The 256947-nt window shown below is 39.9% G+C and overlaps 8 protein-coding genes and 1 long non-coding RNA gene across 29 annotated transcripts; 5 read left to right on the top strand and 4 right to left on the bottom strand.

The window, feature by feature from the left end:
* The first annotated feature begins 1658 nt into the window (after nucleotides 1-1658).
* Nucleotides 1659-24194, top strand: SLCO1C1 (solute carrier organic anion transporter family member 1C1). Its single transcript, XM_055809206.1, has 14 exons — nucleotides 1659-1863; nucleotides 5208-5349; nucleotides 6162-6294; nucleotides 6910-7031; nucleotides 7967-8113; nucleotides 8705-8803; nucleotides 9581-9826; nucleotides 10495-10659; nucleotides 14040-14235; nucleotides 15272-15437; nucleotides 15884-16068; nucleotides 20303-20367; nucleotides 21635-21752; nucleotides 22791-24194. Exons 1-14 carry the CDS (start codon nucleotides 1735-1737, stop codon nucleotides 23011-23013), a joined length of 2136 nt encoding a protein of 711 aa, XP_055665181.1. The 5' UTR covers nucleotides 1659-1734; the 3' UTR covers nucleotides 23014-24194.
* A 9660-nt stretch (nucleotides 24195-33854) lies between these two features.
* LOC101923303 (solute carrier organic anion transporter family member 1C1) lies at nucleotides 33855-57960 on the top strand. 3 transcript variants are annotated; one of them, XM_027790483.2, is made up of 16 exons: nucleotides 33863-33964; nucleotides 35576-35766; nucleotides 38107-38261; nucleotides 40611-40752; nucleotides 40841-40973; nucleotides 43104-43222; nucleotides 44038-44184; nucleotides 44301-44399; nucleotides 45752-45997; nucleotides 46893-47057; nucleotides 47540-47735; nucleotides 49204-49366; nucleotides 50757-50941; nucleotides 53770-53834; nucleotides 55787-55904; nucleotides 56688-57960. In XM_027790483.2, the coding sequence occupies exons 3-16, from the start codon at nucleotides 38130-38132 to the stop codon at nucleotides 56902-56904; spliced, it is 2127 nt and encodes a 708-aa protein (XP_027646284.2). In that variant the 5' UTR covers nucleotides 33863-33964; nucleotides 35576-35766; nucleotides 38107-38129; the 3' UTR covers nucleotides 56905-57960. The 3 variants fall into 3 exon arrangements, with proteins under 3 accessions (XP_005240199.2, XP_027646284.2, XP_027646285.2); XM_005240142.3 differs by lacking the exon at nucleotides 35576-35766 and having other exon boundaries at nucleotides 33855-33964; XM_027790484.2 differs by lacking the exons at nucleotides 33863-33964; nucleotides 35576-35766 and adding an exon at nucleotides 36994-37113.
* Nucleotides 57961-58053: 93 nt separating this feature from the next.
* LOC114012869 (uncharacterized) lies at nucleotides 58054-64856 on the bottom strand. The gene is made up of 3 exons (XR_003555593.2): nucleotides 63245-64856; nucleotides 62296-62379; nucleotides 58054-58817 (listed from the first exon to the last, which is right to left on the bottom strand). It is a non-coding gene; the product is annotated as an uncharacterized LOC114012869 (long non-coding RNA).
* A 4122-nt stretch (nucleotides 64857-68978) lies between these two features.
* On the bottom strand, nucleotides 68979-91585 carry LOC101920892 (solute carrier organic anion transporter family member 1C1-like). Of its 5 annotated transcripts, none has more exons than XM_055807695.1 (16): nucleotides 91499-91557; nucleotides 91323-91400; nucleotides 89137-89282; nucleotides 88369-88510; nucleotides 88126-88258; nucleotides 86560-86690; nucleotides 86195-86341; nucleotides 81592-81690; nucleotides 80597-80833; nucleotides 79283-79447; nucleotides 77763-77958; nucleotides 75231-75396; nucleotides 73471-73652; nucleotides 71973-72037; nucleotides 70686-70803; nucleotides 68979-69903 (listed from the first exon to the last, which is right to left on the bottom strand). In XM_055807695.1, the coding sequence occupies exons 3-16, from the start codon at nucleotides 89245-89247 to the stop codon at nucleotides 69681-69683; spliced, it is 2115 nt and encodes a 704-aa protein (XP_055663670.1). In that variant the 5' UTR covers nucleotides 89248-89282; nucleotides 91323-91400; nucleotides 91499-91557; the 3' UTR covers nucleotides 68979-69680. The 5 variants fall into 5 exon arrangements, with proteins under 5 accessions (XP_055663670.1, XP_055663672.1, XP_055663671.1 ...); XM_055807697.1 differs by lacking the exon at nucleotides 91323-91400 and adding an exon at nucleotides 90668-90724 and having other exon boundaries at nucleotides 91499-91555; XM_055807696.1 differs by lacking the exon at nucleotides 91323-91400 and having other exon boundaries at nucleotides 91499-91585.
* A 12761-nt stretch (nucleotides 91586-104346) lies between these two features.
* SLCO1A2 (solute carrier organic anion transporter family member 1A2) lies at nucleotides 104347-134599 on the bottom strand. 8 transcript variants are annotated; one of them, XM_027790477.2, is made up of 16 exons: nucleotides 126568-126617; nucleotides 125052-125165; nucleotides 122672-122794; nucleotides 121416-121557; nucleotides 119347-119479; nucleotides 118349-118455; nucleotides 114887-115033; nucleotides 114481-114579; nucleotides 113780-114013; nucleotides 111455-111619; nucleotides 109536-109731; nucleotides 108624-108789; nucleotides 107389-107573; nucleotides 106762-106826; nucleotides 106095-106182; nucleotides 104347-105208 (listed from the first exon to the last, which is right to left on the bottom strand). In XM_027790477.2, the coding sequence occupies exons 3-16, from the start codon at nucleotides 122729-122731 to the stop codon at nucleotides 105049-105051; spliced, it is 1947 nt and encodes a 648-aa protein (XP_027646278.2). In that variant the 5' UTR covers nucleotides 122732-122794; nucleotides 125052-125165; nucleotides 126568-126617; the 3' UTR covers nucleotides 104347-105048. The 8 variants fall into 8 exon arrangements, with proteins under 8 accessions (XP_027646278.2, XP_027646279.2, XP_027646273.2 ...); XM_027790478.2 differs by having other exon boundaries at nucleotides 104348-105208; nucleotides 106095-106212; nucleotides 109536-109686; XM_027790472.2 differs by having other exon boundaries at nucleotides 104350-105208; nucleotides 106095-106212.
* Nucleotides 126695-143734, top strand: IAPP (islet amyloid polypeptide). 2 transcript variants are annotated; one of them, XM_027790481.2, is made up of 7 exons: nucleotides 126695-126960; nucleotides 128009-128103; nucleotides 130027-130102; nucleotides 134702-134822; nucleotides 140320-140416; nucleotides 140563-140697; nucleotides 143232-143734. In XM_027790481.2, exons 2-7 carry the CDS (start codon nucleotides 128099-128101, stop codon nucleotides 143419-143421), a joined length of 624 nt encoding a protein of 207 aa, XP_027646282.2. In that variant the 5' UTR covers nucleotides 126695-126960; nucleotides 128009-128098; the 3' UTR covers nucleotides 143422-143734. The 2 variants fall into 2 exon arrangements, with proteins under 2 accessions (XP_027646282.2, XP_027646281.2); XM_027790480.2 differs by having other exon boundaries at nucleotides 126700-126960; nucleotides 143229-143731.
* A 44165-nt stretch (nucleotides 143735-187899) lies between these two features.
* Nucleotides 187900-208181, top strand: PYROXD1 (pyridine nucleotide-disulphide oxidoreductase domain 1). Its single transcript, XM_055807795.1, has 12 exons — nucleotides 187900-188147; nucleotides 192431-192511; nucleotides 194821-194940; nucleotides 196345-196473; nucleotides 199906-199979; nucleotides 200727-200887; nucleotides 201836-201936; nucleotides 203215-203344; nucleotides 204251-204363; nucleotides 206504-206626; nucleotides 206928-207065; nucleotides 207582-208181. The coding sequence occupies exons 1-12, from the start codon at nucleotides 188067-188069 to the stop codon at nucleotides 207828-207830; spliced, it is 1500 nt and encodes a 499-aa protein (XP_055663770.1). The 5' UTR covers nucleotides 187900-188066; the 3' UTR covers nucleotides 207831-208181.
* A 432-nt stretch (nucleotides 208182-208613) lies between these two features.
* On the bottom strand, nucleotides 208614-234335 carry RECQL (RecQ like helicase). Of its 6 annotated transcripts, none has more exons than XR_001227094.3 (17): nucleotides 233863-234200; nucleotides 233265-233350; nucleotides 232376-232448; nucleotides 230871-231068; nucleotides 228928-229107; nucleotides 227923-228029; nucleotides 226770-226968; nucleotides 225460-225626; nucleotides 224818-224899; nucleotides 223582-223730; nucleotides 223379-223496; nucleotides 221572-221710; nucleotides 220661-220752; nucleotides 218520-218739; nucleotides 217391-217520; nucleotides 216937-217184; nucleotides 208614-212034 (listed from the first exon to the last, which is right to left on the bottom strand). XR_001227094.3 is itself a non-coding variant. In XM_027790461.2 (16 exons), exons 3-16 carry the CDS (start codon nucleotides 232389-232391, stop codon nucleotides 216996-216998), a joined length of 1986 nt encoding a protein of 661 aa, XP_027646262.2. In that variant the 5' UTR covers nucleotides 232392-232448; nucleotides 233265-233350; nucleotides 234301-234335; the 3' UTR covers nucleotides 216887-216995. The 6 variants fall into 6 exon arrangements, 3 of the variants coding, with proteins under 3 accessions (XP_027646262.2, XP_013156765.2, XP_027646263.2); XR_003555591.2 differs by lacking the exon at nucleotides 208614-212034 and adding an exon at nucleotides 212047-215499; XR_003555590.2 differs by lacking the exon at nucleotides 208614-212034 and adding an exon at nucleotides 215532-215549.
* A 203-nt stretch (nucleotides 234336-234538) lies between these two features.
* GOLT1B (golgi transport 1B) lies at nucleotides 234539-248647 on the top strand. 2 transcript variants are annotated; one of them, XM_005240124.4, is made up of 5 exons: nucleotides 234539-234695; nucleotides 239209-239300; nucleotides 241116-241294; nucleotides 244622-244703; nucleotides 246070-248647. In XM_005240124.4, exons 1-5 carry the CDS (start codon nucleotides 234671-234673, stop codon nucleotides 246106-246108), a joined length of 417 nt encoding a protein of 138 aa, XP_005240181.1. In that variant the 5' UTR covers nucleotides 234539-234670; the 3' UTR covers nucleotides 246109-248647. The 2 variants fall into 2 exon arrangements, with proteins under 2 accessions (XP_005240181.1, XP_055664487.1); XM_055808512.1 differs by lacking the exon at nucleotides 234539-234695 and adding an exon at nucleotides 234705-234732.
* Nucleotides 248648-256947: the final 8300 nt, after the last annotated feature.

Here is a 256947-nt window from a genome sequence, read left to right on the forward strand (position 1 = left end):
GTTTGGTTTTGATTTTGTTTTTTGATCAACCCTACATATGGGGTGCAGTGGAGGAGACTGCACAGATCTCCTGCTCCTCTGCTGGGCCTTCTCTAGTTGGGTGTTTCTTTGCTCAGAGATAAGGACAATTTACTTAGCTGTGTTTCAGATGTTTTCCTTTTCCAATATTTATTTTTCATTCCAAGGTTGTTGTAGTAGTAATATGCAGAGCATTTCAAACCTTAAGCTAAATGCTATTTGATGTGCTTATGTGGCAACGTACCTTATGTAAGTGTCATGCTCATGCTCAAAAGTTCGAAATAATTTATGCTCACATGAGTGCTGTGAGGTACATGCTGTCATTCCCCATTGTACAAGTTCATAACTGGGGCACAGAGAGACAGTGTGACTTTTCCCAAGATTGCAAGAAAGTCAGAAGCAGAGCAGGAATAAGTTAGAAGTTTTCTGCAGCAAACACAAACCATTCTTACTTTTGTATTGTTGTTTAAAAAAAGTATCTGTATACACATTAGTGTTGACTGAGTCTCTGTCAGGGCAGTATCAAATGCAAACATTTCTCTTATATGTAGTCAGTAGCTCTTATTTCATCTGATGGGATGACAAGATCTCGGTGAAAATGTTGGTACCACAGCCACGGTCTTTTTGCCTTGTCCACATATGAACAGAGCATAGGCAATTATTTGTATGAGCAAATCTTAACATCTAGGTATATTTTTGTTATTTTCACCTATGTTTTTGGAAACACAAGTACCTACTGCACAGACCCTTGAGAAGCCATGGAAACACATACATGTACATGTATATATACATATACATAAAACCATACATATTTTTTACTTATGTAAGATCTGTGTCTTTAGACAAGCATAAACGAATAGGAACTTTTATTTGTATTTTCAGTCAGCAGTTCTATAAAAGATAGTGCTGCTTAAAAGTGAACTTAGAAGCTGATTTTATAAATATTTTCAGATCTGATTTAGAGATTGAAATTAAGAACAAAGTACTGCAGTATGTAAGTAGAGACTTAAGAATTACTGATATCTTTTGTTCTCGAAGTGCAGTATTTAGGTTTTCTTTACTTCTTTGTATTTACCTGCAAAGAAACAAATTCACATTTTTCTTGTAACAATTGACCACTGAGCCCTAAGGCTCTATGTAAAATGGTAAAGGGAACTAAACCTCTTTATTCTTGTGTAACTCATTAGCTAACATCAGGCGATTAGAGCTAATGTTTCAATCTGAAACAATTCAAGCCCCTCATTAACGAGGCTAGATCTCCTTTGATCTAATTACTTAATGTCCCAGATACATGGGAAATTCAGAGATCAGCTCTGAGAAATCTCTGCAGACATGGTCACTACTAGAAACATGAGCTTACATATAGGCTCCAGCAATGTCGTTTAAAATGTTAACAAGCCTCATTTAGGCTGCCAGTAATGCTTGCTGAAATGTTCAGTGAAATCACGTTGATGACAGCTAGAGAATGAAGATGATGACTGTTTGCTCAGTATGATTTAATCTTCATTAGTATAGGCAAGTGGATTGCAAAATTCTGTAATTAAACATCCAGTGCACTGGTCAGATTCTGTTGTAAAGTTTGATAATTGCTGTTGTAGGGGAAACAGTACAGTGGGGTGTTGCTGTCACATGACGAGCTTTTGAGGCTGAGCTAATAGGATGGCCTTTTAAAATGTTCTCCATGTTTTCTGGTTTAGAGACAGGGGATACACCATCATGGAGGTTTCATCAAAAGAAAATTCTCAGTTTTTCTCTAACAACACAGTCCTGCCTGTTGACCGATCTTCATTCAAATCTGAATCTTCTGCATCCAAGGAAAAACAGTCATGTTGTGGAGGTATAAAGGTAGAGTATGAGGATTTGAATATTCCAGTAGGGACTTAGAAAACAGCTTTTTTTGGTGAGCTATCCCTTTTTCAGTTCTGATTGTGTCTTGCTGAGTCATTATGAAAACACTAAAAATATTTCTAAGTCACAAAAAAAGTCTGCTTTAGACCTGTATTTGCCTGACATTTGACAGTGTTTAAATAGAACATGTTGGCTGAGGCTTGCACATTACGAGATCTTCAAGTGTCATCCTGAAAGGTTGCTATATCCTCTTTACTGCAACTTCCTGAGGTTATGAACAGGGTATCGGCACGCGATACCACAGGCAGCTGTCAGTACAGACTGCTTTTTTAAGACTGTAGCCATGGTAGTCTTCTGGGCTCTGAAAAATAATATTTGTATTGTGGTCCTCATGTTTTGAGTGTTATATAAGGTATTATTATAATATTCCTGATTTGAGAGAGTTCTGCATGAGATGAATTTGAAACGAAACTGCTGAAATATCATCACTGTATCTGCATTTGTCTCACCCATGAGAAGTACTTCCTTGAGGCAATGGAAGCTCCCTGCTTCCTGCTTTAAGCCCTGTAATGTAACTGGACCCACCTGACAGTTAGGACCGCTGCACCTCAGGGGACCATTCCTCCCTGTTATGGGAAACTGGGGTACAGGAGGCAGCGTGATGCTTTGCCTGCTGTCTCCCTCTGCTTTCCAAGGCCAGGCTGTAAAATGCCGACACTCTCCTGTGTGAGATCTCAATAGATCACAATGGTGAGATGATTCAAGTTATATGGAAAATCAGTCTTTGGCCTTGCCCAGTTCTTTTTGTCTTGCACAGACTTTATTTCTGTGGTACGTGTGTGCTCTCTCTCTCTCATCTATTTTCAGGTACTAATCCAGCCCCCAATACAGTCAACGACCTCAGCTATAGTTGATCTGAAGCAAAGCAGTTAAGATATTTTAGGATTAATTGAGTCTGATGACTGCTATAAAAATACTTTGATTCCTAAATATTCTCCTTGATTTTTTCCTGATCCTGTAAAGGCTCGGAATTGGGTCCTGTTTTGAAATAGAAAATAGAAGATGAGTGATATTAATTTAATTAGTATCATAATAGTAATTCTATCATTGTTCCTCCATTTGCCGCAACAATAATCCGATTCACTCATTGAATAAACCTTCAGTCACAGATTAGCCAGTCAGGAATCAGCTTATTAGCTCCAAAAATAGAAAAGCAATATTTCAGCTCAGTTTCCTTCTGTTCAAAAAATTTGTCTTCTGGGAACCCAAACTGATATGATTATCCTATTCCAGTAGGAACTTATAAAACTCCTTTTTGTGGTGAACTATCCATTTTTCAGTTCTGACTATGTCTTGCTGAGTCAGTATGAAATTATAAAAGACATTTCTAAGTCACAAAAAGTCTGCTTCAGATCTGGATTTGCCTAATGTGTTACCAAAACTATATGCAGATTTCAAAGGTTGTTTTTGCCAATTATCAGCCTTTCCATATGTTAAAATTTCTTGTATTAACCAGAAAGATGTGGTGAAATATTTACTTACAGTCACTGACAAACCACAGAAGAATGCAGAATCATGTGCACCTTCCTGTCCCAGCTCTAAATTGGGAGCATTTTTCCACCATTGCACGCAATCTCCACCTCCCTTCTGGGAGAGCCGAAAACCCAGTAGAAAAACTTGTGCCAAGAAGAGACAGAATCGTTTTGAAGTTCTAATTTGACCTATATGATTTTCCTATGAAAAGCCATGTTTGCTTTCACATTGCTATTTAAAATCCAAGGGCATAAACACAGAGAAAAATGTAAAATATAATGGAAATATTTTTACTAGAGAGCTCTTTGAGAGCCCTCACTGCAGGAAAGAACAGCCAGATACTGCTTATTTACCCACAAGTGTTTCTGAAGGAGGAATAACCAGCTGGCTAAAGTGTGTTGAATGTGGCACAGACATACATTTTAACCATAACACAAGAATTTGCATTCAACAGTGATGGCAGTGTTATTACCAATGTGCCTTGTCAAATGAGATGATGTAAAGAGTATTGCATTGGAGGTGAGTAGATCACTTCAGAGCACTTGCTTACTGGAAGCATAATTTCTCAGAGAGCAGGCCTGAGGAGTAGGACAAGGCTCTAAACCTTTCGTTACATGAAACATTAGTGTGTCTTTTAATTTCTAGTCTGGGGGTCAGGAAAGTGTGTGTGTGTGGGGGGGGGGGGGGGGTGTTTAACACATTTTACAAAGATCATCCCTGTATTTTCAGTCAACACAACCTATATCTGAAAGTAGAAAGCAATGTTGTGGTTTCCATGACCAAATACATGGGGTGTGAGTATCCCTGGAGCTTGTAAACTTAGTAAGGCTGCATTGCATGAAGGCAAAATCAGGTGAGAGCTCTGCAAGAGCAAAACAGCTGGTGCTAAGGACCCTGCTCTCCCATTGTACATATTTCAAGGTAGGGAGTTACTTCAGACCCGCTCTAGTCTTGTCTCAGAGACTGAAGAGCCACTGGTTGTTGAAGTGAATGTAATGCCCTTCTGGAACACATCTTCCAGTTTAAAAGGGATTTGGTCTGCACATTTGCAGTATGTACCAAAGCACAATGAAGGGGGTGAGAGTTTAATTTCCAAAGTCTGCTCCTAATACAGGCTAACATACTAAATCAGATACAGTGGTAACTAAGAGAAAACAACTATCTCTGCGAAACAAAAGGATAAGAGAAGGTTGTCCCACAGAAAAATGCAGTGTGCACTCAAAAGAATATGTATGTATTAGAGCTTGCAAGAGGTCTGGGGCGGGGGGTGGGAAAGGACAAGCCTAGAAGAGAATTGCCTGGCAGGTCACTGTTTCAACTCATGAAGCCATGTAACAGGCGGCAGAGACTTCTCTCTCCTGGCCAACCCGGGCTTCAGTGGGAACAGTTTACCAGTACAGGACTCTAAAACCCAGCGAATTCCAAAAGTCTATGTTAAAAAATGCCCAGATAACCCACCTCTCCACCAAGCCACACTTAACATTTACTCTTTTTCTTATTTTGTAAGATACCCACTCCTTAGAGTGATTAGGAAGGTGATATATGTGTCTGTCCTTCAAAGCATCAGTAACTTTGGCATCTACATAAAATTAGCAATGGCTGCTAGCAAGCTCAGTTTATATGAGTATTGCTCATAAAAATTGGACAAATCTGCAATCTAGCATTTCATAAAAAGTAGGAGAGATATTGATGTGGTTTGGTTATTTGGGAAAAGAAAAGGTGGGAATATATATATTTTTTTAACAATAATCCATAAAGTAAAGCCTTCTGTACTGCCTGATTTTAATCACTGTCAATTTCTTTCACAGATATTTCTCGGTGCATTGTCTTTTGTTTATTTTGCTAAAGCACTGTCAGGAAGTTATCTAAAAAGTACTATCACGCAAATAGAAAGAAGATTTGATATCCCTTCCTCTTTGGTTGGCGTTATTGATGGCAGTTTTGAAATTGGTATGTGCTGTGGAAACCCACTTTTGTTTTCAGAAAAAAAGTGATACAATTTGTTGTAAAAAATGATTGTATGAATCTCCTTGAACCATTAAAACTGAGAAAGATTCACCTCGCAAAAATCAGCATGATGGTCAGTATGATTACATTGGATAGGATAGGGTTGCTAATACAAGAGATTAAACAGAATCCTAAATACGTCATAAGCTTAGTGTCTGGCTAATTAATAATAATAGAAATTTTGATTGTTGAATGAGAATTTATTCTACACAGATTTCCACTTTCTCTCTCCTTTTATCAGCAACCCATCTCCCCCATAAGTGTTTGCCCTTTGTGATTTATTAAGCAGCAAGAGTACAAACCTCTAACTGTATCCTACATTCATTGTTCAGTCCATCCCCTTCCCTCTTGCACTAAGGTTTCCAGCATGAAATTGTCTCTTATGATTTCAGATCACTGAATTTACCTCGTGGCTGCTCAGTAAACTGTGGTATTCATGGGAATGAAATCTTAGCCTAAACATATAAAGCTCTGGTTTATTCCCTCTTTTCTTATTCTCCTGGATATTTGTTCTCTTCAGCTGGCACAGTCCTCCTCCTCTTCTCCAGCTGCTTATCCAAAAGTTTATGGTTTTCCTATCATGGAAGGCATTGGGCTCCTCTAAGAATGCCTCAAAACAGGGAGAAACACCAATCCCACATAATCAACCCTCTACCCCTGAAATCGCTGCCTATATCACACACCAGGGATTGTTATTTTAGGGGATCTCTTATCAGCAAGCCATAAAACTCAGTTTTCCTTTTGTACTCTCAAAGGGAACCTCCTAATCATAATTGTTGTAAGCTACTTTGGAGCGAAGCTTCACAGGCCAAGAATAATTGGAGCAGGCTGCTTAATTATGTCAGTTGGAACATTCCTAATTGCAATGCCCCAGTTCTTCATGGGACGGTAAGTGTAAAGTGATTGGTATTTTCCAACTAGGCTATGCACGCTGAATGTTACCTCACTAAAATATTTAGGTATCGATTGTGAAGTTACCCACAGAAATAGGCATATGTGGATGTGGTTACTCAATTCAGTATTTTTTGTGAAAAGGCTTATTACTGTACAGCAAATAAATTAACATATATGCTATTCTCAGTGGTGATCAACTTATTGTTCTATTAGTCTGTGATTCTGAACAACCACATTTTGACACAATTTAAGAATTGCTGAAGCTTCAGTGATGAAGATTCATCTTAGGATAAACTTAGGAAGACAATCTGAGTATCAAACACAAGCTGGAGGATACACTCACTATCTGATAATCTTTTAGTACAGATTCATGTGTCATAGCAGAGCCAAGTGCCTGTTAAACTGAAATGCAGCACTGTGTATAAGCAGGGATTATAAACTGCAGTAAAAAACATTTCCATTTATCCCTTGTAAACCATCATTGGCAACACTGGATGCAGATGAAATTTGTCTTGAAGTGCTATGGGCCTATATCCCATGGTCATAACAGATTAGATTGCTATTTCTTGTAAGTTGGGACAGTAAAAGACAACTTTGGTTTATAAACAGATATAGGTATGAAAGATTCCCTTCTACCATCAATTCGACTGTTAGCATCTCTCCATGTCTGCAGGATAAAAGCCAAACTCCACTCTCAGCCTTGGAAAAATCTCAAGCAAAAATAAACGCAGGTGAGAATGTTATATGTTAAATATTGTGCTAAGGACAAAGGAATACATCAAACGCTCCCAAATTCTCATGCAATAGTTTATTAGAATGAAAAAAAAAATAAATGGGAAACAGATTAATCTTTCACACAGAATAGCCAGATCTACTGGTTGAGGGAAATCTATTAAAAATAAATATATAACTGCCACTGCCCACTGCCAAGAGTTTTTTTCAGGCTGCAGCCTTTCCTCCAGCCTTGCTGTCTCCTCCAGCAGCTTTCTGCAGGTTTATGGCTTGCAAAAACCCCAACCTCCCATGAGGACCTTGAAAAGTCATGGTCTTCCCTCTGGCGGGAAACATGCCTTTAGGTCTTCACTCCACTGGAAAGAACCAATTGTGTCTCCCAGCCTGCAGACCCCGCTTCTTTTTTCTCTGCCTGCCCACTGACCCTGTTTTGCACACCACAAAGCTGTGTCTTCTCTGGGTGCATTGAGCTCCTTGTGGGCAAAGTACCTTCTTCCCTGATGCCCGGCCATGAATAAGCTGTGGATGAGCAAATCAAGCCACCTATATGTCACAAAATGTATATAGTTGCAATCTCATACCTGTAGATTAGATGGGGCTGGTAGTGCTCACCATCATGAATGTGTCCCAAATCTTTCTGTTAGGAGATCGCAGATTTGGTTACAAGGAATTGAAAAACATTTCTAAAAGGGGATGTGATAACAAATTTATAAAACTGGCCAACTCCTAGTATGGTTGACTGAATCAGTTCATGCTAAACCTGTGTGCACCTCAAGCTGATTGGATTAAAATTGCCATCCCAACAGAAACATTTTTCATGGTTTTCATACTGTGACATTTTTCCCACATCAGAAGTGTTTTATAAGTCCTGTGCTTTCAGTGTCAAATGGTTATGAAAACAACATCATTCTTGTCTCTTCTGTGATGTACCCAGGATGTGAAAAAGAAGCAGGCTCTTCCATGTGGATCTATGTTTTACTGGGAAATCTTTTGCGTGGAATAGGTGAAACTCCTATCCAGCCTCTGGGAATTACATACATTGATGATTATGCCATGGAAGAGAATGCTGCCTTATACATTGGTAAAATAATATTTTTTTCCTAATGGATTTTTCCCCAGAGAAAACTGAGTCACTCTGAATAATGGAATGAGCATTACTGAATTAACTTGCCCTGATTGTTTTGTTTGCATAATTTCCAATATTAAAGTTTATTTAACAGTCATGTAAACTCAAGGGACCAAGTTCCTCTTTAATTATACCAGCACAGTTTCATTATCTTAATTTGAGGAAAGAATTTGACCTTAGGTTCCTGCTGTTACCCTAATCTTTCTAATTCTTCTGGATGTGGACTGCTGAGCCTCTGTGCACATTCAGTCCTCTGGAAAGTGATAAAAAACATGTACTCTTTTAAGCACTTAGAATTTTAGCAGGGGCTCAAAGCGTTCCCTTCAGAATCAGATAGAATTATAAACAATAGTGCTGAGGCTTTAAAACGTTGGTATCACTGGGTTTTTTGCTGTGTTCATTGTCTGAAGACTTCTGTACATTCACTTGAAATATAAGACTATATCACTTGTTATCCATCACATGTCATACTTTGCTGTTAGCTGCAGCAAGAACCAGTGCTCTTTTTAACTCAAAAGCATAACAGTCCCCTGTTTTCTATTGCAGGCTGCGTACAGACAGTTGCAATTATAGGGCCAATATTTGGCTTTCTTCTAGGATCCCTGTGTGCCAAACTTTATGTTGACATTGGCTTTGTAGATCTGGGTAAGTCAGAAAGCTCAGGTTTTAAAAATTCAGTCAGGCTTCAAAACGTCTATTTTAGGTGAAGAACGATCTAGTTATCTTCTAGGCATAAAGGGCTAGCGGGGTAGAGCGGGTATTTTATGAACTGAAAGGGATGACAGTAATGCAATGCCCCACGCAGAAAAGGCTAGCAAGAAGAATGGGTATGGAGGAAGTAGGAGGGCTGACCGTTCCTCAGTCCCAGAAGATCTGTGGCTGGTGCCCCCCAGGAGATGCCCTGGTGAGGAGGCTCTAGGGAGACAGCAGGCAGCAGGAGGAGGCAGGACCTGCCAAGAGCTACGTGTGTGTGTTTTGTAGTACACGATCATTGCCTGGAAAAGCAGTCTTGCAATGGGTACCAGGGCTCCTGATTCCCTTCCTCCTGAGGAAACACCTTCCACCCCATTTTTCCCTGGCACTTTCGTGCAGAACAGCCTGACTGGGAGCAAGCGCATGGTCACCTGGATTACCCCATGTCCTGGGCCTTGCAGCTTCTCTGGAGATGTGTGAGTGGCACGGTTGGGGACCCTGTGGTGTCAGGAGAAGGCTGCTGCTGGGTCACAGCAATCAGCAGGTCCTTATTGCCTCCCCACAATTGCTCCTGTAACACCCATAGAGACACACAGCACAGGTAAACCTGGTGAGATGAGGTGGGGGTGGACTCTTCCGGAGAAAGGCCCTGCAAAATCACCTTCCTTGTTATCAGCAAATATTCTTGAAAAGCATTTATTTGTTTCTCCTTTTTTTGACTTTCTCCAGACAGTGTAACAATAACTCACAAGGACGTGCAGTGGGTGGGAGCATGGTGGCTGGGTTACTTAATAGCAGGTGTGATTAGCATTCTGGCCAGCATCCCTTTCTGGTTCCTGCCAAAGCATCTTCCGAAACCAGAGAAGAGAAAAGACTCCAGTGCCTCTTCCGAGCAGTCAAAGTTCATCACTGAGGATAACAAGGACCAACACAAATCCTATCAGCAACAAGTGAAGATTGCTGAGATGGCAAAAGGCAAGTCACTAGAATTTCTTTCCTGAGTGTTGAGTCTTTCTATCACTACCTTTTTATACTTTAAAACTTTATACTTTCTGAAGGCATATTTTAATGGCTGCAGAATTACTATTTTCCCTCAGGCATTACTCTCCACCTAACTGGCATGCACAGAAAGGTTCTTTCATTGTTCTTTGGACCTGTTCTTGCATGCAGAATTTCTCCAGGTAAGATTTGTAAAATTATGCTAGTGGCCCAGCAAGTATCATGAAACTGTCAAAATTTTTCATTCACAAATAATGACTGCGCATTTTCCCTCAGAATTTAAATCTGTAACTTAGTATGTCCGTGCTCACTCTCAGCTGTGGTGAGCACTCCCTGCCCCCAAGTAAAGCTAAAAGATGCTGTGGCTGTTGAGGACACATAAAAAGCAAATCAGTCCTGGTTTATGATCAAAAGAAGATATATAAAGCAAGATATCTCTTCTGGGAAATTGATGCTTAGCATTTTGCTCCACTGTTCCCCCTTTCAAAACTAGGAGAGCTCTTAGAGACATCATGGAACTTCAAGGATTCCTTCTGAAATGTCCTGCAGTCCTTTTTGGAAGGTGCAAACATGTTGCAAAGCATTATTCACAGCAGTTATTCTCTCTCTGACCTGGTTGTCATTTCTGTTGTTTTGTCTTTCAGACTTCTTGCCATCACTGAAGAACCTCTTTGGGAATCCGGTTTACATTCTGTATTTGTGTGCAAGTATTATTCAGTTCAATTCTTTAATTGGCATGGTGACATATAAGCCAAAGTATATTGAACAACAGTATGGGCAAACATCTTCAAAAACTAATTTTGTTATAGGTAATGTTATATCTGCTTCTTGATATCTTAAAAATTGACATTTAAGGAGTGATGTATACATATATATAGGGAAAACTGGAATTTTTAGGATACATTTATTTCTTCTCCTTCCTTGTCTGGCTTTAAGTAGTAGCTTATAGAAGGTAAGTTATTTCATTTCTGCTTTAGAACTAGTTAGCTCTGAGTTTATCTATGCAAAGGCATACTGTGAAAGATTACATGATTTGATAACTTATTTCCCATTTTACTGGAAATTTGAAAAATAATGTATGTACAGCACAAAAGTATAATTGAAAAGAGAATTAATTTTAAAATACTTTACATAAATTTGTCATCAGACAGATCTGTTCCCTTGCTGGCTTCCCATTTATTTCAACGAAATGAAGATCAACTCAGTGAGTGCTAAAGGACTGACCATAAAGTAGCTGTGATATTGCCAGTGATTTCTTACTTTCTGAAGAGGTTGGTGTTAAATAAAAGGAAGTCAAAGTCATATCAGTGATCACACAATACATGCATTAAAAACCTAACATTATCTCAGTGTGAAGTTGGTGAAGGACAAATAGGTATTTCTGTCCTAACTTTACCTAAGAACCTTTTTCTGTTGTGAAGTTAGTCTCCCAAGCCCTTCCATATAGCATGAGGTAGAGAGAGATGCTGCTTCTGCCTTTGGGTACCAAGGTGGCCATTTCTGGAGATGTCTTCAAGGTTGTGAATGCTGCTGCCCAGTTGCTGAACCTACATGCAGGCTTGGGTTCAGTCCCTGAGATCCCAGGATTCAATAGCATTACACAGCAAAGAGGTTTACATCTATCCAATATAGAGGGAACTGCCTTGTTTCAGAGCAGCATTAGTTGCACAGCAACAGAGGTATATATATGCAGAAAAGCTGTATTGATCCATTGTGCTATGTTAATTCCTTAAAGATAGAAGCTGGAATTTCCTGGCACAAACCTCCTCAAAGCAAGGAGAAATCTTCAAGCATGGTCAATGGCCAGAGAAAGTCCAGAAAACAATCCCTACATTCAGTACAGTACTTCTCATTGTATTTACAGATTTTCTGGAGCTAAGCTTTCAGGTATGTGGAAACTGAGTGAGGATTAAGATCCATCTGATTTCACAAGGTATAGGGACTATATACAACAGAAAACGTGCAATGGCTTGGCTAGGGAAGGATCCTGGCTGAGTGGCTATCCCTGCAATAAGGTGGTTTTTCTTCCTCCTTTTCCTTCTTCTCCAAATACAACCTTGCTAGGAAAGCTGAGGGCTGACTAGAACTAACATTGTCTATTTCCCTTTCCCTACCTCTTTTTCTATTCCTACTTTAAAAAAAAACAAAAACAAAAACAAACCAAAACAAACAAAAAAACAAACAAAAGCTATCACAATCTCCCTGATAAATAGTAGAATTGTCAGAGCAATTTAAAGCACTTTATTAAAAAATCAGCTGGAAGTTGTAAGAAGGTATTTTTCAGTAGTCACAAGCCAAGGAATGCGTGAGAAAGTAAAATGGCTCCTACTGTGTCTGTATGATTTTCCTGATATATATACACACTTTGCCTGCCTCCCCCCCATGATGCCAGTGTCAAGCAGTGGAGTTACCTGTAAGGCCATGAGACAAAGGCATGAGCAGCAGGGTGCACAGGACTGGGCAGGCAGAGTGTGAGTACTCCCTGATGCATCGCACAGCTCCTGGTTCAAACGCTAGCCCCCTCTTCAAGCAAAAGAGAACAGGAAAACCTGTTACATAGCGACTCTTAACTTACATATGCTACATTTTGGATGCTGCTTCTAAATTCCCTGAAGTACAACTTTCATGTATGGGCAGAGTGAAAAATGCTGCCCCAGTGAAGCTTCCTGAATGTTGTTAGTAACGGAACTGGGCTCGTTACTCAGCTGGGATACTGACTCCTGCGTTTGCTAGATAGAATAAGGCTTTTCCTAACATCAGACATGCCTATTAGCATCTCTTCTAAGCACTGATTTTTTTTCCATGTGTACAGGTGGATCAAACACTGACTTGAGCCAGAAATTTAAGGGATCAGAGTGCAGGCAGATTAGACTTTAATGTTTTCAACGGTGTTCTACACCAGGTCATTTGAAATCATGCTATAATACCTCCAGTCCTCTGAACAAACCTCTGAACTTCATCTGCTATATGAATGCATGTATGTTTTGGCACTTGCTTGTGTTTGGTATGCTTGCTCTGCTCAGCATCACTCGGTGTCAGCATGAATTAAAAGCTGCAAATTGCATACACAGCCCTGTGTGAGGGGAGAATTTAGTGCACTGGAAGTGGCTGGTAAAGCTGGAAAATCATTTTCAGTAACAATGAAATCCTGCAAAGTGCACCTTGCTTGACTGTGTGGTATCATTCTCTATCTAGAGTGGTCTCTATCTACATCTTCTTTGTGTGTACTGAACAAGATCATTTTTGGTTGTCTTGTCCATGTCTGTCACTATGGGCACTGCTCTGAGCAAAGCTGTCCAGGAAAGGATCAATGGTCACCCAATTTTACGTTTCCTTCAGTGCTCTTCCTCTTGACGGCCTGAAGCCTAACACAAGAGAGCCCATTGAGTATACTTGTCTTTCTGCTGTTGCAACACTCATTTAAGGGAGTATTTCAACAACCACAACCAGAGAAATTCCCTAACTGTCCTGGGCACGGAGGCAATGACATACTACTGGCTTTCTCCCTCTCGGAGACTTTTCCAGGACATTATCGGTTTCATGGCTGAATCACAATAGAAAAAGCAGGTCTTGGTCCAAATTTCATAACACTATAGGTAAAACTGAACTGTCCTCTAGGAGTGAGCAGTTCAGCCTCCTCCCATCAGTGGAAAAGGGAAGGAGAGGACCTGCCCTGAAAGCCGGAGTGAGGCAGCCCCAGGGAGTGGCCCCTGTTGCTCCCACTGTGGCAGTACGTGTGAAGGGCACCGGGAAGGTCCATAGCAAAGCCCCAAACAGGGCAGTGGGACTGTGGCTGTCTTGGCTGCCCTGAGCAACACGATGCCCCAGGTAACTTCTCGCTGCCCAGAGCAGCTCTTGTGAGAAAGAACACTAAAAGTATTTGAATTAACATTACAATGATCCCTCCACTAACAAACTAACAGTGGAGAAAACCACCTAGCTTAAGAAATTGGAAAATCACTATCTAAACCAAAGAACGAGTAAAGGAACATTTCCGTGGAGGCAAGTTTTTAAAGCAGTCCCAGCACCTTTGTAGGAACAATCCAATTCTAGACAATTAAAATGCCCTGACTGAAGATCTTTCCTATTTTGTTGCTTTGTCTTACTGTTGCTGCTGGTTTGGGGACTGAGGAGGATAGTCCATTGAATTGGAGTTTTCGTTAGTACAGATTTTTCTGTTTGATTTCAGGTCTTATCAACATTCCTGCTGTGGCCTTTGGCATATTCTCTGGAGGACTGATGATGAAAAAATTCCGAATCAATGTTTTAGGGGCCGCAAAACTCTCCCTGGCATCATCTTTCTTTGGTTACCTTTTGCTCCTCTCATTATTTGCGATGGGCTGTGAGAACTCGGATGTGGCTGGACTGACCGTGTCGTACCACGGGTATGCTGGGAAGGGCACACCTCAGCATAAAGTGCTGTGGCAAACCAAACTCGTTCCTCATTTCATTCCACAAAGTATGTATTGTTGAAAAGAGAATGACTGACCTAAATATGCTTCCCAGAAATTTGATTCAAAGAGGTGGAAACCGCTTCATCTATTCCAGCAGGCATTATGTCAGAACCTTTTCATGATTGTTGCCTTCGGCCCAGAGGGGTTTATGCCACAAGTGCAGATTATTTTTTCTGATTACTTTTTAATTATTATTGCCATGGGACCCATCCTTTGAGCCTAGAGATTTCTGGATATGTGGGGAGCTCAGTAGCAGGGGTGAGATTCAATTAATTTTTCCTTGACTCTGTGTGCTGCTGAACGATCCATGGCATTTAATAGCCTCTGAACCCAAAACTTCAGTGTTCATGGATTAACCATGAGATAGCCATGATGTTAACTGTGAGGTACACCTGAGACTAGATGATACTACTCTGTAAATCTCACTTTTGGGGAGGAGTTTCCAGCACCAACTCCACAGCAGTTCCAGGACCTGCTCCGATGGTGACTTCAGCAGCAGCTAGCTGAAGTTGGCAGATAGCCATCGTACAATGTGTCAGACCTTCAGTCTGGATAAGCCCCATCCTTATCATTTCTTCACTAACTTCTTCAGCGACCCTTTCCCATGAGTAACTCACTCTCCTCTTTGCCACTGGAGTAATGAAACTTTTTTTCCTACTTTTGTTAAAACTGCACCAAACATCAGATAACTAAAATCTTAGAAAATATGAGAAAATGCATGAATAGAAATTGTTAGCTGTTTCTCTTAATAAAGTAGCTCACAGTAGGTAGTGTGATATTGTGAAAACCTTTTGATAACAGAGAAATAAAAATTTACACTGCTGCATGAATGTGAAGGGGCAACATCCTAATAGACTACAGACAGAAGGTCTGGCCAGGTGCTTCTGACAGAGCTCATAACCCATGATTTGATAATGATTTCTTCCACATTTGTTAGAAAATATATTGCAATTTCTCTTTTTTCCAGAACTAAGCAGATGACTGATCATGAGCAAGCCCTCTTTTCAGAGTGTAACTCGGGCTGCACATGTTCCAAGAATGACTGGGACCCCATCTGCGGGGAAAATGGAGTTACCTACATTTCTGCTTGTCTCGCTGGCTGCCAGGCATCCAATGGCAGTGGGAAAAACACTGTAAGACAATCTTTTGTTTCCATGTGTGATGTTGTAGGGGTTTTTTTATACAACCAGTTGTGTCAGACTAAGTGGATTAAAATTGAGTAAGGCACATCTTCTTCAGCCCTAAACTCCTAAGGATTTTTTAGCAATCTGCCACCCACATTTAAAATTTCTCAATTGCTGTTTCCAGCAGAAATCCCAAGCAGAGGATGTAGGAGGGTTGGGTTTTTTTTCGCTGTTAGTTACAAAAGCTGTTTAAAAAAACCCACTAAATACAGTCATCAACCATAGATACTTTCTTTATAAATTTCTCCTTCAATAAACAAGGCTTTTCCTTTTTAAAAATATTTTCCAGTTTGGATTTAAACTTTCAGCTACCTAGAAAACCATGATGTGCAATGCCTGAACATCCACTTCTCTGATGTTTACGTTATCATATACTTTTGTCTGCTGTCTTCCAGGTATTTTTTAACTGCAGTTGTGTGGGAACCTTGGAATCTCCTTCACAAAGCTCCTCAGCTGTGGTGGGACCATGTCAAAAAGGAAATGACTGTCCAAAAATGTTTCTGTATTTTCTAGTAATATCGGTAATCACTTCATATACTTTATCTGTAGGTGGCACACCCGGATACATACTGCTTCTAAGGTAAGAAATCATTTCTGCTAGCATTGACAAATATTTTCAAGGTGTTTTGACATGTGTAACTGGGTCTTCCCCCCCTTCCCCACCCAGTATTTTGAAATATTTTCATCTGTGCAAGGTGGCTTTTGAAGTATTATTTTTTACTATTGAATGGCATCCTCATAATCTGACAATGAGTTTTCTACCATCGAAGCAGCAATGCACTTATGATTATCTCTACCAGCGGTACCTTTCTAGTTTTAAACATGATACAGGAGGCCTGGTTGGCATTTATACCAAATTCCACTTTCCTTAATGTCTTTTACATTACCGGAATGGTGTTAAATGGCCTCCATACAAATGGAAATTAGTTCTGCATGTGCCAATGCGCGCATGTGAATGCTTATAGGTAGACAGTTTTCTTCACTTCCTAGGATTCCAACACACAGCTGTGCAGAGATAATCTAACCCAAACCCTCTATATACACGCACGTAACTCTTCTCTGGTCCATTTTATGATTTCATATAATTGCTCTGTCCCAGATTTCTCTCCTGAAAACAAAGGTAGATTTAGCATGAGATATGTGTGGGGGTTCTGTCATAATAACCATGGCTTTATTAAATGCTTGTCCCAAGGGATTGCTCCAATACGTATTTAACTGCTGGAACTATTTGTCCATCACCAAGTGTAAGTTTTTAAGCTAATATTATAAAGTGCAAAAGGAATATAATACTTCCAGTGATTAATCTGGATGTTTGTCAGCTTCTTGCAATTTTTGGATTCTAAGTGCTGCTCTGCTCTGTTTTGGAAAGCTTTCTTCCTCAGTTCCTCTTTCCAAATTATTTCCAGATGGGTACATTCTACTTCTCAAACAAAACAATGGTAAATACAGTTTAACTAATCTTTATTATTGTGGTGTTTTCTTACCCCCAAATTCTCTTTGGTTTTGAATCAAATTTTCTGGAGCAGGCCCTGTCTCATCGCCAGTGTCTTTATATCACGTGGAAAAAGCCAGTGCTAGAACTGGCTGAATATAGACTATATGGAAAAAACCCAAACAAAGAAATGTAACTTCAGCTACGGTTCCAGCACAGTCCTTGAACCAGAATTAGTATTCACAGAGATAATTTAGAAACGGTTGAGGTGAGGATCCTTCTCCACTGTCCTCCACAAACACTGCCAGTGAGGTATATGCCTTAAACCATATAAGCTGCATAGCTTTCCCTACCCACCTTATAGGGTTACCACTGAGTACTGCAAAACCACATGGTGTCTCTCCCCTCTCCCCTCAAAAGGAGTCACTTCAAGAAAACTCATATTAAAATCCATTCCAAACAATTTTTGCTGAAGCTTTTGCATTACTGAAACTGCCCATGCACCAAGAGGAGGATGATTCACAAGCTGAGAGCCTGCAGCCAAGCCTTCAGGGTTTCCAGCAGATTGCCTTCTGTGGTCACTTCTGACCCAGGGAGATTTTTTGTTGTATAAATATGGGCATAGGGCTATGTAGGGATGCAGTTTCCTTCCCCTTTCCCTCCACATGATGTCCCCCTTCTATCCATAAAACGTAGAGTAGAAAATGTTCAGCTATGGTACCACACAGGGCCTCGAAACCACCATTGCCATACTCAACCTCCTGCTCCCTGGCTTGTCTCCGCTGCAGAAGAATCTGGGAGGAGACGTTCATCACTGAACACTGTGAGCTTAAATCACACTGAGCTGCCTGCACTCCTCAGCCCCAAGAACTTGCTCTCAGGGGACTTAATGCTTAGTGGATTTATTTTGGAAAGCTTAGAGAGGTTTTCAATAACGATACTAAAACATTTTGTTACATGAAATCAGCAAAACAGCTTTATTGGTTCTGCTCCAGAGCTTTTATTTCTGTGGAAAATCATTTTACTCTGAGAGCCATTTAACTGAAACTGAGAAGTTATGTGTTTTTCTGCTGGATTGAAGGCAGCTGAATCTGATGTGCGGCAAAATTAAAACCATATCAATCTTTTTTTCTTTTTTTTTCTCTGCAAATTACCTGTGGGCACAATTCCATTTTGAGCTCACGCTTGCTTTTCTGAAATCCATCACTGACTAACTTTCCTTGAACACCTCTGTGAAACGAAAGTGTGCTTCTGTTCCCAGAAAGAAATTACATGCTTTTTGAAAATGAATAATCCCAAGGTCAAATTGCAGACTTCATTAAGTATTTTTTCCAATTACTTGTTTTTAAAATTATTCACTATTCAGTCAGGTCTGATGAGATTCCAGCACTTAAACAAGCTGATGTTTTCAGATGAGCAGATATTGTTGCACCTGCCGTGGAGCACAAATACAGTTAAATCTCTAAAAGCCTGTAAGATTTACTTAATTTGTAAAAATGTAAAAGTGTAAAAATGTAAAAGTGACATTTACTTCAAGTGTTTACACAACAGCTACTGACCATGTCATTTGCTGAAATGTCTTTTTAGTGGTATTAGACTAATTACAATTCCCAAGAAACTTGGGAAAGCCTTGAAGTTTTGGAGAAAAAAATCCTGCAATTCAGATAACTGTTGTTCAAGCACAAGCTATTAATAGCAGGTGATTAGGCAGGGAAAAGGAAGTCTCAGATCTCCCTGAGAGGTCTGGCTCTCACTCAGCATCTCAAACTCGTGTTTCCGTGCAAAGACAATACAAATGTTCAAACACGGGCCCGGGGGTTCTGTCTGAAAGAGAAGATTAATTTTTTTGCAGGACACAAATCCTATGGAACACACAATAAATGTTCAGTTATTGGTTCTGTTTTGCACTTCCTGCTTTCTATGTCCCCACATTCGGTTAAAAGGACTTCTAGGCTGAGGCTTGCTTGTGTAGCATGTATCTGATAGGAGGACAAAACTCTGTTCTTCCAGCTCAAAATCATACTGCATTCATGCCTGCATAGATGGCAGCGGCTGTATAAGCCACAATATAACATATCATATGATGATAATCCATGATCAGGGCATTAGAGAGTGAAGTGCTCAGACTGCAAAATGAGATGCACAGAACCATTTTTTGACCATGGTACTTTGGTGTTGTTTTCTACTCATGTCCTTCTGGTCCTTTTCCATTTTCACTAAATTATAGGAAGATGACCTGAACATAATTTACAACATGGGTTCTTAATGCTGTTCTGGCAGCTGCATTGGGAAATAATAAAATATCACTGGTGCAGAACAAAAGAGCTTGTTCTGCAATGTTTTTATTATTTTTGAAAAGGTATTCCTGATTACTTTAATTTCTTCAGTAGCTGAGTCCATCCTTGTTCAGAGTACATAGACTGGACCTCTGAAGTGCTGTGCTTATCCATAGCAACAACTGAGTTTCAGCCCTTTCTTTTGTCTTTTTATATTAAATAGAATGACTGCAACAGCAGGGAGTTTTATCAATTACCATAACGATACACATGTGTTACTCGCCTCACATATCAAGCATGCCCCAGTTTAGTCATGTGACTAGGGCTACTCACATGCTAAAAGTAAAGCATGCACTCAGGATCTTGCTGGATTAGGTATTGTAATAGGCAGTCTGATACATGCTGGGTGAAACAGCACACTTGAGCTGCTGGTGAGGTTAGCAACAGGTGAGTCCTACTAATCTTAGTGGCTCCATATACACACTGCTGCTAGCATGCATGTGAAAGGCAGCTGTTCTCCTGTCCACCACTTCCAACCATCCTAGAAGAGCCAGGACAATGACCCAAGGTTGGAGCAGGGCTAATCTAGAGCCAGAAGGACTGATGTCTATGATGCAAGCTCAGAAAAGTACAAATGCAAATGGTCCATCCGTTCTGTCAGAGAATGACTCAGAGTGTTTACCTTTACAGGAGGTGTGATCCTGATCCTAGATACAGTGCAATGAAGATTGAGTGCCTAATGCTTTGTACTAGTCTAGGTCATGATCTACAATTTCAGAGTGTTTAACTGAATAAGACTATCCAATGATGCATGATTTCACAACCAATTTTCTTGTCTGCGTTAGTAACTCCTAAGTGCTGGTATTACCTGAAAATGTACCACCTTTTTAAAATGTGATATTGAATATAGATTTTCAGAATTTGTAGATACTGTTCTGATTTTATTGCATTACTTTCATATTTCTATAATTATGTTAAAGTCAGTGTCAGTAAAGAGGAAAACCACATTTCTTTCCATCTTCTTGCTTTCTATTTGTGTTCAAATTATCCATAGTAAATTCTTTATTTGTATTTAATACCTTTTTTCTTTTTTTTTTTTTTTTTAGATGCATTAAACCACACTTGAAATCATTTGCACTTGGTATCTATACCCTGGCAATAAGAGTACTTGGTAAGTCCATTTGTACTCTTTGGTCCATTTTAATGTACTACTCACTAATCGTTTACCCTAGAATTAAACTTTGATTGCTGGAAAAAACAATGTCTAACTGACAAATTAATGTTAATGGATTTAAAAAAAACCAAACAAACAAAACCCAAAAAACACCTAGGAAAAGGTTGGAGAAAGGAAGCAGCTTTGTATTTTGTAACTTATATAACTGCCTTAGGTATAAGCCAACATCCATAGAGGTAACAAGTGATCCTTTGGACTATGAAGCTAACATAAAAATTACTTGTCTCTCCTTATTCAACAACAAGCATAATAGAACAGCTATGGCTTAGAATTTGTGATAATTTTTCAGGCATCTTTAACTCCCTAGAGACTAATGGATTCTAAGTACAGGTGTGCCTGTGGGCAGGGTTCGCTGCAGCCTTGAGGTAGAGCCACCTGTAAATTTTCTCTAAAATCAAGGGTACCATGAAATGCCAATGAACTGGAAACTAAAATCCTCCAGGTCTTCATCAACAAAGGTAATAATTAGCAAGAAGCAAGTCACTTTTTAAATAAAGCAGACTTAGATGAGCTGGATGAGACAGATGTAATGACATCAGGGCAAAGTGTTGGCTGGTTTCTCACATTTCGGCAAGCCAGGATTTTCCCTCCAGGCTTACTTAATTCTCCAGAAACCATAGGTGGCTCCCTAGGTTGCACAGTCCACAATGTCCCCATTAGCACCTGAGGAAAGCCTTTTCCTCTCCACCATCCACAAGCACTGCAGTAGGTTTGTCCCTGCCACAGGAAGATCTCAGGATACTTGCAGGCTACTTGTAGACCCACTGCAGGTTCCCAGCCCTGCTGTCTCTCTCCCTTCTCATGCCTCTCTCAGAACACCACACAGAACACTCATCACCCCCAAGCTGAACAGGCTCCATCACTCCCTCTCAAGAAAGAAGAAGTATCTCCTTTTTTTTTTTTCTTTCCCAGAGGAGTCCTGCAGGGCAAGGAAACCAAGCCATGGCCAGCACTCCTGCTGACTTCCACAGGCTTTTTGATGTTCAGCTGTGTTTCTTCCCCACCCTGATTCCCCACAGGGAGGAAAGGGCGGTGTGTGCCTGGGCAACACAAGACACAACTTCTCAAACCAGCAAACAGTGTGGAAGTGTCATTGCTGTTCGAATGTATTATTTAATGTTCCACATGAACGTGTCTCTAGATCGGAACTGATCACCCGGGAAAGTAACCTTCTTGCCTCTATTTATTTGTTACATACAACAAGCGGGAATTCCAGCCCCAGTGTATTTTGGAGTGGCCATAGACACCACTTGCCTGAAATGGGGAAACAAAAGATGCGGGGGAAGAGGAGCATGCAGACTCTACAACTCCAGTGCACTCAGGTAACTGCTTTTCTCCATTCATTGTTTAACTTGTGTTCTTTAAGTACGTCTAAGCTGGCGCTGGCAGAAAAACTTCTGTCAGAGCATTTTAGTGAAAAATCTAAAAATGAAAGAGTCTGACTAGCAATATTAACAATAATGCTCAGGTTTTGGCATTCTCTTTTGGTTTATTTTCTTTTTTTTTTAGGGGGTCATCTTATTTCAGTATCAGCTTGAAATATTTAAATCACTTTATTTTCTGCCCCCAAAAATGTTCAGTTAAAACCTTGATTTTGTACTAAAGCTTCCGTCAATTTTTAGCAACTCTGCTGTGAGAGTGTGTGTCTGTAAGTAAGTAAAAGAGGTGTTTAAGCTCATCGTTGCTCCACGTTGGAGCTAGACCACAAAAAGGAAGGGTGCCAAAAAGCACAAGCACACTTGGCTTATCTAGAGGCTTAAGCACAGTGTTGTCTTTATCAGTCTCTTGCTAAAGGAGAATAACTGCCTGAACTGCATTCATGAAAGGCATTACCAGAAATGGAGAATGGAATAACAATGGTAAAAGGAAAATGAGAGAACAGGCTGCCCTTTCCCCCACCCCCAGGGAAAAACATGAGGGGAAGGTATATCTTGTTTTGAAAATTTAAAGAAAAGAACAAAAGCTTCTTAGTAATAAAACATAACAATGATATTGTTGCTACTGTTGTTGTTACTGCCATTATGCCTGTAAAGCAAAAATACGATCAAATGGTCTTGGTATCACTGTACTGTTTATGAGGCAACCAAAAAATAAATTAATTGCCCTAGAAATATTAGTGTTATTCTCACTGAAGCACATTGGGGTGGAGAAGGATAGTCAATGCCTGAGATGCTTTCTTGGCCACAGACCACACAATAGCTGACCTGGGTGAGCTAGCAGACTCTCATCTCCAGGGTTATCATCTTGCTTGAAAGGCTTTCTTACTCAGCCTTAGTTCATAAAAATATGAATGTGTCCTTGATGCCTTCTAGTTGTACATTGCCTTTGAAATAGGCTCTCATCAAAAATTTCTCTCTCAGGTATGTGTACCTGGGGCTGACTTTGGTGTTGGGCACGGTGTCCATTTTCTTCAGTGTTGCTGTCCTTTGGGTTCTCCGGAAAAGGTCTTCTCCACAAGATGAAACCCTCTCAGCCAACGGGGAGAGAGGCACCTGTGGGACAAAGAGCAGGAAAGATAATTTTGTTAATAGTGACTGTTTAATTCAGACAACTTACTGGCCAGAAAAGGAGACTAGACTTTAGGAAGACTGAGATCTCCACTGTGACTTCACCCAGTGAGTGGTGTTCCAGGCAAAAATTCATCATCAGTGAAGCGGTATATTAGCATCCACCCTGAAAATATTCACCTTCATGTAATTTTCACTATAAACACCAAAAGCAAAGACAACAATTTTAGTACATGTACAGCTCTGAAAACACTGCTCACCATTTGTCCTGCCCAGCCAGTAACTCTCAACTGAGGGGGTTTGTTACGGCTGGGGAAGTGCAGTGTCCTCCCTCACTGAGAAGCTGGTTTTACGGCTGCCCCTCAGCTCCACCGCTCCTCAAGAAGCTGCAACAGCCACTGCTGCCCCTCTGCTTCCTTCTGCATGTGAGGGGTAGTGGGGAGGCTGCAAAGCAGCTTGCTCTGCCACGGCACGAGCTCAAGAGGAACTGGTGCACCAAACCAGCCTTGGCAGCCTGGAAGGGGCAGGTGCTGCACATAGCTCGCCCTGGCAGGCAGTGGGGTGCAGGGCAAGAGGAAGGTGGTTTGCTGGCGGGAGAAATCAGCTGCGGGCTCTGGGCATCTCATGAATTAAACCCCATAATGCTTAGGACATTGAATGTTGTGGTTAGGGATTCTTTTTCAAGTAGCTCTGTTACAGCACAATAACAGCAATAAAAGTTGTCATTGCAGTCAAAGAGATCACAAGAGTATCATCCAAAGGAAACTGAAATACAAATAGAGCTTTTTTAGGTTTCCAACAGTTTCTTGCTACTTGCTAGTACTCAGTGTACTGAATAATTCCATACATTCCATTTTATGCAATGTAATAACACCATGATACATGATACATATGATTTATTTTTTAAAAAGCTATGACAAGACAGCTTGGGAACAATAAAATTAATTCAAAGATTAGGTGATATGAGGCTTTTCCTTTCAATTTATTGTATTTGCTAGCTGAAACTAAGATGTGTGTCATAATATCCCTTTATATATTTTTTTCAGTTTGACAATATTTGGTATGAAATAAATTTGGGGTGGGGAGTACAGTGGAGAGCTGTTTAACATGGAGCAAAATCTCAAGAATGCTTGAACTGAAAAAGATAGTGACAGCACGACTACAAATTATGTCCTTTAAAGCAACTAGAAATTTAGAACACATGATGAAAGGTAGGCTTCACCCTTCATAATAATTTTGGCAAAAAAAAAAATTGTATCATATCACTTGTATCTCAGCAGTGACTGTGGGTACCCTGCTGCCAAGCTGGGCTTGCAGGCCAGAGGCAGATGTGAAGCCTCTCCTGCGGGATGCATGAGGAGGGGCAGATGTATAAGAATTGGGTTTACTGAGCTTTCAATGGTAAATGTTTAGAGTGTGTCATTAAGGAACTACCTAATCCATTCAATAAGAACATCAAGAAGAAGGATGTTGCTTAAGCACCAAATATCTGCAGAAGGTAAGGATTTAAAGCCATCACTTCAGAAAATGCAGCTGTCAGATGAAGGACTAATGTCACCCACCATTTGCCATGTGGGTGAGTGTTTAGACAGCAGCCTGGGCTACCTGGTCCCCTGTCCCAGCTCTTTGTCCTCCCAGGTGTGTCAGAGGCTACAGGCAATGGGGTGTTGGAGAGCTGTGGCTGTCAACGTTGCCTTGTACAACTGGATACTGAACTAAACAAAATAATCAGGAAGTTTGTGAATATGGGAATAACTGGAGCATTATTATTCGGGTGAATCACAAAGATTGGCATTCCAGTCTCAGGACTCAGTCATACTACATCATCATAAAAACAGAAAAAATGCCAAACCACATCAGCATCCAAGAGTAAGAGAGGTGCTTGGAGCATTCCTTAGACTCCTTGGGAGGGCACTTTTCATAGCAATGAGCTGTCAGATCCCGTGAGAGAAAGGGGCAACCCAACTTAAGTACAGACTAGGAAAAAAAGGAGTAATATCTGCATATTACTCAGTGCTTGATGTTGTATGTGTGTCCAATAAACGGGGATGATTCCTAATTTGCAGATCAGTCCCAGCAGGGTTTCTGGCAGGGACACTGCTCCTCAACGATACTGAAGCTGTCACGGAGGCAATTCTGTACATACCCAGCAGCAAGATGGACAGGAAAATTCACTGGCTTACAGGACAAAGAAAGAAATTAAGAGAAATAAACATATCCTATCCTAATTCAGAAAGAAAGAGGGGAAAAAAAGTCAACTTCTTGGGTTATGACCTAAGCTTACGTATGTATACCTCTACTTAGTGGATATTTTAGTGTGGGCTTTCATTCCATACTCCATTTTCTTTACAGACGAAAGGAAGAGGAATACTATAAAAGAATTTGTTTCAGTAAGTCTTATTTTCATGGTGGTTTAAAAATGAGCATTCTTTTCCTCTCACCCTTCAGCACTGATAATACTGTGAGTTACCAAGCAGTTATACTCCACTCTCACTTTAAAATATTTTCATGTCTGCCACTTAATTTTAATACTTCAGTTAGTAATGTGGATGCATGGATGAGTGTCTGACTAGAGATACATATTATAGATTTGTTAATAATAAATGAACAAATGGCCTCAGCACTAAGGGATTTGGACCTGTTCTTAGAATTCCAGATTTTTTCATCTTAAACTAAATCTGCAACTGAACTCACAAAGTTAAAATAATTTGGATTTTTTTCTTTCCTTTTTAGAATTAGATATATTAAACCACAATTGAGACATTGATTGTGAAGGAGCAAATGCCTTTCATTTTCAAAGGTGAGACTGTTAAAAAGAATTGGCTGAGGAGATTTCCCAACCATCGATGTCAGCCTTAGAGGCCAAAGTGGGACTCATAATCTTGTTAAGAACTACCTGTGGGCTGTGTGCCATGTAAAAATGACATACATACATTTTCATCTTATAGCAAGGACCCTAACTGGCACACAGGGGAGAAGGCAAGTGTACCAGGCCATGTCACATGATAGGATGTGCAATCTGGCCTAGGGCACATGAGCCAGTGCACATTTTCTCTTCTATCTCCCAACAAAAAATGCAACTCTCAAATGACATGTCTTACTGATAGGCAAATTATTTCTAATCATATCAGGAAGGAAACATCAAGGAATTCTAACAAATGAAGGAGGCAAAAAGATGAAGTCAGTAGAGTGTGGGTACAATCATAGAATCATGGGTTGGAAGGGACCTTGAAAATTTCTAGTTCCAACCCCCCTGCCATGGGCAGGGACACCTTCCACTAGACCAGGTTGCTCAAAGCTCCATTCAGCCTGGCCTTGAGCACTTCCAGGGATGGGGCATCCACAGCTTCTCTGGGCAACCTGTTCCAGTGCCTCACCACCCTCACAGAAAAGAATTTCTTCCCACTATCTAATCTAAATCTACCCTCTTTTAGTTTAAAACCATTACCCCTTGTCCTATGGCTGCATGCCCTTGTAAAAAGTCCCTCTCCAGCTTTCTTGTGCATTTGGTCTGTAGCTCATGCCCTCCCACTATTTGAGAGGAGAGAAGCATCAGTATAGGATGAAGTATCTCCAGGTTTCAGACAGTAGACCAGCTACCCTATCCTTGTGCCACAATTAAATTGCTACATGTGATCTTGTAATCCAAGGGAACTGCCAAAAGTCAGAGAGCAAATGGTGTGAATGTATCAAAAACATACATAGGCTGGATAGTTCTTCTTTGATGTGCTCAAAATAATGAGTAAGATTGATGTATGAAACAACTATTGTAATATTTGTAAATAGCAGTGTGATTATTATCATCTGAGAGAAAACATTGACATTACCACTTTGGCTGGTTTGACTGCTGATGACAGTTTCACTGTTTGAAATGTGCAACTTAGTTCTACGTAACATTGAAAGAAAAAAGTTACTTCTCTCTAGAAGCTATAAAGTGCATAGTATGTAGACTCGCAAGTCACTAAGTCACAGGGATGTTTTAAAAGTATTTGCAAATACAGTACCATTATTGATAATCATAAGAAACATGAATAAAGTGAGCACACAGAAGAGCATAGCAGGTTATTGAAAACTAGCGAGTACAGCATAAAGGAACAGAGGTAATATTTCATCTCACCAATAGTAGTATTGTGGGAGTAGAAGTTTACAGATTTAAATAGTGACATGGTAAAGACAAAAAAATAAAAAATGTATTTAAGGCTCTTCGAAGTGTAAAGACCACCTCAGAAAGTCCCAGGCCGAAACAAAGGGGGGTGTGGGTGTGGAACCCTGGAGGCATAAGAGAAAGTATGTCTACATATAAGATGGCAACAATGACCAATAATAAGAGAGATTAGAGCTAGTTAGTGTGGAAAAAGATAACAAAAAGGAGAACAGTAAGTGGCATGGGAAGTGTTGCTAGGGATCAGCTGTTCACCTTCTCTTCCATTACAAGTACTAGGGAGCACCAAACCAAGACAGTAGGGGGATGTTCAAAGCAAAGGAGCTGGCTTTTCACGCAGCAGATGAGAAATCTTCACAAAGAAATTTTGTATACATAGGTTCAGAGGAAGACAGGGTAGTTCTAGAAAAAGAAATGCCATGTGTGTCATTAGTTACCTGCCTTTGCCTCCAGGTTCTGCTCAAGACTTCTCTAGTATTTTGGAACTAATTGGCAATTCGGAGAGTAGTAGACATCTAGGTACTGCTGACTCTCACTTTTGCTAAGCATCCTCCCTTGGCTACTGCCAAGGTGATGGGGACTTTGCCCTGGGGATTTCACCTGATGCCTGCCTGTTTTTCATTGCTGCTGTGCTGTGATGCAGCACACAATTGGACCAGCTCCTACAAAGGCATAAGTACTTCCACCTACCAATGACTTGCACCTTCTGTGTCTACAAAAACTCCAAACCAACCTGCTGATTAGGACTGAATGCAAAGAGAAGCTGTACAATTAGCATTAAAGACTTCCCTTTGCATTTTATGTAGAAAAATAAGAAATATCAGTAAAACAGCATGTTCTGGTCTACTTTTCCCCAGATAGATACATGATGCAAATCAATGACAAAATTATCAGTGAGTCCTTATGAAAGACAAAAGCTCCACTGAGCAGTAGAAGGAACAAGTCCCAGCTGGTAGCTAAGATGCCAACACCAAGTCAGCTTGTCCGCATGCTTTTCTTTCCTGTTAGCTCTACAGCAGCAAGCTGAAACTAGATGCACTGACACAGGAGCACCAAGAAACCTTTTCCGTTATTGTAAAGGTTTTCCATGTCCTCAGGATTCCCGTAGTAGCTTAACATTTGCTTAGCTGTACACCATCCCTTTTACTTGCTTCATTAACTAAGAGCTAAATTTTAAAGTACATTGATTTTCATTATTTAGGGATTAGTGTCCCAAGAATAAAAAGGGCCCTAATCAAAGCTGCCCACTGCGGTTGTCCTCTGCCTGGCCGACTGCTCCCTGCTACTCCTGGCTTACCTCTTGCCAACTAGTGCCTTGGCAGCCGCTTCTGTCGGAAGCCTGCTGCCATCCTCTGCCTGGAGGAGTGTGCAACTGGCTCCTGCAGTAAATAGGATTCTTAGTGTGGCTTTTTCAAGGACTGTTTTTATACTCGGGCATAATCAGCAATTACTGATATCTCAGTGTTCCTCTTAAGGGGATTTTTACTATCATAATCCAAATTTCATTCCATAAGTGTAAGTTACAGTCATATGGGAGGGCTTGGATGAAAAAAAGGATGAGATAGGTCTTTTTTCAGGTGTGAGGTCACAGTTTTGATTTGACTTCAGCAGTTTCCCATTTCCCACTCTGCTACATCTGGTCAACAGTTCTTGGTTCAAGAAGTCAACATTGAATGTGAATGCTTCCACAGACAGCTTGAACAACAGCAGTCTGAATATAGAAAAATTCTTCTCAGCCATACAGAAAGCAAATTCATCATGGATGGAGTGATGCACTTCACTCCTAAGAGAGAATCAGTAATATGTGTATTAGTATAAAACAGTAATTTAACAAAGTTTGATAGTAAATGCAAAAATGGTTTAACAAGATGCGATGGCAAGGTACGCTAGATTATTTACTGCCCAGAGGACAGGGTCAGACAAAACCACCAGGGAGACCTTCCCATTGAGTTACAAGGTTCAGAAAGGAACGCCTTGTGTTCTAAACTCCTTCTCAGAGGGGAATTTAGGTGTGGCTAGATCCAGACTTAGTCTCAGACTTGGTCAATGTTTTATATCTAAAGGATTATATGTGTATAATCCCTTACAGCACTTAGCTAAGATTTCAAAGTTTAGCGTGCTATTAATCTCTTACCAAGAATCTGTGGCGGCAAGGAATCTCTCAACCTCGAGGAGTAACCTTGAGAGGTGTCCCTACTCCAGGGGAGATCCTGGTGTGTAGCGCACTGCCATGCAGGAGGGCTCAATGGGCCCTGGGCATATACCATACTGTTATATGCAGTAAGATAATTGATGCATAGTCACATTTGCACACCAACTACAGAAGTTAGTTTCTTTCAAACTTGGCTTGAGTTGGACCTTGACCAGCACTGTTAGGTGGGCACATTGTTCACAGTAGCCATTGGCTATCTTGGCTATTGTGTTGTTCTCTGTCTCCCCAGACCCACTTTCAGTCAGATACAGCCATCGTGACCAGAGGTATCCGTTACTGCCACTGATGGTTAGCACTGGAGCATTGTCAGGGAAATAAAGGCTGGGATGGGGAGAGTATCACAAAAGTATAAAAGATATTTTAATTCTTGAAAACTTATAAATCGATGGTATATAGAGGACAAGAAAAAGATGGGGAGAAATTGCTGTGTATTCATATGTTAGGATGAGAAAGCCAAAAGAATATTGTTTCCCATTTTACTATATGAAAAAGAAAGTGGCACTTTTTCTACAGGTTCTACTACTTCCAAATTACAGAGTACAGTGAGCTCCATACCTTTTCATATTTTTACAATCAAAAGGCAGAAAAACCCTTGCGTAGACCTGCTAATACTTCTGCAGACAATCTGAAAATAAAACCTTGGGAACAAAAGCTTCCATTGAAAAACACTGTAAAAGAAGAGGGAGAGGGAATACTTACCTTGACATAGAGCATAATAGCAGAGCCTGTGACACACCTTTGAAGGATGAGGACACGGGCTTTGCATGTATGTGCCCTTGGTGGAACATCAGTAATCACCCAGATTAGCAGAGGTACAGTATGGCATCCTGTAATAAAAAGCAAAAAACAATAGCCAAGACGCCTGTCTTGTGACTAGAGAATGTCAATCATGGTATAAGAAATGTGCTGGAACTGGATGGTTGATGCTTTATGCCATAACAGAACATGAAGAATCCCCACCTCCAAGAAAAGGTCCACAACTGTTATAGGACCATGAATTTAAACCTCTTGCATGTAGTTAATGTTAAATACATGATAATCTAACTGTGGGGATATGCCTCACTTTTAGAGAAATTGCAGGGGCAGTGGTGTTGGTTTTTATTTTAATTCAGACCTAAATCTGATGGATGCAATTGTAATGTAACACCATGGTTTTTCTCTGCAACAATAATGAAGCCGCTTTTGACCATGTTATTGATCACTTAGTCATAGAAAACTAAAAATAGTTCTGCACAAAAAGTTACAAATAAAAAGAATCAATAAAATACCGAAGGAGGTTTATGGAAGATTACAGAACCAGTTACCCTTGAAGCCATTATCAGGCACACAGTGGACTGGTGATTGGGAACAGTCAGCACAGATTTATCAGGGGCAAATCAAGGCCTGACTAAGCTGGCTGCCTTCTACAGTGGGATGACTGGTGTGGCGGACAAGGGAAGAGCAGTACCTGTTGTTCACTGAATTTTAGCAAGACCTTTGGTACAGTCTCCTTTATTATACTGGTAGCCAAACAGGTGAGGTATAGTCTACCCACCATAAGTTGGGTAGAAAACTAGATCTGAAATTGCGATCTGCAGTTCAAAGCCCAGCAGCTGGTGGCCAGTTGCTAGGGATGTTCATCAGCAGTCAGCGCTGGGGCTGATAATCGTCAATAACGTCATTAATTGTTTGGAGAATAGGACTGAAAGTGCTCTCAGCAAGTTCATGTACGACACCAAACTGAGGAAAGGAGCAGTTCACGTGCTGGAGGGCAGAATGGTGGAGGTTTGTTGAGGATAGAGAAACGGACTGACAGGAACTCATAAAGTTCATCAAAGGAAACTGCCAAGCCCTGCACCACAGAATATGTCAAGGGAGTCAGCTAGACAGAAAACAGCTTTGCACAAAAGGACCTTTGGATCCTGGTAGATGGTGAGTTAAACCTGAGATGGTAGTGTACCTTTGAGCCTACAAGGCAAGCTGTATATTAGGGTACAGTTATTAAAGACCAGAAGATCTGGAAAACAAATCTGTTCAGTATTTGTCAGGCTGTACTTGGAAGATTGTGTCTGGTTTGAGGGTCTCCAGAGGAAGACAGACATTGATCAGTTGAATCAAGTTGAGCAAATGATGGATCTTATTGCTTTCTTCAGCTATCTAATGGGTGCTTATACAGAAGACAGCACCACACTCTCTCCCTGTGTACAGGTGATGCTCAGCAAAAAGATGAGTTACATCTTTTAGCAAAAAGTTACAGCAAAGGAGATTCCAGTTATACATACATATACATCTACATGTGCAAGTTATTTACTGTGAGAGTGGTCAGACACTGAACCACATGCCAGGGGAGGCTGTGGAATCTCCTTCCTTGGACATTTCCATCCAAAACTCAACTTGATGAGACCTAAGGAACAGCAACAACTTTTGAAGTTAGGTTTTTTTTTTTTAGTGCAGAAGACTGGACAAGATGAGCTCCAGAGTTTCCTTCCAGTCTAAAATATGCTGTGATTCTAAAACTTTTTCTAATATTTTCTCTAAGATTACTTTCTTTTGGAAGGCATCCCAAACTTTGATGAAACCAACAGTTAAGACCCATTTATTTTAGGTTTCTCAGCTAGGCACCAGTCTGTCTCCTTAGTTTTCATTACTGTTATTAGATTTCTTAAATATATTATGCGTGACATTCCAGATCCACCTTTTGAAATAACAGTAAAGTCACAAAGTTGGATGGAATGGTTAAACAGATGAGAATCTGGATATCATATAGGGAAAAAAGAAGAATGAACCTGAGAATGGCAAAATAGGAGTGGAATATAAAGTTAAATAGAAAGTTGCACAGCTGATGGGCAATAACGGGAATTTCTTCTCCAGGGCAGGAGCTCCTTAGCTGAAATTTTTTGACCCTGAGTGTACCTGTTAATTGTAGATAACTAGGAATCACCCATAAAAAGATGCTTTTCTGAAAATGTTGTATGTAATCTTATATCAGACAAGGCTAGAGATAAGGAATAGTTAGTGTTTCAAGATGTGGCACTGGTGAGGTTACACCTGGAATATTGTGTACATTTTTAGCCATGTGAATTGGTGAAATAAGGATCCAGATAGAAAGCACTGGAGCCAAGGGCTCCAAGGCTGTGCTGCAGAATCAGAAAAGCCTGTTTTTCAATAAAGTATTCAGGATGATTAGCTTTTTTAATCTAGTAAAAGAGGTCGAGTGTGTTATCTTCATTTATGGTCAAGGTTGAGTCCTAAGTATCAGATTGAGAGGAAGAACTTTTAAAGTTAAAGGACCCTGTCAGTTCAAAACCAGATTGTAATTTGATCATAACTGGAATTTAAAAGGAGGTTTCCATACATCAGAGGACTAATCTTTTGCGCTAGCCTTAAAAGTAGATGGAGTGGGAGGGAACGCAATTCTCACTGTTAAGGCAGGGCTTGGCCTTTTTACAAAAGGTGCTTTTGCGTTTGCAGACTGGATTTGTGATCCAGCTTCCTTCTGCATTCTTATTTTCTAATTTTACTGATGCTTGCAATTGAATTGCCCTGACATATAGCTTTGTATATATATTTGGTGTGTGTATATATATATATATGTATATGTATATATGTATATATGTATATATATGTATATATATAATGGTATATTGACATATACCATTTCCTTGATGATGATTACTTTTATTCTAGGAAGCTAAAGGGAACTGTATGGTTGAGAATCTGAAAAACTATGAGCAGTGCAAGGTATTGCCAATAACAGTATTGAAGGCAAAATTTGACTAAGATTAGCTAGAGGTCGACATTATTAAGTAGGCTATAATTGTTCATAGCAAGTAAAACACTGGGCGTGATGACAGTGGTAGCAGGGAAGGGTGCAAACTACAAGGAATGGCACATTTTGGTGTAACATCCAGGCAGACAGTAGTCATAGTTCACATGCTTTAAGAATTACTTCTCTCTTAACTAAAAGTCCTCTCAGGAATCATTCATAATGCACAACAAGGGCACAATCAAATAAAATACTTCTCAGGAAAGTTCAGGTTCCTTGAACTGCAGCTGTAAGTAGGTAAAGGGCTGCTCCAAAGTACACATAGCAGCAATATAATTTCACATTGGGTTTGCCTGTGCTGTTGATAACACTGAACTATAAATCTGAACAGTCTTCTAAGCACGAGCATTTTTCAGACATCCAGTTTGTTCAATATACCCAAGGCATTAGATTTTCTCTTCCTGCAAGTCCTTGGCTGTCTTAGCTGAATGGACTTTAGCCATAGACTATGAAAATAACACTTCATACCAAAATACATTTCAGCTATCAATAACCACGAACACTTCTAAAGTATGGACACCCCATTTTTAAATGCCAAGATGGTATGAACTATTATGATCTTGACAAGCCCAGGAAAAATGGTGTTTCACAAGAGTATACCAAAGGAACACACTTGCACATTTTCTAATTAATTTTTGACCACTGTGGATAAACATGTATTTTGGGACCTTTAACAGAGGGCAGAACTGGGAGGAGACAAGATTAAAACTGCCTAAACCATAGTTTGTGTTAGAAGTTAATGATTCTTCTACTAAGTACCAGCACAGCTTTGCTTAACAAGAGAATACTCTGACTTTTGAGCATTTGTGTGGTAGTATAACTGCTGTTGTTGTGGATACTGGACCTAGGTAGGAACCATTTTAATATTCTTTTTGTTTGTCTTAACCTTAAAATGTTGCCATTTAGTGTTTGCAGCTAATGAACATTACCTGTGTAGTATCAGTTGCATTTGCTGTGGCCAGTAACATTCCTGTTGTGTCAATGCTTTAATGAGCGCATCATAAATTTGTATGAGTGTCTCTGAACAGTAAGTAACATATATCTTGAACAATGCAAGTGGCACTGAGGCCTGCACAGCACTGTGATACTCATTTTTCCTATTAGGTTAACTTAAAAGGTCTTACTACAATCCCTTAATGTATTTAAAAATTAATAAGGCAATTGGATTAGCACTGCAGTTAGGGGAAATAAATACAGTTCCATAACCTACCAAATGAAATGTAGCTCTTGATTTTTGATTTGTTAATCTACTGGATGGCAATATAGCCCCTGAGAGTGCAACTGCCCAAGGACTTACAGTGTCTTTGCTGGATTCTGAAAGTTCCTTAAATGTCTTTATATTTTTCTTTCGTAAGAATCTACAAAACCTGTAGGAACTAATTACCTGTTATTCATGCTAAGGTGTTTAAATGGGTGTTTTAATTCATTGTAATTTGCATATAATTAGGGGGTGGAAAACCAAGCTTACGGTTTTTTTAATGTTCACTAGGGAGTGAATCTACCTAACAGGCAGAGAATTAGGCCCCTATACGTTCATATACCCTGAAGCACTGAAGAAGTCCGCAGCTGTCCTGAGCAAGGCTGGCTGCTGTACTCTGGAGTGATCTTGCAAGGTGCTGCGTGTTTCCCATGATGCTATGAAAGCTCTCAGCTCCCACAACACAAATGATCCACACTGATTATTAGTTAAGACCCTTGATTTTCCCCCACCCAAAGTGTTTCTGAGACTGTCCTGAGCACAAGATCAAACGAGTTTGTCAAATGTTCCCTGGGTGTGATGTAAAAGTGAATTAGAAGAGCATTAACTTTCATTCTCACAGTATGGCTTAGGGTTTTTTCATGTTTTATTGAGGTTTTTTCCATATGCTTGCTTTTGGAGAGAGGATTGTTTTCTTCCCTCAAGAAGCAATTCAGGGTGATTTTTGTTTAGGTTGATTGACTACTTAACACCAGTATGTTATTTGACTGATCTCATCTTTCTGCAAATGCAACTATTTCAGGTCATTACTACAGTAGAACAGCTTGTGCAGGCAAAGTTTAATAGAGAAGTCATGTTAGTGAGAGGACACATCTGGTACAGAAAGCTTCATACTTTGGCTGGTAACAAGCCTTTCCTTGGCTTGTAACCAGATCCTTGGTTTATTAAGCATGGAAAAGACTACTAGTGAAATAAATCTAAAATAGCCACTTTATCAATACTTGAAATTGTCAGGCTCAACAGCTACGTTGACATCAATCATGATTTGACCTTTTATCTTTTTTTCTAATCTTCTTGTGGAATGGCATTTCTCCAGCCCTGATCTCTTCTATCTCCAACAGATTTCTGTGTAGGTCAGGGTCAACTGAGGATAGGAGGAGATGCTGCCAGGAGTTCCAACAGTTGGTTCTTGCGTATAACTTGCTCTAACATTTCTCTAGCACAGTTGCATCACCTTCTTGCTTCCTTCCTCCCATCCTAGCATTCCCCAGGAAAAAACAGCACCATCTCCAGTAGCATCTCTGCAAAGCAACAATAAGATATGTGTCATTCACTACTGACAGAAGCTGGTCACCCCTGTTCTTGTTCAATAGTTCTTCCCCTGGATCATTGGAGGAGCTGACAACTGACAGTACTAAGCCAACTAACTTCTAGCTGGCTTCACACTTTTCTGTATGTATCAAGCAGCCTTTTGCCCCACAAATTTGTATTTCACTTTATTTTTGTTCTCTTTTTTTATCTTTTCTCTTTCCTGGTACCCTAATCTCTGCTTCTAGATGCCTTTTTCACTATTCACCTCTAACTGCTTAACCTACTCTTTGATACTTATTGCTCGCAATTTTCAATCTTACTGTCCTCCCTTCTTGTGCCTTTACAGTCTTTCTCTGAAGCACTTACTTGGATAGCCTCCCAATGTCTAAACTTCTTCAGTTACATGTACGGATACCTGACTGTCTTTCTCTTTTCTCTGATTTGCCTCTTCTTGTTTCTCTGCCTTCACTCCTTCTCATTCTGAGATTCCAATTCATACTGTACTTTCAAACTCTCAAAATAGCCAGTTTAGTTCCTTGACCTGCAATGACATGCTACCCCAGCATCTTATTGTAGTCATTAATGCATCATGATAACAGGATAAGCTACTACCTTCGGATTACATAGGGACAGATAAATTTCAGAGGACTAGATGCTCAAAAGTACTTGTGTACTAACTTTTCCTGAGCACTAAGAATATAATTTCATAAACATAAATTCTTTCCTCTACTTCTTGTTCCTATCTGTCTGAGGAGCCAAGGGGAAGGAACAGCTATTTTTTTGTTTAAATATGTGTTCTGACCCAGACTTACAGCACAGCCACAGAAGCAGTGGTACTCACATGAGTAAAGAATTTGGAAAGCAGTTATCATCAGTGGGAAGAGAAAGAAGTTTTTCATGCCAGTGGTAGTACCTAGGGACATGCTTATGAACTTAAGACCAGGAGTTTAAGTTGCTTAAAACTTAAGTTTTAAGAACTAAGTTGCTTAAAACTCTGTATATTTGTTTTAATCATACTTAGGTATTAACCCTCTTATGAGTGAAGAAAAACGTTCCTCACCATCATGCCTACCCTTCAAATGCTCTGACAAGTGTTACTCTGTCACATGGCCTGCAGCAGAGCAATTTGCAACTGCAGATGGACTTTTTCCAGCATTGGAAAAGTTCATCCAACTTTTTTCAGCTCCATTCAAGCATGGAAAACCTCTTTGTGTGATTTTCTGCACCCCTCTCTCTCTTCTTCACTGTTTTTTAAAATGAGGAGACTACTGTGAAAGGTGAAATAAATTAGTTCCTGTGAGCTATGATTTCTGAGTTCTGAGTTGAGGACATTAGTTTCAATACTGCTATCCACCCTGTGTGTCAAGATCTGCAGATCTGAAGAGGGTTTGTTTCAAGTGACCCATTTTTTTCCAAGGGGCTCCTACAGTGGCATCAGGACCTTCCTTCAGAAATCTGTTCTGTTTGTAGTTGGAGTTGCACAAACGGGCAAGTGTTTTCATTCTTTAAATAAACTTTTTTAATAGATGCATAGATTTCCATTACAGCTCTTCGCTGAACTGTTATTTTTAATTGCTTACTCATCTCTCAGATATAGCTTAAAAAAACTGAGAAAAATGTGAAGTATTATACTATTCATTACAATAGAATCAAATTCAACTTAATCATGAAACAAGGCTTTCAACAATAAAAAAATATGTTATATCAAAGGAGGATAAAGGTTTGTCATCTATGGCTACAGGGTGTGCTCTTCCCAGGGGAACTGGAGCAGTTCTGCTGAACTGCTGAGTTGCAGATGATTTCATGCATTAGGGGATGTAGGCAGCCCTCTGCAAGCAGAAGGCGACTAGAGATACCCTGTATACTACTGCAAGAAGAAAAAACATGTGATATCCTTATAGGAGGTCAGTCAGCTAAAATAATAAACTCTTTTGTCATTATGAATTGTTTCCAACAGGGCAGTGTGAAGGAGTTGGTCAGATGGGATGATGTTACTACAGAGATCTTACCAAAACGACACAGTCTTAAGCTGCATGGCCTGCAAATTCACTTTCTCTAACACTCGCTGTGCTTCAGCACTGATGCTTTGTTGACCCTTGCAGTTAGTTTTAAACAGAGACTTTGTCTCTTACTCTTCTGTGCAGATTGTCTTTTTAGCATGAAAAGTCTATAGACCCCACCACCAAAAAAAAAAAGGGGGGGGGGGGGGGAGGAGAAGGGGGAGAGTGAAGAACCATTTCACCTGGAAAAGGTGTTAAAACAAGATACTTCATAATTTAAATTACAATACATTCAAATTACAATTACAAATATATACTTCAAAATACCCAAGTCATTGAATCAAATTCTTTCCAATGAAAAGATTCAGTTCCAACATTGCAGCATTTTCCTTTAACTACTGTTTCAGCAGAAAGGTCCTTAAGCAACTCTGTTTCAGCCTATGTGCTTTTTTTATTTACTACTCTTTTCTCTTGGGTTCAGAAAACTCAATAAAGAAATCAACCATGACAGTGGAAACCAAACCCAGCAATGACGATGACTCAAATCAAGAAGCAGAACCTTCCCAGTTTTTGGACGATGAAGCAAAAAAAAATCTACCAGTCAAAAAGAAGACTTCCTGTTGTACTGGCTTGAAGGTTTGGTTCCTTAATAATATCACCACCAATTACTGCTGTTATATGTTAAGAAATGTTGTTCAGGATACGACAAGCCAGATTACTTCATTCCTGTTCCCCCTATCTTTTCTGGAACTGAATATACACTGAAAGTACAGGGGATGGTTGGATCCTATCTTTGTCTTAAAGAAAATAAAAATTCCTGATCTACCATATTTACTCTCAAGTTACTCATAGGTGGATCCTCTTTTTTGTAATTACAGAGAGGTAGCAACCTCTTGCTAGAGAGTCTAGAAGACTTGCAGCCTAAAATATTTGGCTATGATACAGTGTTGTCTGGAGGTTGCTATCACCACCCATTCTTGTAGGGCCAAAATAGGGTGAGGTGAATCGTATTCCAGGACTTTTATGTAGTACAGGGTGTAGGTCAAACAGTCCATTGATTCCCACAAGTACACAAGCTTTCAGGAGCACACCAGAAGAACTGACGGAACAAAGCAAGTAAACTAATAAGAATTTTGCTTTTGTATTAAAGCCTTAGTATTTATTGCTTCTGGCTGAGATGCAAATACTACAAAGGCAAGATTTCTTTTGACACTGATGTGTTTGGGTTTATGCTTTGAGTATAATACTTCAGCCAGCTGCATCTTGGGTTAAATTCCATAGGGTCAATGGAGTTGCAATCAGGGACATATTTCTTTCTATAAAAAGCTCTGTAAAATGAAAGAGTAGTGGAAGAAAATAGGTAATTGCAAACTTCTCAGACTTCCAAAATAGTTCAGTTCAAATATCAGGCAAAAGCTGTTATGTTTCTTATCTGACTCACATTTGCCACCCATATAGACCTGCAAAAATAGAATCTGATCTCCCTGGGAGACTCACAGGTCTAACTTTACCATCATATATGTGGGTAATGCTGCAAGGATGTGGGTCCATGCCTAACTTTATGGCAACTAAAGTGTAATAGACACAATACCTTGGAGGTAATAAAAGACAAACTATTATCCTCCCTCATCTTCCCATCAAATGTATTGTGGTTTACCTGGGGATTGCATTTTCAAACCCAAAATACCCAAGCCATTTTTGTTTGTGTTTTCATGCTTATCAGCAGTTGGTGATTTCAGCCAAAACCCCTGAAAGCACAGCTGGCAAAAGGCAAGAAAGTTGGTTCTTGCAGACTTTTTGCCAGTCTAGCTCAGGAAATGTAAAACTTGTGAGGACAAAGCCCACACATGTGAGATGTTTGTCCTTATTCCTGACAAAAAGAGAGTAAATGTACCTATTTTCAAGGTTTTACTTCCAGAATTCACTGCCTTTCTTACAGTAGATAGTATTGCAAAGTCTAATCTATATTTACTTTTGTTTACTTACCCAACACTGTGCTGTATTAGAACTTTTACCCAGTGAGCAATAAGTCTATTTGTCTTTTAGACTGTGTTGAAATAGTTGGATAATATTTAAACAACCTACTTTAACTTTTTATCAAATACATCTTTATTCACAAAAGCCACAATGTGTGTTGGTGGAAACAACTATGAAATTATAAAGGATAGTAAACTTTCCCTTATGAAGTATATGGTATACAGGCAACATAGCCATAATCAACACCTGTCAAAATATATCATCTGACACAGAGATTAATTTAATCATTCTGTACCACTTTCCACATAGTGGGATACCATAAAAATTTGAATAAAGCCCTAATTTTGATGCCATGGCTAGCTGTATGTATGAGTTAGAACCCGTTATGACCTGGCCTAAAATAAGTGACCTGTGGCCCAAGCAGAAGATAATTGGGACCAAGATTAATTTTAGGTTGGACTACGATCAGTAAATCTACCATGATCAGTTATCTCACCTCTGGCAAATTTTACTTTTCTGCAACATCTAGAAATCTTGCCATTTTAGCTGCCCAACACTGGGCCTCATCACTCTGATAAATTTAACCACAGGATGTCAGTAAGGTAAGTAGTCCCTACTGAGTCTGCCAGATTTAACTTCCATAGTCCATAGGATTTCTGCTTCGGAAAACCTCTGGCCAGCAATGCAGGGAAAATGAGGCTTCCTGGCCGTTAAGATGGCTATGACAAACCTGAACCCCAAAGCAAGCAGCTGCTCTCAGTGCAGCACCCAGCACCAGCCTCTCCAGAAGCAAAAACCAGAGGAGGGAACAGACAGTGCTGAGAGACCACCTTGGCCCTCTGTAGCATTGGGATATGTGAAAAATCCCATACAACGTTGTTATGGCAATTTGAGTAACAAACATAGAACATGATGATGATTGCTCCACACAGTTTTAAACATATTTGATCCCTCTGTGACCAGTTTCTCTGCCTCTACCTCCCATTTTCTTTCTTGATCTTTCCTCAGGCATTTCTTGCTGCTTTATCGTTCAGCTACTTCAGTAAAGCATTGTCTGGTACAATTATGAAAAGTTCCATCACCCAGATTGAACGAAGGTTTGACCTGACATCATCTACTGTTGGTTTCATTGATGGAAGCTTTGAGATGGGTAATTTATATTCTGTAACGTGCAGAACATTGTTCAGACAAATATGAGGCACAACATCTGGCACTAATTTTGGTTCATTACCTTCCAGGTAACTTGCTGGTAATTGCATTTGTAAGCTACTTTGGAGCTAAACTTCATAGGCCCAAAGTAATAGCTGTTGGATGCTTTACCATGGCTTTGGGAAGTCTTTTAACAGCAATGCCTCATTTCTTCATGGGATAGTAAGTACTGATCAAGAATCATTTTGCATAGCCTAACATTGGAATTGGATACTGCTTTCTAGATTTTGAATAAAAATTGATGTACACTGAGTCTTAGATTACCAAAGGTCTATAGAACCTCACCTTGATGTGCAATGAATCACATTTAACACACACATCACTGTTCGTTATATCTGGTTGGAAAAATATGGCTCCTCTGAAGTAAAAGTTCAACTTCTTGCAAAAGCAGGAAAATCACAATGCTTTAGTTTTCAGTCAAACTTGTTCAGAAAAGAGATGAAGAGGGAAATGATTTTACAAAATCTTTAGAATTTTTATTTTTTCAGGAGGAAACACCTATGAAAATGTTACAAAAACTCAAGTTTCAAACAAAATATATCATTCTTTGAAAGTCTTCCACCATGCTGCTAGGCTCATGTCATTTCTTGAATGAATTATATACTCTTCCTGAATGGCAAACTGTAATAACAGATTATTGGGAAAATCAGTCTTAACCTAAGAATGTGGTATTTACTGGCTGCAAACAGAGATGTCAGGATCATGTCGGCAGGAAAGTCAAACCATTATGAACCACAGTAAAGTTATGAGGAATATAAAATCCACTTATATAATTTCCAGGATAAGTCTGTGCTGTTTTGAACAGGATCTCCAAGCACTGAGCAGGTAACTTCATATTGAGTGACATCCCTACCTGAAATATGGCTCTATTTACAGTAACAGGGAACTGAGGTAAAATCAGGGATTCAGAGCTTACTCGCTAAAGAAGCCAACCTGCAACAATGCTCATTAGAAGAATTCCTGCTCCTTGAAAGAAGAAACCAGAGCCTTGTGTGAGATGACGTATTTTGGTCTCTGTGGCAAACAGCTACCCCTCACACAAAGCAGCCTCTCAGCTTCAGAGTCTGCAGGTAGATCAGTGCTGGTAGAACTGGTACCACGTTTTTTCCTGTTCCAAAGGCATACGACTGGTTAAACTTATTTTCCGTGTCTGGTTAAGCTAATTTTTATTCATTTCCTCCAGGCTCAGAGAATTATTGCACATTGCTTATATGCATGTAACATTTCTAGCCATAGCTTTGATACTGTGACAACACATAGAGTAAGACATATTTCTCTTGCTCTCTTAAATATATTAGAATGATTTTAGGTATACTACTGTCAAAAGAAAATGGAGGAATGCTTTTTATCATGACAGTGGATTTTGTATTAGCAGCAGCCTTCTATTTTCCACTGCTTAAGACAGCTATGTAGCTTGCTCATCTCCACTGGAAACTCATACGGTTTCTGATGAACCTGGGCCTGTATTTTTATAAGGAAACTGTTCTGCACTGTCTCTCCTGATGAATGCTTTTCGTTTCAACCTGAAAAATAAGCCTGCCTGGTCTAACAGAGCTGCCCAGTTCCTAGAAACAAAATGTGTGCTTTGCTATACTGTTCTGCTTAAGCTATTTGTACTTTGCACCTCAGCAGGGCTCATATCTGGGAAAAGGATTATGCTAAAGCAGCTGAGCAGCTTCCAGCACCCGAACTGCTCAGCTGCCTCCCCACAGCAGTGCCCTGCTCCCTGTAAACACAGCTAAAGAGTGCCTTTTAGCCACTAATTTTGTTCACCTGATGCTATACAACAGCTCTTTCTAAAGCCAATGCCAATTATCAGACAAATGGGTACTGCTTGAGGATTATTTCTCCTCATCCCTCTCCTCCCCCCTCAGCCCAAAATACATATGTAGGATGAAAAGGAGGGCTTACACTCACACACAACAGTTTCTTCTTTTTCAGAAGAATTGATCTTCTAAACAATTAGACAGGGACCAGTCTTGGACCTGAGCCTAAATTTTGACACTGGAAGTTCGATCCTATATGAATTACTTTCAAAAGCCCTTTTGAATTTTACAGTTTAAAAGGTTATGTCTTTTAGACAGATTATTCTAGGGGGTTTTTTGGTTGTTTTTTTTAGTGTTTTGGCTTTCCAAAATATGCTTGAATAATCTTCTATGTTGCTCCTTCAGTAGAACTTTAAACAAAGTTACCTTTCTTTTTAGGTAAACCTCAGTCAAGTGGTTCCTCCCCTACTATTCTAGTATTTCCCTAGTGAGCACTGCTTCTGAACTTACTACTTTGTGTTTTCAGTTATAAGTATGAGACAGCACCACATACAGCTTCTTCAGCCAACTTAACTTCAAGCATAAATCCTTGTTCCCTACATCAAGATGTGAACAAAACGAAGATGTTGGAAATCTCCCAATCAGGTAAGGACCTGTAAGTGGAGGTACAAATACAGGAGCTAGTTTTATCCCTCGTTGCAAGTGGAGTAAATCATTGCCCCATGCAAGATGCTTAGTTAGGTTTCTAACTTCATTGTCTGTCTGGGAACATTACCAACACTTAAATTCACTTTGTGCATCTCATTTGGAGAACAAACATCCAGCAAACACAAATTATAAGGATCCAGATGCCTAATTTCCTGTGTTCACACTTTCAAATTACAGTAAAATCAGCCTAACGCTGAAAGGGATGGTAAGGCTGTGTTTGAAGGGATTCAGTTACCCAGGAGCTGGAGTAGGGAAGGTGGAAAAGATAGCATGACGGAACACGAAACTGCACTGAGTTAACTGGAAATAAATGGAGATTTCTATGATCTTGCTTACAATATGGAATATAGCTGTTTTCAATGTTGCTTTGCATGGGACATAGGAAGAGAAAGAGCCAAGCTGTGCCCCAGAAACCATCTCAGACTTCCTAAGTTAAAGACATATGTTATATGCCAGGTAATATATTTATGACAATATCAATCTGTCATTTTATTTTACACAGGCATTTTTTCTAATGGGTGATACTTATCTGTGTTTTTAGAAACCAAATACAATGGAGGAGGAGGAAAGGGTTATTAAAAAAATATTAAAAAGTATAATGAGGTTGATGGCCTTTCATTAATCTTCCATAAGGAAATGTTGTTAATACCTAAATACTAAACTGTAATAATTTCATGTGCTGAATTTCCTGTGTTTTGTCACTGTTTCCCATTAAACTATTCTGTTACAAAGATGTAATATCTCATCTGCAGGCTGTGAGAAGGAACCATCGTCATATATGTGGGTATATATCTTACTGGGAAACATGTTACGTGGAATTGGTGAGACACCAATAACGCCACTGGGCATCTCTTACCTTGATGATTTTGCTAAAGAAGAGAATGTTCCTGTATATGTAGGTAATCTCAACATGAAGTAAATGAAGGGATTCCTAGTATAAGAGGCCAATCACCCTCTGCAGAAGAAACCATTCAACCATTAAAATGTACTAGCATCTGCCTCATTATATTTTCAGGATGTTTGCACACAATAGCCATGTTGGGCCCAATGTTCGGTTTCCTGTTGGGATCTTTATGTGCAAAACTGTATGTGGATATTGGATTTGTGGATTTAGGTAAGCAAAATAGAGGAAAAGTGAAAGTAAGTTAATACATGTTCCTAACAGATCCTTCTACACAGTTGTATAAGGTTTTATTAAATTAACTACATTAATATAATTTATATCTGATTTATTTTTATTTTGTTAATTTTATTATATGTTTTATTACATTTTCGTTAAATTACTGGAAGCTTTTAGGGTAAAGGCAGAATTAGACAGGGAACATATTTTAGAACTGTGTTTTAGGATTAAAGGACTAAAATACGTGTTTAACTTTTAAAGTTAGTACCAAGAACTTTCACAGAACAGAGATGTTTTACTAAACGGGGACTTTAGTGAAAGGATTCTGCTAGCATAGCAATTTTACAGCTTTGGTGGATTTCCCACCCTTTCAGTTGAGCATTTTACATTACTTACTACTCATGTAATGTTTGAAGTACATTGTACACTTTTTGTCAGCCTTTGCTTATTTAGATGAAAAGAAAACACATGCATGTATTCATATCTGCAAAATGCCAGTGGGGAATAGCAATCCCCTAAGTGGTGGCCGTGGCCCTTCATCCTATTTCCTTTCACCAGAAGAGGCAGGAACCATCTCCAAGGTGGTGTTTCCTGGCCAGCCCACCTCCCCACCTGCCAGACCAAACTGATGGGGTGTCAGGCCGTACAGACCAGTGATGGCTTTTTCAGGAAAAGGCCCTCTGTAGCAGCAACAGTGGGTGATCCTGTTTTTAGGATTAGCAGGACAGAGAAGTTTTCAGATCTTCAGGAGATCGCCTATAGTTAGACAGGCGAACTATTTTGTCTTTGTCCTTTGTTAAGCCAATGTTTGACTTTACATATGCATAACAGTGAGCCAATCCTGGTCACACTGAAAAGCCTTACAGTGTTGGTCCACCACCAAATATGCTAACATGTGACAGTCCTAAAAACGCAACCAGCCAGTCACATCCTCCTTGCAATAAATACAAAGTTTATAGTCATGGCTAATCTTGCCGATGCCACAGAGGATGCCCATATGCTTAATGACACAATTCAGGTTAGCAGAGGATGGTCTCAGCAGAAATGTATCAGCCCTAAAAGGACCACCTGGTTGGGGCCTGTCTGCACCTATTTTGGTTTCCTGTTTGTTGGATAAGGACCTCTGTGTTGCCATGTATGTCACAAAACGGCAGTCATCATAAGATGTAAAAAGGCAGATCAAACATAACACCATCCAGGGTATGATTCCTGATGCCTTCACAGCATGAATGGTGTCTCATAGATGATTATCATTACCACAGAAAATAAGACATTGAAAAATGCAGACAAAGAGAAGGTTCAACTTCTTCATTTAGGTAACTTGCATCTGTTTTTCTCAATTCTAGGAAGCATCACTATCACCCCACAAGATTCCCGCTGGGTGGGTGCATGGTGGCTTGGATTTTTAATAGGTGGAGTAGCCAGTTTTATAGCTGCTATTCCATTTTGCTTCCTGCCAAAGAGTCTGAAAAAGCCAGAGGAAGCCAATAATGACAGAACTTTGTACAGTCTTTTGGGAAACATGGGCAGCACAAGGAATAAACTTGCTCCTGCAAAACCTAAGCCAAAGAAGTGGTCAGTAATACTGAAAGGCAAGTGTTTCACATGTTGTATAAATGTGACAAGCAATAGGCATAACCTACAGCAGGAATGTAATAGTTCTGCAATTTTATTTTTTTTTTAATTTTATTAAAACCCTGAATTTCAGTCTAAACCAGTTCACTCATCGCAGGAAAGGAGGGATCTGCTAAATTTTATCAGAAGTCAAAGAGCTTGTTCAAGACTGTGAGGTTCTGCATGCATCCCTTGCAATGCATCATCACCTGGGTGGCACCTACCTCTAAAATTTTGTGCTAGAAGAAATTTGAACAGTGGAAAACTTATCAGAACTTGAAGAAAATATTAGGGGGGTCCTTTTGCAATAATGAAAGACAAATTACTCATCTGATCATCGTACAGCTCACGGAGACTCTGAAGCACATTGCTGCCTGAGGAAGCTACAGCAGGCTTGAATATCAGCCCTGGTTGTGCAGTCCTTAGGCTAAGAAAGGGGTGGAAAGGTGGTGGGAAGAGATGACTTTGCATCACTAGTCAAATTCTCTTGCCTTTGTTCAGATCCTAGAAGAAGACATTGGGCATCTCCACAAAGGCAGCTGTCACTTAATCTTGAACCTGTGATAATATTCATGTAAGCTGAAAGAAGTCTTTGCTATGAGGAGCCCTTTAGTTTTGATGTGCAGATCTCACTGGAGCACCCAGGCCTTAAGCCATACTTCTGTGTTCTTTTAGGATTTTCTTCCTGTATCCCAACCTCTGGTGTTTTTCAAGAACATGATTTTGCTTTAAGATACTCGCATACAAATGAAGAACAGTATGAGTCGCACTTGCACAGCTGTGAGAAGGATTTTGCCCTAAATTTTGTAGATTACTCACCAGTAATTATGCCATGCATCTTTCAAAGCCAACTCATATATCCCTTTCTTTCAGATTTCTGCACATCCCTGAAAAAAGTATTGAGTAATCGAATGTACTTTACATTTTTGTGTTGCTCAGTGTTACAGTTCAGTAGCTTTATTGGTTTCTTGACTTACAAACCAAAGTACATGGAACAGCAGTACGGACAATCTACATCTAAATCTAACTTTCTAATAGGTGAGTTACACCTGACATGAGCAATGGCTGTTTATGCTATAAGAAGCGCATGGGGATAAGTTCTGGCATGCTTTTTCTGGGACAGAATTTCTTGCCAAACAGACTGATGTAAATGCCAGTCTCTCCTGAACTTGAGTTATATAATAGCAGCATACGAAGTACAATTTTGGTGTCTATGGGACCAGAATAAATTATTATATTGTATCATATCGTATTTATTGTATTATCGCAAGGGCATCCCAAATATGCAATAAATGTGGTGTGGGATTTTTAATTGCTTCAACATCTGACCAATGCCTTGCCATGGAAGTGGATTTTGGGGGTCAGAAATTGCATATACAACACAGGGATTAGGCTGAGCACAAAGTCACCTAGAGTCGTCATAACAGAAGCAGCCAGGGACATCAACCTGAGGACAGACTTTGGCTCTTAAGCCCATTGTGACTCTTATTTTAATATTCCCCTTCTATAATCTCTTTCAGGATTGACATCCTTACCTCCTGTAGGTATTGGAATTTTCCTAGGAGGACTCATAATGAAAAAGTACAAAATGAGCATCATTGGAGCAACAAAGTTTGCATTTACCATGTCATTTTTGGCCTATGTTACCAGTCTCTTGCACTTTTTTGTTGGCTGTGAGAACCATGTGGTAGCGGGAATGACAGTGTCCTATGAAGGGTGAGTATAAAAGGAAGAAGAGTATTTTTTTCTCCATGGCAGCAATAATTCAAAAAATGTACTATGACATCAAGGCTAAAAGAGGAACATGCTTTTCCAATGCTTAAGAGAAAGTGAATGCTACCCCGTGTCATTGTGATAGTTTTGTTGGTCAGCAGAGTGTCAGGCTGCCAAAGCACAACACTGGTTAAAGATTAATTAGAAATAAAATTACATCATTCCTGGTGTAGGTTGTTTAGCTGTATGTGGGCTGGTATTGCTGTTTCACATAGTGCTATCTCTACAACAGAAGCAATTTTCTAGCGAAGTGTATTCAGTAAAACAGTGAAGCGTATGTAACAGAGCATTGGTAGCATATGCTGCACAGAGATGAAAAGGCTGCAACGTACTAGACTCTCAGTCTACTGTAAACCAAAATTATGCTTTTATGCCTACTGAAGATGCTCTCTCCTCTCAGGAGAGAGACAGGGTATAAAAGTTACAGGCTGTTATTTTTTTCCTTGGAGTGAGTGAAGATACCAGTACAGGGGACGCATGCTAGGATCTGGCTGTTCAAGCAGCCCAGCACCACAGTAGCATATGGGATGTCACTGCCTCATGTCCAGCCTGCTCAGAGTACCTCGTGGCTTAGTCTGAACCTGTCTGCCTCCCCCTGAAGTTCACCCACAGTTCAATAATTTGTCACTCTAGTTCATGTATCAAATCATACTGGCTCACAGCTGAAAATGTGGAACCGGACAGGCAGGATGCCAAGGAGGTTTATATTTGTTGGAACCTGAGGGTTAATTTTTGCTTGTCCTTTACTCTGCAATGCTTTCACTAAGAATGCAAATGGTGGACTTAGTGGAATATGCTGAGTAAGCACAGAGATGAAAGAAATGGCAAGCACATAAGCTTATTTAACCCAGAAAGGAGAAGATGAAGGAAGACATCCCTCTCTGTTACAGATCAATACCCAAAGAACATCTGAAAGTAAAAGGGAATACTACATTCTCCATATCCTCTAGGAAGACTTGGCTAGGCTTTAAGAGAGGAGTATTTTTTTTACTATGGAGACCAGGAAATCTAGTTTCTCTCCCTGATGCATATTTACCAGCATCTAAAGATGTACCTGATAAGACTGTGTTAACTGACGTTAGCTCTGCATCCAATTAGGGAGTACTCTAGCTGACCTCTCAAAGCCTTTCAACTTTTCCTTTTTTTTTTTTTTTTTTGTATACAACTGCCAGCTATAATCAATAGCAACATTTTGTTTTAAAATTCTTTCTAATCTAGTAATCACTTTCATATCAGTGCAAGTAGGATGGAATCTCAAACAAACAGATCAATACTGTAGAGACTCAGCTATGAAAATGTATGAGGGGGGTTTCAGGACAGCAACACTGTCACACAGAGGGGACTACACTGACCTCAGCCCTGAATTAAAAATTTCTTACACTTTTACACCTGTCTGAACTTAATTTCCAAGCAAACCCATTCCATACAATGAAAATGCCATATTTTCTGAGTGCAACTCTGACTGCAAATGTGCCTCCAAAGCATGGGATCCTGTGTGTGGAGACAATGGACTCACATACGTTTCGGCCTGTCTAGCTGGGTGCACGACTTCGGTGGGACATGGAAAGAACACAGTAAGACCATGCTTTAGTTTCTGAGGTTTTCTAATAGCTTATTTCCCCCGTAATGTCAGGAATTTTGTAGTATAATGCATTTAAGGAAAACCAAAGTTAGTGGGGACCAGTCAGAAAAGTATTTATGATTTCTGGCTATGAACAGCACAGAAGACATAGAAATTTCTCTGAGTTACCAAGCATTAAGCAAAGAGCCCTAGCTCCTCGTTGTAGCTATTAATTTTCGTCTTTTGTAGATTAAATACAGGAGGGGGAAACAAACAAAAGTTGCTACATGTTGCCTGAAGGTTGTCCACAGCTTGCCTTTTGTAAACCTCAGTTTGGCTGCCCTGAGGTTTTAGCCAGCCGTCCCCAAGATAGTGTATATTCTTCCCTGATACTGATCATTAATGTGTAAGTATGAAGACTGATTTGAGGGGAAGCAGCTTGTTTCCTCCGTGTGAGACCCTGGAATGGCAGGATACTGCTTATTTCTATAGCTGATTGATTTCTGCTCGGCACCAAGAGCTGGGGCTAGCGCACGGAGTCCCAGACAGGCCCATAGATATATACCTTCATTGGACTGAGTAATTCCCATGTTTTCTGATGCAAGATGATCACTCCAGAAGATACATGGTCTGGAGCTGTCTTTTGCACTCAATTTTCCCTCCAACAGATTTTTCTTTGCAACTGGTTTCTATCTGTTGTCTACAGTCATCTCCAAAACACATTCTTTGCTTAAAACCCTAAGGGGGGAAGGCAGGGGAGAAAGGCCAAACACATCTGTGGCAGTGGGACTGCTACCTCCCACACCAGTCTGCTTCTGTAGAGGTTATAGTTTGTGGCTCACAGTTCCCTTTCCCTCAAGGCCTTGAATCCCTGCTTAAAAGCTATTCCTCCTAAGCTATCAGCACACCTACTTCTTATCTCAGGGCTCTGTGTGAGCTGTGTCTTGACAGGCAGCTGCTACTTACAGCTGTGAGGTACCTCTTGTGTATCAGTACTAGCAGAGAGGGACCTGTGACCCAGGTGCTTTCACAGAGACAAGCCAGCTAACAAGTAGTGTCACCTAACAGCAAAAGGCACAGCTCCTTGAGCCTCGCTTTGCTACTTCCACTGCCCTCCAGCGACACAAAGGCTGAGGCCAGCCTCAAAGGTCCCGTGGCTATTCCAAACATCTTCCAAAAAGGGCTTGTATGACCACTGGTGAAAACAGGCTGGCACAGAATGTCCCTTCCAACACTGAGCACTGTCTGTAGGAAAGAAAAGAAGCTGCTGTCCATTGGCTCAAGAAAGGCAAAATAAGATAGGAAAGGGATGCTTAGGAAGGCTTCAGGCTCTGCCTGTGACCGAAGGCAGGATTCCCCATTGCATGAGCAGTGTCCTACCAAATCTGCTTTGTGTCTTCCAGGTCTTCCATAACTGCAGCTGTCTTGAAGCCAGCAGTTCATGGACAGGAAATAACTCTGCCACCTTGGGGCAATGTCCGAAAAGTAAAGATTGTTCAATGAAGTTCATTTATTATACAGTAATACAAGTTATAAGTGGCTTTTGTTATGCATTGGGAGGCACCCCAGCATACATGATTATGTTTAGGTAAGTAAAACTAATTGTGTACCAAAGATTGAGGCTTTCCAATGAGGGGATCAAAATTATGTTTAGATTTCTCTTTTTCCCTTAGGGAAAAAAAAAACCTCTTGCAGTATAATATGCTTTTTTTAATGAATTTTGTCATTTCACATTTTTCTGTAGCTGTTAGCATCAAACCTCACTTTGCTGCTGTCTGTAAGTCAGTTCTAGTGTGTTGCTTCCAGCTATTGTGAAATGGTTTCTCTTACACTTGCCATACACCCAGATTTTCCAGAACACATCCTTTCTCTGCTTGGATATTCTGGCTGTACGGATTTTGAAAATTGCCATGCAATTATCAGGATTTCTGAATCTGGGGTTGCCCTAACAGATTGTGCTTATCAGATGTCTGGAAAACCAGGACATATGAAGGCTCAGCCTGAGGCTCCTATGATCATATGTGTCAAGGTACAGAGAGTGCAGGCATACCAGGATGTGATTTGGAACCACAAATACAAATTAGCAAATACCTTTCTATCGCAGCACTCTCCAAACTATCAAGCTGCAACAAGGTCTTTTACCATCTCATACCAGCATACTCTTCATGCCAGTCCCTCTGCTGCCTTCTCCTAGTCTCACCTCATCCAGAGCATGTGTTCTCTCTCTTCTCTCTGCTTCTTCTTCTCTCTTCCTCGGCTGCTCCCTCTTCACTGGCTCTCAGCCTTCACAGAGCCATCCACAGCTGCACCTTGTCTACATCAGCCAACCCACTGCCCCTGAAGCCAGCCCACAGCTGTATATTATCAATGCTAATTAGCCCAGCTTCATTCTTATACAATTCCCCCTTTTTCTTCTTTTTTTTAAAGATTTTCATACCTTATGTTTTTAACAATCATTACAACCTTTTTACAAATAAGTTTTTCATACAGTACTCTATAATTCCTCTACAATTCCCCCCCCACACACCCCCTTTTTTTCTTTTCCTTTTTAACATTTCATACCTTTGGCTATGATGATTGTTAAATACCTTTTTACAAATAAACTTTTCATACAGTTTGGACAACTTGTCCCTGAACGCATACTTATATTCCTTCTTCACTTTTATCTTAGGCTTTTCATCTTCTGCAGGTTGATCACCTTTCTTCTTATCTGCTTTCTTAGCATCTAGGATTTTGATTTCTTCAGAGGGAGGTTCTGATGAACTTATAGTACCTTGTCCTTTCACCTCTTGGATCACACTGGACAGTAACCTGAGTGAGCTTGCAGCAGATCTAGAATACAGCACTAACACATCATTCTGTTTTCTGAAAAACTTCTCAACATCCTTGTGGTCACCCATTTCTTCTACAAGTGGAGACACCTTCAACGAGCACATAAACACTGGCAAGAATACCACCAGGCCAAGCAGCAGCAGGAGCCACCCGCGGCACCGCACTGCTCCTGCACCTTCCCCCGGCACAGCCATCACTGCTGTCTAGCCGGACCCGCTGCCACTGCAGGCTGCTGCCACGTCTGGCCATGTACTCTGCTGCTATCACCCGTTACCCTCAGTCTCTTAACTCCACAGCAGTCAGGATTCCTTCTCTTTGATCCCAATGGCTCACCTTTACCAGTGTCTGATCCAGATCCCCAGGCTCTTCCTGCCTATCTCAACGTGATCTGGATCGCAGGCGATCCTCGCCTGTCTTCACTACGTTGGGTCACTGCCATTGCTGTTCCAAACATACCCCGGCACAGCCATCACCGCTGTCACCACTCGTTACACTCAGTCTCATAATCTGAAGGTCCTTACACAGGGCACCAATTGTCACAGCACTCTCCAAACAATCAAGCTGCAACAAGGTCTTTTACCATCTCATACCAGCATACTCTTCATGCCAGTCCCTCTGCTGCCTTCTAGTCTCACCTCATCCAGGGCACATGTTCTCTCTCTGCTTCTTCTTCTCTCTTCCTCGGCTGCTCCCTCTTCACTGGCTCTCAACCTCTTCACAGAACCATCCACAGCTGAACCTTATCCACATCAGCCAACCCACCGCCCCTGAAGCCAGCCCACAGCTGTACATTATCAATGCTAATTAACCCACCTTCATTCCTCTACACCTTTCAATAACCTGAAGAGAAAACTCACTCAGTAGAAAAATACATTAGTGGCAAATTTAATGGTAGTCGTAAGAGCATTATGTCATCTTCACTGAGCATCGAAAATGGTATATGAACTCTTCTTCCTTCCTCGTGTCTGTAAGACACCTTTCTGAGTGCTGAAGACATTAATAATTGTAAGGAGGTGGCAGAGCCTGGATGTATAATGGATCCAAGATCAGTGCTCATTTCTGATGCCGATGGGATGTGGTTCCCCACGAAACATGGGCATATTGCCAGCTGGCGTTGTGTATTTCAAGATGTGCATTTGTACAGAGGGATGTCATTTGAGAGTAGAAAGATGCTGTACTAACGTAGGTACTTGCAATATTTTTGTTATAGGTCAACATGATATTTCCCATCAAGTGAGTAAGGTATATCCCACCAAGGGAGGAAAATGTATGCCAGGGGTTGAGACAGTTGGACAGCCCATTTCAATAAGACTAGGATAGGCTGTGATTATGACTTTAAAATTTCACTTCTTTCATTATGCTTAGTGAGTGGACTTCCCAGGAGCTATGTGATTGGAAAACAATAGATTAATTCACCTTTTTTATACCACTTAATGTATTTTCAGGAGATGTAGGAAGAAGTCTCCTTCCAAAGCTTAGCTTTCTGTCATTAAGAGTATTAAATTCAGGGTAACTAACAGTAGTTTAATAAACATGTCTAACCACTACATAGAAAAATACTTCATACTTCTCACTTTCTTTCAGATGTGTTCAGCCAGAGTTGAAATCTCTTGCAGTTGGTCTATACACACTCATTATGAGAATTCTAGGTAAGAGAAATCATTCTGACTGAGATGCTTGCTCGTATGGCTTTAAATGACACCAATGCAACCACCATTTGTAAACCAGATGTATCCTTGAAATAGCTTCTAGATCCTGGGCTGTTCCTGAAGATCCTGTTTTTTCCCTGAAGGTCCAATATTCAGTCAGGAGTTCATTGGGAGACCAGCTAACACAATTCTGAAAATCTTTGACCTGCTGATTGGTGCAGGTGTTGCAGTCTGGGAGCCTGGTATTCTAAAATGGGAAGAATTTCTAAGAAAAACTAAAGTATTACCTTGAATTTCTAAACAACACAACAAGATTTCAAATATGATTCAACCAGTGGCTCACTGAGACGCAATGCTGCCAGATTGAGAAGCCGTACTCTAGTAGGACTTCATTCAACACTGATACAACTCTGCCCATAGCAGAATGTTTTCTCCATGTAGAAACTTCGCTTTGCTGGTAGAAGACAGCTTAGATTACAATTCCCTTTAAACATGCTGCAATGGTGGGTTTTTTTCCTTTTTCATTTGAGAGTTGCTAATGAGATGGATGATGAAGATGCCTAGGCAGGCAAGAAAACTCTCTGTTTCCTTTTGTTGTCTTTGTCAATGGAATAGGAATACCTGCATTTCAGAAATGTAGAGAAATGTGTGTGGAGACAAGCCCTTGGGTTTGCTAAGAAGCCTAAGAAATGAACAGCTGCTTTCAAATGTCTACAGTCAGAGCGAGGTTAGGGCTGTACTCTCTGCTCTGGATTGCAATGGGACATTTTGAGATAGGAAGGTGTATCCACACTTTGTTGTCTTCTACTCTTTTCATCACACAGTGGAAGGGCAGAATTTTTTCCCCCAGCTCTCAGGACAAGCAATGCCGATTGGATTCTTGGAGCCATTTTGGCCATAGGAAAAGAAAAAAACCAAACCAAACCAAACCAAAACAAAACAAAACAAACCAAAACAAAACAAAACAAAAAAAGCATTATGAAAACTGTCCCCTTTCTATAGGCTTCTGCTTCAGCACACTGAGCCAGCATGTTCCCTCCATTGCAGAAGGGGATAGAGACACTGTTTCTGACTCAAAAAAAGCTGGCATTTCTCTTCAGTGACTTGGAGGTCAAGTCTGATGTGCTCCTGCTTTCCTTCTCTAAGGAACCACCAAAACAAGCATTTGTCCCATCGTACCCTGACTACAGCACTGCTGATAATAATACACAGGCCTTTATAGATAGATTGCTGAGTTCAGACTCACAGGAGCCCTAGGGCAGAGCAGGCTGAGAGTGTACCTGTCTTTACAAAATGATTTCCTATATAAGAATGCAGAATACTCCTGTAGGAACAAAGCTAATGTGAGACATGGTCTCCTGTACACACTGAAACCTAGATTCCTCTGAAATTAATATTTGCCTTTACTTCAGCAAGGCTATGATTTTTGTCCCATGTCTGCCACGTTTTGCAGTAAAGCATAAGCTCATGTCTGGGCAAGTCACACCAAGGATTTTAGTTGCTTTATCATCCAGACAGAAGGGACTATCAGGCAATGCGGATAATTTAAGCTACGCATAGGAGGGAACTATGCATCAGTGCAGTGCTCCAAACACACAACCAGCCCAGCTCTCCCGTGCAGGAGCTCAGCATGCACTGGGAGCCAGCGGTGACTCTCAGAGCCTTGTTTGAAAAGCCAATGTGCATGACTAGGAGCTTGGCCAAACCCATCGGACCACATCTCCTGGGGACTGATGATCCCCACAACACAGGGTGTTGTGGTGGGTGGTAGAGGGTGTCCTACAGTAACCTACAGTTACTCTGATAAACGAAAGGAAAAGCTCCCCACAGTCCAATCCACCTATTGCCACTACTGCAGCATGTAACTTACCACTAAGAAAATACAAAGCTGATTTCTAAAAATACGGGTTTTCCAGTGATATCCTGTGACATTTTTGCTTGTTTCCTTGCAGGTGGGATTCCAGCGCCAGTTTATTTTGGTGCACTGATTGATAAGACATGTTTGAAATGGGGAAGCACAAGCTGTGGGCAGCGAGGGGCCTGCAGGCTGTACGACTCCAATGCATACAGGTAAGGCAAATTAGGGCACAAAGTCTTATGCATTTCCTCTCTACAGATGATAGACATGCTTTGTTGTGTTATACTGCAGTGTATGAGGTCACTGATCAAAAATTATGGTCAGATACTAACACTGGACTCAGATTTGGGTCTCAAATTCCTGAAATTGAGAAATCTTAAGATCAAATCTTAAACTTTTAGGGGTTTAGTCAGTTTTTATGTTGTGCAAAAATAATTTAATATCAATGAAAGAGATTTCTGGAATGAATTATGTTTTTAATATCCTGTGAGTCAATTTAAAAGACTCAGGATTGTATGATTTACCATCAAGAGGAAAGCTTGTTTGCTGGCCACTTGTTCACGCTGGCAAGAATGTTAACTTTGCGCATTCCTCCAGGAGGAATATTCCAGAGATTTTTCTCAGTTTCACCTTAACCTTGGGCACTTCTGATGTGTTTTTTTATTTTAACATACAATAGCCCACTTTAGTGATCTCAATATATTTCTAGCCCTAAAAAGTCTAATAACTTAAAGTATATATTCAGAAACAAAGGGAAGATGATGGAAGCTTCACTTTGCAACTACCTTCATAAGCAAAAAGAGTATTATCAATTCCCTAATCAAATTTTTTGCTAGCAAAAATTTCCAGTTTGTGGTACCTTTCACGAACGATTAGTTTTAATGTTTTCCCCTGAGCTTTTTTTAGTATATATGTGATCCTTAAAAGATGTTATTTCCTTCAATATCTTTGAAAAATTCAATGCCTGGCACTGTCTTCTATGCTTTATCCCACAGGTATGTCTACCTTGGTTTATCAGCAGTGTTAAGAGGTCCTTCTTACTTGATTGCAATCATTTTTTTTATATTGATAAAGAAACACTTTCAACATAAGAACTCCACGCCTATAGAGAATGGAGGAAGAGAAGAATGTCTTATGAATAAAGAAGATTATTGCAAGGTCAAAGCCCATTTGCCAGGTTCTTCTGATGCAGAGAATGAATCGTGTATTTAGAAAGTCATTTAGACCAGTGGCACATGAATCAGGAGAGCTTCTGTTAGAAACAACTTTCACAATGTTATGAATAACTACGTAATAAATAGTAACAACCTTCAGAAAGTAAAACTGCAAATAGCAGGATAGCAAACCTACAATCAACAACAATAAAAACTAACATACAAGTGTGAAAGTGCCTTACATGTACCTGGTTACCAATAACAGACAGGAGAAGTGACATGAACCAAACCAAATTTTCCACAGATAAAGAAAAGCCTTCCTTGGCATTTCTGACAGAGCCAGACTACATTTTTTAGTGGGGTCAAAGACGACCACTGGGAGAACAGCCCCATGCCAAAGGCCCACAGAATGTGATACTGATCCTGTGTATGCAGATCTATGCGGTAGGCTGCCATGGGAATGACAAGCTCAAGGCTAACAGCAGCTTTTTGATTTCATCAGATTCATAAACCCAAAGCCTTTAAGAAAAACATTTCCACCTTATCTAAATGAATCATTGCAACAATTTCCCATCACAAAATTGACAAAAGCAGTATTTTTCCAAAATGCATATTATCTTAGCTCAGCTAAAAATGTTATGCCTACTTAAAGCTACAAATAGGTTGCAATAAAGGAAATAGTTGTTCTTAAAAATCTGTTGTAGCATTTTTTTTAAAACTGATTTTTTTAGTTAATTGATTATGAAACATAAGAAAAAAATCTGAATTTTATAGTGATGTTTTCTAAGCAAAATCTATCCAACATATTCTCGTGGCTTTATTGCTATGTCATGTACTATCCAGCAGAGGACACTCAACAATAACATTATCCCTATGACCTCTGCAAATACTCTGTACACTTATCTTTATATTGTTCTGGGAAAAGTTCAATCATCAGGCAGTCAAAGCACTCATCTGTGTTTTCATGCACCTGAAAACTTTCTCAGCCGAGCCTCTAGCTCATAGGTTCAAAGTTGGGTTTGTGTATTTGTTGGTTTGTGTTCATCATATTCGCGACACTTGGAGCTGGACAACTGTTACTACTTTAAATAAAAAGATGTCTACTTGCAGACCATTTCACGACAGTGATTGAATTCTCTTGTTGATACTTTATATGCTCAGGGCTTAGTGGGATATGGTTAATAGACACGTTAGATAAAAAAAGTACATTGAGCAAAATGCTGAGTTGTTCTGAAATAAGTGTTGTCCATCATGACAATCACCTAGTAGTGATAGCAGCACTGAAGAGAAAAGAGTGGGCTTTTTTCCAAATGAGGTGATATTTACTGGAGACAAAGATTCTCTATCTAGCAAAACTGATATGGTCTTGTCTTACAATTGCATTTGCAAACGCTTTGACATATCCAGATACAGCCATAGGAATGACCTGTGGGACCTAAAGGAATGATCTTACCTGACTACTGAACTTGAGAGTGAGTTTTGGCAGGGAAAGTAATTGCAACTGTCTAGTTCTGTTTGTCTTCCAGCTGCTTTGTCCAGATAATATTTTATTAACACATCTTGGTGCATATACAATTTCCTATGATGTCTTTAAAGCCAGGGGTTTGGGTGAGATATTTTTAACCCAAAATTTGAAACATTTGAAAACACAATTTATGTGACAAAATATGCTATTTTTAACTGAAAACAAGACCTAATTCCAGATGACAGGTTATGAGAATTATGCACAAGGAATCAACAATGCCAGAAAAAGCTGTTATGGCCTGAAGCAGGTTTAGGAAACTATTACTCCAGGCTTATGAGGTCAAGGAGGTGTCAGTATACTGACCTCTTTGGTTGCAGAGAGAAAGGCTGGCACAAGGTCATAACCTGCTTATCAAGGCTTTTTTCCTTTTCTTGTGGAAAAAATGTTTTCAGCCAGAGCCAGGGTGCAAAGCACAGCTGCCTTTGGGTGCCACAGCAGCTCATCACCTACAAGGGGGGTTGGGGAGTGGGAGGGATGGAGGGTAGAGAGAGAAAGCACATTTTGATTTGTTGCCAGCCTTGAAAAAAATTGTGGTCTTCCCTCTGTCATTAAAAAGCTGCAACTGTAGGTCATGGATCTATGGTGCAAACAGAGCAAACAGGGCAAATTATTTTATCTCACAGTGCAATTCTGCAATTAATATTCATGCTACTGTTGTGTCCCGAGAGCCCCTGCTGCACAAGAAGCACTGTGCATACACATGCACATACAAGCACAAGATGGCAATCGCTGCTGCAAGATGCATGCGTTTGAGGTAAGGCAAGATATGTATTGCCAAGCAGAAATTCTGCAAGAAATAATGATGACTGCTGCTGAGCATGATCAGGAGAGATCTGAAAACTAGAGAGATAATTTTGAGCTTCTTTACAATTCTGGGAGGAAAGCATAGATGCTTTCTTCATTGTTGTTTTTGAGGGGAGAACAATTAAGCAGTAAAAAGATGTGCATGAGTGTGTTTCAGCAATAATCTGTCACTGCAGCCACAATTTTTACACATTAACTAAAATAAAATGCCTATAGCTACTCTTCTACTCACTGCTGTAAATATACCCATAGCTCCCTTTGCTTAACTCTTTGGAAAGGCAGGCCAATTCCCTTTATGTACTGAAGTTTTGAACATTACGAGCAATACCTCTAAAGCCAGAGAGGCAGAATTTACAATTCACAAAACTGGAAGTGGTTGCAGCAAGTTTGGTGGGTTGGGTTTTTTTTTTGGGGGGGAGGACTTGGTTTACTTTTAGCAGTTGGTTTTTTTTTAATTCCTGGATACGTGGGGTTTCTTGGCAAACAGTGTAAGAAAAAAGGTTTTGTTTCACACTCCAAATGCCTCAGCCTGGCCCCTTTTCATTTTGCTGATTCAGCCCAAGCCAGGCCAGGTGAAAGCCCTGCGGACACGGCCTCAGCAGCAGCACAGGTGACTGATGAACAGACACCTCCCTCCCTGTGTTTCCAAAATGAAAGCGTACCACCAACATACGTTTCTTACAAACATTAAGCTCTGAGCTTCATGAAAGAGCACAAAAAAAGGAGGAAAACCATAAGTAACGTTCTTTCAGAGCAAAATGGATGAAAACAAAGAAAAAGAAAAGCTAAAAGCATTTGCATGATGAGCTCTGGGAGAGCAGGAATGAATCAAAAATTTGATGAAAACTTTAAGAAACTATCCTCCCCCCCATAAAAGAAACACAGCAGAGGTGACATGCTGTGAACTGCAAAATAAATTTACTGTGTTCAGTGCTATGCACCATGGGCGAGAGGAAAAAAGTACCAAAAGAAGAAACCCCTTTTCCTATCTTCCTACCTTCTGTGCCTTAAGCCTGCCAGGGAATTATTATTGTCTTCTCTGTTAGTGCACACGAAAGTAGCTGTACTGAATCCTCCTGCTTATTAGAAAGTACCCAATGACCAAAATCAATATAAATACTTCTGGAGCTAAGCATGCTTTGCATAAGGTGCATTCAGGTGATTGTCTCCACTTCAAGACAAAGCTCAAAGACATAAAAGAAGTGGTTTTCCAAGGCTGTGTATACTGCCATGAACTTTTCATCTGAATCTCGAAGTGTTAGAGAGGCTCATTCAGCTTTTCTGTGGTATATACTACCCCATGGGTGTTAGTGTAGTTTTATCCTGGGGCAGGATCTACAGGCAATCAAATACATTACAGACATATGACACAAAACAGACAAAAAAAATGATCTGTTAATTTTACCTTGGTGACAGGTTATCTACTGGTGCAAATTCATTCACTGTGAACACTTACCAATCCAAGCTGGCAAATGGGCTCATTAGTGCTCATCTGAAACAGTGTTAAAGGTTAGCTCTTTTTTTTTTATTTTAAAATTGATAAAATAGATTTCTTGGCAAAATGGCCATCTGTCGTGCATTTTATCCAATGCAGCAAAACATCAGACGGTAACTTTAGTTTTAAATATATGAATTTTCTTTTCTAATAACATTCTTGGCTTTTAAAAAGTACCATTTAAAAGATTCAAAGTACAAGTGTGAAATATTCCTTAGTAATGTTAAAACACAACAGACACTCTACAGTACTGTGCAAGCCCACTCTGAGTGCCCTGTTGGATTAGGGACACAGACCTGGCCAGGGATGGATCACTGATATGTTCTACTCACTTTAAGGGTAAATGTCTCTTTGCAGCCAGATCTCGAGTCTTCCAAAAAGTGAATGTCAAATCACTTGCTGCTTTCATCTGGGATCTTAGCAGTTACTCATTATTTTTAAAAGATACTTGCTAGTGGTCAGTAAAAGGTTAGTAATAGCACCAGTTAGTTTTCTTAGTGCACCTTCTCATGCATGATTTCTGGAATTCCTTACTTCCACACAGACTAAGTACCTGCAAGTATTTACTTGCAAAAGCTTCTTAGTTTCCAATTATTCATACTATTCTTTTTTTTTCTTCTTCTTCTTGGAAACAGGAGAGTTCAATAGCTGACTCATTTCTGAATCATCATTAATTTCAGCCCACTAGTCTTTTTTTAAACCTCATTTTAATACACGGGATTTAAAGTTGTTTGTTGTTTTCATTGAGTTCAGGAATGCATGGAGTTGGTTGAAAAGAAGTATTATGCAGGTTAAGAAATGCTTTTGCCATCCAGGTCTCATTACTGCCCTCACTCCAGCCCTGTTTGACAAATTCTCCAGGGCTATAAGAAATTCAACAGCTAGTTCTTAAGATCACCCAAATGTTAGCAGGTCTAGAAGACCTGCCATTGGGCAAGTTTTCATTATGCCTATATTGATGATGCTACTTAAGAAGGGATGCACTTTGTTAGCTTGAAGTCAGTTTTAACTTGCAATAAATGCCAATATTGGCTTTCATTGAAAAGCAACAGTAGACAATGCGTGGAACAAGTAGATTCCAGTTGTTCCTGAAAAGCTTCAAGAGGACTGAAGGTTTGAACAAATGTAAAACTGCTGAACAAAACTGCCTTAGAAGCAGGTGCTTATGGATGGATGGATGGATAGACAAACATTCAAAACCAGAATAAAAATGTGTCAAAAGTGTCACATATACTACTTGAATTATTATATCTCCTAAAACAGATGAATTGTTAAAAACAGTTATCATAATACAGTGCAGTGAGTAAATACGGGAAGTCTTTGCCAGACAACAGCTCTTAAACGTTATTTTGAAAGTTAAGTTAAGAGGGAAAAGAAAAAAGGCATGGGAATACAGAGAACAGGATTGATTACACTAACGAGACTAAATTGTCTGGTCCAATTTCTGGCATTAAGAAAGAAAATCAGCAAATAATCCAGCCCAATTGATCCAAAAAGGCAATCTCTGGGCAGTGGCTGCATACAAGGCTGGGATTGTTTGTGCTGATGCAGGAGTGAATCCCTGCGCTGTGCAGGGAGTTACTCTTCTACTTGCAATCATCTCTTTCCAAGTTGCTACAACTTACCTTCTACAGTGAGAGCTCAATAGGATTAGCTCTTTGTTCCTTTCTGGTTCTTCAGTTTTTCTCTCAGACAGTGTCTTCTGGGATCTACAGAAACAAATGGAAATCATGGTATTTCCACTACAGTATCCATTAGTATCTTCAGAACTTATATCAGTTTCCATCAACACTACGTAGTCAGAGGAGAATGGAGGAAAGCTGAGCTGGAAATAACTATCATATCACACATAGACATTTGAAGTGTCTGACATGACAAGGAGCATTTTATCTTACAAAATTCCTCTAGAGGTTTTCTCACCCTCACACATGAACTCAAAGTAACCATTTTCTGACATACCAAAGTTGAGCAGACTGTCTTGGCATTTGGGATATCTGCATTCACTTTCTTGCTCTGCGACAGTCATTTCATTCAGAAATGGTCAAGAAATGCAAGCTTGGGAATCATAGATAAAATAACATTTTCCAAAACACTTATAAATGAAATTTTCAAGCCAAACTACTAGGTCAAAATTTTGTCTTTCAGATTACTTTATAATGGCATCCCAATGGATGCAAGCTCCAAAAAGCTTAACTCATGTTCACTAATGAAACAAGACCATGCAAGTGCTTTGAAAGCTTCCATTTGTATGACTTGGATCACAGAAAAAATACCAGAAAGGAAGTGCTTCAGGAGGTATTTCCTGTTCTAAGACACAGCCCCAAAATCTAGAACATTAGGTTCTTCATTAACAGTTATTCAGTTGGTCCCTCTTTCTGGATGAGCTTTCCATGTCTGGAAAAGACACTGTAGCTTATAAGCGTTTTGAAAACACAATTCTATCTGAAGTCCCCACCCTTTCATTTCTTGACCTAAGAGTAATTTTTGGTTGGAGACAGCGAACGGCTCTGCCACTGGAAGCGTAGCTTTAATTCATTTAGCTTTGAATGACAGTAGTTTTGAAGACATCTTTACCTTCCAGCTTTCAGCACAGGGTTTGGGCTTTCAGTCCAAAAACTTCCCCAAAAACTGTAGTGGGTTTGTAGAGCCCATGAAAAATGTCTTCTTCACCACACTAAGAGGTGGCAGCTGGATTCAGCAGGTTAAGTTCACTCAACTGTGGTCATACCTTTGACTGCACTGTAAATATTTTTTTTCATATATTGCTGGTTTATAACTTTATGATCTAGCCATTATACTGAACAAAAGAAGGTCATGTATTTGCAGGCTAAAACCAATCAGGGATTCGTAAGCATCCATCATCTTCAGAGGGCTGAACCTGTTTGTATGCTGGCTCTGAAATAACACTTTAAAAAATCCTAAGAATTCTAAGTTCGAATGTTTTTGAGACATCCTGATTATTTTTTTTTAAGAAATGCATTATTCAACAAGCTTAGTATTAGATTTTTGGAGAATACTGAATAGTAATGCTTTTAAACTCAAAATTGTTATCTAAATTACCCAAAAAAGGAACACTCTCTCTCTGAACTCATTATCATCTTTTGAATATGCAGATCAATACTTTTAAGCATTGATAGAAAACTTCTTCAGAGTCTCCTAAAGCCATATTCAATCAATTCTTCACTTAAAATTGCATTCATGTGCTGACGTGTTTCTCTTTGCAAACCAGGTATACCAATGAGCCATTCTCCAACTGATGTAATATTATAATTGGCCATGATAATCTTGTATGATTCATACCTTCTGCCAGCTGTGAAGAGTAAAGCTCTATATGGAAATCTATCTGTCTGTTATGTTTAAGAGATTATTTTCCCACCCGTGCATCTGTGGCTTTAAAAAAAGTCTGAAGCAATCAATACATAAAACCCGGCAGGACCATTTAGATATTTCAGGTCACATCATCATTATTATTACTACAACCTGTTATTAATACCAGAGTCATATTTCAGGTTTCCTTGGTCTTGTCAGGTTAAGTCAGGACTTGAGCACAGGCTCTGTGATTATATACATTGATAACATATATTGACCCTTGCTGTAGCCTAAGGAGACACCAAGTGTGTCTGGCTTTCTGGGGGAGGAAAGTCCAGCAGAGACGGAGCCAGCTCACCCAGAAACTATGCTCTAAAAGGCCATGCAGATACAAGCAACTCAAGCTGTGATTCACAGCTGTGACAGGGAGGCTGCTGTGCTGGTAGGAGCAGCCCATGGGATGCAGGGAAGAGGGCCAGCATGTCTGGGCAGAGCTGTGGTCTTCCACTGTTCATTATGAATCAGCACTCCATGTCAGTCCACCTCACAGCTGGACACCAGGCTTACATCCCTGAGTAAGTGAGCCAGGCTAGCAACCCGCTTTTGTTATCAGGGAGACACATCCTGAGTGAGTAGGGCCACCAGCAGCTGCAGGGGACAAGCCACGGCTCTCTCCCACAGGGCATATGGACCCTCTGTAGCGAAACTCAACAGCCACGGCTGAAGGTATCTTGAGCCACATTAAAGAAGGATGGTTTTGGAGGATGCCTTCTGACCTCATCTGAAACTGCATAAATACCTCTCGTGTGAAAAATGCCATCTAAGCTATGGGAGTGGCAGCACTCAGCAGATGTATAAGCAATCAGTCTGAGATCTAGAATAACAGTAATTTTAAAGGTATGTTCCATCAATCACATAATAAAATAAATATATATTCAAATATTTTCTTGCTGCAGATAACAGCAAGAGCACTAGTTTGTTTATGCAGCAATATGTCCTATTGAGAAGCATGAAACTCTTGTGATCGTTTCTTACCTGGTGATTTTAGAGAAGAAAATGCTGCATTTTTATATAAATGCATTATAGTGTAACACAGCTGAGGTCATGAATTATTTCAGTTTGACAGTCACAGACTCAGAATGTCTCTGGCTTAAGATGCAGATCTGTTTTAACAATTTTAGAAATACTCAGATTTTTCCCCTCCAACATGTAAATCTTATTCTGACCAGATCTTGAGGATTCCATGTTAATACTTTGTCTCCACCTGTATTTCTCTTATAACAATTTCTGTACAGCCTCTCCTTTAAGTTTATTCCACTGATCTACTGAAATTGGCTGGCCTGATGCTTCCTGGTGGTCTTGATCACTCAGGACTTATTACTTAGGTTTTTGCTAAATGAGATCACATTCTAGCATCTTTAGAAGACCTAATTAAAACAAACAAACAAACCAGTACCTAGGTCCCATTGGAAATCAGTCCCAGGGTTTCTGCTTCCAGTCCCACATCACAACCGCCAGGCTATTTACCAGAGACACCCAAAAAGCAGTTTGTGTCCAATGGGTGGGCCAGGCAGGAGCTGTCCCAGCATGGGACATTGGTGGGTGGCTGTGTAGGAAGCTCTTGCTTAACCATCAGCTTCAACTTCTCAGGCTTTCCAGTCTTTCTGGCCGGCTCCTTATCTCCACCTACACTGGTGGAAGACAACACCCTGCCTCAAGTGGCTCTTCCCATAGAGGAGGGACAAGTCCAGGAACTGAAGCATGACCATAAATGCAGTGACACCATGGTCAGTCTCAGAAGAGACCAAATTTACTGCACATGCAACACTTAGCCTGTCCAAACCCACATGATAATTCCACTGTGGTGAACTTGGTCATGCCATGGGTGCCATGTTTGGTTTTGTTTGATGCTTAAAAGAGTCCTGACTGCACAAGGGAGATACTGTCCCCCAGCTTTCTTAACCCGGACTGTAACACAGGGTTTTCAGACCTACACCATGGGCTGCCATCTCCTGCAGGGCATTGCTGTGGCATTAGGCAGGGCTGAAGCTCAAATGTCCACCCAGTTCATGATGTAGATCTGGCCAAAGAGATGGACAAACACCTTAGGACACATCACATGCATGCATGTTTCCCATGGCCACTCTCCCCTTTTTGCATCCATAGCTATACACAAACAAATAATTTACATTCTCTAAAAAGCAGTCTCTGCCCTCACAGACTGCTTTCATATTAGCACAGGGGGGACTCATAAAGGAAGCAGCTTGGCCTCAAAATTCAGGTGCACCTGTAGCAATATTTTTTTTTATTTTTAATTCTTGGCCAACTTGTGATTTAGTTATGTTCTTGTAGCTCAGAATAGAAATATGAATTAATTAGAAAGTAAGATATATAAGTAATGCTGGAAAAAATAACGTGTGATTCAGATGTGTATTGACAGTCTCAGCTAGAAAGAACTTTGACCATATTCCAAACTAGAGATAGGCAAAATGACAATATAATCCACAGTGAAAAATTGGTAGACCAAACCTAATGTTAACTTTCTACTATATTGTTAACATATTTGAAACTCTTGGAATTTATTTGACAGCCTGAATTATTTTCTGTTTATTCTGCAACAGCTAGTACTCCATTCCCAATTTATTTTTGTGCCAGGATAGACAAGACTTGTTGATAATGGGGACACAAAACCCGTAGGAGGGCTTGGTCATATAGGGACATGGTCCTAATGCATACAGAAAACTGTGGGTTTAGGGCTGCTGGTTTTTTTTTTCTCTCTGATAAACAACTAGAAAACATAAAAACAGGTAGTCATAGGTCACTATGTCTGCTCGATTATATATCTAAAAGTAAACAAATGTCAAATAATTGCATTGTCTTCTGGGATAAGGCTCTGTCTTCCATAGTTATTCTGACAGAAGGACTTTGATAATGCCATTAAAGGGCTTTTTGATAGCCTCAAACAAGACTTGTGTAAACATGAGGCTCATGCCCTTAAACCTCCCACAGTCATAAAAATTCACTGGTTTGGTTATTTCTTCATTGTTTTCAGTGGAATTATGATGGTTTATGACCCACCAAGTAGTCTGTAATGATCTCTAAACTACTTGCTTTGTTGTCTTTATTCAAAAGCATGCCTGACTTGGTGTAGTTGTAAATTTGCCTCCAAAATAGCTTTCCTGGACAATTTCTCTTACTACCTGAGAATACAATAAGTTTCTCTTCCTTCTTGGAGGATCTTCCCAGTGATATAGCACAGAGATATCAGAGCTAGCTCTGAGCATGCTGTCACAGTTACCACACAGGACAAAGATACCAGTGTTGATCCTAGAAAAAGTAATGTGGCTTTACAATCGAACCAGAGTCCCAGGGGCCTCTCTGCCTCTCTGGTGAAACCTTGCCTTTGGAGAAGGAGGAATTGAAAGGGAGAAAGTCCTTATTTCTTCTCTACTGTGAGAGGCCAGGGAACAAAAGGCTTTTGGAAAATGCCACTCAGTTGACCAACTATTTCATCTTTTGTATATTCTGTGCTAGCTGCATGTTGAAGAACAAATTATTCCCTTGAAAAAACTTCTATTTCTACTGCTTCTTGCAGACAAGAATCAACGTGTGTTGAAAATGTAGGCAAAAAATATAGCCTTGGAGTGGGGACTGTACTAAGACAGAGGCTCATTTAATACCACCTGTGGCAGCACTTACACTATCTATTTGGAACGGCTATGAAGAATGATGTTAAGTCTTATTTGTTTGGAAAAAGCTCGCTTTACCAAGTTGCATCTGTGGTAAATATCTGGACATGAATCATCAGATCTGACCAGAATCTCATTTCTAGTCTGACATCAATTATCGACGCACTTTTGATAAAACACTACCTTCCGGGAAAATCAAGCAATAGGTGCAAAAGATGTTCTCATCAAAAAAACCTGCAATATGAAAAATAATGTACAGAAATAAATAGACAAACAACAGAAGTAAAAGGGAAATGATGTTACTATGAGTCACCTGACTGAGTCTATATGTCTAGCACAGATCAGGAGTGTTTCTAGAATTGACAATATATTTATTCAATGTTAAAACACTGTTTGCAGGAGAAAAACACACCATGTTTTTCTCTGAGTAAAATTTGTGGGGTTTCTGGAACTTGGATATTTATTTAAGTCTTTTCAGGCCTAGATGCAGCATGGATATCATCTGTACTAAAGAAGCTTTTATTCCTGTTTCCTTATAACATACACTGCTTCCCCATAACTGCTGGCAGTTTATAACCAGAACTGTGATTGTGAAAGACGTCTAAACTGGTCTAAGCTAGTCATTGCTTTTAAGCAACAAAATGCAAACAACTCCATCCCCAGGCCAGGATATGAAGAACTTACTTTCAGTGAGTACCACATCAACCCTTTTCCCATTCCTGTTCTTGCACTTACACAGTGCAGATGGTAGAAGAAAGGTCAGAAAATCATTAATATGGAGAGTCTCTCTCTCTCTAGCTCTCCAATCTGCTACTTTCTAAGGAAAAGTGTGATAGATTTTCTTTAGTGTAGTGCCCTCTTCCACGTCCCAAGGAAGTTTAAGATAAGGAAAGAAGGTTTGTTTCCTAGTTTTAGGCTTGTGCACAGAATTGCAGGGAGTAGAGACACCCTTCAGAAAAAAAAAAAAAGCAAAATGGCTGTGAGATGGAAACAAAACCTACAGTGATCTTACCAGACATGTTTTCTCCCATTGTGAAGGTACATCATGAGGGCTGTCAATGAAATACCACACCTGAAGTATTTTTAGAGACTCTTTTTCCTAGTAATAGCTGTTAGAAGCATCCTTATTTAAGGTTCTTTCTGAAGTAAGATATCTGTGGAAAGCTGCGAATTTGCAAGTTTTCAGTACTGTATTTCAAGGCTTACTGGAGGTTCCTTAAACAGGAAGAAAATCTATATACATGTGGTATTATCTATATACATGGTCATTAGGATTAAAATGCCCCTACAAACACACTAACACAAAAAAATTAAAGAAACTTAAACACCTAACACTTTATTGCATCAGCTCAGAGTAATTTTACTCAAACCCAATACTGAGATGTGCTGCAAAATTAATATACCACTTTCTTTTGTTTGCATTACATTTTGATTGTTTAATTTGTTCAAGCCAAATCCCAGAGACATCGTGCAGTTCTTGATCAGAGGGTGCTCACCAATGGCCCCGGGGCTCTCACCTGAGCATGGGCCATGGGACCTAGCCCGGAACAAGGAGCTCTGGCCATGAACCACACAGCAAAGGCTGTCAGAGCAACTGGGCAAGTGTAACTCGATTTGCTATTTAGAGCTGTAGGACTATATACAAAGCAGGAGTACCTGAAATAGTCAGTGAAAAATGGAAAAGCAGCTTACTGTGGATATCTTCTTTTTAATTTTTCAATCATAATCAAACTTGACACTTGAAAAATTTTGGCTAGTCCTACTGTTGGTCTAGAAAAGGACTGAGAGCAAGAGAATGGGAGAGTTCCCCAAAATTTTGAAAACCTTTCCTCTCTAATGTTTCAGATGAGGAAAGGAAAAGGATAGGGTAAAGCCAATTAAAAGTCAACGTTTCAAAAATATTTTTTGAACCCCCAAAATGTAAACTAGCAGTTGAAGTCAGTAATTAGACACCTGTTGTGTTTAGAAAAACTGAAGCATTGGCAAAGTTATGAAAAGACCTTGTTTCTTTCTCACATACAAGTTTCCTCACTGTCCTCTGAGATTCTTGCACCAGGAAGAATTTCTTTTTTGTTGTCAGTAGCTGATTCTTTGCTGGTTGGTCTTTCTATATTCTTAGTATCTGTCATCTCTTTGCCATCTGGTTTGAAGCGTTTCGTTATTAAAACACAGAGTACTATGTATAAAAGACAGCATCCTGCCCGTAGTCCTGCAATGAGGCCAAGATAGACATTTCTAGAAAACAAAAAGGTGAAAAAATATGTTTATGTCAACAAAACCTGCCAATTCTGAGTGGAACCAAGCAAGATATCAAATACACTTTGGCAAAACCATCTGTTCTAAGCCAGGTATTGCTCTACGTTTTAAGGGATAACAGACAGAAAGCAAACAATCTCATGGTATTTAGCCCCAGGCAGGTTCTAATCTGGTCCTATACTCCTAGCAGAAAAGCTTCCTGTCTGAAGAGTTCTCCTGTTCAGCAGGCTGTACTGTAGGGCTGGGACAGGAGGAGCTGTACCAGCCAGGGTTTTTTGACTGTTGTCTCAGCCTTTCCCCAGCCCCCCACTGGCAGCACTCAGTGGTCCTGGCTGCAGCTCTCCATGCACCACCAGTCACTTGGATCCCCTCCTCAAGTGGATTTTGTGACATGTCTTATACATTAGGAAGCATAGAAATGACAGATGAGGAAAAGCATCTTCAGTGCTACACTTACTCCATGTTTTTTCCAGTTTCCCACAAAACCAAAGCATCACGGAGTTATTCAGTGCACTAAGGCTTCAGTAAAGGAACTCATTCTGGCGATGTAAGACTGTACTGCAATGTCATATTTCAAATTGAATAAAATTATTTGGCTTATTTGATCTATTAAGGGCTAGTAAAAATAAGGAGTTTTGGTGATTTTAGTATCCTAATCAGAGTATTGACAATTGACTTGGGTAAAGTATACCTTGGTCCTTGGTGACCAAAGCTGCCTCAGAAGTCAAATTCCCAACCCTTTACCAAAGGTTTTGGCTTACCTGAATGCTTTCGTATCATATACCCGGCAAGATCCAGATCCCCCACAGTTCTTTGTCCCCCATTTCAAGCAGGTCTCATCTATCAAGGCACCAAAATAAATAGGGGCTGGGAGTCCTCCTGCAAAAAAAAAATTATTACATCATCTCAGACATGAAGATCTCAGCATTTAATGCCATGGCAAAGAAATGAGGAAATGGATCTCAGGGTTTCTGAATTGCAGTTGCATAAAATGGGACTGAGCATCCAGCTCCAGCTTTGAGATTCCAAGATTTGTTAAAATATTTAAATAAGTACCTAAAGGTAGCTGAAAGGATGGAAGATTATAGCATTATTATATTCAGTGAAGAAAATGTTAGTAATTCTAATAGCATTTTTTTTTTAGATTTATAACTTTTGTTGTTTAAAGAAATAATATAACCAACATTTCTTTTTCAGTCCCCTGTGTGGAATTATGTGCCATGACATATTAATATTTATGTATACTAATGTATCTATTCAAGTATTACACAACAGTTTGCCATTAAAAACGGTAAGCTGAGTACAAAGGTCTGAAATTAAGTACTTGCTCAAAACCAACTAGGTAATAAGTGTATTTTACTTCTGTAGTACAGGAAGAATTCCTTTTAGACAGTCATAACGCTTTAATATAATCAGCAAGCTGTTTCAGGGGTAATGTGCAGTTTTGTGAAGAAAACTATTTCATAAAAGCACAATATAGATTCTCCACAGCATTCAGCTGAAATATGGAGATTAGGAGAGACATCCAAATGATTACTTGGGTTTGTCTGCATGGGGAAGATATAAAAAAATCAGCAAACAAGTGAAGATAAGGCAAGTTTGCTCGAGGCAGAACAGACTACATGTCCGAAGACTTGAATGATTATTTATTGCAGATAAACACAAGAAAGAAAATAATAGGCAGAGTACATGGTAGCTCTAAGTGAAAAATGGTCAGCAAAAGGGAACACAGTTGTTAAAGATACCCAGATTGATCAAGCTCTGGTAGTTGTGTCCGTGAATCAAACCCCAAAAATTATGATGAAATTTCCTTCCTCTCCCTGATTCCTTTGCTGCATAGGAAAAATTCTGAAGAGATAATCATACTATATAATTACATACCAGGAAACATGTAGTAAACTCCTCCAAACATTTTGAAATGCATAGTCTGATTACAAAGAAGAAGAAAATTTCTTTTATTCTCATCTGGAGCAAGGACATTGCACTGGCATGCTTTGGACTATCTCTTTGACTACATACTTGGATCCCACAAAGAAAGGAAGTTTTACCTAGTACTCTACCACCTAAAGTTTCAATCCCAACAGCAAAGGATTTCAGGTCTGGTGAAACAGATCTAAAAAGGAAACAAAAATAGTACAATAGAACAATAGAACAACATAGCTATATTCATGCTGTGAAAATCTGCACATGCCCCATTGCAAGAGTACTGTGGCTTACCTAGCATAGCTCAGTTAAACCCTAACTAAAAAAAATTCACCACAGTTAAAGTTCAGATGTGGAGCCTCCTTCCATTAACAATGGATGAGGTCTCATTGAAATACATGGGATAATCTACAGAAACTGATCTTGAACCAAAGAGAACTGATTGTAAACTCTTTTGGGAGAAGATGCACAGGCAAATTAGAGTGAGCCAACTAAAAGTAGGCAGCTCATGTCCATAAGTTAAGCTCCAAGAATCAACCTTGCTTTAGAAGGGGCTGTATTGTGCCGTGGTGAACAGAGGGAACAAGGGTGTGCAATCTTTACTAGCTACATGCAGGTAAAACCCACCTCTGCCTTTAGTGTTCTGCAGAGGCACAGTGAATGTGAGTTACCTGGCTACAAAATCACCTCATTCCTACTAGTGGAGAAACGGTCTGTGCCCATCAGATGAATTGGAAGAGCTGATAAAAAGCAGAGGGGAGTGCTGAGCTGGCACAGGAGCAGGGGGGAGACTCGCTATGGCCAGCCCATTTCCTGAACTGTTTGTGCATCGGTATATTGTCTTTTCAGCATTAACATGAAAGGCTTGTCATTATACACATTACTGTTCTGAAAACTGCCCAGCAAAGTTAGCCTTGCCCATAATCCAGGCATGCCGTAAGAACAGCTGCACTTAGAAAATATTTCAGAAGAACCAGCAGCTTATCCAAGAGAGTTATCTAGTCATGTGCACTGCCTACTGAAGATTGCAATTCATCTGTGAGCGCGAGTGGAAAGAAACTTCCACGCAAAAGGCACAGAACATTGCCTTTTCTTCCAAGTGTAAAACAGCAGGGCTGCTTTACAACCAAAGGAATTAAAACAAAAATATTGCTGACATAGTTCTGTTTATACCAGCTTGACAAAAAATAGGAATATCAGACTTCTCACAACACAGAAAACATTGTGAGGCAACAAGGCAACAAAGGTGAAAGTTTTTCTCCTGAGTAATGTGAACAACATAGTCACCTTCGATATGGGTTAGCACCACATCTTATTTCGAGTTCATCGCTCTCTTAAAAACACCCCTGTCAATGGAAGTGAAAACTAATGTTCAGGATCAGCATAAGGCCCATTTACTTCATTACCAAAGTATCTACTCAGCCTCAAATTGGAGTTAAATTGGTGGGCAGGCATTTTGCTTTCTGTGCCTCTGAACAGAGCTGGATTGCAGAGTACAGGCAAAGACTCAGGGCCCCAGTTTGACCAGCATGCCATGCTTAACAATAGGAATTAAATGGTAGATACCATATTCTATTTCTCTTTCCCCAAGCTTTATGGTCAAGGTAAGGTAAAGTATTTCACCTAAACATAATCATGTATGTAGGAGTGCCTCCTAAGCCTAAAATAAATGCACATGCAGTCTGTAATGCTAAAAAATAGGGAAATGCTTTGGTACAGCTTTCTCTTTGGCATTGTCCCAGAATTGCAGAGGAATTGCCAAGCCCATGCTCTTGTACTTCCACACAGCTGCAATTGTGAAACACCTGAAAGGAGATGAGAAGAATAATTTATTTAATCAGAATTCATTTAATCAGAATTCAGCTCACAAAACTATTTTAGTAGCTAGATTTCTCGCTCCCTGTAACAGGCAGGCTCTTGTTTACACTGAAAGAACCTCCCTAATCATCTCCACAGACTGATGGCCAAGTTCATTGGTATGCTCCAGCCACTCTGAGCTGCTCCAGAGTTACAAAGCAACTGTGATTCTAGTTTCAGCCATGCCATTGCTAGGACAAAAGGTGCTCTGCGTATGCTTAAAATGGGTCAAAGCTATAAAATTCAGCCATTCTGTTCAGGAGTCCTCTGAAGTAGATGAGTAACAATAAAAAATATATATGTGGATCCAGAAATGCAAACATGTGTATCTACCATTATGTATCTAAAACAGCATTTGGTGCTGGATTGAGAGCAGGCTGTTTCATAGCCTTTGAATTTAGCAGGAGACATGGGTTTGAAAACCAATTTCCCTGAAGTGAAGCACGAGAATGTTGATGGGATATATGAATAGAGGCCTGGAAGTGTTGCTTGTCTTTTTCACTGTTGTTGCATGAAGACAATTCTGCTTCTGCCAGAAGACACGATCATCTGCACACACTTTTTGAAACCTACTGTTTTTAATGTTCTTGCCCAGGTAGGAGCGCTTGAAGTCCTAGAAATGGCTTTGCTGATGATACACTGAACAAAATGGCCAGATGCATATTTACAGAACTATTGGCTGTACAATTTAGTGCTTTGACTTGCTTTCCTGAGCTAAGGCAGCTCAGGAAAGCGGGCAATTCCAGTATGATCTGCAACAGTTTGCAAAACCAGCACTCATAATTTTATACAGGTCTGCTGCACGTGAGTTAACACCACAGGACTTTGCTAGTATAACAACAGGACTAGTAAAGGTCTTCTAAAGCAAACCCCTCTTGGCTGTGTTGTACCTACACAGTAAAAGATCTACTGAGAAACTTAAAGCTGAATTTATGGTCATCTTGCCGAGAAGCAAATAAACTTTAAGAAAATCTAAATTAAATTTTAAAACAAAAGCATTCAAGAAATGTAAGTTCAGAGTCTGAGGTTTTAATGTCTTTCCTGAATAGCTCATTTACCTCATGCCAGCTCTTTTAAAAACCCTCCCTGCAACCTTGTACTCAGTTTCTACGAGGTTAAAACATACAGAAGGGATGATTGTGTCTACAGCATTTCTTAATCACAAAGCCAAAAAATTAATAGATGGAGAAATCTAGCTGCTACATCTATAATCATAAAATCATAGAATAGTTTGAGTTGGAAGGGACCTTTAAAGGTCACCTAGTCCAACCCCCCCTGCAATAGCAGAGACATCTTCAACTAGGTCAGGTTGCTCGGAGCCCAGTCCAACCTGACCGTGAATGTTTCCTGGGATGGGGCATCCACCACCTCTTCAGGCAACCTGTTCGAGTGTTTCACCATCCTCACCATAAAAAAAGTCCTCCTTATACTAGTCTAAATCTACCCTCTCTTAGTTTAAAACCATTATCCCTTGTTCTACCACAACAGGCCTTACTAAATAATCATCTATCCACCTATATATTTACCATATTCTTTCCCATCCCGGTTGATGATTTACATCCCGCAAAGCAGGCTGTCATGTAAGTGATCCCATCAGCCCCACATACAGGGTCCCACTGATCCAGCTTGCAGCTGCAGTCAGCATTGCAACTGGCCTTGAAGCTGTTTTTGGGGAAGGAAAGATGCTTTAATCTGGAGGAAAACAGAAAGAAATGAACAAATTATTTAGTCAAATTATATAGTTAAGCAAAATATCAGTGAGTAGGCAGGAAAAACATGGAAAAAGTGAAGCAATAAACATGAACAGGTATCTGCTACTAACCAACGGACTGTGAAGTTGTCAAAGGGAGACTAAGCTAATTTCAGCTAAACCAAAGCTCTCCTGAGATTTTTCATAAAGCATTACCATTTTGATCAATTGTTGCTGAAAAGGCACTCACAAACTAGGTATTCTTGGGTGAGAGGGAATATTTGGTATCACTTTTTCACTTGAAAACTCAACCCAAGAAAAAGAAATTCATACCTAGAATCTCTTATCACCTGCAGACTGGCCATGCTTTTGCTTAGTATTAGCTGTCATACCATATCTGGGTGCCAGAAGTGGTGATGTAAAACTACATAAAACTACAGTAGCAATTAGTCCTTGACATTTTTTTCACTGGATCAGAGCCGCTTAGTGGAAACTAAAGTTGCTTGAGTCTGAGTGAGAAGTGCTGCTTCTGTCTGAGCTCAGACCACATTCAGCAGCAGCAGCAGCCCTGCACCTGGGATGGGCTTGTTCCCCGTTTCTTATCAGATCTCATTCCTTGTTGAATATTATCAAGGACTTTCATAGCTTCCACTTTTACCAACATTTCTGTAAGAAACATCAAAATCAGGCCCCAAGGAGTTAATCTAAGTGGATGACAACTAGAATTGAGAATTTACAAAGTGGACAGCAATGCTGAGGGCATGGTAGCAGGGCTCAGTTTTCAGAAAGTGTTAGGAGTCCACCATCGACAAATCACCCCGGCTCTGAAGTCACTCACATGATAAAGGAAAAATTGTTCAGGATTTGCCTTTTCTTCCTCTTTACCCCTCAATCCAAAACACACCTCAAGGGGGTTAGATTTCCCCTAAGTCTTTTAGAGGGGAAAATAACTGGGGGGGTGTTTAGCCTTCGTTAGGCTGTTGCTCATCTTCAGACTACAAATTGCTGAACAGGTAAAACAGTATGTCAGCGGCTTAACCGGAGCAATCCTAGCACATGCTAAATTCTCCAGTCTCCGTTCTCCTGGAGAAACTGTAATTGCCCTTTCAGTATTTGCTGTTCTGATGTTTCTGCTTATTTTTAATTCGCTTTACAGCATGATACTGTTGCACTCAACCAGAGTTCTCTCTGCTGTGAAGTCCTCTAACATCTTTTATGTAACTAACCAGAAACTGAACTGGGTGTCAAGTTTGCCAAGACAACTTAGATATTTCCCTGGACATAGGCTCAGTTTCAAAAAACACAGGAGTGCGTTTCTGTCTGAATTGAAAATCTAGCAAGCCCTGCTGGATTCAGTTTAATCCTTTAAAATCCCTTGAAATTTGTTGGATCAGACTGAGCTAAATTTAAACAGTAGGCAATTGTGGCAGGCTGCTAGAGTCCGAAAAATGTTCTCAGGAAAGCACGACCATGGTCCTGGTAAGGGAGGAGAAACACCTGGCTGGGCAGCACACACTCCTGACATGAACAATTTCTACCTCCCAGCTGAGAAAATGGACACAGGCAGGTCAGCAGCTCCAGATACCCAGGGAGGCTGGTAATGCCCCACGCAGGCTGATAACTACTGATCTAGAGGATGGTCCCTTCTAGAGTCAAAGCCATTGAGGGACTACGGGGAAGACACTTCCAACATTTTTTTTTATATCCCACTCCCTACACGGTAGGAGGAGACAGGCTTTAAGTTGAAGCGTTGAAATAGAATATAAGAATTTAATTTGCCTGTGATTAATTTCATCTTAATTAGTAATTTGCAAGAATGTAGAGGTATATTGTCATCAATATGCCAATTGCCAGCAATAAACAATTTAGAAAAAGAAACGTCCACTTAAAACAAAATTTGAAGAACAAAACTGGGATATTCTGCCCTTCCCCAACACCAGGTATCATTTCAGCCTGACAAGTCTATCTCAAAACCTTGTATTTTCTTGTGTGTATCACTGACAAGGGAGTTGTAAAACGATATAATCTCAGTAGCTCCACTCTAACTGAAACCACACTGATTCACACTAGCAGATGACCTAATACAGGTCAATTTCTACAAAAACATTGTTGTCTTTAAACAGACACATATATTAATTTTTTATGCAAAAGGATTTAGAATTATGCTACAGCAAATCAACAGAGAAGATATGTTTCAGAACTCATCCAAACTCAAAACAAGAAGTTTTCTAGAATAGAAGGTTTGTAGTCCAAATGAGATTAAAAACCCTGATTGTTTGTGTGAGGAGGGGAATACAGGTGCGTGCACCATGTTCTGCATGGGGCAGGAAGCAACCATAAAACATGACACAACCAAGGGGATACAAACCCAGAGTAGGGCACTGTCAAACCAGCCACCTGGAGCACCTCACAACTGCATATAAAGTAGAAAAGGTTTAACAAATAGGCTGCTATAAAAGTGATGCATGCAAACTTTGCCATTTTAGTTATGTGGAGTTTGAATTTCTTGATCAGAAAGCCTCCTAAAAACATCCCCAGGATTGTGATGGGTAAAAGTATCACACCTGCAAATAGAAGGTAATGAAATGTTAACCTCTGTCACTTGCATTGACACTTTTTAGAATAAATATCTGGTTTTAGTAGTTTCCAAAATATCAAATACTGACCTATTTTCAGACTTATCCTTGAAGGTTCTGACTTTCTATTACTATTAAGTAATTTTACTTACTTCTTCATTATCTTTCAAGTCATGTTATGGCTTTAAAAAGCTTAATGCCTCAATATTCCCTGCCTTTTTACTGTACTGTTTTTTGTATGTATACAGATATAATCAAATCTATACAAGTGCCTGTTAGAAACTGGAGTAAATGAGATAGATGTCTTAGCTCATGGGCATTTCTTGATCTAAAATCAAACATTAAACTTTCTGAAAGTTACAAAAAAAATAATTCTCCAAAACAGAACATGAAAGGAAGCAATGTCTGGTTTTGCATTGGATTCCACTTTGCTCTGAGAGTGAATAACAAAAAGATTTGCATTTAGATTTAATCTCTTCAGCATTTCACAAACTCCAGCCCTAATATTTACATGCTAAATTGAGACCTTTTACAAGGTATTATTTGCCTTTCTCTGTGTGTTTGTTTGGGGGTTTTTCCTGCCTCCAAAAAAAGACAAAAAAGTAAGTTATTCCCCCATTTGTACCTGATCCGAAGCAAAGCAGCATGCCTTCAGATTAAAGTACTGGAATAACAATTCTACAATGACCTCAAACATGCTGCTTTTCTTGCCAGGTTATGAGACCATATTAATCACAGTAAGATTAATATAGTTTCAACATTCTTTTTTTGTAGAACATTACAAAGAACTTATTTTGAGAGAACTGGTAAATAGAAAAAGAGCTTTGAGCTCAATGAAATTACTCAGAATTTTATATTTTGGTTTCTTATTGCTTATAAAATTTGTATTTGTAAACAAAATGGAACATTTATACCATAATGTTATTCTGACAAGGAAAAATCACACATTTCATTAGACATGTTCTAAATTAAATGTTTTTTTCTTTTAGTTGTTACGTATTGCAGTTTATGTGTGGGTTTTGTTCAAGAAAACAGACACATTCATAACCCAAATCTCACTGAGAAAAACTTCAGCCAAAAAATATCCACCCAGTTCTAATAATCCTCTAGCTCACTAATTAGGAACACTGGGAAAATTAACACTAAAATCAACATCCATTTTCAAAATATGGTAGGAAAACTAGTAAACCACTACATACTTTTCTTTAACCAAAAAAGTTCACAGAAGCACCTTCTGTGATTCTAAAAGGAATCAAAATAACAAAGAAAAGCTTCCTTTTTGACACTGGGATTTAAAAAGACAGGTACCTACCAATTAGAAAGATGGCTCTTGCCACTGATACATTAAATTGCTGCTCCATAAACTTTGTTTCATAGGTTATCAACCCAACAAGAGAATTGTACTGCAGAATAGTGAGGAAGATGTACACCAGGAAAACTGGATTTCCAAACAGCTTCTTTAGAGCTGGGAAGAAATCTGCAATGGAGAGGTATATGCTGTACACCCTGCTAAACACAGAGAAGAGTTGTTTTGACATCCTTTGGATAACAAAACTAACTTTGATTTAATTACTGGCTGATATTGCAGGTTAAACACATGCTTGCTCGAGGGGGAGTTTTCTTCATTGCCAGCACATGACTTACAGGAGCAGCAAGGTTGAATGGCACTGTGGATACTGAACTGGGAATCAGAAATGCTAGATTAGCTCATGTGTGACACAGGACTGTTAATCAAAGGCACTGAGGCTTGCAACACTGATTTTCAGTGTCTGTATAGGGCAGTGTCCCCAGAGGATCACTGACTTTCTATAATGTACTAAATGAAAAGTTTGGTGTCTAAAGCAGGAGCCTCCACAAACCACACAGGAGTCCCACATGAAGCTGATATTCAGAGAAAGGAAGCACCTGACCTAAAAAAAAAAGGCTGGAACCTTTCCTGACACCCTTGATTAGAGTATCTAAGTCCATGAAATTAAAGTGAAGACAAAACCTGCATTTAGCTTGCAGGCTGGCTGTTGGCACACTTGCCTAAAAGATGACAGTTCAAAACACATCCGCCATAGCCACTAAGGGGTGTACATGCATGCATACATATGAATAAAGCCCTTGAGGGAGTCCAGCAATGGGTAGTTGGGTCTGATATTTCCTGTTTGAGGTTAATTTAGCATCACTGAACTCATATACAGGAGCTACGAATCCATTGAAATACCTCCCCCAGCTGATCCAGTACTTGGAAACAGTTTCCCTCCCACATGTTGACCTCAGTGAAGCAGCAACCTGTTGCCTGTGGACTGGTCATTAATGAGGGATGGGATGCTTTCCCCCTTCTTCCTTCATAATCATAGGATTGTAGCTGTAACACATCATATGACAACTACTGTGTTGAACTAAGAATCTCTGCTGCTCAAAGCAACAGCATGAGCTTTTTCCAGCTGCCTGACATGAGAGGACTGAAACACACCCTTAGCATGTAATTCTAATACTAAAAATTAAAAAGAGGATTTTTGTTCATCATTTGCTCTGCAAAAATGTGCATTTTTCTGAGGGTTGTGCAAATCCGTGCTCAGCTCGGAATGAACCCAATACAGAGAGTTCACATGCAAACATTTGGGCAACAATCTTTCACCTTTTACTGCCTCCGAGAACTTTAACTGCGGCTGAGCTGGGGGGTCTGTTTTACAGTGATCTCCTTGAATAGATATATGATTTATCTTCAGGTTTTCTTTCTCTCCTTCTTTTGGTAAGGAGTAAGGCAAAAACCAGAAAGGCAATGAAGCAAGAAAGTTGACTGCTCCACAGAGAAGCAACCCAAGCCACCAGGCACCAACCCAACGGGTATCCTTAGGATTTATGCTGATGGTATCTATAAAATACAGAAAGACAGGAAAATAGATTAAATATCATGCAGAGCACTTAAATCTACTCTAGCTATCCTTATATGCATTGTTTAAAGACCAGAACAGCGGTGATTTATGTTTCATATGAGGAATTGAAATGTAGCTAGTATCAGATCAGTCCCATGCAGTCAAAAATAGATCTCTCCATTTAGAGCCAAGGAGATTTCCTTGCCACAATCTTCCAGCACTTTCTATGGGAATCAGTGACAGCAAGAGAGCCCTTCACCACCCAAAAATAATTTCCCTTTCTCAATTTCCTCACTGTCCCCTCTTCCTTTCATTCCCAAACTCAACAGTTTTTCCTTGAAGTTCCTCAAATTTTCCCTGGGATTAGAGACTTTGCTGCATGATTTTTAAGAGAACATAATTTTTGCCAAGTGTTGAGAGTGTCCATGAGCAAAGGCCTTTCGCTGTTCCCTCAGCGTCGGGACGGCCTCTCATTTGCTCGTTTGTTCTCAGCTGTGCAGCAAGGGTGTAACAAGCGTGTGCACAAGCATAAAGAGGTGCAAAATTTTTCTTCATTGGGGACAGGCATCTTGTATCAAGGGCAATCACACTACAATGCTGCATATATTAAAATGTAAATAACACCAGCTTTTGAGTAGGAAAAGTTTTCTAGAGAGCTCCCCTTTTTGATGTAGTGTACTGGGAAGGTGCTTCTTGGCACACGGGTGCCCGTATCCAGCCATCTTCGCAGTTAGTGCACCACCCCACGGTCTCTTACCAATGTCCACAACACCAATGTCAACCCAGAGGCTGGCACAGAAGGACCCAAGCAGGAAGCCCAGGGTCGGCCCAAACATGCCGGAGGACCTCACCAGGCCTGTAAGAGAAGGGAGGCAGCACAGGAGAGTGAGAACAATGCTGCACAGAGAAACACATCTTCTTCTCTGAGGGTAAAGAAAGGAAAGAGGAAGGACAAGACAGAAGAGGGGCACAGGCCATTAGGGGATGTCTACTGGCAAGTTTCTGAACAGCAAGAAGATAATCCATAAACTGCCAACACGCTAGCTGCGTTGTGGAAGCGGGCTCCTTCACCTGCACAGGGCTTTGCTGATGCATGGTCTCATGTGGAGCCCCACAAGAATTTCATTGCAAGATTGGTGTCTTGGAAGAAATAGGAAGAAAGACAATAACATTGCAATGATTTTCATCCCTCCTCCTACCTACTTCTCTCCTCAGATGTTTGTAGTTGTGTTGTTCAGCTTGTGGTGATTAACAAACGAACATACAACTCTAGACCCGTTGGATCTATCATAGGCCTACCTGCAGCTCTTTTTACAGCTTGCATGATGTTCTGTGATTGTAGAAGTCAGGAAATTTTCCTGTAGTATGCATTCAGGTCCCTAGTTTAATTTTCAGTAGCAATAGTTGATCTGACGATGTGCGTATAAGAAGGCATCTTTGCGTTTTGGAGTCACATTAGGATGACAGGGACAATAAAAGTGAGCGGACATGGAATTAGGTACAGGACCCTGAGAATATTTTCAGTAGGCAACAAGGAGATATAAGCATCCCTGTGTGTAATCAAAGTTCATTAGAAAGAATCTTTTTGGATTCAGAATGAACAAATCAGCTAACTGTTGTGTTAATACGTATTTATGCAGCTGTAAAAAGAATCAAGAAATCTAGTGACCAGGTAATGACCTCTTTGAAACCAGCTTTCAGTTTTGCTGCTGGCCTCACTGAGGCTTCCATTTCCTGCTCTGTCTTTACTTATAAAGGAGATAACATGGGATCACAAGAAAGTGGGATGGCCCTAGAGGCAAATAATAAGCTGTGAAGGCTAGTAGAAACCTAGGAAACTGGGACTGCATTTTGCTGACAGGGTATGTAGATACAGTGAATTTTGATTTTGGTGACTGCTGTTGGTAATCAACGTAAAATAAAATACCCTCAAAATAATTCAAACACAGGTCCTCACGTTCCCTTGTCACTTGTGTTGATCCGTTGAAGTTTAGTTGTAAGGGGGGTAACAGTTTCAAAAAAAGGTCAGTGATTTGGATTTCTGAATTCCAGCATGGAACTGCCGCCTAGGAGCTGTTCAAAATTGCAGAAGGCTTAATTCTCTTTGAAAAAATTGAATTCTTGACCAAGTGCTTGTCTGTTCTTGCCTACATTCAGCACTATGTTCTGTAAACACTACTGTGTTTTTCTACTGCAGAGATTTTTCTCCTGTTGGTTTTGCAAAGTGTCTTCTGAATATAGTGCTTGCTCAGCTTATGATCAAGCACTACTGTAACAAACTCCTACAGCAAAATTTAATCATACAATTTTTTGTCTTTGCTTCATTGCTCCAATTGCATATTGCTTTCACTTAGTTTTCTCATTTTATTTCATTAGTCTTTTAGACTAAATTCTGATGCTTCCAAAATGACTGACTTCTACAGAGTCAGGATTTTGACACTAGAAGACAGGAATTAGCTCTTTATGTTTATTTATCAGTGAGTCTAAAGTAGAACTTACTACTCAAAACTAGACAAGCTCATCTCCAAAGTTCAAATACTCAGTGGCAAATTTCAAAAATAAACACATAAAAAACAGCACACCCATACCAATGGCCTTGTGTAGTCTATGCAGTATATTTCTTTAAGCTATTAGATAAGCTATTCGATAAGCTAAGAACCATAAGGCAATAACTTTGCATATGTATAGTTTTTAAATTAAATTTCACACTTGCATACCCTTCAAATTCAAGAATGACTTCACTAAGATAATATGCTTGTATTGTGATAAAACAAAACCAAATAAGTTCACTGTGATATTTTCTCAGCATATTTTTCCTTCATAATATTTCTTCTTTGTAATTAATGAACAGACTAAACCACAAAGCAAAAATCATACACGCTTGTCAGTTAATCAGCTGCTGCATATTGAACATAGCTCAGCTAAGCCCTTGTATTGATGAGTAATTTGGCACACCATAACAGGTATTAAAATTTCCAACGTACATTGGCTTCAGATATGTTTCTACTGAAGCCATGGGTTCAATAGATACAAGATTATATGCTAGTGCTCAACTCGATGAAATTTTATTCATTCAAAACCTCTTCTTTACTGAGAAACCCACGGAAGTTAAATACTCATTAAATATATTTAATTGTTTATTATACCTCTTACATGGTAAGTCTGATGGCTACTGCCATTAATCAGCCATGTCAACATTCAGTTTCAAAGCAAACCAGAAATTCTTAAAAATTGGCTGCTGAAATTATATTAGTATAGGTGCAACCCTCTTATGTTTGTTGGCAACACTTCTATAGGCACGTAAACAGAAGCTGAACATCTGAAGACCATAAAATAGCTAAATAAACTAGGTGCTTAGCATGGTGCAGCATTTATGGAATAACCTCTCAGTCAGAGCAGTTGGCCTCAAAGGTCACTCCACCAAGGTCCTCTCAGAACAAGGCAACCACTGAGATCCTGAGATTCCTGACCCTTGCCAAATGCCAATTGGATTTAGACACAGACTGAGATCATTATAACTTACAGTCGTACTGAGTAGAGACCCTACACAGAATTACTTCTCAGGACTGTATATGGCGTACAGTGCATTGTACCACCTCAGGACTGTGTTGATGGCCTGGTAGAACTAAGTAAATTAAAAAGGTTCTTTTAAACTCAGTCTGAAATCTATAGAATTTCCTGAAAACAAATCAATTTCCTGTCTTACAGAGTTCTACAGAAAAACTACAGTCCTCTACTAAATTCCATAAAGCATCTTAACAAAACCACTAATTTTACTTTTCTGTTCCTTCCTATGGCCACTCTGGTTTTATTGCTGTAAAATTGTCATTTGCACTATAACTCTGCCAAAAATAGTTAAAAGGATTATATTAACACTCCATAAAAAGCTGTGTCTGCTTCAAAATAATTTACGTTCTTGCTCAACAAAACATCTAAGGGCAGGAGCAAAAGGAGAGACAAGAAGGTGACACTTCTTGCTCAGACTCAAGTAATGAGATCAATGGTCAAAATTCATCAGCAAGGCTTGACTTTTTCATTATAGGACTTTTTTTAATGTGTTTTACAAAAACACTAATCTTAAACTGATTCAGTCAATTGTTAAAAAAATCAGATATAGAAAACAATTAAAACTGGTCAAGAAAAGGAGTTTCAGCTCTGTGGAAAAGACTATTTCAATATTTACTTTTTTTGCAAATTGGGTCAGTCCATCAAAATGGTGTAAGAGACTGAAAATGGCTTTTCAGACTGTTAAAATGCAACATTTTGATACTTGTAAACAAAATACTTCCTTTCACTTGCATGACCAAAACAAATTTTCATTTTGGTTGAATCCATACTATTCTCTGTGTCTATTTTATATTTTTAATCTCACTTCCCCAATAGCCTCCAACCTGTCACGATCTCTCCCAGACCAGATTCTGACAAGAAAATATTTCAGCTGGACTTTTTTGAATACCTTTAATTAGAAGCTCAGAGGTGATTTCACATTCTTTGAATAACTGCTGAGTGGAACTTTTTTTTTTGTCAGGTCCCTTCACAATACTTTGTTCTCTTCAGCCTGCAGGTTTCCTCATCCCCTAATGAAGGCATTTGAAATGACCTTACCCTGTAGCATTACATACTGAGCTCTTCCTAAAACTGTGTGTCTTACTGTCTTTATGACCAATTCAATTTCATCAAGTTTACTTCAGGCAGCAGTTCTGACCTCCCTCAGCCATGCAAATACTCCATGTTATTAAATCAGTTTGGCAAGAAATTAATTTGCTTGGGTGTAAGTCTTGGTGTTTGGGCAACAACCTATCTTCCATCAAAACAACAAAATTTCAGTTAGAAGGAATTTGTTACAACACCCTGGCAAAGGTTTGTTTGTTCCTTTGGTAACGTGAATTTAAAAAACTTTCATTAGGAAGTGTGCTGCATGTGAAATTCAAAAAGTCAGGTAGAAGCTTCTGAAACACGTTTACATTACTGTGATTACTTTACTGATCCTTACATTAAGGATCATTCTCTTATCTGTGCTAGTGATTAGAAATAATTTTATCCTCTGAAGCTGCGGTACTGAAGATGATATTACAGACAAGACAGACATGACTTCTCACTTTGGAGAAATGACTATTTTGTTATGCTTCTCTTAATCACAGAGAAAACTGGCACATGTAGCAGCAGCCACTTGGGGAAAGCAAAAGGAGCACCTGGGAAATATCCTACAAAAAAACCCCATAAGATCTCTTTTGCATTGTTTTTTTTTGTCTCTGTACAACTCAAAATTATCCAGAATAGAGCAGATGATAGATTTTCTTGGCTACAGGAATGTCAAAGAAAAGAATGTTTAGCGTAAAACCCACTCATTTGCATATTACCTATGTAAAATGCTGAGTTTTCTTCTTTAGAAAAATCATCAATGTATGAAACACCCAGTGGCATAACTGGTGCTTCCCCAATTCCACGTAAAAGGTTCCCCATCAACACAAAGAGCCACAGATAGGAATTTGTTGTTTTCTCACATCCTGCAGGCCATAAACATTTACATTTCCGTGAACATAATTCTGACAATACTTTATTGCAACAGAAAAATAACATAAAATATGGGGATTTGCAATCATTATAGCATGGGTTTGTATATACCATGGTTTCTAACAGGGGGTTTACTGCTTTCCAGTAAAAGAGAGCATATAAAACGGGGACAAGCAGAAGAAGGGAACCCAGCATCAGAGCTTTTGCTTACCAAAATTTTTCATTGTGCTGAGAGTTTCTGTAGCATCTGTGACTGGATGGCCCTCAGACGGTGCTGGGGAACAAGCTGATACACTTGTAGAGGAGTTGTCCACAGTAACAGTTATCCTTTCATAATTATAACTGGAAAAAAAACCTATATGAACTACAACTGACACATGAAAGACTGCTTTGCAGGAAGCGTGTATGAGCCTTGTGTTCATATATATTCATTCTTGATAGATGCAGGCAAAGCGGAGAGGCAACCCATTTCCAGTGCTTTTGCTTAAAAAAAAGATAGGTATCTTCATACCTTTTTTCAAATTGCTCTGATCATTCTAACCCAAATATTTTCTTTAGCTTAAGAGTAAAAAAGCTGTTTCCAGGGCTTAAGAGATCATTCTTTAGAGTGAAGGACAGAGGCAGAGTCCATCCACAACTGTCTACATACAACAGTGTTGATGTTTTTCTATACTGGCACCAGTTTCTTACCTATGTGACAGACATGTAACAGAGATTTCTGTGCTAGTTTTAGCCTATCTGTGTCTATAAAGAGATTAACACAGGCTGCAGAACACACGTGTTTGTCTGTATTTAGGCAGCCAGCTACTACAGCAACTCTGCTAAGCAAATTAAAACCAGCTTGAGTACATTTACGCTACATTGCTATAAATGGAGAGCAGATATTCCCTCTGACTGTGCAGTCAAAAGGTAACCTTTAATATTGTGATGGATGACAGTGAGGTCCCCACTGCCACTATGTTTTGTTCAGTGTTGTGGAGAATGGGTAATCTTCAGAACTCGGCCATGAGCTTGGATTAAATCAGATATTTCCATAGTTCTGCGTCTGGCCTGTGCTGTCTCCCACAGTGCAGGTTCCCAAGCAGAGCAAATGACTGTGGCCACTTCCCATATCATGGTCCTCACATACAATTCCTTTCATGCCCTCCTTTTCACAGGTATTGGTCTTGGAACTAAAGAAGATGCACAAATAAATTCTAATTTTTGAGGGGAAAAAGGGGTTTTATTTTCAACTACTATTCAGTAAGGATGCCAAAGGATTGTAGAGGTATGAACTGCTTCTAACAACAATGTAAGCACTAAAGCTTAGATGTAAAGGTGTATTTAGATACTTAACTATCCCTGAGTTCAGCGGAAATACGTACAAATCTGCATAATTTTGAAGAGCTTAGCATGAATAGCCACCATGCAGAAAGCAACCTGTTCCATCAATATCTCAGTACAGTCCATTTAAGTATATATAAAAAAAAGCAGAACAGTTGAAAAAAACCCATGTGTCTACATATATGTACACTGCAGGTGAAAACTTCAACCTGCTTTATCCCTAATTATGTATAAGTTCTGTAGAAACCTGAGGTTTCTGTCTTACTTAACTATAGAAAGAGGTAAGCTTTCAGAGAGGAAATCAGAAAGCCAATAATAAAAAATCCACCTATTAAAACCTTCCTGTTATCTGGAAGAAACTACTATTGTCAAGCTTTTAACTCAGGTGTAAGATTAAATAACACTTCATATGGTCAAATTTAATTAGTGCACAACGTGAAAGCTCTGTATTTACCGTCCCATTAGGAACTGAGGCAACACTGACAAAAATGCTCCTAAAGACATGATGAGACATCCAACAGCAATTACTTTTGGTCGATGAACTCTTGGTCCAAGGTAGCTCACCAACACCATTACCATTAAGTTACCTGTATCAACAAGAGAGAGAACCAGTAAGATTACAAAAAGAGATATTTTTTTAAGGGGGAAAATATATTAAGAAGCAGTATTTATCCACTGTCAAAGAAAGTACACTTACCTATCTCAAAGCTGCCATCAATAATGCCAACAATTGATGATGAGATTTCAAATCTCCTTTCAATTTGACTAGACATGCTCTTCATGTAGCTTCCAGAAAATCCTTTGGCAAAAAAGGAAAAAGCTAGAGCTCCAAGAAATATCTGAAGAGAGAAAAGAATTGAGTTTGCAAAGAAACAATTTTTTCTTCATGGCTGGAACGCCTGAGCAATGTACTCAAGAAACACAAAAATCTAAGTTCTGCTTTCTAATTCTCTGTGCAGAGATTCTTCCTATTGTTTTCATTAAAACAGAAGATTTTACTTTCTCTTTCAGGGTGGCCTCCAAAGCCTCTTCTACTGCAAAGAAAAAGAAAGTTGACACTGATTGTGTGCACCTTCTACCTTTCTACCCCGTACTGTTTTAGCTGTTTCCCCCCTTAGGGAAAACTTTCAGCATAATGTTGTTCATTACTGGTACTATTATTATGGCATGTCTTGTTCCTCCTACTTGTTCTGTTCTAAAAAACATGGATAAAAAGATAAAGCTGCAGCTACCACTATGACTACAGCACACCTCTAAATGATTCATTAGTAAAATATGGCCTCACTTTTTAACTTCTCAACACATTTACTGACTGCTGTGTGCTTGGAATCACAACCTAGAGCATCGTTTCTAACACATGTAGTGTCAAACAGTGTCATACAGAACTAACTAAATTTTGATAGAACTTCAAATTATCATTTTCAGTATTCCAGAGAAAATATGTTATGAAGGCTCCTCTCCATACCTTTAACTTTGAACAATTATGGCACACGCTTTTGACAGGAACTGTGCTGCCATCGCTGTCCTGGAAGAGTGACTTGCCTTTAGCTTCACCAGCAGTGTTTGGCCTGTCCATGGTTTTCCTCCCCCAGATCTGAAATATAGGTCTTCCTGTTTGGAAAATATCACTATGATTAACTATTATTTGCATAAGAATAAAGGTTCCAATGTTTTTCAGCATACTAGACGGTGAGACATTATTTGAGATGCCTACACATTGACACCTTTTCTCAGGAAGGTTGTCAAACAGTGCTCAAAGTGTCTTTGTAATATGCTGAGGATTGATGCACCTGCTTTGTGGAGTCTGCTGTTTAAAATACTTCAGGAACTTCTTGGATAAATAGAAAATTTAGACGTAAATGGCTGACAGTTTTTAGAAATCTTTGCAGAGAAGGAAAGTCCCTAGGAAGCTGGAGGTTAAGAGGTTATGTCAGAGAATCACCATGCTTGAACCAATTCTTATATTCTCAATATCCGCTTTCGATCACTGTTCCAGGCTAAATAGACCTTTGGTATGATCCAGTAGGCTTCTGCTATTCTATTATATTTATAAGGATTTTCTCTAACTGCATAATCTATGAATTTGCAGTAATACTGAACAGCAAGTACTCTGTACCATCCTGTCAACATTCCTAAAAACATTATTTATCGGATAAATGTTTGTAGAATCAGACCACAAATAACGACTGAGGAGAAATAGGGTAGAGAAGAGATATGGCAGGTGAAGATGTTATTAGGGAAAAAGAGGGCACTGATTAAAAGAAACCAATAATTACTGTCTTTAAGTCCACAAGTCTCCACGAGTTCCTGCAAGATAGATGATAAATATAGCTATTTCAATGAGACTGCCAAAGTTTTCCATTTAAAAATTGGCTCTGATATAACAAGTCATCTTAGTTATGTTGGTTGATGTAGACTGAGCTGATTGGGGAAACCAGCTAGTACAGAGAGATCTGGAATGATAACAAGTCAAAAAGAGCTATTGCCAAGTTCCTCTGTTGGAAAACCAGTGCAGTAGTACCGAAATCAATTAGTTAGCTTCAATATACACTGGCACATGTATTAGAGGAATATAGAGGAACGTAAGTCAAGAAATTGGCCTGTAACATTTCTCCCTGCAAGACAGTGGGATCTTAGACATCCCACTCTATTTAATTCCTCTGGGAACTTCTGGAAGCTCCCCTCCTGCAGGCCCCAGGGGCCAGCTGACCCATGAGCAGAGGCCATTTAAGTGTTACAAAGGATTTCGACACCAGGGGTGTTAGTGCTGTGGCAGGGTCCTGGGCTAACCCACAATGGTCACTCTGTTCCTCTGGAGAGCTCAGTTCTCCTAAGCAAGATGTCCAGGAGCAACCTGGACTCCTAAGAAATGTCTACCCATGCCCAGAAAGGACAACACTCTCTTAGCAATCCAGCAGCCCCCCAAAAGTTACTCCTAATGATTGCAAATAAGCTTTAATGGCGAATAGAGATATAAAGCCTCATAAGCTCTCTACCTTAATTTTTTAGGTTTTAGTTCCAAATCCTACTCAAGTGGGATCCACCAAAAGTGACTATAAAAAGCAAACACATGTATATTTCAGTGATCCACATATGACATTTCTAAAGGGACCTAACCTTCCTTAGACCATCTTCAGCAGCTCTCAAATCAAAAATCACTGAAAAAAGAAGTTATAGATAATTAAATTATGGTACCCCAATATTTTCAGGATGGGAGTTGAAATACAGAGTTCTCTAAAACAAATACATTCTTTATTGATTTGTATTTTGCTGATGATTAACTTTGTGAAACATCTGACTGTTAAATAAACAGTATTTAAATGAGTGACGTGGTTTTCTTTTCACAATATTTAATGTTATGCTGCCACCCTAATAACCTACCTTAAACTTAAAAGAAGTGTTAAATTGTATAAATACTTCTCTTATGCATAATGAAACAATATTTTCCATAACAACTCTATAAAAATCTGAACTTTGGCAAACCAATGAATCATTGACATCAGTGGTATTTAAAATTAAATTAAGCAAGAAAAATAAGAAAAGACAATTTCTGACAACTTTTAATTAATAGTAAAGAATAGGTTTTGTACAGTGGGATGCTTTATCACAGTGCTTATCCTTTAAAAAAATATCTAATTTGCAGATTTTTACCTTTGCACTTTACATAATCTCTTTCAAGTTTAGTGACACTGAGATGTACAAAAAGGCTAGTCTATCCTGCGCTAGCACCTAACAATGAAACAAACAAACAAACAAACAAAATGGAAAGAAGCAGGAAGTTAGTGGAAGTGGGAAGAGACAGCAAGAGGCAGAGAGAGAAAACTTACTTTGTGTCACTGCGGTGTCAGACTGTTTCTTTCCCTGCCCTAGGGCTTTCAGGCTTGAAGCCAGTGCAACGTCACAGCAAAAGCGCTGCCTACTCCAACAAGGGGAGCACTCCACTGCATTTTTTTCAAACCTTGGATTTCCTTCTTGTAGTGACTGCAAAACTTGCCCACAATCACCGATACAAAAGCTTTGCAAAAGACAGCAGGTTTCTTGTGTTGTCATTACTTTGGCAGCCTACCTGCCAGCACACTAGTGGTGCCAGTCTCTGCCAGCAAGAACAACTTAATTTCTTTATTCTTTTTTTCTTTTTTCCTGAAGTCTAAACACTAAAGTTGCTTTAAGCACCTCTCCAAAGGCGACTTCCTACCATCCACCTAACAGCCATGGAATGGCTCACTTCACGTACAACAGCCCTGAGAGAGCAGGCTGTTTTCCCAAGCATCTTACCTGCAGCCTCAGTAGCTTGCACTTCTTGGTGCCTTTGACAAGGGTCAGCAGAGATACTAAGGAATGACTTAGCTCCTCAGAGGGCATGAATTGCATATTGACATCTGTCAGTTTTTGGTACTTCTTTGGGACTTCTGTGTCACAATCCCAACACAGAGGTGCAAGTGGGCTACACCCTTGTGGAGACCTAAAAGAGAAGCGGATGGCCCCAGGAAATCACAGCCTCCCTTCAGACCCCCTGTCTACTATAAATCAGGATTATTTAACACCACAGACAGTTCCTGCAGGTGCCAGCAGGAGATGTGAGATGACACAGCTGTCCCTCCAAGCCAGCTACACACTGGCCAAAAAAAAAAGAGTGAGCGTACTACCCACAGCTAGCCCAGCTCTCGCATCCTAACAAACCACGAGTATCAGCTCCCACATGTAACAAGGCAAATACAGAGTACAAATCTGCCTAATCTGTGTCTTTTCTAGAGGAGAACACTCCAGTACAAGCAACAATTCTGGCCCAGAAGTCATTCCAGGTATTATCAACAGAATCTCAAGTAATGGGTTTTGGTCATCTGGTTGCATGTAACTGCATGGTGCTTGCTTTTGCAGAAACTTGAATTACAAAATCAGATTCATTCCTAATTAAAGGAACATTCTAGTGATTTCTAATTATAGAAAAAGAAAGTTTTATCACTCCAATAACTTCAGGAGCCTTGGAAGGAAAAAGCATTGTCCCACCATCCCCTTACTTTCCAGTGGAAGGTAAACTCCTGAAACGCCAACTTTGACAAAGTCTGTATGAAAAGCCTTGATAGCTTTTTCTGTATAAAAATACATTAATAGATTTGCTAAAGATTAAATTAACTCAATGAACTACATGGAAATGTATTACTTAGTCATGGAAGCTAAAAGAAATAATAAGCTTGCTGAGTCCATAAATATGCAAGTTCTCACTTTCCCCTGAAGCTTGATAGTTAACTGGAGACAATCATTTTATCTGCCATATTCACAGATATTGGCATGTTGCTTAATAGAATTTTTCAAATTTTACTGATAATTATATATTCACTGATTTATTATGGTTTCAATTTATTGATTTATTGAGATATATTTATTTATTAAGGTTTATTATTATTTGATTATTATTACTTTATTTAAAGTTTCAATTTTTCTATTTTGCCAGCAGGACTCTCTGCTGTCACCAGATACTCAGTGAGCAAGTCAAAACTCAGCTCATTTCTACTATTCAGTAAGAAAATATGCAATACGGAAAAATGCCATTTGCTGTAATTATTTTAAATGCAATGTTCCTACATTAATCTTTAAATCTAACTTCTTGATTAATTGATTTAGTTTTAACAGAAGAGAATGTACATAATTGAAATTCACTTTCTCTTAAAAGAATTCAGAATACAGGAAATGCAATCAAACCTATTTTTCAGATAAAATGATCCATTCTCATACTTTTATTTAGGTGAAGAAGAGCTATCTTTGCCTAGTTCTTAATACCATAATTATTTTTAAAATCTTTAAAATGCTTAGATTAATTCACCAGAATATTATCAGAATAACTCATAATTTGCTTCATCTGATAATTTCAGATTTACATATACTACAGCCTGCATCTGGAGTGCTTTTAAGTATGATGATATTGCAAAGCTTGGGGAAAAACATATATGAGCATTAGCAATGGGTCCCCTATTTATCATTGCTCTCAGCTGTCAACGAGGTGGAAGAACAGAAGACGGTTGGAAAGGTAACTGCAAGCCTTTTGTCTACCAGGAGAGGAGGCACAGTTCTCAAAATAAGACACTCAAAATAGATTTATTGAAGCGCTATTTTAAAGTTGAACACAAGGAAGTTTATCTATAGAGGGCATAGATTCTTGCAATTGTCACACACAGGTGGTAGGATCCACTTACAAGGCAGTACTGCATGGATTCGGTGCAGACACTTCCAGATGAGCCACTCAATCAGTTTCTTTTTATAGTCAGAGGAGGAAAAATAAACATTTCCAAAGGTGTAAGCTGTCTGGTCGATTTTTGATACTTACTTTAGGTATAAGATGAAATGAACTCCAGATATGGCTGAGAAAGAAGGCTAGACAGCAATGTCTGCTTTTGACAATAGGAAGTCAGGAGAGATGAATCCCACCATAAACAGCTTCAGCGCTCCCATAAAAATAGTGTTCCATAGCTTTTGCAAAATAAGCACCGGTGCCTGTGAAAGCATTTGCTATCACACCTGAATGTGCAACTCAGTTGTGATAAGGCAGCTGCTAACAGATGAGAAAAAGGGCCCTTGCTGCGGAAGGGCAGTCCTAGGGAGGCAAGCGGCAGGAGCTGGATCCTGGCCAGCCCACCAGCAGACGCTGGCAGCGAGCAGCAGCAGCAGCACACATCAGTGCCTCTCCGCACGCCATGGCGTGGGATGTTGTGTCAGCAACCAGCCTGACAACTGGCTGTACATCATCCTTGCCCACTGGGAACCTGTTCTGCAATGCCTGTGGTAATAGGGAAGCTCAAAAACAGGAGAGCAGGTCACCAACAAGGAAATGTTTGTTGTTACTGAAGTGCTGGGGCTTCCCGTGTAACCCAGCGCTGCCTGTCCATGGCAGGCTGGTAGCAGTAGGCACTCAGACGTGGGTGCAAAAGTGCCCTGCAAACGGCTCCACAAACAGCTCCAGGGGAGGGAGCTGCCTCCCAAGCCTGACTGGGTGCTCCACTGAGTAACACCACCAGCCACTGTCCCAAAGCAGGACACGGTGTCCCTGACGTGATGCGCCTGCTTGGCCGCACATCAACGCTCTTGGTGTGTTATGAACCGCATCAAACGGGTGCAAGATACTCTGTGGCTCATAACAAGTAAGGCCATTCAGTGTGAGCGGGCGTGCATTCCCATGCCCAGCCAGCTCGTTTCTCCAGGAGTTTATTTTGTGTGGCAGTCATTTCAGAAACTGCAGAAGTTTTAGGCTTGGCCTCCTGCCATGCAGAGTAAACCAGGTGGCAGCTCCTGCTCAGAAGACTGTCCGTTCGGAGCTGCATCTTGTTCATCAGCAGAGGAAACGTTGTGCAAGGGGAACCCGCTTGTCATCGCTTCCGTTGCGCTCGGTTGCACTGATTGAGCTTTACTGCCAAACAGAGCCCCAGCCCGAAGTGGCGCAATCCCAAATGCCAAGCCAGCAGCCAAAAGATCACATGGTGATGTCGTGTCAGGGCTGATGTGGTTGCAAGACTAAGGCTCTGGGAGCTCAGTCCACAAGTCGTGGGTTTCCTCAGGAGTAAGTATCAGCAGGGAGAGGAGGAATGCAAATTCTGATCAATTGTTCCCTACTAGTGCTGAAACATGGAAGGACAGGATGTGAAAGAAGGGAGGGAAACAATCCTCTGTTTCAAAAAGAAAAAAGTTTTTAGAAGCATGATTTGTACATAAGGTGTTCAGTCTTATTTCTCGACACCAATTTTTCACCTCTGGAAAAGTGCATAGAAGATTTGGGGTTGCTATGCTAAGCTATCATGCGATCTTATTTTAGTAATTCCAGCTTCTTTAGGTCCCAAAGAGAATTAATAAATGACAAAGATACAAGTGGTAAAATCATTTCAGAGTGCTCTTCTATGAGAATTTTCTCCTGTAAAATTTAATGTGGCAACTGTTCACAGGCCTTCTGCAAAATTGGTGAAATCTAACTCTGCAGCGAGGGAATTTTCTCCCCGAGGATGGGACGCCACTGAGTACTCATATGTAAAACCTCAAATAATAATAGTAGTAGAGGAGGAGTGTTACTGATCTCTTCAAACTGTAAGACAGATATTACATGTGTGCTCATATGGGAATCAATACTACTAACCTTAGAGGAATAGACATAAAAACTTATTTCAAGTCATACCATTTCTTGGTAAGATAGGCTGCCATGTGCCTTTGAATTCAGACATAATTTGTGCTGGAATTAATTAGTCTTCTGAAAAAGCAAAGAGTATCTCAAAAAAATCAGTTTTTGTCAGTGTTAATGCATGACTTCCAGCCTGAATCTCTAACACATGCTGTATCAATGCTTTAACCTGAATAAAGGAATTGTGGTTTAGATGCGCTCTACACTTACAAATAAAACATGGGATTTGGATAGTCCAAACAAATGTACTGGGGATGCTTTCAAAGCTGTAAAGGAGAACTCTAACTACCATGGCCAACCTTCAGAAGAGGGGTGCCAGCCTGCAATGTATGCCATTGGAAGTCACCTTTTACCAGTCTCTTGTGTGCAAGTTGTATTAAACATGAACCTAATAAACTGATGGGGAAATTTGGCTTCTAAAAATCACAGTCCTTTTTTGCCACAGAAAGTTTGCATTAAAAGAAAGTAAACAAGCAACTCCACAGTGGAATGCAACCAAAAAGAAGTCCTTTTCAAATATGTTAGTCTTGATGTATTTCTCAGGCCAAGATCTCTGCTGACCTCTCAGCTCCAGCTCAGAGTGGGCGCTACCCACTGCCTGTGCCAGCTCTGTGGGAGTGCAAAATGCACCTGAGCCAGAGGGCAAGGAGGAGCAAGGCGCCACGCTCCAGGGAGCAGGATCACAAAGTGTCGTCGTGCCTTCATGAGCACCAGTGGAGAGAAACCCTCCACTTGTAAATAATTAACCCTAGGCACTTCCAGTAACATGCCCTGCACAAGGAGTGCATTTTCAATCTCATCTCCCTTTGGCTGATGCTTTTAGGTAAAAAGCACAGGAGTAAATCTCTGCTGGCAAAACCAGTGCAAACCCCTGGATTCCAGTAAATTTGACCAAAGTCATAGGGAGAACTCTTGTGAGCATCTTGCACTGCTTTTGCCTATCAAAGTGGGTAGTGTTCAGGTGTAGGTAGCTCATACATTCAAAAGTATGAAAATAACTTACAGTATGGCTAAGTAATTCTCAAATAGTTTTCACTCTGTCCTTGGTGGGAAATGTAGGAGGAACATCTCAATACCAGTTTGTACATTGGGATGTTATAAACCTACCTTCACTTTTCTTAAATATGAAGAAAATGTAAAGTACTTTTGTATGCAAGTCTATTATTATTTTGCAACTTACAGGGTTTTTTACTATTAAATGATGTTTTTGAAGTCATTGAAGAAAACTTAAAAACTTTGTGCTTTCATGTAAAAAGTGTTAGGTGAAGGAAGCTTCAAGGTAAACATTTCCTAATTTCTACCCAGATAAATACTTATCCTTGCAGTTCCAAGGAAGGCTTCTTTTCTCACAGCTACTTTTTGAAATTATATTGTATGTAGAGTTGGGGTTTTAATGAAATGATGCATTAAGGATTTTTTAAGCATTAGTTGCAGTAATTGGTTTTGAGGGAACTGGTTTTTTACATGAGGAGCAGCTAAAGCAAACATACTGTGAACTATCACTAGAACTATTGTGCAGCATAATCTCAGGCAAACACCCAATGGGAATTTCTTTCTTCTACTAGGGAATGTAAAGATATCTTCCTCTACAATCTGTAGTTAGCGTAAGTGATATAGCTGGAAACATTAAAAAGGCTATACTCACTGTTTTGGTGTTCCACTCCAGGCAGCAGCATGGTGACCCATGGTGGGGGTTTTTGGTTGGGGGGTGGGTGGGGTGGGTGGGTGTATTTGGCTTTAGAGGTTCTTAAAAGCAAAAATAGGAGTCCTGAAACAAGTTTCTGACATTCAGCTACACAGGGCTGATGACAACACTGTTTACAAAAAAAGGTTCTTTGCTTTTTTGTTTTGTAAATGGCACAAATTACAGAAAAATCTCAAAGGTAAAAGAAATTCACACAGTATCAAAACATAGGAAGGCCTTGATTAAAGCAATACTGGAATACCTTTCTAAAGGCAGTAAAGCACTATTCAGTCGTGAACCAGTTTTCAGAACAAAAGGATGTCATTAGACGAGCATCACACAAATTTCCTGTGATCTTGGGACAAATCATAAGGTGCTCAGTACATATGGAAAGTACAGGCTTAGTTTAGGGAGCTTGCCACAAGTAAATATCTGAAGAATGTAAAAACATTAACACAACAGGGTGTCTGTGACACACTGGGAAAAGTTCCAAGATAGTAAAATTAACAGAGTATAAAACAATCTCCAGAGAAGTAATGGAAGCCATGCCATCTATATTTTAAAATTAGGCTTGACAAACATTAATAAATACGTGGCAAGAAATATTTTTTATTGGTAGAGAATGTAATTTATTTACTGTACTCAATTTATAAACTCGGAAGTGCTAAACCAGCTCAATTAGAACTCAAATTAGAGGCCTAGGACACTATATTGTTCCCATCTGTTCATTGCCATCACTGCCTACATCCTCCAGCATGAGCCCTTTATATAAACAGGCAGCAGTTTAAATCCCCTTTGGCAGCCCGGGGGTTCCCATACGCAGCTTGTGCAACCATTACACCCCAGCCAGATGCACCAGCCATCCTCCTGCTGCTGTGGTAGCGATGCCAGGGACATCAGCCGCAGCACCCTCTGCTTGCTGCCCTCGCTTTCTAGTTACCAAAACTCTTGGGAAGTACTTTTATTTCTCGAGCAAAGCTTAGGTCACACTGGGCTATGGAGGATCCCACTGGTGCTGCAAATCCGAGAGGACTGAGGCCAACTCATCTCACTGAAGACACACCAGCTGGTGGAACCTCTAGCGCAGGACAGAGGTAGATACTTAGTTATAAAATCAAAAGCAAAAAGAAAAAGTTTGCCAAGCACATTATTATAATTTACATGATTGTCTAGGCTGATGCACCATTTATTTCCATAGAGTTGTCTGAATTATGGGAATATTCCAGCACACATTGCGCTTGCTAATTATTATGCCCAGATATTAATCCTTGGCTGCTGCCTAAGCACCTAAAGCCTGATTCCCGGAGCAACTTGTATCTTCTGCCTTTCACCTATAGCACATAAACACCGAGTAAGGATTACTGTGCATCCTGGAGTTATCTGGATCCTTTCCCATGCAAACACAAGCTGAACAGACCTTCTTGACACCTCTTCTGCCTGCTTGAGTTTTAAAGTAAAGGAATATCCAGACTAACCTTAATCTTGGTGCACTCTTTTACTGTCACTTTATTTAAAGATGATATAGTTTAGTGAGTTTGTGATAATAAACATGCAAATGAACATTGGCTGCTCAGCTGTCATTTTTGGGGATTCAGGCCTTTAAATTTCACAGTGTAATTCCATATTAGTCATCTTTGCATCAAGAAGGCTAACTGGACGGCAGCCCTGTATAGACTCCTCTTTATTATACACACTGTGAAAGCACACATCAAAAAAAGGGGGTGGGGGGAGAAGGCACCAATTGTACCAGTTATGCTGGATGATTGCAGTGGTTCACCTCAGTATTAAAGCCACCTAAATATAAGGCAGACGGGTTTGTGTGTGATATGGGTTTTGGGGGAATTTATCAGCCCATAGTACTGAAGCAAAACATCTCTCCCACACCTACCAGACTCTTCAGCTTTCCAGGTATTTACTGAAGTTGTAATTCTTTTTTCAACAATACCAGTGTCTGCTGCCATGGAAGAATATAGTACCAAGTTCACAATGGTCATACAGAAATAAGATTTGAAGAAATCTAAGTTCTTCTTTAAGTACCACTGCCTTTGATAATTAATACAGGAAAAAACAAAAGTGGACCTTAAGGTCTTTGGTTGTGAGGAAAGCTCATAACTGTATCCAGCCTCTGCTGCTCAGGCCTTAGCTGACCTGAAAACATAGCAAGATAAATTAACAGAGAAAGTTGGAAACAAGGAATAGCTTTGTTTGGTCTATTTGAAATTAAAAATAACTTCTCTAGCACCCCAGATAGGATTTCAGAAGCCAGGCTTCTACATAAAAAGAATTAAAATGAAAAGGGAAGTCCCTTAGTAGATTGTTAAATTGTAACGCCTGAAAAATGAATGAGTGTAGGAACAAGTTGTCTATGTGTCTGCATGCTTGCATATATACACCTTTGATAGGAATACTCCTGCGAACTCCTGGTCACAAGTGGAAGTAATTCAAGAAGCAGCAGTGGCAGCAATGTTGCAAATGCTGCTATCCTGTTACTTAGATTCACCAGCAGGAACGTTCAGAGTTAAAATGCAGTATGAAGTAGAAAACTACAGGGAAAAAAAAAAGGCTCATGCCCTCTTGGCAGTTTTCTGCAGAAACTTAGGACTTGTTTATATATGACCCTGTCATTATACCACAGTTTTCTTTACATTGGTTTACTACCTACAGAAGAAAGAAAAATCATTGCATGCCAGACAGCCTGTAGTTGCTGCACTCTGGCCTTCCAGAGGCCTGCCTTGAAACAATAGTAACAGCAAAGGTACACCATGAACTGGACCACTCTGTGTTTCATTAATCTGAAATGAGTTCGTGGTTTTTCAAAGCCAGTTTTGGAACCATTTAAACGATAACATTATGAAGCCAGGCAGCCTTTACACAAACACAAGGGGGTCAAGGCCTTAAATTTTAAAATGCATAACCTTTGTAATGCACTTTTTCTTTTACAACAGCGTTTCCCACCTGTAATGGGCTTTCTACACCCCAAGTGAGGACCTTCCTCTTACACAGCCCAGGCTATAAGGATTCGGCAAACTGCCACCTATGGTCATGTGCGTATCTGCCCTGAACAAACAGTGTTTGTATCCCTTAAGCACCTCTGCTGGAAATTAACAGGCGTATATCACACTGTTGTCATGGAGCTACAGAACGGTCTTTCCTGGAAGAGACGTTAGGCATTGCGATACTTAAGATTTCACCTTCTAAAGGGATATGCTACTTTTTTTCCTGTGATTTAAGTCTCCTGAGACTAGAAATCTATGCCCTTGACTCCGTGAACAAAGCAAAAGAGGGGCAATTACCTCGTAATTTTCCACATTCTCAGTGCAAGTCCTAAACAATGAATGTTCAAAATCCCAACCAGCATAACTGGAACACTTTATGCCTTATTAAGAAAGGAAAGGACTTACAACAATTCTAACTAACAAGCAGCAGTAGCCAAGAGCTTGGTGCTGGATATATCCAGTTTTTATCACATGACCACACTTACATAAGCTAAAAAGTGATTTGGCTTTTTTGCATGCCAAATCCCATCCCAGGTATGCTCAGGGTGTTCCTCTTTCCACATCCACAGGCTGAATTAGCTCCTACTCCTATGAGGCCTGCTTGAATGAGAAGAGTCTGCAGGGAGGAGTTACCTGCTAACTCAGCTTGAGATAGAAACAGAAACAGGCTACTGTTCACTTTAGATGAAGTTACTGGAAAAGAAAGTAAACTTGAACTGCCAAGAATACTTGTCCAGAATTACAATGCTCATGTACTCAGAAGTTATACATGTTAACATATGTTTGTACCACAAACACCAAGCCAGCATTCATATCATAAATCAGTCATGCCAGCAGCCAAATTATTGTGTAATGATGCAGCTTTGGTCACCACACCTCCTTTACGTCCACTAATGAAAATCAGCTTGCCAGCTAACAATTTTTACTCCCAAGTGAGAGATTTCCTCTCCAAAAAAGAAATCATAAATTGAACAATATGCATAATCAGAAACTTTCAATTGTGTGTCAAGAGTAGGTTTCAATTCTTGTAAGTTAGAAGTAGCAGGGAGGCAATGAAATTCATAGCAGACATAGAATTTTTTAGGTTACATATAAAACTGTTAATAATGACTTGTAAAATACTGAGAGATTTGGCAATAAAGTAGCTGATGAAATTAAAAGTTGACACAGAGAAAATAATGTAAAGGGAGGGGGGGGGGGGAGGGGAACGACAAACCCAATAAAAAACAAACCATAGCCTGCACCTGCACAGAGATGTGCTTTTCACAAAGCCAAAATTGCCATTTTTCAGTGAGATAGTGAAGCCTTTGTTGTTAATTCTTTGAAAATGATGGCTCAGCATCTTATCATGGTCAAAAAAGCCCAATAGCACATCAGAGATCATTACAAAAGGTATTAAGTACAAAAAGCTAGATAAATACATGTGTGCATAGTTTGTGTACCATTGCCTTTAAAAATATCTCCAAGATGGTTGCACTGTTCCCATTCCCAGAAAAACATCAAGTGTTTGTTTCTTAGCATCTGGCAGCATCCATATCCAGGCACCAGCAGCTAGCCTTACACTTGGTAGGTTTAAGGATCAAAATTCAACTCATGAGCACCCTTTACTGAGTTGAAACTTCAGTGACAAATAAACGTGGTTGACTGTACAGTGAAAGCCATCTGCTTGGTGCTCAGGTACTCAGAAAACAAACCTACCACCCATTTTTATTAACTTGATATTGGACTCAATCAATGCAAATATTCATATGCTACTGCTTTATAAAAAACTTTACACCTACTGTTACTTCAATTGTCATTATTCCCTTCTGTAGTTTGGGCTACCCACAGTGCTGATGCGAGTCTCACTGCTTGAAACATCAAGACTGGGTTCAGCCCAAACCTTCATGCACAGTGAATATCATCTGTAACCCACAGCAAGCTGCCTCTGTTCAAATGAGTGTCACAGCAGTCAGTTTGGAGCTCAGTCTTGAAATGTCCAACACCACCTACTTAAACAATAAATGTCAATAAAGCCACTCATTTTTAAGTTAAGCACATGCTTAAATGCTTTGTGGAATCAAGGTCAGCGTGCTCAAAACTTGGAAGGACCAAGTCTAAAGTTTGGTTTTACATTTGAAGGAATAGCTCCAAGAGTATTTTTCTAACCTCCCAACCTAATCCTAGGAATGTCTGTTGTACCAGACATGGCATATCATAAAGGCTTTATGATGATTACTTTGGAATGACTTGCACACTCTGTTCCCTGGTTTCACTCCGGGGAAGTAATGTTCCCACCACAGGCTTATGCCAAGAAGCCTCTCCACATGCCAACACCCAGCCAGCTCTCCCGGCAGCAGCATCTCAGTTGATGAACAGTCTGAGCAGCAGGCTAATGGCTTCAAAGTGTTCGGTGAAGGTGGCCTGTTTCACTGCTACATTCTCAGGCAGATGAACTGAAACAATTAAAAAGAAATTTAATGTATCTAATAAAACACTAAATTTAAAACTTGGAAACTTTCCCATCTGCTTCCTTTATTTCAAACCATGGTGAGTTAACTAGGCCTGACTTTCTATCAGTGTTTCATTTAAATGGCACATATTTGCCTACCTAACAAAGCCCTTTTGTTTCCTACAGCTGTGAAACTTCAGTGCACAGTAACTTTTCATGTTTCCCAGGTTACCTTGGCACCAAACTGTGACTAAATGCCTGCAAAAGATTTTTAACTCTAGCATTGGAGAAATATAATATCCACAAGGAAGAATGATGGCTTTCAGTGAGTGTCCATGGTAGCAAGAACAATGCTGAAAATCAGCAGTGCTTCAAATGTTCACGAAGCTTCTGGAAGACCTGTGGCTTATTAAAGAGCTGCGGTCTCTGCTCTGCTCTGTTACAGGCTGCGTCACGTTTGTATTTTCTTCTCTTCCCCTTCCTCACATTATACCTGTTTAGCTCTGTCATCCAATGCAAAGATACAAAGGGGCTGTGACAAATCTTTTCAAAACAGTTAATTGTAAGGTTTCTGTATTTGAAGAAACTTTAAATTCTGGAGCTGATTTACTGCTCTGTGGGAAGAAATGGATCTGCTGTCATTGATTCCAGGACAGGAAGCAATTCAAAGCACATACTCATATGGTATATGTTGAGCTTATTAACACCATAAGACACCTTAAAGTAGAACAGAATATAATTTGACTAATATAAGTACTTTGGAGCAATATCCTTCCCATTTTTTGATGGCTGTAGAAGGTCTCAGGTGCATAAAATGAAAGTAAGTCTGTGTCATATAGATTCAACGGGTAGGAAACAGTTGCAAGTAGTGGAGCATATGGTCTATCGTAAAGTTCTAGAAACTTCCTCCATGCCTTATGCAGAAGGATGTAATAATCAGAAGGGCAGGATTTTGGGTTTTTTTCTTTTCAACAGCTGTAACAAAAGGGCTTAGTAAGTTATTGCACGGTCACCGGCAGACAGACCTAAGGGTCCTCTGCACTGGGACCAAATACGAGGCAGTTTCAAATTAGATGCTAAACATGGATGCACCGAACCAAAGATATACCCCATGTGACATACATCTCAGCAGGGTTTTTTGTATGATTTTTTTCCCTGAAATATTCAGGGTCTTTTCCTGAGATGTTTAAGGCATCTCAGGACAAGGGCTCACTGTCAGTGAACCCTAAATGGATATTATATTTGTTATAGCATCACATCTGAGGGAAATAAAAATTGGACAACAACAGGAAGAGCACATGGATGACTACTATCATGTACCATTCAAAGAATAATTTGACAAGACATGAGAAGGTATAGAATTTAGCAGACAGCAATATGATGGGCAAAACTAACAAGTATCAATCTGCCATGCTTTATGTGCAAGTTATTCCCCTTTAGAGTGAATGCAACTGAAGTAACAAGTCCTGAGAATTTTTCCTTGTCGATTCTCTATGCAAACCTTAAAATATCACCATAACACAGTATTTTAAAATTTTTCTCTTTTTTTTTTATTTCTTATTGTTACCACAGCACCCAGACTATGTCATAAACCAGGTTCTCAATATATTGAACACCTACACTACTCAGAACAAACAGCTACCACCTGAAATGACTAACATTGTAACTAAATAAGTGTATGGAAAACTCAGGCCCAAAGAAGCTACAAATCCTGTCTACAGTCAATGAGAAAGGCTCTGGCAGAAGCTGTTGGAGAATTCCAGGATCAAATCTGGAATCACTGGAGTCAGCTGCAAAACTGTCACTACCTTCAGTGAAACCAGGGCTGAAAACATACATTTCTGCTTTATAGCCCTTTGCTCAGACAACTCAAACCTGGCATTTCATAAGTTTTCTTATTTCTACTCCTTTTTCTTCTGCACCAAACACGTTTGTCCTGTACCTTCTGTTCATGAACGGATACTTTTGTAATATAATTAGGATACAACTATGCATAATTTTATTAGTCTCTGTCCAAGTGTTCACTAGTTAAAGTATGAAATCTTTCACAAGGATATATCCAGAATTTATACTTCAAGGCTTTTTCATAATATTCCTGCTTTGAAATGTTATTTCAATGCTTCTTGTTCTTTATCCTGCATTTCTACTGGTGCATTTAATAAGATTTGGCTTTCAGACTTAAGTTTCTTCTTTAAAATAAGGAGAATTAGTGCACTTGGGATATAGGACACTCCACGTAATACTGCTGGCAGGCCAAGATAGAGCCACCTGAAATAAAGAATGAGCTTCATTAAACATATGCATTTTTGAAAAAAATAGCAAAACTATTCAGCATACATTGTTTTGCAACAATTGCCCGGCCACTCTAAAGCTTGTGCCCTGATCCTTTTGGATCTCACAGAAGATGAATCAATATGAGAACAGAGAAGATGTCAGTGTCAGCGAAATGGCTATTTACATCACCCAATTTTCGGTAACTCATTTAGCTAGCAAAGTCAGCCAGCTCGTACCCTTATGGCTTTCTCCAAGGAGAAAAGAGAGAGCCCTGAAAAGGGCAGCTCAGGCCACCTGAGTAACACTTCCAGGTGTACCTGAGCTAGCCTTCTTCCAAATCAACCTTAACACAGTACTAAAAGGAATCAGCCTGAGGCCATTAGTTCAACAAGACTCTCATCAAATTTACCACAAGTGTTCCTTGAAGGACTACAAAGGCATGAAGTGTAGAATCCTGGGCCAGTTTCCAACTTGGGTAACTATATCCTCTCTATAAATGTCTCCTCTATTTTAGTTCAAGTACTATTTCAATCATTTTCTGTTCAAAGACATTGCATAGTCAGCCATTAAATATTTTTCCCACAAGGGCTTACTGCTTTAAATTTTTTATCAGAATTCAGTGCTTTAGGGTCTGTTCTTATGAAAGGCCATTAGTGAATGTAATTAGGGCACCAGAACATTTCTGTTCAAAGGGTGTTCCAATGTCTGCGACAAAGGTTGTATTTGACAATTAAAGCCAATGCCAAAGAAAACTGTTGTGTCAAACATCTAACACAGGAGCAGCTAGTCTATTAGGAAAAGATAAAGAGTGTAAAATTCTATCTCTATGCATGTAATAACACAGTAAGAAGGAAAAATGAAAATAAAGTAGAAAATATACCTGTATGTGACAATGTCATACATCCGACATGCTCCTTCTCCACCACAAGTCATACTACCCCATTTCAAGCAAGTGGTATCTATCAAAGCTCCAAAATAAATGGGAGATGGAATTCCAGCTAAAAATAATATTAGCAACATCTTTTTGAATAGCATATTTCTTCTAATTAGCAGATACACTGTAGAACCAATGTTGTTTCTCACCTACTCCATCTGTCCTGTCCTCTTTCCGCATGAACCATATTCTGTTTCTTATGTTTCTCTCTTCTTCCTTAATCCAGCTACCCTCAATCAAATACTTTCTTTCCTGTTTAACAGTATATACTTGCTACAACATGGACTGTGATTCCTATTCAAAAGTCAACGTTTTCTCTCATCAGAGTGATTTATGTGTTCAATAAACATATAACAAGAGCGAAGGAATGTAAAGTGGCTTTCAGATGAGCAGCAGATGTAGTCAGCCTACTACCCAGTATAAATAAATGCAAACTGAAAGCTGTTCCAATTTTCCATGCCGTCTAGATCTGTACAAAACCCCAAATTCTTCCTGATCAAAGGCGCTCCAGAGAAGTAGACTCTTGTGCCATGCCCATAGCTCTGATATGATCCTTATCTAGCTCTAGATCAGACCTAACTATGCTTCTGAAGTGCGTTAGAGCTTTTCTTACCAAATACTCTTGAAGCTAGTCCATGGATACCCACTCCAAATGACTTTTCTTCAGGCTTTAGAGATCTGTATGATAATTAAATTGTACACCAATTAGTGGTGGTGACATTAATAAGAAATGTTTACCTCTGGGTTTTTTAATCAAACTCTTCACCACATTAAGTCCAAACCATTCTAATTAGAGCATTGGTTGAAAGAGTTCATTATCCTCATTAGGTGACGTTTATTGAAGTTCCTGAACTAGAACTGCCAAATCACAAAAGGAAAAGCTGTTGGCCTGGTATCATCCACTTGGACTGAGGCCAGCGCAAAGTGCAAGGTAGTTGTGTCATAATCAACATCACATTGATGTGATCAATACACACATGGGTATCACACACCTCTCGCTATCTCAGCGCACTGACTCAGTGGGCCTACATTAACTCAGGATACAGCTGATAGCCAGAAGCAACAACCGGCTATAAAGCTGACACGATACTTAACCTTAACACAGAGCAGAAATGACATAACAGCTTTCTGTGCTTCCTCCCTTCACAGGCAAACTAACACATTTTTAATTCCTGGGGGTGTTTAACCTCAGCATAAAAAAATACAGTAGGTTTCTTAAGATAAGGACATTTTACTGTACCTTATTAAGACCATGTACCCAGGCATGGCTGCTAAGGAAAAAATGAAGCTGCAGACTAATGACAATACTAAAAAATAATGAAGCATCTTGTCACAGTTTTCTTCTCCATCACACTGGCCCAGAATCGCAGAGACATTTTGAGATGAAAGCCCTGTGGCTGCAACACAGGTGCAGTTTTCAAATACCTGTCAAAAGAGTATTTTAATCACACAGATTGTCAAAATTCACGCACTTACTGTAAAACTTGCATGGTTGGCGCCTAGCCCACTCTCTCCTGCACTTGAGTATGTTACACATGTGCAGCATTGCATGGTGGCTTCTCCCCTGTCTGCCAGGCATAGATCCAACCATCATCTGTATGTGGTGTATGTGGTTAGAAAGCAGGAGGGAGCTATGGTCCTCCTATGCAGTGGCGACTATGCTTCCTCAAGGAGGCCATGATCAAGAGAGCCCTTATATTTCCCAGCAGAGTCTGGTTATGTAGTCCATCCAGTGCCAACAGATCTGACCCTCTTTTTCATAACCTAGTGTGTGGTCTTTCATATGCCAAAAGAGAAGCCAGAGATGTTTGATTGAGGCTGTGTTGCACTATTCTTGCTTCTACTGAAAACACTGAGATTATTGCCAGAATGAGGGTTCTCAAATGTCAGCCAAGGTGAGCAAGGGCATCAGTGTCTGGCCCTTACTATCATCTAATACTTTTCTAAAATATTTGTGAAGTGCAGAGGCTTTCTAAAAGCTGTATGATTTTGGGTTTTATTGAGCTCATTTTTCAATTGTTTTCAATCTGATTAGAATTTATAGTTTTTTTATGGAAAATACATTATTAATTAAGATAATAAACGTTCTATAATACCTGGTTACTTGCTTACATCTACAGGATAAAAGATTATTAATTCCATGCTATGGAATTTTACCTTGGCTGAAATATTCTTGGGCACTCAGGTTTCCAGCAGGCAATACCCTGACAATAATTTCTCACTCCATTTTGAGCATTTAAGATTCTTTCAATTATTAGAAGAAAAGGAGATTCCTTCATTATATTCTTTAATTTACACTGATGTTCATATTCAGTTTGGAATTTCTGTTGCCGCTCAATGGATTTGTCCAACACAATAATCACCCTATATATCCAATCAAATGTACATGTATGGATATTTCCCACCCTATATTGATATGGATGTTTCTCACCTACTATATTTCATAGTTACAGCACAATAAAAAGTATGCTTTACCACACTTTTTCCAGTTCCTCCTGAGGCTTTACACCCAGCAAGACAAGGTGATACATAAGTGATTCCATTGTTCCCACAAACAGGGTCCCATACTTTAAGTGGGCAATCACAATCCCTGTTGCAGCCAGCAAGCAGAGTATTTTCTGCATATGAAACTTGTTCTATTCTGAAACACATTTAGAAGATGAATAAATATTTCAGTAATGAAATACCTACAGTAACCTTTTGCAATTCTTAAGATTCTATTCTAGCTCAAGTGTTGATCCAGGACACAATCCTACATGTTCCTGCCCTGGAGTCATGCCTTTCTGTATCTTTCTATATAAATATCATCAATTCATAGATAGGTATGCATACCCTACAGCATTTTTCTCATTTATGGCATGTATGTTCTTGCTTGTTTATAAGTGTTACATACGTACCTACATGTGCCTTTTACAGACACACAACCCTTCCCGATGATTAATAGTAGGCTTCAAATCAAGAAACTGCAGATAAAATATCCTCTGATAACTCAATAGCAATCAGATTCCAGTAAATCAACATAAGATAAAGGTAGGGGATTGTCCATTTTTATTCTGAAACTGCATTCATGTATGCCTAATTCAATTGACAACTTTTTATTTTCTCCTGCAGTTACATGACTTGAATGTATAATTATATTAGTAAAAGAATTAATATGGACATGCAATTGCACAAGTCTTGATGTGGATATCTTTTTAAATGCACTTTATTGTTTAAAACAGGTATAACAGAAGATAGACCTACTGTCTCATGCAAGTGAAAGGCCTTGAGAATTTAGACAATGAATCTAAAATGTTGCAAAGCTGTGGAGTCCCTGGCTGATTCTTGACAAGAAAAATCATTCCAGTGCCCTAAGACATAAGTTCTCTTGTGTTTTAAAGAACGTACCCTTCATAGGAAACTGTTAGGCCAGCAACTGGTGAAGTATCACAGACAGTCCAATAGGCAGCAAAGTAGAGAAGGTATTCCAGTAAAGATACCCAAAATGCTATGTTCGCAGCCTGATAGATATTTATCTTGAATTTCTTCATGAATAAGCCTCCAAAAAAATACCCGACGCATATAACTGGTAAGTTGTAAACACCTATTTAAACAAGTGAAACTTCCATGTTAAAATAAAGGAGACCGTCAAAGCTACTTATAAAGGAAGACTGTGCTTAGTGAAGACATAGACTGTCTGTGTATACCGAATAATTAAAGTACAGTCAGAAATAGGTCTCTACTGGTTCCCTTGCATACCCAAAACATCTGCCAAAGTCAACAGCAGCTGGGAACTGCTTGGAGAGTGAGCTAGAGGGTAGGACTGAAATACTGAAATGACTGATTGGAAAATTGCAATCTGGAGCTGCAGTCTAGTTCCAAGACAAAAAAAAAAAAAAAAATAGGCAGGTTTTCAATACAGCCTCCCTAGCTGAGAGGAACTCAACAGGAAGATAGGCTAGGTGGAACACATCTTGGTGCACCCTGGCCATCACAGAAAGGAGGAACAGACTTTCAGTTTTGATATGGGATTACTGAACTTGTTCTCATGTCTCATGCTTTTGCTGTTTGGTACTTCAATGAAGCAAAGATTGACTGAAAGACATTTAGGAAGATGTGTGTTTTATACAACCATCACATGGCGTGGTTGGCTTTGCTTACAGCAATGTTGGTTCTCTAACAGTACTTGACTTGGGGTCATGGGTGGGCATGGATAATGTGGGGAAAAGGAAGGCTATCAAACCTGAATTTGGATCCTCTCAATGTAGCACGTATTTCAGTATAGAAAACTGCACTGCTAGGCTGTTTTTCAGACAATGTCAACACAACCCAGATAAGATGTATGATATTTATGAGTCTTTGGATACATAGCTTCAAAATGCTGGAAACAGAAGGCAATACTAATACTCATCAGGTCTGGCACATTCTGTGTGGCAGGTTTTAAAGAAAATTGTATAGTACTGTGAAAGATGAGCACTGAGTTAAGGAAGAGAACTATGGCTAGATATATTTGAAAAGGATTCTTCTATAATGATTAAATAAATTCTAGTCTAATTGAGTCACTGCAGTTAAACAAGGGAACGCTGAGAATTTAAGACATGTTAAAACAGAATCATAGAAAAGCTCATACAGTTTCAGGATATTTGCTTTGTGCTACAACTACTCGCTGTTACCATTTCCCAATGCATGAACACCTCGTCCTCACTCTTAAAAAAACACAAGCTAATAACGAAGAGACAAAAAAAGACAGCTCTTTGGTCAGTGCTTTCCTCCCATGGCGTTCTGCATATGGAAGAGGATCTGAGGCTTTCAGAAAGCCCAAGACCAATACCTGAGTAGTGGAGATGATGGAAAGTGTTGAAAATCGCTGGCAGTTTTAGCTGTGCATAGTTCAACTCAACTATGTCTTCAGATTGCTAGTGACGTCATTTTCATGAACATGAAATCTACATTCTGCTTTATAGTATACATTTTAATCAAGATAATATAAACACTGGGCCCACACTCTCTTGATGGAAATTAGCACAACCTATTTGAGGTCAGTGGTGCAAATTTCATACTGGCTGAACTTTCTGGGCCAATTCAAAACATAAGAATTAGATTATAAAATACTGCACAGAAAATTAGGAGACGCTTAGCAGGAAATGCATGATTATCTAGAAATGCTCTGTAGTGTGGAATCTCTCATTGATAAGAGCATTTGACCGTAGTATGTATATGTATACATATACACATGAACATATTTATATATATTATAAAAAAAAGAGAGGGAATTTGCATGGATGTCACTAGTTGGTAGAACAGAGCAAAGTAAAATGCAAACATACCAATTAAAAAGATGGCATCTGATGCAGATTTTCCAAACTGCTGTTCCAGATATTTGGGCATGAAAGATATCATGCCATTGAAGGCACTGAACTGTAACACAGTTATGCATATAAACAACATATAAACTGGGTTGCAAAACAGAGCCTTGAGGAAGGGGATGAAATCTGGAATGAAATAATGTAATGAGTTAGTGTGGTGCTTTATGAAAAGAATCACCCGTTACTCAGTGTGGCTGAAGGGGGAAGAGGGTAACACAAATGGTCCTTAACTGGACCAGGCTGATTCTTGTGCTTTGCCGGACACGAAAGGCCAATGACTTGCTTAGCCCAGGCTACCCCACCGTGTCTCTTCCACACAAAGATAACCTCACACACACACACACATACACCCCAATGCATGCTGCTGCTTATAAAACAAAAATCACAGTAATAACCTTATTGTAAAAGTTTCCTGAAACTTTTTAGGTGTATAATTACTGAACTTTACACTACAGATTTGCAGCAGCAGCTATTCCTGTATCTTTCCTACTCCTTTTTCTCTCATCCCATGTCAGCAGAGCATTCACCAAAACCCCTTTCCTGCATCTGGCATGTACGAGGGGGCAGGGGTGTAAACACACCAGATGGCTGTGACAACCTGCTCACAGAAACTTGATCATGGATTTTAGTTATTGCTACTATCAGTGATGGGGCAGAAGAGGCCTGAAGATGGATGTGACCACAGTTATTCCTACTGTAATCTCAAAGTCTGGATTCACCAGTCTTCAGCCAATTAAATGTCTCAGTAATTGACACAGGTCTTTGTGTCATGCCCATTAAGTCAGGATCTGAACCATAAAAAACCCCACAGTTCTTCTTTGTCTAACATTCACTATTAATTAATGTGCTGAGCTATTGTCAAGAAACTCTGCAGAAAAACATAAGCATCTGTAAAACAATGACCATGCTTCACTAAAGTGGTCACCACTTAGGACAGTTACATATCTCTCAGAGGTAGGCAACTATCTTACTAGAAAAGGATCTGTATGCAAGTCTTGCAAAACTGAGTCAAATATCTGAAACACTATAAATAGGCTGTATTATTTTAATATATATCATATATATTTATATATATGTCAGTTTATAATCAGAGCTTTCTGAGGAAGAGATTTCTTTTGACTATAAATACTTCAATTTTTAACTTGAAATCCTTGGCAATTAAAAAGCTGTCTGAGCACGTCCTGGTCAATAGGCTCTAAGTGTCCCTGCTTGAGCAAGGGGTTGGACCAGGTGACCTTCAGAGGTCCATTCCAACCTCAACCATTCTGTGAAATGAGAAGACTGTTAGTTCAGGATGTTCAGGGACAGTGGACATTCACACCAACCCAAGGAGGGGATGATGAAGAAAACGTAAGCTCTGAAGAGCCTCTGGAGTACTAGGACCCACAGCCTGAGCTAGAAACCTTTCCTCACCAGACCAGTACTTTATTCATGGATTCATTTAAGGCTACATGACAGCAGAGAAAGATGCCATGTTTATCAATGTTGCAACATCAGCCAGGATCTGAGTACTCGCTCTCAGTATAGTGAATTTGCAGGACTCATCTTGAAACACCACGGAAAGCTAGCTGGCACTTGGCATTTTCTGAAAATGAAGGTCCTGTCAAGGGGCCCTGAACTGGGTATACAGAATCATGAGACTACTCTGAAGATCATAGCCTTTGACATATTTTATTCACTTACTTTTCCAACTAGCAAAAAAAAATGGGGGAAAAAAATAGCTTCCTAAAGATATATAGATCTGAAAGACCACAGATGTGAAAGTTGCCAATGGTAACATGAATAAATGTAGGTCAAATAGATCCTTGTTCAACAGCCATGAAATGTTTATGAGACACTTAAGTGCCTGTCAATTCCCATTCATGGCTTTAAGTTGGACTTCAGAAATGCACAAGACTTATGCTGGTTTTCTGTTTTCTTCACAATGAATGTGGACTACAAGCAACTAATATCTGCAACTTGTCCACAGCACACCGACTGTAATATTCTTAACCAGATTTCAGTGTATTAATCCCCTATGTGGAAGAAAAGATCCAGATCTACATACACCTAAAATGCAGGAGTGGGGAAGAAGTGAATTCAGATCCTGGATCTATGAAATTAGCTTTCTTCCTAATTCCTAAGAAGCCATTCTAAGTCACTATGCAAATCCTCTATACTTCAGAGAGACGAAAAACAGAGTATGCGTTTCATACCTTGGACCCATCTTTACTTACAAAAATACACAGACATGGTTCACATCTTAAGGACTAAAATAAGAAGGAAATAAAATACAACGTAACTTGCCTTTAGCAATTTCATACATGGTCTGTTTGGCTTCATCTTTATCATTTTCTTGCAATGGTACTACACTTTTTTTACTCTTCTCCTCAGATTCATTGCTTTCTCCTTCCTTCACAAGTGACTTGGGCAAAAACCAAAAAGGTATTCCCGCAAGAAGATTCAGTGATGCACAAACCAAAATGCCCAGCCACCATGCTCCAACCCACCGGGCATCAGTAGCTGTTATAGTTATGTCCTCTATTAGAAAAAAGAAAAAAAAATAAAGAAAAAAAAAACCACAAGAAACAACACATTCTTTGCTGTCATTTTGTGTTTTCCTAGTCATCTCTGACATGATATATTAAAAGCATTTTAAAGATTCTTAAAATGAGACTGATGAAAGAGAATAGTCTCCAGTCTTCTATTCTAATGTTGCTAATTTTCTGACAAATTTAGGTGGTTTATATTAAATTCATTCTAGTCCTTTCCTTTGTTAAGCCAGGTGACACAATTGTTCGTCAAATAATTTTGATGCAGATTCATTTGTGTATGTATGCATTCAATATTATCGGATATTGTACACAGATTTGCCATTCTAAAAGAAAAAAACAGCAAACTCATAGAATTAAGACATCTCATATTAGCAAAGAAACATCTTTTAGTGCTGATAAATACACCATCATACCTACCAATTTATAGGTAAGATTTTTATATTTATTCATTACCTGCACCTACTGATTCCAGATCAACAAACAGTTCTGCACAGAATGATGCCAACAAGAAACCAAGGAAGGGGCCAATTACAGTTGCTGTATGTAGACATCCTAGAGTACGAAAAGGAGAAAATATACTAAATTAGAGCCTGGACACAATAATGTTCTTGGAATTGTTATATATGCTTAGGACAGCTCTACTGAACCGACATTTGCTCCTAAAAATGGCTTCATTTCAACAAGTTAATCTCTAGTTAGATTACAAATTCTACAGTATTATTATTTTGATAAGGCAATAATTTCTGTCTTCTCTCTTCCTTTACTGGACTGAAGGGAGTCATAATAGTCCTCTCTTTTGCTTTTGTTTGTGTGTACTTGTCTCCAGGGGAGAGGAGTTATCACAGCAGGGTAGATTTACCCAAGTAGAAAGGTGAATTCTCTGCTTTGGCAAAATCCTCCAAATATGAAATGCCTAAAGGCATGATGGGGGTTTCACCCATTCCTCGTACTATGTTTCCAACCATCACAAATATCCACAGCAAGGACCCAGGCTCTTTTTCACATTCTGTGAATAAAATAAGAATCCATAATTAATATTTTAATTCTAACTATTAATTAAATTCTGGAGACAAAGAATTGACCAAAAGCTTAAACTTTAGTGGATAAGTCTGTCCTGTAAAACAGGGAAATAAGTAGCTGTGATACTTGAAAGGCTCCAGAACCAGAAGCTGTTGCACTTGCTGGACTAGGTTTAAATCCCTCCCCTCTCCATGCCATACCTTATCTAACCACCTGGCGGTCCAACCACTGCATAAGCTAGGCCCTTCCCTTTACTCATCTCCCCACCAAAACTGCCATTTTCATGTCAGTGAAGAGAAGACAGTCCCTGAACAACAGTGATGAAGTGATGAAAAACCATGCCTGACTAACCTGATCACCTTCTACAACAAAGTAATACTTTCTGTTGACATAGGGAGGGCAGTGGGTGTTTTTCACATGGACTTCAGCAAAGCATTTGCCACTGTTTCCCATAGCCTCCTCCTAGACAAATTGGCAAGACTGGATGGACAGTCTGAGAGGTGGCTGGGGAACTGGCTCACAGGCCACACTCGGAGGGTGGTGATCAGTGACTTTCAGTCAGGCTGGCAGCCTGTCACAAGTGAGGTACCCCAGGGACCAATACTGGTCCCCACACTATTAAACATCTTCATAAATTATCTGGATGATGCAATGGAAAGCACTCTCACCAAGTTTGCTGGTGACACCAAACTGGATAGTGAGCTGGACACATTAGGAGGGAGAGCCATCCTACAGAGAGACCTGGGCAGGCTAGCAAGAACAGCATGACCATCTCTGTGAAATTCAGGAGTCTTTTGCAATGTTTTGGGTAGTTGTTGCATAAAGCCCATACATTGTCATTTGATTACAAGAACATTGCCATTTGGTTATAAGAGCATTGCCTGAAACAAACCAGACAACTCCCTGATTTCACAGGTGCCACCATTTGCTTAAAAGAAAGCCATGCCAGTGCGGAAGATGTGGTGGTGTTCTACCTTTGCATGGAATGAGATTTCTGAGCTTTTCAGCTTCTTTGCCTTGATTCAGACTGCTAACTTTTGATTCACTATTGTTCATAAGCCCCCAGAAAAGCACATGGAGAGTAAATTCATCTGTGTCTAAATCACTGGCTGTATGCCAGTAACTTCAATTGGCACTCTACACAACAGTCCTCACCACCTGGAAACCCCAGCTTAGACCCTTACCTCAGAGCTCTGTTCTAGCACTACAGATTTTTGCCTTGCATGTCAATGACCTCCCTATCCAGAGATTTCATCTGTCCTGATGCTACCTGTTCAGGTATTCAATTTCAGATTTGGGACAGCTTGAGTACAATGCAAATTCTGATTTGGAAAGTAACATACAAATTCTACCATATTTGGTGCATGTCACCAAATGTTACAGAAAGGTTTTGTACCTCCATCACACCTCTTCAACTCAGAAGGTCAGTGCTTCCCTGAGAAGGCACCCACTGGCACATAGCCTGCAATTTGCCTGTCTGGGCAGGGCTCGGAGGAACTATCTGACTCACTGAGCTTTATACAAATCTTGATCAAAATCAAGATCCAGAACGATATATATGGCCAGTCTGCAGAATCTACCTGGGGATCCCGCTCTCATTTTATTCACATCTGTCCTCCTACGTAACTCAGCAGAATACTGTGCTGCAGCACAATCATGTTGGTCCCACATCAGGACAGGTGTATCAGGAACTATATGACCTTTAGTACTTTCTTTCCCTCCCTGAACTTGAATTTCTTCGTCTCATACAGTCTGCTTCAGGTTCCACTGTTCTCCGTGGTCCACTTTGTCATGCTGAGACTTCTCAGTGCCAATTCGTTAACAAGTGAAAACTGGCTTTGTTAGCAGGACCTGATGACGTTCTGAATGAAAGTATTACTGTCCAGAGATCAAGCCTGGGTTTCCTATATCAATGTCAGACTGCTGTCAGCAAACATGGGCAAAGCAATCCACATGCAGATGTGGTCAAATTTAAACCAGTTTTTGCATCATACAGGGGTTGGACTCATATGTATGAACATCACAGTTTTGCTTGTCCATAAACTAATAGGGAAATTATCACTCACCTTACCCAAGTATTGCCATAGGCTTGAGGACCTATGGGTTCTAATGTGTATATTGAATGGCTGTATATTTTACAAGAAAATGCTCTACCTATCTATACCTTAGTTTGTGCATTTATAAAATAAAGAAAAACACTATCTGAAATCTTCAAATGAAAGATTAAGACCAAGTGCTATCAAATATAAACTTTTCTCAACTTTTCTTTGTGAGGATGGAAAAATTAATGCCTTAAGTGACATGCAGTCTTGGAAAGCTCGGAAGACACATCCATTACTAAACGGAGACAGAAAACTACAGCACAACATCACATGTTCATACAGTATTACAGCAGTGTGATTCACCTTTATCTAGCACACAATGATGGAACAACCATCACAAAAGACAGCTAACTGTGGGGTTCATCTCACCTAACTTTTGCCATCTACCAATCATCTAAGGTTCCAACAGTCAGTAGGCACATCCAGGAGGTAATCTGACCCACCCTAAAGTAAAGACCCTGAATGACCTTACAGCAAGTGACACACTCTGCAAGAGCTCAGTAGTCTCTTTTGACAACTATCAAGGGAACCTAAAGAGATAATTCAGACTAAATGCTTCCCTTTAAAGTAGCTAAAGACTCAGACATTAATCCCATCCACAGCATGAGAATTTTGTATGTGATCATTTAACAGTTGCTTCTGAGCCTTCTGACTCCATAATAGTTACTTTATAAGCCTGTTGCCAGTGCACATAGATCTTTCAGTCTGCCAGGTAAGTTTTAGCCTATTTTAAACTATTTTCTCTTTTCTCTAAATGAAAATGGATCTATGTTTTTGCTTTACCTCTATTTCTTATGTGGTACAATGAAAAAGCATCCTGATCCCATTTACTCGTTGTCCAACTATGTTTCCTACCTCCTCGCAGTATCACAGTATTTCAAGTCAAAAAGAGGAACATTTGTGAGAACCACCTGGTGTTTTATTTCCCCAAAGTGGACTGGCAGTGTTGTTAACCAAGGTGTTGGGATCTGTGAAAACTGCATGAAAAAAAAGTTACAGCTCTGGAGTCACAGACTAAAGAAGCAAGAAGGCTAGGAAATTTCCTGACTTCTAGTTTGTTTTTTTTCCTGACTTCTAGTTTTTATGCCTGCAAAAGGTACTGATCAAAAGCAGGATCCTGAAATAAAAATAAAAACCTATTTACTTAAACACTATAAAAACTGAGGAAGAAGTATTAATAGACATAGGAAGAGTCATACCTGTTGATGGTTCGTCTGTAGGTAAAGAGATCAAGCTTTGATTAACAAGGCACAGAGGCACAACTGAAAAATTCTCCCATTGTGAAATACTGCTCTCAATATGATACCTGTTTGAATCAAAGGAAATCATGTGTATGTTAAGAAGAAATACATCAGAACCGCCTCATAAATCTGTACTTCAGTAATGAAGCTACCTATAAGAAGAGTGTGTAGCTATAGGAAGAAGGAAACCTGCATCAAAAGTTAACTGAGCCTTAGTAACAAACCAGGCTAGGGACAAAGGAACTCTAGCAGGGCATCAGCCCAGTGTTTTATCCAGTCTGTTATCCAGCCTCTAACATAAACTTGTAACATGCTTCAGGAGGAGCTGATGAAAAATTCTAATGAAATTCCTCGTATCATCTTCTCTCCTACTCTTCTTATATTCTAATATAATTTACACCCTAAGCAGAGGGTGCCACCAAGGCTGTCAGAGCCATACCACATTGGACATAACAAGATTAGAGGATCTTCCTTTCTCAAAAGATTATTATTTTTTTAAACCAAGAAAAAATACTGAAAAAGTTGTTAAAGAACCATTATGACCTGTAAAGGCCTTGCAACACAGCAGGCAGGTATGATCTGTCATGCAGGCTCCAGACCAAAGACATCTTTAAAAATAACCTTGTTTTGCCCATCCAGGTAGATAAGAGCTAGCAGTGTAATGTGACAGTATCACAGGCCACTGTTTCTTCAGAGAGTTCACACCAGAGGTAGCACAAGGATGAAGGCAAGGTCAAGGGAAGGTGCCCAGCAGAGGGGTGACTCTCCTCAGGAAGCGATGACTGACTTTTGAAGCCATCTCAGGAGCAAAATGAAACAAGCTGCTCTACAATTACCATACCCTACCCACACTCAGCAACGTCTCTCTCAATAAACAATATTATTTCAGTGGGTGAAGTTGTGGATTAAGGCAAGTAAGGATCACAGAAGCTGCTTGAGCTAAACAAAATACTCACCTTCCAAAGAGGAAATGAGGAAGTGATATCAAAAGACACCCAAATGACAGAACTGTGCAGCCCAACGCAATTATTCTGGGTCTGTGAAGCTTTGCTCCGAAGTAGCTCATAAATGCTATCAGCAGCAAGTTGCCTGCAAAAAGAACCTGGTTCATATTTACAAACCAAGGCATCCTTATACCTTTTCAAGTACAACACAAATTTTAGTATACCTTGTTAGCTCAACGTCTGTTGCTTCTCTTGTCTTGTACAAACTGTAACTAGACAGGGAACTGCCTAAACGATATGGTAATTCCTTGCTGTCAGCTTTTTGCAAAAGAGTTACACAACATGGAAAGAGCATGAGAATAGAAGGCAGAATAGAAAAGAGATCGCGGTGAGAGAGATTTTTGACTGCACCTATCTAGAGAAGAAAAAGAAACTACTTTACACAGAGACCAGGCCTAGAGGCTGCAGAATAATAGCTGGTTTAGGAAGTTATTCTCCTAGGATACTCTAGTTCGCAACATGTAGGAAAACAGAGAAATATATATCCAAGTGGTTTTATACTGAAAATAATTAACTAAAGATGACATACAGAGAGAAAAGGAATAATAACATATTATTAATTTCAGTAATAGTTTCAAAGGAGAAAAAAAATACAGAGTTTAGTACCTAGGACCATTTAAAAACATAAATGAGCTAAAAATCTCCATTGTCCTCAACTTCCAGTTCAGAATCAGCTGATTTTCTCTAATCTTCATTTATTACTATGCAAATAAGAAAAGAGCCAGGCTTCCTGTCATGAATCAGGCCCTATAATAACATCAGTTTAGAAATTGTACACCTACTAATTTTTTGATCTTTTGCATCAAAAGAACAAAACCATGCCTCTTAGTGATGAGCAGCATGCTCTGAAAGAACATAACATCTGGGGTTTTGTGTATGATTGCTAGAAAGACTGTATTGAACCTGTGGTTTGAATGACACAAAGATGTATACTTACATCATTAGGACTTACATGGTCCTCATAAATTATGTCTGCCACATATGCTGGCTCTTCATCATTTCAAGTATTATTTTGATTATTCATAGTTATTTTACATCCTTGGAGATAAGAATGCCACAACTTGTTATAGAGTTATAGAGTCCATATGAGAGGATAATTTATTTCAAATAATAAGCCTTTTACATACCACTCCACCAGTCTTGGCCATTTCATATTGCTTAAAGTCTCCTCCTTATCAAAGCAAAAATATATTCTGGGTATTCCTCCTGTAGCATAACTTTGAGCTGCCCCATCAGACTGCTTTGCAGGAAGCAGCATGGTGTTGCCAGCAGTTTCTTCTTCTTGCACATGCAGATATAGGAGACAGGGGAGAAAAAGCCTTGTCTCCCCTCCCCATCAGTGTATATGACCCTTTTCAGATCATTTCCTCAGCTGAGCCAGGGATAACGATCCACATTGTACCATTTATAAATGGTATAAAACACATCCTCTAAAGATCTTTATTTAGATGGGTTTGAGCTATCAGGCCTTTTGTTTGACATTTTTGGCAATGACAAGACAGAAGCTTGTCACTGGGCAATAAAACTCACTGATAGGCAAGGCAAGTTTCACTAAAAGTAGAACTGGAAACTTTCTTTACACTTGTACAGGTATGAAATCTTGAAATACTGTTGATTCTGAGTAAGGAGACAACCCACTCCAACCAACTTTGGGACTGATTGAAAGAACTGTAAAATGCTACATATGACCTTAAATTCAAACAAAGTTTATAAAATCTTTCTGGTTTGATCAGAAAAATTCAACATAAAGCTCATAAAGTATTTCTATTTTGTTAGTTGCTCTGTCATATCTTACAATAGTGCAGAAATTAGCTGAACCAGCTTTTAAGCCTAAACTCCCTCATTTAAGTTGTCCTGTTAGTTTCCAAGGCACTAAATGTGTAAGTACCAGCTGACACAGTAGGAGAGAGTTGGTCACTTACAGTAATCCACAGATTGCTATGGACACGAGGGTCACTAGTACATGCTCAGCCCATGTATTATATTTTCAAAGAATAAGAAATAGTAAAATGATTGATTACCAATTTCAAAGCTTCCATTAATGATCCCCACTAAAGAAGCTGGAATATTAAACTGTTTCTCTATCTGTGTGTACATGCTGTTCATGTAAGCACCAGACATCGTTTTACCAACATATGCAAGTGATAGTGACAGCAGAAACACCTAGGAAGGAAAGAGGACAACGCATAAAGAATTCAAATTACATTTAGGAATATTCCATGGTTATTTTCCCCATCAAAGATGTGCTCCCAACTGACACAAGTGAACAGTTCTGTTCCACTGATATGTGTGTAAATCCTATCACCTATCTTTGTGCACAGAAATATGGCTTCTCTAAAAAAAAAAAAAAATGTATTTTGTTCTTCACCTGCTCCCATTGACCAAGAAGATCTTCAGATACCTTGAACCCCATTTCCCCAGGCAAGACAGGGAAAGCACAGCCTCTCCCATCACGCATCTGCTGCAGCATTGCCATCTGCAGGACTGAGTAACATCTGCAGCCAGACCAGGATGCAAAGACCTTTGCACCCTTTGCTAATCTGATGACAAATTACTTGCAGAACTAAGATTGTTTCCTTTAATCGAATTACTTGATCAAGTATCTGCTCTCCCATCTCGGTAGAGGTCATGAGCCCAGAACGAGTCATTTCAAACAGGAGTAAATGATGTATCCTTCTTACAAAAATCTAGTAGCAACTGACAGTAAAAAAATAAATACGAGTATAAGCAGTAGTATTCAAATCCTTCTAACTTTAGGGCTCAACAAACAGTATTTATGAAATGAAATCAATAGTATTTTTAAATATATTTGCCATAAATGCTAAAAAGCATAAATAATGTATCTGAGCTTTGAACTACTGTTAAAACCAAGCTAAATTTTACAATATTTTATACCGCTTCTTTACAACTTGAATAGTCTAGGGTACACCTACAGCCAATTTTTACTGCCATGTCACAATCGGTAAGGCTTATTTCACAGGTTTAAGAAGGAATGGTAAACACGTCACACTAAGGGGGTTACACACATTCAAAGGTGGAGCTTCCAAGGAGCAATCAACCATACTTCCAACACATCACAGAGTGTAAAGTTCAGGGACATAAAAAACAACACGTGATTGCTTACATACTTGCTTGACCTCGGTTAAGGCATTAAGGATAAGGAAAGAAACAGAGCTTATTCATTCATTTAGTCTGCACTGCAACTTCTACCAAACCACTCTAAGTGCAAGCAATTACAGTTGTGTGTTCATACAAAATTGCTAAAATATTTCTGTACCTTAAGCTTAGAAATGCAGCAGAATTTGTTCCCTGTACAAGGCTTCTCAGCTTCTTTCATGTTGCCTTTTTTAATTGATCCCAACGTCTATTTCTAAGTCTGTCCAATGATCCCGTTACAGTACTAAAATGATGAAAAAAAAAAAAGAAAGAAACGTTCTTGTCCCATGTTTGATAAAAATCAGATTCCTTCTAAGGTGTTTGACATTTGAGCATCTTAAATAATTTCAAACTGGATTCCAACAAAACTGGATTCCAACAAAACCTACAAGCCTATACACTTTATTCTAATCAAGAAAACTTGACGTGAACATCAAAGTAACAGCAATCTATTTCTCTTCAGATACTAAATTCTGTCAGCAGATACAACCAGTAAACAAAGAACAGAAAAAAGAGATGTTCTGAGGGCAAGCTAGTTTGTCTGTAATACAGCTTTTCAGCCCCTTCACAAGCATGTGGTACTGACCATTGTAGGAGACCGCATTGTGGAGACCTATATGTTTGAGTTGATGTATGCACCTGCCTCCATGGTCTTTATTTACTATGCCTGTCCTTGCTAGCCATAAAAAGAACATTTAGTTCTGCTCTGCATGATCTGTTGAGCTCTCCCCTGTTCCAGTGGCATCAAAATAAATGTGTTAATTTTAATAGAAACCGTATTGCAGACTAGGGTCTTGGAATTAAAATTAGGAGGAGAAAAAATAAAACAAAACCCACCAGGCCAAATTAAGTTCTAAATGGAAACAAACCAGACTGTGTTCTGGTTCCCCTCCCAAGATTTGCAAAAACATCCCTCTTTATTTGTCTGCCTAGTTTTAGTCATCTCCATCTCAACTTAATGGTTAGACCTTCTGGTAGTGTTAAGCCACCTGTTTTCTTACACATCTTACATATTTCCAAAAAATGTGTTCAAAGAAGGAGCAATATATTCCAGGAATATACTCACCTGTAAAAGCCTTCACATCTGAGGGTCAGCACAATGAGTTAAACAGAGAGAACACCAGTTTAAAGATTTATCTGTAATGACTGCCACAAAGGCTTCATTAAATCAAGTTATCCAGTGTAGCTCCCTGCTGCCTGATGGAGTAAGCTGGGGAAAACCAGGGCAAGTCAGAGCCCTACCTTGTAGTCGGGATGGATATAGGTTAATTTTCTCTTTTTCAGCTCGAATATGCTTTCAAAGTGCAATCTTGCAGCACCTGCTCTTCTCTATGTTTTCCACTTCAGAATCATGGCTGGGGAGCAAGCTGTCCTTGACAAGCCCACCAATGGGACTGAATTGCCTTTCACATTCTTCAACCCAACACCCTCTCAGTCAATCTCTTCAAACACTAATTTCTACAACAATGTTAATCCTCTCAAATCTGTTTCTTAACTAACTTGATTCCTAGCAAATTAATGGATATTAACTCCTTCTATATCTACCTCCTCTTTTTAGTCTCTAAAGTATAATGCATTATTACAGCATTCCTGGAAATACTTACTTTACAATTAAGTGTAGGTGATCAGCAACTCAGACATTAACTATGATATATAAATAGTCTGTGTTTCTGCTTTGCTTAAAGATGCTTACACAAACTGTGTTCAATCACAGTACTAAACTGTCTTTATACAGCTTTGCACTTTCTGTGCAATTTGGCATAAAAGTTTCTATCCCAGGGAATTGTTTATGCCTTATCTTAATACTACTTTATGCAGACTGTAGTTCACCAGCGATGCCAAAAGGTGAGCAACAGAACAAAAACTGCAGAGGACTTTGTCTGTCCTCTTCTGCTTCTAGGAGCTGGCAATGGGATTCTGTCCCTTACTGTACTAGTCCCTGCATTTCACTACCATACGCAGGGAGCATCATCTGGCTAATTACAGGTTTTCTCTTCTGGTGCTAACAGAAACAAGCCAGCAACCTCTGCCCAAGTTTCTCTCAGGGGCATCAGAAACATCACACTGCCCCTCATATAATTTCAGATGACAAAATGGCAACGTTTGCTTATCTTTTTTATTACCTTCTCTCAGACCAAAAATTATGGTACAAAAAAATGCATTTCAATCCATTTTTTTCTGGGAAGATTATTAAGATTATTGATTTAATAACTAAATAGACAGAAATACTGTTTCTAGCTATGTTCCTGAGGTTGCTTTCCCCAGATTTAAAATATTTTTGTGGTCACAGTTGATCCAATGGAACAGAAGCCAACACAGACTAACAGCCTAGATTATCAGAGATATAGGTCCGTAACTCACTCAGCTCAGGTGCATTTACACCACACTTTAAATCTAGGTTAAAACTCAAACTACCACTTCTGTGCCTAAAGATGAATCGGTAGTTTTCCCACTCCCTTCTCCCATCTCCCTGCTCTCCATTGTACATTCCTTTTGCTCACCTTGCTTCCACTCTTGGGCTCTCCAGACTCTTCTGCAAACTTTTTTAACTCATTAAACAGGCAAAAATTTGATGCAGGAACAAGATTGCTTTCCAGGCAGTGAGTTGATCTGGCCTGCAGAATGGTTCAACAAGTGTCAGAATCACATAAGCAAAAGAGCAGGAAAGTGGAACCAAGGACATGAGAAGAGAGGGGAAAGTGGGGGTGAAGCAGAGTAGGAAAAGATGGAGCGTGAAACCTGTCCATCTGAGCACCAGCAACGTGTTCTGTCACCTCAAATATTCATGGAACTATGGTCTCAAGCCCTATTCTAAGCTGCCCAGGGCAGCCCTGAACACAGCTGGCCAACTAGGATCAGCACAGCTGTAAGGAGATTATCTCCATCAGTGAACATCCATCAGTATCTATTTAGTCAACAGCAAGAGAAGAGGCAGCTTATGCTACTAGGATAGTCACATTGTGATGAAGTTCTGTAACAAACCACTTGAGGAATTTGCACTGGACAGGTGAGACTATTTGTGCAAAAGTTTGCCCTTGGGTTCTGATTGACCTACCAGCTACCATGTAAACACCTACACTTGAATCCAACTCATAAGCCTGTAGTGTTCACTGAAATTTCAGGGAAGAGGTCAATAAAATCCCTCCTTACAGGATCTTGCTTCTTCAACTTCCTCACTGAGTTGGAAACTTATTTATGGCAGACTAAAAGGCTAGCGGTAACTGCCTCTTCCAGCCATCTCCGCTACTGGACTAAATTTCCACAAGCAATCAGACAGACAGACAAGTGACCAGACAACTCATCTCTAGAAGATACCCACTTTACATAGCGCACAAAGAACTAAAGTGTGTCATGTGGACTGAAGTGTGTCATGTGGACTGAAGTGTGCCGTGTGGACTGTTTTAGAACAGGCTATAGCTACAAAGCAGATCTATAAAGTACAGCATCTGATGTAACTGGGGCTGAACAAGGTTGGCTTAAAAACAAAGCAGGTACATCCCGTGTGGATCAAAGCAGGCTTATTCAGAGTAGCTGACAGCAGCAGTCTAGCATTGAGAGACAGGAGTTTGGACCCACCTGTCCTACATGAACTTGTAAATACATTTTATAGTTTTAAACTGTATTTCACCTTAGCTAACCAATACAAAAGAGAACAGCAGCACACAAACATCTGGATTTCAATGTCTATGAAGCAATATTCTGCAAATTGCCTTGCCCAAATCCCAAGGGGACATCCTATTTTCAATGAAAAATGCATCTTCCATTTTGCTTATCTTAGTCATATAGATAAACTGATAAGTCCATGTTCTGTTTACAAAAAGGATTAAAAATCACGTGACGTAACCAAGCAGCGGGCAATTACAGCATCAGAATTTTTAACTAATTTATTTTTCCAGCTGCAAAAAGCATTCTGAAATCTTGTTTTACTAGGCACAGCTCAAACTGTTACTCAAATGCATACACTGTTAGACTGAGACAAAGGAAAATATTCTCATGGCAAAACAATTAGATACTTACCGTTTTGAAAAGGTTTTCAGAAGAAACTGATATTGTGTGCTTAAACTTTGACTTCTATTCTAAACTGTTGAAAATTAACCCAGGTATAGTTACTGCAGAATTTGTGGTTTTGCCAGATTATTTCAGCTGTGCATTTTAGAGCACGCACTCAGATTGTGAAAGACATGGCAGGCTGAGTTCTTCATTAGAAAAAAATTAAGCCCATCTCTTTCTCTTCCCTGCCAAAAAAGGCCAAGAGCTACAGCTGTGTCAGATCCCTGAGCATGAATTATTGACACTCCTGCACACTGAAGACATGCAGAGAGCGCTCACAAGCAAGAAAGGAACGTCAGGAGTGCACATCACTGCAGAGATCTACAGGCCAGGTGGTGTCCTAGCAAAGGATGATACAAGGTCAGATTGGAAGAGGGGAATGAGTTTGTGTTTGTTTTAAGGGGGTGTTTAAGCCTTGAGTTAATTGTATGAAGAGCAGTGCAGGCATAATCATTGGCCTTTTCTTGCCGTCTTGGAATGATCTGGAAGAAAGTGTAGCCCTTCCCAGTTGGTATGAAGCACTTGGAGGCTCAGCTGCAGGGCAGAACTGGGTCTGAACCAAAAGTGGAGAAAACAACCTCAGTCCCTGAAGCACAGAGGAGTAAAATCACTCTTCTCAGCATCCCCAGCTGCTGGTCTTCAGTGTTTCTTCTCAGTGTAAACAGCCTTTCTGGATCTGTTTTTGAAGTCTCCAAGTTACTAGCTACTATATAAGTGGGGTATTGTTAATTCTAGAAGGGGGCAAAGAACCTAGTAATTAGGCACTGCAACTTTCACTAGAAGCACCCTTTCCTTTGGAACCTTTGTTGAATGAAGACAATTCACCACGCCAAAGTGAAAGATAAAAAAAAAGCCACCCATAGCCACATAGCCGTTGTAGTTGTCCTACAGGGTGGGTGTTGCTAGTTACTGATTACCAGACGTTACAAAATCAGAGAGTAGTTTGACCAAGTGTGAATAGTTCTAGCTATGTGACAAGAAAACATTACGTGACTTTTATCAGATCAAGTAGACATCACATCTAAGAATCAGTAGATCCACCTTTAAGTACTGGTGCTGAAGTAGGTTTCATCTGTGACCTTAAGTCTATTGTTGACACTCATGTTTGTCTCCCTTACAGAAATAACTATTAATGCACATGAAAAGCCTAAATGCAAGGTCTAAAAAGTGTGGTGAGGGTGGGATTGGGGTTAATGAAAGCCTAGCTCTGAGCGCAGCTTCCAGGGCAGTGTTTCTCAGCTTCCTGAAGGAGCACCCAGCCTTCCTGAAAAACTTCCTGAAAAACTTCCCTGGACTACCGCATAACCTGTCTGGGAGGGGGAAATAACACACCAGAGAGATACTTGGCATTTTTGTCACACTGTATGTTTTTGTCTCACAAACTTACAACTCTACTGCTGTACTGAAGAACATTCTGTGGACCCTCTGCTGATGCCTTACAGACAGGTAGCCCTGCAGGCAGCTGAGGATCCTGGCCTGCTCTGTGCTGCACCAGAGCATGAGGTGAGGCATTTTCCCCTGGGATTTCTTATAATAAAAGTTCCCAATTGTAAATTTCTAAGAACATACCTTTTCAGGTTTTGCACACTAGAAAATTTCTCAAGTAAACATCTATTAATGTGATTCTAATATGTGAAAAGCTTCATTCTACCTCAGAAAATATGCATTTCATATGAGGTATAGTGCTGCTTTTTGTTCGCACCTCAGGATGGTTTCCAAATCACACCTGATGGCTGCCTGTGCTGGGATTTTGCATATACACTTTAACTAGAAAAAGAAGTTCTCTTTCCACCTTTGATTTCCTTTAACTAAAATCTGAGGTAAAGTCTTATTTCCCACTAAGATATATTGAAGGATTTCTTGCATTTTATATTTTCTTCACTTACCCATTGTCAATTTGGAAAATTAAACAATCCTCTGGCGAAGTAAGAAGAAAACATAAAAACTGTGGTCCAAGTTCTGCCACGTACTGCTTTGTGTTCACCAAAGACTGTACAATGAAAAAGCAATAGCGAACAGAGGCAGAAAATGGCTGAGTATAAAGCTGCCTTAACTCCACGTGGCCGTCCTTGCTTTCTTTAAAAAAACAGCTAACAGTGATGAGGGAAGAGGACAGAACCCACCAAAAAGGCACCTGTTCAACAGCGTATGTCAACAATATAGTATTCATTCAGGTGTAAAGTGACTTCTCTGCTGTACCCATACCATGCTTAACAGCCCTCTGTGTATTACTAAGCCTTGTTCTATGTAGGAGAGGTGTCTCGGTGTCATTGAAGTATTACCCTCGCTTTCGCATTAAAAATAACTTCAGTATTCCAGTTGTAATAGTTAGCTATGGAAATGTGACTGCAAGCACTGAATCAAGAGATTTGGCTAGGAGAATGCACAGGGAATCAGATATATATTTATCTTAATTGATTAGAAACTAGAACTGTAGATCTGTCTAGTTGGTTTTTTACCCTGCGTTTAGCTATTACAAGGATTTGCCAGTCCTTTCCTCTTTCTGTCTTGCCCCATCCGTTTTTCTAATATTTCACCTCACAACTATTTGTAGAATACATTCTACATATATTTTATATTTTAATCTGTGCCTATCTGGGGGAGGAGACACCATGATTTTGTCTACAGAGATCCTTATTTTCAAGCCTCCCTATCCATCATAATTATTTAAAAGTGAGCTTCTGAGATGCATGCAAGTATTCTCAGTGTCTACAGGAAATGAGCAAACCAGTGAAATAAAAGCCATTGTCTGGGAGTGTAATTAATTATTAAATAAATAACCATTAAATAAACTTTGATGAGATAAAAAATCATAGTAACATCATATGCACAACTGTGTAATTCTACAGTCTCAGTCAGATTATTTTGTTCAACAATAATTTTGGCTCAACGTGAGCAAGACTGAAGATTCAGACCCAGCAAAAGAATTACAAAAAATAGAAAGCAAAAATTCATTTAAAATAAACACTTCCTTATAGACGGCACTTAACAATTTGCTTTAAATACTTATCTCCGCATCAGAAAAAAATAACCCAGGTGCCAGTTTACATGATGTATAGTTTGTGCCAACTGTTACATTATTTTCTAGCTCAAATTTAGAGAACTAGATAAACACACACATAGACATAAGAGTTTTCCCAAGGACCGTTTACATTCAAACCTTCTCGCTTGTGTTCTATTTTTCTGTAGCACTATGAGAAAGGAAGTACTATTGGAATTACATCAGTCTTTGCTTCATGGAGAAAGTATGTTAGAGACTTTTGCCTGCAAACAAATGAAGGCTAGTATCCATACATTTGGCTCCACAGTCCTGGAGGAAGGAAAAAGGCCTTTTACGCTGATAATGAAAGAATCCTTCCAATGAAAACAGTGTTTTCCAAGAAAAATACGTTATACTGAAAATATATTTATTTTAATTTTTTGTAGCCTGAAAGTGCTGGAGAGCTTTTTCATTTCTTCAGGCTTTTTGGAAGCTGAAGGATGCTGGGGGAACACTTTTAGGGTAAGTGCATGTTCTCAATCCTCAAGTAGCTAATTGTAGCCTACTTGGGTGATCTGTGTGCATAAAAAGTGCCTGAAGGAATACACCCTAAGGCCCCTACATGGGCACTTCAGTGACTTCTGTGAATTTTCAGTGTTTGGATGTGCTTAGGTGACACTGGGAAGGAAACACCTACTGTACAGATCTTGACCTTTATAATCTGCTTTTGTTTCAGCACACAGCCTTCAGCAGTGGCACTGGGGTGAATGAAGAGAAGGAGTCACTCCCAGCCATTTGCTGGTGATCAGCAACATGTACAAATTAAATACCTCTCAAAAAAACCCCAAAAAAAACAGGAGTGGAGATATGAAATCAACATATGTTCACAAATGCAGTTTAATTTTCAGTAAATTTATGTAAAATCCAGTGCATTTGGAATTCAATATTTTTTTCTGTTGTGATTAATTCACGGATAATACAGCTCCGACAACTTAGCATACTGAATTCCCATCTTCTTCATGGGATTTCTCCTAAAGGCCATATTTGCACCAAGTCCACTTCTTGCATTATCAGCACACCGCTTGAAAACCTAAAACTCCAAATATTTTTTTCTGTCTGGATAGATTTTCTGTCTGGATAGATTTTCTTTGAGGGGCCACTCTAGTCATTCTGGTGCTTCAATATAAGGAAAATAACTTGAGATAGTCAAGTATTTGTATAGAATCGGGTATACCCTATTCTTAGCAAGTAGTTTTGTTGAAGATCCTCATCTAGAGTCTCACAATAGGCATTAGAATCAGATATTTCCAGGGAGTAATTTATCCCATCTTAAGACAGCTGTCTAAAATAAGTGGGAGGAAACAGTCTCTGGAGGTCCTTTCTTCCCTTTGATTTGAAAGTCTAGAAAGCTACCTTAGTCTAGATAACTAACTTTTAGACAGATAAAAATCAGGTCAGGTGACACCTGTAATGGTTATCTCTCCTTATGTCATTCTAGATCTACTTATCTTGGCCAAAGAACAAAAAAGCCTGTCAGCCAGCAGCTCCCAGCATAAGATCCCCTTACAATTGCTTATGCAAGCTCGCAGGAAATTCAGGTGGTCTTATGGAAATCAGTAGAAGTTCTCAGTACAAAATGCAGAGGTGATGTACAATTACTGATCCTAGTCTAAATGTATATGTAATGATGAGTTACCTACCAAAAATACAGAAGTCACTTCTGGGCTCACTGTAAATACATGATTTTGGAAACAAGGACTAAGTAGCTCTTTCACAGCACTGCAGTTGTAAACAACTGCAAATGCAACTAATTCAGGAAAAGCTGGAAATATGAGCTATGTCTCCACAGAACTGAGCACTACAGCAATCATGGGTTGCACATCCCATAGGATATAGCACGGCAACCCAGATAAGAATGTCATCACACAGATTTAGTTTGACTATCTAGTAAGATTTCCTTTTCTCTCACCTCAACAGAATGCATGTCAGCTTCAGACTAGATAAAGATTCTGATCTGTCTTCGATTCTCAACTCTGCCATTGACTCTGTACCTCCCCCTTAAACCATCATCATCTCAATCTTTTCGCCTGTAACACAAGAACAATAAATAGTCGTGTACAGCAAGCATTCAGATCCATACATTGGAAATAATATTGTCTATGGACAAAACATTAATTGTTGTCTATTCTCAGTTTTCAACTATTTATTTAAACTAGTGACACTGTCATAACAGTTTCTTTCTCAATAAAGCAGTTTAGCACATCAATTTCCACTTGTATGGATTTGGGGGTTTAGCTTTTGTTTTAGCAAAGCAGGTTTTTGTCTTCCAGCCTTGTAGCAAACTTTATGAAGACATAAAAATCTGTGTTCTTTGTAAAATTTGCCACAAGGCTCAAAGACATTCTCTTACACAAACTTCCATTTTTAAATGTTAGAAAACAGAAATATTCCAATTGTCAAAACAGCGTTTCAGAATAAATTATCTATGTAAAAAAAAAATACTGAAAACCTAATGATATACTTTTGGGCAGTACCTCTTTTTTTTAAATTACAAAGGGATTTCTTGTGTGCTCAGGTCGTCAGCTTTCCACTAATGAGGTGTACTGTCTCGTAAACATACTTTAAGAAAAGTTAAAGGAACAAATGTACTGTAGGTTGACTGGCAGTTCAAAGGCTTCAAAGTCTCTCTGGAGTCTTTTCCTCTTAAAAAATGACATTAACTATGATTCATCAATCAGCAGTTTATGTAACCTGATAGCATTTCACTTTTGCTATCCATCAAGTTCCCAAGTTTTTTGGTGTGTGATAATGCACCTTGTGTGCAGAGATATCATCAGGCTAGACACTGGTTACTACAAAACGCTTAAAGGAGATACACCTGGCCTTTCTAAGTACATTTTACACAGGGACCACTTCTAAGACAGCTTAATCCTAAAAGGTGTGAAACACCCAGTGGAAGCTCCAGGAACACAGGTGAACTTTTGGAAATCAGGCATGTACCTATTCATCTACCCATGAGCATGGCTTTCTAGCTACAAACACCTCATTTTTAAAACACAGGAAATTTTCATAGGATCCCCCAAAACAGGTATTCTTGCTCAGAAAGGTTTAAGTTGCATGAAATATACATCCTCTTCTGACAACAGAAATTAAAGAACTGACTTCAAATAACAGTGTACATTTAAGACATTCTAATAAAAATTACTTACCTCTATGGTGGCAATTTCTATGGTTCTTTTGACAGTTGTTTATTCGACTGCTACAGACTGTTATGAGTATTATAAAAGGCAATAGGATGATATATGACCTAGAGCAGTGGCTTGTAATGATCTATAACACGATGGAGAAGATTATGACTGTTTATGACAACAGTTCAAAAAATAATTTAAGAATGTGTTAACTCTTTATCGACATGAAATAATATGAAATGTTATGTTGATGTGAAGTTATGTATGACATTGCCAACATTATTCCATTTTTTAACACAATACCAGTAAGTATGAACAACATGGCAATGTGATAGTTCTCTGATGTGAAACTAGCCATTTGCAGCCCCTTGCACCAGGAAAGCGTACAGAGCTTCTGCAAAAAGTAATAAAATCAAGCCTACAGTCACTAGAAGCATAGTCACTAGCCAGAGGTCTACCCCTCCACCTGGAATTCTGTAGGAATCCTGTAAATCAAGGAGAGAAACAAAAATTAAAGAAGACCACCAATCTAGACAATAATTCATGCAATAGAAAATACTCTGAACCCAAAAGCAGAGCTTAAGATACCATTTTAAATAAACAGTACAAATTTTAAAGACACCTTGTCCTGAAGTATATGCTTCTCTGCTGCTCTGCACAAAGTTCCTTTCTGAATCAAACACTGTAATATGATTTTTCAGCTTTGACCCATTGAAACTGTAGCATTCACTGACACAATATGTGTTAATATGAAATTATTTCAATATGTTAATAATTGAAACTTTCTAGAGCCTCAGGATTTTTTGCCTTGCAATAATAAATACAACGCCTTCAGTTTTCTGCTGGGTATCTGGTTCAATAACAGGTTATGGAAAAAAACATCACCTTTTGAATCAGCCATGTCACTTGTATCTCCTCCCTCTTTGTGAGAGCTTACATTTAAATACTGACTTTTTCATACTACTCATATTTTCTGTAATCAGAGACAATCTCAGCCAAAAGTGGAGTGGTTGCTAAACGGATGGAAACAGCAATATCTGGTGTAAAAGACACTACCATAACAGAGAAAAAATCCACTATTTTTTTCTAGATACATATGCTGAATTCCTAATGAATTTTTAATGACTTCTTACAGTAGAGAGACAATTTCATGTACTGATTCACATTCCCTGTGCTTATCAAAATCTTTTCTCATCACCAAGTAGAATGAAAAGGTCAGGTCTTAACACTCACACATACAATAATCCAAGCATACAGTAAATGCAGCCCTACTGCAACTCTCTTAGAAGAAGGGCTACCTTATTTTGCAGCCACATGTGCTGACATACCATAAATAAGTTTTTTCAACATGAATCCTCCTACATAAGCTACTATACTGCATCTGCCCTTAGTGAAAAATTATTATTAACATGACTGATTCTCAGTTCAGCACAACTCTCCTTTTTAAACAGCAGAGAAAATGCCACTATTAATAGCAGAGCTGTCAAGACAGGATCATCTAAAAGACTCAGAGCGTTTCAAGACAAAGCCAAATTGTCATTCTCTTGCTGCAGTTTGCAGAAAGGGAAAAAAAAAATCTGGTTTTTAAAGTGAGACAGTTTAAAAGAAAACTTAGTTAAAACTTATGCACTGGATCAGGTAGGAAGGGCTGACATGATTCTGTGTAGATTTATTTTGAAAACCAGTAGTTTCTCTTATTGGTGAATGGTTCCATTTGCTCTATACTTACTAGCAATTCGCCTCCTCTGAAATAAGTCTGGGGAGCATGGAGGGTGGTTCCTGGTCTCACTGAGTCTTCTACAGATGTCTGTGCTCTTTAGAAGATGCTGGGGTGGGGAAGGGGGGGGTGGAGAGTTCTCGTGGTTACACTTAGTAAATCAGAAACAGCACTTTGACACATAACTAATTCCTTAATCTCTTTTTTCGCTCACAGGAGCATTCAGGGAGACCTCATTCTGCATATTCAGTAACAATAATAGTCACTCCAGACTCTTCTATAAGGAGACCCAGGATGCAAATTTACAATGCACTGACTCTGCAAGGAGGTACTCCAAGTAAGTACCTTAGTACACCATAGCCTTCCTTTTAGCAAAATTATTTGATCTGAAGGACACATATGAGTCCACATGTTATAGGACTCCTATTGTAGTAGTGGTATGTATACATTACAGCAATATATTTGAAAGCTGAATACCTTTTTATAGATAACTTCTTATAGACAATGACTTTAGAGAATTATCATAGCAGGAAGCAATGGATGGCTTAAGTTACCAGAAAGGAAGAACATTAGTACTATTTTGTATTACTTATTTACTGTTAGCACTGTCTAGAGTAACATTGATAACTGAAAGAGAGTTCTGCTTTTGCTTATACTTCTGGAAGCAAGCTGCAGAAGAGGCAGGAGAAAAGAAAAACAAGAATTTAAACCTTTTGTTGTATTCAAAGGTAAATTGTTGGATACAAGCCAGTAGAAGCCATGCAATTAATACTCAATAATCTGCAAGTGGGAATGGTATTAGAAACTATAACTCATCAATCACTGTGCTGTCAATTCTGACTTTTCTGATCTAAACATGGGAGATTCCCAGCTATAGGAACCGATTCAGCACAAACTCTGCTGAGCTCATTCTCAGAGCAATCATTAGCAATAGCCCTTTGAGTCTGCATCACAGTTCTGTCAATGGTGTGAGCTGAATAGCATGACACATCATAAAAGCTGGGTTTAAAGTATTGTTACCTATCCAAATGACTTCTTTCCATTTGCTAGTCAATTCCATGGATGGCTACCCTTCATTTCTGAATCACCTGTTTTTTCCACTGGGGCAGAAATCATTAACTTTGCTCGTATTACCTCTTCCACTGCTTCTTCCACATTTCTTCCATAGGTTTAACATCAGTTTTGGGATCAACAAGAAGAGCTTTTTGAGATTTTATCAGTACTGAAAGGGCCCACACCTAATAGGAGTAACAAAGAAAGTTGTGCTAGCAAAAGCTTATTTGATAAAACAATATTTGAATGAAGCAGATCTACTGTTAGTACCTAAGCTGTGCAAAATTACAACTCTACACACTGGAAAGTACAAACCTTGTAGTATTCATCAACATAGCACCAAGCAAAAAATACTGGAAAGAGAGTATTATAGCCAAAAATTTAATCCTTTGGCATCCAAATGTAAAAATTTAGGGAATAATCAAGGTTCCTAATCATAGGTGTCTAGTAGTCTGCAGTTGCTATGACAGTGTCCTATCAGCCAGGTTCATGAATCACAGTCCCGGATATTCTAGGACGTATAAAATGATGGCAGAAAACTATGTTTAGACACCTGATATACTCCTCTAATTTCAGATTTGGCCATTTGAACACAAGGCACTTAGACATTTTCAGAGGTGCTGGCACTATCAATGAAACCTTTTTTTTATACTTTTGTTTAGAGGCTTGATTAAGACTTATTTAAAAGTAATCAAATGCTAGTAAACTGTTATAAAAAAGAAACAACTTGGTCAGATCACATGAAATACTGTGCTGAACTCGTATAACAGCTACAAGCAGTGACACATGCACCCTTCTGTTTCATTACTGGTCGTATTTACACTGACGCATATTAATGCTGCTGTTATAATTTCTGCTCTATTAAAAAAAATTAAATAAGCCCATTTCAGGTTAATGCCTAAAGCTTTTCCTTTTCTGTTTTGGTACAACAGGAAAACTAAACTGAGTTATTCACACGATTCTAGTTACTGGTAACTGAGCAACAATGTAATTTACTGGAGACATCTAGCTTACACAGCAGAGCAGCATCTAGTAAAGTGCACGCAACAGGTAATATGGTTTCTTGTCACTCTCGCAAATGGGAAAAAGACCCATTACCAAAAATCCATTACCAAAGATCTTAATGTGTGTTATTAATGTTATTAAGTAAATGTGGAACTCAGAAATTGAAAATCAGTCATTAAAAGTGGGAAACAGCTGTCTAGCAGGTGTCACGAATAGCCTAAGAAAAAGGTAAATACGAGAAAGGGAGGGAGATAACCTTAAACGCTAGGAACTGAGCACATAAAAGAGTTAAAGCATCCCTGATGGAATTCATTTCACATACATTTAGATACCTGCAGTGTAAACATCTGTATCTGAGCAAGTCACTGAAGACTGTTTTTATAGCCAAGAAGGAGAAACAGGCACAAATCATCTGAGCTCTGCATTAGAAACAGGGACTAGAACGGTGTCTCTATTCATCTTGCATTTAGTCAGACAAATCCCATTCCCCAGTATATAAAAGCTGCAGACACTTGAGATGAGGCTGGTTCCCTATTCCTCTGCTGTAAGTACATCACAGTGCAGCATGTTCATCATCTTGCAACTCAAGAAATTTATGTAGGTAGTTTCTAGAAAGAACCAGGGTATTGGCATACTGTATCTTCTGGATTCTTTGTAAACCTCAGCTCTGGTGTTCTCTAACCCTCATATAGGCACACTACTTTTGACAATTTTTTTCATACAGAATTAAACACCAGTGTAAATATATAAACCATGTAACTATTCAGGGTAGAATTGGTCATGGGTTTCTTTACTGAGAATACTTGATCTTTTCCTTAGACTGATAACATTTGTTATGCACAGTAATAAAGGTTTTTTTTCTAAGATAAAGGTTAAGGATAAAAGAACAAAAATAGGTTTCTAACCACTTCACTGAATGCCACTAACTGCACAGTACTTAGTGCCAGGTTCTTGAAATCTGAGTTATGAACAGTTCTGCTGTCAAAGAGATTCCACAATTTCATATTCCACACTTGTTTGTGTGGAAAAACACTACTCCTGCTTAAGAGGACTTGTAACAGATGCCGTAATACCTTAATTTTGTTAATATTACATCTGACTAATAGCTGGATAGAGTTATTGTTGACTCTGCCAAAATGCTATGTGGCCCAGGAGGAAGGCAATGGTCCTGGGGCACCATGAGCCCAGTTTCATTTCTACAATGCACTGAGGAATCAGCCTTTCTCTTCCCTCAGATCATTACAGGCTCCTCAAGACCTCTTGCAGGACAGCTAGAATTAGGATTTGGGACCAATATTTCTTTGAAAAGCCTGTTTCACTTCTTATGTCAACACATAGATTGATTCAAGCTTGATACAACAACCATTCACTTAGATGCCTTAAAGCAGAAGATTTTAAAATCTTAGATGCAAACTGCATCTGATCTATCCATTGCTTTTCAGGAATTGAAATAACATGAGCTTGCCTTTTCACAAGAGCTGAGAGCATACACACCGCTACTGAGTGTCAGTGGGACCCAGATCTCTTCCCACCCCAGAAGCACACCAAGATATTTTCAAGTTCAATATTCAAGCAATGAATAGTGGCTGGTGTCAATCACCAGCCAGACTATTTTGCATAATTGTTTTTTTAGCACCATTCTATCTCTGTAAAATGGGTCTAATCAAGCCTTCATTTCAGAGGAGTGAAATTGCTACAGTGCAAATAACACCAGAATGTTATTTCATCATCAAATGTTAGTGAAAATAACAACAGAAGACTCTTTAGAGAGATAAACTTGTTTCAGACGTTGCATATTGTCATGGTGAAGATAAAACAACACTGCGCTTACTTCTCTTACACTGGGACTGTCCATTCAGAAAAGGATGACAGGAACCTAGGAAAAAAAAAGCGTATGATCACATCATTAAAAAGAGAGAGCAAAATATCTGTAAGCAGCATCCCTTAAACAAAATAACAAAAAACCCCCAACCAACTAAAAAACCAAACAAACCAAACATTTTGTCACTTGTTAGAATCTTATTTGCAGACTAGCTGTTGTATCAGATTAAGAGGCTACTATCACAGCTAAATATTCCTTCTGCATTCAACTCAAGTATGCCTGAAAAGAGCCAACACTGGAACTTTAGCCATTTCAGTGAAAATCTGGTGTTGCAGACTAAACTGACAAAGAAAGGGGCTTCTAGTTAAGACAATGTACTTGGCATTGAAGCAGTTATTAATTAATTCATGTTCTCTGGGATTATGGAATACGTATACAATAACTTCTTGTCGCAGAAAACTTTGCCTGAGCTTTTGTGCCAGCATCTTAACCTCCATAAATAAGTGAAAGACCTGTTTTCCAAAGGCATTTGGGCTCCTAAAGGCAACTAATAAGACATTTAAAAAAAAGGTAATTTTCCTGAAATCAGGGAAAAAACAGTTCTAATCTGTATTCTTAGAAATCTGCAATCAGGTAATTTATTAACACTGGATTTAGTCAATTAAAGACTGTCTATTTTTCCCTGAACCATATCCTGTGCACACTAGAGAAATAAATTTACACAGGCAGCTTTTATTCTGGCATTTCCTAGCTTTTTCATCCTAGTCTTTGCCTTCTTAAGATTATTAACACAATTTTTATGCATAACATAGAGAATCTACAGTGTTAGTAAAACATTTGACATTAATAATGCCAAAATTTTCATTTATAATTATACTTAGCTGAAAAATTGATTGCTACCTTGTTACCCTGAATAATCATTCTATCTGTCAATTTAAATAATTTTCAGTCTTCTTATTCTTCATACAGCTTTTATCCCTTCAAACATTTTTACTGTTTTGATCATTACATACTTCTACAAGAAAACTCCCCAACTTTAACTATTCTATCGTTCCTAAGATATCTGTTTTCTTATATTTCAATTATTGCTGATCTAGTGTTTCATTTACTCTGGCTTTCTTTATAACTTTTGTTACCTTATTTAGCGCTTGAAAACCCCCACAGGGAATATTACCTCAGCATCTTATCAGAACTGTAAAATTGAGGCTGCGGTTCTGATGTGCAATATGCTATTACAGTATCTTCACGAGGGCATCCTGCTTATACCAGGTTAATATTTACTGATGTGCTAATGTAATAATGACCTACCTGCCTCTGCTTCTCTCTGGGGTAATTTTCGTCTATAGGGATGGGAATTAACGACAGTCTCTCTGTGCTGCCTGATGTCAGAGCTGAGAAAGGTGCGAAGGGTATATAAGAGCCGTATTGCTTGTCAGCAAGGAAGGGGAAAAGGGATACTCCAGAGCTAGATGCAAGCGTGGAATTGTTGTGTGCACCCTTCTTGCTAACACAGGCGTGCTTCTTCAGTTAGCTCCCTGACCAGTAAAAGGTAAACAATTTCCCTTTTTCTCTTACTTACAATGCAGTGCAACAGATGTGCTTTCAGGAAAGCACAATGTTTCTCATTATTAATCAACAGCATTTTTCAGGAAAACGCTAAGTTAACTTCAAGGTAAATTGCACCTGAGACCAGAATTTGAGACTGCAACATGCTGGGAAATGTAAACCAGAGATAAGGGAAAGGATTGAAACTACTAGGTGGAAAATGAACATTTACTGTTGAGAGCTATCTGTCTGAAACTGCATTGTGTCACTAAACTTAGGGGGATCTTTTTTATTGTAGACTGTGAAAAAGACTAGCTGCTGTTGATTTAGGACAGAATGGGTATCAGTAATAGAGTATGCTGAAGAGTATTTGGGTTTGCTTTCAGTTTTGAATCATTATTCTTTTCAGAAAGTTTGGAAGCAAAGATGTGCAACCTAAAGCTGTCAGTTTTCTTCATTGCACTTTCTGTCACTCTGAGCTGTTTGGAAGCTACACCTATTGAGAAGTGAGTAATAAACAATTGTATTTATTTCTTTTTAGGGGAAAATGTGTTTGGATTATTGCATTAATTGCTTTTGTTTTCATGTCTCAAATAATATGAGCAAAAATACAGCCATTCAATTTCACAGGGTATTTTATTGTTGTTTAAAGATTGCTATCTGTGGCTGATGATCTATCTGATGGTACTTCCAAGAGACAAGGATGGATATTGCCAGTAATGTCACGGAATACACTCTTAGGACTTAGCGAGGAAATGCCAGAACAATCAGCAGCAAAGACAAAAAGGTATTGATTTTCCCTGTTTTTTCTAGTCATATCAGCTAGGATCAAATTATGAAGTAAACTTTGTGCCAGTGATATTCTGTTACTTGAGACACTTTATGTCTGTTGCTTATTCTCAAAAAGAACTGAGAATATCCTTCTTCTTGTAAACAGAGCCATTCTGTAAGCATAAAGATCAGAGTATTCAGGGTAGAAAGTGAAATCCGGAGACAAAAGTTGCAGATCTTGTAATCGCTTTACAATTATAATGCTTTCATGAATTAAAAAGGCTATAAATAATACATTACCTTGAGAAGAAAGGTGTATTTTGAAAGGGCCTTCTTTTTTAAATTTGTCACATTTTCAAGCTTGAAGGGGAAAAATATATAAATACCCTTCTTAATAACACTAAGTCTTTGGTAGAATGGAATTATTTTATAATATAGCTGTTTCCTTTAAGTAATATTTCATTACAGAGTTATATATCAATTTAATCACGGGAAGGAGGAAAAGAAGCAATTGGTTCTAATAGAATTTAACATGTCTGAAATGCATTCATGTTTATAAATCCATTTTGAAATCAATTTTCATGTAACTTTTCAATGAACAAAATAGCATTTCAGAAAGTATTTGTGATTTGTACTAAAAGATAAATAGCACCGAACTGTTCTATGTTCATCAGGCTTTTGAGTGAAATTCCTTCAGTGACAATACTACCATGGATAGATTCAGTAAATACATGTCTCTATAGCTGCCTGTTCCTTTCATTTCAAATTTATAAAAAAATACCATTTTTATAAAAAAATATTTAAAAAATATCATGACAATTTGGTTATCTTACAAAGTATTTTGATAATGGAGACTAAGTTCCCACTTTTTACAGCTATTACTTCAAAGAACCAACTGTAATACTCAAACACAGGGCATCACCTTTGTGAGTGTGGTATGCCTTATCTGCTTTTCTGGGCCCTTGGTTAGGGTTAGGGTTAGGTGAACTGTCTCATTGAAGCACATATTCAACTCAAAGCTGCAGATCAGAGAGCTATCAGGTATAATGGGTTAAGTCAGACCAAACAGCAGTTAGAATCTAGTAGCTTCCTGTAAGGACCAGAGTTTTAAACTTGGAGTGTCAGGCCCTAATTTTGTACCCTTAATGAAAAAGAGAATTCTGCCTCCACAAACAAATCAAGATTTCCATGAGAACCCGTTGCTGTTTGAACCTTATATGTTAAGGGCTTGATTAAACGTGATTGTTAAGGGCAGAAATACCCATGGAAATCTAAGAGAAGCTATAGCAAACCCTATTCAAACATTTCTTTTAAATACAATTACATATTTAAAATATTAAATGCTTAGAAATTGCTGCGAAGAACCAGTATAATAGACATTTCTCTCACAATTCATATTCCATTCTTAGATCAATACAAATAATTCTAAAAGTATAGATGACCTTTTAGATAACAGATTTAATCAATCAATAGGAAAAGGAACTAATTGGTAATTGCTCAGAGATTCAAACTGGGAAATTGTCACTCTTCACTGTACATTTTTTGTTGCAAACTCTTACCTACCTCATGCCACATCAACATGAAGAAGCCCAAGAAAATTAACAATAACTTAGTAAGTAATCTCAGCAAGAAAATATTTCTGTCTGAAGGAATAACATAGTGGTCTAAGAAAAAAATTTGAAAATCCAAGCTCTCTCAAGGTAACACTTTTATTACAATTGAAAAATGAAAAAATCTCATGCTATGTAAGTTCTACATGGAGTTCTGTAAATGGTCTGTTGATTCAGACCATAAAATGTTATTTTTAGATATGGATTCTTCCATGGACACCCTTCAAAGTCTCATCCAACAAATTATTATCTCCTACCACAACAGCACTTTCAAGTTGCTGCTGTTTCAATAAAGATATGGCAGCTTTTTTGTTGTGAAGAAATCTCTGTTTAGACAGAGCTAAATTTTAGCTAGTACTGAAGTTGGCAGAAGTTGGCAGCGCCTGCCATCTCTCACGATATGTGGTGCAGTTGGGAGAAAAAGTCTTTGGGCTCAATCCACTTGATGTGGGCTGGAAGATTACTGTGCACTTCAGTGAGAGCAGGATATGATTCTGTAGGAACAAAAGAACTAAATAAATGTTAGTGATTGTCATTATGTTAGTAATCCTCATGAAATCAGCAAGAGCTCTAAATAGGTTTAGAAGTTCAACTTAAAGCCAAACATTTAGTCACTGTTTTCACTTACTGTCTTAACTATAGTATCATTACAGGTTTTCTAGATGTCATAAACTGCTATGCAGAATATCAATAAAAATGACATATGACTGTTAAGGCCTTTGCATTTAAATAACCCCCATCATTAAAACTGGTAATAGCATACAGCACAAGATTTTTTTCCAGGCACAAAGTAGGTGGTAGGAAGATTGTAATGTTCCTGTATTTGTGCACATATTAAAAGAACTCCCACATTAGCACAGCTCAAATGCCTATTAGAAGTGGCACACTTGATTGCTCATCATTTGACTTAATCTTGGCTCTTTTTTTTTCACCTTAGTAGTCACCATCTGGAGAAACGGAAATGCAACACCGCTACATGTGTGACACAACGCTTGGCTGACTTTTTAGTTCGTTCCAGTAACAACATTGGAGCAATTTATTCACCTACAAACGTGGGGTCCAATACATATGGAAAGAGGGACACAGTCGGGCTTTTAAGCAAAGAACCCCAAAACAATGCACAGCTTTAGGGTGTTCAAAATACTACTGATACAGTTTTCATTAGGAGACCAGTTTTTAATGTATCAATAACCTCTTGGTCATTTATTACTTGTACAGTCCTTACAGTGCCTTGTTTTCTGTGTGTGCGTATGTGATTTATGTTCATCATTTCACTATGCATGTACAATGACATGCATAGGCTATTGTTTCAACACCATTAAGAACTCCAGAAATCTGCTTGTCAAATTCCTTTGTAAAAAAATACATATATATATATATCATAATAATAAATGGAAAAGTAATTGCAACAGGGGGTTTTGTATTATTGCTATTATTATTATTATTAAAAGGATGAAAAAGATAACCATGATGTGTATGTCTTTATAGTCAGTTTGGTAAGAGGAAAAAAATAGTCTTAATTAAGACCAACAGAAATCAGAATGCTAACAGAAGTGATGTCCTAATGAAAGTAAACCAGAAGAATCTCCTGGTTTTGAAACATCTACAGTATCTTGTTTTGAACAACTAGATGAGACAAGATGACTGCACTGTGCATGTGATTATACCAGTTTACAGACTGGTCTTTTTCCATCTCAACATGCATTAAACAAGTAGAAGTGGCCTTGCAGCACAGATTTCCATATATACTGAGCATGGAATTTTAAGAATTCACAGTTCTTTCTTTAAGACAGCATCAGTAAAATGCAAGCATAATGAGCATAAGTGTTTTTAAATATGAATAAAAGAAAACTTAGTTAAGAAGCTAGCAGAAACACCTGTGCTTGGGTATTCCTTTCCTTGAACCAGAGTAAAAAAGGGAGGAGAAAACCAATAAACAGATCATGCATCCAAATGTTTCATAGAAACAAGGTAAATTTGCCCACTGGCATACTTACATCGCTACCAAAAATCCAACAACACTATTTTAGAGATAGGCAGACAATGGAAATTTAACAGTGTTATTTTTCCCTACCTCAGCCCAGTATCAATGCAGGTATCATGTTTTTTCCTTTAAACTGTTAAGCAAACTTTCATAGAGTTGACATCCTATATCACAGCAATAGTTGTTTTATCCATCATTTTCTCAGTGAAGACTTCACTACCATCTGAAAAACATTATTGTCCAATTATGAAAAACACTCAGTAGAAGCTTAGTTCTGGGGGAGCGAATGAAAACTTAATAATTGCTTTCAGTTGATTTGTTTCTGTTATAAAGTATGCCTCAAAATATAAACATTTTTGCTGATTTTAATGTTAAATGGCATATTCCCTTCATTTCACAAATAATACATGGGAATAAAAATTACTGCACAGAATTTCTGCTGTAAAAGTATTACTGATTACTTTGTTGAGAAAAGTTTCACCCTACATTGATGTTCTAATGAATATTTATTCTAAATTTTATTGAGAAAACAATTCATATGGTATTAAATCTTTCTAATATTTCTGCCAGCTTGAAACGCTTTCCTGATCCCAAACTGAAATATGTACAATGCTTTATGGATCAGCTTCTGCTCTTTAAGTTACAGTTTAACTACTCCAAACAAAGCACAGACATATACAGTTCCCCTGAACCCATGCATACCTTATTTTCTGCATTATGTATTCCTGAATCTGGTGTATTTGATACTGATATCTATTTAACACAGTCGCCCTGTCTGGCAAACCATGAAAAACGTTACTCATCTCTTAAATCAGTGAAACAAGAGAGAAGGATAAGATATATCAATAGCTCATAGTGGGACCATCTCACCTATCTTTAGATGCTTTTTGTCTAACCAGTTGTCAGCACTCTCCTGCTGTTTGGTGGAGAAAGGCAGCTACTTCCAATTCATCCCAGCTTAGACTTCTATTTTAAGATGGAATGAATCACACTCTTGAACTGCCTCTATTTCTTCATTGACGGTAGACAGCGTCTAGACAATTAGCTGCAAATGGGCCCTTAACTTTACCATAACTAGAGTCAGGTGACACAAATCCCACCTGCAGTTGGTATGAACTGTTCAACCTAAAAAAAAAAAAAAAAAAGTTACAAAAAAACCAAACAAACCAACCCACATCTCAGGCTCAAAATCATCAGAGTGATCAACTCTCATGTTCTAAACTACATTAGTTAATTCATCAGTCAGAGCGTCCTGAGAAACTGCCTACACTGAGACTTGTTTCCCCATACATACCCTTGAGACCACAACTCTGCTACCCTGCCTCCTGCTGTGTAGTTACCACTGGCTGCACTTAGACCTCTTAGAGCAGAAGGATCTATTCATGGTAAGCCTGGATGCAAGCACAATCCTGAGAGACTGAGCTTGTAAAGGAGTGGATTAAAAAAAAAAAAAAAAAAAAAAAAGGAGAGAGGGGGAGAAGAGGGGGGGAAGAGAACATTTAAATATTAATTTATCAGAACTCCAAACAGCATAACTTCAGACATTTCAGTGTACAAAGACTACCTGGTGAAGCCTAGTTAAATAACAAAATCAATGCCTCTATCCATTTTTTTTAAATCCCAATATGTATTTACCTGCATCTTTAGGATCATAAAGATTTTTGGAGAATCTAGTCCTACATAGCTTTGGTTGTTTTTCAATTCATCTTTCAGAGAATATGCAAGAGAACAAGAATGTAGACAATGTGATAAACATGGCTATATTCCCCTTTAAGAATAAAAATACTATATCGCTGCTTTTTAGAGTTTTCCTTAAAAGGAGTAGAATAGGGACATAATACTGAATTTCCCTAAATCAGAAGGGAAAGAATAAAAGTCATCAAACAAGTAAAATGAATGTTTTAAAAAAAAAAAAGGTGGTATGAACATGAAGAATGTTTTAAATGTTGTAGTGGGCCCTAGGGTCTAATATTTCTTAGGAACTATGACAGCTTTATAAAAGACAGAAATCATATTTTTTCATGATGAATAGAGCTGAGGTAAGAAATAGATTTCACTTTTAAAAGCTTGGGCTAAAACTAAGAAAGCACACAATATTCATGGAATATAAAGTGTACTTTATTGAACATTAAATTTTGAATTAATAGTTTCAATTTCTATTAAGAAAATGTAAATATTTTTCTAATAAATAAGATTCTTGGTGAGAGCTTTAAACACTAGGTTGGCAAAGCTTCCATTCACTTCCAACAGTTATTAGCAAATCTGGAATTTACTGAATGGCTTTCTAAAACCATTTGGAAGTTAATACATTGATACTATGAACAAAATCCATTTCCTGTAACACATTACTGAATATCTTCAGTAGCTGCCATCTTCGCTTTCTAGAACTAGTCTGGGTTTGAGTCAATTAGCTCACTTACAAATATAGTTTGACAGGTATGGCAGACTCTTCTTGTTCAGAGTTACAAGGTTAAGTAATTTTGTTGTCTAGCTTCATTATAATATAGAAAAAGGACTGCTCTACATTGCCTTTGCAATGCAACTAGCAGAAAGCTGTGGTTAGGTGTAACACTTCTCCTCACTCTATACAGAATATAAAAATAATGGTTGAAGTAACATGAAATAGAATCTTTCTATGTGACGTGGCAACTTCTATTTCAGTCATCTTATTGTTATCTCTATTTTTCCACACTCAGAAAAAAATCCTACACTGAAAAATATATTTTTCTGGAGCTGTGTTTTGTGTGGGATTCAATAAACAGACTCAGACCTGAAAACCACCACTTAATCTAAGCTTCAATTTAGGAACAAAGTTGCCAAAAATGTGGATTCTTTATTGATCAGTTTTTCTGAAAACTTTAGACAAATTGGTTTCCAGCTTCAATTGCTATGTAAACTATATATCCTTAATTAGATTCAGTTAAAGAAGTGTTTCTCTAAAACCTATCTTCATATCAAAATGTTAAAAAAATTCTCAAGCTAGGACTCATATGCCATCAAAAGTTGAAAGTCATGACATCAGAAGATCGCTAAAGAATGAGACAATGGTGATAAGACATTAGATAAAACTGCTGTTCATTATGCAACAGATCTTCCCCTTGACTGCTAAAACATCTGAACAAAAAGAACACATTCATATGCATTTTAATCTTAACAATAGGACTGATTTGAGGAACAATCATGCCATTATTTGCTAGAAATGCTTTTATAAATACAAAATAAGTTTAATTATTCAAATTAAGAAACTTAGGCCTGCCTCTACTTTAATAACATTTTATCTCCACCTTAAAAGACTCTTTTTGATCCTGCATTAGAGACACTGAAACTGCTTCTTATAGGTAATTTTACAATATCCTTAGTATAAATGATTACTGCACAGGTAGCCCAAGATCTGCTGCAGAACAACTGGTGACACCAAAGGTGATAGAAACTGATTGAATTTAATTTCTTTAGTCCCAAGTTTTGATTAGTGCACCATCTATGTAGTGGGGGGTTTTGGTTTGTTTTTCAAAAGGAATTAAAATATTGGAATGTATTAAAATATTTAGAATTGTATTAAATAGATCATTACATGTGTGAATTGAAATAGTTGGAGTCGTTTTGGAATTAAATGCTACTCAATAAGATTAAAATATGATTAAAACCAGAACCTGCTTATTATTTACACTGTCAACAGAAACAGATCACCTTATTCAAACAGAATCAGTCCTTATTCATTAAGCAGTCCCTTTGGAAAGGCTCAAAGACACACGCTCCAGCACCTCAATATCTTTCTTGAAGTGAGGGGCCCCAAACTGAACACAGTAAGTGAGATGCTGCCTCACCAGTGCCCAGTACAGGGGGACAACCACTCCCTTAGTCCTGCTGGCCACATGACTTCAGATACAAGCCAGGATGCTGGTGGCCTTCCTGGCCACCTGGGCACACTGCTGGCTCATGCTCGGCCGGCTGTTGACCAGCACCCCCAAGTCCCGTTCTACCAGGCAGCTTCCCAGCCGCTCTTCCCCAAGCCTGTAGCAGTGTGGGGTTGTTGTGACCCCAGTGCAGGACCCGGCACTTCTCCTTGCTGAGCCTCATACAGCTGGCCTCAGCCCATGGATCCAGCCTGTCCAGACCCCTCTGCAGAGCCTGCCTGCCCCTCAACTTCCAACTTGGTGTCATCTGCAAACTGCGGAGGGTGCACTGATAAAGATATTAAACAGGACTGGAGATCAGAAGTTGCTACTTCCACTGTAACAAAGATTTTCAGACCCAGCGCAACTCAGTAGGACCAGCACTTAAACAATCGGGCTGTCTCCCCATTCTGCATGCAGGACTTCCCCTTTGTTTTTGTTAAATGAACATCTTGCAGATTTCCAGGAGGCGGCATCGGTGCTGCTCCCAACCGCAGGAGGCGGCATTAACTGTGCGCAACAGGGTTAGCAGAGCCTGTGGTCGGGGGGAGCCACAGCACAAGTCATCGGTACTTTCCCAGCTTCTCCTTTGGTTTTCTAAGGTTATCCCTGATATCCTTCCTTCTTGAGGAAGACTTACTGAGCAAGGCACTTTCTATGAGATTATTCTTGAGACCATAGTTACTTGCTGTTATTTTTTTAATTTTTTATTTTTTTTTAGGAAATCTCCCAAATGAAAAAGCAAATGTTACCACTAATTTTTCTTACAGTTTTTTTCCTTATATTACAGTAGGGCTTTCCCAAGACCCTGTGCATGCACTCCACACCTGCTAACCTGCAGCTTACACACTGAGGACAAAGCCAGACCAGGTATCAGCATGTTTGAAAAAGACCTAATAAAAGCATTGTTATATGAACCCACAGAATGTAAACAGTAAAGAAACCTAGCATAGTGCTACAATTTATTTCTGGAAGAGAAAATGCTTGTGTTTTTCTCATTACTCAGTGTTTTCCCAGTTCAAATCCAAGCGAATGAAGCACAGCACTGACTCATCAATACAAGCTCTGTAAGCATGAACACACTGATTGAGCCTAATGTAGCATAAAGCTACTAGACCATGATATATGGAATTGAATGATTGCAGGAGAAGTCTGCTTCATCCTAATATTCGTTCTCTTCCTTCCACACCTTAGCAATATAACTTCTGTGAATCACCACTCACAGCTGTGAACAAAAGTAATTAAAAACCCAACTCTTGCCACAGTTTTTGACATTAAACAATTGGCACTGGAGATGAATGACTCTGCAGCATGATTTCCATCACCATCACCTGGATCAGCTTTAATATATGAAAGGAAACTACCCACACAACTAGCCATTGCCCAGTTCAAGAGTAATCTGGAGGATAGTTAAGGCAGTTCTTTCCAGAACAGTGTGCTACAAAACTGACTCCATAAAATCAAGAGAGAAATCACTGTCCCTGGAAGGGTATACATATGTTCAGGTCTCATTACAGCAGACACAATAATTTTACTAATTTTTCCTGTCCCTTACGGGATGCTGAACTAAATGCAGGGGCCCAGATGTCATGATCTTGTACTTCCCTAATTTCACCACATTTTTGCACTCTAGAATCCTCAGCAAAGATACTGCCTCACAGATCACAGTAACTGCAGTTTGTGCTACACTATTTCCTAACAGTTTTTCCAGCAAGATCACTCTCATCAGAAGGGATGTTTCCTTTCATTCCAGAGTACAACTCAGGAGAACCTGGGCTGCAAATGTCTTCCTCCATCCTGCTGGAGGTTACAGGCTGGAACTCTAGGAATTGCTGCTTAGACTGGCAGTCCTATCACAGGCAAGCCTCCTTCTTTTTTAGGCATTGCTACTTTTCAGTCTGGCTTTTATTCCTTCCCTCCCCCCCCCCCCCCCCCCCCCCCCCGCCCTTCTTGTCTTGGGAAAGTTTGAAGGAGGAGAAGGAAAAGATAATTAAAAAAAAATAAAAAATGCGTGAATAACTAACCATTGTTTTGAAAACAGTACAGCAGTCAGCATAACTAACCAGAGGAAAAGATACCTGAATGTTTTTCGAGGCTGTAGACAGACATAGCTCCAAACAATAAACAGACTCTCAGTCACATGGAGAGGCTGACTTGAATGTACAACCCAAGCAGCTATGCAGAAACAACACGGAGCTGTCGACCACACAAGGCAGCATGGGACAGAAGAAGAATTTTCCAACACTAGTAAAAACCAAAACCTTAAGACAAAACGGTGTTAAAAAAAAAACCTGCCCAAAAGTCACAGTCTTTCAGAGAACTGTACCAAATCTGTATTCTCCTTCAAAAATATTCCACCACATAGTCAGGCAGCTATTTCATAACATATTTAGCAAACTAGAGGGCACATCTCATTTCTGATGTGATTTTTCTGAAAAGTAATATTTATGTTATGATCACTATCGAGTGAGGCAGTAAAAAATCTGCCTGAATTAAGAAACACTAGTAAACCAGGAAATAATTTCTGAGTCAACTTCAAAACACCAAAACAGTGGTGTTTCAGATCACATAGATTACCAATAGGAGCAAAACTGATACTTTATGAAAGTTCTGCAGCAAGACAGCAGCAACAAGCCTTGGTATACAGACGATCTCATTGTCAGTCTGTATGTGTGTCTGCATTCCTAGTTTCTGCTTAGCTTCAACTGATTAATCCAACTGTTTATTACTTATAATAGTATTTCCAGAACTAATATCAATATTATTTTTTATCTTTTTGACAAATTCTTTTTGTCAAAATTCTTTTTGATGAATGCTGAAAGGCAAGAACATCAAGAGTTTGGAATCAGCATACATGTTATTACATGGTCTGGGAAAAGGGAAAGAATAAGTTAAGAAGCATAATTTAGTAATATTCTGTTTGTTGGCCTTAGAGGTAAAGTAGTAAAAAATTAAGGATAGCATGATGAAACTCCAGAGGCACCTAATCAGCAGCCTGGAAAAAAATCTCAGAGACATAAGTGAAAATATTGAGCAGCTAAGGTAAAGGGGACACCACAGGTGTGCATCTTTTGATACCAAAATGCACACCAGCACAAGAATTTAACACTATTTGTCTGAATCTCAGGACTCAAAGAAGATGATAAGCTTTGGACAGGTCTTCTACACAGTACTAGTTTCATTATAGAGGTGGAAATCTCAGTTTCTTCATTTAATCATCATCATTAAGTAATAAGCTTGACTGAGTAATGACTGCAGAATTTAGCCTACTGCTACCATGTGTCTGTGGAAAGACTCAAAACCACGCCTGTTTTAAGAAATTCTTTTCTGTACCTTCCATTCAGAAACACAAGCAAGAGATTTCAGCAAGATCAATCAATGGTCATAAATTTTACTGCTCGTGTATTACACTATATTTATTTATTTATTCATATATCCTGAAAGGGACTGGAGATTGGGTATGTGGGTAATGCTAAGGTTATAAATTGCTCAGAGAAGAAATCTAAACATAACTGTGAACTTCCTCCTCATCCAAACACATCCATCACATTCTAATAATATGAAGTGCAGTTCTAATCAAAACCAGTCTGAACTTTTTTTTAAATCCAGATATCTGCATCCAATGCATATTCATTGACAAAAATAAGATTATTGAGTTTGTGGGGTAGAGAATTAAAGAACTAGAGAACTAGCACAAATCACTGTGACAGTAGCTTTTCTTGTGTTTTCCATTTCCTATAGAATCTTTTTTTTTCCCCCCTCAAAGTTTGCATAACATCTTATAACTGAAATCAAAATATCATCAAATGAGCTGGCACAGATTGCAAAGTTATTTTACATGCTGGGTACCATTCTATGCCTCAGAATCTTTCTCTGAAATATCTCTTCAAAAAAGTCTGACGTTTTGAACTGACAAAGATAAGCTGGAGACAAGAGCTGAAGAAATTGTGTACCTGTCTCATTGTTTTCCACTGTGTATCACTCTCAAACCTAATAAGCACTGCTCATAAATGAATACTGTTAACTACTTAACTAACTGTGGCTGTTAAGCAGGCAAGGACATAGACATAAAAATTACAGTGGTGATCTTTCAATCTGTTGATAAAGCTATTTCCTTTAGGCAACGTGTTTTTTCTATCACTAGCAGCTTCAACTGATACTCAAATCCATGTGAGTCCTCAGAGACGCCATTTGGCCTGATCAACTTTTCAAAGCAAAACCAATTAACAAAGCCACGTGCACCACATACCGGGTGAAGTTAAATACAAAGCAAGTCCAATAAAGCCCAAGTGCACAAGCACAAGATAAAGCATGAATATTTTTCTAATATCTCTCATTACCACCCCGTACCATAATCTGTTTAACCTTTTATTGCATCTGTGTGTGTCACTTACATAGACACTCTTTAACCCTGTGTGCTTTTTCCCCACTTTCTAGTTAATGCTTTTACTGTTCTTATGTAATGCTTTTACTTTTAATGCATTAAAGTGTATTGTTGCAGCCCCAGAACATTCCTACTATACTTAATACTATTTGTTGCATATCGAGGAAAGGTAAGACAGCCTTCTCCCGCCCACCTACACACAACTCTTCATCTGAACATTGCTTTCTAGGAGATTTGATTTCCACACCCTGAGTTTGCTGCAATCTTTCTTCCTCTGCTCAACTGCTTTTAACCCGTGCTCTCATTCCTTTCTCTTCTTAGAAAGGACAGCCTAGAAAGAGTTTAGTCTCAGCAACATCCCTCCACACAGACAGGACATCTTATACTATATAACCTGACACATCCTAGTACCGAAGGACTAAAAGGAATAGGAGAAGGACTTCTATGAGGGTAGAAGGAATAACAGCAAGTTCTCTCCCGTTGTTTGTTTTTTTTTAGCAGTGTCATTCTCAACAGAAACACAAGGAGAAAGTTGAGAACAGGGAAGTCCAGCTTGTGAGTAGGACACTGACACACTTGAGACACTTGGGTAGGTCACAGCAGCAACTCTGCTCCCTCTGAACTCCCCTTTTTGTCCCAAGTGTCACAGGCCAGAGGAAGGTAGTTCTCAGTCAACAGTAGGGCCAGTCAGGCTCCACTGACATTGTCTCCAGACCTGAGGGCAACCAAAAAGGTCATGGCTCTAAGTTGTAAGGCAATGAAAGGGGCAGGAGCCAAAAGCAGAAGAAATCCTCGTGCAGTGGAGGCTTCCTATCAAGAGGATGCCAGCCAGTGGTGTCAGTGTGGTAATTCACAGCACAGAAGAGGAACTCAGTGAGGGAGGGGAAGAGGCAGTGGCAAATGAAATCCCGCTTGGGCACAGGACCTTTTCTCCAGGTACGAGATTCCTCCTTCAGCTCTATTATGAAGGCCCCTTCCCCATGTTCTTAGCCCGTCTCACCTCCCGCCTCTTAACATGGCCATTGCTCAGCCTGCCCAGACCTACACAGCACCCAACCTTTCCAATCCTTTGGTTCCCCAGTACTGATATGGCCCCTGCTTTCCTGTCCTTCCAACCTCTCGGCCGCCACGCCATTCTAGAGGCTGACGGCAGCCATTCTGCTATGCTCTAGCTCAGCACAAATATGGTGCTTGAAAAATATAAACCAGTGCCACCTGGAACTGGATTCTGCTGCAATTAGTTGCTGCCACCCAATGAATCAAAAGAAAACAGAAGTGGCCAGACTGGCTGGACCTTTGAATACAATTACACAACTGAAGCCATACACAAATAGAACCATTACACCCCAAAGGAAAAAAAAAAATTACCAGTTTTCTAGTGAAGCACAGAACAGCAATTTTCACAAATGAGACTTAGTCATAATTGAAGAGGGAATGATTGCTCTGAGTCTATGCCATGACAAGGATGTGAAAGTCACTTCTGATGGCAAGGCAGAAGGGACCCAGTGCCCTCATCCCATCCCCACTACCACAACTGATCCCTCCCTCCCTGTCTACCTCCACATCATCAGCACACAGCCACTCATTGGCAAGCCATGGGTATTGATTACCATCCACACTCACCCTTGCTCCACGCTGCACCTGACAGATGAGCTAGAGCTGCCCGTCCAAGAGCCGTAGCCCTGCACTGATTACTGACAGCCCCAGCACTGCCCAGAGTGTACTGCACTCCTCCCACACCCAAGTCCACCCTCTCCAGCACAGCAGCAATGTCCAAGTTCAGTGTTCAAGCTGCTCTTCTCTCTTTCAAAGAAAACTTAGAGATAAAAGCAGCTGTGAGCCAGGAAGACAGCCAAGTCTGATTGCCCTTGAAAGGAGGTGGTCACACACCATGAAAAACAAAATGAGCAGAGAAATTCTGAAGAAATATATTCACCCTACTATCTTCCCTAACCATTAATTAACAGCTCCACAAGTTGGGCAGCAAGATACCACTTTCGCAATCCCAAGGTAAAATTTTTGTGCTTTTTCAACACAAATAAAGGAAACCCTAACATAAGGGCATGCACACTGCCAGGGATGAAACACCTTATTGATGAGTTGAAGTTCCCTCTCACTAACATAATTCAAGTAGCTCCTTTACTTAGTACTAGAAATGCCCCTAGAGTTAATATAGTGGGAACTTCTATAAGCAACAGGGTCAGCAAAGAAAGCAAACATCTGTGCTTAAAATAAGTTTCAGAGACAGATACTGAGATCATGAATAAGTTAATACATATATACATACATGTATACATTTGGCCCAATTGCAATAACACTCGTAAGTGACTCCTGCAAGTCCCAGAAGAGTATTTCCACAGAATGAAACCTTTGGAAAATGGAGAAGACAAGGTCAAAATACTCGGAAAGGAGGAAAATGTGTTCTCCCTGAGGTCAACCCTAAAGTGGGGAAAATGGAGCCAAAAAAGCCTAGTTACCCACCACCTTCACTTGAAAATTTCAGCTGACAGTATTATTGTAGGCTACAAAGGGCGTGAAAGATAGGGATATCTTCACATTGTGAACGCTCTGGCCAGAAAAATCTTCCAGGTAGGTGACAAAGCAGACTGTAAAGCACACGTCAATTCACAGCATGCATGCAGTTCATCTGCCATGGTACAAGGCTCCCTGCTCTCCTTTACCTCCTTCCTTCCACTAGGAGAGCAGTCTGGATCTATCCTCACTGCTTCCGCAGAATGAGATTCTCTCACTCTGAGTGATGAACCACTCCACACAGGCTCACCAGTTTCAGCACATGGTTGCCATGTGCCATGCTCAGCCCCTTTGTAATGAAAAGGGAAAGACAAGCTCAAGGATCCTGGACCAATGCTCTGGCTGCCAGCACATCCTGAAGTCCATATCTTCACTGCTACTGCCATTGAGGCTGACAAGATCAAACAAATACAGACATATGGAAGGCATTTAATGAATTCATAAATACACACAAGCCTATCCCTTTTTTATATAGGTCCCTGATCCTGCACTGAACCTCTGTTTTCTTCATTATCCGCTATCTCAACAACCAGCCAACCCTTCTCAGACAATCAAGAAAGCTATGCTACCCTATACTACAGAGCTGCTCAGATGGTTGTGAATGTGGAGTTCTTCTTTTTATTACCTCTGTGCATTTGAACTTTAAAGAGGTACTCTTCCAAGCCTTCCATTTTTTTCAATTGAACTGAATCACTGAGTAAGGTTTTCTCACCGAACTAAGAATATAGTTAATAACAGACTTGCTACAGATTAACAAAGTAGATTCTTAGATGAAATATCAGCAACAAGAATAACATAACTAATTAATAAGAGTCAAGCTGTATTAAATACAGGGCAAACGATAATTCTACAAATGTTTGTATCTGATGGCTACAGCTTTCAGAAGTACATGAACCAGTACAAGTAGTAGAAAGGCTGAGATGGGGGAGAGCAGGTAGGAAATAATGTTGCTACCGCTTAAAAGTGCCTTTAGCCACTGAGTAACTAATCACTGCAGTGACACTCCTTAGTTTTGGAAAATACATAAAAGTAGCAAAACTACCAAAACAAAAATAAAAGCCTAAGTGAATGATAAACAGTGGAAAGGATTGCAGAGTCCTGTATGTCAGTACGGTGGTGTGTATCATTTACAGGGGATAGGAGGAATGAAAATAACTGTTAAAATTATTACATCCATAGCTTACATTAGACAAAGGAAGAAAAAAAATGAGAAGTGCTAGGCAACAAAATGTTAATATAAATAATATATATAGCTTTTAATAAAAATAAAACAATCATATGAGAAGTAGATGAGCTAGACAAAGGAGAAATTAAGGGGGGGGGAGTGGGGCAGAATAAGCTGAAATTCAGAATTATAATATAATTCTTCAGCACACAGTCTGGAGAACAGAAAGATACCCCAGAGGCTGTTTATACCCTGAATACCAAGGGGAAAGGCAAGAAAAGTTAGACTGGAAGAGACACTCAGAGGATATAGAAAGTGCTAATTATTAATCTCATGAACAATTAACTAAGGCAAAGAAATGCACTCATGTGGGCCACACTAAGCTCTGGAAACCAGAAAAGAATAGGACAAGTAGCATCCCAGCCAGCCAGGATTCTGAAATAATATCTACAACGCCACAGAATACATATTCCTTTGCAAACATAAATAGTGATGATGGGAGCTAAAGAGGTCTATGCTATCAGGAATATAGTTCTGAACATGATGGATCCTGTATTGGAGAAAATAACAAAAGAAACCAGCCAACAGCACAGGTAAAGGCAAAAAGTTCCTCTGCAAAAGTGCCCAAAGCAATTGGAGTGGAATATACCTGTTCCTTAAATCTAAAATGCTCACATCCCATATATTGAGGTATATACTTCTAAAAAAGGGATTTATTTTATGACAATGCCAGCAAAGTTTTATCTTACAACTCAGGTCATTTAAGTGAAAATTTAGTCAACTATTCTTGATAGAAATACCTTCATACTTTGTTTCAGAGACTGATTTGGTTCACTACAGAAATTTAATGAGCAACACCAACTTCTAGAGGAAATAAAAAATTAACACTGTGCAATCTCTTTCCTAGTTCATGATGATATCTGTTAAATTCAACATCTTAGGGCAATAAAGCTCTTTTTCAAATTGAGGCATTTAGAAGCTGATAAAATCTTCAGTTTCCTCCCAACCACTAGTGCTTCAGCTCAGATAAAAATTAGCATCTGTTTTACTCTGTGGACTTTTGTAGGACTTAAGTTCGCTCAGCAAGTCCTTTAGGGAAAAAAATCTATCAATCTTGTCCCTGTTTGTGTAGCTGTAATTAATGCCATGAATTTTCATTAAAAGGCTATAGTTACCTTTTACTTGGGAATGAGTTGACTTAAAAATAGAATCTTAATAGTAAAATTCAAGAATATAGGAGAGTAAGCTGCTGTCATTGCATCTTTTTAGCATGGAATTAACACTTCCACAATAATGCTGTGGACTTAGGATGCAGATGGAAGCAACAAGTGGCCATTTTCATCACAAATAAAAATAAATTGTAGAAGTTAATAGTTAGTGATTAAGACATTGTAACACCATTCTCTTTACATTTCACTCTGAACAACTGGTATTTATTGATATTACTACCACTAGCTCTTTCAAAAGCAAAGGCCTCTGAAAATAGAACTAATTGCACTGGACACATAATCTGTGAATTGACTTTTGAGATCATTTAAACCATGGCCAAGTAATAAATTTAGTCAAAGCTGATTATTTCAATGCTTAACGCATCTTAGGCTTCCCAGTTCCATATGAACTTCACACATTCATAGTACATGTTGAACTTCTATTCTGTATAAGTGGAAAATTTTCTAAATCTTGCCACAAAACACAATAACAGACCACGGTCACTGTGACCCATAATTTAAAATGAAATTTCCCCTGCCCCAAAATATAGACACTGAGACTGTACTTTTAAATAGCTGGCAGTAATAGCTACCCACATTTGAAGTGTCAGTGCTCACAACAGCTTTATTGGGGCACTCAATGAAAAAGTGAGCAATGACAAAGCCTAATTGGCTTTGCTTCCTGCTAGAAGGACAAACTGAGCTGAAAAACTCTGGATACCACTGAAGTCAGGACTGAAATTCAGAGAACCTGTGGATGCTTAGCACCTCCCAAAAATGGGTAATTTGTTAAAGTTTGCATATCAGTTTAGAAATAATGATTTCTAAACCTCCTTCAAAACATGATACAAGAACTAGTTTATCTTTAATGCCCGCCTAAATAATTTTTTTAAAAAAAATCATTAAATTCAAAGCAATCAGAGAGCTCTGCTGAACAAAATGCTATCACACACATACCCAAATCAACATGGGCTTACATACTTTGCTGATGAGAAGTCTGTATTTCTCCCCTATTCATTCTGGATTCAATTCTACCTCAGCTACAACCATACTCTCATTGATGCTTCTTATGTTCCTCAACCCTAAATGTTGCTCCATGTTGTGCACCCTTTTCTCACACTTCTTGAATTCTGCATGTGATTTGGTCTTTTCCTTTTCACCAGGTAAGAAATAAGATGTACCAAACTGCTGATTTTTATCTACCACACCCTTTCTATACTGAAGTCTCTTTAGGGGGAGTTAGGAATAATGGCAGAATCCTTCAGCATCATATTGAAATCCTCTAGGCTTCTCTCTACTCCAAGAGAGAAGAAAGTGGGGCAGTTTACAAACAGTGAAGCATTTCCTTCAGACCAATCTAGAATTTATTATTTAGCAGGAATTTCCTCCACGCTCACAAGTTAGCTCCAACCTTGAAAAACTTCTTGTGTCACCTGGTGCAAAAAAGAAGGCAAGAACTACTCATCCCATCAAGAATCTCATGAAGTACTATTGGAACCAAAAATTTCCACTGAACAGTTGAAACAGTTGTATGTCAGGTAAGATACGTGATAGGTGGCAGTGTATTTTTGAATATATATTTATGACTTTTTTTTATACATACAAAATACCTTTAAATTAACGTTTGAAACCTTTTGCTGACTCATCTAAATATGAATATGCTTCCCCCATACTCACATGTGTATACAGACACATATAGGCACACAAAGATTGAGAACACTTCTAAAGTTATTTCTATAGCTCGTTAAATGACTGAATTTGCTGGAGAAGAAAATACTAGTCAGAACAAAATTCTGGAACTGAACAGCCATGCAGTGAATGTTAATACAACCTCCAAACAAATCCACCAATAATACCATCAGCGTGAGCCGCCCCTAAAACCACATCAACTAGCAAAAACTGAGTTCAGATTCACTGTAGGGAAAGACTCATTCCTCTCTGGTTGTACTTATAATAGTTCAGGGGGTAAGCTTAATCTCTGAGCTTTCTTCCTATCCATGTGGGTGTTGGTCTCTTCTCTCAAGCAGCAAGCAATAGGACAAGAGGAAATGGCCTCAAGTTGCACCAGGGGAGGTTTAGATCAGATATTAGGAAAAATTTCTTCACCAAAAAGGTGCTCAAGCATTGGAACAGGCTGCCCAGGGAAGTTGTTGAGTCACCATCCCTGGAGGTATTTAAGAGGCCTGTAGATGCGGTGCTTAGGGACATAGTTTAGTGGTGGACTTGGCAGTGCTGGGTTAACTGTCAGAATCTATGATCTTAACTAAATAATTCTATGACTATCATTCCTGTGGAATCCTTTCACCAGTCAGGTCTATACTCACATTTCTCCAGTTTTCTCCAATTATAAGTTGAATAACCAACATTATAACATTCACATAAATACACACCTGCCCTCTTATTAACCACAGATCCAGCTGAATTTACCTCTGCTATGCATTTCTCTCTACATGATTGTTAGCAGTATGAACTTTGCAGGGCTTCTTTAAAAATCAGGGCTGAGGGCTTTTTTGGTCCACAGGAAAAGAACGTAAAGAAAATTTAAAAGCAACAAAAAAAGGACATTTTGCTTTAACCCTTCCTACCAATCACAGTAAATTTTGCTTTAGTAGGTGTTCCCTCCTCTTTTTCTCCCCTCAAAAATGAAAAAGCTATATAACGCATCAGCACTCCTGCCAACTGACAGCATAGTGTCACTTACAGCTAGAAATACCCTTTCCTGCCTGAGATTTTGAGCAGGACTCATGCAGCCAAACAGGCTGCAGGACAGCGAGAAACAAGTTTTTATCACTGAATTTACTATACTGTTTGTCTGATCATCAGTTATCTTTGACTAGCCTCTCCTCGCCAGACATACACCTGGAATTGGAACCCTCAAGTCCATATGGAAAGCAATAAGCAATCACTGGATTTATATGATTTTTCCAATACTCTTCAGATGTTCAGAACTAATGCTAATATCTTTCATTTATTCATTTATGAGCAGTATTACCTAGCTATATGGTTTATTTTCTAAGGCAAACTATTGAAACACTATTTCTATGAATGTATGCTGTGGTAAATCACATTTCTAAATTGTCCTAGATTTAAGATAGCTGTATAATGTGATGTATCTTTTACAAAATGTGATTAATTCCTCCTCAGAAAAATGCATTTACTAGCAAGGGCCTTAGGGTGCCCAACAAAGTCAACAAGAGTCTTTCCCTTGATTTAAAGCACACAGTACTCTTACCATTCTTCACACTAAAAAGGACACTGCTTGCTGTGTCAACATAGCAAACATCCAACAGGAAACACTGGAGTATATGAGATAGTGTTCTTATTTGTAAAAATACCTTTAAGGAAAAACATTTGTTTATGGATGAGAAGAGAAAAGATCAAGTGACAGCTTCCAGTTTCTCACTGCTTTATTTGTCGTAACCTTAAAGGGTACTGTACCTACATAAGGTAAACACTGTCAGAATCAGGCTGCAAAAGATGTTATTTACTGTCCTTGCATATTTTAAATGGTCTATTAAAAAAATAAAGGAATATTACAGATCATTTTAAACAAGAAATCTACTCCTTGACTTTGTAAACTAAGATGATTGTACTGATTTATACTCCTGGCTCAGTCCTTATTTTTGTCACCAGTACATTCACAGGGATTCTGTATTTACTTAAGAATATTTTCCAAAACTGTTAAAAACAAATGCAAAAAATGGCTGTAACTTGAAAGATGTTTTCCGAATGTGGATGTGCAAAGCTAATGTCCTTGTTATTCATTTTTACATAAAGCCACATTTTCTGATCCCAATACAGTGACTGTTAAGGTCATGGTTACTCTGCCAAACAAGGTTTTGATTTTTAAACCTTGACCAACATATTTATAATTTTATGAATTCTGCCCACAAGATAGGGCCATGCTGACCTTTTCAGAGAAATTATATGACAAAGGAGAAACCAGCTCTGATAGCTTCCTGCTATTAGAAAAAAATTCATGTTCCAAAAACTTGTGATCAAGTTGAGCCTCTGATGCACCAGCAAAGTTAAATGACAGCATCTGTGTTAAAATGAATCATCAAAAAGGACTAATGAAAAAAACATTGCAGAAGAGTTTCTCCCTCTGCAAATGATTCATAAATCTAACCTTAGAGAGTAAAGAAAGAAAGAAAAGAAAAAAAAAAAAGAATAAAGGTAGAAAGTTGCGCACTTGGAAAGTAAGAGGTCAGAAGTCAAGAAGTATGATTTTCTTTGGGTACCACTGTTAACTTTTTGATGGGTAGTTGTACAGTGGCTATACCTGCTCAGAAAATGAAATATTGCTTGCTATGGTGATTATTGCAGAGTTTTATGATAAATTCATTTAACACGCACCAACTTTTCTTCCACTTCAGTACTACTCACAGATTAGTCTAAGCAGAACTCATTAAGATGCCAGACCTCTAAAGTCTTCCTACAGACACACATGAAAGAAATATCTGCCATTTTCCTTTACGTCAGACTGGCCAGACTTAAGACAGGCATTATTCAGTCCTAATCAAATCAGAATTACGATCATCATTCCTCTGCCCTTATTCATATCAGAATTCACACACCATTCCTACAATAACTAGCAAGAGCAAGGAAAGCAGAATCTGAGTTTAAAATCTCAGAGTTTAAAGCAGAACTTGCAAACTACTAGAAAGAGGACATATTTGACTTGCTGAGTGAAACACACACTAGTCTCAGACAATTCTAGAGTACAAAATTCTGAAACTGCCTCATTTTAGTAAATAAATTAAACATGTAATTTCTAAAGATTTTTATGAAGTTGCCAAGTGTAATTTTCCTTTTGGCTTCAGTCTTGCGCTGATGGAATTATGATTTCTCAGACTTAGTAAAACATTTTTTAAAATAATAGCTTTAAAATTTGTAAGGTTTTTTGTTTATTTGGTTGGTTTTCCACTTTGTGTATGAAAGTATACTATTTGTCTATTTGGATCTCTATGCTAAAGACAAAGATGCCACAAGTAATTTAAAGGCCAACCAAAACCATGCAAATAAAGGCACCACAATATATTTCCTATAATAGTTAGTAAACCCACTAGATTTTCTAAGCCCAAAGAAGTAATGGCTATACCAGAATTTATCTCTAGTTGCAAAGCTCTCTTAATCAGTATGTCTACTGAGTCTGCACACATAAAAAAACCCAGTAGTTATCATCTTATTCAATTTGTTTCCATGAAGGGTTACTTCTGGGGTGATTCTATTCTCCTGAAAGATTGAGATTTGAGCTACACATGACATCTGCAGAACGCTCATATCCTATATTAAAATATTTCTCCATTGCTCAGTATTTAGACTGTCGTTGATGTAGGAAATCATGGTCAGAGGAGAAAGATCAACCTTCAGGTAGCAAGAATAAATGTCATTGAAATTTTAGACATTAAAATAGAATCCTGTGTGTCTATTTAGGAATATAAGAGCACTTTCCTGCTCTTAGCAACATTCATTCTGTCTCAAATTCCACATCAACAAATGCTGCTTTTTCAGGTGCAAGCTTTGTATTTATCCAGACATATGTGTTGGCAAGCAGATATGTTTGATAAAGACATGCAAGGCTATCAGACTGTGCCAAACTCGATAATATTCCAGTAATAATTTTGTTTTGAGGAGTTCAAGAGGTGACCCCATAAATATGAATGTGCCCTATAATGATCCTATGAGAAAACTACAGTCACTACAGAATATTTCTATCATCTCTGCCAAGAGCCAGAACCCTGTGGTACCAGTTTCATTAGGCCCTCAGTTACAGTAAGTTAAGAGGCTTACCACTTCTGTACGGGTGAAAAGAAAGTCACACACAAAAATAACAGGATATTGTCTTTATTCCATTCCTTAGTCTGAATGATCAAGGATGATCAAGCTCCATTTCCAGAACTACAAATCATAGTATGATTTCTTTCTATCACTTGCCTACCTGTGAAACTTGCAAAGCATTTTGAGATCCAGAGATGAAAGTGGCCTCAATTCACCATAGAAATAGATGACACAGAACACTGTAAAAAAGAGAACAAATGGGTTAAGTAAATGTATTTAAGGTAAATCTATTTTATAGTCATGATGCAATGAAATACCCTGGTTTATATGGCAACTTCTTACTCTGGAAGTTTCTTAATCAAAAACTATAAGAGCCTAGAAGAATATTCCAGTGGAAGGTCACTCCATGTCCTTTCTCTGGGTTGATGTAACCATCACAGACTAGATGACATTCCGGAAAAGCCTTTGATCCAACCCTGTGTGACTGTTCTTATGCACACATGGAAGACGTATACTGTATTTCATTTATGTTGCACTATTTTTTTTTCCCAAATGTACAGAAAAACTACACTCAGAGTTTTGTAAGTATCCATATATAGAATTACCTGTATATATCCTACTTTGCCATATATTACAGATACCATCATAGAGCATGGTGTTCTATGTCACAATAAAAAGCCACGTAATATAAGATTTTAGAGTTTTAAGATCCTGCATAGAAATCACGCACTGAATGAAATTCTTAATGGCAAGGCATCTCTGACAGCAAAGCAGGAAATAAATCTAATGTATAATATTCACTACAGTTATTCATCATAAGCCCCTGGAGAAATGACAGAAATATAAAGCAGTTCACAAAAGAAGTTTCTGTCTCGGTTCTGACGGTTTCATTTATCAACAAACAAGTTCAGCTCCATGACAAGACTACATTAAGAGAACTATTAAGCTAAATGTGACCAAATATTATTTGTTTTACCTATCAAAACTTATTATTGTCAGAACCACTGCCAACATCACAGGCTTGGAAAGAGAAACTCAAAACCTGGTTGTTTTAAACTACTCCTTTAAAAACACAGTTAACACAAAGCATGAATAGAAGCTTTTTCCCTTGCCTTGTGCTACAATGACAAGCCAGGAAATAGAATAAAACCTCAAAAAATTAAAGCTTATTTCTTTATTGTAGATTAAAATCACCCTGGGGAGAATTATACGTACATCACTACATCATCAGTGAACATCTTATGTATACATCTCTGTGGATATGCTGAGCTGCCTGGCCATGCCAACACAGAGCCATTGCTAGGACCAGGCGGGGAAGATAATGCTGGGATGGACAGCTAAAACTGACCTGCAGACGTAAGACCTTTGAAACACCTGGTTCAGCATCAACCACAAAATTAACTTACACATTATTTACCATTTCTTCCAGATGACTGCAGAGGGTAAAATTCTTGGTGCACAGGCAGGCAGATGAGGGGCATCTCTGACTGCATCTAACCTACCAGTTGCCTCCAGTGTTGATGGCAGTAAACTCTGCAGAGAGAAGGCAGCAAAACCATTTGGAGGATGGCTCCTAAAATCTTTTGGCAGCAGTCCCTGCAATAAACTACCCCCAGCATTGCACCTGGGCTTGATCTCAGCAGCAACTTGTTGCCTAACTCCAAGGAGGCAGCCCAGAAGCAAACTAACTTCTACACAATCAAGATGACCAGAGGAGCAGGAAATGAATAAGACATGCATTTCTGTCAGGCACTAACAGGGCTTAATTCCCCCAGGTGGCCTCACCTGGGACACCAGGAGGCCCTAACAGCCCATGGGTCCTGATGCCCTGTTATTTCACCACAGGCTGGGGCCTCCAGCCTTGCCTGTGCTGTAGGCATGCCTGTGCCCAGCCTAATCACTGTCCTGCCTCCTGGACACATTGCAGACCTATGCCACCATTTTGTCTCCTACTGCTCCCTAGCGGCCTCCCTGGATAGGCCTGTCCCCTGCTCAGGGCTGCCCCATGGGCCTGCTGGGGCGGCTCCCTGCCCGCCATGCTCCAGGCAGCCAAGGCTCGCCCTGACCCCTTGGCCATGGCTGTGGGGTAAGGCGTCCTCCTCTGGCCTGTGAAAATGTGCACTGAAATACCAAAGCTTCTTGCATGACCAACTGGTTTTGACTCATCTGACCCTTAAAGTCTTTCGATATGTGAGCTCAGCCCAAACCCAGGGTCAGATGCAAGGGAAAGTTTACTTAGGAAAAAACGAGCTGCAGCTTTTCCTGCTGTTAGTTTTGTGGAAAGCAACCCTGATATATAAAACATTCAGTAAACCACCTCTTAAACATTATATATAAATTTTGAAATGTTTGGAGGACAAAAAAATCCTTCAGTCAGTAATTTGGTTTGAGTATCTTCGCAGCATGGGCTGCCATAGGGCTGAGTCCTGCCAAGCACCATGTGTCCTCTGCTGCCCCGCGAGCATGACTGCTCTCCTCACAAGGTCTAATTCAATGCTTCACTCCTGCTCTGCCAAAAAAAGTATTTCTATCAGCTTTGAAAGAACTAGATTATTTTTTTTTTTTATAGTTTAAAGAAAGTATTGTTCTGGGAACCTCATTTCTAAGTGTTCAGGACACCAGGAAACAACTAAAGTGACGCTTGCCATCTAGATGATGCTAGAGATGAGGGGAGAGAGGGAAGGACACATATATAAAAATAAAGCTATGGCGAAAACGAAATTTTCTATCCTGAAAGCAAATCACTTCCCAAAGCTGAATTGCAAGCCAGACAATTTGCTGAAGTGGGTTTGAGCTTGACCTAGCCGGAGCCAGGCTTCTCATTGATGGCAGTGTGTCCAGGGGCAGCGCAGGTGACAATGGGAAGTGGCTGGCTGGCAAGGGAGCAGTGTCATGGCCCCTGATACTGTAAATTTCCCCAGCAAAACTAATCCAGGCTGGCATAGGCAGGCACAATTAATGGGAAGTGACACAACTGTGATCTGATAATGAGGTAACAGAATAGAACTGTCAGAGTGCTTCCCGGGGCAATGATAAATGATGTCATCTCTATTTCAGGATGTTTCAGGTGGAAAGCAAGCTTTAACCACACAAATTACAGGAGGAGAATGAAAAGGTATTATACCAATAATAACAAAAAAAAAGTTACCATAATATTGCACATGTTTAGGCTTGCATTCCTGCTATATACCACCTCACTGAGCATACTGAAAATTTATCTGCTCTTTTCCCTGGGTGGATCCTGGCCAATCCCACAGGCCTTCCTCAGTATCTAAGTACGTATCCATCCCAACTATTATTTTGCTTTCTACATGATTAATTCACAATGGGCTGGTTACAGAGTGACTATAAGCTACAAGACTTAAATGTCCTTAATGTTATTCATGGGATGCCCCATTTTGGGGTTTTACAAGTCTCAAACACACACTTCCCTGTCTGCTTTCTATTCTCCAGTCAAGGATGACAATTTATATATCCATTTCACAATTTAACAGATCAGACTGCCAGCAAAGCCTCTAGACCTCCAGCTCATCCCTGTTCTGCCGCACCAAGAATGTTTTGGTTGCGCATCTGGCTGGGCAGCCATATGCATGAATTACTGGAGACAACTAAAAGGTGTGTGTTAGGCCCCAAAATTAAGAGGTAAGTTACAGGTCTAGCAGGGCTTGTGTCCTGTTAAGAGTTACAATTGCTCCCTGGGGAAAGGGTCCAAGCCAGCATAGACTAAACCAAGCACTGGTGAGGGTGCCTACATAGGGGCAGAAACAGGTTCACACACCTCTTGCAATTCTTCTTCATCCTCATTAAGCAATGACAGAAAACTGGGAATTGCAGCTTCCATTGTCAGAATTCACATGCTGTCTAAGAGCTCATGAATTCCCTTGAATCAGGCAACACAGAAACTGTAGGGACAAACATTTAACCACTGTGTCATGCCACAAGTACAAGAAAAGACAATAAGGGGAAAAGACAACAAACAATACAGCAGCAAGGCTACAATATTTTCATTATGCAGTTTAGAAATGTCCAGAATGCTTGATGGACTATAAGAAACTATATTGCCTTCCTTCAGCAGACAGTAGGTCCAATTATACTGTTTGTATGTCTTTTCTCAAATGTTTATAAATTCTGAGTTTGCTTAGGTATTTGCTGTTGTCCAGTCAATCTTAAAGAAATGGGGATCTGCCAAGATTTCATTTTTAAAAGCTAGCACTTACACAAACCAATGAAATAATAACGCAGTCACACATAGGATGTTACATTAATATCTTATTTGGTGATAAATCAACCCCAGAATAAATCATACTGTTAATGAGGTAAAATATTCCCCATGCAGATTAGCAGCTCCTTAACAGCAGGAGGTTAAAAATAAGTACGTTGTCCCCTTGCAAGAAAAAGTGTTGCAAAATGGTACAACAACCTGCATGGTTTCTCCAAATTAGCTACTCACAATTGCCTTACAAATTCATTAAAAGGACTTCATACAGCATGCAGAGTATACAGGGCATTACTAATTTCCCTTCTCTCTGAACACTGGGTTGTTATGGCTAATTGAAGCATTTACTGACTGAATCAACAAAAGGGACCATCGGAATCACAGGTCCCCTCTGCCACATCAAGGCTCAGGAAAAGTGAACAACTTGGGCTGCTGTTCTCCCATCTTATGCCCCTCACTGCAGTGTCAACATTTTGTCATCACTGTATTTTCCATGGGTATTTTTGTCCCACGGGCACTTGTGAGTGTAGCACAGCTGATCAACAGACCTCCAACTAATCAGCTAGGTCTAGTTATGCTCCGAGCCAAGCAGAGTCAACGAAATAGTGCTGTAGCCAGAGCTTCTCCCATAAGACATAATTTAGAGCAGAGGAGTGCCTCTGCCACTTGCATTAATGCTCAGCTATGCATTTACTGCTTGACTGGCATCTGTCCCCAGCCTGCAGACCGACAGAAGAATCCCACCCAAACGGGGATGCCTTTACCCCTGCACTGCGCAGAGCACAGCAGGCTGTAATCACACACGCCAGGAGCGGTGCCGTTTCCACACTATTATAGAGACTGGGCCTGCTCCTGGAAGGGAATATTAGCCAGTATTCACAAATTAAGCCCTTTGAAGAGGCCCACATCTTTTCTGCTTTCCTCTAACAAAGGAAAACATAAAGATCAGTGTTCCAGCAGCAGCCATACCAAAATAAACCTCTCAGACATCCCTGGTAATGATGTTTACTCATACTCACAGAAATGAAAGCAGAACCCAGTCAACAGGCAAATTCCTGAATCTTTTTACTAACTGCTGTACTTTCAACTTAAAAAGATTAGGACAACACAAAACAATAATTAACTTGGTATTTAACTATCTGTTATTTTCAAGGGCAATGTTAGGATGTTTGGCACACAAGCATTTCTTGAGAGAAAATCCTTGTAGTAACCATTTCAGAACTAAAGGAAACCAGCTCTCTGGAAACCGTTACAGAACACATTAAAATCAGGTAAACTGCTGTGCTTCAATGCACCGAAATGACAAGGAAATGCATAAGCATATTACAAAAAGCGTTTCCAAGCAGCCTAGCGAAGCTGACCTGAAGACCATTGCACACAGAGGAGTTAGCAATGTGCAGAGCAGCTGCCCTGGCAGGGCAGACACAGGCACAGCCTGGCCTTGCTGCAGCCCGTGCTGTGCCACACACCCCTTGGCCACAGGACCCGCTTGGCCTGCTAATTGCAATCAAGGAGTCTCTCGTAGGCTCCCACTCACTGCTGGTGATTACACCACCTGTGTGGCCTTGCCTTTATCTAAGAGTGCAGCAACGAATTCACACGTGAACATCTTTTTTGTTTGGGAGTAGAAATTATGAATATAAATGTTTTCTGGTAGGAAAACCCTATAAAAGCTCGAAGGACCACAGCGCTGCATAATCTTCTACCGTCTGGACCAGCCTAGCGCGCTGCGCTCCGGAGAAGGCCCGCCCGATGCTGCACCGCCCGGGCTCGGAGGGACGTAAGATTATCCGCGCTTGTCCCCTTCTGCCCTACGGCCTGGGCTCTCCCGATGCCGCTTGACGCGGCGCTTCGGTTAGCCCGGACGCCGCTCTTACCCTCTTACCGGGGCCACAGCGCAGCGGCAGCCCCAGCGCTCCGGGCGGGGTCGCGCTGGAAGCGCCGCTCCGCAGCGGGCGGGGGGCGGCGGGCGGGGGGGCAGCCGCCCTCGCACGGGGCCGGAGTTCTGGCGCTGGGGCTGGACGCAGGGCAGGGCCGCCCGCTCCCCGCGGGCACGGCTGCAGCGCCCTGGGGCCGGGGCGGTGAGGGGCCACCCCGGCCGGGACCGAAGGGAGCTGGCCCGGCCGCGGGGCGACATTGCCAGCGCTTCGCCTACCCCGGCCGGGAGCCGCGTCCCTGCTCCTGGGAGCCGGCCTTTCGGCGGGAGTCCCCGCTGCCCCCGGCACAGCGGCGGCTTTCCCGAGGGGGCTGCCCGGGGAGGAGCGGTGCGGGACGCGGTCCCCACGCTTCGGCCCAGGCCAAAGGCCGCCTGCGGGGAGGCGCTGCGGACGCAGGCCGAGGCGGGCGCCCCCCGCCCCCCCCGGGGCTGGTGCAGAGCAGCCGCCGGCGGCACGCACGGCAGGGCGCGCAGGCGGCTCTCCTTTGGGGGGTCCCCTTCAGCGGCCACCCAGTTTCCCCCAGCACTGGGCCGCAGTGGCAACAGGGGGAAGAGATGGGTAGCCCCTCCCCGGGACGGTTGGCAAGGGGCTGGCATATGAGCGATGGGTTTTGGGTCTGCAACAGCTCAGCTCTTAGGGTATCCACACACTAATTGGTGGAAGTGCGACCCGTTGCACCATGAATGTGATGAATATTAACGTGCGGGTGCGGGGAGGGGGGGGGGGGGGGGGGGGGGCGCGGGGCGGGAAGCAGGGGAAGCAGAACAAAGTGGATCAAGAAGTTTCTAACAGCCAGAGGGATGTGCAGTATGATGTGGAATATGGGAGGGAGTACCTGTCACTTGGGTGATGATCAGGTGGGAAAGGCCTTCAATACCCCTGGTGAGAAATGCCTGATTTAATGCCTAATGGGGAAAACACTCCTTCAGGGCCTGGACCATCTGAGCTCGGGTGCTGGTGTTACCGAAATCTTGGAATGAAGAACTTATCGACACCAATGTGATGCAGATAAGCAGACACTTTATTGATGGCCGGGTGCATGCGTGCGTCCTCTCACGATCAACACACACCAAGCTTCAAAATCATACACCATATATAGAACTTATCCATACATATTCATTAAGTATTCATGCATAAACATAACATTTCCCCAAAATCATCAACATACTCTCCTCCCATATCCGATTCTGCGCAGTAAAGATTAGAAAAATCTAGAAATGGGTCTGGGGTACTATTTGGGTAGGTGGTACATGAGTCGGTGGTCACGACCTCCCCCTGCCAGAATTACTTTTTACTTAAGGTAACTGTTTGTTGGCAGGTATCTACGGGTTGTTCCAGTCTACTTTCCCCAGTTCTCATTAATTCTACATTTTGACATCTCAATGCATTCTCCTACGTAAATACTGTATCCAATCATCTTTAATCTTAAGTCTGTTATCTAAGTTCTAATCATTCCTACTAGGTGATTCTGACCTATTCTTTCAGCCTTGGTACAGGGCTGTACAAAGGTTTTCATAGTAGCTGTCAGTTGTTGTGCAAACACAAACTCCACTAAAATATTTCTTATAATTCTATATTCCTATTAAAATAACTCTATAAGATCAAATGTGTTTCAATATAATTGAATATGGTTGCTAATTCTAACTAATAGCAGATATGTAACACTGGTAGCTGGAGACCTGCGGGTGCTACAGTCTGGTGACCCCACTGCATGGCTCAGTGTGTACAGCTGATGGGGCACTAGGCCTCTCCTGGACCATTGCACAAGGTGTAGAGCAGGGCTACCAGTGGGGACCTTCCCCTTGGCACAGCCCCACTGGGCCTTTGAAAAATTGGGCGAATCATGGTATGGGAGAACGTGAAGCCTGAGAGTGAACCTGCAGACAGTATGAGGGCTGGCAGTTGAAGTAAAGCTTTTAGGCATCCCCCAGCAGGCACCCTGCCATGCTGTACCCAGGCTGCAGATGGGCAGCACCTGGTGCAGAGGAGTGTGCAGCCCTCCATCTGAGGGCTAATGCGGGGCTATGCCTCTGGGCTATGCCTCTGGGCTGCGAGCTGCTGCTTACCCCTAACAGATGTCCTTTTCATCAATGTCTATTTCATCAATGCCCATTTAATCAATGTGCAATAATTAATGCTTAGTTAATCCATATGCACTTTTGATAATGTCATAGCCCATGTGTTTTCATACTGCCCTGTAATTATCTGGCAGGACCAGCTGCCCTGAAGAGCTTGCTCAGAAGTATGTCAGAAAAGGAAGCCCCCCTCTCACTATGTACACAGATGGAGGCTGCCTTCTTTGACAACATCATTTTGTGTTTTCATACTGTTTCATGATTTGCTGATTGTCGTTTCTTGACACTGTCATGCCCATGTGATCTCAGCTAGACTGGCTGCTCATTTCATTTGGTCCATAGACAAAAATTAGACTTTTATGTATATAGATAAAATATGTAGATCTGGACATGGATATAATATTGACCATTTTATATATGCAGAGAAAGTATATATACAGGAGTGTACAAATATGTTTATATAATTTATACCTAGATACACTTCATATGTGTATATATAGCTATATATCTGTGCATACAGTATATATATGCAAAGATGTATACATTTATATATAATCTCCATAAAAGTGTACATATAAAATGTATAAAGCATCTTTTAAGAAGAGCTGATGAAATTAATAGTTGACATTTAAACATCAATAGAAAGTAATTATATAAAAGTAAAAAGCAGGTTCAAGGGTGTCAGAGTCCAACATTCTCTGACCAGGTTCTTTTAGAAATTCCATGCATGGACAGTGTAATGTTTAATATCAAATTTACTTCACTCCTGAAGTTGAGTGAACGGTCACAGCTCCTCAGTACAAGAGAAACCAGTCTGGAGTAGTTCTATAAAGGCTTGTCACTGAAATCCAGGAATAATACTCCTGAATACCAATGTAGTATTCATCTTCTTGAGCATGACCAAAGTCATGCACGCCAGGGGCAATTTGCCTCTGTTTATATAATCAAATGCTGTATATACATAATGTTATAGTTGAGCTGAAATAACTAGAGTCCAAAATAAATTCACTAAATATTTATTAAATTAGGAAAGCAAAAACAGCGCACTGCATGGCCAGGGAGTTGCAGCTCCATCCAAGGCTCGCAAATTCCACAAGTAACACAGCCCTTTTATCCTCACAGAGGTCGGTTTCAACATCTTCGGCACACCCCCTTAGCTTCTTTTGTTATCATAACTTCTTTAAGGCTGGCTAGCTCCAGAGCCGGTTTAAGCATACAGTTATGTTTTCAGTCACATAGCAATGTGGTTTGCACATTTGTTAACAAGAAGATGTATATTACAAAACTTATCTCTTTTTACACTAAGGTCTAAACAAAAGACAAAAGAAAAAAGTTGTCATAGTAACATAAGATTGTGGTTTAACATTTGCCTTGAAATAGTACATCTTACAACCTCGAGATTAAGTCTTTTCTTGCCAGACAGGACGTTCTCGGATCTGTTACAGCAAGATCATTCCTTTTGTTAAAAACCCGTTTGATCAGCAAATTACCCTTAGTTACTTATTACAATAAGATTTCCAAATACACCTATACATATTCATAACCTAGCCCCACTTCATATATAAATATAGTTCCAAGAAGTCATTTTCTTAAGTCCCTCCCAACTGCTCTTGCGTAGTGCCTCTTGGTGGGGGTTGTGGGGATGAAGGCTCAGTAGTCTCCCTCACTGAACTTTTTACCTTCTCTCTTTGCACAGACTCAGTTGTTCCTTGGTCTTTGTCCAAACCATTGAGTTGGTTTTGGCTAGTTCTCATCACAAACTGTCCTTCAGGAGGAACTGTAGACACCTTGCTTCAGGTAATTTACACAATAGTTAGTAAAACAAAGCATTATTTATCAACAGCAATCTAGGTAATTGTTAAGCAATTAGATCTACTAAAATTTCTTTAACCGCTTCCCTCACAAGGGTAACCAAGCACTAGCACAGGTTGCCCAGGGAGGTTGTGGAGTCTCCATCTTTGGAGATATATAAAAGCCGTGTGTCCTGGGCAACCAGCTGTAGGTGGCCCTCCTTGAGGAGGGGGAGCATGGACCAGATGACCTCTGGAGGTCCCTTCCAACCTCAACTATTCTGTGATTTTGCGACTATCCCTTTGGTCAGTTTGAGTCAGCTGTCCTGGCTGTGTCCCCTCCCAACCTCTTGCTCATCCCCAGCCTAATGGCCTTTGGGAGAATGGGATTTGACACACAGAATTGAACCTTACAACTTGAGGAGAGTTATAGAGCAGATATGCTTACTGCAGCACCGGGTGCAAGGGGGATCGCTCCTCCTAACTTGCACGCCAGTTCAACTGGCAGTCTGATATTTATTATACAAAGTCATGCATATACTTAAGGTTTCCAAACATCAGAATCTCCTCCCTTTGGTGCCTCTTCAAGATATACTTTTCATCTTCTTGGGCAGTTACCTGAAGTTCTTGTTTATCTTTGCATATCTATCAGCAGTCTTTGTTATTTAGTTTCTGTTACCTTAAAACATCTGCTAGCTAACGATTAGTCCTTCCTTATTGTCCATTAAACATGTCAAGCTAATACATGCCCACTGGGCTGGTTTTAATCTGTATCAGCATGATCCCCAGGCGGGGGGGACGGAGGGGATCCACCTTCTTTGGGGTGGGGGCCATTTGAGCAGGAGGTCGCTGATCTCCTACTACCACCATTATTTTACCTTGGTTTATTTTCTTTAGGAGTTAGCACTTCTGTTGCAGCACAAGCAAACTAGTAGGTTGCAACAAGGCTTTTACCTTCAGTCAGATTCTACTGTCCGTGCTGTTTCTCCTTCCTCCAGAGGCCAGACCATGCTGCTGCTCCTCTGTCCAACCACCTCTCCCACAATCCTTAGGGCTATTATCGACATTCAAACTGTAAACAATATCAACTTCCTTTGGATTAACATTATACAGATGTAATCAATTATCCCAGTTATCAAGGCTTTCAGTAAGATTCTTCATTCCTCACATACATTCACTTTTTTGCAACAATGTCTGCAAGTCAGTTTCAAGGAAGGGCACACCAAACAACAACTGGTTCAGTCAAAAAGTTCAAAACATAGCATGCTTTCTCTGAACATGCCTCTGGGGTCATTCCCTTCATTCCCTCCTTTTTTTTTAATATATATATATATGCAACCAGAGACACTACCATAACAGAGAAGCCCATATTTACATTTCTGAACCCGGACACAAACCGCAGCTGTATGCGCCACCAGACTCAGGGCAGAAATCATTCATGTAGTTACATAGCTATATAACACTACAAGCATGCAGACACCTATTAAACACTAGATAACCATGTTTATCTTTCCTATTCTCCTTCACAATACCTAGCTGTTCTCTCATCTCTTGTTAGGTCAAATATTCTCGTTTCCTCTCCTATCTCTCTCTTCAGACTTTCTCTATCCTCCTTTTTTTTGCCTGTTAATTGTGACAAGGCAAAGGTTGTGTGTAGCTGGGTGACCATGACTTGATTTACGTTACAACTAAACACTGAATACAGGAAAAAAGGCATGGGAGACATAAGGCAAACATCAATAAGGTGGTTAAAGATAATTATAATAAATCCTGTAATACTTTTGAGTCATGGCCCAAAGTTTCCCAGCAGTGAGAAGAGACCAAAGGCATCCTGCCCCTGGCTCTGCTGCAAATCTTTGTTTAAGGCTTTTAAGTTTTGTATATTTTTGTGAATTAATTCAGAGTGGTCACTCAGATTCACATAACATATCTTATCAAAGTCTTCACACTTGTGTCCCTGTGCTAATAATAAAAATCAATAGCTACTAGGTTCTGTAGCAACATATGACTGACATAATCGACATCTGTTAATAAGCCAGGAAAGAAAAAAAAAGTATACTATTGGTAGTATTACATTCTTTAGCAAGTTAGCAGCCTAATTTACTAAGCAAGTTAGGAGTGTGTACTATTCTACAGAAGAGATTAGAGAAGCAAAAGTGTGTTAAGCTGCATTCCAGAACTCAGCCCGAGAGTCTGCTGTGAGTTCTGCGTTACAATCATTTGAGACATGTTGGGGTTGCGATTGTGAAAGTTGCCCGTTTACAATTTTCATTGGCATTATCATAGCTAGTTGTTTTAAAAGCAACCCTTGAGCTTCCTCATGTTCGACTTGTTGCAAAATATTCTGAAGCCAATCAATAAAGTTAGTATTAAAGTTAGTGACTCTCTAGGACCCTGCAAGACTGTGGCAAGACTCCCGCATCCGGACTGCCTTAATAGCCATCTTCATTTGCAAGCAGTTGTCCCTGGGATACCTTGCCTGAGTCACAGAATCGGCACAATTATTTTCTGCCGCTAACTGCTCATAGTTAACAGCAATTCCCCGATTAAGGTTTTCAATCAAGGCCACTACACATAGCTCACAAAAATCAGATAACCACATCATATACTGTATCAGTTAGTACCATACAAAGCAATAACTTCCAATCATGCAGTGTGAGTGTATAAGGCTCTGCCATCACTTCAAGAAGGGACATAGCCAATGTATTATGAATCCTCCCTTCCCGCACTGCTTTGCTTAACTTTTTAACAGCCCCGTATTGCACAGGCTGCCACTCTCAAGGTTGACTTGTCTGACAAAATACCGAACATGCCATAGTGACTTCCAAAACCCCTCACTTAAGCACTTCCCACTTGCATTCCTGCCACCAATCCCGCAGACCCCCTTTCACCCTTCCCGAAAATACAGTCAATGCATCGAGAGAGGCTGGGGGGGGGGGGGGGGGGGGGCAGGGGGGGGTGTCTAGCTCCTTTTCCAGATCTAAAGGACCTGGATCTAAAGGTTTATCAGAGTCAATGGAATCATTGTCCGAGTTGTCCTGTTCCCGTGCTTGGTCCTGTGTTGTGAGGGTCGCTGCAATCAGTGACAGAAGCTTTGGGGGCAGAGGAGGTGTGGATCGCTATCGTTGACAGTGTGTTGAGAAGAGTCACACTGTCCGTGGAATTTACAGCCTCCTCTAGTTCAGTACTTACACTGTTGGTGGAATTTACAGCTTCCTCTGGTTTAGCACCGTTAGTAGAATTAGTCCACATTTGGCAAAGAGTAGTCAGAATTTGCCACCAAGGAGCTAAATGCGTTCCCGACGCAGAGTTCCCCTCCGCGGCAGCATCATACAATTGTCTGCTGACCACTTTCATTTCTTTCAAAGTCTCTAAAGGTTCTTGACTGCTCGCCTGTCTCAATGAGTACAGGTTTCTAAAGCTTCTTAAAATTTCTTCAAATACTTAAAATCTCTAAAGTTTCGTGGCTGCTTACCTGTCTAGATACATACAGGTGTTATCCTCAGGGTTTAGGTTGTCTGCCTGGTCCAGCCAGCAAGACGATCGTTGAGCCAAGACGTCTCCTCTGGAACGCAGCCCTCTTCCATGAGCTGTTTTTTTTATCGACCAGTTCCATCCTTATTCTTCCAAGGCTTCGGAACACCACCATAGGGGTCACCATTTGAGGAGATTGAGGCACGGACCCCCGAATCTGACTAGAAGACCCTTTATGAGTCCATATACGTCTCTTTCTGGGGACGAAGCCCGATTCCCCATTACGGGTTTCCCACAGCTCACCTCTCAACTCTGGAGGGATTTCAAGCCGGCCAGCTCCCGCTCCCTTTCAGCAGTCCATTCAAAGTTCTGTGAGATTCACTGCAAGTCGCTCAGTTAGGAGATTCGAGAGCCCTTCACATCGGATCCTTAACCGGATCACGTCAGGGTCACCAATTTGCAGCAAATGAAGAGACCGACGTAGCTTGATGCAAGCAAGATGTCGATTTATTAGTGATTCTTTTACATTTATATACGTTTCTACTTTCTACATGTTACACACTGATTGGTTAAATCTTAAGCGTGAACTACACCGATTAGTTATCTTCTAAGACACATCATTTAAGCAATAGGTACTGATTAGTCTATCTTAGCAGCAATCTCTATTCTAAGATTAGGGGTTTTTTTCCTACTTGACTTTCATGAATAACAAAGTTCCTTATCAGCACTATCCCTTCCCTTATCTTGCTGTTTGTCCCTCTTTGTCGTCTCAACCGCTATGGCTCAAGAGTCTGCTGTTAACTTGTTCCTTTGTTCCCAGGGCTTATGCCCTACAAGTTCTAACACATCTCCATTCATCAGGCTAACAGTGCTCAGACTCTTGTCCTTGAGGCCTTGCCCTACATTGTCCCCTCTCGTGGCAGCCCCCAAAAGTAACAATCCAGCGCTTTGCCATATCTGAATGCTGGAGACATTTTTTTACCATAATGTGCAAATTATTCCTTTTACACCACCCTAGCAGAGATCTTATTGCTGTCTCATCATACTTTTTGCCTCTATTTTCAAATGTCTATTAGAATTGTTAATATAGGATTTGTTTCTCTGTCCACTTCTGATTGTTCTAGCAAATCTATGATCAATCTCCATGTTGTTAATGAAGCTGTGGCAATTTTGTCTCCTCTCAAGGCAGCCTCAAAACGTATCTTTCCAATGCTTTGCCATGTCTGAATGCTGAAAACCTTTTTCACCATAACTGGCAAATCATAATTTTTACACCACAGTAGCAGAATTTTTATTGCCATTTTATCATATTTTCCACCTCTTTTTTTCAAATATATCCATAAGCATTGCAAATATAGAGTTTAGTCTTAGACTTACTAGAACAATTAAAAGTGGATAGGGAGACAATCTCCACGTTGTTAGCAATGTTGCTGCAAATTTATCCCCCCTCGAGGCAGCCTCAAAAAGAAATTTTCCAGCATATTGCCATATCTGAATGCTGGAGACTTTCCGGCATAACTGGCACATCATTTACTTTGCACCATCCTAGCAAAGTTCTTATTGCCTTCTTGTTATACCTTATGCTTCTTTTTTCAAATAGATCTATAAGCATTGTTAATGTAGAATTTTCTTCTTCTGCACCCATATCAATTACTCCCCATCTATGTTGGGCACCAAAAGCTGCCATTTGAGTTAAGAAGGACAAAAAATGTTGCAATACACCTATATTGATTATTTGTCAACAGCTCACCTCTCACAACATCTGTTATGGGTTGCAGGTTCTCCTGCTTGTCTCAGCTACATCAGGTGCACTGGCGATGTTGGAGTCCAACTCGGCCTCACAGAGGGCACCAATTGCTGCAGCACAAACTAGCAGGCTGCAGCAAGGCTTTTACCATCAGTCAGATTCTACTGTCCATGCTGTTTCTCCTTCCTCCAGAAGCCAGCCCACACTGCTCCTCCATCTGACCACCTGTCCCACAGTCCTTAGGGCTATTTAATTAGCGGGAAGGAGCTACAGCTGCACATCATCCATGTCAATCAACCCACTGCCTTCGAGGCAAGGCCACAGCTGCATATTATCAATGCTAATCAACCCACTGCCTTCACTTCTCTACACAGGTCCTTGTCATAAGGCTCATTATTTACATTCTTGTTGAGCTCATCTACATCAGTACTAATTGTCCCTTCTCGAAGTGCTAAGTGCTAAGCTCCCCGCCTTTGCTCTTTCTCAGGTGTTAATGTTTCTGTTATATATGTAGTTTCTGCCTGCAGCAGAGTTCTAGGTTTTTCACTATATCAGATTGGAGAGGTAGCCTTGATGGTAGACAATGCAATCTTGAGAAGAGATACACAGGACAAGAGAATGTCAACAATAGCCTTGAAGGACATGGTCTACTAATCCCAGAACTAAGTTTGCGCAGAAGTAAAGGTAAATCAGAGGGTGTAGAGAAGATGACTACAAGTCTTCATCTGAAGAACCCGACAACCACTCAGAGACCAGGAGGGAAGATGACTACACATGCAGATCATATATTTGCATATGTTAATGAGGTCCAGGGAATAGCATGTGTATGTAAATGAGTTCTCAGAAATCTTGTGAATATGTATAACTTTATGGTATAAAGTCTCAGAAAGCTTGCCAAATTGGGGGAAACACGGTGGAGCTATCCCCAGTGCTGCATTAAAGAGCGCCTTCCTTAATAACAGTCTGCTGTCACTGAGTTGTATTGCATCGGACTCCTTACCCAGCCGCACCTAGCTTCTCACTGCTGCGAGGGCAGTTAGAAAGCTGCGGGGTTTGGATGCTGCCGATCTTTGTATTATCAGTGTGTGAATTGGTGCTGTGCACTGGGTTAACAAACCTGCCACAGGAGAACAGCAGCCCACAGAGCGCTGTGCTTCGTAGCTGGAAGGGTGTTGATGATACAAAAAAATGTGACTCAACAGCACTTCGACTGTACTGTTAAGCAGGTATTCTTTATTAGCAGTGCTGGGGTCCAACTGTGGATTTTCCACCATGAGTGCTCCCCCAATCTGGCAAACTTTCAAAGACTATATACCATAAAGTTATACATATTCACAAGATTTCTGAGAGCTCATTTACATATACACAAGACTTAAATGTCTGATCTGTATGCGCAGTCATCTTCCCTGCTGGTCTCTGGGTGGTGGTCCGGGTCTTCAGATGAAGACTTGTGGTCTTCTTCACTGCACACACTGACTGACTTCTGCGCAAACTCAGTTCTGGGATCAGTAGACCATGACCTTGGAGGCTGTTGTTGCCATTCTCTTGTCACTTTCTCATCTTTATGGTCCTGTGTATCTGCTACCCAGGTGCCTCCATGCCTCACAATCATCTGCAGCCTCTTTTGTTCAGCTAAGCATCTAAGGTGCTTACAACATCTTTGTTGCTCTTGGGGGCCTTAACCCTTTCACTGAGTTCAGGTATTTCTATTCCTTTATTCTAGTTTGTGCAAAGCAGGGAAGCTAGGTGGTCACCCACAAACGCCTAGCTCCCCAATTGCTAAAAATTTTACACTTCAACACACAAAGACAGCGGCCTTCATTGGTTACAAGTTACATAACTCAGTATCTAGTTCTCTATTTGCTAAACACTTCTGTCGATTTTGATGTTAATTAGCCCACATGCTTAAGCAAGGGCTTGGCAGGTGTCATGGTTTAACCCTAGCTGGTTATTAAGCACCATACTAGCTCATTCCCCCCTCTGCCAGGGGGATGGTGACATGTGGAATCAAGCTCCACAACTCAAGAATTATAAAGCAGGTATGTTTATTGTGGCACCAGGCACAAGGGGGGATTATGGTGTATGAAGGCACAGACCCTGTTTGTGGTGTGACCAGAGACACTTTATTGTATGGAGAAGCTCATGTTTTATCTGAGCCCAGATACAAATTCCAGCTGCATGTACAACCAGGCTCAGGGCAGAAACCATTCATGCAGTTACATAGCTATATATCACTACAAGCATGCAGACACCTATCTGCTACTGGATAACCATGTTTGTCTTGCTTACTCCTTCGCAATTCCCAGTTGCTCTCTTATCTCCTGCCAGATCAGACATTCTCCACCCTCCTCTGTCTTATCTCCTATCAATAGTGGTCAGACATTCTCCATCCTCTTCTCCCACAGGGGATCGCTCCTCTTAACTTGCACACTTAGTTTTACTCATAATACACATTCATGCAGTGAAGTTGTTTAGTTCCAAAGTCTATACCTCCTAACTAATAATTCTTTAGTTTCTTGCTTCGATGTAAAGATTGATTTCATTTTAAATTCTCTCCCCAAGCAGGGGTTCCACCCTGTTCGGGGGGGGGGCGGGGGGGGGGCACTTGAGTAGGAGGTTGCAATCTCCTATTACCACAATTATTTTACCCTAGTATCCTTGAGTCTTTTCAGCAGTTTGTATGCCCTTGTCAGAAGGCTCCTTATTTACATTCTTGTTGAGCTCATCTACATCTGTACTGACTGTTCCTTTCTTGGAATGCTGAGTCGCTTGAGCTCAAAACCTTCTGTCCTAGACAGCAAGGCTCCTGTTTGCATATTGATGCTTCTGTTTACCTACACAACTCCTGCCTGCAGCAGAGTTTTAGGTTTCTTACTACGTTTTCTTGTATCTGTGGGGAGAGGAATCAGAAAGCAAAGTAAAACTCAAGGATTGAGATAAGAACAGTTTAATAATTGAGATAAAACCAAAATAATAATAATAGCAGTTATAATGAAAAGGAGGTAGAAGGGGAGAGGAGTGAAATCCAAAGGGAAGGGAGAAGAGAAACCAAGTGATACACAACACAACTTCTCAGCACCTGCTGACTGATGCCCAGCCAGTTCCAGAGCAGTGACCAGCAGCCCCAGCCAACCACCCCCCACCCCCAGTTTATACATGGGCATGACATCTCATGGTAGGGAATGCCTCTTTGGCTACTTTGGGTCAGCTCTCCTGGCTGTGGGCTCTCCCAGTTTCTGGTGCCCCTCCAGCCCTCTTGCTGGCAAGGCCTGAGAAACCAAGAAGTCCCTGACCCAGTACAAATGCTACTCAGAGCAGCCAAAAACATCAGCATGTTATCAGTGCTGTTCCCACACCAAATCCAAAACACAGCACTGCAGTAGCTACTAAGAAGAAAATTGACTATCCCAGCTGAAAGCAGGACGTGCTGACAGCATTGCCTCTGCCTTGCAGCACCACTCAAACCCCAGAGCTTGCCCCAGTTACACTGCACAGCCATGCTGTTGGGCTGGGACCAGGTCAGGGGGCCTCGGTCCAGCTCCCAGGACTACACTTTCCTTTGTACAGGGTTGTCACAGCACTATCAAAACTAGTAGGCTGCAACAAGGCTTTTACCATCCCATACTAGGTTAACTTCAGTAAGTAGCTCCCATGCCTTGCCCTGGCACAGTCACCGATTCCCCACAAGGTTTCAAAGGTTCATCTACTGTCTGTGCTGTGTCTTCATCCTCTTCAGGCCAGTTCACCCTGCTTCTTGCCTCTGCTGCATCCTTCTCCTTATCTCTCTGGCCTCCAGGGCATTCTCTGCTCTCCTGCTTCTTCCCAGTCTCTCTTCACCAGGTGCCCCTCTTCCACACCCCTATGAGCTATTTAACTACTTAGCAGGAACAGCCACAGCTGCCCCTTATCCACACCAGCCAACCCACCGCCCCTGAAGCCAGCCCACAGCTGTACATTATCAATGCTAATTAACCGGCCTTCATTCCTCTACAATTCCTCTACGCAGGGTCACATAGGATGGATCTGTAGCCTTCAGGCATGTTCTAACTTGTTCATGTCCCCTGCCCTTATTACACCCCCTGCCCTTTTGATCCTCCCGCCTGCCCAGCTATGCTAAAGCCTGGTCAGCAGCTTTGGGAAGTGGGAGCCCAGAATCTCACTTTTTACTTTTATTTATTTCATTTCTATTAGCATTTAAATGTCAACTATTAATTTCATTAACTTTTATCAAAGTATGTTTTATACCAACACCTCTATGGATATATACTTAATGTATGTTATATATCTTTATATATGTATATATACATACTTATATGAATATACAGATATAAAGTGTATCTAGGTATAAATTCAGGTATCTTTTTACACACCTTTATATATATTTTTCTTTCTCTTTGTATATATATATGAACGTAAGAGTATATAGCTTGCTATTACCTTTTCTAGGTTATTAATTCTTCTTGAAAATGTTAGTGCCTTTCTTGTTGGGATCCAAAAGGAATCAGCATTCTCCCAGGGCAAAACACTCTGATTAATTTAACAAAACAGAAGAACCAGTTTGTACAGGGAGATGATAAAAAAGCTGCTTTTGAACAGGCTAAACATGCCGTTTCCCATGTTGTTGTGTTAGGTTCCAGTCGACCCCATAAACCTTTGTAAGTCCTAGCACCTTGGAGCCTGTGTCAGAGAGAGAAGGGGAGGCAATACAAGTGCAGAGTGATGGGAAGGGTGTAAGGGATGAACCATGGGGTTTAGTAAGTGACAAGTGGACAGCTGGATAGTACATGGGGAACCATTGTGGAGTCAGGACTTGTGGAAGAAGGCGGCAAAAAATATACAGGAATTCAGACCTGTGGGTTTGACAGGTTGATGCTTACATCACTCAAGGTGTTGGGGATGAGAGGGAGCACAGTGCCGCCGCAGATGTGTCCGCTCAGATTAGGAGTGTTATTTTATCTCCTGATGCTCTGCCTGCGGGCACTCATTTCCTCATAAGGAAACCCTTGCTTAGCAGGCATGTGAAAAGCCTAGACACGTTGGTGTCGATGCACATATAAATGTGGCAGTGTGCAGTTTGTGCAATATCGAAAGCTAAAAAGTTACCTCAGTAGCCTTATAAGCAGATTCAGCGAGGCCCTGTTATTGGTCGTACTGGGCAAACAGATTATATTGGACCTTGGGGATTACAGAACATACTGGTGGCCATAGACACACATACCAGCTACGTTGCTGTGTCACCAGTTGCACATGCCAACCAGAGAGGAATACTGAAAGGCCAGTGGTTACTTAGCCAGCGGGTAGGCCCACCTGCCTGCATCCAGTTGGGCAATGGGTCTCTTTCTAGAGGCCCAATGGTCTGTCAGTGGGTGGTTGAGCGTGAAGGATACAGGGTATATCATATACCTATCACCCCAGAGGAGCTGATCTAATGGAATGGACCAGTGTCTCATCAAAAGAGCAGATGCATGCACAGCTCCCTCTCACACTCTCCATAACTGGCCAACAGTGCTATTAAAGATTGTAAAGAGTTTGAACAGTAAAGCGTGCTTCCAAGACTATACCTCCTATCATAGCATCTTCTGCTGGGACACCAGCACTAAGAGGTATAGTCCAGGATGTTGACAGAGCCCAATGAGCCCTTGAGTCAGGGGCAAGTGCAAACACCAGGCTTTTCAAGGGAAACTCATCCCTGTAGATGGAACACATGGACTAGGAGCCACATACTTAATCCTAAAGGTGCAAGCAGACATCCCTCATTACGTATCTGAACTTATGTTGTATGTAAAAAAAACAGTCTTTGTTTTATCTCTCACAGAACTGCTATGTGGAGCCTCACAGTATCGCTTTTGGTCTCTGCATGCTGTTTATCAGTGAATGTGAAGTGCCAGACATCTCTGCCCTCCAGCAGCACCAAAGCTTCTTCCTCTTCACCTACTACATCACATAACTGGACTGTTTTTGTGAAATTTTCATCATGTGTCTTAGGGTACATGGGACTGGGGATGGAATCTGATGGCAGGGCACCTCTGATGGTCCTGGCTCCTAGGTTATTGCTATCCTGTACTTATTCTCACAATCAATACTTGTTTTATTACTCTTGTATTACTGATTTTAGTAATTGGGGTTTTTTTTGGTAAAATAATCTTTCTAGTAGCCAAAAAAAACTTACTGGTATAATCTGCAGTTTATGGTATCTGTAGGAAAGATCAACTGTATGTGGATCAAGGGGTGGAAGTTAGTCATCCTGACCGGAAGATCATTGTACATCGAGGAGTTAGTGATCCACAGAGCAGCTGACCTGGGTTGGCCCAAGCCTGTGCTGTGCTGCACAGCACCGCACATACAGCCTGGCCTTGCTGTGGCTCGTGCTGTGCTGCACACATCCCTTGGCCACAGCATGCACTTAGCCCACTAATTGCAATCAAGGAGCTTCTCATCGGCTCCCATTGGCTGCTGGCAATTACACCACCTGCATGGCGTTGCCTTTATCTAAGAGTGCAGCGATGAGCTGCATATGGACATCCTTTTTGTTTGGCAGTAGAAATGATGAATAGAAATGTTTTCTTGTAAGAAAATCCTGTAAGAGCTCAAAAGACCACATTGCTGGGTAACCTTTCCACCGACAGGATTTGTACAGTGTGCATTGTTGAAGACCCATCCAAAGCTGCACTACTGTGGGCTCCCAGCATCTGGAGGGATGTCAGATTATCTATATTATCCTCTTTTCTGTTACAGTGTTAGCTCCAATAAACATAATTTTAAGTGATACTTGACAGAGTCTGAGTGCTTTTCTTACTGGAATCATATTGGACCAGCACCTCTTGCTACCGAAATATTCAGGTGATTTTCCAGAGGTCTGCAGTTTTAAAAGTCCTTCAGATTGTCACAATGACAACATTGTATCTTCTGCCTTTATGTGAGCCAAGTACTAACTGACAAAAAATCTTGGAATCTTTAATGTCATTCAGCCTGTAAAGTGTTTTGTGCTCGTATCACTTCTTTAGGCTTTATCACTTCCCTGATCCTCTTCCAAATGCCAATCAAATAGTATGTAATTATCAGTTCATCTTTATCATTTAATCAGTGGATCAGGCACCTCTTGCCTCCCTCTCTCTCACTGTCTGAATAACTTCTCCATCTGCTTGAGGAATGGAAGACAGTGAAAGAAAAAAAAAACCCTTATAGTACATATGGCTATAAAAGCTTTATTGTCATATTCTGTACATTAATTCATTATTCGTGAGTGATAGATTACCCACATTCCCAGACAAAACCTACCATCTTGGCCCAAATCAGCAAAGCCCTACAGACATCTGAGATGCCCAAACACACTTGCAGGAAAGGAAGGATGATAGAAATACAAAGTGCATCACTACCCACATGCAGCATGCTTGGCTTTCCACAACAAAGCCATGATCTCGCAGGCCTTGCTCTTGCACAGTGGCCATTTAGCAGAGGATGCAGGGTGGATGAGATCCAGTCAACCCATAACTGTAAATGTAATATTTTCCTTCATAGAAAAACGATTGTGCTTTTGAGACAAGTGGATTTCTTCCAGAATTTTTGTAAGGACTCCCCCAAGTCAATACCCACTCCACCTATGGACTGCACCAAGGATTTGGCTACTGGAGTTTGGGGTGGTTACGACAGTCACAGTTATATTTAGATTGTGAGCATCAGATAAGCAAAGTCATGCATGGAAGGTTATACGCACGTGGATACAAGTGACATAGGCACCATGATGGTTGCACAGTGATTTTCAGAGTTCCTCAGAGAACATTAAGAGTTCTTGTTTAATAAAGAATAAAACCTACTTAACGACTGCCATCTACTTTCACGGTCCCATATCCTCTGCTACTCCTTTCCAATGCATACGCACTGAGATTGGTAAGAAGTGTCAGGAATGAATTTGCAGTGGGCTACTGTTACTAAAACCAAGTTCATTACATCCCCTATGCAATTAAACGTTATGAATCTGAAAAAGTTTTTACAGGTCTGCACTTATCACCTCCTTGCTGTCAATTAGAAACTAAGAAGGTATACCGTAATTGTGAGCAACTCTTTTCACAGTCTTAATTTGCCTGGTTGTGTTGGCTTTTTACATTTTTTGTGAATGGAGGCAGTAACAACTTTTCTTAGTTTGCACAAGCAAATGCTGCAAGTAAAATGAGAATTTCTCCAGTCATTTATCATATACTGCAGAATAAAATCCTTGGAAGGTATTCTTGTACCTGATGACGCAAGTCTATCCAATATCTTGCACCGTTTAAGTCAGGTCATTTACTCAGGTAATTTACAGTGGCATGCGCTGTGTTCAGAGAACAGAATTTAGTTTATGACCAAAATGGCCAGCAATTGTCTGGACTGTAAAATTACCTTCAATGCTGGGAAAAAAGTTACTTCTTAAAAAAAAGACAAAATGAAAGTATTTATAACTAACTGCCATCAGGAAGTAACTGTTTTGGAGGGTGTGATTGATGTCCTGATGGCTACAGGAATGTCTGAACAGGCATCGGCCATAAAATAAAAGTAATTTTCTGTGGTGCATGCAGTTAGTAGTTTTATCCTGTATAGCTCATCCCTTCGTCCAAGAGGATAAAAAGCATTGAAGGTCAGTGTTAGAATGAAAATCGTACTTACTGATATGCTGAAAACTCTAAGGTAAACCAGAGCGCAAAAGCTTGGAACTCATTTTAAGCAGCTCATCTCCAGCTATAGGCATGGCTGGCCCGTTTATACGCGTCAGTCTGTCCCCTGACTGTGACACATACACCTCGTACCACACTTGTCCTAGTCTCCAAACCAAAGAAAGAAGCAGCAAAGCCATCGGCTGCGGCGACTGAAAGCGGAGGGGCCGCTGACCGGCGGGGCCGCGCCGCGGGGGCCGCCCGGTGCCTGCACACGGTCCCTGCGCCCGGTGGCACCTTGTGCGGGTGGGGGGGGCCCCGGCGGGGGGCGGGGGATCCCGGGGTGGGGGTGAGGGATCCCGGGGGGATGTTGGGGGGGCCCGGGGGGTGCGGGGGGCAGCTCGGGAACACCCGCCCCGTGTGCACCGCCACACGCTGCCGCCGTGCTGCTTCTGTTGTATCCAGCATCGGGGGCGGCTGGGGAGAATGCAGTGTCTCGCATTCCCGTGTTTCTTTTTCCTGATATCCCGTTAAGGGATGAAGAAAGACCTGAACCTAATTTTTTTTCTTTGTTTTTTATCATAGCTATTTGCTATCTGCTCTCTCTGGTCCCTTGGCAAAGTCCATCAGAATCCTCCAGCGTTCAGGCCCGCGAAGTCCTCGCTCCGCCAAGGAAGAATGTAACTTCCAAATTAAATAAAAATCAGCGGGAAAAAGGTGTGACGGGCGGGCGAGCTGAGGGAGGGGTGGCTCCGCCGCCCCGCCCCGCCCCCGCCCCGCCCCCGCGGGAGGGCGCGCCGCCAGCAGAGGAAGTTTAGGCGCCACCGCCCGCCGTAGCTGGGCCGCTGTCGCCGCCGCCCTCCACGGCCTGGCGGGGAGGCGGCGCTGAGGAGCCGCTCCCGTGGGTAACCGGCGATTATTTTTTTCCTTCGGCGGCGGCGCGCAGGGGAGCAGGCAGGGAAATGGCGGCCTCCGCCGGCGCTGCGCGGAGTCGGTTCGTGGTGGTGGGCGGAGGAATCGCAGGGGTTACCTGTGCGGAGAAGGTAAGGGCCCTCCTCTGCCCGCCTTGCGCATGCGCGGCCCGCGCGGCACACCCCACCCCCACCCCCCCCAGCCGGCAGAGAACACCGGGCGCGGGGGCCTGGGGCCGAGCGGGGTGTCATATTGACCCCGCACGCCAGCCTCGGCCCTCCCCCGCAGCCCCGGCGGGAGCTGGGCCGGTAAGGCCGGGTCTCGGCCCTCGGGCCCCTGGAGGAGGCTCCCCAGCCCCGTGGCGTCACCGGCCCTTTAGGGTGCCGGGGGCGGCCCGCCCCGGGCGGGCCCTGTGCAGCTCCGTGTGCGCCTTAACCGCGGCCGGCCGTGGGCGGCGGGAGACCGCCGGGCCGGGGGGGGGCGCTCGGGCGGCGCGGTTCGCTTGGAGGCGTACGTGTTTTATAGGATCGACTTACGAAATTACGTAAAACAGTTCATTAGATTTATTAGTCATTTCATAGATATTTTTATCTATACATTAATTACATAATTACGCGCCCCCCTTGTTTACAAATCATTTGTCCCTCTTTTGAAAAAAAAAACAAACCAACAAAATGAAACAAAACCAGCCCCAGGGAAGCAGTGTTGTAATATAAAAGTATTTGTCGGTCTAGAAATATTTTTGAAGAGGTTAAAATAGTCCTGCAAATAACCTGGTACGAGTTTACGACTGCTTCATAAAAAGGGGAGTGTAACTTGGGAAAGCTGCCATTCCGTGTGCTGGCCAAGAGGCCGGGAAGTTGAAGGAGTCCTGCGTGCATCATTCCTCGTAGCCATAAAGTTTGTACTGCCGCTCAAGTGAAGGCTGCTGCGATGTCCTGCTTTTTATAAAAGCACTGCTCTGTTTTTCCTGTGTCCATGTTCAGGGCTGTACACCTGTGGACGTTGTCCAGTCTCCAGCTTTCCATGAGCTCAAGCTCTAAAAATTTATTTGTTTCTTTTTTTAAAGGTTTTTAGTGCTTTTAAAGTAACAATAACTGGAGGTAACTTTGTACCTATAGTGTGGAATGAAATGATGTGGGTATTAGTTCAGTTAATATTTTATATACTAAAACTAAAAAGCAGTATAAAGACTGTGTTTCAGATATATCTGTTCTCTGGTGATGAAGTGATACTATTTAATTTCTGACATTGTATAAACTACATGCAGGCTAATTTAAAAAAAAATACTGATACTGTTCTCCATCTTCATGGAATTAGTTTGTTTCTACTAGTTTGGGTTTTTTTTCCTTTTATTCATGGTTAATGCAATATGTGGGCACTGGTACTACAGACCCTTAAATACTATATTAATAGGAGTAATCCCTTAAAAGTTGATTAAACTATTCACATAATTAAGGCTCTTGTGTTATCCCTATGTGCTTGCAAGAATAAGTTTTGGGTCATACATTTCATATTCCCAAAGACTTTGTTTTCCTGGAAGTAATTTAGAATTGTATCTAGTTGCTATGATCCTGTTTCACAATACAGTTATTTCCAATTTATAGTGGATGTCTGTAATCTTTAAGATTGCTGTAAAAGGGACTAGCATTTATTGTTTTCTTGATTATTTTTTTTTTCTGCTGTGTTTGTGCCAAAGAGTTAAAGCTTTGGTTTTTTTGTCAGTTCATAGAGAGTACCACTTACCCCCCTGGGCTCTTTCCCTCACCTTTTTTTTCTTTTCCTTGGAAAAACCAATCAGATTGTTACATGATGGCAGAGACTTGCCTCTTTTTGGCTCATCTCTTAGTACTGCAGGAAGCACAGCAGTGAGTATTAGTGGTCTTTTAGTATATGTTTTAATTCACTAAATCCATTAAAAGTGGCACTGTGTTCTAGAAGAATTTCTGTGTTGTACATGTATAGTTGAGCGCATGCTTTAAATGAAAGAGGAATATTGAACACAATTTTTCTCAGCTCTAGTGTTGAGCAAGTACAATTCTGTGGAACATAGTAGCAATAAACAACTTGTCCATCATACTGCATTTTAGGTATGCATTATGTGATGTCTTGTAGTTCAGACTTCTCAGGCAGCTGAGAGCAATCGTTGCATCAGGTCTGTCTCAAGTATTTTCACATATAGTTACTTTTTGAGTATGTTTTGAAATATTCTGACAAAAATGTCTTAAAAGTTTGAGTTGGATTTTTTTTTATTGCCACAAGATTTTTCATGTCTTACGTAATTTCTGCCTTTCATGCTTATATGGCAGCATTTCTTTCTAGATTGTAATGACTTGCACATTTCTGTATGCATGGATAAACCTAATACTCTATCTGGCAGATTTTTAGTTTTAGTATTTTTAAAAGTAAAGAAATGAAATAACCTTAATACTACTAAATGAAAGTTTCAAACAACCATTAAATCTTAATAAGAGGGCAGAGGTAAGCATTTGAGTATAACTGATGCAAAATACATGATGGCTGTCTTAAAATTACGTAGACTCACAGAATGATTTAGGTTGGAGGGGACCTTAAAGATCATCTAGTTCTAGCTCCCCTGTCACGGGCAGGGACGCCTTCCAGTGGATCAGGTTGTTCAGAGCCCTATCCAACCTGACCTTGAATAATTCCAATGATGGGGCATCCACAGTTTCTCTGAGGAACCTGTTTCAGTGTCTCACCATCATCATAGTAAAGAATTTCTTACTTATACCTAATCTAAATCTCTGTTTAAAACCATTACCCCTTCTCTTGATGCTACAGGGCCTGGTAAAATGTCTCTGTCTTTCTTGTAAGCCCAGTTTACGTATTGAAAGATCACAGTACGGTCTCCCTGGAAGCCTTGTCTTTTTCAGGCTGAACAACCTATCTCTTAGCCTGTCCTCATAAGAGAGGTGCTCCAGCCCTCTGACCATTGACCAGCTGTATTCTGGGCCTGCTGTAACAGGTCTATGTCTGTCTTGTGCTGGGTGCCCCAAAGCTGGATGCACTACTCCAGGTGGGGCCCATTGACCTGCTGGCCACTCTTCTTAGGCAGCCCAGATACGATTGACTTCGTGGACTGTAAGCACATGTTGACAATCCTTATCTAATTCTTAACCAACCAATATCTCCAAGTCTTTCTCTGCAGAGCTGCTATCAATACATTCATCCCCCAGTCTGGACTAATACTGTTGATTGCCCCAACCTGGGTGCAGGACTGTGCACTTGACCTTGTTGAACTTCACAAGGTTCATGTGGGCCTATTCCTCAAACCTGTCAGGATCCCTCTGGATGACATCCCTCTAACCAATTGACTGTACTGCTCAGCTTGGTGTCATCTGTGAACTTGCTGAGGGTGCGCTCAATCCCACTATCTGTCATTAATAAAGCTACTGAGCATGATCTCTGTAGTGTTCTGTTGTTTTTCTGAGGCTTATTAGATACAGCTGGGAGCACCTGCTGCAGCACAGTGTGTTACTTAACCTTTCTTCCTATTTTCAGTCAATACAAAGTGTTCAGCTGTGATATGTGTGAAATATGTTAGGGATTCATGCTATAAAGTGTGGATTACATAGCCTTGTTAAATTAATTTGTATTTGCCAACGTGAATCTCCCTTAAACCAACAAGGCTTCACCACATAAACCTTCAGATCACACAGGTCTGAGGTACAGGAATACATGCTAGTCCCTTTATAGCGCAGCTGGTTGTGTATGACATGAAGCATCCTTCTTCGTGGCTTATACAACTGTTCTGTTCATCTACAGAATGTGGTGACAAGGAACCCTGTGTTTTGCCTGTACCTCAGAGACAGATGATTTGTTCTTGACAGAGCTGATTTATTTTCTGTGGCAGAACAATGCATGTTTAGAATAGGAACTTTTCACTTTGGCTTGGGGCTTTTAAAAGTCTTCTATTGCTTAGTAGTACTCTGAAGAGAATAATCCATTTATCAGTTTACTAAATGACATTTAAAATAGCCAATAGGAGTTAGCATTTCCTCTGTTAAAATTAAATCTGTGAACAATTACTACTGTGCAATAAAAATAAGTATGTCCAGTAACTGGGTATCTCCAGAAATCACATGATCATAGGCTGTTCCATAGGCTGCCCTTTAGAATACTGTGAGAATAGGCTTTAGAGTAATCATTTATATCATGGTTGCAGTTCCTGAAGATGTATTTGTGTGTAAATGAATCAGTCTCGGGTCTCCAAATTCCGTTCATTTTAGTTGTTATTCTTTCATAGTCTTGAAGTAGTGTTTATCCAGTAGGGTTCTACAAGACTAAAGTAATGTAATAATACATGCTACCTTTCACCAATAAGTTTATTGTCTTAAAGTCAAAATCTATTGATGACTGTATTCACTCATCGTGATTTCTGTTCCTTTACAAGCTGGCCATGGAATTCCCATCAGAAGATGTTCTTTTAGTGACAGCTTCTCCAGTTATAAAAGCTGTAACAAATTTCAAACAGGTAAGAGAGACTTACTTTTTGTTATGGGAAGACCTCTTCAGAAGTTTGCATAGGTACAAATAATTTAGAACATAATCCTGAAAATGCATATGACTTTGAACTTATTTTCATGTTAGTGTGGCTGTAATAGTAAGTGCTAGCAGGGCTGAAGAGATATTTTCTAGTGATGCATAATCATTAGTAATTAGTGAATATATTCATGCCATTTGAGCAAAGGTTAAATTGGATGCTTATATGGTTGAAGTATTTTTGAAGTTACTAAAGCTTTATTCCACTGCATTATTAATGGGGGCTCCATTTTAAGCACTGTAATGGTATCTTTGAAATAAATTACTTCAGAAACTTAGTCTGGCTGGCAGTTCTCCTATACAGCACTGTGTTTGAGTTTCAGGCAGAAACAGACTTCTAACAAGTAATAAAAAAGGGATAGTCTTCTGTGAAATTGCCTTCAGCTTTATCTCCAGCAGCTGGTGATTCAATGACCTCTCTCCTGCTGGTTTGAGAAAGAAAATAAAATCTGTACATGAATTCAGATTTCTGGCCTTAGCAAGTTCACTAAGCTAGTTTTGCTGAGGTGCTCAGATCTTGGAAAGCACTGCTTTTTTTCCCCACTCTGAGGGAACTTCAAACTCTACCATAGGGCATGGAAAGAGTTGGAGACTGGATTGCACTGAACTCAGGACACAAAGCTGCCAGCCGGTAAAAAGTTAGGTTTTACCTTGTCAGGGAAAGTTAAGACATGGAGAGCTAGGCTTCCACTTGGCCTTTAGATTCATGACTGCCTTTCTGAAACATGGTATCTAACAGATGAGGCATGTCTCATGATGAGTATGTGATAAGAAAGAAAAGCCACTCTAATTTATCTGACAGTCCGGTTTTAACGTAATTCTTCCTGGTATATGAATGCCTAATTCAAATAACTGGGGCGGCTCTGTGTGTGTGTATCGAAATAAAGCATAGAGAGATTTGAACAGCAGTTCTTTGCATGTAGTGGCTGTAATTGACTGTCAGCATCTCTTCCTTTTTGCGCTGTGGTTGTTGTCCAGGGCTAATGGGATGCTCAGAACATGGCTGAGAGACCGAGAGCTCTATGTGAGACTGGAAGAATAACACCCAGCTAAAGAATATCTTCTGAGCTTGAGTGCTGACAGTAGGGTCATGAGTATCCAGGAAAAGACATTTACACGTTGCAGAGGTGTAGAGTCTGTAATTCACATTGGCAGAAGTTTCAATATCTGAAGAATAAGGGAATAGCCAAACACTATCTGAAGGCGGCAGCATTGAAGTTTTGGACACGAGCATCTTAATTTCTCTCTGAATTGCAAACGTTGTGTGGCTTCTGGTTCCTAGTTTTGTTCCAGACTCTTTCGAGTATTCTGTAAAGTAGAAAGCGTGGAGGTTCCCATGCAGGTGCTCCCTTCTGGAAGAACCCCCAGATCGACATAACTTGAATGTTTTCCAAGTCCTGGTTTGTGCCTGCCCCTGCACGCCCACCCCCTGCCCGGAGTCTCTGTAGTATCACATAGTGACTATGGATGAGATGCTAAGTAAATGCTTTGAGGTGATCTTGAATCTGTTTTGCCTGAACACTTGCCTTATATGTCCCGTTCACAAGTTGAACAATGGTAAGCTCTTTTCCTGCCCTAAGGGCCAGCTGGCTACCTGCAACAAAAGGTTTTTGAATCATTAGGGTTTTGCAGAAAATGTCAGTGGTGGGGTTTTGTGTTGTGGGTTTGGGTTTTTTTTAAATAGAATAAAAACATTTATTCCAGAAAAAAGTAAGGTATTTTATTACAAAATGTTATTTATATTACAAAATATTATTTATATTACAAAATACTGTAAGGTATTTTGACCAAAATCTTTTTCCTAAAATGCCAAGGAGAGGAAAATGCTTGTATGGGAGAATATTACTGAGTAATTTCATCAAAGTTACAACAAACAGAAAAACAGGGTCTTAACACTGCATCAAGTAAGTTAAAAAGCAGTGTTAAAAACTGTAATAATATATTCTATTTATGGAATAAAACTTCATAGCAGTTAGAGCAGCCATCAGGGTTCTCCAGTTTCTCTAATTCTCCAGAATTAGAATTCTCTGTGCTACTTTGTAAAGAGTCAAAGAATAGGCATGAAAGGATTCTATATAGAAAAAGGAACTTAGCAGTAACGTGATAACATGTGTTGTGACAATACTGGCTTTATGTTGTGACTTCTTTACTGGAAATGAACATAACACATTTTGTTACAAGCTTTAGAAAAAGGGATGGATAAATGATTCATATTTTTAAATACCTCTCTTCTTCCTACAGGTCTCCAAAACACTTGAAGAATTTGATGTGGAAGAGCAACCAAGTTCTCTATTAGAAAAACGTTATCACAATATCAAAGTTATACAGTCTGGAGTAAAACAGTTGAAAAGTGATGAACATGTAAGCTGGTGTTTTGTCTTTTATATGTTTTTTCAATTTACTTATTTAAGAAATATCTTAAGCAGTTCAACGTTCTGGGTGTGAAATTCCGTTCAAGAACATTCTGGTTATTAAAGTGTTAAGTTACCAAAATCACAAGAAAATACTTCCTAACTTTTAATTTCACTTACGACTTACACTGTTGTTCAAGTAGAAATACATATAAGGGACAAAATTGTAGATCAAAAATTGCTTGTTGATTAAGAGACTGTATCTTTTAGATTTAATTCTTTGACACCTTAGACATACTTTGTTGAATACCTGATTGGAACAGCAGGGAAACCGGTTGATGAAACCAATACTGTATGTCAGTATAGGTGTCTGAAAATTGCTGTAACCCTTGATTGGAGAGATCTCTGATTCTTGAATTACTGCTTGTTGCTACAGAGACCAAAATCTTAAGGACTTTGTGATATGGGGGGGGGGGTGGGGGTGGGGGGGGGGGGAAGAGTTCTTAAACAACATTTCCATCTTTTCTTCTTTATTTTTAGCAGGAAATACATTGCAAGTATGAGCAATGTACAGCATGTAAAGATCTGTGTTAGTGCCTGGGTCAGCTCAACATTATTTTTCACTTCAACGTTACCAGAAATTCACATTAAGATCCAAAACTGGTTTTGCTCATTTTAAGTTAGAGATATGATTCCAGTTAGATTCTGCTAATATTTTGAATTTAATGATATTCTTGTATCACTTCTATAATGGTGTTTTAGTTTAGGTATGTGTCTGTGGACACAAAGATTTCATGTGTATAGATTTGGAGAATCTTTTGCCCATAACCTTTAAAAACTCTCTTTGTGCAAAACTAGTGTAAACTATTTAGCTTCTAGTTTGGAAAACAAATAAGGTCATAAAATGTTAAATTTTAAGTACTGCTTGTTGCAGAATGATGTAGCTTGTTTAGTGCCTACCCTTTTTCTTTAGCAAAGAACAGAATTTGCCGGTTTTCTAAACTGTATTCTAGCCTGTGCCAGGTTAAGTTATGTACAGGTTTACCGTTGTTGAAATGTTTTGAATGAGATTCTTAATTGCTAACATACACTAGTGCATAATGTTAATGGGGTGGGGTATTTGTCACATAGAAAACCTATTCTAGTACAGCTAGTAAATACAGTGACACCAAGTGGTAATCCTTGTATGTCATCTTTCTTTGAGTGCGCTGTCTGTCATATAATGTCATATGCCTGTAAGTTTGTGGTGAGTGTAATGCAAATAAACGACACAGAGTCAATGAGAGTAGGAAGGCTTGCTCTTTAAGAAGCGAGTTACAGCTTTTAATACCTGCAAAATACTGTGATGCTAAGGAAAAAAATGCTGATGCTCTCTTAGAGGTCTGCAGTTGCTTTTTCTCTTCATTTTTAACAGAGGATTGTCACTGAAGATGGGAAGGAATATATGTATGAAAAACTTTGCCTGTGTGCTGGAGCAAAACCAAAACTAATTTTTGAAGGAAACCCATATGTATTAGGAATCCGGGACACTGACAGCGCACAGGTAAATTTGTTTTGGACTTAAAAGTGTATAATATATTCCTGCTTCTGATGCAAAATACTAAAAATGATTATGGAGTGAAATGGAGAAACAGATGATGTTTGTTATTGTATATCCTTAAATACAAACACTTTCAGTAGCAGAGAAATAGCCTTAAAATACCATTAATTAGTCACTAAATTTGTTAAGTTTATAAATAGCTCATAGACAGTATTTCTGACATGATAATCTAGAATAAATGGTGTTCTACCCTCCATGTGGAAGCCAATCTGAAAATACAAGCAGGAAGTAGGCATCAGTAGAAACTTCCCTGAGAAGGTGTATCTGCTACACTGTATGAAGGGCTGCTTCTTACAGTGAAAAGCTACTGTAGGGCATTTTTTTTTTTTAATTCTACTGTAGTTTGTCCCCATTGTACAGAAAAGAGTTGTAGTCAAAGTTGTGAAAAAGTTTTCAAATGAAAAATGACTTGGACTAAAACTTCAGCTTGGAAGTAGAAAGAGTTTTCACTGCTATAGGTCTTTAGAATTAGAGGAGACAGGGTGAAAGTTGTTAGAAGGAGAATTTCACACAGATGTGGGTACGGTTAGGCTTGCTTTAATCGCAACTCGGAGTTGGGCCACCACCTCAGTGATGGGCAGAGAACAAAGGGGTGCAGCACGGCTTATATACACTAATCGGATCACTAGTCAAAGTCAGAAGTTCTAGGAGTTTCCTTTGGTCTTATCAGGTCTGGAATCCATCACCCAGTCCTGTCCCAGTTGATTCATCTATTTGGTTCCAGTCTCTGACTTGGTTTCAGGGTCCTCCTCAGATCATGATCTTTTTTCCACCTGCTTTAACTCACACAATCCTGCAAGCACACTTAAATCTTTGAACAAGCAATTCCTACCCATCTATATTAATTTTTCTAAAGACATCTGTGTTTCAGAAAGCACCTGTGTACACGAATTTCTCATCTATTGTTTTTCTATTCTCCTGCTGATTAACTTGACTACGTTTTAAAACAGCCTTGGAGTAGGGCTATACAAAGGCCGAGGCCTGGTTATGCCAGTTATCAGCTTCAGCACTTCAGATTTCTTAATTCAAACTACATTTTCTTTAACAAAAGTGAACACTGCTTCTTCATAGCATAAAAACTGGAGTTCATCAAATTAAGTTTGATGCTGAGAATAAAAAAGATGTTACTTTTTCAAGCAAAGTGAAGTGAAACTATGAAATTGTTGTTTGTTTTGGATGTTAAACGTTTACCTGAGTTAAAAAAAACCACAAGAGAAATAAAGAGGGAAGAAAAAATACATGTTCCAGGATACTATCGTCATGTGCTTGTTGTCTTCTGATGGTCTTCCCTGTGCGTCCACTGTTGGGCACTGTGGGGAAACAGTAGACTGGACTATCATTTGTCAAAACTGATGTTGAATGAGGCTGAAAATGCTTGTTTCTAAGGTTTTGTTTGCTTTTTATTTTAATGATGATTGGTTGTGTCCGCTAGTCCCCTCTGATACAACTTCAGTGTCTTTCTCTGAAGGGATTAAAGGACTGCAGTTTTCCTGATCTTTTACAGTTCAGGCTCTCTTGACACAGTTAGTCAGGTAAACTGGAAGCACATAAGAACAGATTTTTGTGTAATTGCAAAAATTGATCTAATAGTCATGATTCTTGATTTGTTTGAAAGAAAATACTTGAAGTGGTTGTACTATGATCTAAAAAATACTGTCTGGCCTGTGTTTAAATTTATTTTATTTCTCTGTCATAGTTTAACCCAGCAGGCACATAAATACCACACAGATGCTTGCCCATCCCTGCTGTGGGATGGTGGAGAGAACTAGTGGGGAAAAAAACCCAAAAATTTGTGGGTTGTGATAAAGACAGTTTATTAGGACAGGAAAGGAAGAGATAATAATCATGACAAATTAAGCCGAAAAAAACTCGGAATGAAGAAAACTGCTAGGAGACTTTTTGTACTTTTAGTAGCAAGGTATTTATTACCTGCGTGGGGGAGGAGGTAGTTCACTCTGAAGCACACGTGCAAAACAGGCTAATTTATACATTTGACATACGTGATTGCAATGTCTCTACATACATTATTCATGCGATTACAAAATCTCATTGCATGTTAGTGATAGGTGGAGCCTGGGCAGAGTTCAGGTGGAGTCTTCTCTTGGCATCAGTTTTGGGAGGGTCGTTCAGGCCTTTCGGCCCTGCTCAGGTGGTTTTCCTCAGGGCTGAACTTTTCGACCTTCTTTCATAAGTGGCTCTGCCAGACTCTTGTACAAAAAATCTTGGCTTGCTACCATTTTCTTCTATTGATATGTCTAACTTTATCAGATGTATGATTTCTAGTACCTGGTATGGCAGTCTCTATCAATGGCTTAGGCTTGGGTACAATGAGCAAGAACAGGGTGATTCAGCACACCATGCTCTGTTTCCTTGGTACAAGAGAGTTGAGCAATTTTGCAAGACAGAATGGGGCATTTACAGAGCTGAGTCTCTTCTCAGGGGTCTTTAGGTTTTTAGGCCTTATTCCTTTTCATAAAAGAAGTAGAGTATACAGAACAAGCGATGCACAATGCAGTTACCACTTGCTGACCGATGCCCAGCCAGTTCCCAAGCAGAAGCTGCTGGCCAGCTTTCCCCATAGCTGATAGTATTGGAATGTCCCTTTGGCCAGTTTGGGTCAGCTGTCCCAGCTGTGACTTCCCCCAGCTTCTTGTGTGCCCCACCAGCTTTCTTGCTGGTAGGGTGGGGTGAGAAACTGAAAAGTCCTTGACTTAATGTAAACACTGCTTAGAACAACTAAAATGTCAGTATGTTATCAACATTACTCTCATCCTAAATCCAAAACACAGCCACTAGCTACTAGGAAGCAAAAGAACTCTATCCCAGCGAAAAGTAGGATGTTCTGTCACCCCTAAGGTGTGATTTGGAGACTTGTTTGTTTCTGAAAGCTTTTGCACAAATAAAATTGGTTCTCAGACTTGCTACAAATTATTTCTTAGATTACCGTTTCCTGATAAGGAGTTTTTAAATTACCCAGTTTCTGTATCTTTGCCTTTTTAATGTTATACAGATTACTGTGAGAGTTATGCAAGTTGTGATATCCCAGTGTTAATAGTCTGTAGGACACAGAACAGTCTCCTAGATTCTATTAAAGGCTCTGTTGAATTGGTTTACATTTTATTATTTTATCTCTCCTGTCTCAATTTGAGACTTGTAAGACGGTAACAGTAACTTCATCCCTTAATGTGGTAGAACTTTACAGGTTTCATTAGCTTCTGTAACAGGTCTTAGCATAAGTAAATGCATATCATTAGTCTGAGAAAATTAAAATAAGATGACTAAGAAAGCAAGAAAATATTGGAGAGGATATAATTGATCAGCGTGAAGGAACATATAATCTAAGTTGTAATTGACAATTTTCCTTTCTTAATGCAGGCTTTTCAGAAGAATTTGGCTCAAGCTGAGAGAATAGTAGTGGTGGGAAATGGTGGGATTGCACTTGAATTAGTGTAAGTAAATGACTAAATCTTGAAGATGCATATGCAAATAAAATAACAATAAAATGTTAAATGTATTGTGCAAGAGTTTGGGAGAAGGTTGACTTACAAAATTGTGGTTCTTGAAGCATTTGATCAAAATAACTTTTTCACAGTGTAGTGGTGCTTACTGTCATGTAAAATTCAGCAGGCTTCAGAAGAAGCTTTGACACAGCTATCAAGAATATACAGTGTTTTTCTGGTTTGGCACCAACTGAGATTTCTGTTAACAATGGTAAGGGCAGTGTTTCAGTTAGAAAACTTGTCTGACTTCTGGAGACAGAAGATGTAACAGGAATAAAGAGGTGGCTTATCTTGCACCCAGCTTAATTTAAGTCAATAGAACTTCTGAAATGTTTGACGTGACCTTTGTCACAGATAGGATACCGAACCGTGTGGTCCTGCAGTCTGCTAGGTTACAGAACCACCTGTATTAGACAATTATATGGTCTTGTGTGGTGTTGTAGGGAGTCACTTTTTCACTTTCAATAGACTGTCCTCTGCATGTCTCCAGCAGTTCATGTTCCAGGTAGTACAAACAAGATATAAATGCCTGTTCCTAGCAGTGGACAGTCTGGCATTGCAGTGGATTTGATAGGTTTAAAAGTCTTAGGTCCCTTATTTCAAGCTTCTGGAATGAAACCAGGCACACTTGTGTTGCTAAGTCAGATCCTTTTCAGAATCTGTCTGCCACTTTATTCATTGTTTAAATGTCCACAGGTATGAAATTGAAGGCTGTGAAGTGATCTGGGCTATCAAAGACAAAGCCATTGGGAACACTTTTTTTGATGCAGGAGCAGCTGAATTTCTCATTCCAAAGCTAACTGCTGAAAAACGAGAGACTCCAATTGAATGTAAAAGAACAAAGTACACAATGGAAGGTATGGTGCTTTGGTCTCCTAACACGGCAGCAGCAGCATTTAATTAATTTAGCAGGCTGTAAATAAGGTTTAGTCTTATTATCAATGGCATTTCCTTCTTCAAAAAAGCAATAATAAAATCCCCTCCAGAATTTATGTAGACACACAACAGCATGTAATAGTTACCTGTAAACTGCAAAAATGTGCTTATCTTTATATCTGTGCCAAGTATTCCATCTGCTGAAGAACTTTTTTTTATTTTCTGTAATGTTTTAATGTTTTTTCTGAATTATGTCAGCATTATGTAAAGACCTGTCCCATAATAAGCTACTGGAGGACCAGATAAAACATCACAGACCATGATTACAGGTGCAGTGAAACTGTAGTGTTAATTAAGAACAGTTAATCAGAACTGCATGAACAGATGTGACAGAAACATGTATTTGACCAAAATACTAACAAAAAGAAGAGCATGGTTTTAGACTTCAGGTCGGAAGAATAAATTGTGAGATTGTCAGCCTAAACATCACTAAATGGCACCACCCAGTGTTCTTCACATGTATCGTGTTATGTTAGAATTCGCACTTCTGTGCAGTGGGGAGGGGACAGTGCACATTTGCTGGCAGATGGACATCAGTTTAAATGTTAGCACTGGTGCTAAGCAACCAAGTCTATAGCGCATCTCCAGAAGCCTGGTGCTGTTGGGGTCTGTCTGGCTCTCAAGGGTCCATGCAGACACCTCACAGTGGCATGGTTGTTGCTGAGATGAGTGAAGTAATGAAAGGCATAAAACTGAATGGTGGCTTGGAGTCTGACTTGTCTGCAGGTTAATGGGTTTGGGGGCGTTACATTTTGTCTTCCCTTTTGGCAACCAGATCGTATTTCTCTTAATTGAGGACCCTCGTTCTGAATTCTGCGGGCAATGTAGTATGCATGCTAAATCTGATGATCTTCATCTCTTTCCTTCAGGAAATGAGGAAAAAGAAAGACCTATAGCAGCAGCTGACAAACTGGGCAGTGCCTTAGGCCCTGATTGGCATGAGGGCTTAGCTCTTAAAGGGACAAAAGAGGTATGGTCAAAATCCTGCTTACACATTTGCTGAAATATTGCTTTAAGTGAGTAAGGGTGACAGAATGTGAAATACCACATTCAGGATTATCAGAAAAACAGAAATCAAACGTGCTTGAGCAGATCCTCCTGTTCCGTCAGAACTGAACAGGAAAATAATGTTAACACAAAGGAATTTTCTGCCTCAGGAGAAAGGCGGCTAATCGGATCCACTGGCATGAGTTTAGCAGTTTGCTCTTCAAATTGAAATGTAAATGTGGGTTTGCGTATTTCTGTAGGACTGATGTCAATCCTAGCTTTAACCAGAAGCAGTGGTGCCTCTATTGTCCTGATTTCAGCTGCCATATGTACATTTTCTTATGTGAAAAATAAGACAGTAGGATTTGTACAGAGGTGCAGGGAACATCAGTCCCCTGTCACAGTAGATAATGAAATGCAAAATGAGTAGTGGACTCATGAGCACTGTGAAGAGTTTCATGCTTGAAATTAAATAAAAATCCTCACTTTTCATAGGTTTTTATCAGGTCTTTATTAATTTCTTAGCTGTTAGCTGTTTGCATCTGTAACACATTTAAAAGAAAGACCTTTCAAAAGGTGATCAGTCACAGATTCTACCGAAATAACAACTAAAGGACACTTAGGGTATTCAGCACATTAGTTGGCGGTGTTTTGGCTGTTGAAGGCTGTGGAAGTATGTTTGTGTAGTGGAGAGTAAAACCTTTCGAGGCCTGAATCCACAAAACAGTTTAGAGAAATGGGCAACCTTCCTAGTTCTGTCTTGAGCTTAGAATAGAAGTGGTTGAAATATGGGTTGATGAAACAGGATATGTTGTCTTTTTCTTTCTACAGCATGTAGAACATACACTTATTATTGTTATCATAATTTAATTCATGATAGGAAAGTAAGGGATTTGAAATCCTGAAAAATAGAAAAGATGAGTTTACTTTTTTCTGGTAAGTTCTGAATTCTCTTCCTGTAAGCTCAGGGCAACTTGAATATGTTTTCTGGCATGCCTGGAAAAGCTAAATTGTAATGAAATTTCAAGGAACATCAGATACCTGCTGAAAAAGCACATGAATTGCCATTTGCTATGGTTAGATCTGTACTAAAAAAGGAAAAAGTGTGGGAACTAAGCTAATGCGTCATGCTTTAGGACAGGATACATGGTTCTGGTTTTTTTCCAGTTTAGTAACGTCAATTTACGTGAAGGTATACTTGGTATTAAACATGTTGTTATTTCTAATCATTATGTGTACAATTTTGTCAATCTTTCTTTAGTTTTCTCATAAAGTACATATTGAAGTACTATGTGAAGTGAAGAAAATACACTTACAGGAAGAATTTATACGACTGCAACAGACATCTTTCATTTTTCCTAAAGAGGAGAAGAACATAGAACCAGACGAGGGTAGGTGTCAGTGCTGATGAGAAATAATGTGTTGAAGATAAAAGCAGTGCTGGAGCATGTTTGATCTTGTTTGCTGTTCTAGAGCAAATACAGATTTGGAAAATAAATCCTTTATTTCTGTAAATTAAATGGAGCTTGAGTAACAAATAGTAGTTGAGCATTTGATTTATGGGCTACAATTACATTAAAAAATGTTATGGGTCAGACCCTTTTTCCACAAAGTCACCTAAATCCTTTATGCAGAATACCCCTTGCTTGTGATGGTCCAATAAAAACATATATTAACAGTGGTGTTAAAACAGAAGAAAAAAAAAATAGTGTCAAAATGAAGTAATCTTTCAAAGAAAGTAGAAGAAAATATTACTTGTCATGAATAATTCTATTAATAAATTCATCTCAAAGAAAATTAATATTTAAAATAATATCTTAATAGCCAGTTACTCCCAGTATAAAATTCTAGGAAGTCAATTCTCTGATGTTCTTTTTGCTTTGAGGCCTTTCTTGTGCATCTGTAAATTTGTATGTAAAAGAGTATTTTGAAGTTGTGTACTTAAGAGAACATCCCATGGGTCTGAAGAAGTGGCAGGACATAGTGTTTTCCCCCAACAAATGAGGGCTTTGATTTAGAAAAAGTTCAGAAAATGTTAATAGTAGGACTTGAAGCTAAGCTCCAAAATCTCATTTTTTTTTTCTAGTCCTGAGTGAAGGTAAGAAATGTTATAGGTCACCTCTGATAAGTCACCTCTGATAATTTTTTGGTTTTTTTGATTTTTATTTTTCCCTACCTAATCCATTCGATATCTCAAAAGATTATATTTTTTTCTTCTTAATTCATGGCTTAAGACATAATTAATAAGGTAATTTCTGTTGGTTACTTTCTCAGGGCAAAATTTTCCCCTTTTTTAGTGCTATGGCCTGTATATGTGGAATTAACTAATGGAAAAATTTATGGTTGCAATTTCATTGTCAGTGCAACTGGAGTTGTGCCAAATGTTAAACCATTTCTTGATGGCAATAATGTAAGTATACTGATTTCTTTTGAAGTTTAAGTTGTTTTTTAAGGTGAAATAAGCTTTTTCAGCTGGTTTATGCTTGTATTCTGACAGGAAGTATTGATTGCTAAAGGTTTTGAATGTTGTACAGTGTTTCAAAATACGGCGGGTATATATTGTGTTGGTATATAATATCCAACATAATAAAAAATAATTTGACTTGGCTTATTATGTTGCTACTCATATGTACAGTATATATATACAATTTACACTGTAAAGATTAAGCCTATACAAAGAGAGAAAAACATTTGTATGATTAGTTCACGTGGCAAAAATCTTATTTTACAAATTTTAAAGTTTTCTCCTGGGAAGGCAGCAGTCATTTCCAGTATTCTTGATCTGGGAAACTGAGCTGTGAAGGTGCTCATATTCACTGAGGGAAGTCACACTTTGGATCTGCATCCAAACGTGGATGATGATTAGAGTTCATAGCTGCCATGTGGATTTTTAGGCCTTGAGATGGTTTTGTCTCCATGTTAGGTGTCTTGTTTAACACTGCCTGGCAGCTCAGCCCCATGCAGCAGCTTGCTTACGCTTACAGTAGAATGGGGGAGGAGGGTTGGAAGAGTTTAAAGTGGCAAAACTCATGATTTGAGATAATTTAGGCAAATTTAGGCAAAGCAAAAGCTGTGCACACAAGCAAAGCAAAATAAGGAATTCATTCGCTGTTTCCCATCGGCAGGGAGATGTTCAGCCATATCCAGAAAAGCAGGGCTTACAGGCATGACAGTTACTTGGGAAGGCAAGCGGTGTAATATGAATGTCTCCCTTTCCTCCTCCTTCCCCCAAGCTTTTTTTGCTGGGCACAACATTGTATGCCTTGGGGTATCCCTTTAGTCAGTGGGGGTCAGCTGCCCAAGCTGGGTCCCCTCCCAACTTCTTGTGCACAGCAGCCTCTTGCTGGCAGGGCAGCATGAGAAACAGGAAAGTTCCTGAGTCTGTGTGAGCACTGCTGAACAACGACTAAACCAGCCATGCGTTATCAACACTGTTTTCAGCACTAATCCAAAACATAGCCTCATAGTAGCTCCTGTGAAGACGGTTAACTCTACCCCAGGCAAAATCAGTACATTAGGGTATTTGGTGTTTTGTGGTACCCTCCTAATTAGGAAGTAAAACACGATCCTCTGAATAAAGCAGAAGAAAATTATGGAAGCACACATTGGATGTTTAGCCATGAAATACCCAAGGCCTCCATTAGAAAGTTTGATTAGGTATTTAGGTGTTTGCAGTGGTATTTTTTGGCCTTGGCAAAAATACAAAATGAGACTAGGTGTCCCTGTAACACATGTAGTGTCATTGGAATTTGGCAAGCTGTGTTACGTCCCTGCCTAGGTATCAGTAATAATGTTTCACAAGCCTATGCTGTGTTCTAGAAATAATGCTTAATGCTTTGTATCTTACCATGGAGGCCTTGCCAGTCTGGACAGTCTCATGTTAAATGATTTTTTTCAGTATGTAATGGTGTTTAAGCTTTTTTTAATACAGAGTTTGAGATATTTTGAAGGCTATGTGAATGTTATTTGTAAAATGCAATACTGCTATGTTCTTAAACTTGGTGAGAAAGGAATGCAGAGGTTGTTAGGAAGTTCTGCTTTTGTAGGCTAAGTTTGTATTTGCTTATTTGAAAGGTTATAGGTTTGAAAAGATTGAGGAAAAACTCTGCAAGAGCAGGATTGCATTATAGTATGGAGAAGTAATACTTGGTATCTAGACAGTTGTGAAAAACACTTCATTATGGTACTCTTCAGGGGATCTGTTTTCTTCCCTTGAAGATGGGGGTCTTGAGACTGAGGTTTGAACAATGTTTCTCTGGTTGTCAGTCTTTCCTAATTGAGTCAGATTAGATGGGAGAATGAATAGCCGCAAATTGTTCACAGTGAATGACCTTTTCTCTGTTGCTACATGGCATCCAGAAGAGCATCCTGCTGGGTTCCTGTCCTATTTGTTCATATGATTTTTAGGTCTTCAGATGTTTTGATAAGCAGAATAGTGAATTTACTTAAATTTTTTTAGGAGTAACAAATGAGATGACTGCTTAACATGGGGAAGTTGAATTACTTCCAGTTACTATTTTTCTTATTGCTGATCTGTGCAAATACTTTAGTTTGCTGTAGGTGAAGATGGAGGTCTTAAAGTAGATAAGCACATGCACACATCCCTGCCCGATATATATGCAGCTGGAGATATCTGCACAGCTTCGTGGGAACCTAGTCCAGTGTGGCATCAGGTAAATCATATCTTAAGATTGTGCACTTAGCAGCCATCTAATCTACAAAGGAAATTGCACGCTATTACACAGATGGGAGAAAAGAAAGTTCAATTGAAGCAGAAACCAGTGAATTCGAGTAGATAGTCCTGGGTGTGTTGATGACAGATAATTTTATCTGCGTGGCTGAAAGCCAAGCTGTTCAGCCTTTCTTGTATAATGAAAATACATAGTATGCATTGATGAGAACAGTGAGTGCCGGTCATTGCACAGTGACATGTATTTGTGTTTTTAAATCCTTGTAATATTTTTTTTTTTTCAGATGAGACTGTGGACTCAAGCTAGGCAGATGGGATGGTATGCAGCAAAATGCATGGCAGCAGATGTTTTAGGGGAATCTGTTGATATGGATTTCAGCTTTGAACTATTTGCTCATGTTACAAAATTTTTCAATTACAAGGTAAAGCAAATACAGTCTTAATATTCTTTAAACCACTGAGGAACCCATACTGCTTGTTTATATTCACTTGCTAACTCTGAGCAGGTAGTTCAGTTTTTCTCTATATAATAATTAATCTTAGTTTAGATTTTCTCTATTCACGGTAACTTTGAATCCTGAAACTGAGAAGCGCAAAGATCTTTACAGTTATATTACAAATTGTAATTGGGGAGTGACAACCGATCTACTTTGCATCTTCATACATATTCCGTTTCATTAAGTTTCTGTTCATGGATAAATTTGACACAGTTCAGCACGGTAACTGGTGTTCATTATTGGGGATTGTGGATGGTATTTTCAGGGTGAAGATTTTTATTTCTGATGTGGGTTTCCAAGCCAGCGAAATGGGGGAGGTTCCCTAGGGACAAGTATTTCCCAGTTTACATCAGTCTCCTGAAGCTTAGAACTGTTACCAGCAGAAATGCTAAAAGCCACTGCAATGTTCTTATGAGTACTGCTTCTTTTTCCTTCTGTTAGGTGGTGGTTTTGGGAAAATACAATGCTCAAGGCTTGGGTGTAGACCATGAACTGATGCTGAGATGTACCAAGGGACAAGAGTATGTTAAAGTAGTGATGCAGAATGGCCGAATGATGGGAGCTGTGCTGATTGGTGAAACGGACTTGGAAGAAACCTTTGAAAACTTAATTTTAAATCAAATGGATCTTTCAGCCTATGGTGAAGATCTCCTGAATCCAGATATCGATATAGAAGATTATTTTGATTGAACAAAACCCCATTTCCATTTTGTATGAAGTTTGGACACAGAGTAATATGTCTTACAAACTGTTTCTTCAGGATTACCAGAAATGAGGGATAAGTGCGATTCCTTATTAAGATTTTGTGTTCATCTTGTCAAAATACTGACCGGCACATTAAATTAATCTGTGCAGAAATGCAACAACAAAAGCCAACTGGATTAGTGTTGGCAAGGAAGTTTTGTCTAGACTAATTCACATACGAGAACACGGCTATGACAGTTAAAAAGTGAGTCACTGTGCTGTTGAGATAGCACTGCATTCGCTTGAATGTGAGGTAGCCTTCACTTTTAAAACATAAATAAAATGTGTTAAATCCTGTGCCTGACTCGTAGCTCCCTTCTTCCCCAAACCGTGCGTAAATTGCCTGCTATAGTTACCAGAGCCTGGTTTCCCTTGGCTGACTGCTGTGCAGGTTCCTCCTCTCAGCCTGTGAGCCACCCTTGTGAGCTGGGATGTCTCGATGGGATGGTGGTGCCTTCCATGCCTAAAGCTACCTCCAGGCTTGGGCGGTGTGAGCATTGGCAAAGGTGGGAAAGCTCCTGCTTCCTAAAACTGCTTGCTCAGGTGAATGTTCACAAGGCAGGCGGGCTGTGTTGGCATCCCACGAGCAGCCAGGTCTCAAGGCTCCTGTTGCAGCTCATGGTACCATCTCTGTTGAGCTGGCCCATGTGGAGAGGACATCTGGGCACAGGGCACTTGGAGCTCTTACTGCCTAGAATGTGGCCTGCGAATATATGGCAAGGTGAATGCTTTTTTTTTTCCCCCTCCCCATAAGTTTATTTCTGAAATAAATGTATTTTCTGCTCAGCTAAGTGCAGCACGCAAACGTTGAACAATGAAAGCCAGGGTGAGCTGTCAGTTGAGTGGTGCGTTCTGACGGATCTCCAGCAGGATTGGTGTGCAGTGCACTCCACGGAAAGGTTAACGCAACAGCGCTGGTGGATGTTGCCTGCAGCAGTCTTCCCTGTCAAGAGCCTGTGGAGCTGTATCCAGCTTATGTGGTAGGTGGGATGGGATGCCACCTTGGGTGAGAGTCCCGTATCCCGATGGTGTTCTTAATAGACAGCTGTTACAGTCACCATAAAACCATTCATGGGGACCCTGTGTCCTGGCTGCTTTCTGCCTGCTCCTCTCTTTCACTGTCAGGCATATTGGTTCCAGGAAGGAATTTGTGCAGGCACTAAACTCCAATCTGATTTGTGGTAACTAGTGACAAAGTACCTACTACGAAGTTGCAAATAGGGCTTTAAGCTGTTAGTTTCCAATCGTAACTAGCTCCCTGGCTGTATGTTTAGTTAAGCAAGATGTCCTTTAAGTGAAGTGTACGCACAGGGTTGCTTCAGTCAGATTTCTTCTTTTTTAGTTGCTAAGTGTAATTTGGTAATGAGGTGATAAAGTGCAACAATTTAAGGTATTCTTTAATGTCCTCTCTGTATTCCATAGTGCCATTCATGAACATAGGTTGTTTCATACTGGCTTTTGGTTTGCTGTAATTGATACTTGGGAGTTGCTGTTTATTTAGGGTCAAACCAGGGACAATTTGTTTTACTCCGCTAGATGCAGAGTTGACAATATATATTAAGACTTCTCCCAGAAAATCATTCTAATTATTTTTTCAGAGAATGACTGTTTAATTAAATGAATTAATTCCACTTTTGGCAAAGGTTTCAGTTGCATGGTGAGTGAAATACTAAGTTTTAGTTGCTAACAAGATTCTACCAGAAAAACAAAGATGAAGAGCATGTTCGAATGTCTGGGGGGGGAAATCCAAAATGAAACCTACCAGAAATTATGTTTATAATGAGTCTGAACTTGCCTTACTGATCATTGGCTGCTAAGATCTTAAAAAAAAAATAAGGAAATCTATCATTCAGGCTCATGTGTGCCTAAGCAATACATGTACAGCAGTAGCTGTTGGGTCTTCACAAGTAACAAGCACAGTTACTTGTTTCTGGGAACACCGACGGTCATCATAGGAAGGCAACACGTATGTCTACTGACATATGTAACTGACATACAGTTAATATTTTCCCTGCTGAAATGAGGCAGAAATACATTGTAGCCGAAATTTTCTTCAATCCATAGAGATTGCTGAGGAAAGAGATTGTGCCAGTGTAGAATGGCTGCGGTTCAGCTAGCAAGATGTAGTGTCCTATGTTACAGGTTGAGTTAGGTGTGGAATGAAAGAGATTCGTGGTGCTAAATTACACTGCAGAAGGTAGGACTGAGCAAAGAAACCAGCATCGATGCATTTTAAATAACCAGTTTCAGAGGGTATTGATTACATGGCAGTAAGTACTTCCTGACCGGGAAAAGCAGGAATAGGAGAAAGCTTCTGCTGAAGTTTTTAACATACCCTGACACTTGCCTGTACTGAAAAACATCAGCTGTTGTGAACTCCAAGTGCTCCTTCAGGTTTATTTCAAAGTAAGAAAAAGTTTTTACAGTGAAAACAGTCAGTCAGTGGAACAACCTCTGCCGGGCAGTGGCAGGGTCCTCATCACAGGAGGTTTTCAAGACACAAGTAGCTGGACAGGCTGCTGATCATCTCATCTAGTCTCCCCTTCCCACAAGAGGTTGGACCAGGTCTTTCAAGGTCCCTTCCTATCTGGGCTGTTCTGTCTGCGTGTGGAAGAGTGCTCAACCACGTGGTTTGCTCCTTGTTTGGAAAGGGTATCACCTTCCTCAGTTCTTCCTGCAGGGAACTGTGCCTGCCATTACTATGAAGCTTTTCCTTTGATGTGTCATTAGTCAAATATAAATACTAAGACGGCAATAGTGATCTAGCAGCTTGTAAATGTGAGAGAAGGGAGGCCACGTGGTTCTAGGCTGAGATCAGTCTCAAAGGAGTTGTTAAGGGGAATTCCTGGTAACTGAATTTATCCCAACAGCATTTTACAGTCCTGAAATTAGGGGCTCGATATACATCACCTTCTCGTTCAGAAGACATTAGAGGGGAAATCCAGAACCCTAAAGGGCAAGGAAAGGACCACCCTGGTAACTTTCACCTGGTTCACCAATTCTTTTTTATAAATAGCATAACGATGACATCTGCATTTCTGAGGGTGAGCACCACTTAAAGGGTCCGTGGGAACTGGAAGGGTGGGCAGGGCTGCTCTGCAGGCCTTCTTCCTCAGCCCTGCCCTTCCTGCTCCAGCTCTGGCAGTCACGGGTAGGACTGAAAGCGCCAAGTTCCCGGTAGCAGCAAAAGGCCTCGCTGGTTACCAAATGCCAGGGCTGCAGTAGCGGCTCAGGTTTTTCAAACTTATCAAGGTAATAGCTTAAGCATTCTTTTTATCATCTGTCCCTTTGTACCTAGTACACTCAGGTCACACCCATGTTCAATTTCAGGTCCTGACAGCGTTCAACTTTGAATATATTTTTTTGCCTTTCCAACAACAACAACAAAAAAAAGTATCAGTTTCAATCTAATTCCAAGCCTCAAGATTAAGATTCTACTGTAATTTCTGAATTACCAAATTCCCACTACTTGTGAAATACCTTAAAAATGTTAAACATCTTAAACCAGATTCACTTCTAATTAGACTACAGGTCTGTAGTTGGACTATAAGCCAATTCCACAAGAGAAGGAGAGGAAAAAAGTATTTCTTGAGTGGTGTTTTTTTCTGTACTACCCAAATAAAGTATGACTCTTACAAAGGGAAGAGCTGAGATCGATAAAAGTTGATCGATAAAAGTACTAGATTTAGGTACTTCTGAAAAGCACAGGAGTGGCGATTTTCTATTTGAGTAACAAGCCAGAGAAATCCAGTTCTAAGAGCAACAGATGTATTTTAAAGGGATAACTATGTATAGTATTTCACAAAAATCTCTGTGATTAAGAAGTAATGCAATGTACCAATGCCCTGTTGAAATTCTTCTCTAAAGTACATTCAGGTACTCCAATAGGCTGTAGTAGGCGTAAGTATTGCAGAAACGGGCCACCTCTGCTCCAAGCTGTAGCGACGGTGATGTCCGCGTGGGCTGGCACAACCACCCCCGTGTGACGGAGGCTTTGGCCCAGGCCCAGCCCCAGCAGCAGGATGCTGCAGCAGCCCAGTTCTCCTGATGCCTGGTGCCTCACCCTGGGCCGGTGGCAGCAGCCTCACCAGTGGGAGCTGCGCTCCGGGTGCCGTGCAGAGTGAAGGAGCTGCGGGAGGCGGCGAGTGGCCTATGAGGAGAAACGGGAGGTGAAGGGGTCTTCAGAGATGTACAGAGCTACGGACCACGCAGGTGCTGTATTGCAAAAGGAGGGCAAACTTGGATGACCCTCACAGGAGCAGTGGATAGAGGTTCCCTGTCCTGGTTTCGGCTGGGATGGAGTTAATTTTCTTCCTAGTAGTTAGTACAACGACATGTTTGGGATTTAAGGTAAGGATGATGCTAACAACAAGGGATGTTTTAGTTGGTGCTAATTAGTGCTTACTCTAAATCAAGGACTTTCAGTTGCCCATGCTCTGCCAGTGCGGAGGTGCACAAGAAGGCGGGAGGGAGCAGAGCCAGGAGAGCTGACCCGAACAAGCCAAAGGGGTATTCTGTAACACCAAACATAATGCTGGGTATATAAATGGGGGTGGGGTGTGGAGAGCAGGGGTGAGGTTGGCTGGGACCTGCAATCACTGCTCAGGGACTGGCTGGGCATCCATCAGCAGGTGGCGAGCAGTTGTGTCGCGTGTCACTTGAATTTCTTGGGGTTTATTCCTGTCTCTTGTAGCTCCATGTTAATTGTTGTTGTTGTATGTTACTTTATTTCACTTGTTAACTGTTCTTGCCTCAACCCACGGGTTTTTACCTTTTCCTGATTCTGCTCACCATCCCACAGGGGTGGGGGGAGTGAGCGAGCAGCTCAGCGGTACTTAGTTGCTGGCTGGGGTGAAACCACGACAGTCATTTTTGGTGCCCAGTGTGGGGCACAACAGGTTGAGATAATGAAAAATCTGGCTGCGATGTGTTAGAACAAATCTGTTATAAGCATTCATTATGTTATAGTTTAATAGCTGCTGGTTCACAATGTTGATTTGTTTGCTCTCAGAGTTGTTGCATTTGTTCTTAAAGTTGCATCATGTAGTACCTTACTTGCACTATGTGCTCCCTGTTGTGCTGTTTAATCACCTCTGGGGCCTGGGCTAAGGTTGTAATTTTGTTGTACCTATGAACACTGCTTTCTGGTAAGAGTAAAACTGCTGGGCCTGAGACTAACCTGCTGTTTGTCATCCCCGTACTTGGGGAGCCATCTACCGGAAAAGATTAATAATTCCACCTTTACCCTTTTCTTGGAGAGCAAACCTATAGAGGAGATGTCTTCCCATATCCTCCCCTTCCCCACCAGGCTGATGACAGTAGCATTTGAGAATTGTAAAAATCCTTGCAATGTTAAAACCAGCATCTTGCTGAATATGTTCCAGGTCTTACTTAAGGTTAAACAACTCTTGAAGAATACCACCCAGAGAGCTGCCCCGACGTTGGATAGTTACAAGTGGCAGGGTGTGTGGGATAGTGTGGGCAAGTACCTAGGACAGTGGGCACCTCCACTGTTTTGGAACTTCACCTCTGAACAAGTGCAGAATCTGGAAAAACTTGTAAAATACTTGGAAAAAGTATGAACCAGAGAACCAACCCATGCTGGTTTTAGTCACCCCTATGCACCAGAAGAAATTGACACAAAAGCTAGCTCATTCAGTAGAGGACAAAGCAGGGCCATCACAGGAACAGGAGGAAAAGGCACCAGAGGATAGCTCCTACTCCCCACCTGTATGGACCAGTATCTCCGCTACTAGCAGTCAGCGTTCTTTTGCTGAAGAGAGGGCTTTTACCCATCAGGGATATAGAAGCTACACACCACAGGGTACCCTGTGGCTTCACCTGCAGCACCATGGAGAGGACATGAGGGAGGGGGACAGAAGATCCACCTCAACCCCAGAGGCACAGGTGCATGAGCTGCGAGGAAAAACAGTTACAAATGGGTGTTCTTCCAGGAAAACTGCTGCTCCCGTCTCCAGGGGCCAGTTTCCCAGACAGGGAAGGGCTGATCTTACTCCTGATCCTACGGTGTCCTCGTTTCAGCTGGGATAGACTTAACTTTCTTCCTAGTAGTTGGTATGGTTAAGTGTTTTGAATTTAAGATAAGGATAACGTTAACAACACAGGGATGTTTTAGTTAGTGCTAATCAACGCTTACTCTAACTCAAGGACTTTTCAGTTGCCCATGCTCTGCCAGCGAGGAGGCGCACAAGAAGGCAGGAGGGAGCAGAGCCAGGAGAGCTGACCCGAACGAGCCCCAGGGATACTCCATACCACAGAATGTCATGCTGAGTATATAAACCGAGGGGAGTTGGGCAGGGCCTGCCCATTGCTGCTCAGGGACTGGCTGGGGGTGGTGAGCAATTGTACTGTGCAGCACGTGTATTTCTTCGCATTTCTTTCTCTCTTGTCTCCCTTCTCACTACTATTATTATTATTTTATTTTAATTATTAAACTGTTCTTATCTCAGCCCATGGGTTTTACCTTTTCCCCCCCAATTCTCCTCCCCCTCCTACGAGGGGCAGCGAGTGAGGAGCTGTGTGGTACTTAGTTGCCAGCTGGGGTTAAACCACAACACTCCCAGAGGAGGGAAGGCTGTAAACCTCTTGCTTCCAGTAACACAAAAGGGCTCTTTTCTACCTGCAGCTCTGCCCTTTCAGAGTGGGGACAGTGCCCTGAGAAAGGCGGGGATGAATAACTCCGCCAAGGGATGCACCGACGCCGGCTGAATGTGAGCCATGTGTTCACACAGTGAAGAAAAAGATGAGAGTTACCAGAGAATCGCTCCTGTGGGGGACAGAAGCCCTCACTGCCAACCTGACTTGGAGACACTGCCAAGTTTGTTTCTTACTGGGCGCCCAGATCGCAGGTGTTGCTCAGTGACTGTATGATTCAGAATTTTAAAATAGGTAGAAGTGAGGAAGACTAAGTAGAACCACTGCCTTGGCCCTCAGGAGAGCAGATTTCAGCTTGTTGTGGGATCTGCTTGCCAGGATCCCAGGGAGACTGCCCTGGAAGGCAACGGGGCTCAGGAGAGCTGCTGGATTTCCAAACCTTCTCAAAACACAAATAGCCCATTCCAAAGTGCAAAAGGTTGAGCAAGCATGGCAGAAGACCAGCACAGGTGAACAGAGAACTCCTCAGCTAGGTGAAACACAAAAAGGAGGCACAAGGTAAAAGATACCCAGAACAACATGGGACATAGAATAAACATGCATTTTTTGCCTCGTTTTCACTGGTAACATTTTCCCTCCGACCTCCCAGGTCCCCAAGCCTACTAATAGTCTGGGAGTAAAGCAGTAGAGGAAAGTGGTACAGATCACTTCAGCCAATTGGTCACACACAATTCCACATGACTGGATGGGCCGCACTGAGGGATGCTGAGGAAGCTAGTAGAGGTCGGTGCAAGGCTGCTATCATTTCTGAAAGGACTTGGAGGGTGGGGGAGGATCCTGACAACTGGGAAGAGGCAGCTATCTCACCAGCTTCAAAAAGAAGGGCCTAAGGCCTTAACATGCAGTCAGCTTCATCTCAGCCCTCAGAAGACTTACAGAGCAAATACTCCCCGAAGACATCTTCAGACACATGAAGGTGATTGGGAACAGCCAGACAGATCTATCAGAAGCAAAGCATACCTGATCAACCAGGTGGGCTGAGGCAGCTGCCTGTGTGAATAAGAGGGTAGCAATGAATGTTGTATACCTTGACTCTAGCAAGGCTTTTCGCATGATTGCCTGTAATTTCCTTACAGCTAAAAATATCAGTGAGATAGAAGCTGGATAAATGTACAATAAGGTAAGCAGAAAGTTGTCTGGACCACCTGGTTCAAAGAGTTGTGATCTGTGGTACGAGGTCCAACTGGTGGCCATTTACTACTGGCAACACTCAGTTCGATACTGGGGCCATTACAATTTAGGGTCTTCACTAACAATCTAGACACAAGGATGGAGTGTGCTCCAGCCAGTCTGCAGGTGATACTGAAGCTGGGAGAGCTGTTGATACACTGGAGGGCAGGGCTGCTATTCAGGCTGGACACATGGCCTGACAGGGACCTCTAAGTTAAAGGTAAAAGCACAGTCCTGCACCTGGGATGGAGTAACATCACACAACAGTACAGGCTGGGGCCAGACTGACTAGCAAATAGCTTTGCAGGAAAGGACCCAGGTTCCCAGTAGATAACAAGCTGAACACAAACCAGCAGTGTGCCTCTCCAGCACAGCCAACCGCATAGTAGACCATATTAGCAAGAACATAACCAGCAGTTTGGAGGAAAGACTCTTCCCGGGTATTCAGCACTCATGAGATTACAGCTGCAGTGCTGGGTTAAGTTCTGTACATCCCAGTAAAAGAAACATACTGATACACTGGATTGAGTCTAGCAGAGGACTACCAAGCTGCATAGGTGTGCAGAGAGGAGAAACAGAGAACTGGAATACTTCCAGATTAAAAAGAAAAAAGCTGGAGGTGAGGAGGAGTGATTGTTGTCTTCAACCACCTAACGGAAGAGCATAGCAGCAATAGGGCCAGATATTTCTCAGATGAGCACAGTGGTAGGACAAGAGGCGACACACAAGTTGCAACCCAGGAAATAACAATTAGCTCTAGGAAGTGTCCTTTTTTTAAAATTTATTTTTTAGTCACGAAGGTGGTCAAACACTGGAACAGGTGCTGAGAGGGGTGTGCAATCTCCATTCTTGGGGATGGACAAAACCAGACACAACCCTGAGCACCCTGTTTCAGCTGGACCTGCTCTGAGCAGGAGGATGTATTAGATGATCTCTGAAGTCCGTTCCAGGCTGCATGATTCTGGAATAGTGTCACTATATGCTACACTTCCAAAAGAGTTTAAAACGCAACACAGTAATTACTTACATTTTGTAGTCATTGCTGTATCGTGCTGTACGCACTGGTTATTTTGATATGAAGCATTTTTCCCTTGACTATTGACTTTTTTCTAGATTTGAGGGTTTTAAAGATACTTGTTTCCATTTGTTTTTCTTAAAAAAAAAAAAGGCACAAAAAATACCGTTACTAAAACACAACTGAACTTACACATTGCGTTGCACATGGAGAAGCAAACATGATTAGATCCTAAACGTAGTCTGTAAAAGTCAGTCAACAACTACTGGTTGGTCATCTCCACCTGCCTGAATCTTAAGCTTCTTTGCTTTTAAGTTAGAACCACAGTTAGGTCGTTTATGCTGCTGAGACTTCTTCACCACTGAATCTTGAACAGTCTTTGAAATAGTCTGACCGTCTTCGCTGCTTCCTTTTGAATTCGAAGATTGAGATGGTTTGTCCTGTAAGTTATAAACAATTCTATTAAAATTCTAACATTGTTTTTCTTCTTTTTAGTGTTCCTGCACAAGAGAGGATACTTATGAGGTCCATTTTAAATCCTGTTGATTGCATTACTATGAAAAATATATTGAGCAGATACCAAACCATTAAAATGAACTATAATGGAAAAGATATCTATATAGCAAGTCAGTACAGATATAAATACCTTGTAAACACTTTTCTTGTTTGTTATCCCTTCTATAGTTATGATGTGTGCCTCATTTCTCAGCAGACCTGCTTTTGGTCCTGTCTTCAGGTAGGATATTGTAGCGAATGCTGTGAAGCTGAAGTCTTCCCTGCATAAATTAAATCAAGTGTTACAAGGAAAGGTTGGAGAATGAGATAGCCTAGACCATGCAGCTGGAAAATGCGACACATTAACCCTTCTGATGGATGTTCCAAATAGCAGCTTCATTCTGCTTTACCTATTCAAGTGGATAGTTAATTTAGAGTGAGTCTGGTCAACACAGAATTGTGGACACACACACAGACACACACACAGACACACACACAGACACACACACAGACACACACACAGACACACACACAGACACACACACAGACACACACACAGACACACACACAGACACACACACAGACACAATTCAGTCTGTTGGAATACATGGAGGAAAATAAGGAAAACTAAATGTAATAAGTCATCTGTTCACCCTCTTAAGAGTATAAAAAAATCAGCTGTACAAACAGATGCCAAAAAAAACTTAAGACAAAAATAAAAGAATGAAATATTTGATTTGTACATATTCTTGAAACTTCTAAAACTATATGAAAACACAAAACACGTACCCCACAGACAGCCACATTACAAAAGGAACACTCATTTTCACTATGCTTTCTTAAAATTTCTGAGTACCACTTTCCACGTTAGTCAGCTTGTCCTGACTTAGACTTCATCTGGGCAACCCCATTTGCTTTGCTTATCCGTGGAATGTAAATGAGACTGCATGTAAACAGAAGACTTCTCCAAAATGAAGCCTGCTGCAGATTTAAAGATTCAACCCAAACACAGGAGACCCCAGCTTTCTAAAAGTGCAAGAGATGCAGCATTTCAAATGTTCCTCCAACTTCTGTTTTAACATTTTGAAGTAGAAATATAGTAGTCTTTTGATATTTTTCCAAAATACATTTTGATTTTTTTAAAAATACATTAAATGCATCTGAAATAAAGGCTAAAAATGAGACTATAAAACGCATCTGTTAATATTATACAAAAGTAACATGATAGTAAAGAAAAATTACTACTAAACGTTAAAAAAAGAAGTAATCATCTTACATACTTCAGATACTGCTGCAGCAGTAAATGGACAATAATTCTCTCCAGTTCCTCTCGAGGGTGCTTTGGTGGAGTAACTTCAGCTACCCTGAATTTTGATACACCTTTCCCGGACCACGCATCGATTAATTTCAGTGGGGTGAGTTTCTCGCTCATGTTTTCAGCTTGCTCAAGTATCTTGATTAGATCCCTGCAGTACCCTGTTATATCCATTTTCTCACATGCTACAAATAAAAGTGAAGTAATAATATAGATAGCAAGTTATTTATAGTTGTTTAAATAGCATCCATATATATGTTAGGTGTACACATATATATTCACTTCTGTGTATTTATTTATATATATATATATATAGTATAACATTTGTAAGGTAGCTACTATGTCACTCTGCAGCTAGATTCCTTTTCCTCACCCATAATATTTATTATGGAAAGATTAGAGAACAAAGAAGACTTGAAGAATATAAGCAAGACACAGACAAAATTAGTCAAAAAAAAGTATTAATTTCATTATACAGATTAGCTTCATTGTGAATAATTATTCTGAGCACTAACATATCCATTTAGTCCATCACGATGACACTTCTACTGCAGATAATTACCTCAACTGCCTCTTCCAATACTAAGAATTAAGTACTGAAAAACTATTACTACTGCTAGGTTTCCTCAGACCTTGCTTATATATCAAAAGGCCCTGAGGGTGAACCAGCAGCAAACAGGATATATTTCAACTATATTTCATCACATGACTCCTGTGAGTCTTAGGTACAAGCCAGCTCCATACTCTTCTCAGCCTCCGATTCCAGTATAAATTTCAGCTAAGCCCCATTTCCAACTAGAAGACAGCAAGACATTATCACTCACATGATTTTGCAAAACAGTTTTATTATATAGATATTAAATGTATAAAGAAGTGAAGTATCTTTTAGTCTACTTCACCCCCAAAAAACATACAGGGCAACAAAGGCTAGTTATGAGAACAGCTTTGAATAGAGTTGTTCCTAAGGTTTTCAAGTGTTGATCACAACATCATCCAAATGCTTTGCAACAGGTATGTGGCATGTGGAGATGTTATTTTCCAGATATTAGAAGAATTCACCTTGTCCTAAAAGAAATTTAAGGGGGGTTTGTGTGTCCAGTTAGAGATGCCCAAGACCAACATTTTTCAGTACTCCTCTCAGAGCTTTCTGGCTTTATATGGCATTTCCTTTGTCTAAACCACAGCTCTCACTTAGTAAGCGCAGCAACAGGTACACTTCGTGCATTTTCAGAGACTTAGGGCTTTCTGGATGGGTACTAAAATGACAGTTAAAGCAGTCAATGATCACCCATGAAAGTGTAGTTTAAGCTAGCTACCCAATGCTGCCCAGGATGTCTGTGGGCAAAGCAGCAGAAGAATTTATGCCCCGAAACCATGTTCTACTGAAACCATCCTCCTTTACGATGCAGCATGTCTTGTTTCAGCTCATCTCCCAAATTCCCTCTATGTCTGGCCCGTTTGCCTTCCCTCTTAGGATCCCAACTGTCTTCCAAAGCGAAGGCACACACTAGACAGGCATTGTTAGAGCTAACACACAGCAAAATCCTGAATTAGTGTGCTCAGTTGTTCTGCACAACTGTCATGCACAGTCCTGCCACAGGTACGTCTCATGAGTGTGCAGCACTGAAATCCTCAGAGATTTTACCAGGCAAGCTGTAAGCGGACAGGTACAAACTGTGCCTTCTCAGAGCCTAAGTGTGAACAGTTTGGCACACAGAGAGCAAGAGGTTCCTTCTCAAAATAAAGCTTTCACACCCAAAATTCTGGAACAAAATCTGACACATACTAGGAACTTTTTAAAACGGGTAAGCCAATCTCCCCCTTGCCCCAGCTTCACTTTTGGGAACAGTTGAATGGCTGAGCCTGAAAGATACTGAAGTGTTTGGCCTCAGGTAAAAAGCTAAAGCAGAAAGAAGCCTGCTGAACACCTTGAACTTGGCAACACTAAGCTACCAAAACCTGATGTTCATAAAATCTGTACCTTGGAAACAGGCAGTATTATGAGTACACTTACAAGAGTTGCTCACAGATTCTCTAACCTAGACATGTCTGAAAGCCAACCTTCTCTATCTTCTCTGTCATTGGTTATAAAACCAACTTACTTACAGTTCTCTCTACAGCAGTTATCACACATTCTGTTGCAGTTTGCAGAATCCCATACTTCATCAAAATGATGGGCTATGAGGACCCGGCGACATCTGAGAGAACAGAGAGCAAAGAGGGACTACAGAATGTGTGTACACCTGTGTTATAAATCACAAAAGTATCAAAAAGAAGGGCCCTTGGGTCAGCTCATATCTGAAAACACGCATGAAGAATTATTTCTGGAAAAATCAGAAAATAAATACTGCAACACAGTATACCCTGTCAGTTATGCTAACAGGAACAACTAGTAGCTTTCAGTAATAGTAAACACTACAGTAGGAACAATTTGGTTAAAGCAGAAAAGTATAATCTGCAATCTCAAGAGAATGAAAAAAGTCATGAAAAGTCATAAGAATATGAACTAATTCTTAAGACCGATGACCACATAGGCTATATTGAATGCACAGGTTGTCCACAACATAGATACAAGTGTTTTCCATCAAGTATTCCAAATAGCATTAAGCATGTGGATTCCTGTATGGCCATTAAACACTGGTACCACAGAGTAAAAACAAAGCATTCCAGTTTTTCCTCTGAATGGAATTTGAAATTCAGTGTTTGTTGACAGATATTTCACCTCAATGTAACTGCTTCCAGAACTTTATCCTGAAGCTGGCAAGCAACTCAGCAACATCGAGTTACGTGCAAGAGTACACATACTGAGCAGCCAAACCACAAACTCCAAACCGCAGACTCTGTTACACTAGTAGTGTAACACTATAGTGTGACAGGGGGTTTTGTTTTGTTTGTTGATTTTGTGGGTGGTTTTGTTTGGTTGTTTTGTTGGGGTTTTTTTTCTAAATGCCCTCTAAAATACCCAAGAATATTAGCCTATTTAAAAACTGAGCAACCAAGCCACCATAATAACTTACTTCTTCATATTCTGGCAGTAAGACACCATATCATACAGCTTCTCTTGCCCTACATTTTCCATCACTACCATTGAGCTGATTCTGAATATATCTCCAAAACCATAATACAAAATGCAGTCAGCTTTTTGGTCATCTCTACCTGCAATGCATTAAACCAAAAAAATTTAGAAAAGATTTATTTTAAGCACAGCATTTTCTGGTACAAATTCCACTTTTATCTGCATGGGCTTCTGCAGCCCGTATATAGAGAACACACGACTGTAACAGAGTATCAAGCATAACCTATTAGCCAATAGAACACAGCATGATACATACTAGAAATAAAATAGATTTAGAACAGTATTCTAACAAATACAGAATCAAGCAAACTGAAAATACTACACAATGAAGATTTTTACTCCAACAACCAAAATAAAATACTACCATCCTACAGAAAGTCAATGAAATCACTATTTTCTCACCCCAACACCTCTTGGAAAATCCTAGCCAAATACATCTTAAAGCCTAATTCTTATTTGATTAAAAACGACATTGTGACCTTCAAATAACTTATTAGGTATTAATGATAATAAATAAAGAACTAGGTATGATTTAACAAACAAAATATTCTGTTTAAAACCAACTGTGCCTTCTATAGATAACCTAGATCACCTCTTCCTTCCCACTGCCCATTCCTCCCAAGGACGTGCTGATGAGTGCTCCCCTGCTGTTTACAAGATCCAGAGAGTAGAAAAGGTCTAAACCCCTAAACTTTTAAAAAAGTTGAACATGTAACAAAAAGGAATTACTTCACTTGGATGGGCAGTCAAAGGGAAAAAGGAAGGTTTCATAAACTAAGTAGCATGTTCAGGCAAACTAGTAGCAGTGCTCAAGTAATCCCTCCCCAGAAGAATCTCTTTTAAATTAAGTCATGAAAAAGAAACACAAATTCTCGCTTTAATAATCCAAAACTGATAAACACTGTGATCAACTGTTGCAGCACCTATATGGTCCTTGTCTCACCACTTCAGTATTTATAATTCCTGTTACCTCTAGCACTATCCAAAGTAACCAGGTTCTAGTGTAAACAGATGCAAACTCCCACAAATTTGATGACTGATGTATTTCTTAGGCCAGCATTAAGGCCAATTCCTATCATACAGGCATAGTTAAGATCTCAGCCAGTTGCCCCTCAATGTCCTTAAAAACCTTTCCTCCACATAGATTCAAATTGGTCTTTGAAAAAGTAATAATGCACAAGGTCAAAAAACCCAGAATAAAACACCACAAAACCTTTTCTTTTCCAGCTATAACAGCTATTTAGTGCGGCTATACATTGATCAATCCTTTAAATTCCCTGCTCCAGACTCCCTATCCTACCTGTATTTCTGTGGCCACCGAAATTCATACAGTGATTAGACATAACCTTGAGACAATCTGAGTAAATCACACATCCCAGTAGCAATGTGCAAAATAAATAAATAAATAAATTCCTTTCTGTAACATACATCTGATCAGTCAATGACATGTTATGAAATTATTCTGGTAAGCCACAGATGTAAAAAAAAATAATCAAATAATTAAAAAATTGCCGAGTAAAGGGCTATGTACCCAGCTAGTCTTTGCTATACTGCAGTACAGAGGCCTGAGATCATGCACGTAGTTTATATTTGCTTTAAAGCCTCTTTACAGAGGCAGAGTGGAATTATACACTTTGGAACATGTCTCAAAGACAAGACACTTTACACAAATGGCTGAAATCAAAGTACAATTTTATTTGCTTAAAGGATGTAAATGGTGACTTTGCAAAAGACTTTTCCTACAATACCTGCACGTCCACTCTCTTGGTAGTAGTTCTCCATGGATTTGCTCATAGAATGATGAATTACAAACCTCACATCAGGTTTATCAATTCCCATGCCAAAAGCAACAGTTGCCACTACAACCTGAAAAAAGATTAAGAAACCATCAAGGTACCAAAACACCATTTGTTTACGTAAGATATAAGTCTATGAAAAGTATTTACTTAACCTGGATTTGATTTGCTGCCCATCCTTTATGAACTTTTGTCTTATATTTAGCATCCATGTTTGCGTGGTAAGTCCCCGCCTTGATTCCCAGTTTCTGCAAACTCACAGTTACTTGCTCAGAATCCTTCTGAGAAAAACAGTAAACAATTCCTGCACAAAGGAGAGATGCCTTATTGTAATGTCTTTTTTAAAAACCCCAAAATCTCCAATACTTAAAAACAACTTTGAAAGTTTTATTAACTTAGAAATAAATAAATAAACAAACATTAAACAATCTTAGCGCCTACTCAGTCTGCAGTATTGGTAGCCATGAAGGGAACTTCAATTATGAGCTTTGACTCGTAGGCTAAAGAGAAAATACGGCTGCCAATCCACATAATCATGGAAGTGTTCTATTAATCTTCAAGGAAGACAATGGTTATTAATACTTATGTAAAGGAGTGCTGTTCCTTATGACATCTTACTTGATGTTTCAAATGCTTTTTGTCATTAGTCAGTCTGGGCTAAATCAAGGATTACACACAAAGCCATGCGATCTGTGATCATCTTTGCGCAGTTCGTACTCCAGGAGCTGGTCACCACAGCCACAGAGTTCCACAGCAGAGACAGGGTCAGACTGCTGCTCTGGAAAATTGGTTCTGCTGCCTTTGTAATACGGCTCTCCTCTTTATTTGCACTACATAATTTGTTGGTTACGTAAAGTCCAACTTCTTCCTTATTTGCACTACATAATTTGTTGTTACATAAAGTCCAACTTTTACAGTTCTGCTTCCATCACAAAAGTGCAATTCACCCCACCACAGACCCATTCTGGGCACTGAATAATACATGAATCTTATGTTCCAATGTGAAAAAGAAGTGTTAAAGATAGTAACTATCCTGACACAGATACTAAATGACATATGCATGATTTAAGAACATATAGATAACATATAGATAAACATTTTTGAGCACAATCTTAAGAATTTGTTATACTTACCTATGTAAATATTGTTCTATATACATCAACATTATATTTCAATACTTCAGAATATGTAAGTAAACTGTAAACATTTAAGCACTAATGAATGAACAGAGTAATTATTCAAGGTAAAGATCTTACTAAACTTCATTTCTTCTAATGCTGAATCTTTAAGGCTGAATTTCTCTACATGTTTCAGTATCATTTGAAAACATACCTTTAACGCTGAAGATTATAAAAAAAAAAAGTGCTTTTTTTTTTTTTGACACTTTTTACCTGAGAGTCCTTTGTATCTTCCATTAATGATCTTAACAATGTCCTCAATGAAATCTTCACTATTTGAAGGCTTATGCCGAACCTCAAAAAATAATATGCATATGCCAGAGAGTTCTTCAAGCGGGCACAGTCTGTCAAACAATCCTATTATTCTACTTCTACCAGTACAACAAACACAATAACTATTCTGCCATTTAACAAAAATTACTATATTCTTTTTGTGTACAGCCAGATTACATCTCAAAAGTCAACAGAAAAACAATAACAAAACCACAAGTTTTCCTATGAAGAACAATAAAAGAACCTGTGGCTAATCTGAAAATACAACACAGCACAATAATTCACAACTTTTTGCAATCATATGAAATATTCCAACAGGTTACAGCAGCCTGACCCTGCTACCTATCTCTCCCCTGTACACAGTCCTATCTGCTAAGCCTTGCTCACAAAGACAGAGGACCCCAAGTTTCTTTACAGAGGCAGCAAGTTCAGCAAGATGAGGTAATGAAAGAACACCATCATCCAGTTGAAAAGCTATTTATTATTAAAATGTGTAACTCAAAATCTATTATAAAATTCATCAGCTATACCTTACATAAGGCAACATGACTGTGATGCAGTCAAACAGGTAATAAGACATACCTCATAGTAAAGATTGGGCCGGTTGAAAGAAGCAGTGAAGGTAATGCACTTCTGAACATGCAAAATTTTCTGAGCATCCTTTAAAACATGATTTGTAGCAGTTGCTGTCAATCCAATCAAGGGAGCATTGGGAAACTGTCTTTTCAAGATACCAAGAGACTTGTAATCTAAGCAAAAAAAAAAAAAGGGGGGGGGGGAAGATTTCTCATATCACAGATCCAAAGTTAAAAAAGGTATTCGTGTAGATAGTACTAGATAGGCTAATACTGCAATAAGCGTTACTACTGATCAATTTACTACAGAACTATTTTATATATCCAAATGAAGTAATAAGAAGGTTGCACTTATCAAAATAGAAGCTTTCTCTTCTAGCTGAATTTTACAGAAGCAGCCACAATTCAGAACGCAAAACATACTGAAATAGAAGTTCTTAAAAAGTTAGAAAAATGTAAGTGGCATCACAATAACAAACATTCAGGTTATTTTGCAGGTCTGTTTTTACAAACACAGCTTTGGTAATAAACAAGCAATGTGAATTTGGATACACAGACCAGACTGTACTACAGAAAGAGTTTAAAGGCTCAGTGCTGACAGTCACTTGCTGCCTTAGAACAGAAACGCAGCCAGAGGTAAGTATCCAAATTCCACATTGCCAGTTTAACTGGCATGACTCTTTGCTCAGGAACCATTTTTTAACAAAACTACAAAGGTTGACTTTACAGTTACTATGGCTTCAAATCAGGTTTTCTTTCAAAGGCAAAGAAACAGTAACCAGTAAGTAACCCTCTTCTGCAACCGAGGGGAAAGAGACTGATAGGAAACAGACTAAGGCACTTTCTTTCCCTGCAAGTCAAGGGTGTTTGTTTCAATTTGCTTTAGAAGCAATTAAAATGTATTTCACAAATTTACAAAATGCTCTACCTCTGTCAACCATAGTGTTAGTGAGTAGTGTACAGAATGACACTTTTTCACACAGCAGTAGATTAAAGATGACTATAGTCCATATTAAAGATGGCAGCCAAAAACTCTGCTTTTTAAGCTCCAATTAAAGTAAACTGAATTAGGAGTTCTTCAGATTACTGATAGCAACACCTACACTGAAAATCACCTCCATGTGCATGAACTTAGCTTCTGGACAAGGATATAGTAATTTGTGACTTAAATTTGAAGTCCTTGAGCTAACACAGCTGCTTGCCACACTCTAAGTATCTACTTAACACACGAAGAAAGCACCTGGCTTTATTTCAGGCCTAACTCATTATTTATTGATGCCCAAATAACCCTGCAAACTGCATTTCTAATGAGCGTACCAGGCCTGAAGTCATGGCCCCATTGACTACAGCAATGGACCTCATCTACAGCAATGCGAGCAAGACACCCTGCTTGATAAGCTTTCTCTAGCTTTGACATGAACATTTTGCTTTTTGCAATCTTCTCCGGGGTCACATAAATGAGCTTCAGTTGTGAATTTCTGTTTAGCATTTCGGTATGAACCCACTTCACGTGTTCCTGTTCAAAACAAAAGGAGAAATCAGGGGCTAACAAACTAGGACAACACACTGAAGTTGCTTAGCGTTAGGATCCTTAAGAGGTTATTAACAATTCATAAGGGTAATTAATAGAAACTGATTAACATTTTATATATAATGATCTTCTAGAGTAGTGGTAAATACTGTGTAACAGTTTGTTTTAATACTAAATACCTGCCACAGGGCTTTGAAAAAGCAAGCTATTGAATATTTGTCTTTGCTTCATCACGTGGTATCAGTATTTTCCCAATAAGTCATGATGTACCAAACATGCCTGTGGTACTACAAGTGTAAAATAGTTTCTTGCACACAACTGTAGCCTTTGCTACTGAATTTTCAAAGTGTTCTACATCAAAGCAAGCTCCGAGTTTGGCACATTGCATTAAGCCACTAACCTATCAAATCCAGTGTTACAAGCAAGTTAACGACCATGACCGCCATGTCATGAAAATAAATTTCACTGTAAAAAGCAATTGACTCATAACAGACTGGGAAATAAGTTGCTTCCTGGCCTCTGGATCAGACAGCCTACCATCCTAAAGTAAGATAAATAATTATATCTAAAAGCCTGCACTGCTCAACATGTTACTAGTGGAAAAAAAAAATAATCACCTACTCCAATCTTCTTTTAAATCTAGAAACTGACTAAAGATCTGCAGACCAGCCAAAGGTACTTCACATCCTCTTAACAGCCCCATTAAATCTATTTATTCCTTGTATTGGTTTACATGTGTTCTTGCCATTAAAACAAGAATGCGAGATGCTTATTCACGTTACCAGTATCACAGCATCTAGCTGCCAAGATACTGTTAATAAAACAGCACTAGCTGATTAAAACCATGCCATTCGCTCAGTTTTCATAAAGAATATACACAGAAGCAAGATGCTGGCACACACACCATAAAAACCGTGAAGACTTGGCAGTTAAACATACCTTACTGCTGGAGGCATTTAACAAAGTTGCAGAAACACCAAGCTGTTCCAAAACCATGAGCTGATCTTCCATAAGTGATATCAAAGGACATATCACGAGTGTGAAACCTGGAACAATCAATTGTTGTACAAACTGAACAGTCCAGATGTCACAAATGTCTCCTCTGATATTTTTTACTAATGCATCAGCCCTAGCCCTGTTTTGAAAGAACTGCCAAACGTGAGCTTATGCTTCCTACACAGTGGCAGATCCCCCTCCTAGAAGGCTGACAAGCAAGTGCTTGGTCACATAAGGATACTTCTTATCAACTGCCCATGACACCCACCTTCTCTTACAATCTAGATCACAAACTAATGAGCTGCAATGAGTATCAGAACTAATATACAAAAAGTAAGCTGGATTCGGGTATATGCCACAAGGTGCTAACCTACCATAAAACAAAGCAATACTAGGTATTGGTAAATTCAGTCTTTGTAAATAAGTGAACTTCCATGCAATTGGATGGGTTATTTTTCAAAAACAAGCTTAAAAACTAGAACTATACACTTATTTTAGAAAATGAATATGCAAAGTCACTCCTAAATAATCCGAAGCTAAAACTTTAGAGTGGAAGAGACAAATAACAGATGTCCATACTTTAATAAAAAATGTACAGTCTGTATATTGAATTAAAAAGGAAAGAAAGGAAGAAAAAAACAGTAACAAACTTTTTAAAAGTTCTTTCAGTGATTAATAATACAATGTATCAAGAGGAACCTAGATAAATTATTTAAATCTAAATCGCATCTAAAAGGCACGTTATTTTAAAGCTGTTATTGCTCCTTACGAAAAATATAAAGTGAGCAAAGCAAATTTTTCTAGTAAATCTTTTTCTCATACTTCTGCTTTTCCCCGCCCCTCACTGTGATATTAGACACCAATACAGTTAATTTTCCAACTCACTATAAAAAGGAGAAAATAAATCCAATTGTCTATATATCACCTTTTCTTCCCTTTCATACATACCATCAGAACAGACAGCTGGTAACTGATAGCAAAGGCTCTTCCCACCACCTGTAGGCATGACAAGAAATATATCCTTTCCCGCCATTGCAGCATTTACTGTTTCAAGTTGCAAGTTCCTAAACTTCTGAAGTTTAAATTTGCTCTGCAGTGCAGTTTTTATCTTGTCATACCATGGAAAATCTGTTAAGGGAAAAAAACCCATCCCAAACATTTCATAACAACATTAAGATAAAAGAAGGAGGGGCATTTTATGTATAAAATAACTAAGTCTGGAAGCGACACAATTTTAAATCAGGGAGAGTGTTCAAAGATTCAATAATGGCACACAAAAAGCTATAGTCAATCTGAGTCTGTATAAACCAGTTTTTAAGGTGGACCTTTGAAAACCCTATGAAGTGTAAACACAATCCACCTCCAGACTAAAGGCTGTCATTGCACATAAATGTTAACTAACACAAAAAACTCACAAACAGATTAAGAATTTCAAAGTGCTAATGATCAAGTTAACTGAGTGGTCCAAAATTAAATGGAAATGAGAAGCCCACCCTGAAAATAAAAAACCCCAGACACTGAGCTCTATAACATTTACCCAAATGCTTCCCTCATACAAATGCAGTGATTACAAATAGTATAATGAAGGCAGGGATACAATTTTTTTCCATATATTCCAGTGATAATAAGCATTTATTAAAAAAAGGGAGGGGAGAGGAAGTTTAATCCTCCCCAAAACAATCACCCCAACATGTTTATAATAGTTTTTTCTTTCCTTCAATAAAGAGCTAAAGATGGCATAATTTAAAGAGATAATACTGTAAAAAATTAAATTCTAGATGCATCAGGAGGCATATTAACGTTTTTCATATTATTAAAACTCAAATGCAGAAAAACTGTGGGAACACCGGACTACGCCTCATGCAATGAAGAATTAACTTTGGGACTTGAGGTGACATTGCTGCCTGATTTACAAAGAACACAGCAAAGATCCAGGGCTCTCTGAAACCAAGAAAAACCTCCCACTGAGTTCAGTGAGCTTTATACTGGAACCAAATTTAGCTACTGCTCTTATTCAACATGTACGCAACATCTGATTGCAAAGATGTTAGTTTTTAAAGCACAGGAGGAAAGAACTAGGCACAAAGCTACCCAAATCATACAACAGATACAGGCAGAAATTAACAGTGCATTTCCAAATTGCAAGCAAAGTAAAAGAGATGGTGGAAAAATAATAAAAATATCTGAATTTAATTTGGCTAGCCATAACATGGTCAAGACCCACCAACTATCCAGGACTTCAGTTAATGTTTAACTTGAAAGACAGCATCTCCAAAAGAACAGCAGCCCTCATACCACCATGAGGCACTTGCCACTTCGACTAACTCTACCATACTTATGTATTCTATGTTACTTTCGGCAGCCCACATCCATCTAATTTGCATTAATTTGGTAAGACAGTGAGGCTGCATCACCCATGGCATGGCAAACACAACCAGTGTCCTACCCACTCAAGCAAGAAGAAACACAAAGACAGCAAGAAGTAACTTCGAGAATGAAAAAATGTTATTATTAAATCCTGAAAAAATCCAGAGTAATTAGTTTTAGAATATAACCAGAGAATATAAGTATTGTGATATATCCAGATTTACTCTGGGATTCTTAGAGCAAATCAAATACAGTTGTGACTTTGCAACAAGCAAAGAATAAAAGTATCTATAACACGCTATTCTTGTGATAATTCTGCCTAGAATAACTCAGGTTAGTATTTAGGAACGTCTGGGGAGTTAAGTGCAAATAGTACCCGGTGTAATTAAGATGGCAGACCACCCAGCTGAACAAAATGCAACAGGAAAATATCACTATCCAAACATAACTCTGTATGAACACATTTTCCCCTTACTGAATTAGTTTACTTCTATATTAGAATATTTGAATTTGACTCTGTAAACCTTTTTTGTTCCATGCCTCAGCTGAGGTTTCGGTGTCTTTACTTCCGCCTGCCTCCAAGTCTTCTGAGGACTGCTTTATCAGACTCTTCACTCTCATCTTCTTTTGAATGAGTTCCTGTTGTTTATCCACAAGCTCCTGAATCTGCATCTCCACTGCTTGCAGCTCATTTTCGATGGAAGCCAGTACCTCCTCTAGTACTGAAAGGAAAAGCAAGGTGATGGCAGAATAGAGACTACAGTTAACAGGCTAATTCAGTTTTCAATGGTATTTTAATTTATTGATTGAAAACGATCAAAATTAAACAGAAAACAAAAGCATCTAGAGAAACGGAGCCTAACAGGTTCGCTGATAAGATTATAGCATTTAATACTGTATATGCCATGTAAAAACACTTAGCAAGGCTTAACAATGTATTTGTTATATTAGTAGGTCATACATACACAGGTATACTGTAAGTTATCATCTCCAATATCACGTATGAGAGATATGCAAAACTATCTTTGCCTGTGTTGATTAATAAGGAAAAAAATATAGCACACTCCAGCTTCTCAAAAGCAGTGCCTTTCCAGAGAAACACTTGAAATTATTTTATTTTCTGCAGATGCATGTTAAGCAGCAAAAAGCATTGTGCCCCTGGCCTGAGATCAAATCTGCAAGTGTTACAACAAAGACAAGTACTCCAGCCAATTCCAGGATGGGCAAAACATTAGAACATCTTTAATAGAAAGCATTTACATGTAAGCTGCAACACTAAATTCAGAAAATAAAGGTCTTTTGAAGATGGAAATAGGATCCACCCAGATCTCCCTCCTATGCAGAACCAGAGGATCTGCTGAACATCACAGTTTTAACACTTCTGTGAACATAAGCCATTCTTCACATCTGAAAAAACTGAAGTAACACAAAAGCAAACAAGCAAACAAAAGCTTGAGTTACATAAGTGAACCTTTGGCAGGAATTTGCCTCTTTACATCCTCGCATGCATCTGTGTGACTTACAGGTTGTGTTCTAGAATCCAGTCCCCAGAGTTTAAAAGAATAATACATACCACAGCATGTCAAGTGTGTATCACCTCCGCCCCGGAAAATAAGAGATTTTGTTCAAAGCATAGTAGATATGATAACATACTGAAGGAAGCAAAAATGTATGATATGGAAAAAGATATCTCCATTACATGTGGCACAAAATGGGGACAACAGTAGCCCACTGCTACTCAGCAGGGAAGGGTTGAAAGTATCTTAAAATATGAAGCATATTTTCAGAATATTAAAACCCAAGTAATTTCCTTGACGAACCTGCTTTTGTTTTAGTTCTTATCCAAGGAACAAAAAGTTATCCAGTAAAAGAACTTTTGCTTCAGATCTGAAGTACAATAGCACAGACCCCACAAACTCTTTTTTGTATACATTAAATTCATATAAATATCAATCAATAACATCAGGTGACTGTGTCTGTTAGCTAAAAGATAGCAAAATGAACATATTACATACTAATTTTTTATTACCTGCAACAGCTGTCATCTTTGGAGATTAGAGGATGTTATCCTTAGGAGATCTTATTTGATCAAGCAACTATCACTATGAATAAAATAAAAAAAGTATTAAAAATGATTTAATGAGTAATCCTTCTAAAACTTAGAAAAAAATTTATTGCAAGAGATTTTTCATCAGTATAGGAGGTGTTAATGTAACAGATTAAGTACTGGTTCATTTAGTCGGCCTATATAAATACGCTCAAGTAAATGACACACTTTGTTTCCTCCTACAAAGGAGACACAACCAATTCCTAAGGCTTCAGCTCACCAGCCTTCTAGATGAAACCAAGTTAATTTTGACTAAGTCATAAATTTCCTGCAAGAGACATGGTCTAATATAGAGCAGTCATTCACCTACCTTTAATCTATCTTTTTTTTTGTTTCTTCAAAGACTATTTTACAGAAAAGTCTGAACAAATTATATTGTACCCTTTAGAAAAGCAGCCATCATAACACCTAGCGGAACACTTCCAGGAGGAAGTAGTTTGGTTCAGAGAAGGGGATTGGTTTTCATGTGATCATCAGTGAGATGAACTTAGAATTGTATTTATTGGCTAACTTTTTGAACAGCATCCTTTGTTGTATTACATGCTAACAATACAAGACTCAAGAAACTTAATATTCTCTCACTCTTCTTGAATTCTGAGCTATTTATTATATACATAGGAGCCAAATCTGAGGGAAAGTGAAAGGGAACAAATTCAGTCATAACATATATTTCCTTGTGTTCCCATAAGGGGGGGGCAGGGGGGCACACATTAAAAAAAGGGGGGGGGTGTACACATTAAAAAGAATGTGTGCATAAAACACTGACTCTGTCAGAAGAGGTTATAGTCAAAAATAAATTAAAGGCCCATACTTTACAAAGAAGTTGATTACTGTATAACTCAGCAGCATCCAGGTTATGCACATAATCTGAGTTAAGCAGTTCTGTCTTTATACCACCTGCAGAAATACATTTGAAAATATTAGTCTCTCCAAAGTACAGAGCAAACAGGGATATCCCAAAAAATCAGTAGGCATGGATAAAACACACTGTAAGTGTAATACACTACTTCTACACCCCGCAGCAACCACAAACCTCACAAATATTACTAGGCTGATCGCTCAGGAAACACGATATTTTCTTATCCAAGGAATGGGAAGAGAATGGAAATTACCTATGAAAGTATCCCTATATGCTGCTTATGCTCCAAACATCTTTAACTCCAGCCTCTAAAAGCAGTAGCTCCGCATACCTTACAATTAATTCTATACCACCACTGCCAATAAAGACCCTCAATTACTATTTGCTTCCTTAAAACCCACTTCTCCTAAGAAACTTAACACGCTTCCTCACCCCGTCTTCCATCAGGCTCCCCACTCAAACTCCTCATTCCCAGCTCTCAGAAGCGATGTTAGAGAGCGTTATCAAACCAAGAGCCCTTAAATCAAAGAAAAAAAGCGACAATAATTACCCAGAGGTGTCACCTCAGCGGTAGTTTAACCGGGTAACAACTCCCCCAGCCGGCCGTGAAGCCACCTTAAAAAGCCCCACCTCTCAGTACGAAAGGAGAACCCAAGCCAGACCGAAAGCAGAGAGAACCGGTCACACCGGCCGCCTCAGCGTCCGCCAAGTGCAAGCCGAACGCGGAACACCGGGGGCACCCCCCGCCCCCGGGTGGAAGGCCCGAGCAGGAAGCCCCCCGCGGTGGGCTGCGGTGCGGGCCGGGCCGCGCCGCGGAGGAGCAGTGGGACGGGGGACGCACGGGCGGAGGGCGCCGCGCCGGGCAGACCCGGCCAGACCCGGGCAGACCCGCGCGGCCCCGGCCCCGGCCCCACCGCGCCTCGTTCCCTCCCCCCGCCCCCGAACGGCGGGTTAGTGCCGGGGCGCCACGGCTGCTGCCCACTCCCACCTGGACGGAGGCTCCCGGGCCCCGCCCCCTCCCCGCTCCGCCCCTTCCGCAGCCGGCTTCCCTCAGCCAATCGCCAAGCGGGGGCTGGACGCAGTCAGCCTCGCGCTCACCCCTTCTCCCCCAATCAGCAGCGGCTTCGCGAGGCTCTCGTCCGCGGTAATGAAAGCGGAGAGGCGGGCACCAAGGCGGGAGGGGGCGTAGCCGCGCGAACAACGCGGCTGCTGATTTGCGCTGATTCCTCCAATCGGCGGTCCCCTTTCACCCGGCGGCGAGGCGAAGGGGGCTGCGTGTTTCCGGAAGACGTGGCCGTTGCAGCCGCTGCTTCTCTGCTCTGCGCCCGCCGCCCTCCGCTCCCGTCCCCGCCGCCACCATGATCTCCCTCTCTGACACCCAGAGTAAGCGCTGCTCCCTTGCCTCTGATGGTCGGTGGTGGTAGGTGGGGAGCGGGTCGCCCAGCCGTGGGGCTGGGGGCGGCTGAGCCGCGGAGCGGGGAGGCGGGGACTGGGGAGGGATCCCGGTGGCGGCCGAGCAGCGTGGGGCGGGCCTGGCCCGCCGGTCCTGGTCCGCCCGGGCCCTCGCCCTTTGTTCGCGCTCCCGCGGCACCTCGGTTGCCGCTGTCGGGGTGGTCGGGACTCAGGGCCCCGGCCCGGGCCGCTGTGGCGGAGCGCCCCTGCGGAGAGCCGCTCTCCGGTCGCGGCCCACGCCCGCTGGGGGCCGGGCGCTCCGGCTGAGCGCCGCACGGAGGGGCGGCTGTCAGCGCTGTGGCGGGGGTCGCCGAGGAGGGTCCGGCTTGCGAGGGTGGGCCGCCGGCACGCCCGTTTGCCACCCCGCGGCGGTCCCCGACGGGCACCGGCTGGCGAGCGGCCGCGGGCTGGGAGCGGGCGGGCGCAGGCGGAGCTCACCTGGCCGCGCCTGCCGGCCTCGCCGCTCCGGGAGGGCTGTTACGCTGCGCTGGGCCCGGCCGCGGGACGAGCCGTGCCGGGAGCTGCCGGGAGGCGGGCTGGGATGCCGGGCTGCAGAGGACCACTTGGCAGGGCTGGCACCCCCGTCCTTCGGGGGGCACTGTCCCCAGCGCCGCCGCCGCTAGCGTTTGTCTCGGGTTGTGAGCTCTTTGGTGTCGGCTGGGGTGCTGTGGTGTGGGGATGGCGAGAATGAATGAAAGCTGAACGGTAAACAAAAGTAACAATTAGCTAAAGTCTTCTCGTGTGCCTCCCTGTGGACGTGAGTGGTGTGGAACCGTTTAGTTTTGTGTCGGTGGCTCTACAGTGTTTCTGGTAGCTTGCCGTTATCAGCGTTTGTAAGTGACACTGAGGGAGGGGGTTTGAGGTGATGACCTGACACTCAATCTGAAGTGGAAAAAAAAAGTACTGTATGTGACCATAGTTTTGTTTTTTACGGAATAGGCATACTTGGAAATAAAGATGCTGAAAGGAAAATACAAAGAAATCAAAATAAAGAGGCTCATAAGAGTTTAAACTGCAAGGTAACTGAGAATGTTAGGTCTCTGATTTAAATTAACGTCTCATGTATGATGTGTTTCTGGCATGGTTGCCATGAAAGGAAACAAGTCTGAATGATAAGCACTGTAGTGTCAGTTAGGAAGGAGGGTAAGTGTGAAAGATGTAGAAAAGAAAATTAAAAGAATTACGTTTAACTTGATAGCAGGATACTAGAAATGGAGGTGTTGGAGAGCCAGTCAAGGCCAAGGATGATGACAGGCAGAAAAGCAAACAAGCTGACTTCAAAGTTAATGATTTCTGGAGGAATTCAGGTGCCATGCTCTGTTACTGGGATGGGTACTGACCCTTGGGTTTGATGTTTAGATTTCTGATTGATTAAGCCCTTGTGGGCTTTCCTTTTGCCCATTCCCCTAGTCTCCTGTCCAGAGTGTTCGTTGGGGGGAAGAAAGAAAAATCTCTGCCGAAAAAGGACATCTATTCACTTTTTTTAGTTCCTCATTTGGGACCTTCAGCTAACTCCAGTGCTGACTCTGTTGGTTCTAACTGTCAGAGCAAGTAAAATACTGTGGCATTCAGGGTGGGTGTCATTGTGTGTCTGTCTGTGTGTGCCGTGTTGTCCGTTGTTGTCCATTGTCATTCCCCCCCCCTGCGTTTTTGTGAAATTCAGAAGATATTTTATCAGACAATTTTAAACTCACTGCTGCCTGGAAAACATATGGAGTTAGCTATAGAGTCACTGATCGTGTGATAAATACCTGGAGAGGACGACTGCATTGGTTGATGTTTGGAAAGTTAAATTTGTAGCTGTACTCTAGAACATTTTTTAAGTGATTCATTGAATGGTGTTATAAATCACCAGTAACTGCAAAAGAATGCACTTAGTTTTTCCCAAATAAATCCATTTTTCAATACTAAAAAGTATAGCTAGCAAAATAATTAAAATTTGCAAGTTTTCATAACATAAATTGCATTGATTTTTGCCTTCAGAGAGCCCATAGTGCACAGTTCCGTTCTGTTTTAGACGCTGTGCATTGTCTTCCCTGAACTTTCACAAGCAATAGATCTTGATTTTGAGTTTTTAATATTTACTAAGCTGGTTTGATACAGGGCTGCAGTACTCTTGCACAGTTTACGAGATTTCTGCAGAAACATTGAGAAAGCGTTGCATCCTCCTCTCAGTAAATCATAACAATTTAAAGAAAATTCAGAGCAATTGTCACATGGCTAGTATGTGATTCTGCATTTATAGGCATTGAAATACTGTATTTGAGTGATATGGGAAGGCTCTTCTGGTGCAGGAGAAAGTGTTTAAAAATAGTTCACACTCTCTGTTAAAATTCCTAGTTCTTTGTTGCAAAGATTATGTACAAAATGTCAGTGCTTTTTTTTTTTTCCTTTCTGTAAGAATGCTAGTCAAATATATTTCCCAATTCTGATATGAATTAAATCAGTAATACCTTCTACTGATATACTGGCAACAGAGAAGAATAGTCCTGCACTGCTCATCTTTTCAGCAGTAATTTTAAGATTATGAGAATGGTGCTTTTTTTTTTTTTTTTTTTTTTTCTCACTAACCAGAGAATATGGTTGACTTCTAAAGTGAATCTGAATTTGTTGTAGCGGTAGGTGATTACAAACGTGTTTCAAGTGAACACAGAAGAAGTGTCAAAGTAGTAATTACAGCAGCTGTTGGGAGTTGGCCTCTGCCTTCTTGCTAGATCCTTACTTTGCTTGTGTCTGTGGGAGGAATGAATACTTGCTTTCCATGACTGCATATTTATCTTATTGGCAGCTGGTAATTCCTCTGGAGTCTTGCCTCTAAGTGTTTTTCTTCCAGAATACAGATTGCTTCTGCTCTTCTAAAGGAAAGAGTACTAGAGAAAAGGGCAGATTGCAATTGTTATATTGTCTTCAGTCAGCAGATTCATTGAAAATACAGTTTGCAATTCCATTTTTCATTGTAAACAAGTATTGAGAATGTCTGCAGTAAATCAATTGTAGTTACTTAGTTTTAATTCAGGTTGGTTAGAATGCTTATAGCAGAAGTTTAAAGTGGCAGGCAGTACTGTAGAACTACAGATTTAACACCGTGTGGTCTGCAACCTTGCTGAAAGATGAGCTCTTACACAAGTTAGGGAAGCTGAATGTAACAAATCTCTTTACCCTGAGGTCTTTTGAAATTTTTTTGCAATAAGTAAATGGAGGTTCTGAAATAGGCGGAATGATACTCCTTTAATTTGAGCTCATCGAGCAAAGTAAATAATCAGCTAGATCTACGCTGCAGTCATAAGTGCAACTAAATACATTTAGGTAGACCGGGCTAGCAGCAGTGAAGGCTATGATAGTGTGGGCTGGGTTTTTTGTTTGTTTCAGGTTTGGCTGTACAAAACTACTGGCATCTTCAAAATTTATGTATGTGCGCACACAGACAGAAACTGGGCTGCCAGCCTGCCTGTAGTGTTATGGCTGGTTTTGCTAGCTGGTTTTATGTATCCTGTAGGTTTCTAAACTCTCTGCTGACAGAGATAGCAATATGTGAGTACATGGATAAGTACAAAGGTTTTTGCAGCTGTGTTGCTGTTCCTGTTACTTCTCTCCCATTCAGTCTACATGAGGGTCAAAGGAAGGTCTTAGAGGTTTAATTTTAAAAGTAGGGTGTATTTCTAAGTATGGTCTCCAAGATACCTTAAAGGCTATCATCAAATGGTAGCTTGACATTCCTAGTGCAGTTTCTCAGAAAAGCCTTCCATCCTACTCTTGCCTTCCCAGGATTTCTTGAGCAATCTTTAAAGACAAACAGAACTCAAAAGATACTTAATATCTACTAGTTTTGTGAAAATTGGTAACTGGCTAGAGACCCAAGCTAGTGTTTAATAGCCATTAGTGCATGTGTAACTTGGAAAGAGCCTACAGCATTAATCTGAGTTGTGTTCGATCCAGAAGTTGGGGGAAGGCAGACAGCCGTGCAAGATTATGGGAGGTGGAATGGGAGGTCTCAGGAGGATGGTAAGGACCAGATTACTTACGTTACTGCATTAAACATAATGGGGTAAGAGTTGCAAATGGAAAACAAAGCTTTGTTATCTGCTCACAAAATAATCCTTTTCTCCATACTAGCAGTAAAACAAAAGGGATGTCTTTGTGATATGTATATATGCACGCATGATTTTTTTGTTGCATTCAGTTTCAGAATATAGTTCTAAATATGTACTTTTTTGATAATAGCAGCTTCCAAAGATATATCTCTCTGGTACTGAAGTAATTGGTGTCTGAGGCTGCTATATTTGTACACTCTAGGAAGTTTTTTAGGTGGTCATAAAATAGGCTGAGTTTTTCTGTGTTTTAAATGTCTGTAGATCGGACGTTCTGAGTTCTTTACAGCTGTTATGCGTGAGTTTTTCCTGGTACTGTGGTTTTCGTTTATTACTTGCCTAAATTTGTTTTTCAGAGATTGGAATGGGACTAACAGGCTTTGGAGTGTTTTTCCTTTTCTTTGGAATGATACTCTTCTTTGACAAAGCTCTTTTGGCTATTGGAAATGTAAGTGCCTTCTGTTTAGTCTTAGGTTTTGCACTGTTTAGAATTTAATTATGTTGTTCTATTTTTAGTTTAATATCTGTTATCAATGTGAAACTGGATCATGAAAAATACTGTGGCAGTTTGTATAAAGAAAGAGTTATGATCAGTGATATGAATGAATCTTTTTTTCCTGATTAAACAGCTCACGTGAATCTAAATATCATGCCTACAGGTCAGGCCTGCAGTATGTTGGTCAGACAAGAAGCAGCTTGTTCCACAGTTGTTATGCTTCTGCAAATATGATTTTTAGATTGGTTGTCATTTACTAATGATTTCTTTTTTTGTGATCTTGTAAGATAACTGCCAAGCCTAAGTATATACTTGGATAAGAATAGCGAAGTGTTCTGTACATGCTAGCAAATGTAGCTTTGCTGTGCTTTATGAACAAAGAAAGAAGTATGAATTGCTGGTGGTCTGGGTTTAGAAGAACCAATCATCTTTCATATTAGAGAGATATAATATCTTCAGATTTTATGAAATCAAAGTTTTTCACTTAAAGCAGCACAGAAAAGAGATCCTAGTTCTGGTACACAAAATTCCAAATCCAAAGCAAATACAAAATGACAGGGTGTTTTCTGAGTGTGATAATCTCTGTGTGTCTGCTGTTCTTAGCTTTGCCAGCCAGCCAAGAGCACAGCCTGGTAGATGTTCACATCCTCTCTTCCTGATGCCTGATAGCCTGTGATCAAAACTGATCGTTTTCATCCTGTGGCAGCAGAGTCAAATACTGAGATTGACAGAAGAACAATATGAAAATGTATATTTGAATTTGGGTGCATTAGTTGAAGCATTGTTCTGAACCATCCATAGAGTGTATAGTGGAAGAGTAAAAAATAAAATAGTACTTACTTTTTTCTAATATAAGGTCACAATATGAGATAGGGAAAATGGTGAAAATGTAGATAGGAAGAGACAATGGCAGGCTATGTGGTAACCAAAGATAATGCAAGAAAAGGTACTGTGTCCTTACAGAAAGTTAAAAAAAAAAAAAAAGGCAATATCAGAAGAAGTGGGAGAGGTGGTAAGAAAGTGGTTTATTCAATAACATACAAAACTTAAATTTCATCTATAACCTTGCATAAAATCTGAGACACTGTCCCCTTCTTAGCAAAAGTGTTGCCCAGTTGTATGCTTACAAGCTGAAATAATTACAATTCCTGTTGCTAAAGGACTCTAAAAGTACTTCTGACTAGTTGGGACTACTGTGATAGTGTTCAGTCTATACTGAAACTAGTAAACAGTAGAAAAACTATAGACAGAAAAAACCCAAACAAAACCAACAAATAAAAAGCCAGCAAACAAACAAACAAGACAACTACTAAGACTTTTGAGCTGTTTTCCTGTTTTGGCTTTGCACTATCAGTACAAGCTGTTGAAGATGTCCATGGTACAGTACAGAGATGCTTTTGTAACATGTCGGTTCTCAGTTTTTAGCAACCTTTGCTGCCAGTGGCACTAAGCTTCAGCATTGCGTGTGTATAATGATTGTACTTACGTTACAGGACAGGTGTAACTGATGTCACCAGGTCTTTTGCTGGTATTGTGTTTTTCAGAGACGACAAAGGTAGTCACTTTAATTTTAAGCAGCTGAGAGAAGAGTTTGGAACGTTACCTGCAAATGTGTTAAGGTGGCTTTTACAAAAGAAAATCACTAGTAAATTCCTTCTCACCATCTATCTTTTGGTATTTAAAGAAGTTGTGCAAGAAGTGCAGTCTTATTTTGTAGAATATATATCTGTTTACATCCTAAACTTAGCTATCTTCTTTCTTTTCTAGGTTTTATTTGTGGCTGGCTTGTCTTTTGTTATCGGTTTAGAAAGAACATTTAGATTCTTCTTTCAAAAACACAAAATGAAAGCAACAGGCTTTTTCCTGGGTGGTGTGCTCATAGTTCTCATTGGTTGGCCTTTAATAGGAATGATCCTTGAAATTTATGGGTTCTTCCTATTATTCAGGTAAGACCTTTTTTTCAAAATACCTTTCTAAATTGGTGTATCTAGGCCTAAATGTATTCATTTAGCATAGCTGACAAAGTGGCATCCTTTAAATGTTCACTTTTGATAGATGTTATGTGAAATTATTGGTTTATGTTTGCAGGTGGTAAAAAGTTGGTAAGTACTTTCCCAAGACTCAAACCAGCTAATGTTTGTGAGGCATATACCAAACTGACTTTGGTAACATTGTTTATGTCTAACTAAAGAATTGTAAAGCTATAAAATATCTGTGAGCCCAAATTGTTAGCAGTGCAAAGTCTAAATATTTCCTCATTAAAAAAAAATGCAAATTAGAAACTTGGGGGCGGGGCAGAGCTTGTTCTTTTCTTTAACAAATGCACAAAATACTTGGCTACAAACAACCTAGGTTTGTAACCTTACCATTTCATTACAATGGTAACCCAGTGAAAAGATGTTTTCTACCACGTTTCATTACATTTGTGCCCTAGTGTAGTTAGTACTACTGGGTTTGGTTTGCATTATCTCAACTGATTTAAGGAAAAATGAAAATTCTTATTTTTTGAACAGCAATCTTGATACATGTTATAGCTTTCACAATGTGTCATTTAACTTCTTCATAAATGCAATTGTGATGGTGAAAGAATTTGACTTGTTGAAACTTGTATATATTTAGCTTTATTTCCATGGTTGAAGTTCCATACTTCACTATAGAACAAAGTACAGCATATGATAATAAGCAAGAAGGGAGACCTTTAGTTCTTCTTGGACTTCTGTTCAGATGAAGACTGCTTCATTAATGTTTATTAATCTAATAACAAACCCCTAAAATATTTTCCAAATGTTCAGCTACTAGCTAAATAACGGTTCCTGCTAATCAAAATCAAAGCACCGTTCTGATGGCGCTCATTTTTTCCACTCAATAGAAGATTAACATACAATTTTACCTAGTTTAGATAAAATGTTTAAATATTTTTTTAAAAAATCTTGCCTCCTACTGAAGACAGTGAGATTCCTGAAAATTAATTTTGCAATTGTAACATATGCTTCTTATTGTTCTACTCTGTATTATTCTGAACTCTATTACTTCAACTTTTGAAAATCACAGTATTTCACTGAATACATTGTCACTTCTTATGTGTAGCACTTGGGTTTAATCAACTAGTAAAAAGCAAGTAGAGTGTGTTTCCAACCAAACACTCCTCTTCTTGAAACAGCTCAAAATAATTATAAATCACTGTATCTAAGCTGGTATGGTTATGGATTATCTGTTGGTGCTAGCCAGGGGCTAGCAGGGTAAAATAATACTGAAGGGATTATAGAAGGTCAGTGGTTATCCCTAGGTTCCTAGGACTATCCCTTAGCCGGATGAGTATTAACAAGGGGTAGATAATTCCAGGTGTGAATGTTTTATCTCTAGACAATCTTCTCTAGTGCTTAATGGTTCTTGGAATCTAAATCCTTTGCTACAATGTTAGCTAGTTACTATTTCAAACAAAGCTTTTTGTTTTGCTTCAGTCTTGATCGTTTCAGCTATTATGCTGTTTTCAGCAACTTGCTTCTTTCTGAAGAAGTTAAAAATGGAGCCTTTCCTCAAGCATCAGTTTATACAGTTCCTCACAGTCCTTTGTTTGATTGCATAACAGAAAGCTTCTCTGGTTATCATTGGTCTCTGAAGTACATAATTTTCTTCAGCCCAAGGAATACCAGATCAATTTACACCCCTTTGGATATGTTAGGGTGATGTGGTGTGAGGATGGGCATTTCTGTGTATCTTAATGGTTCCGGTCATGTGGATTACCAGAACTTTTATACAGAAACCTTTACTGAGCAATATAACAGTTCTAGTAACTACTTCAGCTCACACTAAGTACAAATGTAAGCCACTCTATTTTAGTTTTTTCAGTCTCTCTTGATTTTTAGACCACTAAACCAGTTCTGCCAGGTGTTCAGATCCCTCTAGAATCTTTACTTCTAGGTTATTGTGTTGCATATCTAGAGTACTTTTACACAGCCACCTTTCATACACTCCGTAGCAGTAATTGCAGAGCCTCTGTTGTCCACAAAGCAAGGATTAGGTACTGGTAACCAAGAACACTTCAACAAATTACAGGAATGTGAAGGGTTGACTTCTTTCAAGCCGCATCTGGCCAAAGTGAGACACACACTTATTCTTTTATTCTCATTTAAATCTAGAATGTCTTTTCCTTCTTGTCTCTATCTAACATGTTGCCACAAGTTTCCCATCAGAGGTTTAGTCTTTTGCCATACCTTCACATGCTTAGATTGCATTTACCTGGAGAAGGCTATTATGGGACAGTATCTCTTCATGTACTCTTTAAGCTGCCTTTGGAGCCTTATTCACATTGCAAACATCCAGAGTTATGGCTAACAATACTATCCTTCCTGTACTGACTATCCCTAATTCTTGGCTACACCATTACAAGTGATTTGTGTGCCCTGCATCACAATTTACTGGACCACTGAAATGATCCCTTCCTTAAAAAAAGAAAATCTCTGGGAAAAACTTGCTGGTATGGATATTACCCAGCAAGTAGTTCTTACTAGTGTAGTGAAAGAGGGCGATGACTTGTGAAAATTCACTGTTTCATTGTGGCTGAGGTCTCATTACATGTTAATCTTTATTCTAAGCAGGAATGTATAGCTCAACAAAAGAGAACTCACAATGCTACCACCAACTGACTTGCTGCAGTTGACTGCAAACAGCTGAGAAACAGCCATAGAAAATTTATTTTCCTGCTGCAGAGACAAAGTGAACAGTGCAGGGGGCTATACCATAACAGCTATGTTAAGCAACACTCCCTGACTCATGATTAAAATATCTGACTTTATGTAAAATTTTGAAGTAAGTGAATATACGACTCTGTCATGCTTAATTTACTTAATGTAAAGAGTACCATATGTGGTTGCAAAGAGGATTAGTCAGAATTCATTTCAGGTTTTTTTACACTGGGTATTGCAAGAATGTATTTCCTATAATGTAAAAAGAAATTATCTCAAAATGTGTATGATGGTTTTGAGAAATCAGTTGGGAGCATCAGTTCTGTTGACTAAGTTGGGTATTCTTTCTTTACTTATCTTTTAAAGAGCTGACTGAGGGTTGCCACCTATGAGAAAAACTAAGTTCATTTAAAAATATAGTTTCTTTCCTGGTTTTCTCCTTTCTCTGCTAAATGTATGGTAAACTTACTGTATTGGTATAATTATTGTGCTGCTAACAAGCTACCTCCTATTGCTTCATTTTGTAGCAATATGAGAATAGTTTAATTTAAAAAAAGTTGATACAGTCTTCTGATATCTTACCTAAAGGGGGTTCTTTCCTGTGGTGGTCGGCTTTATTAGAAGAGTTCCAGTTCTTGGATATCTCTTGAATTTACCCGGTATAAGCTCGGTAAGTGTTCAGTACTTCATGCAAAATTTGAAGCTTGTGCTGTTTTTTATTCCATTGCTATAGCAATAGTAGAAATGGATCAGAAACAAAGCAAACATAACTTTAGAGCAGTGACTTCGAGAGTATTCCTGTGTAGTTCTTGCACCATACAGATCCCATTAATTCCCAGTGAGAGACTTCTATTTGTAAAAGGAACAAAAGGACACCTTTGCAGAAGCTGCCCCTGCGTGCAAGTTGTGAAGTAGAAAGAGCCCTGGATTGTGACTCATAGCCTTGGGGTTCTGCTTCCTGATTCACCGTTGGTCCTAGGCGACCAGATAGGAAGAACATGCCGCTGTTATGTGGTGCTTCTCCTGTCTGTATGATGAGGAGGATGCTGTGCTGTGTAGTATTTGGATATATTTATGAAAAGTGGCCTGTAAAAGCAAACTGTGTAGTTCAATGTTAAATTGCAGCTTGTCTGATGAATCCAAAAATTCTCATGATGCGTAATCATTCATCAGATATATTTATTAAGGTCCACTGCACCAGACTATGCCTCACTATTTACTAGGATTTGTATTTTTTCAAGAGCGGTTTTCCATTTTGTTAACCAAAGAGCCAGGGATTTGAAGACAATTAAGAGGTGCTAGAAAGGTGGTAATCTAGGGTGTTTCAGTCAACTACTTTTACTGTGCTAATTTCTGTATGTAGTTTAACACAAGCATTTTTCAAACCTAGTCTTTAAAGCAACAGTTTTAATAGCTACTGCTAAAAAATTAATAGAGGGTATAACTTAGATGTATAGAGCCTGTTTTTTAAAAATTAGTGTTCAAGATAATCTGTTCCAACCTTACAGTTAGGCCGAGTTTTGGCTCATAATTTATGATCAATTGAATGTGTCATTTGTCAATTGATCAATCTTAGTCATATTTAATTTGATCATAATGGGGTTAAATCTCATTTTAAAAAGATAATTGTTAATGTTTTATTCAAAGCCTACGTAGGCTCAGAAGAGAATCCACAGTAATGGTCAGTTGAAATATCTTACTTGGTCTACTAATGCATGTGTGGCTGATACTGTATTGTTTTGTTTTAATCATTAAGCTAGCAGTGTTATCTGCATTCTTCTATTTCCTTTTTCATTCGGTTGCATCTTCATGTTGCACTGTTAATGTCTATAAGAGAAAAACATGTCATGCAGAAACACAATTGCAGTGTTAAGATTTTTAATTTTCACAAACTTAAGTCATGAGACTTTGGTGAGTACTATTTGACTCTCATTTTCAGTCGCATACTAACTGTGCAAATAGCAAGTAATATGACAGTAACTTCACTGTACATAAATGTCATGCTACTTAAAACCTTTTTGTCTCCTTTTCTACAGCTTGTAGATAAAGTTGGAGAAAGCAACAACATGGTATAATGCCAAGAGGGCAGAAGACTGATTCTAAACTTACTGTATTATTTATAAAATCCTTTTGAAGAATACTCAGCACAAAGATTAAGTTGTGTACAAAGGAAAAGCTTGTTACATTCTTTACATAACAGTTTAATTTAAAATGTATAGTCAACATTATACATTAGAAAAGAAGCTCAGCAAGTATGCTTCTAGAAAGTAACTCCAGAGTTCAGGAAGTAAACTGAAGAGGTGACAGTCGCAGAATAACCCATGTTACAACTGTTGAAGACTATTGTTGGTTTTGGAAAACATTCTAGAGGCAATGAGCCCTTGTGGAATTAACGGTGCCTGTACTTTACCTCCTTATTTTGAAGGTGCAGTAGAGCAAACAGGCTTACATTTTCAAGGGTGACCCAAACTTATCCAACCCTCTGCTTGCTATTCTGAGAGTGCAAAAAGAAAAAAACCAAACCACCACAAACAGAAAACTTCTTGTGTAACAAGAGATACGTCTTTGCATGAAGGTTAAGATGACTATTCATCTTCAAGTCTATTATGACAAAAAAATAAGGAAACCCTACACGGTTCTGTTGTAAACATTTTTGTAAATATGTGGCTGAAATAAAACATTGTTATCTTAATGTTTCAAAGCCAAATGTAAGTTGATTGTATTTGCCTTCCATTTTGGAATATGCAAAAGGTCAATCTTTAACTTCAGTCTTAAATGTTGGTTCTGAACATGTAGGACTCCACAGGAAACTGGAAACTGACTTGCACTCCTTCCAGTTTGTTCTCCTGGAGTCATGTTACGTGCATCCAGATGAGAATGTAGCCCCCTGTCACTAACATGAAAACTTTCAAATATGCTTAGTTCACAAAAAAATGCATTTGGTTAAGGTGCTGATGTGTGAAGCCTGTGAAATGTATCTTATCAGAATCTGAACCTTTGTTTTTAAACAGTTTGAAACCAAGGTTTCTTTATTTACTCTGGAACCACAAATTGACTTATTTTTTACAGTAATAAAAGGAAAACTTAAAGTTCTGTGTGTGAGTCTCTGGGGAGAAATTCGAGCTAATGGGGCTAACTAAATATCAAGTGCCAATCTCCTTATGTAACTTGTTGCTTGGGTTATCTTCATATAACTTAAAACTTCAATCAATCACAGCAACAACTTTGCTGTTAGTTAGTTTCTCGGCTAACCTGGAATAAATGTCCCCTACTAATGCAAGGGTTGTGTTTCTGCATCTATTGGAATGGTAAACATCATGCACTTTCAGTAGGTTTAGTATGTAGTGTCCTTGCCTAACAAAACATGATAATTAAGTAAATTGTATTTGTGCAGGCTTTGGGGGGGTTCTCTTGTATTTAACTTTCTTTTCCCTTAAATTTAATCCTAAAAAGGTTATCAAAATGCAATGTTAGTATTTCAAGTAGCTAGGTGGTCTTAAAGGTTTAGTGACTGGTGGGTTTTGGTTGGGGTTTTTCCCCTTTATTATGCAGTTAAAATTGGTATTCTCCAAAATAACTTCTAAGTTAAGAAGAATCCATGTATACCATGGTTTATTTTCATTACAACTGTGTAAATAGCCACAATCTACTATTCCCAAGGTTTAATTTGCTTCCTTCTCAAACAGGCACAAAATGATTCAGAGAAAAAAGTCATTATATTTTCAATGAATAGCATCTGAAAAATCAGCGGGTTTATTTTATAAATGACAAAAAACAGCTGTGTTTGCCTGTTGGCATGTGTATTATAGTTTACAGACAGGACTAAATATGACTTGTGGCTTCTACCTCAAGAAATAAGCCAATTTTAACTGCTCCTGTAGGACTGTTGTGTGTTAAAATGACTAGAGAATAACACTACAGCAGTTTAGCAAATTCGTTTGCTTTGGTAGAGCACTGGTCTGTACTATGGGAATCAAGTACTGTTTAAAGTAGACAGTGTTCATCATTTACATTCAAAGTCAGCTACCTGAAGAATTTTGTTCTTGTCTTTTGAAAAGTACTGTGATGGGCAAGGTGGATTGCACCACACGACTGTGGAGCTCTGACTGAAAGAAAAATTGCTGGGTAAGTTGAAGTATCTTCATCGACAAAAAAGCTGGTGATGTCTTTCAGAGGTGATGAATGTGTTGCTGTCTATGATCTTTTAGCCCTTTGAAATGCCGGGATTAGGCAGTTCATCTCACTTGTATTTAATCCATTGTTTTAAATCAAAAGTCAATTTTTGTCAGATGTGAACTGTTGTGAAAAGAGTCTGAGGGAACAAAATTGTATGTTGAATTTAGCATAGTCTTTATCCCTCAAGGTAATGTTGTCTTTGAGACAGTTTTGCAGAGATACATGTGGGTGGCAGCAAAGGTCAAAATAACTTAGCCTTAAAGTGTTTCTGTCATTGTAAAAATATCTCGTAACAGAAACATGCTTGGAACATTTCCCCTTTTAAATGTAATTTATAATTGCTGCTTTAAAAATCATAAGGATGGACCTTATTCTGAGAAAATGAACACTGTAAATATCCTTGTCATACCTTGAATAAATGGGTACCTTTTTCTATAACTTGTCTTTGTGTTTCTTTATGTGCACCTTTGAAGAAAGTGCTTTGACAAGTTTTCCTTTTCAAAGGTTGGGGAGTGCATGCTCTTACTGCCTGGTTATCTTGCACTGTTGTGACTTTCATAGTAAATAGTGTCTTTGATTAATTTTAAATGGAAAGGTTTCCTCTTTTTCTTACAATAAACCTTTTATACAAACATCCCCCTAGTTATTCAGGTTCCAGTTTCAAAAACATCACATCAAAATGTGGGAAGTAGTTTCTTTATTAAACTACCTCCTTTCCGTTCTGAGGAAGTAGCTGTGAAACTTTAGGAGAAAAAGGGTACGTGTCTAGAACTTAGAGCAGGTTCTAGCCCCTGTGCTTTCAGTTTAGTTCAAGGATAGAGTGTGTGTTCTCTCTGGCCTAGAGTGGCCCGATAAGCAGATTTACTGTTCTGTGGTGCTCTGCAAGCTTGCAGTCTACTGTTGAGGATTCTATCAAAGGGAGTGGAACAGCAAAGCAGGGATTTTAATTGGTTGGTGAGGTGTTTTGGTGCTATGTGCTAATTAATGCCCTAAAACCTTAGTTCCAGCCTCTCGGTTAACTTTTACTAAAGCTGGTTCTATTCTAAGAGTTCCAAATAAATTATTCCTAATTTAAAGGGGAAAAATCCCAGCTACATCTAGTTACATTTGTTAAACTGTGGGAGGTATAATGTTAATCTGTATGCAGCTCGTGGCCAGTTACTTTTAGTAAGCAGTTGCCATTTATTAACCAGGAATACTTTGACTTTGTTATTTCACACAGTGTGCTACCCCATTAGTTAAACACATTGTAAAGAAAGGTATCTCATCTGTGTGGTAGGTGTGAAAGTCAAGGTTTTACTGGGTTACTTTAAAATTGTTTCCCTGCCGGATTTCAAGGTACAGGCTCGGTTGTTGCCTTTTGGTTTGCTTGATTTATCAGGCTGGAAAATAGAGTCCATGTCCCTAAACCAAATGTAGTGTTATGTCTCCCAGCTGTCTCTTCAGATGTCACTGCCAACCCTTGGACTCCTGTCTTGTGTCTCTGGCTGCCGTGTCCTAGCTTGCTTTGGCTGTTACTTCTACCCTTCAGATTGCTGTTACCAGCTGTGACAGCGATAGCGTGCCATTACCAGACTGACTGACCCAGCAGAATCTGGCCTTTGTGGCCCATTTGTTCTAAGCTTTACCCCTCTAGTATTGGTCTTGGCATGTTAAAGCATCTTTCAGAAGGCTTGAATCTTGTGCTTAGTCCAACAAACAGATTCTGCAGCTGTAACCCTTCACCAAACCTAATTTCAGCACAACTATTTGAGGAGGATGCTTTAGCATATAATACGTAACCATTTACAGAAAAAAAGACAGGACTGATGGGGAGTAACTTGGTGTGGAATTCATTTTTCCAAACTAAGTTATGATGGATAATTGAGATACTGCTCAAAATCTATTTATATAAATGTATTTATGTGGGTTTTTGCAGTCATTGATGTGTCTAGTTTACCTGCTGAAGTAGTGTGTGTCTAGAGGTGTACTTGCTGAAAAGCATCTGCATTCCTGTATACTTTCTAGCAGATACCATTTTTGATCAAAGTAGTGGTACCACTTTGCTTGGGGATGTAATGAATTTCTTATGAAGATATATAGATTTGAAGCATCTTATTGTAGATAGTGCTGAAAACTCATAAAAGCATTGGGTTCCTTGCTGACTTGCAGGAATTTCTCCACTGAAAGGGGCAGCAGTGTTTAACCTGCTGTTTGGTACAGGGGTGTAGAACTCATTGAGATCCAGGAGCCAAGATGTTTAAAACAGGGAAGCTGGAGTGGGACTTTTTACAAGGGCCTGTAGCGATAGGACAAGGGGGAATGGCTTTAAACTGAAAGAGGGTAGATAAAGTTTAGATAATCAAGAATAAATTCTTTACTGCAAGGGTGGTGAGGCACTGGAACATGTTGCTCAGAGACGTTGTGGCTGCCCCATCCCTGGAAGTGTTCAAGGCCAGGCTGGATGGGGCTTTGAGTGACCTGGTCTAGCGGAAGGACCTGGTCTAGCGGAAGGTGTTCCTGCCCCCATGGCAGAGGGGTTGGAGCTGGATGATCCTTAAAGCCCCTTCCAGCCCAGCCGTTGTGTGATTCTGTAACTGGGAACTGCCCTCCTGCACCACGAACTGACCGTGTAGCTGACCACGGGCAAAACGCAGCTGACCCACAACCTCTTCGTGTTCCTCTGCGCGGAGCCTGGCCTGGACCCTCAGCTGGGGCCCGAGGTGGCCCTGCCGCCGGCGGGGGGGCCGTCACCCGGCGGCCGCCAGGGGGAGCCGCGAGGGAGCGGAGGGCGCGGGGCGGCGGCGGCGCCCGGCCGCGATCCCTGCCCGCCTGCGAGGCCGGGGACCGGGCACCCCGCGGCGGTGTCCCTGTGTGGCCGCGTTGTCCCCTTTTCGAGTCAGCCACCCGACGGGCCAGCGGTTCGGGGTCCTGTAGCCGGTAAGCGCGACCTGGAAAATGTCTTGACATTTTCTGGCTGGTTTGTTGTGCAGGTCTGGCGTCTGTTTAAGCTTGATGTAGCGTAGACTGGGGAACCGCGGTGCGTCTCTGGAACACGAAGGGGATGTCGAGCTTGTCATGGAGCCGCTCATGCTGAAACACTGAACACCGCGCCGGCCCCTCACCGCCTGGCAGGGTTTGAAGCAGCCGAGCTGTAACCTGGAGGGGGGGAAAGCGGGTTTACCACTCGCCACAGCCCAGCTGCCTCCTTTTCTCCAGGTTCTCAAAACCTCTCCCAGTCACGTCAGAGAAATCAAGATTGCACACAGACTTCCACAATTTAATTCTACTGCTTTGAAATAAAGGGCATTTTTGGTCTAAAATGTTTTACACCACCAAAAAAAAAAAAAAAGCACATTAGGTCAGTCTTTCAATATTTAGTTTTCATATTGAAAGGCGGTTCAGCAGCAAATCTTCCAGGTGGCCTGGCATTAACCATCATCCAACGCTGCACACCCAGAGAAGGGCAACAGAGCTGGCGACGGGTCTGCAGCACAAGTCTGGTGAGGAGCAGCTGAAGGAACTGGGGTGGTTTAGCCTGGAGGAAAGGAGGCTCAGGGCAAACCTTAACACTCTCTACAGCTACCTGAGAGAAGGTTGTAGCGCGGTGGCTGTCAGTCTCTTCTCCCAAGTAACTAGTGACAGGACAAGAGGAAATGGCCTCGAGTTGGGCCAGGGGATGTTTAGATCAGATATTAGGGAAAATTTCCTCATCAAAAGGGTGCTTAAGCACTGGAACAGGCTGCCCAGGGTAGTGGCTGAGTCACCATCCCTGGAGGTGTTTAAAGGATGTGTAGATGCCATTTGTAGGGACATGATTTAGTGATGGACTTGGCAGTGCTAGGTTAATGGTTGGACTTGATGATCTTAAAGGTCTTTTCTCACCTGAACGATTCAATGATTCCGTGAACCTACGTGGAGAATTATCCTCAACTTTCTTACCCTCCCAGAAAAAACAGCACAAAATATCAAGTGTTTCCCTTCTCTTACTTTTCTGTCAGTTTTTAAGCAGGCCTGAGCGGGGGAGAAAGAAACAATTTAGCAGTTATGAAATCTTGAGAGTTACCTTGGATGGGGAAAATGGGCTGGTGAGGAACAATGGCCCTTCCCACAAAAGGTGAAGGAGTGGGCTGGTTTTGGTAGAGCTCTGGATTCACAGGCCCAGGTGCTAAAGCCTCAGATGGAGCCAGCTGAGGGGGGCTCTGCCTCAGGGGCTCTGCCTCGGCCTCTGAGGTGCTGCTGCCACCTGCAGCATCTCCCTGTGCCCCCATTCCCACCCCTGGTGCACCTAAACACATTTTAAACACCTTTTGAAGGGTTTGCTTCAGAAGCACGATTGACACCTCACCTTCTGGGGCGTGAAGGAAGCCAGCCCCGTTCTGGTGGGACTGTGGGGCGGGCAGTGCTGAGGCGAAGCAGGTGCTGCCCCTGGGAACCTTCTGGAAGAGGCCGGTGGGGAGGGGTCCTGTGCCACCCCTGCCCTGCCCCACCACTGCTGAGGAGGCTAAGGAGAGGAGCGTGGGGGTGGCTGGAAAACACAAATCTGGACAAAATGTTGAAAACAAACTGTTCTTAGTTAATTCCCAGAACGTAATGTTTCTGTTGCCTCTCAGGACAGAAATAAGTGACACATTCACAAAGTGCATATTTAGGAAAAATGCATAAAATGCTGTTTCCTGAGCAGGTGGGAATTAAAGGGCAGAAGACTTTGTGTTTATTTGGTTCCGATTACCCTCACACATGCGCGCCTTTTCCTTTCAAGCCTTTTTCTTAGGGTTTTTATGGTTTCCAGGTGTTGTGGGGCTGCTTCCCCTTTATCTTTTCTCAGGACTCTAGTTTTTTAATGTTTCTTTCTGAGAGTGTAATTATGCAGACTGTACTTCTTTGTGAGGGTGCCAGCTTAGATGCTTCCTGCCCTTTAGCATCTGCAATTACTTTCTACTCCCATGCTTTTTATCTCGGTTTTTAAACCCAGATCATTCTATTAATCCATTTAACAGCAGAGCCTGCACACAGCAGAGTTGGCATGTCCAAGGAGGTGGGAAAATGGCATGAGGATGGAAACGAGCAAATGAGCACCAGGAGGAGGTGCTGCCACAAAAAGATCTTGCTTTCTGAAAATAACATCCACTGAAACCTTGCATCTCACTCGAGACCCTCTGTGAGGTAACATGTGCCTGTGACTACAGGAGAGGCCACTATGCCTTCATCTTTCTGTTTCTACAAAGAATCCTAACTATTTCTTCTCCTTTTCCAAAATGAAAGGTTGCATTATGTTTGTATATTGTTCCAAAAGGAAACTAGCAATTGCAACCATTGCTCTCTATGTACAAAGCTTATTATCTCACATCATTCTGTTGGAGACCAAAATGACAAGACTTTAAATGACCTGTCCTTCTCTGAAGTAATTTTAGAAATTATCTTATCCTAATATTTTGTATGTATACGAACACAAATATATACACGTATAATATTTGCTTTTTTCTTTCTGTTAGGAAATTTCTACACCACCAACCTGATTCTCATCCAAAGGTTTTTCTTTCCCTCACTTTAAAAACTTTTCACATCAGTATTCCCAGTTCTGCAAGGCAATTACCTTCTTATTTGTTCTGAAAAGTTTTAGTTTTGTGACTGAAATCAGTCACAGGCTTTCCCTGAAGAATATATTTGATGAAAGTTGACGTTTCCTTATTTTAAATATTTGTGCTAATGCACTTTCATGCAGTTGTAGAAAATAAGAAAGACTGAGTTTTAGTACAAAAGCTGACTAGAAACAGAATATTTCAGAAAGAACAAAACATAACATTCTGATATTTTTGGAAGAGATACTTTTTTTGTGATTTTTTTTTAAATAGCTTTGGAACACATTTCAAAAGGGCTTATGTTACAAAAAGCTTTGAAAATGTGTAAAGATTGAAATCAAACTGAAACACAGATTTTGTAGAAATGAGATCTTTTGATTGAATCAGAATTGCTTTCCCCACATTTTACTACAGGAAGTTTTCATTCCCTTTCAGAAGGGAAAAAATGTCAGAATCCCAGCTTTCTCTTAAATGAAAAAACTGGTTTCTACCCATATTCACGTTATCTTCTTCAAGCAGATTGGCATTTATAACAGGAAACCTTTGAGAGCGTACCAAGCTATGGGCTTCTGCCCTTCATTCCTTGTAGAATTATGGAATTATACAAGCTGCCTCTTTCAAAATTCCCCATTTGGCTTTATATCATAGAGTTTTTTCATTTTCCCAACAGTAGTTCCTCATATTTCTGTGGCTAAAATATGAGTTTATTCAGTTCTGGTTTGGGTAATATGCATGACTGAAACCCCTTTGGTCCTCTGCAAAAATTCCACTCATGAGCCCGGAGCAAACAGAAGGAATGCTGTGCTCTTTTACATGGCTTCTGTGAAGATCAGCAAAAGGAATGGAACATACTAATCACAAGGTTTTGTGGCCACTCTACAAACTTAATCAGCCCCCAAGGGCCCCAGGTGTCACAACTCCTGTTCACCCTGTGAATCTCTAGAACTTCTGGAAATACTTTGGACTTGAAGCATATAAATTACCTAGTTCTCTCATATCTGTGAAAAACTCACTCATTAAAACTTCTAAAGTTTAACAGTGCTGTCAAGCGTTCACAGAATGCTTTGCATTAATGGAAAATCTAGTACAGAAATGAACAATGGCCAGTTTTATGAAAATGAGATATTCAGAATATGGAAAGTGTATGTTCTTACTGATGGATCAATGCAACTGATGGAATCAGCAGAGGTAAAGTCAACTTCCCTTACATTATAACTTCTGGAGTGTTACATAAAGAAGTGCAACTAGACTGAGGTAATGCAAGCCAACACTACAAAAATGTGTCTGTATGGCACATTTACTAATGACAATTTTCAGGTTTTGGGGTGTTGCAGCGAGATGCATGTTTTGAGGTAAGTTCTGTAGCTTCTCTGAGCTTTGGTCTTCTTTTTCCGATTTTTATTTGTGAGTTCAGGGTCAGCTTGGCTATCAATAAAAAGATCTGGGTTTAATATATATCCTAGATAACTTGGCTATGCACAAATCCCCTGTAGTTCAGGTAACACCTCTCCTTTCCCTTTCCTTTCCTTCTGTTTCTTACTTATGGGCTCTGTACCTTAATAGTTGGCAGTAGTTTGAGGATAACTTGGAATGGATCTCTGCGGTGGAGCATGATCCATAGTACTTAGAAAGAAAAAGGACTCACAGCACAATACTGTTCAGACTGGGAAATTAAGGTCTTGAAACAGTAAAACTGCATTGAAACAGCTTTTGTTCTAGAGGGATCCAGGATACTGAAGTAAATCTGGAGAAACTGTAGAACTTGTAATAGGGAATGCAAAAAGATACATGGATAAGTATCACATTGAGGGGCAGACTGAACATGACTTTTCTGAAAGGAAATCCTGACCTGCCTATCTAGAAACTTCTCTGAAGGATTCAATGAATGTGCACATAGTAGAGGTCCAATTGAGACAATCTACTTGGATTTCTAAAGAAGGTGACCAGGTGCTTTACCAAAGGCTCCTAGAAAACAAGCTCCCATAAGAAGGGTGTTTTTATGTTTGCTCTCATTAACAGGTTCAAAGATAAGAAACAGTTAAGTTAAACTGTGCAGTTAAGAAAATGATAGGCAAATGAAGGCGAATAGAGAAAGGATGGAGTTTGCTGATGAGATTAGGATCTTCAGGGTAATGGTGTTAAAAAATTCAGCCAGACTAGAGCTATCTGCAAAGAGTTGCAAAAAAAATTTCCTAGATTTATGTGAACAGTGATGGGTTATGAATGACCTGTTACCTTTCAGGAGTAATCTTGGAACCAGATAGTTTGCAAAAAATATCAGTTCAGTTTAGTGCTCAGAAACAGTCAAATTAGGAAACAGAACACCAGGCATTATTAGGAAAAGAAACAGAGGGGGAAAAAGCAAATTTAAATATGGTGACCTGCATTTTGAGAGTTTTGTGTAGTTCATGTCCCCATCTTAAATCAAAGATGATCAAGGGTATGAAAACTGTCTTTATATCAAGGCGAAAAAGATAAGGACTTATCTGGAAAAAGGAGAGATGGCTGACAGAAGATTCAACAGTAGCCTGCATAATCACAAATTACATAGAGGGGATGAATATTTTGATCTTCATTGATGTTTGTTTACAAGTCTGATGGTATCAGAAGAAGGGAGCATGATGTGGAATTCCTAAGTGGTAAGTTCAAAATAAAACAAAATTAACGTATTTTTCCACAGAGCACAGCTAAATTGTGGAACTCATTAGCACAAAATCTTACAGATGCCAAATTTTACATGCACTCAAGAAACAGTTAAATGAATAGAACAAAAATCCATGAAGAACTGTTAAGCCTAAAGAATCAATCTTTCAGGAAACTGCTGTGGCACAAATCCCTTGAGGCTAAAAGAACTGATCAGGAAAGTGCTCCTATGTGCTTCTTCTGTTCTTGTAACTCTTTTGTACACATCGTTATTGATGCCTCTCAGACACAGGATATTGAATTAAATGGACCTTTGGCCTGACCCAGTATGGTTGTTCCCATGTTGTGGTTGTAGTATGAAGACAATTTATTGTGAATGGATTGAATTGCTCTCATGAGCACTATGAACTAATTCACTGATGATGAATTGTATCTGTCTGGTGCTTCTTTGCTGCCTTCCCTGTCTCCTTTTTTTGGTCCATCTTTCCTCTCTCCTAAATAGCCACTAACATCACTGAAACGTGAACTTTCAAT

Source organism: Falco peregrinus, chromosome 6 (genome assembly GCF_023634155.1).
Source record: "Falco peregrinus isolate bFalPer1 chromosome 6, bFalPer1.pri, whole genome shotgun sequence".
Lineage (NCBI taxonomy): Eukaryota > Metazoa > Chordata > Aves > Falconiformes > Falconidae > Falco > Falco peregrinus.

Bases quoted from the DNA above. Each gene is read 5' to 3' on its own strand.
- SLCO1C1 (XM_055809206.1), top strand. From the start codon at position 1,735: ATGGAGGTTTCATCAAAAGAAAATTCTCAGTTTTTCTCTAACAACACA. The intron at 7,032-7,966 runs GTGAGAATGTTA...TGATGTACCCAG, and splicing joins TCAAGCAAAAATAAACGCAG to GATGTGAAAAAGAAGCAGGC. The intron at 15,438-15,883 runs GTAAGACAATCT...GCTGTCTTCCAG, and splicing joins ATGGCAGTGGGAAAAACACT to GTATTTTTTAACTGCAGTTG.
- LOC101923303 (XM_005240142.3), top strand. From the start codon at position 38,130: ATGACAGTGGAAACCAAACCCAGCAATGACGATGACTCAAATCAAGAA. The intron at 44,400-45,751 runs GTAAGCAAAATA...TCTCAATTCTAG, and splicing joins TATTGGATTTGTGGATTTAG to GAAGCATCACTATCACCCCA. The intron at 47,736-49,203 runs GTGAGTATAAAA...TTAATTTCCAAG, and splicing joins ATGACAGTGTCCTATGAAGG to CAAACCCATTCCATACAATG.
- LOC101920892 (XM_055807696.1), bottom strand. From the start codon at position 89,247: ATGGACAGGCCAAACACTGCTGGTGAAGCTAAAGGCAAGTCACTCTTC. The intron at 81,691-86,194 runs GTAATATGCAAA...CTTCTCTTACAG, and splicing joins AAACTCAGCATTTTACATAG to GCCTGGTGAGGTCCTCCGGC. The intron at 73,653-75,230 runs GTAAATATATAG...ATCTCCTTTCAG, and splicing joins CCGGGATGGGAAAGAATATG to GTGTTTCACAATTGCAGCTG.
- SLCO1A2 (XM_027790475.2), bottom strand. From the start codon at position 122,731: ATGAAAGAAGCTGAGAAGCCTTGTACAGGGAACAAATTCTGCTGCATT. The intron at 115,034-118,348 runs GTATGACTCTTC...TTTTATTCACAG, and splicing joins TACAGACGAACCATCAACAG to AATGTGAAAAAGAGCCTGGG. The intron at 109,732-111,454 runs GTATGTTTGCAT...TTGTTTAAATAG, and splicing joins AGATGCCATCTTTTTAATTG to GTGTTTACAACTTACCAGTT.
- IAPP (XM_027790480.2), top strand. The intron at 130,103-134,701 runs GTAAGTGCATGT...TTTCGCTCACAG, and splicing joins GCTGGGGGAACACTTTTAGG to GAGCATTCAGGGAGACCTCA. The intron at 140,698-143,228 runs GTATTGATTTTC...TTTTCACCTTAG, and splicing joins TCAGCAGCAAAGACAAAAAG to TAGTCACCATCTGGAGAAAC.
- PYROXD1 (XM_055807795.1), top strand. From the start codon at position 188,067: ATGGCGGCCTCCGCCGGCGCTGCGCGGAGTCGGTTCGTGGTGGTGGGC. The intron at 200,888-201,835 runs GTATGGTGCTTT...TCTTTCCTTCAG, and splicing joins AACAAAGTACACAATGGAAG to GAAATGAGGAAAAAGAAAGA. The intron at 203,345-204,250 runs GTAGGTGTCAGT...CCCCTTTTTTAG, and splicing joins GAACATAGAACCAGACGAGG to TGCTATGGCCTGTATATGTG.
- RECQL (XM_027790461.2), bottom strand. The intron at 229,108-230,870 runs GTTTACAGAGTC...TTCCCTTAACAG, and splicing joins TGAGGCATGGAACAAAAAAG to ATTTTCCATGGTATGACAAG. The intron at 224,900-225,459 runs GTATGTCTTATT...TTATTTTTTGAG, and splicing joins GGCCCAATCTTTACTATGAG to GTTCGGCATAAGCCTTCAAA.
- GOLT1B (XM_005240124.4), top strand. From the start codon at position 234,671: ATGATCTCCCTCTCTGACACCCAGA. The intron at 234,696-239,208 runs GTAAGCGCTGCT...TTTGTTTTTCAG, and splicing joins CTCCCTCTCTGACACCCAGA to AGATTGGAATGGGACTAACA. The intron at 239,301-241,115 runs GTAAGTGCCTTC...TTTCTTTTCTAG, and splicing joins CTCTTTTGGCTATTGGAAAT to GTTTTATTTGTGGCTGGCTT.